This window comes from Engystomops pustulosus, chromosome 2, assembly GCF_040894005.1.
Source record: "Engystomops pustulosus chromosome 2, aEngPut4.maternal, whole genome shotgun sequence".
In the NCBI taxonomy this organism is placed as follows: Eukaryota; Metazoa; Chordata; class Amphibia; order Anura; family Leptodactylidae; genus Engystomops; species Engystomops pustulosus.
In genome coordinates, this window is record NC_092412.1 from 5,461,030 (window position 1) to 5,744,348 (window position 283,319).

The following is a 283,319-nucleotide window of genomic DNA, read 5'->3' on the forward strand; positions in this document are numbered from 1 at the left end:
CCCCTGTCACATACATCTATTACACTGTATCCTCCCTGTCACATACATCTATTACACTGTATCCCCTCCTGTCACATTCCCTGTCACATACATCTTTCACTGATATCCTCCTGTCACATACATCTATTACACTGTATCCCTCCTGTCACATACATCTATTACACTGTATCCCCTGTCACATACATCTATTACACTGTATCCCCTGTCACATACATCTATTACACTGTATCCCCCTGTCACATACATCTATTACACTGTATCCCTCCTGTCACATACATCTATTACACTGTATCCTCCTGTCACATACATCTATTACACTGTATCCTCCTGTCACATACATCTATTACACTGTATCCTCCTGTCACATACATCTATTACACTGTATCCTCCTGTCACATACATCTATTACACTGTATCCCTCCTGTCACATACATCTATTACACTGTATCCCTCCTGTCACATACATCTATTACACTGTATCCCCCTGTCACATACATCTATTACACTGTATCCTCCTGTCACATACATCTATTACACTGTATCCCCTCCTGTCACATACATCTATTACACTGTATCCTCCTGTCACATACATCTATTACACTGTATCCCTCCTGTCACATACATCTATTACACTGTATCCTCCTGTCACATACATCTATTACACTGTATCCTCCTGTCACATACATCTATTACACTGTATCCTCCTGTCACATACATCTATTACACTGTATCCTCCTGTCACATACATCTATTACACTGTATCCTCCTGTCACATACATCTATTACACTGTATCCTCCTGTCACATACATCTATTACACTGTATCCTCCTGTCACATACATCTATTACACTGTATCCTCCTGTCACATACATCTATTACACTGTATCCTCCTGTCACATACATCTATTACACTGTATCCTCCTGTCACATACATCTATTACACTGTATCCTCCTGTCACATACATCTATTACACTGTATCCCCCTGTCACATACATCTATTACACTGTATCCTCCTGTCACATACATCTATTACACTGTATCCTCCTGTCACATACATCTATTACACTGTATCCCCTGTCACATACATCTATTACACTGTATCCCTCCTGTCACATACATCTATTACACTGTATCCTCCTGTCACATACATCTATTACACTGTATCCTCCTGTCACATACATCTATTACACTGTATCCTCCTGTCACATACATCTATTACACTGTATCCTCCTGTCACATACATCTATTACACTGTATCCCCTCCTGTCACATACATCTATTACACTGTATCCTCCTGTCACATACATCTATTACACTGTATCCTCCTGTCACATACATCTATTACACTGTATCCTCCTGTCACATACATCTATTACACTGTATCCCCTGTCACATACATCTATTACACTGTATCCCCCTGTCACATACATCTATTACACTGTATCCCCTGTCACATACATTTATTACACTGTATACTCCTGGTGGCTAGCGATGTAGCGGGGCGGTCCTGGTGGCTAGCGATGTAGCGGGGCGGTCCTGGTGGCTAGCGATGTGGCGGAGCGGCCCTGCTGGCTAGCGATGTGGCGGAGCGGCCCTGGTGGCTAGCGATGTGGCGGAGCGGCCCTGGTGGCTAGCGATGTGGCGGAGCGGCCCTGGTGGCTAGTGATGGGACACTATGGAGGACTCCATGGGCTCGTATAGGACCTCCGTTGTCTTGGGTTTGTGCGGGCCTGGGCTCCCCAGTGATGTTGTCCATGGGGGTCCCTTCCAGGAGGGTCCCTGTATATATGACGTTTGCAGGAAGCGGGTGACATCAGGAGGGCTCAGGCGGCGTTTGTTTTCTGTTTTCCTTCTCGCTGTGAAGAAGAACCACAGAAGAGCAGAGACTGTAACGATGAGAAGGAGCGACACCCCGGCCCTCCCTAGACCCGCTGCCGCCATTTCCTTTTCTCTATTATCTCCAAGGGCTCCGAAGTCTGGAGGGTGGCAGAACTCGGGGGGCTGTAATATCATCATGTAAGGGGCACCGTCACCGGCCTCACTACTGTCACCACCGTCACCGGCCTCACTACCGTCACCATCACCACTACTGTCATCGTCACCGGCCTCTTCTCTCTCACCATCACCGGTCTATTCACCGTCACCGGCCTCACTACTGTCACCATCACCTACTGTCACCGTCACCGGCCTCACTACTGTCACCGGCCTCACTACTGTCACCGTCACCGGTCTATTCACCGCCACCGGCCTCTTCTCTGTCACCGTCACCGGTCTATTCACCGTCACCACTACTGTCACCGTCACCGGCCTCTTCTCTGTCACCATCACTGGTCTATTCACCGTCACCATCACCTACTGTCACCGGCCTCACTACTGTCACCGGCCTCACTACTGTCACCGGCCTCACTACTGTCACCATCACCTACTGTCACCGGCCTCACTACTGTCACCGTCACCACTACTGTCACCGGCCTCTTCTCTGTCACCGTCACCGGCCTCACTACTGTCACCATCACCTACTGTCACCGTCACCGGCCTCACTTCTGTCACCATCACCTACTGTCACCGTCACCGGCCTCACTACTCTCACCATCACCTACTGTCACCATCACCTACTGTCACCGGCCTCACTACTGTCACCATCACCTACTGTCACCATCACAGGCCTCACTGCTGTCACTGTCACCTTCACCACTACCGTCACCGGCCTCACTACTGTCACCATCACCAGCATCACTACTGTCACCATCACCTACTGTCACCACCGTCACCGGCATCACTACTGTCACCACCGTCACCGGCCTCACTACTGTCACCGTCACCTACTGTCACCGGCATCACTACTGTCACCATCACCTACTGTCGCCACCGGCCTCACTACTGTCACCGTCACCACTGTCACCGGCCTCACTACTGTCACCGTCACCTACTGTCACCGGCATCACCTACTGTCTCCACCGTCACCGGCCTCACTACTGTCACCATCACCACTACTGTCACTGTCACCACTGTCACCGTCACCGGCCTCACTACTGTCACCGTCACCTACTGTCACCATCACCGGCCTCACTACTGTCACCGTCACAGGCCTCACTACTGTCACCATCACCGGCATCACTACTGTCACCATCACCGGCATCACTACTGTCACCATCAGCTACTGTCACCACCGTCACTGGCCTCACTACTGTCACCATCACCACTACTGTCACCGGCCTCACTATTGTCACCATCACCGGTCTATTCACCGTCACTGGCCTCACTACTGTCACCGGCCTCACTACTGTCACCATCACCACTACTGTCACCAGCATCACTACTGTCACCATCACCGGTCTATTCACCGTCACTGGCCTCACTACTGTCACTGTCACCGGCCTCACTACTGTCACCATCACCGGCCTCACTACTGTCACCGTCACCTTCTCTGTCACCATCACTAGTCTATTCACCGCCACCGGCCTCACTACTGTCACCGTCACCGGCCTCACTACTGTCACCGTCACCGGCCTCACTATTGTCACCATCGTCACTGGCATCACTACTGACACCATCACCTACCTCACTACTTTCACCGGCCTCACTACTGTCACTGGCACCTACTGTCACCGTGACCGGCCTCACTACTGTCACCGGCCTCACTACTGTCACCGGCCTCACTACTGTCACCATCACCGGCCTCACTGCTGTCACCGTCACCACTACCGTCACCGGCCTCATTACTGTCACCATCACCTACTGTCACTGTCCCCGGCCTCACTACTGTCACCGTCATCGGCCTCACTACTGTCATCATCACCGGCCTCACTACTGTCAACGGCCTCATTACTGTCACCATCACCTACTGTCACTGTCACCTTCTCTGTCACCATCACCGGTCTATTCACCAGCCTCACTACTGTCACCGACACCACTACTGTCACCGTCACCGGCCTCACTACTGTCACCATCACCGGCCTCACTACTGTCACCGGCCTCATTACTGTCACCATCACCTTCTCTGTCACCATCACCGGTCTATTCACCGTCACCGGCCTCACTACTGTCACCGGCCTCACTACTGTCACCGACACCACTGCTGTCACCGACACCGGCCTCACTACTGTCACCGACACCGGCCTCACTACTGTCACCATCACCTTCTCTGTCACCATCACTGGTCTATTCACCGCCACCGGCCTCACTATTGTCACCATCACCTACTGTCACCGTCACCGGCCTCACTACTATCACCGGCCTCACTACTGTCACTGTCACCATCACCACTACTGTCACCGGCCTCACTACTGTCACCATCACCGGCCTCACTACTGTCACCGTCACCACTATTGTCACCGGCCTCACTACTGTCACCATCACCGGCCTCACTACTGTCACCATCACCTACAGTCACCGTCACTGGCCTCACTACTGTCACCATCACCTTCACCACTACTGTCACCGGCCTTATTACTGTCACCAGCCTCACTACTGTCACCATCACCTACTGTCACCGTCACCGGCCTCACTACTGTCACAGTCACCACTACTGTCACCGGCCTCACTACTGTCACCACCGTCACCGGCATCACTACTGTCACCATCACCGGCCTCACTACTGTCACCATCACCACCGGCCTCACTACTGTCACCGGCCTCACTACTGTCACCATCACCTACTGTCACCATCACCTAATGTCACCGGCCTCACTACTGTCACCATCACCTAATGTCACCGGCCTCACTACTGTCACCATCACCTACTGTCACCATCACCGTTCTATTCACCGTCACCGGCCTCACTACTGTCACCGACACCGGCCTCACTACTGTCACCGTCCTCACTGCTGTCACCGGCCTCACTGCCGACACCGGCCTCACTGCTGTCACCGACACCGGCCTCACTGCTGTCACCGACACCGGCCTCACTGCTGTCACCGACACCAGCCTCACTGCTGTCACCGTCACCGGCCTCACTGCTGTCACCGTCACCGGCCTCACTGCTGTCACCGTCACCGGCCTCACTGCTGTCACCGTCACCGGCCTCACTGCTGTCACCGTCACCGGCCTCACTGCTGTCACCGTCACCGGCCTCACTGCTGTCACCGTCCTCACTGCTGTCAACGTCACCGGCTTCACTGCTGTCACTACCATCATCATAGAATAGTGAAGATCTGATACATATACACTTCTTCATAATTTTCACTACAATCTTCATCACTTGTAATAAATAGCCACCCCCCCACCCCCCCACTGCCATCACCAGAGTCACATAGTAAAGATACAGGGGGAGCCCGCAGGGAAGGCCGGGGGCAGTACAGGGGGAGCCCGCAGGGAAGGCCGGGGGCAGTACAGGGGGAGCCCGCAGGGGAGGCCGGGGGCAGTACAGGGGGAGCCCGCAGGGGAGGCCGGGGGCAGTACAGGGGGAGCCCGCAGGGGAGGCCGGGGGCAGTACAGGGGGAGCCCGCAGGGGAGGCCGGGGGCAGTACAGGGGGATCCCGCAGGGGAGGCCGGGGGCAGTACAGGGGGATCCCGCAGGGGAGGCCGGGGGCAGTACAGGGGGAGCCCGCAGGGGAGGCCGGGGCAGTACAGGGGGAGCCCGCAGGGAAGGCCGGGGGCAGTACAGGGGGAGCCCGCAGGGGAGGCCGGGGGCAGTACAGGGGGAGCCCGCAGGGGAGGCCGGGGGCAGTACAGGGGGAGCCCGCAGGGGAGGCCGGGGGCAGTACAGGGGGAGCCCGCAGGGGAGGCCGGGGGCAGTACAGGGGGAGCGCGCAGGGAAGGCCGGGGGCAGTACAGGGGGAGCCCGCAGGGAAGGCCGGGGGCAGTACAGGGGGAGCCCGCAGGGGAGGCCGGGGGCAGTACAGGGGGAGCCCGCAGGGGAGGCCGGGGGCAGTACAGGGGGAGCCCGCAGGGGAGGCCGGGGGCAGTACAGGGGGAGCCCGCAGGGGAGGCCGGGGGCAGTACAGGGGGAGCCCGCAGGGGAGGCCGGGGGCAGTACAGGGGGAGCGCGCAGGGGAGGCCGGGGCAGTACAGGAGGAGCCCGCAGAGGAGGCCGGGGCAGTACAGGGGGAGCCCGCAGAGGAGGCCGGGGCAGTACAGGGGGAGCCCACAGGGGCTGCAGTCACAGTCAGGAGCAGGAGTGTAGAGACCAGAGGAATAGTCTTACTTATCTCAGGAGCAGAAGGTGCAGCAAAGGTGAAGTCCCAAGGAACTGGAAGAATATCTCCAGCACTGAGGTCTCCTGGGTGTACAGGAAACACTAACACAACAGGGAGTGTCTGAGACATTATATATATAGGCCGAGCAATCAGGGTGACCTCAGGGCGGTGCTAATCAGGAGACACAGCTGATGGACCTGAAGGTTCAACACAATAGTCCAGCAGAGAACTATCCAACCAGCCGAGAGGCTCAGCAACCGAGGAGACACAGAACCAGGGACCAGAGCACAGCTCCGAATCCTGACACCATCATTATGATACTATAATCACCACCATCACCAGCATCAGTGGTGGGATACAGTCTGGGACACCTCAGTGGTGGGATACAGTCTGGGACACCTCAGTGGTGGGATACAGTCTAGGACACATCAGTGGTGGATACAGTCTAGGACACCTCAGTGGTGGATACAGTCTAGGACACCTCAGTGGTGGATACAGTCTAGGACACCTCAGTGGTGGATACAGTCTAGGACACCTCAGTGGTGGGATACAGCCTAGGACACATCAGTGGTGGGATACAGTCTAGGACACCTCAGTGGTGGGATACAGTCTAGGACACCTCTGTGGTGGATACAGTCTAGGACACCTCAGTGGTGGGATACAGACTAGGACATCTCAGTGGTGGGATACAGTCTAGGACATCTCAGTGGTGGGATACAGTCTAGGACTCCTCAGTGGTGGGATACAGTCTAGGACACCTCAGTGGTGGGATACAGTCTAGGACACCTCTGTGGTGGATACAGTCTAGGACACCTCAGTGGTGGATACAGTCTAGGACACCTCAGTGGTGGATACAGTCTAGGACACCTCAGTGGCTGGATACAGTGTAGGACTCCTCAGTGGTGGGATACAGTGTAGGACACCTCAGTGGTGGGATACAGTCTAGGACATCTCAGTGGTGGGATACAGTCTAGGACATCTCAGTGGTGGATACAGTCTAGGACACCTCAGTGGTGGGATACAGACTAGGACACCTCAGTGGTGGATACAGTCTAGGACACCTCAGTGGTGGGATACAGTCTAGGACACCTCTGTGGTGGATACAGTCTAGGACACCTCAGTGGTGGATACAGTCTAGGACACCTCAGTGGTGGGATACAGTCTAGGACACCTCAGTGGTGGATACAGTCTAGGACACATCAGTGGTGGGATACAGTCTAGGACACCTCAGTGGTGGGATACAGTGTAGGACACCTCAGTGGTGGATACAGTCTAGGATACCTCAGTGGTGGATACAGTCTAGGACACATCAGTGGTGGGATACAGTCTAGGACACCTCAGTGGTGGGATACAGTGTAGGACACCTCAGTGGTGGATACAGTCTAGGACACCTCAGTGGTGGGATACAGTCTAGGACACCTCAGTGGTGGATACAGTCTAGGACACCTCAGTGGTGGATACAGTCTAGGACACCTCAGTGGTGGATACAGTCTAGGACACCTCAGTGGTGGGATACAGTCTAGGGCACCTCAGTGATGGATACAGTCTAGGACACCTCAGTGGTGGGATACAGTCTAGGACACCTCAGGGGTGGGATACAGTCTAGGACACCTCAGTGGTGGGATACAGTCTAGGACACCTCAGTGGTGGGATACAGTCTAGGACACCTCAGTGGTGGGATACAGTCTAGGACACCTCAGTGGTGGGATACAGTCTAGGACACCTCAGGGGTGGGATACAGTCTAGGACACCTCAGTGGTGGGATACAGTCTAGGACACCTCAGTGGTGGGATACAGTCTAGGACACCTCAGTGGTGGATACAGTCTAGGACACCTCAGTGGTGGGATACAGTCTAAGACACCTCAGTGGTGGGATACAGTCTAAGACACCTCAGTGGTGGGATACAGTCTAAGACACCTCAGTGGTGGGATACAGTCTAGGACACCTCAGTGGTGGATACAGTCTAGGACACCTCAGTGGTGGGATACAGTCTAGGACACCTCAGTGGTGGGATACAGTCTAGGACATCTCAGTGGTGGGATACAGTCTAGGACACCTCAGTGGTGGGATACAGTCTAGGACACCTCAGTGGTGGATACAGTCTAGGACACCTCAGTGATGGGATACAATCTAGGACACCTCAGTGGTGGGATACAGTCTAGGACACCACAGTGGTAGGATACAGTCTAGGACACCTCAGTGGTGGGATACAGTCTAGGACATCTCAGTGGTGGGATACAGTCTAAGACACCTCAGTGGTGGGATACAGTCTAGGACACCTCAGTGGTGGGATACAGTCTAGGACACCACAGTGGTAGGATACAGTCTAGGACTCCTCAGTGGTGGGATACAGTCTAGGACACCTCAGTGGTGGATACAGTCTAGGACACCTCAGTGGTGGGATACAGTCTAGGACACCTCAGTGGTGGGATACAGTCTAGGACACCTCAGTGGTGGGATACAGTCTAGGACACCTCAGTGGTGGGATACAGTCTAGGACACCTCAGTGGTGGGATGCAGTCTAGGACACCTCAGTGGTGGGATACAGTCTAGGACACCTCAGTGGTGGATACAGTCTAGGACACCTCAGTGATGGGATACAGTCTAGGACACCTCAGTGGTGGGATACAATCTAGGACACCTCAGTGGTGGGATACAGTCTAGGACACCACAGTGATGGGATACAATCTAGGACACCTCAGTGGTGGGATACAGTCTAGGACACCACAGTGGTAGGATACAGTCTAGGACACCTCAGTGGTGGGATACAGTCTAGGACACCTCAGTGGTGGATACAGTCTAGGACACCTCAGTGGTGGGATACAGTCTAGGACACCTCAGTGGTGGGATACAGTCTAGGACACCTCAGTGGTGGATACAGTCTAGGACACCTCAGTGGTGGGATACAGTCTAGGACACCTCAGTGGTGGGATGCAGTCTAGGACACCTCCGTGGTGGGATGCAGTCTAGGACACCTCAGTGGTGGATGCAGTCTAGGACACCTCAGTGGTGGGATACAGTCTAGGACACCTCAGTGGTGGATACAGTCTAGGACACCTCAGTGGTGGATACAGTCTAGGACACCTCAGTGGAGGAATCAGTCTAGGACACCTCAGTGGTGGATACAGTCTAGGACACCTCAGTGGTGGGATACAGTCTAGGACATCTCAGTGGTGGGATACAGTCTTGGACACCTCAGTGGTGGATACAGTCTAGGACACCTCAGTGGTGGGATACAGTCTAGGACATCTCAGTGGTTGGATACAGTCTAGGACACCTCAGTGGTGGGATGCAGTCTAGGACACCTCAGTGGTGGGATGCAGTCTAGGACACCTCAGTGGTGGATGCAGTCTAGGACACCTCAGTGGTGGGATACAGTCTAGGACATCTCAGTGGTGGATACAGTCTAGGACACCTCAGCGGTGGGATACAGTCTAGGACATCTCAGTGGTGGATACAGTCTAGGACACCTCAGTGGTGGGATACAGTCTAGGACACCTCAGTGGTTGGATACAGTCTAGGACACCTCAGTGGTGGGATGCAGTCTAGGACACCTCAGTGGTGGGATGCAGTCTAGGACACCTCAGTGGTGGATGCAGTCTAGGACACCTCAGTGGTGGGATGCAGTCTAGGACACCTCAGTGGTGGGATGCAGTCTAGGACACCTCAGTGGTGGATGCAGTCTAGGACATCTCAGTGGTGGATACAGTCTAGGACACCTCAGCGGTGGGATACAGTCTAGGACATCTCAGTGGTGGATACAGTCTAGGACACCTCAGTGTTGGATACAGTCTAGGACACCTCAGTGGTGGGATACAGTCTAGGATGCCTCAGTGGTGGGATAAAGTCTAGGACGCCTCAGTGGTGGGATACAGTCTAGGACACCTCAGTGTTGGATACAGTCTAGGACACCTCAGTGGTGGATACAGTCTAGGACACCTCAGTGGTGGGATACAGTTTAGGACACCTCAGTGGTGGATACAGTCTAGGATACCTCAGTGGTGGATACAGTCTAGGACACCTCAGTGGTGGATACAGTCTAGGACACCTCAGTGGTGGGATACAGTCTAGGACATCTCAGTGGTGGGATACAGTCTAGGGACATCTCTGTGGTGGATACAGTCTAGGACACCTCAGTGTTGGATACAGTCTAGGACATCTCAGTGGTGGGATACAGTCTAGGACACCTCAGTGGTGGGATACAGTCTAGGACACCTCAGTGGTGGGATACAGTCTAGGACACCTCAGTGGTGGGATACAGTCTAGGACGCCTCAGTGGTGGATACAGTCTAGGACACCTCAGTGGTGGGATACAGTCTAGGTCTATTACACCTCAGTTTCGTTGGGTGAGAATTATTCCAGTAGTCGCTGTGATGTTTGGGGTCAGGATATTGTCTATATTTGGTGGTTCCTGTAACCTGTTTAGTCTGGGGAGGAGGAAGCTTCTGGTCCTGTGCTGATGTTTGGGGACCCCTCCCCCCATAGTATATATTGTTCTTTGACTATATGGGACTGGAGGTTATCACCATAAGTCGTCTGGTTTCTATATTTGTCTGTGTGAGGTATTTCATTGAGGAAGGAATGTATATACAAATGCTGGGACAGACATAGAGCGGGAGGGGCGGTCACATTCCTGTTCTTCCTGAGACCCCCCATTGTCCCCACCAGCCTACCACCCCATCCTCCTAGTCTGAATACTCCCATCATTGTCTCCAGTATTGTAGTGAGGGCTATCCTGAAATAATGGACATGCTGCTGCTGATACACTGTAACAAACCCTATGCCGCATGAGGAGGACAAGTTCTGGACAATTGTTCATGATGATCATTTTGGTTTTGGCCTAATTCGTGTGACATCAGAACATGATTATTTCAATTTGTAAACCCCAAGTCCAGTCTGTGTGTGACATGGTCAAGTCCTCCAGTGCGAGAACACTGTCGGCCAAGTCCTTCAGAGCCGGATCATTGTAGGCCACCTCTGATGGAACAAGATCACAACTGGCCGAGTCCTCCAGAGGGACATCTCTCCGGCCCAAGTCCTCCAGAGGGACATCTCTGCGGTTCCTGGGGATTATCTCTCTGACTCTCTGTCACCCAGGGCTTCCTCCTCTTGGAGCCTGTTTCCTTAAGATTGTATCTCATCTCCTTTTTAGGTTCTTTCTCTCTAATAAGAGAAGGTTTTACCAGTAGGAGAAGCCACCATCGCTCCACCATGTGCATGAAGGTCCAGAAGATTGGGAATATTAGATAAGGTTGGGCTGGCAATGGAAGGGTATGGGGTTTGCAGGACTGGGGTTATTTCTGGGTGAATATGGCCTGGTAGGGTGGACGTTGGGATGGTGGACATTGGTGAAGACATGGTAGATGGACTGGTTGTAGTTGGTTGTAGATGATATTGGAGGTTTGGTATATTTATAGTAGGTGATGGTAGATAAGACATGGCAGGGTTATGGGGTTGGATATAGTTGTGTTGGAGATGACATAGCATGGGAAGGTCTTCGGGCAGCAGTTGGGTTCTAGGGTTTGCAAATGTCATGGATGTAGCTGGTGCTGAGGAGGACTCTCTAACGGGTTGGATTGAGTTGAGTTTGTAGACATGGTAGTGGGTTAGGTGTAGTTTGGGATGGAGATGTCATAGTAGATAGTTGTGTGGGTAAGTTATGGTCGGGGGTTGAGTGTAGTTTGGGTCGGAGATGTCATAGTAGATAGTTGTGTGGGTAAGTTATGGTAGTGGGTTAGGTGTAGTTTGGGATGGAGATGTCATAGTAGATAGTTGTGTGGGTAAGTTATGGTCGGGGGTTGAGTGTAGTTTGGGTTGGAGATGTCATAGTAGATAGTTGTGTGGGTAAGTTATGGTAGTGGGTTAGGTGTAGTTTGGGATGGAGATGTCATAGTAGATAGTTGTGTGGGTAAGTTATGGTCGGGGGTTGAGTGTAGTTTGGGTTGGAGATGTCATAGTAGATAGTTGTGTGGGTAAGTTATGGTCGGGGGTTGAGTGTAGTTTGGGTTGGAGATGGCATAGTAGATAGTTGTGTGGGTAAGTTATGGTCGGGGGTTGAGTGTAGTTTGGGTTGGAGATGTCATAGTAGATAGTTGTGTGGGTAAGTTATGGTAGTGGGTTAGGTGTAGTTTGGGTTGGAGATGTCATAGTAGATAGTTGTGTGGGTAAGTTATGGTCGGGGGTTGAGTGTAGTTTGGGTTGGAGATGTCATAGTAGATAGTTGTGTGGGTAAGTTATGGTCGGGGGTTGAGTGTAGTTTGGGTTGGAGACGGCAAAGTAGATAGTTGTGTGGGTAAGTTATGGTCAGGGGTTGAGTGTAGTTTGGGTTGGAGATGTCATAATAGATAGTTGTGTGGGTAAGTTATGGTCGGGGGTTGAGTGTAGTTTGGGTTGGAGATGTCATAGTAGATAGTTGTGTGGGTAAGTTATGGTTGGGGGTTGAGTGTAGTTTGGGTTGGAGATGTCATAGTAGATAGTTGTGTGGGTAAGTTATGGTAGTGGGTTAGGTGTAGTTTGGGTTGGAGATGTCATAGTAGATAGTTGTGTGGGTAAGTTATGGTCGGGGGTTGAGTGTAGTTTGGGTTGGAGATGTCATAGTAGATAGTTGTGTGGGTAAGTTATGGTCGGGGGTTGAGTGTAGTTTGGGATGGAGATGTCATAGTAGATAGTTGTGTGGGTAAGTTATGGTCGGGGGTTGAGTGTAGTTTGGGTTGGAGATGTCATAATAGATAGTTGTGTGGGTAAGTTATGGTCGGGGGTTGAGTGTAGATTGGGTTGGAGATGGCATAGTAGATAGTTGTGTGGGTAAGTTATGGTTGGGGGTTGAGTGTAGTTTGGGTTGGAGATGTCATAGTAGATAGTTGTGTGGGTAAGTTATGGTCGGGGGTTGAGTGTAGTTTGGGATGGAGATGTCATAGTAGATAGTTGTGTGGGTAAGTTATGGTCGGGTGTTGAGTGTAGTTTGGGTTGGAGATGTCATAATAGATAGTTGTGTGGGTAAGTTATGGTCGGGGGTTGAGTGTAGATTGGGTTGGAGATGGCATAGTAGATAGTTGTGTGGGTAAGTTATGGTTGGGGGTTGAGTGTAGTTTGGGTTGGAGATGTCATAGTAGATAGTTGTGTGGGTAAGTTATGGTAGTGGGTTAGGTGTAGTTTGGGATGGAGATGTCATAGTAGATAGTTGTGTAGGTAAGTTATGGTCGGGGGTTGAGTGTAGTTTGGGTTGGAGATGTCATAGTAGATAGGTGTGTGGGTAAGTTATGGTCGGGGGTTGAGTGTAGTTTGGGTTGGAGATGTCATAGTAGATAGTTGTGTGGGTAAGTTATGGTCGGGGGTTGAGTGTAGTTTGGGTTGGAGATGTCATAGTAGATAGTTGTGTGGGTAAGTTATGGTTGGGGGTTGAGTGTAGTTTGGGTCGGAGATTTCAGAGTAGATAGTTGTGTGGGTAAGTTATGGTCGGGGGTTAGGTGTAGTTTGGGTTGGAGATGTCATAGTAGATAGTTGTGTGGGTAAGTTATGGTTGGGGGTTGAGTGTAGTTTGGGTTGGAGATGTCATAGTAGATAGTTGTGTGGGTAAGTTATGGTAGTGGGTTGAGTGTAGTTTGGGTCGGAGATTTCAGAGTAGATAGTTGTGTGGGTAAGTTATGGTCGGGGCTGAGTGTAGTTTGGGTCGGAGATGTCATAGTAGATAGTTGTGTGGGTAAGTTATGGTCGGGGGTTGAGTGTAGTTTGGGTCGGAGATGTCATAGTAGATAGTTGTGTGGGTAAGTTATGGTCGGGGGTTGAGTGTAGTTTGGGATGGAGATGTCATAGTAGATAGTTGTGTGGGTAAGTTATGGTCGGGGGTTGAGTGTAGTTTGGGTTGGAGATGTCATAGTAGATAGTTGTGTGGGTAAGTTATGGTCGGGGGTTAGGTGTAGTTTGGGTTGGAGATGTCATAGTAGATAGTTGTGTGGGTAAGTTATGGTCGGGGGTTGAGTGTAGTTTGGGATGGAGATGTCATAGTAGATAGTTGTGTGGGTAAGTTATGGTTGGGGGTTAGGTGTAGTTTGGGTTGGAGATGTCATAGTAGATAGTTGTGTGGGTAAGTTATGGTCGGGTGTTGAGTGTAGTTTGGGTTGGAGATGTCATAGTAGATAGTTGTGTGGGTAAGTTATGGTCGGGGGTTAGGTGTAGTTTGGGATGGAGATGTCATAGTAGATAGTTGTGTGGGTAAGTTATGGTTGGGGGTTAGGTGTAGTTTGGGTTGGAGATGTCATAGTAGATAGTTGTGTGGGTAAGTTATGGTCGGGGGTTGAGTGTAGTTTGGGTTGGAGATGTCATAGTAGATGGGTGTGTGGGTAAGTTATGGTCGGGGGTTGAGTGTAGTTTGGGTTGGAGATGTCATAGTAGATAGTTGTGTGGGTAAGTTATGGTCGGGGGTTGAGTGTAGTTTGGGTTGGAAATGTCATAGTAGATAGTTGTGTGGGTAAGTTATGGTCGGGGGTTGAGTGTAGTTTGGGTTGGAGATGTCATAGTAGATAGTTGTGTGGGTAAGTTATGGTCGGGGGTTGAGTGTAGTTTGGGTTGGAGATGTCATAGTAGATAGTTGTGTGGGTAAGTTATGGTCGGGGGTTGAGTGTAGTTTGGGTTGGAGATGTCATAGTAGATAGTTGTGTGGGTAAGTTATGGTCGGGGGTTGAGTGTAGTTTGGGTTGGAGATGTCATAGTGGATAGTTGTGTGGGTAAGTTATGGTTGGGGGTTGAGTGTAGTTTGGGTTGGAGATGTCATAGTAGATAGTTGTGTGGGTAAGTTATGGTTGGGGGTTGAGTGTAGTTTGGGTTGGAGATGTCATAGTAGATAGTTGTGTGGGTAAGTTATGGTCGGGGGTTGAGTGTAGTTTGGGTTGGAGATGTCTTAGTAGATAGTTGTGTGGGTAAGTTATGGTTGGGGGTTGAGTGTAGTTTGGGTTGGAGATGTCATAGTAGATAGTTGTGTGGGTAAGTTATGGTCGGGGGTTGAGTGTAGTTTGGGTCGGAGATGTCATAGTAGATAGTTGTGTGGGTAAGTTATGGTCGGGGGTTGAGTGTAGTTTGGGTGGGAGATGTCATAGTAGATAGTTGTGTGGGTAAGTTATGGTCGAGGGTTGAGTGTAGTTTGGGTTGGAGATGTCATAGTAGATAGTTGTGTGGGTAAGTTATGGTTGGGGGTTGAGTGTAGTTTGGGTCGGAGATGTCATAGTAGATAGTTGTGTGAGTAAGTTATGGTTGGGGGTTGAGTGTAGTTTGGGTTGGAGATGTCATAGTAGATAGTTGTGTGGGTAAGTTATGGTCGGGGGTTGAGTGTAGTTTGGTTTGGAGATGGCATAGTAGATAGTTGTGTGGGTAAGTTATGGTTGGGGGTTAGGTGTAGTTTGGGTTGGAGATGTCATAGTAGATAGTTGTGTGGGTAAGTTATGGTCGGGGGTTGAGTGTAGTTTGGGTCGGAGATGTCATAGTAGATAGTTGTGTGGGTAAGTTATGGTCGGGGGTTGAGTGTAGTTTGGGTCGGAGATGTCATAGTAGATAGTTGTGTGGGTAAGTTATGGTCGGGGGTTGAGTGTAGTTTGGGATGGAGATGTCATAGTAGATAGTTGAGTGAGTAAGTTATGGTCGGGGGTTAGGTGTAGTTTGGGATGGAGATGGCATAGTAGATAGTTGTGTGGGTAAGTTATGGTCGGGGTTGAGTGTAGTTTGGGTTGGAGATGTCATAGTGGATAGTTGTGTGGGTAAGTTATGGTCGGGGGTTGAGTGTAGTTTGGGATGGAGATGTCATAGTGGATAGTTGTGTGGGTAAGTTATGGTCGGGGGTTGAGTGTAGTTTGGGTCGGAGATGTCATAGTAGATAGTTGTGTGGGTAAGTTATGGTCAGGGGTTGAGTGTAGTTTGGGTTGGAGATGTCATAGTAGATAGTTGTGTGGGTAAGTTATGGTCGGGGGTTGAGTGTAGTTTGGGTTGGAGATGTCATAGTAGATAGTTGTGTGGGTAAGTTATGGTCGGGTGTTGAGTGTAGTTTGGGTGGGAGATGTCATAGTTGATAGTTGTGTGGGTAAGTTATGGTCGGGGGATAGGTGTAGTTTGGGTGGGAGATGTCATAGTAGATAGTTGTGTGGGTAAGTTATGGTCGGGTGTTGAGTGTAGTTTGGGTGGGAGATGTCATAGTAGATAGTTGTGTGGGTAAGTTATGGTCGGGGGTTGAGTGTAGTTTGGGTCGGAGATGTCATAATAGATAGTTGTGTGGGTAAGTTATGGTCGGGGGTTGAGTGTAGTTTGGGTTGGAGATGTCATAGTAGATAGTTGTGTGGGTAAGTTATGGTTGGGGGTTGAGTGTAGTTTGGGATGGAGATGTCATAGTAGATAGTTGTGTGGGTAAGTTATGGTTGGGGGTTGAGTGTAGTTTGGGTTGGAGATGTCATAGTAGATAGTTGTGTGGGTAAGTTATGGTTGGGGGTTGAGTGTAGTTTGGGTCGGAGATGTCATAGTAGATAGTTGTGTGAGTAAGTTATGGTTGGGGGTTGAGTGTAGTTTGGGTTGGAGATGTCATAGTAGATAGTTGTGTGGGTAAGTTATGGTCGGGGGTTGAGTGTAGTTTGGTTTGGAGATGGCATAGTAGATAGTTGTGTGGGTAAGTTATGGTTGGGGGTTAGGTGTAGTTTGGGTTGGAGATGTCATAGTAGATAGTTGTGTGGGTAAGTTATGGTTGGGGGTTGAGTGTAGTTTGGGATGGAGATGTCATAGTAGATAGTTGTGTGGGTAAGTTATGGTCGGGGGTTGAGTGTAGTTTGGGTTGGAGATGTCATAGTAGATAGTTGTGTGAGTAAGTTATGGTTGGGGGTTGAGTGTAGTTTGGGTTGGAGATGTCATAGTAGATAGTTGTGTGGGTAAGTTATGGTTGGGGGTTGAGTGTAGTTTGGGATGGAGATGTCATAGTAGATAGTTGTGTGGGTAAGTTATGGTCGGGGGTTAGGTGTAGTTTGGGATGGAGATGTCATAGTAGATAGTTGTGTGGGTAAGTTATGGTTGGGGGTTGAGTGTAGTTTGGGTTGGAGATGTCATAGTAGATAGTTGTGTGGGTAAGTTATGGTTGGGGGTTAGGTGTAGTTTGGGATGGAGATGTCATAGTAGATAGTTGTGTGGGTAAGTTATGGTCAGGGGTTGAGTGTAGTTTGGGTTAGAGATGTCATAGTAGATAGTTGTGTGGGTAAGTTATGGTAGTGGGTTAGGTGTAGTTTGGGTTGGAGATGTCATAGTAGATAGTTGTGTGGGTAAGTTATGGTTGGGGTTGAGTGTAGTTTGGGTTGGAGATGTCATAGTAGATAGTTGTGTGGGTAAGTTATGGTAGTGGGTTAGGTGTAGTTTGGGTTGGAGATGTCATAGTAGATAGTTGTGTGGGTAAGTTATGGTCGGGGGTTGAGTGTAGTTTGGGTTGGAGATGTCATAGTAGATAGTTGTGTGGGTAAGTTATGGTTGGGGGTTGAGTTTAGTTTGGGTTGGAGATGTCATAGTAGATAGTTGTGTAGGTAAGTTATGGTCGGGGGTTGAGTGTAGTTTGGGTTGGAGATGTCATAGTAGATAGTTGTGTGGGTAAGTTATGGTCGGGGGTTAGGTGTAGTTTGGGTTGGAGATGTCATAGTAGATAGTTGTGTGGGTAAGTTATGGTCGGGGTTGAGTGTAGTTTGGGTCGGAGATTTCAGAGTAGATAGGTGTGTGGGTAAGTTATGGTCGGGGGTTGAGTGTAGATTGGGTTGGAGATGGCATAGTAGATAGTTGTGTGGGTAAGTTATGGTTGGGGGTTGAGTGTAGTTTGCGTTGGAGATGGCATAGTAGATAGTTGTGTGGGTAAGTTATGGTCGGGGGTAAGGTGTAGTTTGGGTTGGAGATGTCATAGTAGATAGTTGTGTGGGTAAGTTATGGTAGTGTGTTAGGTGTAGTTTGGGTTGGAGATGGCATAGTAGATAGTTGTGTGGGTAAGTTATGGTAGTGGGTTAGGTGTAGTTTGGGATGGAGATGGCATAGTAGATAGTTGTGTGGGTAAGTTATGGTCGGGGGTTAGGTGTAGTTTGGGTTGGAGATGTCATAGTAGATAGTTGTGTGGGTAAGTTATGGTCGGGGGTTGAGTGTAGTTTGGGTTGGAGATGGCATAGTAGATAGTTGTGTGGGTAAGTTATGGTCGGAGGTTAGGTGTAGTTTGGGTTGGAGATGTCATAGTAGATAGTTGTGTGGGTAAGTTATGGTTGGGGGTTGAGTGTAGTTTGGGTTGGAGATGGCATAGTAGATAGTTGTGTGGGTAAGTTATGGTCGGGGGTTAGGTGTAGTTTGGGTTGGAGATGTCATAGTAGATAGTTGTGTGGGTAAGTTATGGTCGGGGGTTGAGTGTAGTTTGGGTTGGAGATGGCATAGTAGATAGTTGTGTGGGTAAGTTATGGTCGGGGGTTAGGTGTAGTTTGGGTTGGAGATGTCATAGTAGATAGTTGTGTGGGTAAGTTATGGTTGGGGGTTGAGTGTAGTTTGGGTTGGAGATGTCATAGTAGATAGTTATGTGGGTAAGTTATGGTCGGGGGTTGAGTGTAGTTTGGTTTGGAGATGTCATAGTAGATAGTTGTGTGGGTAAGTTATGGTCGGGGGTTGAGTGTAGTTTGGGATGGAGATGTCATAGTAGATAGTTGTGTGGGTAAGTTATGGTAGTGGGTTAGGTGTAGTTTGGGTTGGAGATGGCATAGTAGATAGTTGTGTAGGTAAGTTATGGTCGGGGGTTGAGTGTAGTTTGGGTTGGAGATGTCATAGTAGATAGTTGTGTGGGTAAGTTATGGTCGGGGGTTGAGTGTAGTTTGGGTCGGAGATGTCATAGTAGATAGTTGTGTGGGTAAGTTATGGTTGGGGGTTGAGTGTAGTTTGGGTTGGAGATGTCATAGTAGATAGTTGTGTGGGTAAGTTATGGTCGGGGGTTGAGTGTAGTTTGGGTCGGAGATGTCATAGTAGATAGTTGTGTGGGTAAGTTATGGTCGGGGGTTGAGTGTAGTTTGGGTCGGAGATGGCATAGTAGATAGTTGTGTGGGTAAGTTATGGTTGGGGGTTAGGTGTAGTTTGGGTTGGAGATGTCATAGTAGATAGTTGTGTGGGTAAGTTATGGTTGGGGGTTGAGTGTAGTTTGGGTTGGAGATGTCATAGTAGATAGTTGTGTGGGTAAGTTATGGTCGGGGGTTAGGTGTAGTTTGGGTTGGAGATGTCATAGTAGATAGTTGTGTGGGTAAGTTATGGTCAGGGGTTGAGTGTAGTTTGGGTCGGAGATGTCATAATAGATAGTTGTGTGGGTAAGTTATGGTCGGGGGTTGAGTGTAGTTTGGGATGGAGATGTCATAGTAGATAGTTGTGTGGGTAAGTTATGGTTGGGGGTTGAGTGTAGTTTGGGTCGGAGATGGCATAGTAGATAGTTGTGTAGGTAAGTTATGGTAGTGGGTTAGGTGTAGTTTGGGTTGGAGATGTCATAGTAGATAGTTGTGTGGGTAAGTTATGGTCGGGGGTTGAGTGTAGTTTGGGTTGGAGATGTCATAGTAGATAGTTGTGTGGGTAAGTTATGGTTGGGGGTTAGGTGTAGTTTGGGTTGGAGATGTCATAGTAGATAGTTGTGTGGGTAAGTTATGGTCGGGGGTTGAGTGTAGTTTGGGTGGGAGATGTCATAGTAGATAGTTGTGTGGGTAAGTTATGGTCGAGGGTTGAGTGTAGTTTGGGTTGGAGATGTCATAGTAGATAGTTGTGTGGGTAAGTTATGGTTGGGGGTTGAGTGTAGTTTGGGTCGGAGATGTCATAGTAGATAGTTGTGTGAGTAAGTTATGGTTGGGGGTTGAGTGTAGTTTGGGTTGGAGATGTCATAGTAGATAGTTGTGTGGGTAAGTTATGGTCGGGGGTTGAGTGTAGTTTGGTTTGGAGATGGCATAGTAGATAGTTGTGTGGGTAAGTTATGGTTGGGGGTTAGGTGTAGTTTGGGTTGGAGATGTCATAGTAGATAGTTGTGTGGGTAAGTTATGGTCGGGGGTTGAGTGTAGTTTGGGTCGGAGATGTCATAGTAGATAGTTGTGTGGGTAAGTTATGGTCGGGGGTTGAGTGTAGTTTGGGTCGGAGATGTCATAGTAGATAGTTGTGTGGGTAAGTTATGGTCGGGGGTTGAGTGTAGTTTGGGATGGAGATGTCATAGTAGATAGTTGAGTGAGTAAGTTATGGTCGGGGGTTAGGTGTAGTTTGGGATGGAGATGGCATAGTAGATAGTTGTGTGGGTAAGTTATGGTCGGGGTTGAGTGTAGTTTGGGTTGGAGATGTCATAGTGGATAGTTGTGTGGGTAAGTTATGGTCGGGGGTTGAGTGTAGTTTGGGATGGAGATGTCATAGTGGATAGTTGTGTGGGTAAGTTATGGTCGGGGGTTGAGTGTAGTTTGGGTCGGAGATGTCATAGTAGATAGTTGTGTGGGTAAGTTATGGTCAGGGGTTGAGTGTAGTTTGGGTTGGAGATGTCATAGTAGATAGTTGTGTGGGTAAGTTATGGTCGGGGGTTGAGTGTAGTTTGGGTTGGAGATGTCATAGTAGATAGTTGTGTGGGTAAGTTATGGTCGGGTGTTGAGTGTAGTTTGGGTGGGAGATGTCATAGTTGATAGTTGTGTGGGTAAGTTATGGTCGGGGGATAGGTGTAGTTTGGGTGGGAGATGTCATAGTAGATAGTTGTGTGGGTAAGTTATGGTCGGGTGTTGAGTGTAGTTTGGGTGGGAGATGTCATAGTAGATAGTTGTGTGGGTAAGTTATGGTCGGGGGTTGAGTGTAGTTTGGGTCGGAGATGTCATAATAGATAGTTGTGTGGGTAAGTTATGGTCGGGGGTTGAGTGTAGTTTGGGTTGGAGATGTCATAGTAGATAGTTGTGTGGGTAAGTTATGGTTGGGGGTTGAGTGTAGTTTGGGATGGAGATGTCATAGTAGATAGTTGTGTGGGTAAGTTATGGTTGGGGGTTGAGTGTAGTTTGGGTTGGAGATGTCATAGTAGATAGTTGTGTGGGTAAGTTATGGTTGGGGGTTGAGTGTAGTTTGGGTCGGAGATGTCATAGTAGATAGTTGTGTGAGTAAGTTATGGTTGGGGGTTGAGTGTAGTTTGGGTTGGAGATGTCATAGTAGATAGTTGTGTGGGTAAGTTATGGTCGGGGGTTGAGTGTAGTTTGGTTTGGAGATGGCATAGTAGATAGTTGTGTGGGTAAGTTATGGTTGGGGGTTAGGTGTAGTTTGGGTTGGAGATGTCATAGTAGATAGTTGTGTGGGTAAGTTATGGTTGGGGGTTGAGTGTAGTTTGGGATGGAGATGTCATAGTAGATAGTTGTGTGGGTAAGTTATGGTCGGGGGTTGAGTGTAGTTTGGGTTGGAGATGTCATAGTAGATAGTTGTGTGAGTAAGTTATGGTTGGGGGTTGAGTGTAGTTTGGGTTGGAGATGTCATAGTAGATAGTTGTGTGGGTAAGTTATGGTTGGGGGTTGAGTGTAGTTTGGGATGGAGATGTCATAGTAGATAGTTGTGTGGGTAAGTTATGGTCGGGGGTTAGGTGTAGTTTGGGATGGAGATGTCATAGTAGATAGTTGTGTGGGTAAGTTATGGTTGGGGGTTGAGTGTAGTTTGGGTTGGAGATGTCATAGTAGATAGTTGTGTGGGTAAGTTATGGTCAGGGGTTGAGTGTAGTTTGGGTTAGAGATGTCATAGTAGATAGTTGTGTGGGTAAGTTATGGTAGTGGGTTAGGTGTAGTTTGGGTTGGAGATGTCATAGTAGATAGTTGTGTGGGTAAGTTATGGTTGGGGTTGAGTGTAGTTTGGGTTGGAGATGTCATAGTAGATAGTTGTGTGGGTAAGTTATGGTAGTGGGTTAGGTGTAGTTTGGGTTGGAGATGTCATAGTAGATAGTTGTGTGGGTAAGTTATGGTCGGGGGTTGAGTGTAGTTTGGGTTGGAGATGTCATAGTAGATAGTTGTGTGGGTAAGTTATGGTTGGGGGTTGAGTTTAGTTTGGGTTGGAGATGTCATAGTAGATAGTTGTGTAGGTAAGTTATGGTCGGGGGTTGAGTGTAGTTTGGGTTGGAGATGTCATAGTAGATAGTTGTGTGGGTAAGTTATGGTCGGGGGTTAGGTGTAGTTTGGGTTGGAGATGTCATAGTAGATAGTTGTGTGGGTAAGTTATGGTCGGGGTTGAGTGTAGTTTGGGTCGGAGATTTCAGAGTAGATAGGTGTGTGGGTAAGTTATGGTCGGGGGTTGAGTGTAGATTGGGTTGGAGATGGCATAGTAGATAGTTGTGTGGGTAAGTTATGGTTGGGGGTTGAGTGTAGTTTGGGTTGGAGATGGCATAGTAGATAGTTGTGTGGGTAAGTTATGGTCGGGGGTAAGGTGTAGTTTGGGTTGGAGATGTCATAGTAGATAGTTGTGTGGGTAAGTTATGGTAGTGTGTTAGGTGTAGTTTGGGTTGGAGATGGCATAGTAGATAGTTGTGTGGGTAAGTTATGGTAGTGGGTTAGGTGTAGTTTGGGATGGAGATGGCATAGTAGATAGTTGTGTGGGTAAGTTATGGTCGGGGGTTAGGTGTAGTTTGGGTTGGAGATGGCATAGTAGATAGTTGTGTGGGTAAGTTATGGTAGTGTGTTAGGTGTAGTTTGGGTTGGAGATGGCATAGTAGATAGTTGTGTGGGTAAGTTATGGTAGTGGGTTAGGTGTAGTTTGGGTTGGAGATGGCATAGTAGATAGTTGTGTGGGTAAGTTATGGTCGGGGGTTGAGTGTAGTTTGGGTTGGAGATGGCATAGTAGATAGTTGTGTGGGTAAGTTATGGTCGGGGGTAAGGTGTAGTTTGGGTTGGAGATGGCATAGTAGATAGTTGTGTGGGTAAGTTATGGTAGTGTGTTAGGTGTAGTTTGGGTTGGAGATGGCATAGTAGATAGTTGTGTGGGTAAGTTATGGTCGGGGGTTGAGTGTAGTTTGGGTTGGAGATGGCATAGTAGATAGTTGTGTGGGTAAGTTATGGTCGGGGGTAAGGTGTAGTTTGGGTTGGAGATGGCATAGTAGATAGTTGTGTGGGTAAGTTATGGTAGTGTGTTAGGTGTAGTTTGGGTTGGAGATGGCATAGTAGATAGTTGTGTGGGTAAGTTATGGTAGTGGGTTAGGTGTAGTTTGGGATGGAGATGGCATAGTAGATAGTTGTGTGGGTAAGTTATGGTCGGGGGTTAGGTGTAGTTTGGGTTGGAGATGTCATAGTAGATAGTTGTGTGGGTAAGTTATGGTCGGGGGTTGAGTGTAGTTTGGGTTGGAGATGGCATAGTAGATAGTTGTGTGGGTAAGTTATGGTCGGAGGTTAGCTGTAGTTTGGGTTGGAGATGTCATAGTAGATAGTTGTGTGGGTAAGTTATGGTCGGGGGTTGAGTGTAGTTTGGGTTGGAGATGTCATAGTAGATAGTTGTGTGGGTAAGTTATGGTCGGGGGTTGAGTGTAGTTTGGGTTGGAGATGTCATAGTAGATAGTTGTGTAGGTAAGTTATGGTCGGGGGTTGAGTGTAGTTTGGGTTGGAGATGGCATAGTAGATAGTTGTGTGGGTAAGTTATGGTCGGGGGTTAGGTGTAGTTTGGGATGGAGATGGCATAGTAGATAGTTGTGTGGGTAAGTTATGGTTGGGGGTTTAGTGTAGTTTGGGTCGGAGATGTCATAGTAGATAGTTGTGTGGGTAAGTTATGGTCGGGGGTTGAGTGTAGTTTGGTTTGGAGATGTCATAGTAGATAGTTGTGTGGGTAAGTTATGGTCGGGGGTTGAGTGTAGTTTGGGTCGGAGATGTCATAGTAGATAGTTGTGTGGGTAAGTTATGGTCGGGGGTTGAGTGTAGTTTGGTTTGGAGATGTCATAGTAGATAGTTGTGTGGGTAAGTTATGGTCGGGGGTTGAGTGTAGTTTGGGTCGGAGATGTCATAGTAGATAGTTGTGTGGGTAAGTTATGGTCGGGGGTTGAGTGTAGTTTGGTTTGGAGATGTCATAGTAGATAGTTGTGTGGGTAAGTTATGGTCGGGGGTTGAGTGTAGTTTGGTTTGGAGATGTCATAGTAGATAGTTGTGTGGGTAAGTTATGGTCGGGGTTGAGTGTAGTTTGGGTCGGAGATGTCATAGTAGATAGTTGTGTGGGTAAGTTATGGTCGGGGGTTAGCTGTAGTTTGGGTTGGAGATGTCATAGTAGATAGTTATGTGGGTAAGTTATGGTCGGGGGTTGAGTGTAGTTTGGTTTGGAGATGTCATAGTAGATAGTTGTGTGGGTAAGTTATGGTCGGGGGTTGAGTGTAGTTTGGGATGGAGATGTCATAGTAGATAGTTGTGTGGGTAAGTTATGGTAGTGGGTTAGGTGTAGTTTGGGTTGGAGATGGCATAGTAGATAGTTGTGTAGGTAAGTTATGGTCGGGGGTTGAGTGTAGTTTGGGTTGGAGATGTCATAGTAGATAGTTGTGTGGGTAAGTTATGGTCGGGGGTTGAGTGTAGTTTGGGTCGGAGATGTCATAGTAGATAGTTGTGTGGGTAAGTTATGGTTGGGGGTTGAGTGTAGTTTGGGTTGGAGATGTCATAGTAGATAGTTGTGTGGGTAAGTTATGGTCGGGGGTTGAGTGTAGTTTGGGTCGGAGATGTCATAGTAGATAGTTGTGTGGGTAAGTTATGGTCGGGGGTTGAGTGTAGTTTGGGTCGGAGATGGCATAGTAGATAGTTGTGTGGGTAAGTTATGGTTGGGGGTTAGGTGTAGTTTGGGTTGGAGATGTCATAGTAGATAGTTGTGTGGGTAAGTTATGGTTGGGGGTTGAGTGTAGTTTGGGTTGGAGATGTCATAGTAGATAGTTGTGTGGGTAAGTTATGGTCGGGGGTTAGGTGTAGTTTGGGTTGGAGATGTCATAGTAGATAGTTGTGTGGGTAAGTTATGGTCAGGGGTTGAGTGTAGTTTGGGTCGGAGATGTCATAATAGATAGTTGTGTGGGTAAGTTATGGTCGGGGGTTGAGTGTAGTTTGGGATGGAGATGTCATAGTAGATAGTTGTGTGGGTAAGTTATGGTTGGGGGTTGAGTGTAGTTTGGGTCGGAGATGGCATAGTAGATAGTTGTGTAGGTAAGTTATGGTAGTGGGTTAGGTGTAGTTTGGGTTGGAGATGTCATAGTAGATAGTTGTGTGGGTAAGTTATGGTTGGGGGTTAGGTGTAGTTTGGGTTGGAGATGTCATAGTAGATAGTTGTGTGGGTAAGTTATGGTCGGGGTTGAGTGTAGTTTGGGTCGGAGATGTCATAGTAGATAGTTGTGTGGGTAAGTTATGGTCGGGGGTTGAGTGTAGTTTGGTTTGGAGATGTCATAGTAGATAGTTGTGTGGGTAAGTTATGGTCGGGGGTTGAGTGTAGTTTGGGTTGGAGATGTCATAGTAGATAGTTGTGTGGGTAAGTTATGGTCGGGGGTTGAGTGTAGTTTGGGTCGGAGATGGCATAGTAGATAGTTGTGTGGGTAAGTTATGGTAGTGGGTTAGGTGTAGTTTGGGATGGAGATGTCATAGTAGATAGTTGTGTGGGTAAGTTATGGTCGGGGGTTGAGTGTAGTTTGGGTCGGAGATGTCATAGTAGATAGTTGTGTGGGTAAGTTATGGTCGGGGGTTGAGTGTAGTTTGGGTCGGAGATGGCATAGTAGATAGTTGTGTGGGTAAGTTATGGTAGTGGGTTGAGTGTAGTTTGGTTTGGAGATGTCATAGTAGATAGTTGTGTGGGTAAGTTATGGTCGGGGGTTGAGTGTAGTTTGGGTTGGAGATGGCATAGTAGATAGTTGTGTGGGTAAGTTATGGTCGGGGGTTGAGTGTAGTTTGGTTTGGAGATGTCATAGTAGATAGTTGTGTGAGTAAGTTATGGTTGGGGGTTGAGTGTAGTTTGGGTTGGAGATGTCATAGTAGATAGTTGTGTGGGTAAGTTATGGTTGGGGGTTGAGTGTAGTTTGGGTTGGAGATGTCATAGTAGATAGTTGTGTGGGTAAGTTATGGTTGGGGGTTAGGTGTAGTTTGGGATGGAGATGTCATAGTAGATAGTTGTGTGGGTAAGTTATGGTCGGGGGTTGAGTGTAGTTTGGGTTGGAGATGTCATAGTAGATAGTTGTGTGGGTAAGTTATGGTAGTGGGTTAGGTGTAGTTTGGGTTGGAGATGTCATAGTAGATAGTTGTGTGGGTAAGTTATGGTCGGGGGTTGAGTGTAGTTTGGGTTGGAGATGTCATAGTAGATAGTTGTGTGGGTAAGTTATGGTTGGGGGTTAGGTGTAGTTTGGGTTGGAGTTGGTGTGCGTTGAGGGTTGGGTTTTGTTCTCCTGTTTTCTGCTTCGTCTGCAGTGATGGAGGGGTTAAGTCTTGGTGTAAGTGATGATGAGGAAGTAGTAGCAGAGGTGTAAGGGTGGTAGTAGCACTTGTGTATGTGTGGAGGCCACATGTTATACTCAGGTCCCTCCACCCCACCACCAGCTCAGGTTGTCCTCCAATGCTCTGAGGCCTTCACAGAACTTCTGTAGTGACACTGAGGAGACATGACCTCCAGATGGACCTCTCTCCGGCTTGTGTAAAACTGTAAAGCTGCACTCACTATTCTGCACAGCAGTATTACACTACAGTCACTTCTGGAGCTGCACTCACTATTCTGCACAGCAGTATTACACTACAGTCACATCCAGAGCTGCACTCACAATTCTTCATAGCAGTATTACACTACAGTCACTTCTGGAGCTGCATTCACTATTCTGCACAGCAGTATTACACTACAGTCACATCTGGAGCTGCACTCACTATTCTGCACAGCAGTATTACACTACAGTCACATCCGGAGCTGCGCTCACTATTCTGCACAGCAGTATTACACTACAGTCACATCCAGAGCTGCACTCACTATTCTGCACAGCAGTATTACACTACAGTCACATCTGGAGCTGCACTCACTATTCTGCACAGCAGTATTACACTACAGTCACATCCGGAGCTGCGCTCACTATTCTGCACAGCAGTATTACACTACAATCACATCCAGAGTTGCATTTACTATTCTTCATAGCAGTATTACACTACAGTCACATCCAGAGCTGCGCTCACTATTCTGCACAGCAGTATTACACTACAGTCACATCTGGAGCTGCACTCACTATTCTGCACAGCAGTATTACACTACAGTCACATCCGGAGCTGCGCTCACTATTCTGCACAGCAGTATTACACTACAGTCACATCCAGAGCTGCACTCACTATTCTTCATAGCAGTATTACACTACAGTCACATCCAGAGCTGCGCTCACTATTCTGCACAGCAGTATTACACTACAGTCACATCTGGAGCTGCACTCACTATTCTGCACAGCAGTATTACACTACAGTCACATCCGGAGCTGCGCTCACTATTCTGCACAGCAGTATTACACTACAGTCACATCCAGAGCTGCACTCACTATTCTGCACAGCAGTATTACACTACAGTCACATCCAGAGCTGCACTCACTATTCTGCACAGCAGTATTACACTACAGTCACATCTGGAGCTGCACTCACTATTCTGCACAGCAGTATTACACTACAGTCACATCCGGAGCTGCGCTCACTATTCTGCACAGCAGTATTACACTACAGTCACATCCGGAGCTGCGCTCACTATTCTGCACAGCAGTATTACACTACAGTCACATCCAGAGCTGCACTCACTATTCTTCATAGCAGTATTACACTACAGTCACATCCAGAGCTGCGCTCACTATTCTGCACAGCAGTATTACACTACAGTCACATCTGGAGCTGCACTCACTATTCTGCACAGCAGTATTACACTACAGTCACATCCGGAGCTGCGCTCACTATTCTGCACAGCAGTATTACACTACAGTCACATCCAGAGCTGCACTCACTATTCTTCATAGCAGTATTACACTACAGTCACATCCAGAGCTGCACTCACTATTCTGCACAGCAGTATTACACTACGGTCACATCTGGAGCTGCACTCACTATTCTGCACAGCAGTATTACACTACAGTCACATCCGGAGCTCCGCTCACTATTCTGCACAGCAGTATTACACTACAGTCATATCCGGAGCTGCGCTCACTATTCTGCACAGCAGTATTACACTACAGTCACATCCGGAGCTGCGCTCACTATTCTGCACAGCAGTATTACACTACAGTCACATCCAGAGCTGCACTCACTATTCTTCATAGCAGTATTACACTACAGTCACATCCAGAGCTGCACTCACTATTCTGCACAGCAGTATTACACTACAGTCACATCTGGAGCTGCACTCACTATTCTGCACAGCAGTATTACACTACAGTCACATCCGGAGCTGCGCTCACTATTCTGCACAGCAGTATTACACTACAGTCACATCCGGAGCTGCGCTCACTATTCTGCACAGCAGTATTACACTACAGTCACATCCGGAGCTGCGCTCACTATTCTGCACAGCAGTGTTACACTACAGTCACATCTAGAGCTGCACTCACTATTCTTCATAGCAGTATTACACTACAGTCACATCCAGAGCTGCGCTCACTATTCTGCACAGCAGTATTACACTACAGTCACATCTGGAGCTGCACTCACTATTCTGCACAGCAGTATTACACTACAGTCACATCCGGAGCTGCGCTCACTATTCTGCACAGCAGTATTACACTACAGTCACATCCAGAGCTGCACTCACTATTCTTCATAGCAGTATTACACTACAGTCACATCCAGAGCTGCACTCACTATTCTGCACAGCAGTATTACACTACAGTCACATCTGGAGCTGCACTCACTATTCTGCACAGCAGTATTACACTACAGTCACATCTGGAGCTGCACTCACTATTCTGCACAGCAGTATTACACTACAGTCACATCCGGAGCTGCACTCACTATTCTGCACAGCAGTATTACACTACAGTCACATCCGGAGCTGCGCTCACTATTCTGCACAGCAGTATTACACTACAGTCACATCCGGAGCTGCACTCACAATTCTTTTATTTTCAGCTGCTGCCTCCTGCTGGCCAAGTGTCGGCACTGCTTGCATTGCATTGTGGGACATACAGACATTACACTGTGAATCTTATGTGCAGAATTTTATGTTACAACTTTTAATCCGGATTTTCCAATTTCATACAAAAAATCTTTTTAAGAAAATGACTGCAGAAAACTTTCCCTGCACTTCTCTGAGCTGCGGGTTTGTTACACTTGTATCCAGTTTTTCAAACCAGTGGAGAGCAAACATCTCCTTTCTGCTGAGAGTTTGTTACAATGTATCATTATAGACAATGGGAGTATCAGGTCGGGATCCATTCACTGACTGACAGCAGTGATCTTAGAAGAAGAGGCTCCTCCCACCATTCCTGGGAGTCCTGGCTCTAGAGGAGACTCGGCTTCCTGTGTGGAATATTTTTGGAGTTTGTGTCCTGTCTGGAGGTTTCGGGATCTTCTTCTCCCCCGGATCTTGTCTAGAAGCCCCCGAGTCTCGGTAGCGGGGGGTCCCGGGGTCTCACATGACGCCTCAGGAAGCGCCACATCCGCCCGTCAGATCCTCCATCAGATACTACACAAGCATCGAGACACTGATGTGCTCTAGTCACACACCAAGCTGCAAGACAAAGGGCCCGAACAAATACGTCAACTGTGGCTCCTGCTAGAAATTATAGACTCATGAATCCCTACTACTTACCTCGCCCCGCCCTCCCTGGTCACCATCAATCACTACTACTTACCCCCCATCATTCACTACTAACTACTACTTACCTTCCCTCGCCCCGGTCACCATCATTCACTACTACTTACCCCTCATCATTCACTAGTAACTACTACTTACCTCCCTACACCCCCCCCCCCTGGTCACCATCAATCACTACTACTTACCCCCCATCATTCACTACTAACTACTACTTACCTCCCCCCCCCTCCCTGGTCACCATCATTCACTACTACTTACCCCCCATCATTCACTACTAAATACTACTTACCCCCCATCATTCACTAGTAACTGCTACTTACCTCCCTGGTCACCATTATTCACTACTACTTACCTCCCCATCAATCACTACTACTTACCCCCTTGGTCACCATCAATCACTACTACTTATCTTCCAGTCACGGTCTTTCACTACTACTCACCCCCACCTGGTCACCATCAATCACTACTACTTACCTTCCTACTCACCCCCCCCCCCCGGTCACCACCATTTATTACTAGTTACCCCCTGGTCTCCATGATTGCCTCCCACTTGCCCCGGCCATCGTGATCTCCTTCCTCCCTCCACCAGTGACTGCCGTTGCTCCAGGACTTTGTGGCGCCTCCATTGTCACGGTCACGTCTGTAGGAGGAAGTCACATTTCTCATGGTGGTAGAAAAGGAGAAGGTTGGGTTTGAGGAATTTGAGTTATGGTTCCCCTTTTTGGTTCTGCAGGAGGGCGGCCAATTTCCTTCATTTCTTTACTGACCAAACATTACTGGAAAGGCGGGAGGAGGGTGGAGGGAGAGGTCCCACACTCACCAACACCACAAGGACGTTACATGGTGGTGGGTTTCCCTGTGGCCCTTGTGGCCCTTGGACCTCTTAGGTTTGTCTTCTTCTAGCTCAGTGGTGCCTCGAATATCAGAGCCTGGTGCACGTAGGTAGAAGGTACCGGCCAATATACTTACTAGGCCAGTGCTTGGGTATAGAGACAACTAGAGAAGGACCAGAAGACACCATGTAGTGCAGCTTGGCATCCATAGAGTGGACCACGGCTGGTTCTAACTATAACGTGACCCTCGAGATATCCGGTGTTACTTTATATCAATGATGGAAGGGTCCATCAGGGGCATGGGTGATGTCTACAAGAGATACGTCACTGTGGACGTGTAGGAGAAGACCTGCTGACATTGTCCTCTTCTGTTTTCCAGATTACTAACATTGACCACAGCCTTAGGATGCAGACCATAAAGTGTGTGGTGGTCGGTGACGGAGCCGTTGGGAAGACCTGCCTCCTCATCTGCTACACAACCAACGCCTTCCCCAAGGAGTACATCCCCACCGTCTTCGACAACTACAGCGCTCAGAGCACGGTCGATGGACGGACTGTTAGTTTAAATCTATGGGACACGGCAGGACAAGAAGAATATGACCGGCTAAGGACACTCTCTTACCCGCAGACCAATGTCTTCATCATTTGCTTCTCCATCGCTAGTCCTCCATCCTACGAGAATGTCAAGCATAAGTGGTACCCAGAGGTGGGACACCACTGCCCCAATGTACCCATCCTTCTGGTGGGAACCAAGAAAGATCTAAGAAACAACCAAGACGTCATCAAAAAATTGAAGGAGCAGAACCAGGCGCCAATCACCCACCAGCAAGGGGTTAATCTGTCCAAACATATCCACGCCATAAAGTACATGGAGTGCTCGGCCTTGAATCAGGAAGGTATCAAGGAAGTCTTCAGTGAGTCGGTGAGAGCCGTCTTCAACCCAAACCCAGTCAAGAAGAAGAACCCATGCTTATTATTGTGATACAAACCCCATTAGATCCTCACCATCTAAAGACTGAGTAGATGGTGGACATGGTGGACATGGTGGACATGGTGGACGTCTGCGTCATGTTGTCTGAAGATACGATACTGTGAGGATTTTGGAGCTCACCACGAGAACCTTTGCTGTCTTTGTGTTTCCTAGCCTTGAGCTTGCGATGAGTTTTTCTGCTTCTTACCAGTTGTGGCTATGAAGGTCCCTGAAGGAACCCGTCATCTGACAAATGCTCTTTGGTCTGACAGACCGTGCGTCAGAGTCCAACACTTGGTCCTATGAGATAAGCCCCCAACAACTTTATGATCAACTCTCGTTTTACCAAGGAGCTTCTACTAAAAGTCTTTTCCAAGCCTCCCAGACATGGTGGACCTCCAGAGGACCTTGTGCCTACACAATGACTGAAGATAAAGGTGATGGATCAACTGGTCATCCTGGTCAGCCTGGTGACTACTGTAGAAGTCTAGAGTGCAGACATTTAATGGCCTGTGGTCATCGAAGGTCATGACGACCATAAAAGAACAGGAGACCTGGAAGACATTGTCCTTATTTCCTTCCATTGGGTTGATGTCCTGTGGCCTGCAGTCGGTCTTGGCCTGTCCTCAGGATATTAATGGTCGGGTATTGATCTGCTCTGTCCCGTAACCGGCCAGTTATGGATGTGAGGACTTGATGACTGGAGAAAACATCATGTTCTTTGGGTTAGCGATCGCTTGATATTTGCAGCCCCAAATAATGGACCATTGTTGGTTACTGTAGACGCCAAAAATGGTTGTGCTCAGCAGCCTGGAGATGCCCAATGCACCATGGATGTCCAGCTGATCTACTAGAGCTTGGTTGTCTACATCCATGGGTCTGCTCTATGACATCATGTGATGTCCTACAGATGTGATCATCTCAGCTCTAGTCCTGCTCCTGGTGGGTTCAGCCATTACCCCCGGTCCTGCTCCTGGTGGGTTCAGCCATTACCCCCGGTCCTGCTCCTGGTGGGTTGTCCTCTGACCAGTCCTGTAGTAGTCCACATCCTGGATCTCCCCTGCAGCTGGGACAGGACCACCTCCAGGAGTAGTGAATCAGAAGGTTTTGCAGCTCTTTGGGGTCCCTGTGCCCATTGATGCTTTGGGGTCCCCTGCTCTTACCCGAGGAGGCTCCGCCCACAGCTCATTATAATATAATTTTTACTTTCCTGCTGAATTCTCTATAATTTTCTGCGCTTTTTAAGTTGAATAAAGGAATAAGAAACATCTCGGGTCACAACATTGTTCACTGCTCCCGTCCGTCCTGAAGACCCGGCTATAACCTGCACAGGGGACAAACCATTGCAGCAGCTGAGGTGTGTATGATGAGGTTCTGCAGCAGCTGAGGTGTGTATGATGAGGTTCTGCAGTAGCTGAGATGTGTATGATGAGGTTCTGCAGCAGCTGAGGTGTGTATGATGAGGTTCTGCAGCAGCTGAGGTGTGTATGATGAGGTTCTGCAGCAGCTGAGGTGTGCAGGATGAGGTTCTGCAGCAGCTGAGGTGTGTGTATGATGAGGTTCTGCAGCAGCTGAGGTGTGTGTATCATGCTGTTCTGCAGCAGCTGAGGTGTGTATGATGAGGTTCTGCAGCAGCTGAGGTGTGTATCATGCGGTTCTGCAGCAGCTGAGGTGTGAGTAATGGGGTTGTGCAGCAGCTGAGGTGTGTATGATGAGGTTCTGCAGCAGCTGAGGTGTGTATGATGAGGTTCTGCAGCAGCTGAGGTGTGTATGATGAGGTTCTGCAGCAGCTGAGGTGTGTATGATGGGGTTCTGCAGCAGCTGAGGTGTGTATGATGGGGTTCTGCAGCAGCTGAGGTGTGTATGATGAGGTTCTGCAGCAGCTGAGGTGTGTATGATGGGGTTCTGCAGCAGCTGAGGTGTGTATGATGAGGTTCTGCAGCAGCTGAGGTGTGTATGATGAGGTTCTGCAGCAGCTGAGGTGTGTATGATGAGGTTCTGCAGCAGCTGAGGCCCCCCCTGTGTCTCGGCGTCACCCCAGGCTTGGTGCCAGCAGGAGTCCTTGGGCCTCGGTGCCATCTGCAGGGGGTTATTCAGATGTAAATGTGTGCCCTGGCGGGCTGGTGTCATCACGTCCTCGCTGTGACTGTCCTGTCCCCGGGTGACACTGTCCTCATTGTGTGCGCTGCCGCCTCATCCGACCTCACAACAAATGTCCTATAGATGGAGGCGGCTGCAGAGATCGGGGTCTCATTAACCCCTGGAGCCACAAACATCTGGGGGCGTCACTCATGGATGATAAGAGACCCACATCGTACATTCAACAGAACCGATACCAGAACCGTTACATACAGTACATACATAGATCAGAGTTTCAGCAGGTAGTGAAGGGGATGATAACATCCCTGGTGGTCCGGATGGACTGAGGGGTAACATCCCTGGTGGTCTAGAGTAGTCTAATACGTCCTAGGGGAGTCTCTGTGGGCACCGGGCATCACCAGAGGGGACACAAGCGTCTTCATGGATGTCCAGGACTCGCTCAGCGCTGCCGGAGACTCCAGGAGGAATGGGAAGGTCCAGGCAGATCTGGATCATTGTTGTAGCTCCGGCTCCAGGCCCGCAAAATCTTCCTACTCAGGGGAACCCGATTGTGTCCTCACTAATATTCACCAGCGGGGATCCGGTAATTGATAAATACCAACCAACAGGGTGGACTAAGAGATTAAAAGAGCTTTGCCAAGGTCCCTGGTGGCCTGGAGTAATGAAGGGTCTCACGTGAGGTCATTTTACCATTAAGGATTAAGGACATTGAAGGGGTTAATGATAACATCCCTGATGGTCTAGAGTAATTCTGGTGTCCCAGGTTTGCAAAACCAACCGACAGGGTGGTCTGCGAGCCCAGACCACCACACTGGGACTCGGACGGTAGGTGGGCGCAATCCTTGAGCTCTCACTGGACCATCCACATAGTGGGAGACACTGGGGGTCCTGGAGGGGCTTCACAGGGAACAGAATGTGGGTGGGAGGGTGGTAGTTGTCATGATCCAGGCGATTGTGACAAATGGTCCGGAGTGGCTGGTTCTGGCCCACAGTCAGGATCCACAGGCTCCACACATGCATACACCACGGCCGCCCCTCTGCAGCTCCGCGCGCGCACACACACGCCCCTCTGCGGCTCCGCACACACGCCCCCGGACGCCCCTCTGCGGCTCCGCACACACGCCCCTGGACGCCCCTCTGCAGCTCCGCGCGCGCACACACACGCCCCTCTGCGGCTCCGCACACACGCCCCCGGACGCCCCTCTGCGGCTCCGCACACACGCCCCCGGACGCCCCTCTGCAGCTCCGCGCGCGCACACACACGCCCCTCTGCGGCTCCGCACACACACACACACACGCCACTCTGCGGCTCCGCACACACGCCCCCGGACGCCACTCTGCGGCTCCGCACACACGCCCCCGGACGCCCCTCTGCGGCTCCGCACACACGCCCCCGGACGCCCCTCTGCGGCTCCGCGCGCGCACACACACGCCCCCGGAGGCCCCTCTGCGGCTCCGCACGCACGCCCCCGGAGGCCCCTCTGCGGCTCCGCACACACGCCCCCTGAGGCCCCTCTGCGGCTCCGCACACACGCCCCCGGAGGCCCCTCTGCGGCTCCGCACACACGCCCCCGGAGGCCCCTCTGCGGCTCCGCACACACGCCCCCGGAGGCCACTCTGCGGCTCCGCACACACGCCCCCGGACGCCCCTCTGCGGCTCCGCACACACGCCCCCGGACGCCCCTCTGCAGCTCCGTGCACGCACATACACTCCCCTCTGCGGCTCCGCACACACGCCCCCGGACGCCCCTCTGCGGCTCCGCACACACACGCCATCGGAGGCCCCTCTGCGGCTCCGCACACACACGCCATCGGAGGCCCCTCTGCGGCTCCGCACACACACACCCCCGGGCGCCCCTCTGTGGCTCCGCACACACACACCCCCGGACGCCCCTCTGGGGCTCCGCACACACACACCCCCGGACGCCCCTCTGCGGCTCCGCACAGCCCAGACTTCTGTAGGACCAGTGATGTAGGATTTGGCCTGGCACTCCCCGGGTCTCTGCACAGAGGGTCCTGTGTGCTGCAGTTTGCCCTCTGTTCTGGTGCCAGGCCGCCATCCTGCACATCACACACAGCTTCCTATTCATGGGGGTCCATGCTCTGTTAGCCGGGGGGCACCAGGCCCAGGGTGTGGGGTCTCGCTGCTGCGCCTGGAATGTCGGGCAGCAAACAATCGGGTCTGTTCAACCAGGAAGCCGGCACAGTGCCAGGGGTCACCCTATGTATGGGAGGCAGCGACTGAGGGGGTTAAACCTGTCAGCTCAGCAGCAGCACCCCCCCCCCCCCCCCTTCCATCCTCAGCTACTGGGATCAGATCATGGTTTGTCTACACTCGTATAAAGCATCTGCAACATCCCCCACCGGGGCGTAGCCTTTTCTTGGGGCCTGGAGGCAGACGGGGCCCAGAATACCGGAGTGGCTGGCGGTTGTGGCCTAGGGCACTGTGTGGTCCCGGTGCTTGGTATGGGGACCGGAGGGCTGTCCTACAGCCTGACAGCTCTCCAGCAGGTGGTGTGTGCAAGAAATATGGTCCTATGAATCTCCCTGGGGGAACTCCTGAGTGTCTGTAAGATAAGGCCCTGGTAGATGAATGGGGAGCCCATGGTGGTAACAGCCGTATCCAGGGATCAGACAGAGGCAACGTTGTGCAAATCAACTCACTGTTCTTCATTCAACTTCCAATGGCATAACAGCCTAAACATCAAACTTCTTCTGGAAGGAGACAGCGGGTGGGATGTGATCCTCAGGAGGATGGGGGCTGCTACAGCAGCAGGGGAGGCAGATACCTGGTGATGGAGGTCTGCAGGCCATGTGCTGAGGAGAGACCTCAGGGGAAAGACCAGAACCTTCCACCCCCAAGGTTTATATCACCTAGGGGTGTCCAGCTCAGGTGGATGATCCAACCAGATTACTCCTTCCTTACAGCAATTACTAAGCAGATCATTGGCTAACAACATTCACATGGTTAACTATTGCCTTGCCAGGCAGTATCTACAGCTGCAATTACACAATGCCCGGGTGCTAGAACCTTCCTATAGGAGGAGATCAGTCTCGCTAACAGCTCCTGACCTGGAGGGGGCACTATTCACAACTACCAGCCTGACTATGCATTGGCAGGGGTGTTGCACATGCCATAGTTCATGTGATAATTCATCACAATGGGGTAGGAAAGCCCAACAGTATGGACCCCGCAGGGAGTGTAGTATCCTGTACACACCAGACATGGCTAATGGATCCAGGCAGCGAGTGCAGTATCCATCCTATACAGACCAGAGATGGCCAATGGATCCCACAGAGAGTGCAGTATCCTGTACAGACCAGAGATGGCTAATGGATCCCACAGAGAGTGCAATATCCTGTACAGACCAGAGATGGCTAAAGGATCCCACAGAGAGTGCAGTATCCTATACAGACCAGAGATGGCTAAAGGATCCCACAGAGAGTGCAATATCCTGTACAGACCAGACATGGCTAATGGATCCAGGCAGCGAGTGCAGTATCCATCCTATACAGACCAGAGATGGCCAATGGATCCCACAGAGAGTGCAGTATCCTGTACAGACCAGAGATGGCCAATGGATCCCTGCAGGGAGTGTAGTATCCATCCTGTACAGACCAGACATGGCTAATGGATGCCGCAAGGAGTGTAGTATCCATGTCTGGTCTGTACAGGTGGATTCTATGCTCCATGTGGGATCCATTAGCCATGTCTGGTCTGTACAGGATGGATACTACACTCCTTGTGGCATCCATTAGCCATGTCTGGTCTGTACAGGATGGATACTACACTCCTTGTAGCATCCATTAGCCATCCTGTACAGACCAGACATGGCCAATGGATCCCACAGGGTGCTTCGTATCCATCCTGTGCAGACCAGGCATGGCTAATGGATCCCTGCAGGGAGTGTAGTATCCATCCTGTGAAGACCAGGCATGGCTAGTAGATCCCACAGAGCGCATAGTATCCATCCTGTACAGACCAGACATGGCTAATGGATCCCACAGGGAGCTTCGTGTCCATCCTGTACATACCAGATATGGCCAATGGATCCCACAGAGCGTAGTAGCCATCCTGTACAGACCAGACATGGCTAATGGATCCCAGAGGGAGCCTAGTATCCATCCTGTACAGACCAGACATGGCCAATGGATCCCTGCAGGGAGTAGTATCCATGTACAGATCAGGCATGGCGAGTAGATCCTGTAGGCAGTGTGATATCCATGTCTGGTGTGTACAGGATAACTACTAGGCATTGCTTGGTCTGTGCAGGAGGGAAACTACACTCCCTGCAGGATGTATTAGTCATGTCTAGTGTGTACAGACAAGGCCAGTGCAGCCCATACTGAGCACAGTACTGCAGGGGCTCCTGGAGCAGAGGTTATGTGCATCCTCCCTGCAGGATGTATTAGTCATGTCTAGTGTGTACAGACAAGGCCAGAGCAGCCCATACTGAGCACAGTACTGCAGGGGCTCCTGGAGCAGAGGTTATGTGCATCCTCCCTGCAGGATGTATTAGTCATGTCTAGTGTGTACAGACAAGGCCAGTGCAGCCCATACTGAGCACAGAACTGCAGGGGCTCCTGGAGCAGAGGTTATGTGCATCCTCCCTGCAGGATGTATTAGTCATGTCTAGTGTGTACAGACAAGGCCAGTGCAGCCCATACTGAGCACAGAACTGCAGGGGCTCCTGGAGCAGAGGTTATGTGCATCCTCCCTGCAGGATGTATTAGTCATGTCTAGTGTGTACAGACAAGGCCAGAGCAGCCCATACTGAGCACAGAGTCTGCAGGGGCTCCTGGAGCAGAGGTTATGTGCATCCTCCCTGCAGGATGTATTAGTCATGTCTAGTGTGTACAGACAAGGCCAGTGCAGCCCATACTGAGCACAGAACTGCAGGGGCTCCTGGTTATGTGCATCCTCCCTGCAGGATGTATTAGTCATGTCTAGTGTGTACAGACAAGGCCAGTGCAGCCCATACTGAGCACAGAACTGCAGGGGCTCCTGGTTATGTGCATCCTCCCTGCAGGATGTATTAGTCATGTCTAGTGTGTACAGACAAGGCCAGTGCAGCCCATACTGAGCACAGAACTGCAGGGGCTCCTGGTTATGTGCATCCTCCCTGCAGGATGTATTAGTCATGTCTAGTGTGTACAGACAAGGCCAGTGCAGCCCATACTGAGCACAGAACTGCAGGGGCTCCTGGAGCAGAGGTTATGTGCATCCTCCCTGCAGGATGTATTAGTCATGTCTAGTGTGTACAGACAAGGCCAGAGCAGCCCATACTGAGCACAGAGTCTGCAGGGGCTCCTGGAGCAGAGGTTATGTGCATCCTCCCTGCAGGATGTATTAGTCATGTCTAGTGTGTACAGACAAGGCCAGAGCAGCCCATACTGAGCACAGAGTCTGCAGGGGCTCCTGGAGCAGAGGTTATGTGCATCCTCCCTGCAGGATGTATTAGTCATGTCTAGTGTGTACAGACAAGGCCAGTGCAGCCCATACTGAGCACAGAGTCTGCAGGGGCTCCTGGTTATGTGCATCCTCCCTGCAGGTCTCTGTATACACATCACTGATATCAGTCATCTTATGGTGCCGTTACCATAGGACCACCGCTATATGTCATCTATACAAGGACAGCACCCGCCCCACTTGAAAAATTGTATTTAAAAAATTTTTTTTTTTTCTTTTTCTTTCTCTCCAAACACTTGACTTTTATACATCGCAGCAGCGTCTGGGGGTCGGCCGTCGTCTGGTCCTCACGAATGGTAGGAGGAGTATTATAAGTGCGAGCGCTGGGTACAAGTACACGGCGGTTACCCCTCCCGAAACTGCACCTACAGAGGAGGAAGTGCTGGGTGACATCCTCACCCACCCGTAGTGTGAGCACAAGAGGTGCGATAGAGTGTCAGCTCAGAGGGCGGGTATCTAATCATGTGCAGTACCATCTGCTGAGCCATGTATCTAATCCCATCCTGCGCGGTACGGCAGCAGCACAGAGCACTTCAGGAGCAGGTCACAACTAGTCACAGATACAACTTGTAAAGGTTTTATTAAAAATATCTCAAAAAACAAAAAACATATCCAATATTTATTCCTCTTCCGCATCTGTATAAGCTCTGAATAAAAACCACATCGTCATCATGCAGACTCTGATACAAGAGCGCGGGGTACAAGCCCTGCACTCACTCTCACGGCCAGCAGGGGGCACATCACTGACACTCGGGCACAGGCCGCCGCTCAGGGAATCTCGTTACAGAATGAATTCCTTATGCTCCACCTGCAGGAAGGGGAGCGGAGGGCGGAGCCTGAGGGCAGCCACACCCCTGGTGCAGAAAAACTGATAAAAATGTGCAGGCCCTGGGGACTGAGGATGCACAATACAACGGCCAAGTAATAGAGGATAATCCCCGCCCCCGAGGAGCTGACTTTGTACATATGAAGACTCCATACAAAACCAGTGGAAGTAGAAATGTGTATTTCAGCCCCTCCCCCTTGTCAGGAGTCCACATGGCGGCTCCGGAGGAAGCGAGAGAAGTGTCGGCCATGTTACCTACATGTGTAAAAAGTCTACTGTCCGCCTACGGTGAGTTCTCGTAGATAGGACTGGGTGAGGCTGTGCAGCTCCTCCAGGGCGTAGTCCTCGGGCATTGGCAGGCGTCCGATGTGGGGGGCCAGCAGTCTGAGGGGGACGCGCTGGAGGTCAGAGTCCTCGGATTCAGGGGAGTGCTGTAAACGTAGGACAACGCGAAGGATGTTGGCGACGCGCTTCGCCATTTCTGTGAAAAAAAAATATTATGACTTTAAAGAAAAGGGCGTGGCTTTCTCCTAAACTCCACCCCAGAGGAGCGCTGACAACACACCACACCCACAACCAGCCATCAGTGACATGTATACTCGTCTCCCCCACTCACCGGACTGCGCTAGTCTATCTTTGGAGTTGTAGCAGTGGATCTGATCGACACGGTTGCAGACGGACGTCACTTTCGTGTGCAATCTTTCAAGTTCACAGCCAGAAGATTCATTCTACAAAAAAGGTCAAAAGGTTATTACATTATTTCGACTATCATGAGTAACTCCGACCCCTGGAGAGCTCCCTCCCCCCTCTCACAGCAGCGCTGATACCTTGCTTTATACACACGATTCATATGTCTGTCCTGCCCCTCGCACTGAACATCCTGCACAGGAAAAATCCCTTGCATACAAATATGATGCAAGGACTCAACTGCCAGCAATAAACAGTCATTACAGCCCGGCCGACTCCATGCATCATAATTTGCCATAATGCAAGGACTGTGCAGCGTGTGGTGGTGGGCAGACTACTCACTAACGTGTGTGGCTTAGGGTCTCCTGCCCCTGAGTGAGTGCAGGGGCTATTCCCCCTGGCAGAACTTACTGCCCTACCCATCGCCTGGCACCACATAGCCGATTCCGTTTACTGTTCACACCCTGCAATCAGTCTGTTCAGACCGAAACGTCACAAGTGTTTGGATTTTTACATCACTGGACGGAGCCCCAAGTCTATTTTCTTACAGGAGTGCAGGAGTCTCACCTGTCGGATGCGGTCCAGCATCTCAATGATGCCGATGTAGTCCAGGTACACCTGTCCTGCAGTGTCCCAGCCCTGGATGTGCACACAGTTCTCGGGCCGGGACAGCTCGTCCAGGAAGCTGCGCAGGTACGAATAGTTCTCGTTGATGATGGCGTCTGAAAGAGTCAGGGGGGAGGTCAGTGTTGTGTTATGTGGCTCTGGTCAGAGATTGGGGAGCAGTCAGAATAGACAACTCCACCTGCTGCGCCATCTATCAGGGGGATCCAGATATTATTGTGGTGGCTGCAACCCATGATTTAAAGGGATCACGGTCATCATAAAGCTGCTGCGGGATCCCTTTAAGGACACATCTGTTTTGATGAGCATTACCTGAGGCCAGGTGGCGGCACACGAGCTTGTGGCACTGGTTCCAGTGTCCGGCTCGTAACAAGTACAGCGCCTCCCTGTGGTGGTCTCCGTCCCTGCGGGCACGGATGGCTTTGGCCTGGTAGATCCATTCTGGGGGGAGGCAGAGCTTCTCTCTCAGGAACTTCTCCTTGGCCAAGGTGTCTGGGGTCTCCCGCAGAGCGCAGTGTCTGTTCAGGAGCTCCCGCACAGACGTCTCCCGAATACTAACGAGAGAATTGGGGGGTTTCACAGTCATTAGACCTCAGAGAGATTAGTGCGGCCACGTTCCACGTACATAAAGTGTCAGCAAGCAGGGGTCTTACCTGTCATCTGGGGTGTGTAGTATGACGAATACGGCCCACTCCCACAGCCCCACGTTCTCCAGCTGCTCGGCGTAGCTGGAATGGAGCAGCCCCTGGCTCTGCTCAGAAAGATGCGTGTAGTTTAGAGCCTGCAGGACCATCCAGAGATGCCAGCTCAGGCGATAGTCCAGGGGGTCCGAGGTCACACTCCGGGGGTCCAAGAGCTGCCGAAGATCATAACATCTGCAGGAAGATGGTATATAGAGTGAAGATATGATGAACCTGCTATCAGAGGACACAGGATCCCAGGGGCCCAGCCTCGGAGGGGGGGGGGGGGGGGGTAACACTTCGGTAACTATGAGCATGTACCTGTCACTGTAGAGCTTCAGTAGGTGGAAGCAGACGTCTCTCTTGATAGAGGAGGCATCTGCGTCGATGGCTTCCAGGCGGAGGCCGTGACCCTCTAAGTACGCGGGGAGCGGATAAGCTGCGTATCGTGTGCCTTCCTCCGACTCCTAATTAAGGAGGCACACGGGGTCAGTAACTACTACAATGACTGGTGCTGGGAGGACTGGGGGCACCAGGAACCTACCTGAAAGGCGGTCTCATACTGCTGCAGGGCCTGGGAGATGGAGGCTGTGGGCGGCAGCATGTACCACAGATGGACGGCCAGGGCGCGCTTCCAGTCCAGCTGAGAGCAGACGTTAATACTCTTCTTGTCGGACGACTGCCACACCTGAATAATGGTGAATATATGTGTAACAGCCCAGAGTGGCACGTCCATACATGCACTAGGCTGGGGGCACTTACCGGGGTGGCAGATAACAGGGCGTACACTTTTAGCCTCTCCTCCTGGATGAAGGTGTCCACCTGCAGGTTCCTCCAGTCCACCAGCTGCATGACATTGAGCTCCACGACCTGCTGACTGCCGACCAACTGGGACAGCAGCATGGCGAGGCGGTGATCTCCTGCCGGAAGAGGACACGTCTAGTACTCACACACACGGCAGCGCATAGTTCCACCATCTGACGCCGTGCAGATGGCCACTTACCTGACTTCTGTGCGAGCCGGCAGGCCTCGCTGATCCGACAACCAGTCAGGAAGCTGAATACTGCCTCCACTGGCCGCTCGTGGCGGTGCAGGGCCACCTCCTCCTCAATGTGCTCCGCCGCAGTCTCAGCCAGCCAATGAGAGAAGGCCCTCCGGCGCTGCAGCCGCTCCACGTATTCATTGGTCTCATCCAGTCCGGTCTCCAGCTCCTGCAATCGCCCCCACAGGGCCTTGCACAGGGTCCACGTGAGACACCACTGCTTGACCACCGCTGTAAGAGAAGCAGAGGAGGAGCGTGAGAAACAGATGAGAAGAGCGAGAGAGTAGCGGGCGGACCACCAGGCACTTACACTCCACTTGTGACGACTCCTGGCAGAAGTCGCTGGCCCACCCGGCGTAGTCATGGATGGCGGAGTTCCCAGGGTTGGGCATGAGGCGCGGGCAGTGGGCGATCTGCACCGTGCTGTTCTTTAGGGCGATTTCTAGGGGCATCAGGTAGGACTGCAGATCCTTACTCTTCTGCTCCAGACTCAGCTTCTCCAAGTGAACCTTAAAGGGGGTCTCCGTCAGACTGCGTGAGATATAACCAGGGTGACTGATCTGTAGCTGGATAACAATCACAATGGCTTCCACATGTCGCCCAGTCACTTACGATTTAGCGGACACCGGTTTTGGCAGGAATCCATAATCCATGGCCTCCATGTCGGCTTCCTGCTCCCTCTCTTTAGACCCGCTCAGGAAGTCTCCGCTATGGGCCAGGGTCCAGTTGGGGCCCCAGCCGACACAGAACGAGCGGCCCATGAACAGAGCCATGTCTATGAGCAGCTTGCCCTTACTGGCGGCTACAGACTTCTCCCGTGACACGAGCCGCTGCTGCTGGCGGGTCCCCACAGTCTTCAGTTGTGTCTCAGGGACCGGAGGTGGCATCATGAAGGCAGAGGAGAGGGGCCCCAGGGTGGGCCAGGCTACAGAGGACAGGGAGGGTTTGGGGCTCTGCGTGTGGAGCAGGGAGTCCTTCTGCTTCAGGATTGAGGGTGCAGATAAGCGGGACTGCAGCACCCCGACTGTGAAGAGAAGACGACATGATGGAGGCCACACAAGCAGAACATCTGTACATTTGAAGGGCTGCTCCAACAATGAGGACACAGACACTAGGACGTCTTACCACCGGATGTCCGGGGAGATTGAGCTGAGGTGACGAATATCTGGGGAGACCTGATCTCCTGGGGGGCTTCCAGGGCAGGGGGAAAGCGGGGAAAGTCACCGACCTCATCCTCAAACAACAGGGAGGCCTTCATCACCTGCAGGGGCCGAGAGAACAAACACAAAGTACAGGGACCCATACACGACTCACCACAGGCTGCGCCCCGGAGGTGCTGGACACTCACCTGTAACGCATGCGGATTCACCCCCATGGAAGAGGCGATGTGAGAGGATGCCGACACCGGCCCCTGCTCCTCTGTGATGTCCTGATCATCTGGGCCAGAGTCCAGGAGCGGCTCCTGCGTGATGTCCGCCATGTCACTGTCCAGCTCCAACACCCGACCCAAGTGCTCGTCTGCCGGGCTCTGACAACAGCACAGGAGAGAATTACTAGGGGCTACCAGAGGCCGAGCCAGAGAAGCAGCACAGGAGAGAATTACTAGGGGCTACCAGAGGCCGAGCCAGAGAAGCAGCACAGGAGAGAATTACTAGAGGCTACCAGAGGAAGAGCCAGAGAAGCAGCACAGGAGAGAATTACTAGAGGCTACCAGAGGCCGGGCCAGAGAAGCGGCACAGGAGAGAATTACTAGGGGCTACCAGAGGCCGGGCCAGAGAAGCAGCACAGGAGAGAATTACTAGGGGCTACCAGAGGCCGAGCCAGAGAAGCAGCACAGGAGAGAATTACTAGGGGCTACCAGAGGCCGAGCCAGAGAAGCAGCACAGGAGAGAATTACTAGGGGCTACCAGAGGCCGAGCCAGAGAAGCAGCACAGGAGAGAATTACTAGGGGCTACCAGAGGCCGAGCCAGAGAAGCAGCACAGGAGAGAATTACTAGGGGCTACCAGAGGCCGAGCCAGAGAAGCAGCACAGGAGAGAATTACTAGGGGCTACCAGAGGAGAACCAGAGAAGCAGCACAGGAGAGAATAACTAGGGGCTACCAGAGGCCGAGCCAGAGAAGCAGCACAGGAGAGAATTACTAGGGGCTACCAGAGGCCGAGCCAGAGAAGCAGCACAGGAGAGAATTACTAGGGGCTACCAGAGGCCGAGCCAGAGAAGCAGCACAGGAGAGAATTACTAGGGGCTACCAGAGGAAGAGCCAGAGAAGCAGCACAGGAGAGAATTACTAGGGGCTACCAGAGGCCGAGCCAGAGAAGCAGCACAGGAGAGAATTACTAGGGGCTACCAGAGGCCGAGCCAGAGAAGCAGCACAGGAGAGAATTACTAGGGGCTACCAGAGGCCGAGCCAGAGAAGCAGCACAGGAGAGAATTACTAGGGGCTACCAGAGGCCAGGCCAGAGAAGCAGCACAGAAGAGAATTACTAGGGGCTACCAGAGGCCGGGCCAGAGAAGCAGCACAGGAGAGAATTACTAGGGGCTACCAGAGGCCGGGCCAGAGAAGCAGCACAGGAGAGAATTACTAGGGGCTACCAGAGGCCGAGCCAGAGAAGCAGCACAGGAGAGAATTACTAGGGGCTACCAGAGGCCGGGCCAGAGAAGCAGCACAGAAGAGAATTACTAGGGGCTACCAGAGGCCGGGCCAGAGGAGCAGCACAGGAGAGAATTACTAGGGGTTACCAGAGGCCGGGCCAGAGAAGCAGCACAGGAGAGAATTACTAGGGGCTACCAGAGGCCGAGCCAGAGAAGCAGCACAGGAGAGAATTACTAGGGGCTACCAGAGGCCAGGCCAGAGAAGCAGCACAGGAGAGAATAACTAGGGGCTACCAGAGGAGAACCAGAGAAGCAGCACAGGAGAGAATTACTAGGGGCTACCAGAGGCCAGGCCAGAGAAGCAGCACAGGAGAGAATAACTAGGGGCTACCAGAGGCCGAGCCAGAGAAGCAGCACAGGAGAGAATTACTAGGGGCTACCAGAGGCCGAGCCAGAGAAGCAGCACAGGAGAGAATTACTAGGGGCTACCAGAGGCAGAGCCAGAGAAGCAGCACAGGAGAGAATTACTAGGGGCTACCAGAGGCCGGGCCAGAGAAGCAGCACAGGAGAGAATTACTAGGGGCTACCAGAGGAAGAGCCAGAGAAGCAGCACAGGAGAGAATTACTAGGGGCTACCAGAGGCCGAGCCAGAGAAGCAGCACAGGAGAGAATTACTAGGGGCTACCAGAGGCCGAGCCAGAGAAGCAGCACAGGAGAGAATTACTAGGGGCTACCAGAGGCCGGGCCAGAGAAGCAGCACAGGAGAGAATTACTAGGGGCTACCAGAGGCCGAGCCAGAGAAGCAGCACAGGAGAGAATTACTAGGGGCTACCAGAGGCCGTGCCAGAGAAGCAGCACAGGAGAGAATTACTAGGGGCTACCAGAGGAGAACCAGAGAAGCGGCACAGGAGAGAATTACTAGGGGCTACCAGAGGCCGAGCCAGAGAAGCAGCACAGGAGAGAATTACTAGGGGCTACCAGAGGCCGAGCCAGAGAAGCAGCACAGGAGAGAATTACTAGGGGCTACCAGAGGCCGAGCCAGAGAAGCAGCACAGGAGAGAATTACTAGGGGCTACCAGAGGCAGAGCCAGAGAAGCAGCACAGGAGGAGAGAATTACTAGGGGCTACCAGAGGAGAACCAGAGAAGCAGCACAGGAGAGAATTACTAGGGGCTACCAGAGGCCGGGCCAGAGAAGCAGCACAGGAGAGAATTACTAGGGGCTACCAGAGGCCGAGCCAGAGAAGCAGCACAGGAGAGAATTACTAGGGGCTACCAGAGGCCGGGCCAGAGAAGCAGCACAGGAGAGAATTACTAGGGGCTACCAGAGGCCGAGCCAGAGAAGCAGCACAGGAGAGAATTACTAGGGGCTACCAGAGGCCGGGCCAGAGAAGCAGCACAGGAGAGAATTACTAGGGGCTACCAGAGGAAGAGCCAGAGAGGTAGCACAGGAGAGAATTACTAGGGGCTACCAGAGGCCAGGCCAGAGAAGCAGCACAGAAGAGAATTACTAGGGGCTACCAGAGGAGAACCAGAGAAGCAGCACAGGAGAGAATTACTAGGGGCTACCAGAGGCCAGGCCAGAGAAGCAGCACAGGAGAGAATTACTAGGGGCTACCAGAGGAGAACCAGAGAAGCAGCACAGGAGAGAATTACTAGGGGCTTCCAGAGGCCGGGCCAGAGAAGCAGCACAGGAGAGAATTACTAGGGGCTACCAGAGGCCGAGCCAGAGAAGCAGCACAGGAGAGAATTACTAGGGGCTACCAGAGGAAGAGCCAGAGAAGCAGCACAGGAGAGAATTACTAGGGGCTACCAGAGGAAGAGCCAGAGAAGCAGCACAGGAGAGAATTACTAGGGGCTACCAGAGGCTGGGCCAGAGAAGCAGCACAGGAGAGAATTACTAGGGGCTACCAGAGGCCGAGCCAGAGAAGCAGCACAGGAGAGAATTACTAGGGGCTACCAGAGGAAGAGCCAGAGAAGCAGCACAGGAGAGAATTACTAGGGGCTACCAGAGGCCGAGCCAGAGAAGCAGCACAGGAGAGAATTACTAGGGGCTACCAGAGGCCGGGCCAGAGAAGCAGCACAGGAGAGAATTACTAGAGGCTACCAGAGGAAGAGCCAGAGAAGCAGCACAGGAGAGAATTACTAGGGGCTACCAGAGGAAGAGCCAGAGAAGCAGCACAGGAGAGAATTACTAGGGGCTACCAGAGGAAGAGCCAGAGAAGCAGCACAGGAGAGAATTACTAGGGGCTACCAGAGGAAGAGCCAGAGAAGCAGCACAGGAGAGAATTACTAGGGGCTACCAGAGGAGAACCAGAGAAGCAGCACAGGAGAGAATTACTAGGGGCTACCAGAGAAGCAGCACAGGAGAGAATTACTAGGGGCTACCAGAGGAAGAGCCAGAGAAGCAGCACAGGAGAGAATTACTAGGGGCTACCAGAGGCCAGGCCAGAGAAGCAGCACAGGAGAGAATTACTAGGGGCTACCAGAGGCCGGGCCAGAGAAGCAGCACAGGAGAGAATTACTAGGGGCTACCAGAGGCCGAGCCAGAGAAGCAGCACAGGAGAGAATTACTAGGGGCTACCAGAGGCCGGGCCAGAGAAGCAGCACAGGAGAGAATTACTAGGGGCTACCAGAGGCCGAGCCAGAGAAGCAGCACAGGAGAGAATTACTAGGGGCTACCAGAGGCCGGGCCAGAGAAGCAGCACAGGAGAGAATTACTAGGGGCTACCAGAGGAAGAGCCAGAGAAGCAGCACAGGAGAGAATTACTAGGGGCTACCAGAGGCCGGGCCAGAGAAGCAGCACAGGAGAGAATTACTAGGGGCTACCAGAGGAAGAGCCAGAGAAGCAGCACAGGAGAGAATTACTAGGGGCTACCAGAGGCCGGGCCAGAGAAGCAGCACAGGAGAGAATTACTAGGGGCTACCAGAGGAAGAGCCAGAGAAGCAGCACAGGAGAGAATTACTAGGGGCTACCAGAGGCCGGGCCAGAGAAGCGGCACAGGAGAGAATTACTAGGGGCTACCAGAGGCCGAGCCAGAGAAGCGGCACAGGAGAGAATTACTAGGGGCTACCAGAGGCCGGGCCAGAGAAGCAGCACAGGAGAGAATTACTAGGGGCTACCAGAGGCCGAGCCAGAGAAGCAGCACAGGAGGAGAGAATTACTAGGGGCTACCAGAGGCCGGGCCAGAGAAGCAGCACAGGAGAGAATTACTAGGGGCTACCAGAGGAGAACCAGAGAAGCAGCACAGGAGAGAATTACTAGGGGCTACCAGAGGAGAACCAGAGAAGCAGCACAGGAGAGAATTACTAGGGGCTACCAGAGGCAGAGCCAGAGAAGCAGCACAGGAGAGAATTACTAGGGGCTACCAGAGGAAGAGCCAGAGAAGCAGCACAGGAGAGAATTACTAGGGGCTACCAGAGGCCGAGCCAGAGAAGCAGCACAGGAGAGAATTACTAGGGGCTACCAGAGGCCGAGCCAGAGAAGCAGCACAGGAGAGAATTACTAGGGGCTACCAGAGGCCGGGCCAGAGAAGCAGCACAGGAGAGAATAACTAGGGGCTACCAGAGGCCGAGCCAGAGAAGCAGCACAGGAGAGAATTACTAGGGGCTACCAGAGGCCGAGCCAGAGAAGCAGCACAGGAGAGAATTACTAGGGGCTACCAGAGGCCGAGCCAGAGAAGCAGCACAGGAGAGAATTACTAGGGGCTACCAGAGGAAGAGCCAGAGAAGCAGCACAGGAGAGAATTACTAGGGGCTACCAGAGGCCGAGCCAGAGAAGCAGCACAGGAGAGAATTACTAGGGGCTACCAGAGGCCGGGCCAGAGAAGCAGCACAGGAGAGAATTACTAGGGGCTACCAGAGGAAGAGCCAGAGAGGTAGCACAGGAGAGAATTACTAGGGGCTACCAGAGGCCAGGCCAGAGAAGCAGCACAGAAGAGAATTACTAGGGGCTACCAGAGGAGAACCAGAGAAGCAGCACAGGAGAGAATTACTAGGGGCTACCAGAGAAGCAGCACAGGAGAGAATTACTAGGGGCTACCAGAGGCCAGGCCAGAGAAGCAGCACAGGAGAGAATTACTAGGGGCTACCAGAGGCCAGGCCAGAGAAGCAGCACAGGAGAGAATTACTAGGGGCTACCAGAGGAGAACCAGAGAAGCAGCACAGGAGAGAATTACTAGGGGCTACCAGAGGAGAACCAGAGAAGCAGCACAGGAGAGAATTACTAGGGGCTACCAGAGAAGCAGCACAGGAGAGAATTACTAGGGGTTACCAGAGGCCGAGCCAGAGAAGCAGCACAGGAGAGAATTACTAGGGGCTACCAGAGGCTGGGCCAGAGAAGCAGCACAGGAGAGAATTACTAGGGGCTACCAGAGGAAGAGCCAGAGAAGCAGCACAGGAGAGAATTACTAGGGGCTACCAGAGGCCGGGCCAGAGAAGCAGCACAGGAGAGAATTACTAGGGGCTACCAGAGGAGAACCAGAGAAGCAGCACAGGAGAGAATTACTAGGGGCTACCAGAGAAGCAGCACAGGAGAGAATTACTAGGGGCTACCAGAGGAAGAGCCAGAGAGGTAGCACAGGAGAGAATTACTAGGGGCTACCAGAGGCCAGGCCAGAGATGCAGCACAGAAGAGAATTACTAGGGGCTACCAGAGGAGAACCAGAGAAGCAGCACAGGAGAGAATTACTAGGGGCTACCAGAGAAGCAGCACAGGAGAGAATTACTAGGGGCTACCAGAGGCCAGGCCAGAGAAGCAGCACAGGAGAGAATTACTAGGGGCTACCAGAGGAAGAGCCAGAGAAGCAGCACAGGAGAGAATTACTAGGGGCTACCAGAGGCCAGGCCAGAGAAGCAGCACAGGAGAGAATTACTAGGGGCTACCAGAGGCCGGGCCAGAGAAGCAGCACAGGAGAGAATTACTAGGGGCTACCAGAGGCCGAGCCAGAGAAGCAGCACAGGAGAGAATTACTAGGGGCTACCAGAGGCCGGGCCAGAGAAGCAGCACAGGAGAGAATTACTAGGGGCTACCAGAGGCCGAGCCAGAGAAGCAGCACAGGAGAGAATTACTAGGGGCTACCAGAGGCCGGGCCAGAGAAGCAGCACAGGAGAGAATTACTAGGGGCTACCAGAGGAAGAGCCAGAGAAGCAGCACAGGAGAGAATTACTAGGGGCTACCAGAGGCCGGGCCAGAGAAGCAGCACAGGAGAGAATTACTAGGGGCTACCAGAGGAAGAGCCAGAGAAGCAGCACAGGAGAGAATTACTAGGGGCTACCAGAGGCCGGGCCAGAGAAGCAGCACAGGAGAGAATTACTAGGGGCTACCAGAGGAAGAGCCAGAGAAGCAGCACAGGAGAGAATTACTAGGGGCTACCAGAGGCCGGGCCAGAGAAGCAGCACAGGAGAGAATTACTAGGGGCTACCAGAGGCCGGGCCAGAGAAGCAGCACAGGAGAGAATTACTAGGGGCTACCAGAGGCCGGGCCAGAGAAGCAGCACAGGAGAGAATTACTAGGGGCTACCAGAGGCCGAGCCAGAGAAGCAGCACAGGAGGAGAGAATTACTAGGGGCTACCAGAGGCCGGGCCAGAGAAGCAGCACAGTAGAGAATTACTAGGGGCTACCAGAGGCCGGGCCAGAGAAGCAGCACAGGAGAGAATTACTAGGGGCTACCAGAGGCCGGGCCAGAGAAGCGGCACAGGAGAGAATTACTAGGGGCTACCAGAGGCCGAGCCAGAGAAGCGGCACAGGAGAGAATTACTAGGGGCTACCAGAGGCCGGGCCAGAGAAGCAGCACAGGAGAGAATTACTAGGGGCTACCAGAGGCCGAGCCAGAGAAGCAGCACAGGAGGAGAGAATTACTAGGGGCTACCAGAGGCCGGGCCAGAGAAGCAGCACAGGAGAGAATTACTAGGGGCTACCAGAGGAGAACCAGAGAAGCAGCACAGGAGAGAATTACTAGGGGCTACCAGAGGAGAACCAGAGAAGCAGCACAGGAGAGAATTACTAGGGGCTACCAGAGGCAGAGCCAGAGAAGCAGCACAGGAGAGAATTACTAGGGGCTACCAGAGGAAGAGCCAGAGAAGCAGCACAGGAGAGAATTACTAGGGGCTACCAGAGGCCGAGCCAGAGAAGCAGCACAGGAGAGAATTACTAGGGGCTACCAGAGGCCGAGCCAGAGAAGCAGCACAGGAGAGAATTACTAGGGGCTACCAGAGGCCGGGCCAGAGAAGCAGCACAGGAGAGAATAACTAGGGGCTACCAGAGGCCGAGCCAGAGAAGCAGCACAGGAGAGAATTACTAGGGGCTACCAGAGGCCGAGCCAGAGAAGCAGCACAGGAGAGAATTACTAGGGGCTACCAGAGGCCGAGCCAGAGAAGCAGCACAGGAGAGAATTACTAGGGGCTACCAGAGGAAGAGCCAGAGAAGCAGCACAGGAGAGAATTACTAGGGGCTACCAGAGGCCGAGCCAGAGAAGCAGCACAGGAGAGAATTACTAGGGGCTACCAGAGGCCGGGCCAGAGAAGCAGCACAGGAGAGAATTACTAGGGGCTACCAGAGGAAGAGCCAGAGAGGTAGCACAGGAGAGAATTACTAGGGGCTACCAGAGGCCAGGCCAGAGAAGCAGCACAGAAGAGAATTACTAGGGGCTACCAGAGGAGAACCAGAGAAGCAGCACAGGAGAGAATTACTAGGGGCTACCAGAGAAGCAGCACAGGAGAGAATTACTAGGGGCTACCAGAGGCCAGGCCAGAGAAGCAGCACAGGAGAGAATTACTAGGGGCTACCAGAGGCCAGGCCAGAGAAGCAGCACAGGAGAGAATTACTAGGGGCTACCAGAGGAGAACCAGAGAAGCAGCACAGGAGAGAATTACTAGGGGCTACCAGAGAAGCAGCACAGGAGAGAATTACTAGGGGCTACCAGAGAAGCAGCACAGGAGAGAATTACTAGGGGTTACCAGAGGCCGAGCCAGAGAAGCAGCACAGGAGAGAATTACTAGGGGCTACCAGAGGCTGGGCCAGAGAAGCAGCACAGGAGAGAATTACTAGGGGCTACCAGAGGAAGAGCCAGAGAAGCAGCACAGGAGAGAATTACTAGGGGCTACCAGAGGCCGGGCCAGAGAAGCAGCACAGGAGAGAATTACTAGGGGCTACCAGAGGAGAACCAGAGAAGCAGCACAGGAGAGAATTACTAGGGGCTACCAGAGAAGCAGCACAGGAGAGAATTACTAGGGGCTACCAGAGGAAGAGCCAGAGAGGTAGCACAGGAGAGAATTACTAGGGGCTACCAGAGGCCAGGCCAGAGATGCAGCACAGAAGAGAATTACTAGGGGCTACCAGAGGAGAACCAGAGAAGCAGCACAGGAGAGAATTACTAGGGGCTACCAGAGAAGCAGCACAGGAGAGAATTACTAGGGGCTACCAGAGGCCAGGCCAGAGAAGCAGCACAGGAGAGAATTACTAGGGGCTACCAGAGGAGAACCAGAGAAGCAGCACAGGAGAGAATTACTAGGGGCTACCAGAGAAGCAGCACAGGAGAGAATTACTAGGGGCTACCAGAGGAAGAGCCAGAGAAGCAGCACAGGAGAGAATTACTAGGGGCTACCAGAGGCCGGGCCAGAGAAGCAGCACAGGAGAGAATTACTAGGGGCTACCAGAGGAAGAGCCAGAGAAGCAGCACAGGAGAGAATTACTAGGGGCTACCAGAGGCCGGGCCAGAGAAGCAGCACAGGAGAGAATTACTAGGGGCTACCAGAGGAAGAGCCAGAGAAGCAGCACAGGAGAGAATTACTAGGGGCTACTAGAGGCCGAGCCAGAGAAGCAGCACAGGAGAGAATTACTAGGGGCTACCAGAGAAGCAGCACAGGAGAGAATTACTAGGGGCTACCAGAGGAAGAGCCAGAGAAGCAGCACAGGAGAGAATTACTAGGGGCTACCAGAGGAAGAGCCAGAGAAGCAGCACAGGAGAGAATTACTAGGGGCTACCAGAGGCCGAGCCAGAGAAGCAGCACAGGAGAGAATTACTAGGGGCTACCAGAGGCCGAGCCAGAGAAGCAGCACAGGAGAGAATTACTAGGGGCTACCAGAGGCCAGGCCAGAGAAGCAGCACAGGAGAGAATTACTAGGGGCTACCAGAGGCCAGGCCAGAGAAGCAGCACAGGAGAGAATTACTAGGGGCTACCAGAGGCCGGGCCAGAGAAGCAGCACAGGAGAGAATTACTAGGGGCTACCAGAGGCCAGGCCAGAGAAGCAGCACAGGAGAGAATTACTAGGGGCTACAAGAGGCCAGGCCAGAGAAGCAGCACAGGAGAGAATTACTAGGGGCTACCAGAGGCCGGGATAGAGAAGCAGCACAGGAGAGAATTACTAGGGGCTACCAGAGGCCGGGCCAGAGAAGCAGCACAGGAGAGAATTACTAGGGGCTACCAGAGGCCGAGCCAGAGAAGCAGCACAGGAGAGAATTACTAGGGGCTACCAGAGGAGCAGCACAGGAGGAGAGAATTACTAGGGGCTACCAGAGGCCGAGCCAGAGAAGCAGCACAGGAGAGAATTACTAGGGGCTACCAGAGGAAGAGCCAGAGAAGCAGCACAGGAGAGAATTACTAGGGGCTACCAGAGGCCAGGCCAGAGAAGCAGCACAGGAGAGAATTACTAGGGGCTACCAGAGGCCGTGCCAGAGAAGCAGCACAGGAGAGAATTACTAGGGGCTACCAGAGGAGAACCAGAGAAGCAGCACAGGAGAGAATTACTAGGGGCTACCAGAGGCCGTGCCAGAGAAGCAGCACAGGAGAGAATTACTAGGGGCTAGCAGAGGAGAACCAGAGAAGCAGCACAGGAGAGAATTACTAGGGGCTACCAGAGGCCGTGCCAGAGAAGCAGCACAGGAGAGAATTACTAGGGGCTACCAGAGGAGAACCAGAGAAGCGGCACAGGAGAGAATTACTAGGGGCTACCAGAGGAAGAGCCAGAGAAGCAGCACAGGAGAGAATTACTAGGGGCTACCAGAGGCTGAGCCAGAGAAGCAGCACAGGAGAGAATTACTAGGGGCTACCAGAGGCCGGGCCAGAGAAGCAGCACAGGAGAGAATTACTAGGGGCTACCAGAGGCCAGGCCAGAGAAGCAGCACAGGAGAGAATTACTAGGGGCTACCAGAGGAAGAGCCAGAGAAGCAGCACAGGAGAGAATTACTAGGGGCTACCAGAGGCCGAGCCAGAGAAGCAGCACAGGAGAGAATTACTAGGGGCTACCAGAGGCCAGGCCAGAGAAGCAGCACAGGAGAGAATTACTAGGGGCTACCAGAGGCCAGGCCAGAGAAGCAGCACAGGAGAGAATTACTAGGGGCTACCAGAGGCCGTGCCAGAGAAGCAGCACAGGAGAGAATTACTAGGGGCTACCAGAGGAGAACCAGAGAAGCAGCACAGGAGAGAATTACTAGGGGCTACCAGAGGAAGAGCCAGAGAAGCAGCACAGGAGAGAATTACTAGGGGCTACCAGAGGCCGGGCCAGAGAAGCAGCACAGGAGAGAATTACTAGGGGCTACCAGAGGCCGAGCCAGAGAAGCAGCACAGGAGAGAATTACTAGGGGCTACTAGAGGCCGAGCCAGAGAAGCAGCACAGGAGAGAATTACTAGGGGCTACCAGAGAAGCAGCACAGGAGAGAATTACTAGGGGCTACCAGAGGAAGAGCCAGAGAAGCAGCACAGGAGAGAATTACTAGGGGCTACCAGAGGAAGAGCCAGAGAAGCAGCACAGGAGAGAATTACTAGGGGCTACCAGAGGAAGAGCCAGAGAAGCAGCACAGGAGAGAATTACTAGGGGCTACCAGAGGCCAGGCCAGAGAAGCAGCACAGGAGAGAATTACTAGGGGCTACCAGAGAAGCAGCACAGGAGAGAATTACTAGGGGCTACCAGAGGAAGAGCCAGAGAAGCAGCACAGGAGAGAATAACTAGGGGCTACCAGAGGCCGAGCCAGAGAAGCAGCACAGGAGAGAATTACTAGGGGCTACCAGAGGCCGAGCCAGAGAAGCAGCACAGGAGAGAATTACTAGGGGCTACCAGAGGCCAGGCCAGAGAAGCAGCACAGGAGAGAATTACTAGGGGCTACCAGAGGCCAGGCCAGAGAAGCAGCACAGGAGAGAATTACTAGGGGCTACCAGAGGCCGGGCCAGAGAAGCAGCACAGGAGAGAATTACTAGGGGCTACCAGAGGCCAGGCCAGAGAAGCAGCACAGGAGAGAATTACTAGGGGCTACCAGAGGCCAGGCCAGAGAAGCAGCACAGGAGAGAATTACTAGGGGCTACCAGAGGCCGGGCCAGAGAAGCAGCACAGGAGAGAATTACTAGGGGCTACCAGAGGCCAGGCCAGAGAAGCAGCACAGGAGAGAATTACTAGGGGCTACCAGAGGCCAGGCCAGAGAAGCAGCACAGGAGAGAATTACTAGGGGCTACCAGAGGCCGTGCCAGAGAAGCAGCACAGGAGAGAATTACTAGGGGCTACCAGAGGAGAACCAGAGAAGCAGCACAGGAGAGAATTACTAGGGGCTACCAGAGGCCAGGCCAGAGAAGCAGCACAGGAGAGAATTACTAGGGGCTACCATAGGAAGAGCCAGAGAAGCAGCACAGGAGAGAATTACTAGGGGCTACCAGAGGAAGAGCCAGAGAAGCAGCACAGGAGAGAATTACTAGGGGCTACCAGAGGCCGGGCCAGAGAAGCAGCACAGGAGAGAATTACTAGGGGCTACCAGAGGCCGAGCCAGAGAAGCAGCACAGGAGAGAATTACTAGGGGCTACCAGAGGAGAACCAGAGAAGCAGCACAGGAGAGAATTACTAGAGGCTACCAGAGGCAGAGCCAGAGAAGCAGCACAGGAGAGAATTACTAGGGGCTACCAGAGGAGAACCAGAGAAGCAGCACAGGAGAGAATTACTAGGGGCTACCAGAGGAAGAGCCAGAGAAGCAGCACAGGAGAGAATTACTAGGGGCTACCAGAGGAAGAGCCAGAGAAGCAGCACAGGAGAGAATTACTAGGGGCTACCAGAGGCCGAGCCAGAGAAGCAGCACAGGAGAGAATTACTAGGGGCTACCAGAGGAAGAGCCAGAGAAGCAGCACAGGAGAGAATTACTAGGGGCTACCAGAGGCCGGGCCAGAGAAGCATCACAGGAGAGAATTACTAGGGGCTACTAGAGGCCGAGCCAGAGAAGCAGCACAGGAGAGAATTACTAGGGGCTACCAGAGGCCGGGCCAGAGAAGCAGCACAGGAGGAGAGAATTACTAGGGGCTACCAGAGGCCGAGCCAGAGAAGCAGCACAGGAGGAGAGAATTACTAGGGGCTACCAGAGGCCGGGCCAGAGAAGCAGCACAGGAGAGAATTACTAGGGGCTACCAGAGGAGAACCAGAGAAGCAGCACAGGAGAGAATTACTAGGGGCTACCAGAGGAGAACCAGAGAAGCAGCACAGGAGAGAATTACTAGGGGCTACCAGAGGCAGAGCCAGAGAAGCAGCACAGGAGAGAATTACTAGGGGCTACCAGAGGAAGAGCCAGAGAAGCAGCACAGGAGAGAATTACTAGGGGCTACCAGAGGCCGAGCCAGAGAAGCAGCACAGGAGAGAATTACTAGGGGCTACCAGAGGCCGAGCCAGAGAAGCAGCACAGGAGAGAATTACTAGGGGCTACCAGAGGCCGGGCCAGAGAAGCAGCACAGGAGAGAATAACTAGGGGCTACCAGAGGCCGAGCCAGAGAAGCAGCACAGGAGAGAATTACTAGGGGCTACCAGAGGCCGAGCCAGAGAAGCAGCACAGGAGAGAATTACTAGGGGCTACCAGAGGCCGAGCCAGAGAAGCAGCACAGGAGAGAATTACTAGGGGCTACCAGAGGAAGAGCCAGAGAAGCAGCACAGGAGAGAATTACTAGGGGCTACCAGAGGCCGAGCCAGAGAAGCAGCACAGGAGAGAATTACTAGGGGCTACCAGAGGCCGGGCCAGAGAAGCAGCACAGGAGAGAATTACTAGGGGCTACCAGAGGAAGAGCCAGAGAGGTAGCACAGGAGAGAATTACTAGGGGCTACCAGAGGCCAGGCCAGAGAAGCAGCACAGGAGAGAATTACTAGGGGCTACCAGAGGCCGGGCCAGAGAAGCAGCACAGGAGAGAATTACTAGGGGCTACCAGAGGAAGAGCCAGAGAAGCAGCACAGGAGAGAATTACTAGGGGCTACCAGAGGCCAAGCCAGAGAAGCAGCACAGAAGAGAATTACTAGGGGCTACCAGAGGAGAACCAGAGAAGCAGCACAGGAGAGAATTACTAGGGGCTACCAGAGAAGCAGCACAGGAGAGAATTACTAGGGGCTACCAGAGGCCAGGCCAGAGAAGCAGCACAGGAGAGAATTACTAGGGGCTACCAGAGGAGAACCAGAGAAGCAGCACAGGAGAGAATTACTAGGGGCTACCAGAGAAGCAGCACAGGAGAGAATTACTAGGGGCTACCAGAGAAGCAGCACAGGAGAGAATTACTAGGGGTTACCAGAGGCCGAGCCAGAGAAGCAGCACAGGAGAGAATTACTAGGGGCTACCAGAGGCTGGGCCAGAGAAGCAGCACAGGAGAGAATTACTAGGGGCTACCAGAGGAAGAGCCAGAGAAGCAGCACAGGAGAGAATTACTAGGGGCTACCAGAGGCCGGGCCAGAGAAGCAGCACAGGAGAGAATTACTAGGGGCTACCAGAGGAGAACCAGAGAAGCAGCACAGGAGAGAATTACTAGGGGCTACCAGAGAAGCAGCACAGGAGAGAATTACTAGGGGCTACCAGAGGAAGAGCCAGAGAGGTAGCACAGGAGAGAATTACTAGGGGCTACCAGAGGCCAGGCCAGAGATGCAGCACAGAAGAGAATTACTAGGGGCTACCAGAGGAGAACCAGAGAAGCAGCACAGGAGAGAATTACTAGGGGCTACCAGAGAAGCAGCACAGGAGAGAATTACTAGGGGCTACCAGAGGCCAGGCCAGAGAAGCAGCACAGGAGAGAATTACTAGGGGCTACCAGAGGAGAACCAGAGAAGCAGCACAGGAGAGAATTACTAGGGGCTACCAGAGAAGCAGCACAGGAGAGAATTACTAGGGGCTACCAGAGGAAGAGCCAGAGAAGCAGCACAGGAGAGAATTACTAGGGGCTACCAGAGGCCGGGCCAGAGAAGCAGCACAGGAGAGAATTACTAGGGGCTACCAGAGGAAGAGCCAGAGAAGCAGCACAGGAGAGAATTACTAGGGGCTACCAGAGGCCGGGCCAGAGAAGCAGCACAGGAGAGAATTACTAGGGGCTACCAGAGGAAGAGCCAGAGAAGCAGCACAGGAGAGAATTACTAGGGGCTACTAGAGGCCGAGCCAGAGAAGCAGCACAGGAGAGAATTACTAGGGGCTACCAGAGAAGCAGCACAGGAGAGAATTACTAGGGGCTACCAGAGGAAGAGCCAGAGAAGCAGCACAGGAGAGAATTACTAGGGGCTACCAGAGGAAGAGCCAGAGAAGCAGCACAGGAGAGAATTACTAGGGGCTACCAGAGGCCGAGCCAGAGAAGCAGCACAGGAGAGAATTACTAGGGGCTACCAGAGGCCGAGCCAGAGAAGCAGCACAGGAGAGAATTACTAGGGGCTACCAGAGGCCAGGCCAGAGAAGCAGCACAGGAGAGAATTACTAGGGGCTACCAGAGGCCAGGCCAGAGAAGCAGCACAGGAGAGAATTACTAGGGGCTACCAGAGGCCGGGCCAGAGAAGCAGCACAGGAGAGAATTACTAGGGGCTACCAGAGGCCAGGCCAGAGAAGCAGCACAGGAGAGAATTACTAGGGGCTACAAGAGGCCAGGCCAGAGAAGCAGCACAGGAGAGAATTACTAGGGGCTACCAGAGGCCGGGATAGAGAAGCAGCACAGGAGAGAATTACTAGGGGCTACCAGAGGCCGGGCCAGAGAAGCAGCACAGGAGAGAATTACTAGGGGCTACCAGAGGCCGAGCCAGAGAAGCAGCACAGGAGAGAATTACTAGGGGCTACCAGAGGAGCAGCAAAGGAGGAGAGAATTACTAGGGGCTACCAGAGGCCGAGCCAGAGAAGCAGCACAGGAGAGAATTACTAGGGGCTACCAGAGGAAGAGCCAGAGAAGCAGCACAGGAGAGAATTACTAGGGGCTACCAGAGGCCAGGCCAGAGAAGCAGCACAGGAGAGAATTACTAGGGGCTACCAGAGGCCGTGCCAGAGAAGCAGCACAGGAGAGAATTACTAGGGGCTACCAGAGGAGAACCAGAGAAGCAGCACAGGAGAGAATTACTAGGGGCTACCAGAGGCCGTGCCAGAGAAGCAGCACAGGAGAGAATTACTAGGGGCTAGCAGAGGAGAACCAGAGAAGCAGCACAGGAGAGAATTACTAGGGGCTACCAGAGGCCGTGCCAGAGAAGCAGCACAGGAGAGAATTACTAGGGGCTACCAGAGGAGAACCAGAGAAGCGGCACAGGAGAGAATTACTAGGGGCTACCAGAGGAAGAGCCAGAGAAGCAGCACAGGAGAGAATTACTAGGGGCTACCAGAGGCCGAGCCAGAGAAGCAGCACAGGAGAGAATTACTAGGGGCTACCAGAGGCCAGGCCAGAGAAGCAGCACAGGAGAGAATTACTAGGGGCTACCAGAGGCTGAGCCAGAGAAGCAGCACAGGAGAGAATTACTAGGGGCTACCAGAGGCCGGGCCAGAGAAGCAGCACAGGAGAGAATTACTAGGGGCTACCAGAGGCCAGGCCAGAGAAGCAGCACAGGAGAGAATTACTAGGGGCTACCAGAGGAAGAGCCAGAGAAGCAGCACAGGAGAGAATTACTAGGGGCTACCAGAGGCCGAGCCAGAGAAGCAGCACAGGAGAGAATTACTAGGGGCTACCAGAGGCCAGGCCAGAGAAGCAGCACAGGAGAGAATTACTAGGGGCTACCAGAGGCCAGGCCAGAGAAGCAGCACAGGAGAGAATTACTAGGGGCTACCAGAGGCCGTGCCAGAGAAGCAGCACAGGAGAGAATTACTAGGGGCTACCAGAGGAGAACCAGAGAAGCAGCACAGGAGAGAATTACTAGGGGCTACCAGAGGAAGAGCCAGAGAAGCAGCACAGGAGAGAATTACTAGGGGCTACCAGAGGCCGGGCCAGAGAAGCAGCACAGGAGAGAATTACTAGGGGCTACCAGAGGCCGAGCCAGAGAAGCAGCACAGGAGAGAATTACTAGGGGCTACTAGAGGCCGAGCCAGAGAAGCAGCACAGGAGAGAATTACTAGGGGCTACCAGAGAAGCAGCACAGGAGAGAATTACTAGGGGCTACCAGAGGAAGAGCCAGAGAAGCAGCACAGGAGAGAATTACTAGGGGCTACCAGAGGAAGAGCCAGAGAAGCAGCACAGGAGAGAATTACTAGGGGCTACCAGAGGAAGAGCCAGAGAAGCAGCACAGGAGAGAATTACTAGGGGCTACCAGAGGCCAGGCCAGAGAAGCAGCACAGGAGAGAATTACTAGGGGCTACCAGAGAAGCAGCACAGGAGAGAATTACTAGGGGCTACCAGAGGAAGAGCCAGAGAAGCAGCACAGGAGAGAATAACTAGGGGCTACCAGAGGCCGAGCCAGAGAAGCAGCACAGGAGAGAATTACTAGGGGCTACCAGAGGCCGAGCCAGAGAAGCAGCACAGGAGAGAATTACTAGGGGCTACCAGAGGCCAGGCCAGAGAAGCAGCACAGGAGAGAATTACTAGGGGCTACCAGAGGCCGGGCCAGAGAAGCAGCACAGGAGAGAATTACTAGGGGCTACCAGAGGCCGGGCCAGAGAAGCAGCACAGGAGAGAATTACTAGGGGCTACCAGAGGCCAGGCCAGAGAAGCAGCACAGGAGAGAATTACTAGGGGCTACCAGAGGCCAGGCCAGAGAAGCAGCACAGGAGAGAATTACTAGGGGCTACCAGAGGCCAGGCCAGAGAAGCAGCACAGGAGAGAATTACTAGGGGCTACCAGAGGCCGGGCCAGAGAAGCAGCACAGGAGAGAATTACTAGGGGCTACCAGAGGCCAGGCCAGAGAAGCAGCACAGGAGAGAATTACTAGGGGCTACCAGAGGCCAGGCCAGAGAAGCAGCACAGGAGAGAATTACTAGGGGCTACCAGAGGCCGGGCCAGAGAAGCAGCACAGGAGAGAATTACTAGGGGCTACCAGAGGCCAGGCCAGAGAAGCAGCACAGGAGAGAATTACTAGGGGCTACCAGAGGCCAGGCCAGAGAAGCAGCACAGGAGAGAATTACTAGGGGCTACCAGAGGCCAGGCCAGAGAAGCAGCACAGGAGAGAATTACTAGGGGCTACCAGAGGCCGGGCCAGAGAAGCAGCACAGGAGAGAATTACTAGGGGCTACCAGAGGCCAGGCCAGAGAAGCAGCACAGGAGAGAATTACTAGGGGCTACCAGAGGCCAGGCCAGAGAAGCAGCACAGGAGAGAATTACTAGGGGCTACCAGAGGCCGGGCCAGAGAAGCAGCACAGGAGAGAATTACTAGGGGCTACCAGAGGCCAGGCCAGAGAAGCAGCACAGGAGAGAATTACTAGGGGCTACCAGAGGCCAGGCCAGAGAAGCAGCACAGGAGAGAATTACTAGGGGCTACCAGAGGCCGTGCCAGAGAAGCAGCACAGGAGAGAATTACTAGGGGCTACCAGAGGAGAACCAGAGAAGCAGCACAGGAGAGAATTACTAGGGGCTACCAGAGGCCAGGCCAGAGAAGCAGCACAGGAGAGAATTACTAGGGGCTACCATAGGAAGAGCCAGAGAAGCAGCACAGGAGAGAATTACTAGGGGCTACCAGAGGAAGAGCCAGAGAAGCAGCACAGGAGAGAATTACTAGGGGCTACCAGAGGCCGGGCCAGAGAAGCAGCACAGGAGAGAATTACTAGGGGCTACCAGAGGCCGAGCCAGAGAAGCAGCACAGGAGAGAATTACTAGGGGCTACCAGAGGAGAACCAGAGAAGCAGCACAGGAGAGAATTACTAGAGGCTACCAGAGGCAGAGCCAGAGAAGCAGCACAGGAGAGAATTACTAGAGGCTACCAGAGGCAGAGCCAGAGAAGCAGCACAGGAGAGAATTACTAGGGGCTACCAGAGGCCGAGCCAGAGAAGCAGCACAGGAGAGAATTACTAGGGGCTACCAGAGGAAGAGCCAGAGAAGCAGCACAGGAGAGAATTACTAGGGGCTACCAGAGGAAGAGCCAGAGAAGCAGCACAGGAGAGAATTACTAGGGGCTACCAGAGGCCGAGCCAGAGAAGCAGCACAGGAGAGAATTACTAGGGGCTACCAGAGGAAGAGCCAGAGAAGCAGCACAGGAGAGAATTACTAGGGGCTACCAGAGGCCGGGCCAGAGAAGCATCACAGGAGAGAATTACTAGGGGCTACTAGAGGCCGAGCCAGAGAAGCAGCACAGGAGAGAATTACTAGGGGCTACCAGAGGCCGGGCCAGAGAAGCATCACAGGAGAGAATTACTAGGGGCTACCAGAGGCCGGGCCAGAGAAGCAGCACAGGAGAGAATTACTAGGGGCTACCAGAGGAAGAGCCAGAGAAGCAGCACAGAAGAGAATTACTAGGGGCTACCAGAGGAAGAGCCAGAGAAGCAGCACAGGAGAGAATTACTAGGGGCTACCAGAGGAGAACCAGAGAAGCAGCACAGGAGAGAATTACTAGGGGCTACCAGAGGAGCAGCACAGGAGAGAATTACTAGGGGCTACCAGAGGAGCAGCACAGGAGAGAATTACTAGGGGCTACCAGAGGCCGGGCCAGAGAAGCAGCACAGGAGAGAATTACTAGGGGCTACAAGAGGCCGAGCCAGAGAAGCAGCACAGGAGAGAATTACTAGGGGCTACCAGAGGAAGAGCCAGAGAAGCAGCACAGGAGAGAATTACTAGGGGCTACCAGAGGCCGGGCCAGAGAAGCAGCACAGGAGAGAATTACTAGGGGCTACCAGAGGAAGAGCCAGAGAAGCAGCACAGGAGAGAATTACTAGGGGCTACTAGAGGCGGGGCCAGAGAAGCAGCACAGGAGAGAATTACTAGGGGCTACCAGAGGCCGGGCCAGAGAAGCAGCACAGGAGAGAATTACTAGGGGCTACCAGAGGCAGAGCCAGAGAAGCAGCACAGGAGAAAATTACTAGGGGCTACCAGAGGCAGAGCCAGAGAAGCAGCACAGGAGAGAATTACTAGGGGCTACCAGAGGAGAACCAGAGAAGCAGCACAGGAGAGAATTACTAGGGGCTACCAGAGGCCAGGCCAGAGAAGCAGCACAGGAGAGAATTACTAGGGGCTACCAGAGGCCAGGCCAGAGAAGCAGCACAGGAGAGAATTACTAGGGGCTACCAGAGGCCGGGCCAGAGAAGCAGCACAGGAGAGAATTACTAGGGGCTACCAGAGGCCGAGCCAGAGAGGCAGCACAGGAGAGAATTACTAGGGGCTACCAGAGGCCGGGCCAGAGAAGCAGCACAGGAGAGAATTACTAGGGGCTACCAGAGGCCAGGCCAGAGAAGCAGCACAGGAGAGAATTACTAGGGGCTACCAGAGGCCGGGATAGAGAAGCAGCACAGGAGAGAATTACTAGGGGCTACCAGAGGCCGAGCCAGAGAAGCAGCACAGGAGAGAATTACTAGGGGCTACCAGAGGAAGAGCCAGAGAAGCAGCACAGCTGAGAATTACTAGGGGCTACCAGAGGCCGAGCCAGAGAAGCAGCACAGGAGAGAATTACTAGGGGCTACCAGAGGCCAGGCCAGAGAAGCAGCACAGGAGAGAATTACTAGGGGCTACCAGAGGCCAGGCCAGAGAAGCAGCACAGGAGAGAATTACTAGGGGCTACCAGAGGAAGAGCCAGAGAAGCAGCACAGGAGAGAATTACTAGGGGCTACCAGAGGCCGAGCCAGAGAAGCAGCACAGGAGAGAATTACTAGGGGCTACCAGAGGAAGAGCCAGAGAAGCAGCACAGGAGAGAATTACTAGGGGCTACCAGAGGAGAACCAGAGAAGCAGCACAGGAGAGAATTACTAGGGGCTACCAGAGGCCAGGCCAGAGAAGCGGCACAGGAGAGAATTACTAGGGGCTACCAGAGGAGAACCAGAGAAGCAGCACAGGAGAGAATTACTAGGGGCTACCAGAGGCAGAGCCAGAGAAGCAGCACAGGAGAGAATTACTAGGGGCTACCAGAGGCCGGGCCAGAGAAGCAGCACAGGAGAGAATTACTAGGGGCTACCAGAGGCCGAGCCAGAGAAGCAGCACAGGAGAGAATTACTAGGGGCTACCAGAGGCCAGGCCAGAGAAGCAGCACAGGAGAGAATTACTAGGGGCTACCAGAGGAAGAGCCAGAGAAGCAGCACAGGAGAGAATTACTAGGGGCTACTAGAGGCCGGGCCAGAGAAGCAGCACAGGAGAGAATTACTAGGGGCTACCAGAGGCCGAGCCAGAGAAGCAGCACAAGGAGAGAATTACTAGGGGCTACCAGAGGCCGGGCCAGAGAAGCAGCACAGGAGAGAATTACTAGGGGCTACCAGAGGCAGAGCCAGAGAACCAGCACAGGAGAGAATTACTAGGGGCTACCAGAGGCAGAGCCAGAGAAGCAGCACAGGAGAGAATTACTAGGGGCTACCAGAGGAAGAGCCAGAGAAGCAGCACAGGAGAGAATTACTAGGGGCTACCAGAGGCCGAGCCAGAGAAGCAGCACAGGAGAGAATTACTAGGGGCTACCAGAGGCCGAGCCAGAGAAGCAGCACAAGGAGAGAATTACTAGGGGCTACCAGAGGCCGAGCCAGAGAACCAGCACAAGGAGAGAATTACTAGGGGCTACCAGAGGCCGAGCCAGAGAAGCAGCACAGGAGAGAATTACTAGGGGCTACCAGAGGCCGAGCCAGAGAAGCAGCACAGGAGAGAATTACTAGGGGCTACCAGAGGCCAGGCCAGAGAAGCAGCACAGGAGAGAATTACTAGGGGCTACCAGAGGCCGAGCCACAGGGAGAGAATCACCACTGACTATGGAGGGCGATCTGAGCAGCTCTGACTACACGATGCGCTTGCAGCCATAGTGTTACCTTACAGACTCCGCACTACAATCACTAAATCAGTGTCATTTACCAGCCGCCCTGATCCTACACAAATACTGTATTTACACTAGGTCCCTGCTCTTGGGACTAGATTAGGGTGTGTTCTCAAACTCTCCTTGCATTCAGTGGATGAAACAGATTAGCGGAGTCTATCCCCCCCGCTGCTGACAATGGCCATAGAAAATAACTGGGGGCGATGCAGAGACGCAGGGAAAAAGCTGCTCTATAACCTACGACTCGGGGCTGCAGATTCCACTGCTGTGTGCATGAGACCCTAGTGTTCTACATCCAGACAGCAACTGGATGACTGAGATGCAGCCCCACGGGTGAGCCAGCCGGGGATGCACCACCGATTTTGGAAGGAATACTGTTTGTTGCGCCCTTCAGCTTGGCATGCAAGTAGTAGACGTAGTTGCTGAACCTTCAATCTGGCTTCAAGTTTTTGGTCTTCAATGCACGGGCATCACCTACCTCCTGGTGAGGAAGCCATAGTAATGGACATGACCCCACATAGGGTCAGCAGTACTGCTCCCTATAAAGACCTTACACTGCAGAGCTCGGCGAGATAAGCGAGCAGCAGGTCACACATGCACGGGCTGCCCTGTTCATCTCTATAGTGCTGACATTACTGTAACATGGTCGTACCCTGGAGTCTGACCATCCCAGGACCCCGGATTTATGCTTCCACATTCATTAGATCCAGGAGCTACAGAACATTTACACAAGTACAGATTTATTCCTTTCATTTTTGCAATAAAAACTACAATCAGAACACGATACATAACCCATAAGACGACGTTGTGTGCGCAATTCTCCCGTCTCTCCCGTGCGGCTCTACAGTCACCGCTGTTATTATAGGCATCACCTGAGGCAGGCGCCACGTATATTTATTGCTAGGACCCATTTTATTATCTGGAGTAAAATGGTCCCATTACCCAAATATCAGCGTCCACAGAATGAGGTTATGGTGCGCACCGGGTCCATGGATGCACTACCTCCAGTCACCACAGATAGAGGGGGCAGCAGAGCAGCAGCATCCAGTATTTTATCATCCTGCTGGTAGCAATGACTGCTGACTAACCCCAACATGTCAGGCCTGCAGGATTATTACCCCTGATTATACAATCCGCACATCACAGCAGGTTTGTCCCCATATTCACTTTTTGCACTGGAGGCAAAGAACTGCCCCAAATGCTATACGTGCCAGTGAATCTGGGGCAGGAATGGGTCACCATTTTGAGAAAGAATCATGTAATCGCACGTAGAAGGGACATTGCATCATAGACAGATCTGGGAGATTGCAGCCCCAGCTACAAGGTAACAAATACCCAGCTGTGAGGCAGCCACCATCGCTGTACTGTACACAACACACTGACTGCATCTGCTCTTTATAATGTATCAGCCAACGGAGCCAAGGCCCTGAGCATAGAGGACCCAGAGTATGACTGCTGCATTATGGGTAATTATAGGGACACAATGACAACGCTTCTCCAGCCGCCTGCACTAGTCCTGTCTGACTTTATACACGTAATGGCACAGCACCAGAAGGGAGACCTGCTGGAAGGTTTAGCCCCTCTCTACCTGTGGTGGAGGGGAAGGTCTCCCATTAAGCATAGCCTGCTGTGGGGGCAGCTGCTGTCCAGGAGGGGGCAGGGCGGCAGCCTTCATTTTCTTGGGTTCAGCAGTGGAGGCGGCAGAGTCCTCTTCATCGTCTGATTCTTGGAGTCCATACTTGGAGAAGTGCTTCACCTGCAGAGGATCACAAGGAGCGGAGTTACCCATATATCTATTATCACCACTGTGCCCGAGCCGGCTGCCCACCAGGTTACTGTGCTGCCCGCCATTAGAAGGGGGTAAAGCTGTTATACAGAGCCAGATTCCTCTCATATCACACAGAGCAGAACCTGACGACCTCACCTTGAACACCCAGGACCCGGTCTCCGGACGATACTCCTTAAACTGGGCTCCTTGTTTCCTGGAGGCGGCTTCCAGCTTGTTCTTATAGTTCATCTCCTCCAGCCGCTCGGGGCTCTTGATTAATGCACGGGTCGTCTTATCTATAGGCCACACCTCGTTCAGGGTCACCTCCGCCGGCCTGAGAGAGAGCGAGAGATGCCACTTATATACACAGAAGGAGGTCTCAAAACATTCACAAAACCCCAACCCCCACATACACACATCTTGTAAATGAGCCACGTGCCTAGAGAAGCTCATACAGAGGGGGCACAGCCTTCCACTAGATGCATGTACATGTCAGAGCCTAGTCACGGATGCCACATATCAAGGAGTACAGAGTCTTGTGGACATGTGCAATGGTAACTCCACAGATGCCATGTACTACAGTGTGAGTCTCACACAGTATAGGGGGGGGAGGGGGTGCAGACAGCTTGTGGACACGTGCAGTTAACCCTCTCCATGATCATACCTGTTGAGACCTTCACCCACAGGAGGCTTATTCCCATCATCCGTGTAGACGATCACCTCCTTATTTCTGATATGGACAATCTCATCCAGGTTCAGGTTTGTCAGGTCAACCAGACCTTCAAAATATATGGATCCGTATCCTGCGGGGGACAAAAGAAAAAACTGAATTCTGAGAATTATCTGGAAGATGACCTGTGTATTACACGGGTCAGGTGACCTAGTATAATGGGGGCAGCCACAGCCGCACATGGCGATACACGAAGGAACAGATACAAGTGAGGGATCCCGAGGTTCCTGACATGGGAAGTTCTGTGCACGCACGCGTATCAGCTACAGGAGAAGGAAAGGCATTACAGGGGCTCCCCAGGATTTGCTCGAAGTGTCCAGGACAGTGGTCACAAAGTACAGTAGGCGATACCTGGATCCCCCACTAGTCAGCTGACCAGCTCATGTTTCACTCAGGCATGCTGCCGTACATTGCATAGTGGCCTATTAGGGTATTGAATAGCAGCTGCACTTATGGAGCCTCATCATTGGCCTGTGCAGCACACCCTGCGTGACATTGTATAAGAGCGCGTCCTCCCATAACCTCCACTCACCTCTGCGGCCGATGGTGAAACCTTCTACCATGCACTTTCCTTCATCGTCCATCATCTTGGCCAGCTCCTCCATGGAGGGGATGGTGTAGTAACCTTCTCTGGATAGTACAATGCCTGGAAGAAGAAACAGATGTTTAAGATCCCCACACGCCCTGGGTGGTCCTCAGTCACGTTCGCTCTATGGCAGCTCACCGGCAGGGTGTGGGGGCACATCATTGAGCACCTCCTCCTCGGTGTACGAGCTCTCCTCCGCGCTGCCGTCCAGGCTGTTCCTCAGGGCGCTGCGCATGTTCAGAGCCACGATGGTGTCATCCATATTGTTCAGACGCTTCTTCTCCTGACTGTGAGGCAGAGGTTTGGATAAAGAGGGGGGCGGGTAGAATCTGGACACCTCCTCGTCAGCTTCTCCGTCTCCATCACAGTGGCTCTTGTCATTAGGTCTGTAACACGGACAAAGTCCATTATGTACAGTTATAGCAGAGAGCAGACATGAGGACCTGCAGATCCAACATGAACACGTTACCTGTCGTCATTCTCTGGGTACCGGGCTGGAGAAGGGGCCTCGTCCTGCTCGCTGTGGGATGGAGAGGCCAGATTGCTGATATTTAGGTTCTTCAGAACCAACTTCTTTATGCTCTTCCTAAGATAGAAATAGGAAAGATTTGACCTTCGTGGTAGATCTGCAGCCATCAGGGCACAGAAAGGCTGGAGTGAAACATGAGCAGAGCCTGCTAAAATCTACAAATTACTCAAAGTCTTAAATAAAAAAATAAAAAAAAATCTGCTACTACTAACAGCATACACACAGGTCTGATTACATAGGGAAAGAGCACAGAACACAGCAGTGTTAGAACACAACACTGGCGGCAGTCACAGGATCCATTAATCTCATACCTGGGCATGAAGGCTCCGCTGGACATAGAAGGTTCGTCATCATCCAGCCCATCAAACAGCTGAGTCTTTGCGGTACCGGACGTCTGCAGAGCTTTGGGTCGCACCTTGGTGGCGGGGCGAGGGGTGAGCTTATAGTGCGTTGGGGTGGTGAGGGCTTTCTGTGCAGCCGGGTTGGTGGGTTTTAGGCGCTAATAGAACAGATTTCAAAGTTTAAAAAAAAAAAAACAAACAAAAAAAAAAAAAAACTGATTTAAACCTCATCCAAAAATCACACAACTGGTCACTTACCTCTTCCTTCTTCTTTGGGTCAGAAATGGGGTTTCGGAATAGCGGGGAATCGCCATAGGGAGAATAGGCCAGAGCAGTGAGCTGCTGCTGGAGGACCAGCTGCTGGGCGGCCGCTGCACTGGGATCACTCAGAGCTGAAACAAAAAGCCGGGTCAGAACCAGCAGAATATATTTCCTATAGAGGAGAGAGTGTACTACTAGGTGGAGCGCAGACCTGTAAACTAGTGATCATCAGTATTCACAAACGTTACATTTCCTCTTTAGGCAATGTGCAAGCAGCAGACACTCACCTACAGGAGCCTGAGGTCCCCCGAACCCAAGGCCGGTGTTGGCTGCATTAAAGCCGGTGGTACCAAATGTCCCTGTCCCGAGCGTCCCACCAAGTTTTGGTGGATTGTTCCCAAACAGCGATGTCTGGCCTGTGTTCAGTCCTGGAAAGAAAAAAAATAAATTAAATCAGATTTAGCAGACGAGTCCAAGGAAGCCTGTCCATGTTAGGACACGCTGCAGAACCGGAGCTCATGGATCATGACATCCTCCTCTCCAGAATCAGCTGTTTATACTGGACAAAGATTTATCAGCATTTCCATGACTGGAAAGTCAAAGGAAACCAATAGAGGCCGGAAACATAACAAGTGTTCAGGGACTGGAGGCAGGCAGTTGCCTTCAGCACCCAGGTACCAAATGCCCCCTACTCTGGGGTGCAGGGGGAGAGGTCTAGCCCTGTCACTCAGATCTCATGGATGCCTAAAGGTATAATATTCATGCTATAACCCTACCTTGTCCAAATCCAGCAGTGAGGCCGGGTCCTAGTGTCCCTGGCGCTGCCTTGTTGCCAAAGAGACTATTGCCGGTATTATTAGCTCCAAAACCTGTAAAACAATATGCAGTTTAGAACAGAGGAGAGATGAGTCCTCCTTATGCAGCTCTTACGAGGCCCCTAGTAATACAATGCACCGCAGCAATGACCTGCACCTGTGTATAATGTACAGATCATATCTATGCTCAGCCGTGATCGGCTAGAATTTCTTAAACCTCTGAGCAGTTTCCAGGCCATAGCTGCACATACTATAACACAGATGGTTCATAGTATCAAGTGATGCACGACCCGTGTACTTAGATTACTATGATATATAAAGACTAACGTGCTGTACAGAAGTAATAAACTACAGATTGTTTACAGAGCGAGGAGCAGGCATCTGCTTCTCCTCCGCCAGAGACCGTAATAGGAATAATTGTTACCAAATAGTCCTCCGGTTCCGGTGCCAAATGCAGGGGCGCTGGTCGTGGTGGTCCCAAACCCGGCCGGCTTGTTATTGAACAAAGTCTGAAAGCAGGAAAAAAAAAAAAAAATTTCAAAAACAATTCAATCTGCGCACAATGATGTAACATATGGGCATCACTCTGCCCTATGAGATCCTGATATTCGGGGCTTCTCCACAAAGTTTAGCAACATAAAGGAAACCCCTCTAAAAGCTGCAATACCATCAATTATATGTCAGATTTTATAACCCAAGAAGAAAAATCATCAACAGGCCACCCATGGATTCCTAAGAATGAGGTCCAGTTTTCCCAGGGCCTATGGGAGCACTGCTGCTCTATCCATCAATACTGAACACATGCCCCAGCTATATGCACCATTCATGCCCCCATTCTCCTGATCAGTGGGGGGTCCCAGGGGTTCACCACCAGCAGAAGCTGATCATATAATTACACATACCGAGCTTCCTACACCCCCGAAGGGAGTTGCGTTTGTCTGTCCAAACAAGCCTGTTCCGGCTCCGAAGGCGGAGCCTGCATTCGTATTGGTGGATGTTCCAAAGAGGCCGGTGGACTGTGTGGCTTGTGTGCTTCCAAAGAGACCCTAAGGAGTTAAACATGTCCATTATCCACCCACCTGAAACCACCACTGCCCTCCCGGCCGGCCAGATCATACACTTACCATTGTACTGGTCTGCGGCTGCCCCAGGGTGTTTGTGTTCCCAAACGAGAAGCCTGTGTTCTGTGTGGTGGTCGCTTGGCCGAAGGGCTTATTAAACAGGCTGGTAGCCGGCTGAGCCGCTGGAGGGCCAAAAAGACCCCCAGTGTTTGCTCCAAACGTGCTGGTGCCTGCAAATACCATCTCAATAAGAAACTCAGAAAGTAACTAGCGCAGCGTCATGCAAGCCACTTCAGTAACTTACTCTGTCCAAAGGCATTCTTGTTCCCAAACGAGAAGCTGCTGCTGGAGGGTGTAGTGCCGAACAGCCCTGTGGAGGCACTAGATGTGGCCGTGGGTGCCCCAAACAGTCCGGTAGCGGTGGCTGCACCCACAGGGTTCTGGGGACCCTTTCTGTTAGCTTGATAATCTTCTAGACGCAGTTCCTACAGGTAGAAAAGGTGGTCAGTAACAGACACTGCTAGTCGTGGACACAACCCCCTCCGGATACTCACCTCCAGGGACTTGCTCTCGTACTCCTTCATTGCAGTGATGCACTGGTGCTTTGTGCTGATGTTCGTTGTCACACCACCCTTTGCCATGGTGTCTGTTCCGGAAGGAGCCTAAGAGCCAGAAACACAAGCGGGGAACGCAGCTTAGTAGTGTCCACCAGTCTCACCAAGGACATCACATCTCTGCCGCCTGCCAAGCACAGACTCTACTCACATTAAACTTAATGGTGGTCCCCGTTGGAGCTGCAGAAAATGTTGAGGTCCCAAACAACGTGCTAGACGTCCCTCCGAAAGGGTTGGAAGTCGTGTTCGCATTACCAAAAAGGCTGGTGCTGTTTGTACCAGTCCCAAAACCTACAGATGGGAGAGAACAGAGTGTGACATAAGAGACACCTACAGCATGGTCATTGCCCTAGAGGAAAGGACAGGGGCACTTACTGCTGAAGGTCGAAGGCTTCGTCTGACCAAAGGCATTGCTCTGTGAGGAGAAGAGGCCACCACCTGTGTTGGTTGCACCAAAGAGGGAGTTTGTTGTACCTGTAGACGTCCCAAAGCCAAAACCTGTGCTGGTGGAGGATGTTGCAGTCTGGTTAAAGGTTCCTGTGCCAAAGAGTCCACCTGAGAGAAGAACAGAATACAAGTCACCAAAACCAGAGTCAGGAGCAGAAGCTCAAGCCCCACAGGACGTCTAAGAGCCATAAGAGATGTGCCGCCTCCTACCGGGTTTATTCTGTGTGTTCCCAAACAATCCTCCGCTGTTCGTGTTTGTGCCGAAGGTCGAACTTCCAAAACCGGTGGCCGTGGAGGTTCCAAAACCGGGAGCTAAAGATCCAGACAGACATGAATTATCTCTGTACATAAGACGCGCACCAGCCCCAGCATCGTCAGGTGCCAAGAAGGGGAGCAATAGATGGGCACGTGTCTCACAGGGGAAACATACTTACTTTGACCAAAGGTTGATGTCGCTCCAAAAGCCCCGGTGCCTCCTCCGAAAGGAGTGCCAAACGATTTATTAAACATGGCACTAGCGCTTCATAGAACTAGGAACGGAGAAAAAGAAATGAATAAAGAGGGAGGTTCTGTGCGGGTCCACTTCATGCCATCACTATTATGTCAAGAATGGACTTCTGCTCCCCGATCACCTAATGCTGCACCCTATAACTAACTGCGGGGCCGAGGCTGAGCAGCAGTACGAGGCACTGCCACTATACAGTGTGCGGCGCTGTGCTGGGTAGGAGCCCTGTGCAATGGATCCCCTCGCAATACCATCACCCAGAGGAGAGATTATACAACGTGTAACCCAGGCCTAATGACATGAAGCGTAATAACAAGTCATAACCGGATCCAGGGCGACCAGTGACATCACCGCAGAGCAATGTCATTATATTATAATACATCATCTGCCAGAGACAAACCTCCTGGAGACGGCACCAGACACACAGCACAACAACACCGGCGCCGCACAGCTCAGGTCCCGGCAACACCTCCTGGAGACGCCACCAGACACACAGCACAACAACGACGCCGCACAGCTCAGGTCCCAGCAACACCTCCTGGAGACGCCACCAGACACACAGCACAACAACACCGGCGCCGCACAGCTCAGGTCCCAGCAACACAGCACAACAACACCGGCGCCGCACAGCTCAGGTCCCAGCAACACCTCCTGGAGACGACACCAGACACACAGCACAACAACACCGGCGCCGCACAGCTCAGGTCCCAGCAACACCTCCTGGAGACGACACCAGACACACAGCACAACAACACCGGCGCCGCACAGCTCAGGTCCCGGCAACACCTCCTGGAGACGCCACCAGACACACAGCACAACAACACCGGCGCCGCACAGCTCAGGTCCCAGCAACACAGCACAACACCGGCGCCGCACAGCTCAGGTCCCGGCAACACCTCCTGGAGATGGCACCAGACACACAGCACAACACCGGCACTGCACAGCTCAGGTCCCGGCAACACCTCCTGGAGACGGCACCAGACACACAGCACAACAAGCTCAGGTCCCGGCAACACCTCCTGGAGACGGCACCAGACACACAGCACAACAACACCGGCGCTGCACAGCTCAGGTCCCGGCAACACCTCCTGGAGACTGCACCAGACACACAGCACAACAACACCGGCACCGCACAGCTCAGGTCCCGGCAACACCTCCTGGAGACGGCACCAGACACACAGCACAACAACACCGGCACCGCACAGCTCAGGTCCCGGCAACACCTCCTGGAGACGACACCAGACACACAGCACAACAACACCGGCACCGCACAGCTCAGGTCCCGGCAACACCTCCTGGAGACTGCACCAGACACACAGCACAACAACACCGGCGCCGCACAGCTCAGGTCCAGGCAACACCTCCTGGAGACGGCACCAGACACACAGCACAACAACGACACCGGCGCCGCACAGCTCAGGTCCCAGCAACACCTCCTGGAGACGGCACCAGACACACAGCACAACGACACCGGCGCCGCACAGCTCAGGTCCCGGCAACACCTCCTGGAGACGGCACCAGACACACAGCACAACAAGCTCAGGTCCCGCCAACACCTCCTGGAGACGGCATCAGACACACAGCACAACAACACCGGCGCTGCACAGCTCAGGTCCCGGCAACACCTCCTGGAGACTGCACCAGACACACAGCACAACAACGACACCGGCGCCGCACAGCTCAGGTCCCGGCAACACCTCCTGGAGACGGCACCAAACACACAGCACAACAACACCGGCGCTGCACAGCTCAGGTCCCGGCAACACCTCCTGGAGACTGCACCAGACACACAGCACAACAACGACACCGGCGCCGCACAGCTCAGGTCCAGGCAACACCACCTGGAGAAGCCAAACACACAGCACAACAACAACACCGGCGCCGCACAGCTCAGGTCCCAGCAACACCTCCTGGAGACGCCACCAGACACACAGCACAACAACACCGGCGCCGCACAGCTCAGGTCCAGGCAACACCTCCTGGAGACGGCACCAGACACACAGCACAACAACGACGCTGCACAGCTCAGGTCCCGGCAACACCTCCTGGAGACGGCACCAGACACACAGCACAACAACACCGGCGCCGCACAGCTCAGGTCCCGGCAACACCTCCTGGAGACGCCACCAGACACACAGCACAACAACAACAACACCGGCGCAGCACAGCTCAGGTCCCGGCAACACCTCCTGGAGACGACACCAGACACACAGCACAACAACACCGGCACCGCACCGCTCAGGTCCCGGCAACACCTCCTGGAGACGACACCAGACACACAGCACAACAACAACACCGGCGCCGCACAGCTCAGGTCCCGGCAACACCTCCTGGAGACGGCACCAAACACACAGCACAACACCGGCGCCGCACAGCTCAGGTCCCGGCAACACCTCCTGGAGACGCCAAACACACAGCACAACAACAACACCGGCGCCGCACAGCTCAGGTCCCGGCAACACCTCCTGGAGACGGCACCAGACACACAGCACAACAACAACACCGGCGCCGCACAGCTCAGGTCCCGGCAACACCTCCTGGAGACGACACCAGACACACAGCACAACAACACCGGCACCGCACAGCTCAGGTCCCGGCAACACCTCCTGGAGACGACACCAGACACACAGCACAACAACACCGGCACCGCACAGCTCAGGTCCCGGCAACACCTCCTGGAGACTGCACCAGACACACAGCACAACAACACCGGCGCCGCACAGCTCAGGTCCCAGCAACACCTCCTGGAGACGGCACCAGACACACAGCACAACGACACCGGCGCCGCACAGCTCAGGTCCCGGCAACACCTCCTGGAGACGGCACCAGACACACAGCACAACAACGACACCGGCGCCGCACAGCTCAGGTCCCGGCAACACCTCCTGGAGACGGCACCAGACACACAGCACAACACCGGCACTGCACAGCTCAGGTCCCAGCAACACCTCCTGGAGACGGCACCAGACACACAGCACAACAACAACAACACCGGCGCTGCACAGCTCAGGTCCCGGCAACACCTCCTGTAGACGGCACCAGACACACAGCACAACACCGGCACCGCACAGCTCAGGTCCCGGCAACACCTCCTGTAGACGGCACCAGACACACAGCACAACACCGGCACTGCACAGCTCAGGTCCCGGCAACACCTCCTGTAGACGGCACCAGACACACAGCACAACAACGACACCGGCGCCGCACAGCTCAGGTCCCGGCAACACCTCCTGGAGACGGCACCAGACACACAGCACAACACCGGCACTGCACAGCTCAGGTCCCAGCAACACCTCCTGGAGACGGCACCAGACACACAGCACAACACCGGCACTGCACAGCTCAGGTCCCAGCAACACCTCCTGGAGACGGCACCAGACACACAGCACAACACAGCTCAGGTCCCAGCAACACCTCCTGGAGACGGCACCAGACACACAGCACAACACCGGCACCGCACAGCTCAGGTCCCGGCAACACCTCCTGGAGACGGCACCAAACACACAGCACAACACCGGCGCCGCACAGCTCAGGTCCCGGCAACACCTCCTGGAGACGCCAAACACACAGCACAACAACAACACCGGCGCCGCACAGCTCAGGTCCCGGCAACACCTCCTGGAGACGGCACCAGACACACAGCACAACAACACCGGCACCGCACAGCTCAGGTCCCGGCAACACCTCCTGGAGACGACACCAGACACACAGCACAACAACACCGGCACCGCACAGCTCAGGTCCCGGCAACACCTCCTGGAGACTGCACCAGACACACAGCACAACAACACCGGCGCCGCACAGCTCAGGTCCAGGCAACACCTCCTGGAGACGGCACCACCAGACACACAGCACAACAACGACACCGGCGCCGCACAGCTCAGGTCCCAGCAACACCTCCTGGAGACGGCACCAGACACACAGCACAACGACACCGGCGCCGCACAGCTCAGGTCCCAGCAACACCTCCTGGAGACGCCACCAGACACACAGCACAACAACACCGGCACCGCACAGCTCAGGTCCCGGCAACACCTCCTGGAGACGGCACCAGACACACAGCACAACAACGACACCGGCGCCGCACAGCTCAGGTCCCGGCAACACCTCCTGGAGACGGCACCAGACACACAGCACAACACCGGCACTGCACAGCTCAGGTCCCAGCAACACCTCCTGGAGACGGCACCAGACACACAGCACAACACCGGCACCGCACAGCTCAGGTCCCGGCAACACCTCCTGTAGACGGCACCAGACACACAGCACAACACCGGCACTGCACAGCTCAGGTCCCAGCAACACCTCCTGGAGACGGCACCAGACACACAGCACAACACCGGCACTGCACAGCTCAGGTCCCAGCAACACCTCCTGGAGACGGCACCAGACACACAGCACAACACAGCTCAGGTCCCAGCAACACCTCCTGGAGACGGCACCAGACACACAGCACAACACCGGCACCGCACAGCTCAGGTCCCAGCAACACCTCCTGGAGACGGCACCAGACACACAGCACAACAACGACACCGGCGCCGCACAGCTCAGGTCCCGGCAACACCTCCTGGAGACTGCACCAGACACACAGCACAACAACGACACCGGCGCCGCACAGCTCAGGTCCCAGCAACACCTCCTGGAGACTGCACCAGACACACAGCACAACAACGACATCGGCGCCGCACAGCTCAGGTCCCAGCAACACCTCCTGGAGACGGCACCAGACACACAGCACAACAACACCGGCGCCGCACAGCTCAGGTCCCGGCAACACCTCCTGGAGACTGCACCAGACACACAGCACAACAACACCGGCGCCGCACAGCTCAGGTCCAGGCAACACCTCCTGGAGACGGCACCAGACACACAGCACAACAACGACACCGGCGCCGCACAGCTCAGGTCCCAGCAACACCTCCTGGAGACGGCACCAGACACACAGCACAACGACACCGGCGCCGCACAGCTCAGGTCCCGGCAACACCTCCTGGAGACGGCACCAGACACACAGCACAACAAGCTCAGGTCCCGCCAACACCTCCTGGAGACGGCATCAGACACACAGCACAACAACACCGGCGCTGCACAGCTCAGGTCCCGGCAACACCTCCTGGAGACTGCACCAGACACACAGCACAACAACGACACCGGCGCCGCACAGCTCAGGTCCCGGCAACACCTCCTGGAGACGGCACCAAACACACAGCACAACAACACCGGCGCTGCACAGCTCAGGTCCCGGCAACACCTCCTGGAGACTGCACCAGACACACAGCACAACAACGACACCGGCGCCGCACAGCTCAGGTCCAGGCAACACCACCTGGAGAAGCCAAACACACAGCACAACAACAACACCGGCGCCGCACAGCTCAGGTCCCAGCAACACCTCCTGGAGACGCCACCAGACACACAGCACAACAACACCGGCGCCGCACAGCTCAGGTCCAGGCAACACCTCCTGGAGACGGCACCAGACACACAGCACAACAACGACGCTGCACAGCTCAGGTCCCGGCAACACCTCCTGGAGACGGCACCAGACACACAGCACAACAACACCGGCGCCGCACAGCTCAGGTCCCGGCAACACCTCCTGGAGACGCCACCAGACACACAGCACAACAACAACAACACCGGCGCAGCACAGCTCAGGTCCCGGCAACACCTCCTGGAGACGACACCAGACACACAGCACAACAACACCGGCACCGCACCGCTCAGGTCCCAGCAACACCTCCTGGAGACGCCACCAGACACACAGCACAACACCGGCACCGCACAGCTCAGGTCCAGGCAACACCTCCTGGAGACGGCACCAGACACACAGCACAACAACAACACCGGCGCAGCACAGCTCAGGTCCCAGCAACACCTCCTGGAGACGGCACCAGACACACAGCACAACAACAACACCGGCACCGCACAGCTCAGGTCCCGGCAACACCTCCTGGAGACGACACCAGACACACAGCACAACAACAACACCGGCGCCGCACAGCTCAGGTCCCGGCAACACCTCCTGGAGACGGCACCAAACACACAGCACAACACCGGCGCCGCACAGCTCAGGTCCCGGCAACACCTCCTGGAGACGCCAAACACACAGCACAACAACAACACCGGCGCCGCACAGCTCAGGTCCCGGCAACACCTCCTGGAGACGGCACCAGACACACAGCACAACAACACCGGCACCGCACAGCTCAGGTCCCGGCAACACCTCCTGGAGACGACACCAGACACACAGCACAACAACACCGGCACCGCACAGCTCAGGTCCCGGCAACACCTCCTGGAGACGACACCAGACACACAGCACAACAACACCGGCACCGCACAGCTCAGGTCCCGGCAACACCTCCTGGAGACTGCACCAGACACACAGCACAACAACACCGGCGCCGCACAGCTCAGGTCCCGGCAACACCTCCTGGAGACGGCACCAGACACACAGCACAACGACACCGGCGCCGCACAGCTCAGGTCCCGGCAACACCTCCTGGAGACGGCACCAGACACACAGCACAACAACGACACCGGCGCCGCACAGCTCAGGTCCCGGCAACACCTCCTGGAGACGGCACCAGACACACAGCACAACACCGGCACTGCACAGCTCAGGTCCCAGCAACACCTCCTGGAGACGGCACCAGACACACAGCACAACACCGGCACCGCACAGCTCAGGTCCCGGCAACACCTCCTGTAGACGGCACCAGACACAGCACAACACCGGCACTGCACAGCTCAGGTCCCGGCAACACCTCCTGTAGACGGCACCAGACACACAGCACAACAACGACACCGGCGCCGCACAGCTCAGGTCCCGGCAACACCTCCTGGAGACGGCACCAGACACACAGCACAACACCGGCACTGCACAGCTCAGGTCCCAGCAACACCTCCTGGAGACGGCACCAGACACACAGCACAACACAGCTCAGGTCCCAGCAACACCTCCTGGAGACGGCACCAGACACACAGCACAACACCGGCACCTCACAGCTCAGGTCCCGGCAACACCTCCTGGAGACGGCACCAAACACACAGCACAACACCGGCGCCGCACAGCTCAGGTCCCGGCAACACCTCCTGGAGACGCCAAACACACAGCACAACAACAACACCGGCGCCGCACAGCTCAGGTCCCGGCAACACCTCCTGGAGACGGCACCAGACACACAGCACAACAACACCGGCACCGCACAGCTCAGGTCCCGGCAACACCTCCTGGAGACGACACCAGACACACAGCACAACAACACCGGCACCGCACAGCTCAGGTCCCGGCAACACCTCCTGGAGACTGCACCAGACACACAGCACAACAACACCGGCGCCGCACAGCTCAGGTCCAGGCAACACCTCCTGGAGACGGCACCACCAGACACACAGCACAACAACGACACCGGCGCCGCACAGCTCAGGTCCCAGCAACACCTCCTGGAGACGGCACCAGACACACAGCACAACGACACCGGCGCCGCACAGCTCAGGTCCCAGCAACACCTCCTGGAGACGCCACCAGACACACAGCACAACAACACCGGCACCGCACAGCTCAGGTCCCGGCAACACCTCCTGGAGACGGCACCAGACACACAGCACAACAACGACACCGGCGCCGCACAGCTCAGGTCCCGGCAACACCTCCTGGAGACGGCACCAGACACACAGCACAACACCGGCACTGCACAGCTCAGGTCCCAGCAACACCTCCTGGAGACGGCACCAGACACACAGCACAACACCGGCACCGCACAGCTCAGGTCCCGGCAACACCTCCTGTAGACGGCACCAGACACACAGCACAACACCGGCACTGCACAGCTCAGGTCCCAGCAACACCTCCTGGAGACGGCACCAGACACACAGCACAACACCGGCACTGCACAGCTCAGGTCCCAGCAACACCTCCTGGAGACGGCACCAGACACACAGCACAACACAGCTCAGGTCCCAGCAACACCTCCTGGAGACGGCACCAGACACACAGCACAACACCGGCACTGCACAGCTCAGGTCCCAGCAACACCTCCTGGAGACGGCACCAGACACACAGCACAACAACGACACCGGCGCCGCACAGCTCAGGTCCCGGCAACACCTCCTGGAGACTGCACCAGACACACAGCACAACAACGACACCGGCGCCGCACAGCTCAGGTCCCAGCAACACCTCCTGGAGACTGCACCAGACACACAGCACAACAACGACATCGGCGCCGCACAGCTCAGGTCCCAGCAACACCTCCTGGAGACGGCACCAGACACACAGCACAACAACACCGGCGCCGCACAGCTCAGGTCCCGGCAACACCTCCTGGAGACGGCATCAGACACACAGCACAACAACACCGGCACCGCACAGCTCAGGTCCCAGCAACACCTCCTGGAGACGCCAAACACACAGCACAACAACACCGGCGCCGCACAGCTCAGGTCCCGGCAACACCTCCTGGAGACGGCACCAGACACACAGCACAACACCGGCACCGCACAGCTCAGGTCCCGGCAACACCTCCTGGAGACGGCACCAGACACACGGCACAACACCGGCGCCGCACAGCTCAGGTCCCGGCAACACCTCCTGGAGACGCCACAAGACACACAGCACAACAACACCGGCGCCGCACAGCTCAGGTCCCGGCAACACCTCCTGGAGACGGCACCAAACACACAGCACAACACCAGCGCCGCACAGCTCAGGTCCCGGCAACACCTCCTGGAGACGCCAAACACACAGCACAACAACGACACCGGCGCCGCACAGCTCAGGTCCCGGCAACACCTCCTGGAGACTGCACCAGACACACAGCACAACAACGACACCGGCGCCGCACAGCTCAGGTCCCAGCAACACCTCCTGGAGACTGCACCAGACACACAGCACAACAACGACATCGGCGCCGCACAGCTCAGGTCCCAGCAACACCTCCTGGAGACGGCACCAGACACACAGCACAACACCGGCACCGCACAGCTCAGGTCCCGGCAACACCTCCTGTAGACGGCACCAGACACACAGCACAACACCGGCACTGCACAGCTCAGGTCCCAGCAACACCTCCTGGAGACGGCACCAGACACACAGCACAACACCGGCACTGCACAGCTCAGGTCCCAGCAACACCTCCTGGAGACGGCACCAGACACACAGCACAACACAGCTCAGGTCCCAGCAACACCTCCTGGAGACGGCACCAGACACACAGCACAACACCGGCACTGCACAGCTCAGATCCCAGCAACACCTCCTGGAGACGGCACCAGACACACAGCACAACAACGACACCGGCGCCGCACAGCTCAGGTCCCGGCAACACCTCCTGGAGACTGCACCAGACACACAGCACAACAACGACACCGGCGCCGCACAGCTCAGGTCCCAGCAACACCTCCTGGAGACTGCACCAGACACACAGCACAACAACGACATCGGCGCCGCACAGCTCAGGTCCCAGCAACACCTCCTGGAGACGGCACCAGACACACAGCACAACAACACCGGCGCCGCACAGCTCAGGTCCCGGCAACACCTCCTGGAGACGGCATCAGACACACAGCACAACAACACCGGCGCCGCACAGCTCAGGTCCCGGCAACACCTCCTGGAGACGCCAGCAGACACACAGCACAACAACACCGGCACCGCACAGCTCAGGTCCAGGCAACACCTCCTGGAGACGGCACCAAACACACAGCACAACAACACCGGCGCCGCACAGCTCAGGTCCCGGCAACACCTCCTGGAGACGCCACCAGACACACAGCACAACAACGACACCGGCGCCGCACAGCTCAGGTCCCGGCAACACCTCCTGGAGACGACACCAGACACACAGCACAACAACGACACCGGCGCCACACAGCTCAGGTCCAGGCAACACCTCCTGGAGACGGCACCAGACACACAGCACAACAACGACACCGGCGCCGCACAGCTCAGGTCCCGGCAACACCTCCTGGAGACGACACCAGACACACAGCACAACAACGACACCGGCGCCGCACAGCTCAGGTCCCAGCAACACCTCCTGGAGACGGCACCAAACACACAGCACAACAACACCGGCGCCGCACAGCTCAGGTCCCAGCAACACCTCCTGGAGACGGCACCAGACACACAGCACAACAACGACACCGGCACTGCACAGCTCAGGTCCCAGCAACACCTCCTGGAGACGGCACCAGACACACAGCACAACAACACCGGCGCCGCACAGCTCATGTCCCGGCAACACCTCCTGGAGACGGCACCAGACACACAGCACAACACCGGCACCGCACAGCTCAGGTCCAGGCAACACCTCCTGGAGACGGCACCAGACACACAGCACAACAACACCGGCGCCGCACAGCTCAGGTCCCGGCAACACCTCCTGGAGACGGCACCAGACACACAGCACAACACCGGCACCGCACAGCTCAGGTCCAGGCAACACCTCCTGGAGACGGCACCAGACACACAGCACAACAACACCGGCGCCGCACAGCTCAGGTCCCGGCAACACCTCCTGGAGACGGCACCAGACACAGCACAACAAGCTCAGGTCCCGGCAACACCTCCTGGTCCACGGATTTCTACCATCCCCCAGCACATGGCACAAGCCACCCCGGTCCTGTACGGCTGCGACAGCGCGCCCTGTGTTGTGTAGCAGCTGAGCTGTGTTACTGGTAACCTCATTTACCATTCCTTGTATATGTAACATTACGAGAGGCAGTTATATTCGTATGAGTTTCAGTTTTCTTAAAACGTAAGCCCTAACCGTATGTAACAGTCCTGCTGCTACTAACATACACAAAAGTCTGACCAATACCCAACACTGGCTGCAGAGAGCACAGAGCACAGCAGTGTTATCATCCCTACAGCCATACAGACCCGGCTATATCCATGTGACATCAGGTAGAGCAGCAGCATGCGGCCAGCATCCCCTGCACCTCCTACAGTCTCCGGAAACCCACTACTGGAAGAGGTTCTGCAGCAGCTGAGTGCTTTATCAGGGCTGCTGGTACGGGATGTATAGAGGAGACCTGTAAGACATCTATAGTGCAAGAGACATAACTCAGCCCCCCCAGTCACCTATATACATGCCCTGGAGGGGTCACCCCAGTATATATACACCCCAGTCACATGACCAGAGCCCCTGTGACCTGTAAACATCCCCTGGAGGGGTCACCCCAGTATATATACACCCCAGTCACATGACCAGAGCCCCTGTGACCTGTATACATCCCCAGGAGGGGTCACCCCAGTATATATACACCCCAGTCACATGACCAGAGCCCCTGTGACCTGTATACATCCCCTGGAGGGGTCACCCCCGTATATACACACCAGTCACATGACCAGAGCCCCTGTGACCTGTATACATCCCCTGGAGGGGTCACCCCAGTATATATACACCCCAGTCACATGACCAGAGCCCCTGTGACCTGTATACATCCCCTGGAGGGGTCACCCCAGTATATATACACCCCAGTCACATGACAGAGCCCCTGTGACCTGTATACATCCCCTGGAGGGGTCACCCCAGTATATATACACCCCAGTCACATGACAGAGCCCCTGTGACCTGTATACATCCCCTGGAGGGGTCACCCCAGTATATATACACACCAGTCACATGACCAGAGCCCCTGTGACCTGTATACATCCCCTGGAGGGGTCACCCCAGTATATATACACCCCAGTCACATGACCAGTGCCCCTGTGACCTGTATACATCCCCTGGAGGGGTCACCCCAGTATATATACACCCCAGTCACATGACCAGTGCCCCTGTGACCTGTATACATCCCCTGGAGGGGTCACCCCAGTATATATACACCCCAGTCACATGACCAGAGCCCCTGTGACCTATATACATCCCCTGGAGGGGGTCACCCCAGTATATATACACCCCAGTCACATGACCAGAGCCCCTGTGACCTGTATACATCCCCTGGAGGGGTCACCCCAGTATATATACACCCCAGTCACATGACCAGAGCCCCTGTGACCTGTATACATCCCCTGGAGGGGGTCACCCCAGTGTATATACACCCCAGTCACATGACAGAGCCCCTGTGACCTGTATACATCCCCTGGAGGGGTTACCCCAGTATATATACACCCCAGTCACATGACACAGCCCCTGTGACCTGTATACATCCCCTGGAGGGGTCACCCCCGTATATATATACCCCAGTCACATGACCAGAGCCCCTGTGACCTGTATACATCCCCTGGAGGGGTCACCCCAGTATATATACACCCCAGTCACATGACCAGTGCCCCTGTGACCTGTATACATCCCCTGGAGGGGTCACCCCAGTATATATACACCCCAGTCACATGACCAGAGCCCCTGTGCCCTGTATACATCCCCTGGAGGGGTTACCCCAGTATATATACACCCCAGTCACATGACCAGAGCCCCAGTGACCGGTATACATCCCCTGGAGGGGTCACCCCAGTATATATACACCCCAGTCACATGACAGAGCCCCTGTGACCTGTATACATCCCCTGGAGGGGTCACCCCAGTATATATACACCCCAGTCACATGACCAGAGCCCCTGTGACCTGTATACATCCCCTGGAGGGGTCACCCCAGTATATATACACCCCAGTCACATGACCAGAGCCCCTGTATACATCCCCTGCAGGGGTCACCCCAGTATATATACACCCCAGTCACATGACCAGAGCCCCTGTGACCTGTATACATCCCCTGGAGGGGTCAACCCAGTATATATACACCCCAGTCACATGACCAGAGCCCCTGTGACCTGTATACATCCCCTGGAGGGGTCACCCCAGTATATATACACCCCAGTCACATGACCAGAGCCCCTGTGACCTGTATACATCCCCTGGAGGGGGTCACCCCAGTGTATATACACCCCAGTCACATGACAGAGCCCCTGTATACATCCCCTGAAGGGGTCACCCCAGTATATATACACCCCAGTCACATGACCAGAGCCCCTGTATACATCCCCTGAAGGGGTCACCCCAGTATATATACACCCCAGTCACATGACCAGAGCCCCTGTGACCTGTATACATCCCCTGGAGGGGTCAGCCCAGTATATATACACCCCAGTCACATGACCAGAGCCCCTGTGACCTGTATACATCCCCTGGAGGGGTCACCCCAGTATATATACACCCCAGTCACATGACCAGAGCCCCTGTGACCTGTATACATCCCCTGGAGGGGTCACCCCAGTATATATACACCCCAGTCACATGACAGAGCCCCTGTGACCTGTATACATCCCCTGGAGGGGTCACCCCAGTATATATACACCCCAGTCACATGACCAGAGCCCCTGTATACATCCCCTGAAGGGGTCACCCCAGTATATATACACCCCAGTCACATGACCAGAGCCCCTGTGACCTGTATACATCCCCTGGAGGGGTCACCCCAGTGTATATACACCCCAGTCACATGACCAGAGCCCCTGTGACCTGTATACATCCCCTGGAGGGGTCACCCCAGTATATATACACCCCAGTCACATGACCAGAGCCCCTGTGACCTGTATACATCCCCTGGAGGGGTCACCCCAGTGTATATACACCCCAGTCACATGACCAGAGCCCCTGTGACCTGTATACATCCCCTGGAGGGGTCACCCCAGTATATATACACCCCAGTCACATGACCAGAGCCCCTGTGACCTGTATACATCCCCTGGAGGGGTCACCCCAGTATATATACACCCCAGTCACATGACCAGAGCCCCTGTGACCTGTATACATCCCCTGGAGGGGTTACCCCAGTATATATACACCCCAGTCACATGACCAGAGCCCCTGTGACCTGTATACATCCCCTGGAGGGGTCACCCCAGTATATATACACCCCAGTCACATGACCAGAGCCCCTGTGACCTGTATACATCCCCTGGAGGGGTCACCCCAGTATATATACACCCCAGTCACATGACCAGAGCCCCTGTGACCTGTATACATCCCCAGGAGGGGTCACCCCCGTATATATACACCCCAGTCACATGACCAGAGCCCCTGTGACCTGTATACATCTCCAGGAGGGGTCACCCCAGTGTATATACACCCCAGTCACATGACGAGAGCCCCTGTGACCTGTATACATCCCCAGGAGGGGTCACCCCAGTATATTTACACCCCAGTCACATGACCAGAGCCCCTGTGACCTGTATACATCCCCAGGAGGGGTCACCCCAGTATATATACACCCCAGTCACATGACCAGAGCCCCTGTGACCTGTATACATCCCCTGGAGGGGTCACCCCAGTATATATACACCCCAGTCACATGACCAGAGCCCCTGTAACCTGTATACATCCCCTGGAGGGGGTCACCCCAGTGTATATACACCCCAGTCACATGACAGAGCCCCTGTATACATCCCCTGAAGGGGTCACCCCAGTATATATACACCCCAGTCACATGACCAGAGCCCCTGTGACCTGTATACATCTCCAGGAGGGGTCACCCCAGTATATATACACCCCAGTCACATGACCAGAGCCCCTGTGACCTGTATACATCCCCAGGAGGGGTCACCCCAGTATATATACACCCCAGTCACATGACGAGAGCCCCTGTGACCTGTATACATCCCCAGGAGGGGTCACCCCAGTATATTTACACCCCAGTCACATGACCAGAGCCCCTGTGACCTGTATACATCCCCTGGAGGGGTCACCCCAGTATATATACACCCCAGTCACATGACCAGAGCCCCTGTGACCTGTATACATCCCCTGGAGGGGGTCACCCCAGTGTATATACACCCGAGTCACATGACAGAGCCCCTGTGACCTGTATACATCCCCTGGAGGGGTCACCCCAGTATATATACACCCCAGTCACATGACCAGAGCCCCTGTAAACTGTATACATCCCCTGGAGGGGGTCACCCCAGTATATATACACCCCAGTCACATGACCAGAGCCCCTGTGACCTGTATACATCCCCTGGAGGGATCACCCCAGTATATATACACCCCAGTCACATGACCAGAGCCCCTGTGACCTGTATACACCCCCTGGTGGGGTCACCCCAGTATATATACACCCCAGTCACATGACCAGAGCCCCTGTGACCTGTATACATCCCCTGGAGGGGTCACCGCAGTGTATATACACCCCAGTCACATGACCAGAGCCCCTGTGACCTGTATACATCCCCTGGAGGGGTCACCCCAGTATATATACACCCCAGTTACATGACAGAGCCCCTGTGACCTGTATACATCCCCTGGAGGGGTCACCCCAGTATATATACACCCCAGTCACATGACCAGAGCCCCTGTGACCTGTATACATCCCCTAGAGAGGTCACCCCAGTATATATACACCCCAGTCACATGACCAGAGCCCCTGTGACCTGTATACATCCCCTGGAGGGGGTCACCCCAGTATATATATACCCCAGTCACATGACAGAGCCCCTGTGACCTGTATACATCCCCTAGAGAGGTCACCCCAGTATATATACACCCCAGTCACATGACCAGAGCCGCTGTGACCTGTATACATCCCCTGGAGAGGTCACCCCAGTGTATATACACCCCAGTCACATGACAGAGCCCCTGTGACCTGTATACATCCCCTGGAGAGGTCACCCCAGTATATATACACCCCAGTCACATGACCAGAGCCCCTGTGACCTGTATACACCCCCTGGAGGGGTCACCCCAGTGTATATACACCCCAGTCACATGACCAGAGCCCCTGTGACCTGTATACATCCCCTGGAGGGGTCACCCCAGTATATATACACCCCAGTCACATGACCAGAGCCCCTGTGACCTGTATACATGCCCTGGAGGGGTCACCCCAGTATATATACACCCCAGTCACATGACAGAGCAGGCGGTAGCTGTGAGGAGCGGCCCCGCACACACACGCCGCACGCTTCCGCCATGTTCCCGCCTCTCTCTCCCTTACACTTCCCGCGCTCTGTCTATAACACCGCGGCCGCCCCCCGCCGGAGCAGACCAGGCCCCGGACACCGCAGCCCCGCACCGCACCAGCAATCACTTACCGGTCCCCTCAGAACTAGCAGGCCGCAGGCGGGAGAGCCAAGTGCGTCATCAATCAATATGGCGCTGATGACAGCAAAATTACGTCATTACGTTCCAACCGTCACAGGGGAGTTCAGCATGCCATTGGTCCAAGGTCGATGTCAATCATCAGGAGGGCGGGGTTCCAAAACCGTGCGAAGCGGTCTTCTGTATGGGCGTGGCTTTCGAGTGTATCTCTTCTATGATTCGTTCCCGCCACCTGGTTGTTATACAAATCTCTCTGAGAGCGCCGCAGTTGATTGGTCGGAGAAGCAGCTGCCTAGCAACAGGTGTCAATTGAGCGATAATGCAGGGCCCCGAGTATATGGCGTCATGGTCGCCTGTCACGTGACCGCGAGGGGAAATTCTCCGTCAGGTTCGTGTTGTCTGCAGCGGCGGGAGGCGGCGCAAACCGGTTACCTCAGGATGAGAGAGTATCACACCGGATTAGATACACAGGGAGTATCACACAGGATGAGATACACGGGGAGTATCCACAGGAGAGGATGAGATACAGCAGGAGGCGGCGCAAACTGGTTACCTCAGGATGAGAGAGTATCACACAGGATGAGATACACGGGGAGTATCCACAGGATGAGATACACGGGGAGTATCCACAGGAGAGGATGAGATACAGCAGGAGGCGGCGCAAACCGGTTACCTCAGGATGAGAGAGTATCCACAGGATGAGATACACGGGGAGTATCACACAGGATGAGATACACGGGGAGTATCACACAGGATGAGATACAGCGGGAGGCGGCGCAAACCGGTTATCTCAGGATGAGAGAGTATCACATAGGATTAGATACAGCAGGGAGTATCACACAGGATGAGATACACGGGGAGTATCCACAGGAGAGGATGAGATACAGCAGGAGGCGGCGCAAACCGGTTACCTCAGGATGAGAGAGTATCACATAGGATTAGATACAGCAGGGAGTATCACACAGGATGAGATACACGGGGAGTATCCACAGGACAGGATGAGATACAGCAGGAGGCGGCGCAAACCGGTTACCTCAGGAGAGAGTATCACACAGGATTAGATACAGCAGGGAGTATCACACAGGATTAGATACACGGGGAGTATCCACAGGAGAAGATGAGATACAGCAGGAGGCGGCGCAAACCGGTTACCTCAGGAGAGAGTATCACACAGGATGAGATACACGGGGAGTATCACACAGGATGAGATACAGCAGCAGGCGGCGCAAACCGGTTACCTCAGGATGAGAGAGTATCACACGGGATGAGACACAGGAGGGAGTATCACACGGGATGAGACACAGGAGGGAGTATCACACGGGATGAGACACAGGAGGGAGTATCACACGGGATGAGACACAGGAGGGAGTATCACACGGGATGAGACACAGGAGGGAGTATCACACGGGATGAGACACAGGAGGGAGTATCACACGGGATGAGACACAGGAGGGAGTATCACACGGGATGAGACACAGGAGGGAGTATCACACGGGATGAGACACAGGAGGGAGTATCACACGGGATGAGATACAGGAGGGAGTATCACACGGGATGAGATACAGGAGGGAGTATCACACGGGATGAGATACAGGAGGGAGTATCACACGGGATGAGATACAGGAGGGAGTATCACACGGGATGAGATACAGGAGGGAGTATCACACGGGATGAGATACAGGAGGGAGTATCACACGGGATGAGATACAGGAGGGAGTATCACACGGGATGAGATACAGGAGGGAGTATCACACGGGATGAGATACAGGAGGGAGTATCACACGGGATGAGATACAGGAGGGAGTATCACACGGGATGAGATACAGGAGGGAGTATCACACGGGATGAGATACAGGAGGGAGTATCACACGGGATGAGATACAGGAGGGAGTATCACACGGGATGAGACACAGGAGGGAGTATCACACGGGATGAGACACAGGAGGGAGTATCACACGGGATGAGACACAGGAGGGAGTATCACACGGGATGAGACACAGGAGGGAGTATCACACGGGATGAGACACAGGAGGGAGTATCACACGGGATGAGACACAGGAGGGAGTATCACACGGGATGAGACACAGGAGGGAGTATCACACGGGATGAGACACAGGAGGGAGTATCACACGGGATGAGACACAGGAGGGAGTATCACACGGGATGAGACACAGGAGGGAGTATCACACGGGATGAGACACAGGAGGGAGTATCACACGGGATGAGACACAGGAGGGAGTATCACACGGGATGAGACACAGGAGGGAGTATCACACGGGATGAGACACAGGAGGGAGTATCACACGGGATGAGACACAGGAGGGAGTATCACACGGGATGAGACACAGGAGGGAGTATCACACGGGATGAGACACAGGAGGGAGTATCACACGGGATGAGACACAGGAGGGAGTATCACACGGGATGAGACACAGGAGGGAGTATCACACGGGATGAGACACAGGAGGGAGTATCACACGGGATGAGACACAGGAGGGAGTATCACACGGGATGAGACACAGGAGGGAGTATCACACGGGATGAGACACAGGAGGGAGTATCACACGGGATGAGACACAGGAGGGAGTATCACACGGGATGAGACACAGGAGGGAGTATCACACGGGATGAGACACAGGAGGGAGTATCACACGGGATGAGACACAGGAGGGAGTATCACACGGGATGAGACACAGGAGGGAGTATCACACGGGATGAGACACAGGAGGGAGTATCACACGGGATGAGACACAGGAGGGAGTATCACACGGGATGAGACACAGGAGGGAGTATCACACGGGATGAGACACAGGAGGGAGTATCACACGGGATGAGACACAGGAGGGAGTATCACACGGGATGAGACACAGGAGGGAGTATCACACGGGATGAGACACAGGAGGGAGTATCACACGGGATGAGACACAGGAGGGAGTATCACACGGGATGAGACACAGGAGGGAGTATCACACGGGATGAGACACAGGAGGGAGTATCACACGGGATGAGACACAGGAGGGAGTATCACACGGGATGAGACACAGGAGGGAGTATCACACGGGATGAGACACAGGAGGGAGTATCACACGGGATGAGACACAGGAGGGAGTATCACACGGGATGAGACACAGGAGGGAGTATCACACGGGATGAGACACAGGAGGGAGTATCACACGGGATGAGACACAGGAGGGAGTATCACACGGGATGAGACACAGGAGGGAGTATCACACGGGATGAGACACAGGAGGGAGTATCACACGGGATGAGACACAGGAGGGAGTATCACACGGGATGAGACACAGGAGGGAGTATCACACGGGATGAGACACAGGAGGGAGTATCACACGGGATGAGACACAGGAGGGAGTATCACACGGGATGAGACACAGGAGGGAGTATCACACGGGATGAGACACAGGAGGGAGTATCACACGGGATGAGACACAGGAGGGAGTATCACACGGGATGAGACACAGGAGGGAGTATCACACGGGATGAGACACAGGAGGGAGTATCACACGGGATGAGACACAGGAGGGAGTATCACACGGGATGAGACACAGGAGGGAGTATCACACGGGATGAGACACAGGAGGGAGTATCACACGGGATGAGACACAGGAGGGAGTATCACACGGGATGAGACACAGGAGGGAGTATCACACGGGATGAGACACAGGAGGGAGTATCACACGGGATGAGACACAGGAGGGAGTATCACACGGGATGAGACACAGGAGGGAGTATCACACGGGATGAGACACAGGAGGGAGTATCACACGGGATGAGACACAGGAGGGAGTATCACACGGGATGAGACACAGGAGGGAGTATCACACGGGATGAGACACAGGAGGGAGTATCACACGGGATGAGACACAGGAGGGAGTATCACACGGGATGAGACACAGGAGGGAGTATCACACGGGATGAGACACAGGAGGGAGTATCACACGGGATGAGACACAGGAGGGAGTATCACACGGGATGAGACACAGGAGGGAGTATCACACGGGATGAGACACAGGAGGGAGTATCACACGGGATGAGACACAGGAGGGAGTATCACACGGGATGAGACACAGGAGGGAGTATCACACGGGATGAGACACAGGAGGGAGTATCACACGGGATGAGACACAGGAGGGAGTATCACACGGGATGAGACACAGGAGGGAGTATCACACGGGATGAGACACAGGAGGGAGTATCACACGGGATGAGACACAGGAGGGAGTATCACACGGGATGAGACACAGGAGGGAGTATCACACGGGATGAGACACAGGAGGGAGTATCACACGGGATGAGACACAGGAGGGAGTATCACACGGGATGAGACACAGGAGGGAGTATCACACGGGATGAGACACAGGAGGGAGTATCACACGGGATGAGACACAGGAGGGAGTATCACACGGGATGAGACACAGGAGGGAGTATCACACGGGATGAGACACAGGAGGGAGTATCACACGGGATGAGACACAGGAGGGAGTATCACACGGGATGAGACACAGGAGGGAGTATCACACGGGATGAGACACAGGAGGGAGTATCACACGGGATGAGACACAGGAGGGAGTATCACACGGGATGAGACACAGGAGGGAGTATCACACGGGATGAGATACAGTATCACACAGGCGAGGATTAAATACAAAGCTCAGCTGTCAGTATCACACAGGATGGGATTAGATACACAGCTCAGCAGACAGTATCACAAAGGATAGGATTAGATACACAGCTCAGCAGTCAGTATCAAACAGGAGAGGATTAGATACACAGCTCAGCAGTCAGTATCAAACAGGAGAGGATTAGATACACGGCTCAGCAGACTGTATCAAACAGGAGAGGATTAGATACACGGCTCAGCAGTCAGTATGACACAGGATAGGATTAGATACAAGGCTCAGCAGACTGTATCACACAGGATGGGATTAGATACACGGCTCAGCAGACTGTATCACACAGGAGAGGATTAGATACACGGCTCAGCAGACTGTATCACACAGGAGAGGATTAGATACACGGCTCAGCAGTCAGTATGACACAGGATAGGATTAGATACAAGGCTCAGCAGACTGTATCACACAGGATGGGATTAGATACACGGCTCAGCAGACTGTATCACACAGGAGAGGATTAGATACACGGCTCAGCAGACTGTATCACACAGGATGGGATTAGATACACGGCTCAGCAAACTGTATCACACAGGAGAGGATTAGATACACGGCTCAGCAGACTGTATCACACAGGAGAGGATTAGATACACAGCTCAGCAGTCAGTATGACACAGAATAGGATTAGATACAAGGCTCAGCAGACTGTATCACACAGGAGAGGATTAGATACACAGCTCAGCAGTCAGTATGACACAGAATAGGATTAGATACAAGGCTCAGCAGACTGTATCACACAGTATGGGATTAGATACACGGCTCAGATGACTGTATCACACAGGAGAGGATTAGATACACATCTCAGCAGACTGTATCACACAGGAGAGGATTAGATACACGGCTCAGCAGACTGTATCACACAGGAGAGGATTAGATACACGGCTCAGATGACTGTATCACACAGGATGACTCTTGTCAGACTTTTTCTGTTTGCAGAATATCCACCAGTCAGCAGTGAGCTGTGCTTGGCTCCTCCCAGGAGGCGGGGCTGGGGCGGGGCTGTGCTCAGTGCCGGGTCTTGCTATTTGTTGTGCAGGTGGAGAGTTCTGTGTGGACTCGTCGTGTACCGTCTGCAGGTCCATGGCGTCGGCAGGGTGGTCTGAACGGGTTCTGGATCTGCTCCACAGACTGAACAGCTTCCATGGTGCAGGTAGGGCGTGTGACCCGTGCGTCCTGCGTTCTCCTGCTGTATTATATAACGCTGCGCCTCTTCCTCAGGTTGTCTCCCGTTCTGTGTCCAGGGGCAGCGGGTCGGATGGGTCACTCCAGCGGTGGCGCAGGTTCTGGCGCAAGATTCTGATGTCTTCACCCTCTCTAAAGACTCTGGACCTCGGCTGGAGCTGAGCGACCGTCTGTGCTCCCCCCAGGACAGGAGCCGCGCCGTGCAGGGGGTGATGGAGGGGCTGCGGGGGCGCAACATCTACCCCTGTCTCCAGGAATGGAGGGACGAGGTGAGCACGTAATAACACTGCCATGTGTCTGCTAGGTCACTGCTGGAGTGTGATAAGATGTGATATCAGCTCCTCCTCTTATATCACTGCTGGAGTGTAATAAGATGGGATGATATCAGCTCCTCCCCTTATATCACTGCTGGACTGTAATAAGATGGGATGATATCAGCTCCTCCTCTTATATCACTGCTGGAGTGTAATAAGATGGGATGATATCAGCTCCTCCCCTTATATCACTGCTGGACTGTAATAAGATGGGATGATATCAGCTCCTCCTCTTATATCACTGCTGGACTGTAATAAGATGTGATGATATCGGCTCCTCTTATATCACTGCTGGACTGTAATAAGATGTGATGATATCAGCTCCTCCTCTTATATCACTGCTGGAGTGTAATAAGATGTGATGATATCAGCTCCTCCTCTTATATCACTGCTGGACTGTAATAAGATGGGATATCAGCTCCTCCTCTTATATCACTGCTGGACTGTAATAAGATGTGATATCAGCTCCTCCTCTTATATCACTGCTGGACTGTAATAAGATGGGATGATATCAGCTCCTCCTCTTATATCACTGCTGGACTGTAATAAGATGTGATATCAGCTCCTCCTCTTATATCACTGCTGGACTGTAATAAGATGGGATGATATCAGCTCCTCCTCTTATATCACTGCTGGACTGTAATAAGATGGGATGATATCAGCTCCTCCTCTTATATCACTGCTGGAGTGTAATAAGATGTGATATCAGCTCCTCCTCTTATATCACTGCTGGAGTGTAATAAGATGTGATATCAGCTCCTCCTCTTATATCACTGCTGGAGTGTAATAAGATGGGATGATATCAGCTCCTCCTCTTATATCACTGCTGGACTGTAATAAGATGTGATATCAGCTCCTCCTCTTATATCACTGCTGGACTGTAATAAGATGGGATGATATCAGCTCCTCCTCTTATATCACTGCTGGACTGTAATAAGATGTGATATCAGCTCCTCCTCTTATATCACTGCTGGAGTGTAATAAGATGGGATGATATCAGCTCCTCCTCTTATATCACTGCTGGACTGTAATAAGATGGGATGATATCAGCTCCTCCTCTTATATCACTGCTGGAGTGTAATAAGATGGGATGATATCAGCTCCTCCTCTTATATCACTGCTGGACTGTAATAAGATGTGATATCAGCTCCTCCCCTTATATCACTGCTGGAGTGTAATAAGATGGGGTTATATCAGCTCCTCCTCTTATATCACTGCTGGACTGTAATAAGATGGGATGATATCAGCTCCTCCTCTTATATCACTGCTGGAGTGTAATAAGATGGGATGATATCAGCTCCTCCCCTTATATCACTGCTGGACTGTAATAAGATGGGATGATATCAGCTCCTCCTCTTATATCACTGCTGGACTGTAATAAGATGTGATGATATCAGCTCTTCCTCTTATATCACTGCTGGAGTGTAATAAGATGGGATGATATCAGCTCCTCCCCTTATATCACTGCTGGACTGTAATAAGATGGGATGATATCAGCTCCTCCTCTTATATCACTGCTGGAGTGTAATAAGATGGGATGATATCAGCTCCTCCTCTTATATCACTGCTGGACTGTAATAAGATGTGATGATATCAGCTCTTCCTCTTATATCACTGCTGGAGTGTAATAAGATGGGATGATATCAGCTCCTCCCCTTATATCACTGCTGGACTGTAATAAGATGGGATGATATCAGCTCCTCCTCTTATATCACTGCTGGAGTGTAATAAGATGGGATGATATCAGCTCCTCCCCTTATATCACTGCTGGACTGTAATAAGATGGGATGATATCAGCTCCTCCTCTTATATCACTGCTGGAGTGTAATAAGATGTGATATCAGCTCCTCTCCTTATATCACTGCTGGACTGTAATAAGATGTGATATCAGCTCCTCCTCTTATATCACTGCTGGACTGTAATAAGATGTGATGATATCAGCTCTTCCTCTTATATCACTGCTGGAGTGTAATAAGATGGGATGATATCAGCTCCTCCCCTTATATCACTGCTGGACTGTAATAAGATGGGATGATATCAGCTCCTCCCCTTATATCACTGCTGGAGTGTAATAAGATGGGATGATATCAGCTCCTCCCCTTATATCACTGCTGGACTGTAATAAGATGGGATGATATCAGCTCCTCCTCTTATATCACTGCTGGAGTGTAATAAGATGTGATATCAGCTCCTCTCCTTATATCACTGCTGGACTGTAATAAGATGTGATATCAGCTCCTCCTCTTATATCACTGCTGGACTGTAATAAGATGTGATATCAGCTCCTCCCCTTATATCACTGCTGGACTGTAATAAGATGTGATATCAGCTCCTCCTCTTATATCACTGCTGGACTGTAATAAGATGGGATGATATCAGCTCCTCCTCTTATATCACTGCTGGACTGTAATAAGATGTGATATCAGCTCCTCCTCTTATATCACTGCTGGAGTGTAATAAGATGGGATGATATCAGCTCCTCCTCTTATATCACTGCTGGAGTGTAATAAGATGTGATATCAGCTCCTCCTCTTATATCACTGCTGGACTGTAATAAGATGGGATGATATCAGCTCCTCCTCTTATATCACTGCTGGAGTGTAATAAGATGTGATATCAGCTCCTCCTCTTATATCACTGCTGGACTGTAATAAGATGTGATATCAGCTCCTCCCCTTATATCACTGCTGGACTGTAATAAGATGTGATATCAGCTCCTCCTCTTATATCACTGCTGGACTGTAATAAGATGGGATGATATCAGCTCCTCCTCTTATATCACTGCTGGACTGTAATAAGATGTGATATCAGCTCCTCCTCTTATATCACTGCTGGAGTGTAATAAGATGGGATGATATCAGCTCCTCCTCTTATATCACTGCTGGAGTGTAATAAGATGTGATATCAGCTCCTCCTCTTATATCACTGCTGGACTGTAATAAGATGGGATGATATCAGCTCCTCCTCTTATATCACTGCTGGACTGTAATAAGATGGGATGATATCAGCTCCTCCTCTTATATCACTGCTGGAGTGTAATAAGATGGGATGATATCAGCTCCTCCTCTTATATCACTGCTGGACTGTAATAAGATGGGATGATATCAGCTCCTCCTCTTATATCACTGCTGGACTGTAATAAGATGGGATGATATCAGCTCCTCCCCTTATATCACTGCTGGACTGTAATAAGATGGGATGATATCAGCTCCTCCTCTTATATCACTGCTGGAGTGTAATAAGATGGGATATCAGCTCCTCCCCTTATATCACTGCTGGAGTGTAATAAGATGGGATATCAGCTCCTCCCCTTATATCACTGCTGGACTGTAATAAGATGTGATATCAGCTCCTCCCCTTATATCACTGCTGGACTGTAATAAGATGGGATGATATCAGCTCCTCCTCTTATATCACTGCTGGACTGTAATAAGATGGGATGATATCAGCTCCTCCTCTTATATCACTGCTGGACTGTAATAAGATGGGATGATATCAGCTCCTCCTCTTATATCACTGCTGGAGTGTAATAAGATGGGATATCAGCTCCTCCCCTTATATCACTGCTGGACTGTAATAAGATGGGATATCAGCTCCTCCTCTTATATCACTGCTGGACTGTAATAAGATGGGATGATATCAGCTCCTCCTCTTATATCACTGCTGGACTGTAATAAGATGGGATGATATCAGCTCCTCCTCTTATATCACTGCTGGACTGTAATAAGATGGGATGATATCAGCTCCTCCCCTTATATCACTGCTGGACTGTAATAAGATGGGATGATATCAGCTCCTCCTCTTATATCACTGCTGGAGTGTAATAAGATGGGATATCAGCTCCTCCTCTTATATCACTGCTGGACTGTAATAAGATGGGATGATATCAGCTCCTCCCCTTATATCACTGCTGGACTGTAATAAGATGGGATATCAGCTCCTCCTCTTATATCACTGCTGGACTGTAATAAGATGGGATGATATCAGCTCCTCCTCTTATATCACTGCTGGAGTGTAATAAGATGTGATATCAGCTCCTCCCCTTATATCACTGCTGGAGTGTAATAAGATGGGATGATATCAGCTCCTCCTCTTATATCACTGCTGGAGTGTAATAAGATGGTATGATATCAGCTCCTCCTCTTATATCACTGCTGGACTGTAATAAGATGGGATGATATCAGCTCCTCCTCTTATATCACTGCTGGACTGTAATAAGATGGGATGATATCAGCTCCTCCTCTTATATCACTGCTGGAGTGTAATAAGATGGGATGATATCAGCTCCTCCCCTTATATCACTGCTGGACTGTAATAAGATGGGATGATATCAGCTCCTCCCCTTATATCACTGCTGGACTGTAATAAGATGGGATGATATCAGCTCCTCCTCATATCACTGCTGGACTGTAATAAGATGGGATGATATCAGCTCCTCCCCTTATATCACTGCTGGACTGTAATAAGATGAGATGATATCAGCTCCTCCCCTTATATCACTGCTGGAGTGTAATAAGATGGGATGATATCAGCTCCTCCTCTTATATCACTGCTGGACTGTAATAAGATGGGATGATATCAGCTCCTCCTCTTATATCACTGCTGGAGTGTAATAAGATGTGATATCAGCTCCTCCTCTTATATCACTGCTGGAGTGTAATAAGATGGGATGATATCAGCTCCTCCCCTTATATCACTGCTGGAGTGTAATAAGATGGGATGATATCAGCTCCTCCTCTTATATCACTGCTGGACTGTAATAAGATGTGATATCAGCTCCTCCCCTTATATCACTGCTGGACTGTAATAAGATGGGATGATATCAGCTCCTCCTCTTATATCACTGCTGGAGTGTAATAAGATGGGATATCAGCTCCTCCCCTTATATCACTGCTGGACTGTAATAAGATGGGATGATATCAGCTCCTCCTCATATCACTGCTGGACTGTAATAAGATGGGATGATATCAGCTCCTCCTCTTATATCACTGCTGGAGTGTAATAAGATGTGATATCAGCTCCTCCTCTTATATCACTGCTGGAGTGTAATAAGATGGGATGATATCAGCTCCTCCCCTTATATCACTGCTGGAGTGTAATAAGATGGGATGATATCAGCTCCTCCCCTTATATCACTGCTGGAGTGTAATAAGATGGGGTGATATCAGCTCCTCTTATATCACTGCTGGAGTGTAATAAGATGTGATATCAGCTCCTCCTCTTATATCACTGCTGGAGTGTAATAAGATGGGATGATATCAGCTCCTCCTCTTATATCACTGCTGGACTGTAATAAGATGTGATATCAGCTCCTCCCCTTATATCACTGCTGGAGTGTAATAAGATGTGATATCAGCTCCTCCCCTTATATCACTGCTGGAGTGTAATAAGATGGGATGATATCAGCTCCTCCTCTTATATCACTGCTGGACTGTAATAAGATGGGATGATATCAGCTCCTCCTCTTATATCACTGCTGGACTGTAATAAGATGTGATATCAGCTCCTTCTCTTATATCACTGCTGGACTGTAATAAGATGTGATATCAGCTCCTCCCCTTATATCACTGCTGGAGTGTAATAAGATGTGATATCAGCTCCTCCCCTTATATCACTGCTGGAGTGTAATAAGATGGGATGATATCAGCTCCTCCTCTTATATCACTGCTGTACTGTAATAAGATGGGATGATATCAGCTCCTCCTCTTATATCACTGCTGTACTGTAATAAGATGGGATGATATCAGCTCCTCCTCTTATATCACTGCTGGAGTGTAATAAGATGTGATATCAGCTCCTCCTCTTATATCACTGCTGGACTGTAATAAGATGGGATGATATCAGCTCCTCCTCTTATATCACTGCTGGACTGTAATAAGATGGGATGATATCAGCTCCTCCTCTTATATCACTGCTGGACTGTTATAAGATGGGATGATATCAGCTCCTCCTCTTATCACTGCTGGAGTGTAATAAGATGTGATATCAGCTCCTCCCCTTATATCACTGCTGGAGTGTAATAAGATGGGATGATATCAGCTCCTCCCCTTATATCACTGCTGGACTGTAATAAGATGGGATGATATCAGCTCCTCCTCTTATATCACTGCTGGAGTGTAATAAGATGGGATGATATCAGCTCCTCCCCTTATATCACTGCTGGAGTGTAATAAGATGTGATATCAGCTCCTCCTCTTATATCACTGCTGTAGTGTAATAAGATGGGATGATATCAGCTCCTCCCCTTATATCACTGCTGGACTGTAATAAGATGGGATGATATCAGCTCCTCCTCTTATATCACTGCTGGAGTGTAATAAGATGGGATGATATCAGCTCCTCCCCTTATATCACTGCTGGACTGTAATAAGATGGGATGATATCAGCTCCTCCTCTTATATCACTGCTGGACTGTAATAAGATGGGATGATATCAGCTCCTCCTCTTATATCACTGCTGGAGTGTAATAAGATGTGATATCAGCTCCTCCCCTTATATCACTGCTGGACTGTAATAAGATGGGATGATATCAGCTCCTCCTCTTATATCACTGCTGTAGTGTAATAAGATGGGATGATATCAGCTCCTCCTCTTATATCACTGCTGGAGTGTAATAAGATGGGATGATATCAGCTCCTCCCCTTATATCACTGCTGGAGTGTAATAAGATGTGATATCAGCTCCTCCTCTTATATCACTGCTGTAGTGTAATAAGATGGGATGATATCAGCTCCTCCTCTTATATCACTGCTGGACTGTAATAAGATGGGATGATATCAGCTCCTCCTCTTATATCACTGCTGGAGTGTAATAAGATGGGATGATATCAGCTCCTCCCCTTATATCACTGCTGGACTGTAATAAGATGGGATGATATCAGCTCCTCCTCTTATATCACTGCTGGAGTGTAATAAGATGTGATGATATCAGCTCCTCCTCTTATATCACTGCTGGACTGTAATAAGATGGGATGATATCAGCTCCTCCTCTTATATCACTGCTGGACTGTAATAAGATGGGATGATATCAGCTCCTCCCCTTATATCACTGCTGGAGTGTAATAAGATGTGATATCAGCTCCTCCTCTTATATCACTGCTGTAGTGTAATAAGATGGGATGATATCAGCTCCTCCCCTTATATCACTGCTGGAGTGTAATAAGATGTGATGATATCAGCTCCTCCCCTTATATCACTGCTGGAGTGTAATAAGATGTGATATCAGCTCCTCCTCTTATATCACTGCTGTAGTGTAATAAGATGGGATGATATCAGCTCCTCCCCTTATATCACTGCTGGACTGTAATAAGATGGGATGATATCAGCTCCTCCTCTTATATCACTGCTGTAGTGTAATAAGATGGGATGATATCAGCTCCTCCCCTTATATCACTGCTGGAGTGTAATAAGATGGGATGATATCAGCTCCTCCTCTTATATCACTGCTGGAGTGTAATAAGATGGGATGATATCAGCTCCTCCCCTTATATCACTGCTGGACTGTAATAAGATGTTACTTGTGATATTATGATTCCCTTTCTTATGATTCCATGTTTCCTGGGGCATGAAATTGTAGTTGTGCAGATGATGGGAGTATGACTCCTGTGTAATCTGTGATTCTTCATGCCATTGTTAATGTATTTGATCTGTGATCACATGATGTGTGTGCACAGCGCCTGAGGTCCGGTGTGACTTCTCTCCCCCCGCAGCTCTACGATGTGAAGGGATTATTCTCCGAGCCTCCTCTCCTCAGCATGGAACGGGCGGCTACACGTAAGTCATACGGGTCATGCCGTGTCCTGGGCCGTGCCCTGGCTCTGTATACAGTCTCCTATAAGGTCATGCCGTGTCCTGGCTCTGTATACAGTCTCCTATAAGGTCATGCCGTGTCCTGGCTCTGTATACAGTCTCCTATAAGGTCATGCCGTGTCCTGGCTCTGTATACAGTCTCCTATAAGGTCATGCCGTGCCCTGGCTCTGTATACAGTCTCCTATAAGGTCATGCCGTGCCCTGGCTCTGTATACAGTCTCCTATAAGGTCATGCCGTGTCCTGGGCTGGGCTCTGTATACAGTCTCCTATAAGGTCACGTCTCCCCTCAGCGCTCCTCGGGGTTCCCCGCTACGGCGTCCATGTGAACGGCTTTCTCCGCAGAGGTGACAACATCTTTATGTGGATCGCCCGGCGCTCACTGACCAAACCCAACCACCCAGGGAAGCTGGACCACCTGGTGAGGCCTCCATTACTGAGGACATTGAGTAATCTGCTGATAGGGTTCAGTGTGCGGGGTCACTGAGGTCACCGTGTCCTTACAGGCGGCCGGAGGGATCTCTGCCGGCTCCGGGGTGTGGGAGACCCTTCTTAAGGAGTGTACAGAGGAGGCGTGTATCCCAGAATCCCTAGCGTCTACAGCCAGACCTGCCGGGACCGTGAGGTAGGGAGGTGGCTGTACGGCCCTTCACCATGACCCAAACAGGTCGGACCTTTGACCTCTCTTATGGTTCCCACACACTGACTGCCGATTAATATATTCAAAATAATGCACCTATTCTCCAAAGAGTGACCCCCTCCCCTACACGCTGCCCCCCTAGTCTCCAAAAAGTGACCCCCTACACGCTGCCCCCCTAGTCTCCATAGAGTGACCCCCCTACACGCTGCCCCCCTAGTCTCCATAGAGTGACCCCCCTACACGCTGCCCCCCTAGTCTCCAAAAAGTGACCCCCTACACGCTGCCCCCCTAGTCTCCATAGAGTGACCCCCCTACACGCTGCCCCCCTAGTCTCCAAAAAGTGACCCCCTACACGCTGCCCCCCTAGTCTCCATAGAGTGACCCCCCTACACGATGCCCCCCTAGTCTCCATAGAGTGACCCCCCTACACGATGCCCCCCTAGTCTCCATAGAGTGACCCCCCTACACGATGCCCCCCTAGTCTCCAGAGTGACCCCCCTACACGCTGCCCCCCTAGTCTCCAGAGTGACCCCCCTACACGCTGCCCCCCTAGTCTCCATAGAGTGACCCCCCTACACGCTGCCCCCCTAGTCTCCATAGAGTGACCCCCCTACACGCTGCCCCCCTAGTCTCCATAGAGTGACCCCCCTACACGCTGCCCCCCTAGTCTCCATAGAGTGACCCCCCTACACGCTGCCCCCCTAGTCTCCATAGAGTGACCCCCCTACACGCTGCCCCCCTAGTCTCCATAGAGTGACCCCCCTACACGCTGCCCCCCTAGTCTCCATAGAGTGACCCCCCTACACGCTGCCCCCCTAGTCTCCATAGAGTGACCCCCCTACACGCTGCCCCCCTAGTCTCCATAGAGTGACCCCCCTACACGCTGCCCCCCAAGTCTCCAGAGTGACCCCCCTACACGCTGCCTCCCTAGTCTCCATAGAGTGACCCCCCTACACGCTGCCTCCCTAGTCTCCATAGAGTGACCCCCTACACGCTGCCCCCCTAGTCTCCATAGAGTGACCCCCCTACACGCTGCCCCCCTAGTCTCCATAGAGTGACCCCCCTACACGCTGCCCCCCTAGTCTCCATAGAGTGACCCCCCTACACGCTGCCCCCCTAGTCTCCATAGAGTGACCCCCCTACACGCTGCCCCCCTAGTCTCCATAGAGTGACCCCCCTACACGCTGCCCCCCTAGTCTCCATAGAGTGACCCCCCTACACGCTGCCCCCCTAGTCTCCATAGAGTGACCCCCCTACACGCTGCCCCCCTAGTCTCCATAGAGTGACCCCCCTACACGCTGCCCCCCTAGTCTCCATAGAGTGACCCCCCTACACGCTGCCCCCCTAGTCTCCATAGAGTGACCCCCCTACACGCTGCCCCCCTAGTCTCCATAGAGTGACCCCCCTACACGCTGCCCCCCTAGTCTCCATAGAGTGACCCCCCTACACGCTGCCCCCCTAGTCTCCATAGAGTGACCCCCCTACACGCTGCCCCCCTAGTCTCCATAGAGTGACCCCCCTACACGCTGCCCCCCTAGTCTCCATAGAGTGACCCCCCTACACGCTGCCCCCCTAGTCTCCATAGAGTGACCCCCCTACACGCTGCCCCCCTAGTCTCCATAGAGTGACCCCCCTACACGCTGCCCCCCTAGTCTCCATAGAGTGACCCCCCTACACGCTGCCCCCCTAGTCTCCATAGAGTGACCCCCCTACACGCTGCCCCCCTAGTCTCCATAGAGTGACCCCCCTACACGCTGCCCCCCTAGTCTCCATAGAGTGACCCCCCTACACGCTGCCCCCCTAGTCTCCATAGAGTGACCCCCCTACACGCTGCCCCCCTAGTCTCCATAGAGTGACCCCCCTACACGCTGCCCCCCTAGTCTCCATAGAGTGACCCCCCTACACGCTGCCCCCCTAGTCTCCATAGAGTGACCCCCCTACACGCTGCCCCCCTAGTCTCCATAGAGTGACCCCCCTACACGCTGCCCCCCTAGTCTCCATAGAGTGACCCCCCTACACGCTGCCCCCCTAGTCTCCATAGAGTGACCCCCCTACACGCTGCCCCCCTAGTCTCCATAGAGTGACCCCCCTACACGCTGCCCCCCTAGTCTCCATAGAGTGACCCCCCTACACGCTGCCCCCCTAGTCTCCATAGAGTGACCCCCCTACACGCTGCCCCCCTAGTCTCCATAGAGTGACCCCCCTACACGCTGCCCCCCTAGTCTCCATAGAGTGACCCCCCTACACGCTGCCCCCCTAGTCTCCATAGAGTGACCCCCCTACACGCTGCCCCCCTAGTCTCCATAGAGTGACCCCCCCTACACGCTGCCCCCCTAGTCTCCATAGAGTGACCCCCCTACACGCTGCCCCCCTAGTCTCCATAGAGTGACCCCCCTACACGCTGCCCCCCTAGTCTCCATAGAGTGACCCCCCTACACGCTGCCCCCCTAGTCTCCATAGAGTGACCCCCCTACACGCTGCCCCCCTAGTCTCCATAGAGTGACCCCCCCTACACGCTGCCCCCCAAGTCTCCATAGAGTGACCCCCCTACACGCTGCCCCCCTAGTCTCCATAGAGTGACCCCCCTACACGCTGCCCCCCTAGTCTCCATAGAGTGACCCCCCTACACGCTGCCTCCCTAGTCTCCATAGAGTGACCCCCCTACACGATGCCCCCCTAGTCTCCATAGAGTGACCCCCCTACACGCTGCCCCCCTAGTCTCCATAGAGTGACCCCCCTACACGCTGCCCCCCTAGTCTCCATAGAGTGACCCCCCTACACGCTGCCCCCCAAGTCTCCATAGTGACCCCCCTACACGCTGCCTCCCTAGTCTCCATAGAGTGACCCCCTACACGCTGCCCCCCTACACGCTGCCCCCCTAGTCTCCATAGAGTGACCCCCCTACACGCTGCCCCCCTAGTCTCCATAGAGTGACCCCCCTACACGATGCCCCCCTAGTCTCCATAGAGTGACCCCCCTACACGCTGCCCCCCTAGTCTCCATAGAGTGACCCCCCTACACGCTGCCCCCCTAGTCTCCATAGAGTGACCCCCCTACACGCTGCCCCCCTAGTCTCCATAGAGTGACCCCCCTACACGCTGCCCCCCTAGTCTCCATAGAGTGACCCCCCTACACGCTGCCCCCCTAGTCTCCATAGAGTGACCCCCCTACACGCTGCCCCCCTAGTCTCCATAGAGTGACCCCCCTACACGCTGCCCCCCTAGTCTCCATAGAGTGACCCCCCTACACGCTGCCCCCCTAGTCTCCATAGAGTGACCCCCCTACACGCTGCCCCCCTAGTCTCCATAGAGTGACCCCTACATGCTGCACTACGCCCCCCTCTTCTGAGGCACCCACACACTACAGCCCTACTTCTTCATTGTGTCCCCACAAATCCCCACCTGGTTTTATTACCCCCTCTTCCCTCACAGCTATGCCTATGAGCAGGACAGCGCCCTCTACCTGGAGTGCCAGTTTGTGTATGATCTGGAGGTTCCCGAGTCCTTCCAGCCTCGTGTGGGGGATGGGGAGGTGCAGGAGTTTTATCTGTGGCCCCTGGACAAGGTATGTGACATGAGGACCCCTCTGTGTTACAACATTGTGGGTACCATCTCCATGTGACCAGTGATTCTCTATTCTGCAGGTGAGGGGCGCTATCGCCACTCAGGAATTCAAACCCAACTGCGCGCTGGTCATCCTGGACTTCCTCATACGGAACGGACATATTCAGCCGGACACAGGTGACGCCATGAGATCAGGGTGCCCCACCCTGACAGCCAGGAGATTGTAGTCTGGTCAGCCTCCCGGGGGAGGGGTGGGAGGGTAGTTATCTACTAATATATTCATTTTATCTTTCAGAAAAGTTTTACAACAAATTTGTGGAGAATCTGCACGGACCCCTGTGATGTCACTGCCAGGGCACAATCTGACGCTATGATGTCACCCAGAGTTATGATGTCACCACCAACTTCTGATCTGATAATGTGATGTCAGTGACTGGAAGCCCCTCCATAATCCTGGGGCGATGATTATAGTGGGATGTTATCACCTGGTGCTGGTCCAGGACAGGAGCTGCCACCACATTCATGCACTGTATTCTGTGCCTCTCCTGGATCTGCTCCGGAGCAGAGTTACACATTGTACCTCCCCCCTCCCCTCCCCCGGTGTCTTCCATGTTATGTACACAGATCCCAACATTTGTGACTTTGCTACCCCCATGGGGGCGCTACAGTAACACTCCAGACCATACAATATACTATTTTAACCCAATAAAAACTATTGGTCCTGCTCGGTGTTGTGGACGTTGGGGGTTATACTGCTGTGTCTAGAGGTTTGGGGTGGTGACAGCCACAGTTACATGCAGTCCCCAGAGAGAGATGTTACTAGACTGCCAGATATGACTCTATATTCCAGAGTGTGTCCTCACACTGCTGTGCTCTCTGCATTGCACTGCTGCAGAGTCTTCTATGAATCTCTGCTGTAGTATCCGAACAGATAAACAGATCCGAGAGGTTTTGCAAAAAGTGAAGAGCACAGCAGTGTAAAGCTTAGTCACACGTCTCTCCTGGGACAAGACATAACACTGGCTGCAGAGAGCACAGAGCACAGCAGTGTAAAGCTTAGTCACACGTCTCTCCTGGGACAAGACATAACACTGGCTGCAGAGAGCACAGAGCACAGCAGTGTAAAGCTTAGTCACACGTCTCTCCTGGGACAAGACATAACACTGGCTGCAGAGAGCACAGCAGTGTAAAGCTTAGTCACACGTCTCTCCTGGGACAAGACATAACACTGGCTGCAGAGAGCACAGAGCACAGCAGTGTAAAGCTTAGTCACACGTCTCTCCTGGGACAAGACATAACACTGGCTGCAGAGAGCACAGAGCACAGCAGTGTAAAGCTTAGTCACACGTCTCTCCTGGGACAAGACATAACAGTGGCTGCAGAGAGCACAGAGCACAGCAGTGTAAAGCTTAGTCACACGTCTCTCCTGGGACAAGACATAACACTGGCTGCAGAGAGCACAGAGCACAGCAGTGTAAAGCTTAGTCACACGTCTCTCCTGGGACAAGACATAACACTGGCTGCAGAGAGCACAGAGCACAGCAGTGTAAAGCTTAGTCACACGTCTCTCCTGGGACAAGACATAACACTGGCTGCAGAGAGCACAGAGCACAGCAGTGTAAAGCTTAGTCACACGTCTCTCCTGGGACAAGACATAACAGTGGCTGCAGAGAGCACAGAGCACAGCAGTGTAAAGCTTAGTCACACGTCTCTCCTGGGACAAGACATAACACTGGCTGCAGAGAGCACAGAGCACAGCAGTGTAAAGCTTAGTCACACGTCTCTCCTGGGACAAGACATAACACTGGCTGCAGAGAGCACAGAGCACAGCAGTGTAAAGCTTAGTCACACGTCTCTCCTGGGACAAGACATAACACTGGCTGCAGAGAGCACAGCAGTGTAAAGCTTAGTCACACGTCTCTCCTGGGACAAGACATAACACTGGCTGCAGAGAGCACAGCAGTGTAAAGCTTAGTCACACGTCTCTCCTGGGACAAGACATAACACTGGCTGCAGAGAGCACAGAGCACAGCAGTGTAAAGCTTAGTCACACGTCTCTCCTGGGACAAGACATAACACTGGCTGCAGAGAGCACAGAGCACAGCAGTGTAAAGCTTAGTCACACGTCTCTCCTGGGACAAGACATAACACTGGCTGCAGAGAGCACAGAGCACAGCAGTGTAAAGCTTAGTCACACGTCTCTCCTGGGACAAGACATAACACTGGCTGCAGAGAGCACAGAGCACAGCAGTGTAAAGCTTAGTCACACGTCTCTCCTGGGACAAGACATAACACTGGCTGCAGAGAGCACAGCAGTGTAAAGCTTAGTCACACGTCTCTCCTGGGACAAGACATAACAGTGGCTGCAGAGAGCACAGCAGTGTAAAGCTTAGTCACACGTCTCTCCTGGGACAAGACATAACACTGGCTGCAGAGAGCACAGCAGTGTAAAGCTTAGTCACACGTCTCTCCTGGGACAAGACATAACACTGGCTGCAGAGAGCACAGCAGTGTAAAGCTTAGTCACACGTCTCTCCTGGGACAAGACATAACAGTGGCTGCAGAGAGCACAGCAGTGTAAAGCTTAGTCACACGTCTCTCCTGGGACAAGACATAACACTGGCTGCAGAGAGCACAGAGCACAGCAGTGTAAAGCTTAGTCACACGTCTCTCCTGGGACAAGACATAACAGTGGCTGCAGAGAGCACAGAGCACAGCAGTGTAAAGCTTAGTCACACGTCTCTCCTGGGACAAGACATAACACTGGCTGCAGAGAGCACAGAGCACAGCAGTATAAAGCTTAGTCACACGTCTCTCCTGGGACAAGACATAACACTGGCTGCAGAGAGCACAGCAGTGTAAAGCTTAGTCACACGTCTCTCCTGGGACAAGACATAACACTGGCTGCAGAGAGCACAGAGCACAGCAGTATAAAGCTTAGTCACACGTCTCTCCTGGGACAAGACATAACACTGGCTGCAGAGAGCACAGAGCACAGCAGTGTAAAGCTTAGTCACACGTCTCTCCTGGGACAAGACACAACACTGGCTGCAGAGAGCACAGAGCACAGCAGTGTGAGGTCTGATTACACATCTCTCCAGGGACAATACATAACACTGGCTGCAGAGAGCACAGAGCACAGCAGTGTGAGGTCTGATTACACATCTCTCCAGGGACAATACATAACACTGGCTGCAGAGAGCACAGAGCACAGCAGTGTGAGGTCTGATTACACATCTCTCCAGGGACAATACATAACACTGGCTGCAGAGAGCACAGAGCACAGCAGTGTGAGGTCTGATTACACATCTCTCCAGGGACAATACATAACACTGGCTGCAGAGAGCACAGAGCACAGCAGTGTAAAGCTTAGTCACACGTCTCTCCTGGGACAAGACATAACACTGGCTGCAGAGAGCACAGAGCACAGCAGTGTAAAGCTTAGTCACACGTCTCTCCTGGGACAAGACATAACACTGGCTGCAGAGAGCACAGAGCACAGCAGTGTAAAGCTTAGTCACACGTCTCTCCTGGGACAAGACATAACACTGGCTGCAGAGAGCACAGAGCACAGCAGTGTAAAGCTTAGTCACACGTCTCTCCTGGGACAAGACATAACACTGGCTGCAGAGAGCACAGCAGTGTGAGGACACGTCAGCAGATAAAGGGGAAGCCCATGAAATAAACTGTAGTGGTAGCAGAACCTCATGTATCCAGAGCTGTAATCTCTGAGTAGTGGGAGATCTCCGCTCTGAGGCTTCTCCTGCACAGAGACACGTACACAGCGGCGTCTATGAAAAGAACACGTATATTCATCCACTACAGACACATAAACCAGATGCTATATACAGCAGAGCGCCCCTCCCCCAGCACACAGACAGGGGGCTCTCGTACAGTCCAGGGGTCCGGATCCCAATGTCATCCGGGTAGCCAGCAAGGACACCCCCCACAGCCCAGGAGAAGCGGCAGAATGGATCCCCCCACAGTCCAGGACAGGAGAAGCGGCAGAATGGAAACCCCCCCACAGCCCAGGGCAGGAGAAGCGGCAGAATGGAAACCCCCCCACAGCCCAGGGCAGGAGAAGCGGCAAGAGTCCCAACCCCAGGAAAGGAGAAGCGGCGGCAGGAGTCCCCTCACGGCCCGGGGCAGGAGGCTCAGTAGGTGTCGCCTTCCCCATCCTTGGTGACAGGAGGTGCGAGGGTCCCCGGGGCAGGAGGATTAGGGGGCGTCTCCTTCCACATCCTCGGTGACAGAAGACGCGGGGGTCCTGGCACTAGGTGAAGTAATGCGGCTTCTTGACGTTGATGCCGTACTCTGACAGCGCGGGGGTCAGGTCCTCCATGGTCAGCGTGTACTTCTTATCCTGCAGAGGAGGACAACATACATGTTACCTGCACTGACACATTGTAACAAACAGCAGAGATAGGAGCTCATTTATCACGGGGGGGGGGGGGCACCCCATTATCTATTCCTGGAAACCCCTTTAAGCTATTTGTGGAATCCTATCCATCCAGCGCAATGCCTGTATGGCAGAGCACCCCTGGGGGGCGCCATCTCTCACCTTGCTCTTGCTGCGGGAGCTCCCGGACGCGGTGCCCTTCATCTTGCAGTGCTGGAGGGAGTCATTAGCGATGTCTGATATAAACTTCTGAGCGGCCAATGAGATCAGGCGGATACTGACGAGAGAGGGAGAGAGGTGGTCAGTACAACACTGCAGTCATGTCATAACGGCCTCTGCGAGAGCAGCAGTGCCCCCCCCCCAGGTGCTCTTCGCCCTCCCCGTGATGTCAGCAGTGCCTCTTCCCCCACCTAGGTACTTCCCACCCGCCCCATGATGTCAGCAGTGCCTCTTCCCCCACCTAGGTACTTCCCACCCGCCCCATGATGTCAGCAGTGCCTCTTCCTCTCCATGCTATCATCAATACAAGGTGCTTCCCGCGCCCTGCCCCCCCCCACCGTGATGTCATCAGTGCCCCCCCCCCCCCATGTGCTTTCCACCCTCCCCATGATGTCAGCAGTGCCTGCCCCCCCAGGTGCTCTACGCCCTCCCCGTGATGTCAGCAGTGCCTGCCCACCACCGTGATGTCATCAGTGCTCCTCCCAGATAAAGAGTTATATTCACAACTACTCACATCCTTGGGTCTGAAGCCTCGAATCCGGCCCGGTTCAGATAGTATCCGGTGACAGCATCCGGAATCTGGAAGAGAAGGATAAGTCACTCCCGGTCATCACATGCGACTCGTGCTCCCGGCTAATCATCAGGCGGATGCTCTTAGGAGAATTTTTTTTATACTGATTATTTTATGAGTTTCCATTAAGACCCGATCACCAGATGTTAAAGAGCTCGGTACCAGAATAACAATGTGGGGAGAGGAGTCCAGACGTCACATCTCATCGCATCGTGACTTTGGAACTGAGTTTTTAACAGTTGAGCACTTACTACACTTTAAGGGAGTGAAGGTAACACGACTAACTACAGTCACTTACTGTGGGGGTATAGTCCTCCAGCTGCATCAGGAAGTCCACCAGGGGGGTGTTGGATATGACCGGCTTGATGTCCCCATTGGTCACACCAGGGGGTAGGTACACGCCATTAGACAGGGAGCTCTCTGCTGGAGCCGCAGCCGACATTGGGACTGAGGAGACACAGGGCGATGGTAAAGTGAGGGCAATGCATGTGATGTCACACCAAACGCACACGACATATCCTCGTATATACACTATTCACAGGGAGTTAGAGATATGTGGCTTAGGGGTGAAACTGATAGAAAGTACATTAAAGGGATTGGCCAATAAATCTGCTCCATTAGACAGGTCCCTGTGTCCTAGCTTCAGCCTTTCCCTGTCCTCCACACGCTGCCCTCTGCATGTACTCAGCCTCCTGTTTCTCTCTCTTTCAGTCCTAAAGGCGGCTTCCAGTGTCTTTTTTCTCAGTCTGTTTCACAGACAGACACAGGGAGAGGGGAAGGAGCAGGATGAGCCCTCCCCCCTGCTGCAGGTCCCTCCTATTTACCAGTGTAGGATCTATGTTTACATGTCTATACAGAGAGTCTGCACACAGCAATAAAGGAGGTATCAGGGATGAATATAAAGGCAATTTATGTTAAAGAGTGGCCAACCCCTTTAAGTTCCCATTGTGGTTCATAGGTCATTAGCATCTCCCGAGGAGGCTCCCAGACCCATTCATGTCTGGAGTCATCTTGGTCTCGTGGCAGAATGTAAACAGCATGATGAGGAGGACTGTCTAACAATTCTAGTAGAACAGGGAAATTGTATAGGATGGCTCGTGGATAAAACACACAATGCAAATTTTGCTATAAAAGGAAATCTTCCATTTGTTTTCATGCATTGTGAACCAGACATACCATGAGAATGCTGCAGCCACACTTATATACAAACATATCTTGTTTATTCCCTCATCCGAGTGGTTTCGCTCAAATACAATTCTGTACCTTGGGAAAGCTGGGTACTGCTGGCTGCTGTACATAAACACATTACACGGAGCTTCCTTAACCTTCCAGACAGGACTAATCAGTCTGAGCTGGATGACTCAAACAACAGCTGGGGGATGGTTTAGGGTTTGATTACTTCTGCCTGTCAGGGCTAACGCAGTGATTACATCTCTGGAGCAGCGCATAACTAATGTGAGAGGAGAAGCCCCGAGGACTGGGAAAGGAGCCAGAGCCTCATTATTATTATGTCAGCAAAAACCCTCAGCTCAGAGATTAAACAAGATATGTTTCTGCATCAGTGTAGCTACAGCATTCTCAGGGTATGTTTTCTTTACAATGCATGAAGATTTCCTGTAAGCTCTAAGATAAGGTCACGTTAAAGTTCACCTGTAAAGGTCAGAGGTCATTCTAGGGTTATCATGAAATTTCACCCATAAGCCAAATATCCTGGACGTTCACAAAGTGATGAGTCGTGACGTCACAGTCCTCTGTATATACCCCGCTCCCGCCTCTCCCCGGTGACTGTACCTCTCCCCCCGTCAGTCTCACCGCTCGCCCGCCGCTCCCCCGGATCTCTCCCGGGCACTCCGGCGGCTGCGGTGGCGGCGGGTCCTGGTTTGGGGATGTTGGCCGGGCTGGGCTTGTTCTCGGTCACTGTCCCGGGCATTGCCGCTGCTGCTGAGGCGGGAGACTCCTGCACCGGCTCTGTAGCGCTCATCTTCGTCTTCTCAATGTCAACTTCCGGTCTAAAGCGGAAGTGCTTGGAGCACGTGATGTTGAGGACGTAGTGACGCAATGACGCCGGCAGCCCAAAGAATAGCCTCTATCTGCGGATAATAAAGTTTTTGAAAGCAGCCATTTTGCTACACCCGGAAGTGGTTTCCTCTCTAATTCTCTCAGCTCATTCACCAGTCACTGAAAGGACGCGGCACCAGGTACCTGCTGACCCCGGGAAGCCCCCAATTATACACCACCTCCTGCCTGTCTATAACCCCCCATTATACACCTCCTCCTCTTCCCTGTCTATAACCCCCCATTATACTCCTCCTCCTGCCTGTGTATAAACCCCCATTATACTCCTCCTGTCTGTGTATAACCGCCCCATTATACTCCTCTTCCCTGTCTATACCCCCCATTATACACCTCCTCCTGCCTGTCTATAACCCCCCTATTATACTCCTCCTGCCTGTGTATAACCCCCATTATACTCCTCCTCCTCCTGCCTGTGTATAACCCCCCTTTATACACCTCCTCCTCCTCTTCCCTGTCTATACCCCCCATTATACACCTCCTCCTCCTGCCTGTGTATAACCCCCCATTATACTCCTCCTCCTCCTCTTCCCTGTCTATACCCCCCATTATACACCTCCTCCTCCTGCCTGTCTATACCCCCCATTATACTCCTCCTCCTGCCTGTCTATAACCCCCCATTATACTCCTCCCTGTGTATAACCCCCCATTATACTCCTCCTCCTGCCTGTCTATAACCCCCCCCCATTATACTCCTCCTCCTGCCTGTGTATAACCCCCATTATACTCCTCCTGCCTGTCTATACCCCCCCATTATACACCTCCTCTTCCCTGTCTATACCCCCCATTATACACCTCCTCTTCCCTGTCTATACCCCCCATTATACACCTCCTCCTCCCTGTCTATAACCCCCCCATTATACTCCTCTTCTTCCCTGTCTATAACCCCCCATTATACTCCTCCTCCTCCTCTTCCCTGTCTATACCCCCCATTATACACCTCCTCCTCCTGCCTGTGTATAACCCCCCTTTATACACCTCCTCCTCCTGCCTGTCTATACCCCCCATTATACACCTCCTCCTGCCTGTCTATAACCCCCCATTATACTCCTCCCTGTGTATAACCCCCCATTATACTCCTCCTCCTGCCTGTCTATAACCCCCCCCATTATACTCCTCCTCCTGCCTGTGTATAACCCCCATTATACTCCTCCTGCCTGTCTATACCCCCCCATTATACACCTCCTCTTCCCTGTCTATACCCCCCCATTATACACCTCCTCTTCCCTGTCTATACCCCCCCATTATACACCTCCTCTTCCCTGTCTATACCCCCCCATTATACACCTCCTCTTCCCTGTCTATACCCCCCATTATACACCTCCTCTTCCCTGTCTATACCCCCCATTATACACCTCCTCTTCCCTGTCTATACCCCCCATTATACACCTCCTCTTCCCTGTCTATACCCCCCATTATACACCTCCTCTTCCCTGTCTATACCCCCCATTATACACCTCCTCTTCCCTGTCTATACCCCCCATTATACACCTTCCTTTTTTCTCTTCTAATCCCCTTATTTCTCCCATTTTTTTTTCTCCTGCCTAATTCTCTGCAGTTGACCCCCTTCCTTTCCCCTCACCTTCTCCTCCTCTGCTTCCATATAATATATATATATATGTGTACGTATGTGTCCACTAAAGGAATCTGTACTGTCGCTTTATAGTCTCCAAATTTTGCACAGCTTCTCTCTGTGACTCAGGGAACGTCATAGATTCGGTTTTGATCCAAAATTTTCACCCTGCGTTTTCCAAACTCCACTTATTACCCCCCATATACAGGAGCCATTGTCTGCTGCTGCTGCTGGGGCAGTTAGAAGCTGAGCTGTGATTGGCTCCGGCTCTGCCACAGGTGATTAATATGAGCTCTGAGCTGTGATTAATTACTACAGGCAATGAGTATAAGACGCTTATGTGTGAAGTAAGATGGGGAGAGGCGGTCAGGTACAGGGGGAGAGAGGCGGGGGGTCAGGTGCAGGGGGAGAGAGGCGAGGGTCAGGTGCAGGGGGAGAGAGGCGAGGGTCAGGTGCAGGGGGAGAGAGGCGGAGGGTCAGGTGCAGGGGGAGAGAGGCGAGGGTCAGGTGCAGGGGGAGAGAGGCGAGGGTCAGGTGCAGGGGGAGAGAGGCGAGGGTCAGGTGCAGGGGGAGAGAGGCGAGGGTCAGGTGCAGGGGGAGAGAGGCGAGGGTCAGGTGCAGGGGGAGAGAGGCGAGGGTCAGGTGCAGGGGGAGAGAGGCGAGGGTCAGGTGCAGGGGGAGAGAGGCGAGGGTCAGGTGCAGGGGGAGAGAGGCGAGGGTCAGGTGCAGGGGGAGAGAGGCGAGGGTCAGGTGCAGGGGGAGAGAGGCGAGGGTCAGGTGCAGGGGGAGAGGGCGCTGAGCCTGACCACAGATCTCAACCTGAGATGGGGAAATTGAATCAGGAGAGAGATAAAGAGGAGAGAATGGAGACCTCAAGGAGCAAAAAACACCGGGGAGACCTGAATAGATTCCTTAAGAAGAAGCTCCCGACCCCGACGGCTCTCGTGTGCAAGAAGCTGCTGACTGAGACGCGGGACTCTGATGCTGTGGAGGAATCGGAGCTGCAGCACTTAGTGAAGCCTCTCTATCTCGGACATTCTAAGTTGGACCGTTTTGCAAGCCATGGCGTCAGTCGTTAGGAAATTGGCAGAGCGCAAGGCCGAGATCCGGCAGATAGGGCTCAGAGTAGAGGCCCTGGAGGAGACACAAGACGCCATCGTCAGCCATAGGTCATGGTGTAATTCAGATACACCCTCGACATAGACCTGCCGGACATCCCTTCGTGGCAAGCTGTGCCGGAACAACTTCTTGATCTTCCAACCCTCCCATTGGTGGATCAATTGAACACTGCCAACTCCTCCAAGTTACCAAGAGGAAAGAAGTGACTTTGTTTATCCATGGGTCCTGTCCGGCCAGCTGGGATCCTCCAGAGATATTAGAGAAGTATTTGGACTTGTAAGCTTCTAATTCTAAATCTGTACATTTCCAAAAAGTCTTACCCAGCGCTGTCCAAATGCTTAGGGACTCATCACTGATAGATATCTGGAGACTCCTCCACCCGCGGGAAGGAGATTTCTCCATCTCCTCGTCAGTCCATGACTCTGTGCAGCGGCTGGATCATCTCTATATATCACAGCAGTCCATTGGCTCAGTCACTATATGGGACCCCGTACATCTGACATTGTGGGGATATTTATCTGTGTGTAGAGGTAAGAGCTGCGCAATCTTCATTCTTCATGTGAAGAAACTGGAACAACCGCAAAAAAAAAAACTTTACATGTTAGAATCTGCCTAGAAAAGATCCTAAATACTGAACTCTTCCTCCGAGCTCGTGGATCTCTCTCGTAGATTTCTAGGCAAGACAGAGGAGTTCAGATCAACTACTCTCGCCTTCCCTTCCAAAGAGAATGGGGGTGTAGGTCTACCTGACCCTCCACTATATTACAAAGCTACTCACCTAGAGAGGTGGATCATCCTCATTACTGCTAATGACAGGCATTTAGGATTGGAAAGCTTGTCTGCCCAGCAACGGGCCGGGCCTGGGGATTACTCCCCCTGCGAGGGGGCTCCCGGACCGTCTCAAAGGGCACTTTGAAAGTAGCGCATGACATGGGGCCCTCAGCACCAGCACCCTCGCCAGCACATGTCTACCAAGATTCTTCCCGACTGGAGAATTGCTGGAGTTATCTGTGATAGTTACTGTTATCACATCCACATAATCTAATCCCAGGTATAACAAGAGGTTGAACTTTTGGAGACAATTAAACTCCGGAATATCTCCTTCCAAATCCCTTACGTGTCTAGAGTCTATTGTTCTACAAAAGCCGCTGCCGCAGGGACCGTTCTCCACAGGTCATAAGAAACCTGGGACTGGTATCTGAGGATAAGGACATCCGTAAGATTCTCCAGGTGTCTCAGATCCCAGGTCTCCTATAAGATTATGATGAGATGCTATAGAGCACCTAGAACCCTCTTTCGCATGGTTCTATAAGCTTTGCTGGAGACGCGGACCACCTGGGGGCACCCGCACACCACCTGGGGGCACCCGTACACCACCTGGGGGCACCCGCACACCACCTGGGGGCGCCCGCACACCACCTGGGGGCGCCCGCACTCATATCTTCTCATGTCCAGGCTTGTAGACGTTACTAATATTTCTTTGTCTCCGGCTACGGTTCTACGGGAGGCGGTTAAGGGGCGGCCAGGGGGAGGCGGTTAAGGGGCGGCCGGTGAGTGGCGGCCGGGGGGAGGCGGTGAGGGGCGGCCGGGGGGAGGCGGCGAGAGAAATAGGGCTAGATACATATAAGATAATTTTCGGTAACCCGTTATATTTTGGTCTTTAGCAGTTCTTTCCTCTCCTGGGTGACCCGGGGGCTGCTGCTAGTTCTATAATATACGAGGGTCTCCCTCAGCCGGTTGTGATGTATTAACCCTTCCTGGTGCCTGTCATATGATAGACTTGTGGATAGACATATGATAGACTTGCGGCCGGACTCCTCGTGTATCTCTGGGAATAGGGATTGGTGATGGGCAGCAGTGAGCAGGACGTTACGGAGCAGCAGCAGATGAGTGTCCGCTCCTCGCCCTGTAATGTCGCTGGTCTGGATCTCCTCTCCTCCAGGCTCATAGTTTCCTCCGGGTGCGGCCTGACGTGTAGGTGGTGACGCTGGAAGATCTATAGGTGTCCCTGCAGTGGGCGGGGTCACACGTGATGGGCGGAGTTACACCTAAGATCGCTCAGGTCCTTTGATGTGGACCGTAGGATGTTGTTGTCCTTTTACCAGTCTGTAATTGGAAGTGTTTTATTCTATGCGGTGGTATGTTGGGGAAACAATGCTCGCACGACTGACTTAAACAAATTTAAGAAACTGATTAGGAAGGTGAACTCAATTGTTGGCACTAAAACAGAGGATTGGGAGTCGGTCTTGTGTGCGCGTATGCTCTCCAAATTTAAGTCCATTGTATGTAATGAGAAAAACCCATTACATAACACACTGATGGGTCAGCGTAGTACATTTAGTGATCGGTTTCTGCATATGAAATGTAGAACGAATCGTTTTAAAAATTCCTTTATACCTAGGGCAATTGTATTAGTTAACATGGGCAAGAAATTAGTAATTAATCTGTAACCATGGTATTTTTCTCCTTTTTAACTTTTTATTGACTCTTTTATAATAATTGTTATTATTTATATGTATATGTATGTTGTATCTTATTGTTTTGTATATGTATATCTGTGATCATGAATGCAGGTGTTGCTGTTGTCGTTGTGACAAAGTCAATTTCCCCTATGGGGACAATAAAGCATTCTATTCTATTCTATTCTATTCTATTCCTCTCTCCATGATATTTGCAGGTGGGAGATGCCTCCTGTGTCTGTGCAGATGCCTGCGGACCGCGGGGTCCTCTTCTCTCTGAGGTTCACTACGTTTGCGGTGGGCACGGTCTGTCTGCCGCTCTGCGCTTTTATCTTCTGCATCATTTGGTCGCTGATTTTCAACTTTCAAGAGACGACAGCCACACACTGCGGGGTGAGCACGGAGGAGGGGTCTCTGGGCTGGGGTCCGGAGGCGGGTCCCGATGTGAGCGGGGGTCTGGAGGAGGGTCCTGCCGTGCACTGGGGGGTCCGGAGGAGGGGGTCCCGCCGTGCGCTGGGGCTCCGGAGGAGGGGGTCCCGTCGTGCACTGGGGGGTCCGGAGGAGAGGGTCCCGTCGAGCGCTCGGGGGTCCGGAGAGGGGGGGGTCCCGCCGTGCGCTGGGGCTCCGGAGGAGGGGGTCCCGCCGTGCACTGGGGGGTCCGGAGGAGAGGGTCCCGTCGAGCGCTGGGGGGTCCGGAGGAGAGGCTCCCGCCGTGCGCTGGGGCTCCGGAGGAGGGGGTCCCGTCGTGCACTGGGTCGGCTCTCACTCTACTTATCTCTTCCTTTTAGGTTCCTAATTACCTCCCGTCCATCAGCGCGGCGATAGGTGGGGTGACGCCTCAGAGATACATCTGGAGGTTCTGCATCGGCCTCCACTCTGCCCCCCGACTCCTGGTAGCCATTTCCTACCTCAACTTCTACCTGGGAGGAGGCGCCTCCTACTGGCGGTGTCACATCAACTTCCTGCTCAATGTGTGCGAGATCCTGTGTCTTCTCCTACTCACCTACATCTCCTCCAACGAGAACCACGGTGAGACTCCGGACACCCCAGTGATGGCCGCACCACAGTGACACCCCATAGCCCCTCAGTGACGCCCCATAGCCCCTCAGTGACGCCCCATAGCCCCTCAGTGACGCCCCATAGCCCCTCAGTGACGCCCCATAGCCCCTCAGTGACGGCTCCCATAGCCCCTCAGTGACGGCTCCCATAGCCCCTCAGTGACGGGCCCCAATAGCCCCTCGGTGACGGCCCTCATATGCCCCTCGGTGACGGCCCTCATATGCCCCTCGGTGACGGCCCTCATATGCCCCTCGGTGACGGCCCTCATATGCCCCTCGGTGACCGGCCCTCATATGCCCCTCGGTGACCGGCCCTCATATGCCCCTCGGTGACGGCCCTCATATGCCCCTCGGTGACGGCCCTCATATGCCCCTCGGTGACGGCCCTCATATGCCCCTCGGTGACGGCCCTCATATGCCCCTCGGTGACCGGCCCTCATATGCCCCTCGGTGACCGGCCCTCATATGCCCCTCGGTGACGGCCCTCATATGCCCCTCGGTGACGGCCCTCATATGCCCCTCGGTGACCGGCCCTCATATGCCCCTCGGTGACCGGCCCTCATATGCCCCTCGGTGACCGGCCCTCATATGCCCCTCGGTGACCGGCCCTCATATGCCCCTCGGTGACGGCCCTCATATGCCCCTCGGTGACGGCCCTCATATGCCCCTCGGTGACCGGCCCTCATATGCCCCTCGGTGACCGGCCCTCATATGCTCCTCGGTGACCGGCCCTCATATGCCCCTCGGTGACCGGCCCTCATATGCCCCTCGGTGACCGGCCCTCATATGCCCCTCGGTGACCGGCCCTCATATGCCCCTCGGTGACCGGCCCTCATATGCCCCTCGGTGACCGGCCCTCATATGCCCCTCGGTGACCGGCCCTCATATGCCCCTCGGTGACCGGCCCTCATATGCCCCTCGGTGACCGGCCCTCATATGCCCCTCGGTGACCGGCCCTCATATGCCCCTCGGTGACCGGCCCTCATATGCCCCTCGGTGACCGGCCCTCATATGCCCCTCGGTGACCGGCCCTCATATGCCCCTCGGTGACCGGCCCTCATATGCCCCTCGGTGACCGGCCCTCATATGCCCCTCGGTGACCGGCCCTCATATGCCCCTCGGTGACCGGCCCTCATATGCCCCTCGGTGACGGCCCTCATATGCCCCTCGGTGACCGGCCCTCATATGCCCCTCGGTGACCGGCCCTCTTTTTGCTTCTCCCTGCAGACGTCCACCAGTTGGCCTTTGTCTTCTTCATGATCTATTCCCTGGGATACATGATTGTTACTCTCACAATATGGAGGAGTAATAGCGAGGTAAGAATGTGGACACCTTCACCCCAATCACACCGAGAGCTGCAGCATGATGACCTGTGCTCCAATCACATTCAGAGCTGCAAACACAATTCTTCTAGTAGACGCCTGATGACGGGTCACCTGGACTCCCATCATGCATTGTGACCACGTGTGTGCACACGGTAAAAAGATCAAATGAAAGATCCTGGGGGTCAAGTGTCGCCCCCAGGATACAGGGACTAGAGAGCAGCCACCCAAAACCACCCAGAAATAAGGGGAAAAGTTAGAATTCCAGGGATATCTGACTACGACTACAGTATAATGTGCTAAACCTGGAATATCTGTCTCTCCTAGAATCGACCCTCATATTTCTGGAAGAAAAGGCTCTTCATCTTCAACCTGACAACATTCCTCATCTCCCTCATGTTTTACTATCGCCATAATATGTACTGCGAGCCCGGAGGTAAGTTACCATAACTACCATAATACTGCCCCCTATGTACAGGAATATAACTACTATAATACTGCCCCCTATGTACAGGAATATAACTACTATAATACTGCTCCCTATGTACAGGAATATAACTACTATAATACTGCCTCCTATGTACAAGAATATAACTACTATAATACTGCTCCCTATGTACAGGAATATAACTACTATAATACTGCCCCCTATGTACAAGAATATAACTACTATAATACTGCCCCCTATGTACAGGGATATAACTACTATAATACTGCCCCCTATGTACAAGAATATAACTACTATAATACTGCTCCCTATGTACAGGAATATAACTACTATAATACTGCCCCCTATGTACAATAATATAACTACTATAATACTGCCCCCTATGTACAAGAATATAACTACTATAATACTGCCCCCTATGTACAAGAATATAACTACTATAATACTGCCCCCTATGTACAGGAATATAACTACTATAATACTGCCCCCTATGTACAGGAATATAACTACTATAATACTGCCCCCTATGTACAGGAATATAACTACTATAATACTGCCCCCTATGTACAGGAATATAACTACTATAATACTGCCCCCTATGTACAGGAATATAACTACTATAATACTGCCCCTATGTACAGGAATATAACTACTATAATACTGCCCCCTATGTACAGGAATATAACTACTATAATACTGCCCCCTATGTACAAGAATATAACTACTATAATACTGCCCCCTATGTACAGGAATATAACTACTATAATACTGCCCCCTATGTACAAGAATATAACTACTATAATACTGCCCCCTATGTACAAGAATATAACTACTATAATACTGCCCCCTATGTACAGGAATATAACTACTATAATACTGCCCCCTATGTACAGGAATATAACTACTATAATACTGCCCCCTATGTACAAGAATATAACTACTATAATACTGCCCCCTATGTACAAGAATATAACTACTATAATACTGCCCCCTATGTACAGGAATATAACTACTATAATACTGCCCCCTATGTACAGGAATATAACTACTATAATACTGCCCTCTATGTACAAGAATATAACTACTATAATACTGCCCCCTATGTACAGGAATATAACTACTATAATACTGCCTCCTATGTACAGGAATATAACTACTATAATACTGACCCTATGTACAGGAATATAACTACTATAATACTGCCCCCTATGTACAGGAATATAACTACTATAATACTGCCCCCTATGTACAAGAATATAACTACTATAATACTGCCCCCTATGTACAAGAATATAACTACTATAATACTGCCTCCTATGTACAGGAATATAACTACTATAATACTGCCCCCTATGTACAGGAATATAACTACTATAATACTGCCCCCTATGTACAGGAATATAACTCCTATAATACTGCCCCCTGTGTACAAGAATATAACTACTATAATACTGCCTCCTATGTACAGGAATATAACTACTATAATACTGCCCCCTATGTACAAGAATATAACTACTATAATACTGCCCCCTATGTACAGGAATATAACTACTATAATACTGCCCCCTATGTACAAGAATATAACTACTATAATACTGCCCCCTGTGTACAGGAATATAACTACTATAATACTGCCCTCTATGTACAGGAATATAACTCCTATAATACTGCCCCCTGTGTACAAGAATATAACTACTATAATACTGCCTCCTATGTACAGGAATATAACTACTATAATACTGCCCCCTATGTACAAGAATATAACTACTATAATACTGCCCCCTATGTACAGGAATATAACTACTATAATACTGCCCCCTATGTACAAGAATATAACTACTATAATACTGCCCCCTGTGTACAGGAATATAACTACTATAATACTGCCCTCTATGTACAAGAATATAACTACTATAATACTGCCCCCTATGTACAGGAATATAACTACTATAATACTGCCCCCTATGTACAGGAATATAACTACTATAATACTGCCCCCTATGTACAAGAATATAACTACTATAATACTGCCCCTATGTACAAGAATATAACTACTATAATACTGCCCCTATGTACAAGAATATAACTACCATAATACTGCCCCCTATGTACAGGAATATAACTACCATAATACTGCCCCCTATGTACAGGAATATAACTACTATAATACTGCCCCCTATGTACAGGAATATAACTACTATAATACTGCCCCCTATGTACAGGCATATAACTACTATAATACTGCCCCCTATGTACAAGAATATAACTACTATAATACTGCCCCCTATGTACAGGAATATAACTACCATAATACTGCCCCCTATGTACAGGAATATAACTACCATAATACTGCCCCCTATGTACAGGAATATAACTACCATAATACTGCCCCCTATGTACAGGAATATAACTACTATAATACTGCCCCCTATGTACAGGAATATAACTACTATAATACTGCCCCCTATGTACAGGAATATAACTACTATAATACTGTCCCCTATGTACAGGAATATAACTACTATAATACTGCCCCCTATGTACAGGAATATAACTACTATAATACTGTCCCCTATGTACAGGCATATTACTACTATAATACTGCCCCCTATGTACAAGACTATAACTACTATAATACTGCCCCCTATGTACAGGCATATTATTACTATAATACTCCTGTCTTTGTCTCTGCAGTGTACACCCTCTTCGCGCTCTTCGAGTACCTCGTTGTGTTGTCTAACATGGGCTTCCACATGACGGCTTGGTGGGACTTTGGTAACAAGGAGCTTCTGGTTTGCTCCCAGGACAAGCGGATATGAGGGGGAGGGGAGACTCTTTACCTGATGAAGTGCAGTTATTATGTGGTCAGAAGGACGGGACGACCAATCATCTCGCCCTCCGATGACCACAGCAGAACCTTCCAGCCACCGACCCAGGAGACACCGGGAGCTGGTCCACCAGAGATGGTGATGTGTGTGGATCCTGCAGTTGGTTCTGATGTTTCGTTGTATTTTCAGGACTCTCTTATAATTTTTGATTAAGGACCAATCATTTGAACGGTTCCGACCACCTCCAGGGGGCGATGTTTACCTGCTCTGGTTCTACCTCCTTCCAAGTATTGCAGTGACTGGAGGATGAGGGTGATGGTCATGGATCAGGATCATTTCCCGCAGATTTATTTATATATTTTTTATAAGTGTTTTTAAGAGAATTATTTATGTGATTTTAGTTTTATGTGAACAGATGGTTTATAATAAACTGAAGTGTAAGATGTTTTTTGTGATTCTTAATGGCCCTGGTCTGCAGCAATATAGGTACTGGAGGTCCTGAGGATCAGGAGGGGATGTCTGCGGAATAGGAGATGATGGGGACCAGAGGAGAGACTTCTGAGGAAACACGGGATGATGAGGATCGGAGGAGAAATATCTGAGGAGGGGTGGGATTATCGGAGGAAGGAGCTTTTCCTCCCAGCATTGCCTCTTCCTCCAGGAACTTTTCCTCCCAGCATCGCCTCTTCCTCCAGGAGCTTTTCCTCTCTGCATTGCCTCTTCCTCCAGGAGCTTTTCCTCCCTGCATTGCCTCTTCCTCCAGGAGCTTTTCCTCTCTGCATTGCCTCTTCCTCCAGGAGCTTTTCCTCCCTGCATTGCCTCTTCCTCCAGGAGCTTTTCCTCTCTGCATTGCCTCTTCCTCCAGGAGCTTTTCCTCTCTGCATTGCCTCTTCCTCCAGGAGCTTTTCCTCCCAGCATTGCCTCTTCCTCCAGGAGCTTTTCCTCCCAGCATTGCCTCTTCCTCCAGGAGCTTTTCCTCCCTGCATTGCCTCTTCCTCCAGGAGCTTTTCCTCTCTGCATTGCCTCTTCCTCCAGGAGCTTTTCCTCTCTGCATTGCCTCTTCCTCCAGGAGCTTTTCCTCCCAGCATTGCCTCTTCCTCCAGGAGCTTTTCCTCCCAGCATTGCCTCTTCCTCCAGGAGCTTTTCCTCCCAGCATTGCCTCTTCCTCCAGGAGCTTTTCCTCTCTGCATTGCCACTTCCTCCAGGAGCTTTTCCTCCCAGCATTGCCTCTTCCTCCAGCAGCTTTTCCTCCCAGCATCGCCTCTTCCTCCAGGAGCTTTTCCTCCCAGCATTGCCTCTTCCTCCAGGAGCTTTTCCTCCCTGCATTGCCTCTTCCTCCAGGAGCTTTTCCTCCCTGCATTGCCTCTTCCTCCAGGAGCTTTTCCTCTCTGCATTGCCTCTTCCTCCAGGAGCTTTTCCTCTCTGCATTGCCTCTTCCTCCAGGAGCTTTTCCTCCCTGCATTGCCACTTCCTCCAGGAGCTTTTCCTCCCAGCATTGCCTCTTCCTCCAGGAGCTTTTCCTCCCAGCATCGCCTCTTCCTCCAGGAGCTTTTCCTCCCAGCATTGCCTCTTCCTCCAGGAGCTTTTCCTCCCAGCATTGCCTCTTCCTCCAGGAGCTTTTCCTCTCTGCATTGCCTCTTTCTCCAGGAGCTTTTCCTCCCTGCATTGCCTCTTCCTCCAGGAGCTTTTCCTCCCTGCATTGCCTCTTCCTCCAGGAGCTTTTCTTCCCAGCATTGCCTCTTCCTCCAGGAGCTTTTCCTCCCTGCATTGCCTCTTCCTCCAGGAGCTTTTCCTCCCTGCATTGCCTCTTCCTCCAGGAGCTTTTCCTCCCAGCATTGCCTCTTCCTCCAGGAGCTTTTCCTCTCTGCATTGCCTCTTCCTCCAGGAGCTTTTCCTCCCAGCATTGCCTCTTCCTCCAGGAGCTTTTCCTCCCTGCATTGCCTCTTCCTCCAGGAGCTTTTCCTCCCTGCATTGCCTCTTCCTCCAGGAGCTTTTCTTCCCAGCATTGCCTCTTCCTCCAGGAGCTTTTCCTCCCTGCATTGCCTCTTCCTCCAGGAGCTTTTCCTCCCTGCATTGCCTCTTCCTCCAGGAGCTTTTCCTCCCAGCATTGCCTCTTCCTCCAGGAGCTTTTCCTCCCTGCATTGCCTCTTCCTCCAGGAGCTTTTCCTCCCTGCATTGCCTCTTCCTCCAGGAGCTTTTCCTCCCTGCATTGCCTCTTCCTCCAGGAGCTTTTCCTCCCTGCATTGCCTCTTCCTCCAGGAGCTTTTCCTCCCTGCATTGCCTTTTCCTCCCAGCATTGCCTCTTCCTCCAGGAGCTTTTCCTCCCTGCATTGCCTCTTCCTCCAGGAGCTTTTCCTCCCTGCATTGCCTCTTCCTCCAGGAGCTTTTTCTCTCTACGTCGCTTTTTCCTCCCGGAGCTTTTCCTCTTTTGCACAGTCCTGGACTGGATCCCACCGCTGGGGCGTCCTGGACTGGATCCCACCGCTGGGGCGTCCTGGACTGGATCCCACCGCTGGGGCGTCCTGGACTGGATCCCACCGCTGGGGCGTCCTGGACTGGATCCCACCGCTGGGGCGTCCTGGACTGGATCCCACCGCTGGGGCGTCGTAGTTTTTCTTGTTTCTCTCTGTAGGGAAGTATTACCTCGCTACCAGGACAATGACCATTGTCACCACTGCCCTGATGATCTTCATAATGAACATTCACCGCTGTGTCCCAGACACAAAACTTGTCCCTGAATGGGCAAAGAAGTTTTTCTTACAGTATTTGTCCTGAGGACGTTCTACACCAGAGGCCAAGAGACCATCTAATATCCAGATCATGAATGAGAGCAACCTCAAGAACCTAGCCATGAAGGAACGCTGGGATTACCAGCAGGAGACATCTTCTTCAGGCCATGCCCAGAGGCTTTGGAAGGAACCTGTAAAGTATGAGACAAGTTCTGATCAGTGCGGGGGTGGTGAGAGTCATGGATGTGGTCAACGTCTTCTTCAAAACACTGAATATTGGCCAACTGCTTCAGGGAGCGAAGGGCAGCACAGAAGATTGCCGCCGAATGCAATCAAGTGGCCAAGGTCATAGACCGTCTCTCCGTGTGTGTGTTCTCCGTCACTGTGTTCGGTGTTCTCCGTCACTGTGTTCGGTGTTCTCCGTCACTGTGTTCGGTGTTCTCCGTCACTGTGTTCGGTGTTCTCCGTCACTGTGTTCGGTGTTCTCCGTCACTGTGTTCGGTGTTCTCCGTCACTGTGTTCGGTGTTCTCCGTCACTGTGTTCGGTGTTCTCCGTCACTGTGTTCGGTGTTCTCCGTCACTGTGTTCGGTGTTCTCCGTCACTGTGTTCGGTGTTCTCCGTCACTGTGTTCGGTGTTCTCCGTCACTGTGTTCGGTGTTCTCCGTCTACATCAAGCTGTCTCCCATGGATTGTCCACCACTTAGGTAAGGTTTCTCGAGAGATTGAGGATACACAACCGCCCTGCCTTGGAATCATTGATGTCTACGTTACATGTATATACATTCTAGAATCCTGATCACGAAGAGCTAAACTATCTGAGATACGTTAGAGGGTCAGCTATGTTATGAATGTGTCTCCTAGATGTAATAAAACCACATTGTCCTCATGGAAAGCTTTGATTGGATCAAGGCCCTTCCCAAAGGTTCTCGAATGATCATGTTTTGTGAAAAATGAAGACATTGTTCCATATGGAAAGTTGTGCGAGTGTCGCGAGCAACGAGTTGTGGTCACATAGTGTCCCATACACGGGAATCTGGGCTTCACTCCAGGGAGAGCAGAGGGTGGCATCTCATGGAATGGTCCAGATGTAGGTAATGGTAAGCCTGCTGCTGAGAGACCCACAGCACTAAGGGGAAGACAAGAGAGCGGACAAGTACAAGCCAAGGTCAAAGACACAGCAGTAGAGATACTAAGTCAGAGATAAGCCGGGGTCTAGCTGGAGATGGGGGGGGGGGGGCTGTTTGGGTGGAGATGTTGGACGCTCACATTCAGAGATAATTTCCTATAGCTTCTCTTCTGGTCTATGTTTATTGGATCTTCTCTTCTTCACTTCTCTTTCTATTATTGTGTTTGTATTTGGTTGGTTGCTGTAAAGTGATAGAGAAGAGAGACTTGTACAGACAAGGTTACTACCGTATTTTTCGGACTATAAGACGCACTGGACCATAAGACGCACCTAGGTTTTGGAGGAGGAAAAATAAGAAAAAATGTTTTTTCCCCAAATAGTGTGCTAAAATATTTAATAAAGTAACAGAATAAAGAAACAACATTTCAACAATGTAAATATGAAGACCAGCATGAACAACTATTATTACTGTCAAATGAAGAGAAACATTAAATTAGGCAAGTCTTTTAGTCTTCAGCGAATCCAAAGAAATCTTCATCACTGCTTTCTGAATGTAGAAAGCTGAATTGCTCGCAATCACTGATCTCACTGTTTTCACTTTCTTCGTATAGAATACCATCTTCAGACCCATCCAAGGCATTGCTGATGCCACATTTTTTGAAAGATTTCACAACTATTTCATCCTTTACTGATTGCCACGCTGATTTCACCCACTCACAGACTTGTGTGATAGTGGGCCTTTTCATTCTTCCGGTAGGTGTCAGGTCATGATTGCCAGCAGCCATCCATTTGTTCCAATGTTCTCGCATGAAAACTTTAAATGGTTTGTTGATAGAAACGTCCAGCGGTTGCAGCTGGCTGGTAAGCCCCCCAGGAATAACGGCAAGATGAGTCTTGTCATCTTTAAATTTCTTTTTTGAGTTTTCAGTAATATGTGCCCTAAATTGGTCAAGCACTAATAGCGCAGGTTTTTTCAAAAGTCCTCCAGGACGTTTGGACCACACTTTTTCTATCCATATTTTCATGCCATTTTCGTCCATCCATCCTTTCTCATGAACATGGACAATGACTCCTCGTGGAATCAACTCTTTTGGCATGTTTTTTCTTTTAAATATCAGCATTGGTGGCAGTTTGGTACCATCTGCACAGCAGGACAAGACAACTGTATAATGTGTTTTCTCATGTCCTGAAGTTTTCACGGTAATAGTTTTAGCACCTTTCGTATCAACAGTTCTATTTGATGGAACATCAAAGGTCAAAGGGACTTCATCCATATTCCCAATCTGGCCTACTTCAAAGCCCATTTTCTTCCTTTGATCAAGTACAAATTTGTGAAAAGACACAATCTTTGACTCATATTCTTTAGGCATTTTTTGAGCAATTCTAGTTTTGGTGCGCATAGCAAGACCACATCTCTTCATAAATCTGTGGCACCATGATGGTGATCCACTGAAGTCCTTAATACCTTTCTCAGCAGCAAGTCGTTTGGCTTCATATATGATCATTTTGGTAGAAACAGAGAAGCCATTGTTCCTGTGATGTGTGATCCACTCTTTTATGTCCACTTCTAACTGTGGCCATTTTGCTGCATGCCCACGAAAACAGTGTTTTGATTTATCTGCTTTTTGCAGCTGATCCTCCTGTTTCCTCCACTCTCGTATCATTTTTTCAGTTGGAGGTGGCCCAAAGTGTCTCTCCGCTGCTCTGTTTCCGTGCTCTTTGGCATATCTTACTACCTCCAGCTTAAAAGGAATTTTATACGCTAGCCTTTTCTGTTTTGACATCTTTTCAAAATTGGATGCAGCAGGGGACTACTGGTACGCTGTTTTTCTGTAACAAAAGTACAGTACATCAGCACTGTGTCATAATTCAAGACTGTAGATAAGAAAATCAGTGGATAATGGCATTTTTTTTGCACATTCTTTTTAGCGCAAATGGCTTGCACAGGTACGGTATTTAACAAGTGTCTGAGACACGCAATCCTTTTGTGGAGCAGTTGCACTAGACATCGTTTGACACAAATTATAGGGCCTTCACGTTGCTCAGTCGGACCATGTGCCAGATTTAACAGGCAAAGTCAGAAGTGTGTTGCGCAAACCCCATGTTAAAGGTGCACCAAAAAAAAGCAGTTCAGGGAGTTACGGTATGGAAAATGGGCACCAGAAATCCTTAATCTGGCGCCCTCTGCACTATGCACAGAAAAACTGTATGTAGTGCAGTTTGCACGATTTTTAAAAACATCTGCCAGCAGTTTGCACTGAAAATAATGGGGTATATTTTGCAAAAAAAATCTGCACTGAAAGGTGCGTCTGGTGCATCATATTGTGTGACACATTTACCGGTATCATGCCCACTAGAATTGTGTTGTGCGCTCTTTGTTAAAGGTGTTTTCTATTGGAGCAGTGCAAGGATAGTAGATTCAAGAAGAACTAACGCCAGCACCCCTGCACCCTCCACAGGCTAACTGCACCTATGGGAATTGACAAAAAAAGGAGTGATAACATTATCTGATGGGCTATTTTTTTACGGCTTTCACTGTGTTGTCTTAATGACACATTCCATTTATTGTTTAGCTCTTACTTTTTGTGGTACAGATTTGTTGTAATGGATTTTTTTTACATGCAGCAGACACTTAACCTGTATGGAGTTGGCTCAGCCTATAAGCCATCTCTATACATTCTTAAATGGGTGTTTCTATCTCCTGTGTACGGTATCTCCTGTGGATATGTCAAAGAAACATGATAGGCACCCGGAGAACAGAGGTCCGTTTATCCCCTCATTATGGCTGTATGGAGAGTTGACCATGCTTGCACAGCCACTCTCATTTCATTTCTATAGGAGCGCCAAAAATAACAGGGTATAAAGTGTTCCTAGAAACATGAATAGAGAGTGCTAATGCTAATGTGGTTGTGCTACATGAAGGGAGTCAGCAGATCCCTGTTCTCAATATAGGTGCCGTCCTCTGTTCCCTCTGTCATGTATTTATGACATATCCTGTAGATAACGTATGTCAAAAATAAAAGGTATGGGAAAACCGCCAAGTATCAATACTTTAGGTCACACTTCAGACTGTTCCCTAATAGAGAATCCAATGTATGGGGACACCTTATAAGGCTTCACTCACATGGACGTTAGGGGACGTATATGCAGCCAACGTACGGTATATACCGTACGCCCCGCGGCAATGTGGGCATGGCGCCGTACAGAGCGGTTCAGCCATGTTTCTCTTTGGAAAGGGGCAGGGGCGAGCAGCGCTCACTCCCTCCTCCTCTCCCATGCTACGGTACGGCGGGCACAGGTTCGTGTGATTGTAGCCTAAGGGGACTGAGTAGGGGATACTTTTATTAGGGGTCATTGTGTGATATTTGGTGAAGTTTTAATAGTGTACTTTGAGTAGGGAGAATTAATGGGGAGACTTTATCAGGAGACATTTTACCTGACTGTTACCTGATGCTGAAGGATGACTCCCGTGCCGACACTACAAGTGTTCTGTCAGATTCAGCTCTATGCAGAACACTTGGTGGTCGGAGGGAGTGTTGCTCTTTTGACCCAACACTGATTGGCTAGGGCTTGGCTAGCAGCAAGCTCAGCCAACCAGTGCTGCTGCCTTCAGTTGTCAAGGGCTGCGCTTACTGCCAGTAGTTTTCACTGACAGAGCGCAGCCCAACTTCACTTTCCTCCTGTTATGGAGGGTACCATATGTAGGGCAAAGGAGTGCTTAGCTGCGCTAAGTTATAAATTGCCCGATGATGACTTCCACTCCCTCCAGCAGAATTGAGAAATGTGAGGGAGGTGAGGAGCGCAGCGGCACTGGGAACAGCCGCTGCGCTTTAGTGTTAAGGGCTGCGCTCACTGCCAGCATCAGCTGGCAGAGCGCAGCCCGATGCTGACTTCCACTCACTCCAGCAGAGGGGCGGGAGGAGGAGGACTGTGAGGGGGGTGAGGAGCGCAGCGGCACTTGGCACAGCCGCTGCGCTTTAGTGTTAAGGGCTGCGCTCACTGCCAGCATCAGCTGGCAGAGCGCAGCCCGATGCTGACTTCCACTCACTCCAGCAGAGGGGCGGGAGGAGGAGGACTGTGAGGGGGGTGAGGAGCGCAGCGGCACTTGGCACAGCCGCTGCGCTTTAGTGTTAAGGGCTGCGCTCACTGCCAGCATTAGCTGGCAGAGCGCAGCCCGATGCTGGCAACCACTCCCTCCAGCAGAGGGGGAGAGGAGGAGGACTGTGAGGGGGGTGAGGTGAGGAGCGCAGCGGCACTGGGAATAGCCGCTGCGCTTATATGTCAAGGGCTGCGCTCACTGCCAGCATTAGCTGGCAGTGCGCAGCCCGCTGCCAGCCTGACTTGGAGGGCTGTGAGGGGGGTGAGGAGCGCAGCGGCACTTGGCACAGCCGCTGCGCTTTAGTGTTAAGGGCTGCGCTCACTGCCAGCATTAGCTGGCAGAGCGCAGCCCGATGCTGACTTCCACTCCCTCCAGCAGAGGGGCGGGAGGAGGCTGCGCTTAAATGTGAATGGCTGCGTCCACCGAAGCCGGGTGCCATCCTCCAGGGTGCCGGGTGCCGTCCTCCAGGGTGCCGGGTGCCGTCCTCCAGGGTGCCGGGTGCCGTCCTCCAGGGTGCCGTGCTCCAGACAGGTGCCGTCCTCCAGGGTCCCGGGTGCCGTCCTCCAGCCGGGTCCCGTCTTCCAGCACATTCGGACTATAAGACGCACCACAGTTTTCCCCCCATTTTCTGGGGAAAAAAAGTGCGTCTTATAGTCCGAAAAATACGGTATTTCACCCCAAGTGCTTTAAGCCCATTAGTAGAGGTCAGTACTGCTCTATAAAAATGTCCTATATGACCCTCCTGATGCTTCTCAGTGATAGAAGAGACAAAGGCTGCTGGAGATAGCAGTAAGTTTCTAGCTCACCCCAAGTGCTTTATTCCCATTACTACAGAAGGTATTGCTATAGAATGTCCTATATGATCCTGCTGATAGAGGACACAGGCAGGGGCTGCTGGAGATTATAAGAAGCTTCTAATCAACTTCTCTAACATGTCCTATATGACCCGGCTGATGGTTCTGAGTGATAGAGGAAAGACACAGGTGTACAGTCAGAGGCTGCGGGAGATAATAGAAAGCTTCTATCTCACCCAAGTGCTTTATTTCCATCATCAAAGGTCAGCACTTCTTTATAATATCCTGTATGAGCCCGCTGATGCTTCTAAGTGATAGGTAAGACACGGTCAGAGGCTACTGGAGATAATAGGAAGCTTCTATCTCACCAAAGTGCTTTATTTCCATCATCAAAGGTCAGTACTTCTTTATAATATCCTGTATGAGCCTGCTGATGCTTCTGAGTGATAGGTAAGACACGGTAGAGGCTGCTGGAGATAATAGGAAGCTTCTATCTCACCCACGTGCTTTATTTCCATCATCAAAGGTCAGTACTTCTTTATAATGTCCTGTATGAGCCTGCTGATGCTTCTGAGTGATAGGTAAGACATAGTCAGAGGCTACTGGAGATAGTAGGATGCTTCTATATCACCCAAGTGCTTTATTTCCCTCAGTACAGGTAAGGCCCAGGTGCTTCATTTTCTTCAGTACAGGACAGACTATATTGTGCTGCATGACGCTATTGATGATCTGAGTGAAAGAGAAGAGACACAGATAGAGATTGGGGGAAATAATGGTAAGTTACATTCTCACCCCCAGTGCTTTATTCTCACCAGTAGAGGTCAGTACTTCCCTGTAATGTTCTGTATGATCCTACTGATGCAGAGATGTAATATTACCTGCCCGAGTGTAGTGGATAATGAGGTGTTGTGGGTAATTTATATGTAATAAGGGGGCGCTGATCAGCAGAGAGTCATCCCCAGGAGCAGGTGACTCCTTATTGAGTCTCATCAGGTAATCAGAGGACAATTCATCGTGTCACTATAATAAATCTCTGCACAATAGCAATCCCATGTATCTCCATAGTTACAGACAACAATACCAGAGTAGTCAGATCCTGCAGCCGCTACAGGTAGGTTCTTCGTGTGACAACCCTCTACTTCTCAGGTCGGTTCATCTCAAGGTCTTACCACCAGGAGGCATCTCAAGCCCATAGCAGGTCCTCAGCGAAGAACTGGAGATGATTGTTACTGATCGTACAAACCCACAAATGGGGTGTGATGGGGAATACGAGGAGCATCGAAGAAGGATCAGAAATCTGGTACAGAAGGTGCTCGTTACAGTCCCTCCAGAATGTTAAGCAAAGTTTTAAACTAATTCTCAGTAAGGTCCCTCCACCCTCTGGCAACTGCAGATATTGTCCCCAGTAAGATCCCTCCTCCCTCTGACAGCTGTACATATAGACCTTAGTATGGTCCCTCCACCCTCCATCCACAGTAACTGCACAGGAGGGGGAGACTGCACACAGTGACTGATCAGGAGGGGGAGACTGCACACAGTGACTGCACAGGAGGGGGAGACTGCGCACAGTGACTGCACAGGAGGGGGAGACTGCACACAGTGACTGCACAGGAGGGGGAGACTGCACACAGTGACTGCACAGGAAGGGGAGACTGCGCACAGTGACTGCACAGGAAGGGGAGACTGCGCACAGTGACTGCACAGGAGGGGAGACTGCACACAGTGACTGCACAGGAGGGGAGACTGCACACAGTGACTGCACAGGAGGGGGAGACTGCACACAGTGACTGCACAGGAGGGGGAGACTGCACACAGTGACTGCACAGGAGGGGGAGACTGCACACAGTGACTGCACAGGAGGGGGAGACTGCACACAGTGACTGCACAGGAGGGAGAGACTGCACACAGTGACTGCACAGGAAGGGGAGACTGCCCACAATCACTGCAAAGGAGGGGGAGACTGCCCACAGTGACTGCACAGGAGGGGGAGACTGCACACAATCACTGCACAGGAGGGGGAGACTGCACACAGTGACTGCACAGGAGGGGAGACTGCACAGAGTGACTGTACAGGAGGGGGACACTGCACACAGTGCCTGCACAGGAGGGAGAGACAGCACACAGTGACTGCACAGGAGGGGGAGACTGCACACAGTGACTGCACAGGAGGGGGAGACTGCACACAGTGACTGCACAGGAGGGGGAGACTGCACACAGTGACTGCACAGGAGGGGGACACTACACACAGTGACTGCACAGGAGGGAAAGACTGCACACAGTGACTGCACAGGAGGGGGAGACTGCACACAGTGACAGCACAGGAGGGGGAGACTGCACACAGTGACTGCACAGGAGGGAAAGACTGCACACAGTGACTGCACAGGAGGGGGAGACTGCACACAGTGACTGCACAGGAGGGGGAGACTGCACACAGTGACTGCACAGGAGGGGGAGACTGCACACAGTGACTGCACAGGAGGGGGAGACTGCACACAGTGACTGCACAGGAGGGGGAGACTGCACACAGTGACTGCACAGGAGGGGGAGACTGCACACAGTGACTGCACAGGAGGGAGAGACTGCACACAGTGACTGCACAGGAGGGGGAGACTGCACACAGTGACTGCACAGGAGGGGGAGACTGCACACAGTGACTGCACAGGAGGGGGAGACTGCACACAGTGACTGCACAGGAGGGAAAGACTGCACACAGTGACTGCACAGGAGGGGGAGACTGCACACAGTGACTGCACAGGAGGGGGAGACTGCACACAGTGACTGCACAGGAGGGAGAGACTGCACACAGTGACTGCACAGGAGGGGAAGACTGCACACAGTGACTGCACAGGAGGGGGAGACTGCACACAGTGACTGCACAGGAGGGGGAGACTGCACACAGTGACTGCACAGGAGGGGGAGACTGCACACAGTGACTGCACAGGAGGGGGAGACTGCACACAGTGACTGCACAGGAGAGGGAGACTGCACACAGTGACTGCACAGGAGGGGGAGACTGCACACAGTGACTGCACAGGAGGGGGAGACTGCACACAGTGACTGCACAGGAGGGGGAGACTGCACACAGTGACTGCACAGGAGGGAGAGACTGCACACAGTGACTGCACAGGAGGGGGACACTACACACAGTGACTGCACAGGAGGGAAAGACTGCACACAGTGACTGCACAGGAGGGGGAGACTGCACACAGTGACTGCACAGGAGGGGGAGACTACACACAGTGACTGCACAGGAGGGAAAGACTGCACACAGTGACTGCACAGGAGGGGGAGACTGCACACAGTGACTGCACAGGAGGGAGAGACTGCACACAGTGACTGCACAGGAGGGGGAGACTGCACACAGTGACTCCACCGGAGGGGGAGACTGCACACAGTGACTGCACAGGAGGGGGAGACTGCGCACAGTGACTGCACAGGAGGGAGAGACTGCACACAGTGACTGCACAGGAGGGGGAGACTGCACACAGTGACTGCACAGGAGGGAGAGACTGCACACAGTGACTGCACAGGAGGGGGAGACTGCACACAGTGACTGCACAGGAGGGGGAGACTGCACACAGTGACTGCACAGGAGGGGGAGACTGCACACAGTGACTGCACAGGAGAGGGAGACTGCAAACAGTGACTGCACAGTAGGGGGAGACTGCACACAGTGACTGCACAGGAGGGGGAGACTGCACACAGTGACTGCACAGGAGGGGGAGACTGCACACAATCACTGCACAGGAGGGGGAGACTGCACACAGTGACTGCACAGGAGGGAGAGACTGCACACAGTGACTGCACAGGAGGGGGAGACTGCACACAGTGACTGCACAGGAGGGGGAGACTGCACACAGTGACTGCACAGGAGGGGGAGACTGCACACAGTGACTGCACAGGAGGGGGAGACTGCACACAGTGACTGCACAGGAGGGGGAGACTGCACACAGTGACTGCACAGGAGAGGGAGACTGCACACAGTGATTGCACAGGAGGGGGAGACTGCACACAATCACAGCACAGGAGGGGGACACTACACACAGTGACTGCACAGGAGGGAAAGACTGCACACAGTGACTGCACAGGAGGGGGAGACTGCACACAGTGACTGCACAGGAGGGGGAGACTGCACACAGTGACTGCACAGGAGGGAGAGACTGCACACAGTGACTCCACAGGAGGGGGAGACTGCACACAGTGACTCCACAGGAGGGGGAGACTGCACACAGTGACTGCACAGGAGGGAAAGACTGCACACAGTGACTGCACAGGAGGGGGAGACTGCACACAGTGACTGCACAGGAGGGAGAGACTGCACACAGTGACTGCACAGGAAGGGGAGACTGCCCACAATCACTGCACAGGAGGGGGAGACTGCACACAGTGACTGCACAGGAGGGGGAGACTGCACACAGTGACTGCACAGGAGGGGGAGACTGCACACAGTGACTGCATAGGAAGGGGAGACTGCACACAGTGACTGCACAGGAGGGGGAGACTGCGCACAATGACTGCACAGGAGGGGGAGACTGCGCACAGTGACTGCACAGGAGGGGGAGACTGCGCACAGTGACTGCACAGGAGGGGGAGACTGCACACAGTGACTGCACAGGAGGGGGAGACTGCGCACAGTGACTGCACAGGAGGGGGAGACTGCGCAAAGTGACTGCACAGGAGGGGGAGACTGCGCACAGTGACTGCACAGGAGGGGGAGACTGCGCACAGTGACTGCACAGGAGGGGGAGACTGCGCACAGTGACTGCACAGGAGGGGGAGACTTCACACAGTGACTGCACAGGAGGGAGAGACTTCACACAGTGACTGCACAGGAGGGAGAGACTGCACAGGAAGGGGAGACTGCACAGGAGGGGGAGACTGCACACAGTGACTGCACAGGAGGGGGAGACTGCACACAGTGACTGCACAGGAGGGAGAGACTGCACAGGAAGGGGAGACTGCACAGGAGGGGGAGACTGCACACAGTGACTGCACAGGAGGGGGAGACTGCACACAGTGACTGCACAGGAGGGAGAGACTGCACACAGTGACTGCACAGGAGGGGAGACTGCACACAGTGACTGCACAGGAGGGAGAGACTGCACACAATCACTGCACAGGAGGGGGAGACTGCACACAGTGACTGCACAGGAGGGGGAGACTGCACACAGTGACTGCACAGGAGGGGGAGACTGCACACAGTGACTGCACAGGTGGGAGAGACTGCACACAGTGACTGCACAGGAAGGGGAGACTGCACACAGTGACTGCACAGGAGGGGGAGACTGCACACAGTGACTGCACAGGAGGGAGAGACTGCACACAGTGACTGCACAGGAGGGGGAGACTGCACACAGTGGGGCACATTTACTTACCCGGTCCAGTCGCGATCCAGCGGCGCGTTCTCTGCTCTGCATTCGGGTCCGGCCGGGATTTATGAATGTAGTTCTTCCGCCGTCCACCAGGTGGCGCTGCTGCGCTGAAAGTCATCTCATCGCGCCGGAATTCACCACCTCGGACCAAGTGAAGGTAAGCGCTCCCCAAGCGACACTTTTTCGGTTTTTAAATGCGGCGGTTTTTCCGAATACGTCGGGTTTTCGTTCGGCCACGCCCCCCGATTTCCGTCGCGCGCATGCCGGCGCCGATGCGCCACAATCCGATCGCGTGCGCCACAATCCCGGGGCAATTCAGGTACAATCGGCGCAAATCGGAAATATTCGCGTAACACGTCGGGAAAACGCGAATCGGGCCTTTAGTAAATGACCCCCAGTGACTGCACAGGAGGGAGAGACTGCACACAGTGACTGCACAGGAGGGAGAGACTGCACACAGTGACTGCACAGGAGGGAGAGACTGCACACAGTGACTGCACAGGAGGGAGAGACTGCACACAGTGACTGCACAGGAGGGAGAGACTGCACACAGTGACTGCACTGGAGAGAGAGACTGCACACAGTGACTGCACAGGAGGGGGAGACTGCACACAGTGGGGGTCATTTATTAAGGGCCCGATTCGCGTTTTCCCGACGTGTTACCCGAATATTTCCGTTTTGCGCTGCTTGTACTTAAATTGCCCCGGGATTTTGGCGCACGCGATCGGATTGTGGCGCATCGGCGCTGGCATGCGCGCGACGGAAATCGGGGGGCGTGGCCGAACGAAAACCCGACGTAATCGGAAAAACCGCCGCATTTAAAAACCGAAAATGTGTCGCATAAGGACCGCTTACCTTCACCTGGTCCAGCTCGGTGCATTCCGGCGCGATGAGTTTACTTTCAGCGCAGCAGCGCCACCTGGTGGACGGCGGAAGAACTACCTTATTAAATCCCGGCCGGACCTGAATCCAGAGCGGAGAAGCCGCCGCTGGAACGCGAATGGACCGGGTAAGTAAATTTGCCCCAGTGACTGCACAGGAGAAAGAGAATGCACACAGTGACTGCACAGGAGAGAGAGTCTGCACACAGTGGGGCACATTTACTTACCCGGCCCATTCGCGATCCAGCGGCGCGTTCTCTGCACAGGATTCGGGTCCGGCTGGGATTTAAGATGGTAGTTCCTCCGCCGTCCACCAGGTGGCGCTGCAGCGCCGAAAATAATCTTAACGCCCCGGAATGCACCATCCCATAGAAGGTGAAGGTGAGCGCTCCCCAAGCGACACATTTTCGGTTTTTAAATGCGGCGGTTTTTCCGAATACGTCGGGTTTTCGTTCGGCCACGCCCCCCCGATTTCTGTCGCGCGCATGCCGGCCCCGATGCGCCACAATCCGATCGCGTGCGCCAAAAACCCGGGGCAATTCATGTACAAGCGGCGCAAATCGGAAATATTCGGGTAACACGTCGGGAAAACGCGAATCGGGCCCTTAGTAAATGACCCCCAGTGACTGCACAGAAGGGGGAGACTGCACACAGTGACTGCACAGGAGGGTCCTGTGCAGATCCAAAACAGTTCACTGACAACCGTGTAGACTGCACAGAAGGTTGTCAGGGGTTTTGCGCAGAAGTGGGGAACACGAGACATCTCCTGGGGGTCTCAGCTGCGTTATATACAAAGTGATCCGAGAGGATTGGAGACAGTGAGGAGGAGCAGAGACTGACAGACAGGAGAGAGAGGGAGGACCAGAGAGAGGACTGCGACCCAGCGAGAGGAGAGGACACCGAGACATGCAGCACAGCCAGGGAGGCAGGGGGACAACCGCACAGGGTGCAGCGCTCAGCCTGGGGTCACCCAGCACCCAGGACCCCTCTATGGCCTGAACCCCACAAATCCAGCCGCACCCCCACAGCACTCACCATGAGACTGCTGCCCCTCATCACCTGCTGTCTATACCTCATACCAGGTGAGTGACACCACAACTGTACTGCTGCTGTTACATGGGACTGCAGGTGACATCTACTACATGATCTGTGCTCAGAGATATCACTGTGTTATCTGTGGTGTTACATAGGACTGCAGGACACTACTACATGATCTGTACTCAGAGATATCACTGTGTTATCTGTGGTGTTACATGGGACTGCAGGACACATCTACTACATGATCTGTACTCAGAGATATCACTGTGTTATCTGTGCTGTTACATAGGACTGCAGGACACATCTACTACATGATCTGTACTCAGAGATATCACTGTGTTATCTGTGGTGTTACATAGGACTGCAGGACACATCTACTACATGATCTGTACTCAGAGATATCACTGTGTTATCTGTGGTGTTACATAGGACTGCAGGACACATCTACTACATGATCTGTACTCAGAGATATCACTGTGTTATCTGTGGTGTTACATAGGACTGCAGGACACATCTACTACATGATCTGTACTCAGAGATATCACTGTGTTATCTGTGGTGTTACATAGGACTGCAGGACACATCTACTACATGATCTGTACTCAGAGATATCACTGTGTTATCTGTGGTGTTACATGGGACTGCAGGTCACATCTACTACATGATCTGTACTCAGAGATATCACTGTGTTATCTGTGGTGTTACATAGGACTGCAGGACACATCTACTACATGATCTGTACTCAGAGATATCACTGTGTTATCTGTGGTGTTACATAGGACTGCAGGACACATCTACTACATGATCTGTACTCAGAGATATCACTGTGTTATCTGTGGTGTTACATGGGACTGCAGGACACCTCTACTACATGATCTGTACTCAGAGATATCACTGTGTTATCTGTGGTGTTACATAGGACTGCAGGATACATCTACTACATGATCTGTACTCAGAGATATCACTGTGTTATCTGTGCTGTTACATAGGACTGCAGGTCACATCTACTACATGATCTGTACTCAGAGATATCACTGTGTTATCTGTGCTGTTACATGGGACTGCAGGACACATCTACTACATGATCTGTACTCAGATATCACTGTGTTATCTGTGGTGTTACATAGGACTGCAGGACACATCTACTACACGATCTGTACTCAGAGATATCACTGTGTTATCTGTGGTGTTACATAGGACTGCAGGACACATCTACTACATGATCTGTACTCAGAGATATCACTGTGTTATCTGTGGTGTTACATAGGACTGCAGGTCACATCTACTACATGATCTGTACTCAGAGATATCACTGTGTTATCTGTGGTGTTACATAGGACTGCAGGACACATCTACTACATGATCTGTACTCAGATATATCACTGTGTTATCTGTGGTGTTACATAGGACTGCAGGACATATCTACTACATGATCTGCACTCAGAGATATCACTGTGTTATCTGTGGTGTTACATAGGACTGCAGGACATATCTACTACATGATCTGTACTCAGAGATATCACTGTGTTATCTGTGGTGTTACATAGGACTGCAGGACACATCTACTACATGATCTGTACTCAGAGATATCACTGTGTTATCTGTGGTGTTACATGGGACTGCAGGGCACATCTACTACATGATCTGCACTCAGAGATATCACTGTGTTATCTGTGGTGTTACATAGGACTGCAGGACACATCTACTACATGATCTGTACTCAGAGATATCACTGTGTTATCTGTGGTGTTACATAGGACTGCAGGACACATCTACTACATGATCTGTACTCAGAGATATCACTGTGTTATCTGTGGTGTTACATAGGACTGCAGGACACATCTACTACATGATCTGTACTCAGAGATATCACTGTGTTATCTGTGGTGTTACATAGGACTGCAGGACACATCTACTACATGATCTGTACTCAGAGATATCACTGTGTTATCTGTGGTGTTACATAGGACTGCAGGATACATCTACTACATGATCTGTACTCAGAGATATCACTGTGTTATCTGTGGTGTTACATAGGACTGCAGGACACATCTACTACATGATCTGTACTCAGAGATATCACTGTGTTATCTGTGATGTTACATGGGACTGCAGGTCACATCTACTACATGATCTGTACTCAGAGATATCACTGTGTTATCTGTTGTGTTACATGGGACTGCAGAATATTTGGGGGGGTGGGGGGGGGGAGGGGTGTCCTGCTTTCCCTTGTGATTACATGTAATAGATCTCCCTGTAGATCCTCCCGGCTCCGGAGATCTCCTTGTACATCTGTGAATTAGTTGTAATCCTATCGAGCGTGTCGCTCTATCCCTCATTGCTGCCTGTTAACTGCGAGAACTGTGCAGTGTGTGAGTGAGTCTGGGAGAGGTGATCCTGGTGCATTAAAGGGGTTGTCCAGGAATATGCACATTTTCAAATATGGCTATGGGGACATGTCCTCACACTGCTGTGCTCTCTGCAGCCAGTGTTATGTATTGTCCCTGGAGAGATGTGTAATCAGACCTCACACTGCTGTGCTCTGTGCTCTCTGCAGCCAGTGTTATGTATTGTCCCTGGAGAGATGTGTAATCAGACCTCACACTGCTGTGCTCTGTGCTCTCTGCAGCCAGTGTTATGTATTGTCCCTGGAGAGATGTGTAATCAGACCTCACACTGCTGTGCTCTGTGCTCTCTGCAGCCAGTGTTATGTATTGTCCCTGGAGAGATGTGTAATCAGACATCACACTGCTGTGCTCTGTGCTCTCTGCAGCCAGTGTTATGTATTGTTCCTGGAGAGATGTGTAATCAGACCTCACACTGCTGTGCTCTGTGCACTCTGCAGCCAGTGTTATGTATTGTCCCTAGAGAGATGTGTAATCAGACCTCACACTGCTGTGCTCTGTGCTCTCTGCAGCCAGTGTTATGTATTGTCCCTGGAGAGATGTGTAATCATACCTCACACTGCTGTGCTCTGTGCTCTCTGCAGCCAGTGTTATGTATTGTCCCTGGAGAGATGTGTAATCAGACCTCACACTGCTGTGCTCTGTGCTCTCTGCAGTCAGTGTTATGTATTGTCCCTGGAGAGATGTGTAATCAGACCTCACACTGCTGTGCTCTGTGCTCTCTGCAGCCAGTGTTATGTATTATCCGAGGAGAGATGTGTAATCAGACCTCACACTGCTGTGCTCTGTGCTCTCTGCAGCCAGTGTTATGTATTGTCCCTGGAGAGATCAGTAATTAGACCTCACACTGCTGTGCTCTGTGCTCTCTGCAGCCAGTGTTATGTATTGTCCCTGGAGATATCAGTAATCAGACCTCACACTGCTGTGCTCTGTGCTCTCTGCAGCCAGTGTTATGTATTGTCCCTAGAGAGATGTGTAATCAGACCTCACACTGCTGTGCTCTGTGCTCTCTGCAGCCAGTGTTATGTATTGTCCCTAGAGAGATGTGTAATCAGACCTCACACTGCTGTGCTCTGTGCTCTCTGCAGCCAGTATTATGTCTATGGAGAGATGTGTAATCAGACCTCACACTGCTGTGCTCTGTGCTCTCTGCAGCCAGTGTTATGTATTGTCCCTGGAGAGATGTGTAATCAGACCTCACACTGCTGTGCTCTGTGCTCTCTGCAGCCAGTGTTATGTATTGTCCCTGGAGAGATGAAAGAAATAGCAAAAATAAGTAAAGAGAATGTGCCCCCCCCCCCCCCCGGCCGCTCCCAGAATGACGAGGATCATCGTGTAAAAGACTTTCTGTATTGGAAGTTGGAAACGTTTCCTGGGCACCGACCTCTCCATCAGGTAAGTACAAAGATCCACAATATAAATGGTTACATAGAAATCTAAGTAACAAATCAAAGTGAATCTCAATAAGAAGGTAAAGAATAACAATAAATGAGTAAATATTATAACTGTGTCACATTCTATTTATTGTTATTATTACATTCTTCCTTTGATTTGTTACTTATGTTTCTATGTGATCTTTTATACTGTGGAGCTTTGTACTTACCTGCTGGAGAGGTCGGTGCGCTGTTTCTTATATACTCGTGCTGTCGCATATTAATGTGTCAATGCACTGGGGGCGTGTCCTCACACTGCTGTGCTCTGTGCTCTCTAGGTATTGGTTTTGGCGTGTGAGTGTAATCCTTTGTGTATGTAGTTAGTAGCAGCAGGACTGTGACATCCTGATTTATATTCATTGTACGGGAGGTGACAGCTTTGACTCATAGCAGAGAGGAGGGATAATAGCACAGAGAACAGCAGTGTGAGGATCCCCACAGCCGCTCTGTATACTCAGTGTCCCCTCTTATTCCAGGAGTTCTGGGGGCTCAGGGGCGCTTCGCCTACAAACTGATGAGCGACTTATTCACCAACTACTCAAATGCCCTGCGGCCGGTGGAGGACATGGACAAGGCCATGAACGTGACGCTGCAGGTCACCCTGTCCCAGATCATCGACATGGTACGTCTGCACCCAGGGACCCCCACCCTGATATAGACCCCACACAGCCCCTACCTGAGATAGACCCCACACGGCAATGTATGGACCCCCTACCTGATATAGACCCCATACAGCAATGTAAGGACCCCCTACCTGATATAGACCCCATACAGCAATGTAAGGACCCCCTACCTGATATAGACCCCACATAGCAATGTATGGGCCCCATACCTGATATAGACCCCACACAGCAATGTATGGACCCCCTACCTGATATAGACCCCACATAGCAATGTATGGACCCCCTACCTGAGATAGACCCCACACACAGCAATGTATGGACCCCATACCTGATATAGACCCCACACAGCAATGTATGGACCCCCTACCTGATATAGACCCCCCACACAGCAATGTATGGACCCCATACCTGATATAGACCCCACACACAGCAATGTATGGACCCCCTACCTGATATAGACCCCACACAGCAATGTATGGACCCCATACCTGATATAGACCCCACACAGCAATGTATGGACCCCCTACCTGATATAGACCCCACACACAGCAATGTATGGACCCCCTACCTGAGATAGACCCCACACACAGCAATGTATGGACCCCCTACCTTATATACACCCCCACACAGCAATGTATGGACCCCCTACCTGATATAGACCCCACACAGCAATGTATGGGCCCCCTACCTGATATAGACCCCACACAGCAATGTATGGGCCCCCTACCTGATATAGACCCCCACACAGTAATATATGACCCCCCTTTCTGATATGAACCCCAGATAGCAACATATGGACCCCCTACCTGATATAGACCCCCCACACAGCAATGTATGGACCCCCTACCTGATATAGACCCCACACACAGCAATGTATGGACCCCCTACCTGATATAGACCCCCCACACAGCAATGTATGGACCCCATACCTGATATAGACCCCACACAGCAATGTATGGACCCCCTACCTGATATAGACCCCACACAGCAATGTATGGACCCCCTACCTGATATAGACCCCACACACAGCAATGTATGGACCCCCTACCTGAGATAGACCCCACACACAGCAATGTATGGACCCCCTACCTGATATAGACCCCCCACACAGCAATGTATGGACCCCATACCTGATATAGACCCCACACAGCAATGTATGGGCCCCCTACCTGATATAGACCCCCACACAGCAATGTATGGACCCCCTACCTGATATAGACCCCACACAGCAATGTATGGACCCCCTACCTGATATAGACCCCCACACAGTAATATATGACCCCCCTTTCTGATATGGACCCCAGATAGCAACATATGGACCCCCTACCTGATATAGACCCCCCACACAGCAATGTATGGACCCCCTACCTGATATAGACCCCACACACAGTAATATATGACCCCCCTTTCTGATATGGACCCCAGATAGCAACATATGGACCCCCTACCTGATATAGACCCCCACACAGCAATGTATGGACCCCCTACCTGATATAGACCCCACACACAGCAATGTATGGACCCCCTACCTGACATAGACCCCACACACAGCAATGTATGGACCCCCTACCTGATATAGACCCCCCACACAGCAATGTATGGACCCCCTACCTGATATAGACCCCACACACAGCAATGTATGGACCCCCTACCTGATATAGACCCCACACAGCAATGTATGGACCCCCTACCTGATATAGACCCCACACAGCCCCTACCTGATATACACCCCACACACAGCAATGTATGGGCCCCCTACCTGATATAGACCCCCCACAGCAATGTATGGACCCCCTACCTGATATAGACCCCACACGCAGCAATGTATGGACCCCCTACCTGATATAGACCCCACACACAGCAATGTATGGGCCCCCTACCTGATATAGACCCCCCACAGCAATGTATGGACCCCCTACCTGATATAGACCCCACACAGCCCCTACCTGATATACACCCCACACACAGCAATGTATGGACCCCCTACCTGATATAGACCCCCCACACAGTAATATATGACCCCCCTTTCTGATATGGACCCCAGATAGCAACGTATGGACCCCCTACCTGATATAGACCCCCCACACAGCAACGTATGGACCCCCTACCTGATATAGACCCCACACGCAGCAATGTATGGACCCCCTACCTGATATAGACCCCCACACAGTAATATATGGACCCCCTACCTGATATAGACCCCACACGCAGCAATGTATGGACCCCCTACCTGATATAGACCCCACACAGCAATGTATGGACCCCCCTACCTGATATAGACCCCACACACAGCAATGTATGGACCCCCTACCTGATATAGACCCCACACACAGCAATGTATGGACCCCCTACCTGATATAGACCCCACACACAGCAATGTATGGACCCCCTACCTGATATAGACCCCACACAGCAATGTATGGACCCCCTACCTGATATAGACCCCACACAGCCCCTACCTGATATAGACCCCACACAGCAATGTATGGACCCCCTACCTGATATAGACCCCCACACAGTAATATATGGACCCCCTACCTGATATAGACCCCACACGCAGCAATGTATGGACCCCCTACCTGATATAGACCCCACACACAGCAATGTATGGACCCCCTACCTGATATAGACCCCACACACAGCAATGTATGGACCCCCTACCTGATATAGACCCCACACAGCCCCTACCTGATATAGACCCCACACACAGCAATGTATGGACCCCCTACCTGATATAGACCCCACACAGCAATGTATGGACCCCCTACCTGATATAGACCCCCACACAGTAATATATGGACCCCCTACCTGATATAGACCCCACACAGCAATGTATGGACCCCCTACCTGATATAGACCCCACACAGCAATGTATGGACCCCATACCTGATATAGACCCCCACACAGCAATGTATGGACCCCCTACCTGAGATAGACCCTACACACAGCAATGTATGGACCCCCTACCTGATATAGACCCCACACACAGCAATGTATGGACCCCCTACCTGATATAGACCCCACACAGCAATGTATGGACCCCCTACCTGATATAGACCCCACACAGCAATGTATGGACCCCCTACCTGATATAGACCCCCCACACAGCAATGTATGGACCCCATACCTGATATAGACCCCACACAGCAATGTATGGACCCCCTACCTGATATAGACCCCCACACAGTAATATATGGACCCCCTACCTGATATAGACCCCACACAGCAATGTATGGACCCCATACCTGATATAGACCCCACACAGCAATGTATGTATCCCCTACCTGATATAGACCCCACACAGCAATGTATGGACCCCCTACCTGATATAGACCCCCACACAGTAATATATGGACCCCCTACCTGATATAGACCCCACACGCAGCAATGTATGGGCCCCCTACCTGATATAGACCCCCCACAGCAATGTATGGACCCCCTACCTGATATAGACCCCACACGCAGCAATGTATGGACCCCCTACCTGATATAGACCCCACACACAGCAATGTATGGGCCCCCTACCTGATATAGACCCCCCACAGCAATGTATGGACCCCCTACCTGATATAGACCCCACACAGCCCCTACCTGATATACACCCCACACACAGCAATGTATGGACCCCCTACCTGATATAGACCCCCCACACAGTAATATATGACCCCCCTTTCTGATATGGACCCCAGATAGCAACGTATGGACCCCCTACCTGATATAGACCCCCCACACAGCAACGTATGGACCCCCTACCTGATATAGACCCCACACGCAGCAATGTATGGACCCCCTACCTGATATAGACCCCCACACAGTAATATATGGACCCCCTACCTGATATAGACCCCACACGCAGCAATGTATGGACCCCCTACCTGATATAGACCCCACACAGCAATGTATGGACCCCCCTACCTGATATAGACCCCACACACAGCAATGTATGGACCCCCTACCTGATATAGACCCCACACACAGCAATGTATGGACCCCCTACCTGATATAGACCCCACACACAGCAATGTATGGACCCCCTACCTGATATAGACCCCACACAGCAATGTATGGACCCCCTACCTGATATAGACCCCACACAGCCCCTACCTGATATAGACCCCACACAGCAATGTATGGACCCCCTACCTGATATAGACCCCCACACAGTAATATATGGACCCCCTACCTGATATAGACCCCACACGCAGCAATGTATGGACCCCCTACCTGATATAGACCCCACACACAGCAATGTATGGACCCCCTACCTGATATAGACCCCACACACAGCAATGTATGGACCCCCTACCTGATATAGACCCCACACAGCCCCTACCTGATATAGACCCCACACACAGCAATGTATGGACCCCCTACCTGATATAGACCCCACACAGCAATGTATGGACCCCCTACCTGATATAGACCCCCACACAGTAATATATGGACCCCCTACCTGATATAGACCCCACACAGCAATGTATGGACCCCCTACCTGATATAGACCCCACACAGCAATGTATGGACCCCATACCTGATATAGACCCCCACACAGCAATGTATGGACCCCCTACCTGAGATAGACCCTACACACAGCAATGTATGGACCCCCTACCTGATATAGACCCCACACACAGCAATGTATGGACCCCCTACCTGATATAGACCCCACACACAGCAATGTATGGACCCCCTACCTGATATAGACCCCACACAGCAATGTATGGACCCCCTACCTGATATAGACCCCACACAGCAATGTATGGACCCCCTACCTGATATAGACCCCACACAGCAATGTATGGACCCCCTACCTGATATAGACCCCCCACACAGCAATGTATGGACCCCATACCTGATATAGACCCCACACAGCAATGTATGGACCCCCTACCTGATATAGACCCCCACACAGTAATATATGGACCCCCTACCTGATATAGACCCCACACAGCAATGTATGGACCCCATACCTGATATAGACCCCACACAGCAATGTATGGACCCCCTACCTGATATAGACCCCACACACAGCAATGTATGGACCCCCTACCTGATATAGACCCCACACAGCAATGTATGGACCCCCTACCTGATATAGACCCCCACACAGTAATATATGGACCCCCTACCTGATATAGACCCCACACGCAGCAATGTATGGACCCCCTACCTGATATAGACCCCACACACAGCAATGTATGGACCCCCTACCTGATATAGACCCCACACACAGCAATGTATGGACCCCCTACCTGATATAGACCCCACACAGCAATGTATGGACCCCCTACCTGATATAGACCCCACACAGCCCCTACCTGATATAGACCCCCCACACAGCAATGTATGGACCCCCTACCTGATATAGACCCCCCCACACAGTAATATATGACCCCCCTTTATGATATGGACCCCAGATAGAAACGTATGGACCCCCTACCTGATATAGACCCCACACAGCAATGTAAGGACCCCCTACCTGATATAGACCCCCCACACAGCAATGTATGGACCCCCTACCTGATATATACCCCACACGCAGCAATGTATGGACCCCCTACCTGATATAGACCCCCCACACAGCAATGTATGGACCCCCTACCTGATATAGACCCCACACGCAGCAATGTATGGACCCCCTACCTGATATAGACCCCACACACAGCAATGTATGGACCCCCTACCTGATATAGACCCCACACACAGCAATGTATGGACCCCCTACCTGATATAGACCCCACACAGCAATGTATGGACCCCCTACCTGATATAGACCCCACACAGCAATGTATGGACCCCATACCTGATATAGACCCCCACACAGCAATGTATGGACCCCCTACCTGAGATAGACCCCACACACAGCAATGTATGGACCCCCTACCTGATATAGACCCCCCACACAGCAATGTATGGACCCCCTACCTGATATAGACCCCCCCACACAGCAATGTATGGACCCCCTACCTGATATAGACCCCCCACACAGCAATGTATGGACCCCCTACCTGATATAGACCCCACACGCAGCAATGTATGGACCCCCTACCTGATATAGACCCCACACACAGCAATGTATGGACCCCCTACCTGATATAGACCCCACACACAGCAATGTATGGACCCCCTACCTGATATAGACCCCACACAGCAATGTATGGACCCCCTACCTGATATAGACCCCACACAGCAATGTATGGACCCCCTACCTGATATAGACCCCACACAGCAATGTATGGACCCCATACCTGATATAGACCCCCACACAGCAATGTATGGACCCCCTACCTGAGATAGACCCCACACACAGCAATGTATGGACCCCCTACCTGATATAGACCCCACACACAGCAATGTATGGACCCCCTACCTGATATAGACCCCACACACAGCAATGTATGGACCCCCTACCTGATATAGACCCCACACAGCAATGTATGGACCCCCTACCTGATATAGACCCCCCACACAGCAATGTATGGACCCCCTACCTGATATAGACCCCACACAGCAATGTATGGACCCCCTACCTGATATAGACCCCACACACAGCAATGTATGGACCCCCTACCTGAGATAGACCCCACACACAGCAATGTATGGACCCCCTACCTGATATAGACCCCACACACAATAATGTATGGACCCCCTACTCTTGGCCCCTTTCCTCATGGCCTCCTCACTCTTTGATCTGACTTTTGTCTCTCTTGCAGGATGAGCGGAACCAGATCCTGATGGCCTACCTGTGGATCCGCCAGGTTTGGTTTGACGCCTACCTGCGCTGGAACAAGGACGACTATGATGGGCTCGATACCATCCGTATACCTAGCAGTTATGTATGGAGACCTGATATAGTCCTATATAACAAGTAGGTCGGATGGAGGTTGGGGCCCATCAGTGCGTCTTGACTCCTTCCAGCCCGGGTCTGGCCCCACCAGTGTCCACATGAATCCTGGAGGAAACTGGAGGATAAACAATATGGCCGCCTTACAGATCCAGCAGTCCTGAATACCTCTTCTGCCTGGTCATGTAGTGATACATGAGGTGGACGTGTATCATTGCATCACTGGGTACAGCTGATATCCTGGACTGTAGGACGGCTGAGACCATATTCATTATCATCCAGGTTCCTCAGGTAAGACCTTGGAAACCAAGACCCTCAAGTGTCCGTTCTGCAGTCAAGAGCAACAGCTTGGCTGAGCTGTAGCATTCACCTTCATATCTTACCAAGGACAGGAATCGGCACTGGTGAGGTTGACATCTGATGACAAAGTGACCATCTACCACCACCTGAACATTATGACTATGTCACAAGGACAGAGATTGGTATCAGGTTGACTCATGTTTACTTTTGCGATGGTCCTAAAGTTCTGCTTGTTCAGTTGAACCAAAATGGATGAACCCAAAACAACTAAACCGTCCCCCTGTAGCTTGTATGAGACCCCCAGGATCACTGTTACAGAGAAGAGTCCTGAAAGATCTTCATCACATGACCCCTTCTCATGATAAGACTACGACATCTCAACTGGGCAACACTATGGTCTTTAGAGAGACCAACCACCGGGGCAAAACCCTAGTAGTTGTAGTTTCCACCAAGTGCTATGGTGGGCTTCACTTCATCATACACAATTATTCCTGGGACAACCCCCCCCCCCCCTCATTAACCCGTAGTCAGTTGCTCCTAGTAGCCTCCAAATTGAGTTGTCTTCTACTGAACATTAAGGTTTGAAGCCTGGACCCACCAGAGAATTCCCTGGTTTTGTTCATCCAACAACTCCTCCAATGGAGATGATTCTTCATGATTGATTACTTGGCTCCTTCAGATTTTCTCAGAATTTATCTCCACCCAATCTGAAAATTTAACCCAGCCATGTCACCTCGGGAAGAACCTTCGAGAAGTGATCATGGCGGACAGTCCATTCCTGACCACCAGGTTACGCTCTCCAGACCTTACTCATTGATCTTCAGATTGTAACTACTGTATGGCCTATTGGATTCTTCTAGGACACCCACTATATGACTCCCTCACAGATAAGTGGACAGTCAAGTTGACAATGGGTCATTCTTGGCCAAAATGTACAAGTAGAACTTTAGAACCATCACTGTCCTGCTCACTGCTGCCAAAGTTCAACTTAAACTTTTTAGTCAATGCAAAAAAGGGATGTGGTGCCTCAAGGAGCAGCATGGAGGTTTACGTGGTGCTCACCTCCATGGCCACCACAGAGACAATGAAGCTTAGCTCATAATGTATTCCTTGTAAAGCTTTCCAGACCTAAAGAATGATATTAGAACTTTTGGACCATTGGGTTTCCTGATTGGACCAACTTTTTGTTTTCTCTAGAGACGTTCCATCAATAACCAAGTTCACCATGTGCCTTACAATATGCAATCTGCTCCTGCCACAATGACCCACTCCTGCCCTAGTATCCTGCCCCCACTAGGTCATCTTATTTGTCTCCCTTTGCCTGTTCGCCCCTCAGTCTATGGGCCCCCCTCTGCCTGCTCAGTATAAGGGCAGCACAGCAGCAGATGATGGACACAGAGACCTTCCCCAAGCGCTACACGTGTCCTGACATAGGGTGCAGGGATTTCGGCTCCATGCTGTGCCAGGGCTCGGAGAGAAGGTGTAACACAATCGCAGGTGCAGCTGCTGCCTGAGGCGGCTCATGTTCTTCAGCAGAGGTGACTCTCGGAGCCCTGCGGCCGAATTACATCTAATAACTGGAAACAGAACCTCAGGATAAAGCACTTGTTCTACATCCCCGGGGAGGGGTCTCCGCCATGTTTTGAGGTCTCTATCTGTGAGGACATCCCCATAAAGCAAGTAATTGGGAACCCAATACATCATAACTTCTGCTGCCGTCACCTGCACAGCTGTAGCTACAATATTTTTCACCCAAAGCAGCATTTTTTATGCCTGCTGGCTGCCATATATAGGCTGGGTGACGAAAGACTTGTAGACCACCATTACTGGTGACATTCTGCACAGTGTCTATTAGTTCTGTGGCCACATAACTGTTGTTCCAGCACCATGCTTTACACTGCAGGTGTGATCTTTTCCAGATGCAATGCTGTCTGGGATGACCACACATCTTGTATGCTCCACATAACCATTGACACTGATGAAACCAGGTTCTTCTTTCCTTGCCCCATCTGACAAACATTATCACAGAAGCTCCATTGTCTCTTAGGTGCTCAGATGTTGTCCTTCATCTTCCTCTTGAGGTTCCTCCTGGTCAGTAGACTCTTCCACTTGAGAGGTCATGATGTGGTAGCTCTGTCTAATAGTCACCCCCAATGACCTCAGTAGTGTTGGAAGCGTTCTCTAGGTCTTGGTTGAAGTTGTGGATTCTCCGAGACATCTTCCAGCATCATGTATTCTCCAGCTGGTTGGGAAAAGCCAAAAAACCTGCCGGGGTATAAATAAAATCATTCTCCATCCAGCAGATTGTGATTTCTGCTCTGCAGGTACATTCTGGGAATGATTATTTGCCTTCCTTTTCCAGTGCTGATGACCAGTTTACCGGCTCGATGGAGACGAATGTGGTGATCAGATACGATGGACAGATCATGTGGGACTCTCCAGCCATCACTAAGAGCTCCTGTAAGGTGGACGTCTCCTTCTTCCCTTTCGATGGTCAGCAATGTCGTCTGACCTTTGGCTCCTGGACCTATAATGGGAATCAGATTGACATCTTGAACCATTTGGACACCGGGGATCTGACAGACTTTGTGGAGAATGTTGAGTGGGAGGTGCTGGGAATGCCAGCAAAGAAGAACGTGATCACCTATGGGTGCTGCTCGGAACCGTACCCTGATGTCACCTACACCCTAATGCTGAAGAGGAGGGCTTCATTCTACATCTTCAATCTTCTTCTTCCTTGTGTGATGATCTCCTTCCTGGCACCGCTAGGGTTCTACCTCCCAGCGGACTCTGGAGAGAAGGTGTCTCTAGGTGTCACCGTCCTGTTGGCCCTCACTGTTTTCCAGCTGCTTGTGGCTGAGAGTATGCCACCATCCGAAAATGTGCCACTCATCGGTGAGTACAAGTAAAACCAGGGAACAATAATTTACGGAACAGGAAAGATGTAGTTTCTCCAGTGTGATCACATCTTGAGCATGCCTTCCAGTTTTGGGGAACAGTTCAGGTAGGTGATCAAATAGCTAAATTGTACGAATGGTGGAAAAATTGTAAAAATAGGGAACCGCAATGGGCACCAGATTCACCCTCCGCTATGTCAAAAACTTTTATTCCCTTTAGGGAATAACTAATTATTAATCCCAGATCTAATGTTGGTAAGAATTTACCCTTCATATTCTCATATATGGTTAGGTGGGACCTTATGCCCAAAATACTAATAGACAAGGACTTCCAGCTGTTTTAGAGGTTTAGATATCTTCAACCACAACATCCATATTTTGGCTTTGCATTGTCTTTTGTTCTATCTTTCTTCCTGACTTGATTGTTGTTTCTTTCTCTGCAGGGAAGTATTACATTGCCACCATGACAATGATTACGGCCTCCACTGCCCTCACTATCTTTATAATGAACATCCACCACTGCGGCCCAGAAGCAAAACCCGTCCCAAAGTGGGCAAAGAAGTATATCTTGCAATATATGTCAAGGATATTTTTTGTCTATGAGGTGGGGGAGAGCTGCAGAAGACCTAAGTCTGAGGCCGACAAACCACCCAAAGTACAGGTCGTGAATGGACAAGCCAAACAGGAGGACCCCACAGCCATACTGAAAAACTGTCAGGAGGGCGACCTCAAGGGCTCAGCTGTGAAGGAAGACTTGGACTGGGGGAAGGACAGTGCTGCTACCAACGGCCATAGTACCTGGAGGGAGCCTGGAAAGGCCGGGATTAGTTCCGATCAGTGCGGGGGTGGTAAAGATCATGGGTGCGGTGAGTGCCCCAAGATCCAATGTCTGTGCCACAACGAGCGTCTACTCAAAAACATTGAATACATGGCCAACTGCTTTCGGGAGCAAAAGGCAGCACATAAAAGGACTGGGGAGTGGAAAAAAGTGGCCAAGGTCATGGACAGGTTCTTCATGTGGGTGTTCTTCATCATGGTGTTCTTCATGAGTGTGCTAATTATGGGGAAAGCCATCTGAGATGCCTCGTTCATAGATCAGGTTAAAGGTTCTCCAGAAGTTTTGTTCTGTCCAGCCAGCCTGGCTGTGTCTCCTTAATAACACCAGGGTGTAGCTCTACATCGGTGCCCATGCAGTTAAATCATATGTCTTCCTAATATAGTGCAAGAACCATCCATAGGAAAGCTTTCCAGTCATGAATGGGTGTCTGAACCTGTTCCAGATCATCTAGTGACCCAGTTGCAATGAAGTCCTTTCTTTCTCATGGACTGTGGATGGTCCATGTAATATGCATTGTCTAAACACTAAGGGAACCAAGGTTCTCGACCCATCATGGATGTACTAGGTGCAATATTTCCAATCTAGTTGCATGGATTTTGCTAGAAGATCAAGCAGTCAGGCCATGGTCTGCTATGTAATGAGCTATTATGTGCAAAGTCTTACAAGATGTGTAATTCTCCTCTCGTTGCTCCTCTTCTAGTCTCATTATTTACTACAAAATAACTAGTTATATATATATTGTCCATAGAAAAGAAACATCATGTTGCCAATGGTATCCGGCTGCTTGGTCTTACCTGAACTCTCTAAATTTGGCACACATACAAGAAGTGTAGTATCGGCGGACAACCATCTAATGTATATGAAGGTGTCTGTAGCATTAGGTTTAGCAATTACGTTACTCTCAAAGGAGATATGACTCTTGGTTGGTGACCCCATTCAGACTCTTCGTCCTCCTTCAGATCATTCTGTCATCTGCAAACTCCCTTGAGACTCCTCTACCAACTCCAGCTCCCTCTGTCTCCTCAATCTTCTGCCCTCTCTATTCTTTTCACAAACCTGGGACATCTACAGTCCGAGCCTTCACCTTTCAGACTCCATTTTTAATTGTTGTCACCCACTCCAGACTGCTCTTTCCCCTCATGATTTCCCATCCAGACAACTCCTTCCCTTCCCCTTCTAGACTCTCCTGTCCTCTCCATAAATGCCACCTTTCACACTCAATGATCTTCTCTCTTAAGACCAACTCCTGCCCAGAAAACAACCCAACTGTCTCCTCCAGACTTCTCAGTCCCCCTTTAGACCCCTAATGTTCCAGTCCCATTTCAGACCCTTCATTTCTTCCCTGGACCCCTCATTCTCCGTCCCAACGTCTCTTTCCCCTCAAGATGCCTCAGTCCATCTCCAGACCCATCAATCAATCTGCAGATTCCACCATCAATCTCCCCCATGATCCTTTAGTCCACCTTCAGACCCATCAGTCCTCCTCCAGACTCCTCAGTTCTTCTCCAGACTCCTCCATCCCCTCCAGACACCGCAGTTTCTCTCCAGACTCCTCCATCCCCTCCAGACACCGCAGTTTCTCTCCAGAACCCTCGAAATCCCTCAGTCCACCTCAGAACTACTCAATCCGTCTCTTGACTCTTCAGTCCCCCTCCAAACCCCTCTGTCCCCCTGCAGACTCCACAGACCTCAGTTACTCTCCAGACAGTGTCCTCCTCCATTGCCCTCAGGCCCCCTACATAGACCTCAGTTACTCTCCAGACAGTGTCCTCCTCCAATGTCCTCAGGCCCCCTTCATAGACCTCAGTTACTCTCCAGACAGTGTCCTCCTCCATTGGCCTCAGGCCCCCTTTATAGACCTCAGTTACTCTCCAGACAGTGTCCTCCTCCATTGCCCTCAGGCCCCCTTCATAGACCTCAGTTACTCTCCAGACAGTGTCCTCCTCCATTGGCCTCAGGCCCCCTTTATAGACCTCAGTTACTCTCCAGACAGTGTCCTCCTCCATTGCCCTCAGGCCCCCTTCATAGACCTCAGTTACTCTCCAGACAGTGTCCTCCTCCAATGTCCTCAGGCCCCCTTCATAGACCTCAGTTACTCTCCAGGCAGTGTCCTCCTCCATTGGCATCAGGCCCCCTTCATAGACCTCAGTTACTCTCCAGACAGTGTCCTCCTCCATTGCCCTCAGGCCCCCTTCATAGACCTCAGTTACTCTCCAGACAGTGTCCTCCTCCAATGTCCTCAGGCCCCCTTCATAGACCTCAGTTACTCTCCAGACAGTGTCCTCCTCCATTGGCCTCAGGCCCCCTTCATAGACCTCAGTTACTCTCCAGGCAGTGTCCTCCTCCATTGCCCTCAGGCCCCCTACATAGACCTCAGTTACTCTCCAGACAGTGTCCTCCTCCATTGCCCTCAGGCCCCCTTCATAGACCTCAGTTACTCTCCAGACAGTGTCCTCCTCCATTGCCCTCAGGCCCCCTTCATAGACCTCAGTTACTCTCCAGACAGTGTCCTCCTCCAATGTCCTCAGGCCCCCTTCATAGACCTCAGTTACTCTCCAGACAGTGTCCTCCTCCATTGGCCTCAGGCCCCCTTCATAGACCTCAGTTACTCTCCAGGCAGTGTCCTCCTCCATTGCCCTCAGGCCCCCTACATAGACCTCAGTTACTCTCCAGACAGTGTCCTCCTCCATTGCCCTCAGGCCCCCTTCATAGACCTCAGTTACTCTCCAGACAGTGTCCTCCTCCAATGTCCTCAGGCCCCCTTCATAGACCTCAGTTACTCTCCAGACAGTGTCCTCCTCCATTGGCCTCAGGCCCCCTTCATAGACCTCAGTTACTCTCCAGACAGTGTCCTCCTCCATTGGCCTCAGGCCCCCTTCATAGACCTCAGTTACTCTCCAGACAGTGTCCTCCTCCATTGCCCTCAGGCCCCCTTCATAGACCTCAGTTACTCTCCAGACAGTGTCCTCCTCCATTGCCCTCAGGCCCCCTTCATAGACCTCAGTTACTCTCCAGACAGTGTCCTCCTCCATTGGCCTCAGGCCCCCTTCATAGACCTCAGTTACTCTCCAGACAGTGTCCTCCTCCAATGTCCTTTACACACTCTTGGCATTTTATGGCTTGCTTGTATGAGCACAGGGTGTCAAGGAAGAAAAGCTATTCCAAGACATTTTCAATACTTTCAAGTTATTTCCTAACCATTGGGGGGTCTAAACATGAAACCCATGAAACATCTGCCCCATATAAATGGAGCATGCATCTCATAGGGACCAATCGTGAAGGAGGTGGAAATGAAGCCTGACAATCCTTCCTTTCCATAACATCTATAATTCATGATACTCAGGTGACTCCCTATTTGTTCCAAGGATCCCCTGAGGCTCATGTAATCTATGAGGATACCATAACACCAACAACATACCTTCTAGGTCAGTTAATGTTGGCCTTCAACTCAACTCTTCTGTAGATCACGACTAATACTGATGGCACGATGAAGATCCCAGGTTCTCCAGACATGTTGATGTCTACATTTTCCACGACTTGGTCCTCTGAGGGCATCTGCCATGGCTTCAGATCATCACTGACCATAGAATCCATCCGCTGTGTATCATGGCCTTCTGATGATGATGCCTGCATGTTATAAAGGACTATTATATGTAATAATAATAAAAAAAGACGTCATTCGAGACTTTGGTTTCTTAATTATTAAACATGTTGCGTCGTCTTAGACTATTCCCCTGTGGTCAGAGCCATCTACATACAATGAAACATAAGATGAGGCCTTCAGGTGCACAACATATGGTCACCCTCCCAAATGTATACATAGTGTTACATCTCCTCTAAATAAACTATAAGCACCGGGTTCCTTTCCAACATAAACATTGAATCTAGGTCCCACAACTGGTGGAGAACCTTAAAGAAGTGTCCCATACTCTACATGTGAATATGCTGAGCCAGCATTAAGGAGGCCTCATCCTTCAGACCTTACTCATGCGGCTCCTGTATCTGTGTCACATGGAGTGGATGTACCACCCGCCGCCCCCCCACCAGCGAAGGTCCATGGATATTTCATGAGCGGCCGCCTGGAAGCAGCTGCGCTTCACGTGGACTCAGAAGGTGACAAGTTTTAAGCTTGCGTGTTAATAATTAAAGACAGAGATTTCCATTATCAAAGGAGAAGGTTTCGTAATAACGAATGGGAGACGCGTTCTGCGACTGAAGAGCGGACGGGGACCGCGTGATAAGAATAAACGATGGTCACGAAGATGCAGGACCTCCACCTCTATTACATTTAGTCTCCCCCTTCCCCGTGCACGTTAGTTTTCCATCTTGTGATTGCGATGTGGTGTGGTAGTAGTATATATATATATATATAGTATAAGTTTATGACTGTTCTAGTAATATAACAAAACTTGTTACATAGAAATTATACCTTGGAGAAAGCACCACAACCAATATTACTACAACTGAGAACACTACATAGATACAGGACCAGCACCAAGCTTACTACATCCATACAGAACCAAGCTACTATACAGGACCACAAACAAGATTACTACATAGATACAGGACCAGCACCAAGCTTACTACATCCATACAGAACCAAGCTACTATACAGGACCACAAACAAGATTACTACATAGATACAGGACCAGCACCAAGCTTACTACATCCATACAGAACCAAGCTACTATACAGGACCACAAACAAGATTACTACATAGATACAGGACCAGCACCAAGCTTACTACATCCATACAGAACCAAGCTACTAAACAAATACAGGACCACATTCAAGATTACTACATAGATACAGGAGCAGCACCAAGATAACTATCTAGACACAAAACCAGATCCAAGCTTATTGCAAAGATACAGAGCCAGAACCAAGATTACTACATAGATACTGGACCATCACCAATAAATACAGTAGCAGAACAAGAATTACTACATAGATACATTAACAAAACCAAGATTATTACATAGAAATAGCACCAGAACAAAGCTTACTACCTAGACACAAGAACAGATCCACGATTACTGCAAAGATACAGAGCCAGAACCAAGATTACTACCCAGATACAGAAACAGAACCAAGACTACTACCTAGACACAATACCAGATCCAAGATTACTGCAAAGATACAGAGCCAGAACCAAGATCAGGACCATCACCAATAAATACTGTACCAGTACAAGAAGTACTACATAGATACATTAACAAAACCAAGATTATTACATAGAAATAGCACCAGAACAAAGCTTACTACCTAGACACAAGACCAGATCCACGATTACTGCAAAGATACAGAGCCAGAACCAAGATTACTACATAGATACAGGAACAGAACCAAGATTAATTTAAAACCAGAACCAGGATTAATATATAGAAACTGGATCAGAATCCATATGACTACATAGATAGAGAGCCAGAATCAAGCAGAATTAGTTAGACAGCCTTATAGTGCACCAGATTATCTACAGTGTGATGCTAGATGATAAATCTGAGATAGTATAAGACGTCTCCATGTAGCTCCCGTCATAGGAGAAGATAACGGAGGGTCACAGCACAGGGAGGATACTGCAGAATTGTGAGGTATGGGGTAAAACAAAAATTTTCTGTGAATGTAATGACTGACAGATAACATCTTTGAGGAATCTCTTTCATCTCACCCTGGCCATCATGTCAGCTTCTTCCAGCCAAAATTTAGCAACACAAAAATGTAAGGGCCTTTCACTACTTCAACCCCATCCAAAATGATAATAGAGGTCGTAGGGTCCACACAGAAGCCAATAAAGTAACGGTATCCCACAGCAGCCAACATAATCACAGGGGCCCCATAGAATCCAATATAGTCAGAGGGCTCCAAAGTAGCCAATAAGGTCACAATGCCCTGCAGTAGCCAATATAGTCACAGAGCCCCCAAAGTAGCCAATATAGTCAGAGGGGCTCCAAAGTAGCCAATAAAGTAACAATGCCCTGCAGTAGCCAATATAGTCACAGAGCCCCCAAAGTAGTCAATATAGTCACAGAGCCCCCAAAGTAGCCAATAAGGTAACAATGCACGACAGTAGCCAATCACATGGGCTCCAAAGAATCCAATATAGTCACATGACCCCCACAGTAGTCAAAAAAGTAATGCTGCCCAAAAGTAGCCAATATAGTCACCGAGCCCCCAAAGTAGCCAATATAGTCAGAGGGGCTCCAAAGTAGCCAATAAAGTAACAATGCCCTGCAGTAGCCAATATAGTCACAGAGCCCCCAAAGTAGCCAATATAGTCACAGAGCCCCCAAAGTAGCCAATATAGTCAGAGGGGCTCCAAAGTAGCCAATAAAGTAACAATGCCCTGCAGTAGCCAATATAGTCACAGAGCCCCCAAAGTAGCCAATAAGGTAACAATGCACGACAGTAGCCAATCACATGGGCTCCAAAGAATCCAATATAGCCACATGACCCCCACAGTAGTCAAAAAAGTAATGCTGCCCAAAAGTAGCCAATATAGTCAGAGGGGCTCCAAAGTAGCCAATAAAGTAACAATGCCCTGCAGTAGCCAATATAGTCACAGAGCCCCCAAAGTAGCCAATATAGTCACAGAGCCCCCAAAGTAGCCAATATAGTCAGAGGGGCTCCAACGTAGCCAATAAAGTAACAATGCCCTGCAGTAGCCAATATAGTCACAGGGACCCCAGAATAGCCAATAAGGTAACAATGCACTACAGTAGCCAATCACATGGGCTCCAAAGAATCCAATATAGTCACATGACCCCCACAGTAGTCAAAAGTAATGCTGCCCAAAAGTAGACAATACAGTTACAGGGGTCCCATAGGATCCAATAATGTCACAGGGGCTCCATCGGATCTAATATAGTCACATGGCCCCCCAAAGTAGTCAAAAAAGTAATGTTGCCCCACGGTGGATAATAAAGCATCCCCTATAGCAACATATAGTATCCCCCTGTGTACATACCGGTACATGAAATTACTCACCCGGTATTATAGAAAAGAAATGACATCTAAAATATAAAAATGTGTAAATATATGACATAATGAAATAGTACAAATATAACCACAAAGAATAAAAAGCGCCAACTAACAAACAATAGGATAAAGTGTAACAATAACGTAGCAGTTGTGTAACGTTCCGGCGCTGGATGTGTCATGTAAGGAGTTAATTCCCGCTCTGTGTCTGAGACTCTCCGTAGACTTGGACTTCGCGAAACCTTCTGAGATTAAGTCTTATCCGGTTTGTCCAAACTAATTAACAATTTAAAAGGCTCCGTCTCTCCTCGCCTTCCTATCTCTCCGCTGAATTTTCCACGCTCCGACTTATCTCACAGCTTAAAGACAGAGAAGAGCTTCTACGGCAGAGATAAGAAAGTGCTGGGTGTTACTATTATACAAGCACAAGACGTGGCAACTGGGTCAAACTAAGTGGAAGAGAAGGAAGGACGGTGGTCAGGCGTGATGGCGGTCACTGGAGATGGTCTGCACCATGTGAACACAACCATAGACAACGACCATGGACAATCATCCATGACTGTCTGGTTATCACTGGAGATGGTCTGCACCGTGTGAACACAACCATAGACAATGACCATGGACAACCATCCATGACCGTGTGGTTATCACTGGAGATTGTCTGCACCATAGACAAGAACCATAGACAAGGACCATAGACAACCATCAGCGACTGTGTGGTTATCACTGGAGATGGTCTGCACCGTGTGAACACAACCATAGACAAGGTCCATAGACAATCATCCATGACCGAGTGGTTATAACTGGAGATGGCCTGCACCATAGACAAGAACCATAGACAAGGACCATGGACAACCATCAGCGACTGTGTGGTTATCACTGGAGATGGTCTGCACCATAGACAAGAACCATAGACAAGGACCATAGACAACCATCAGCGACTGTCTGGTTGTCACTGGAGATGGTCTGCACCATGTGAACATCAACCAGAGATTAGATGGTTATATAAAATACAGGTCATTACATGGACTGAGTGTCATATGGATGTACATTAAATTGATGCACCAACCCTGTGCTAGGATCCTAAATTTCTCTCAAAATGTGACAGTCCAGGAATATACCAAGACTCAGATCCTGCCTAGAGATGAGATTTTCCAGGTAAATCTCAAGTCGCTGGATATCGGTCGGGTCTCAGATCCTTTCTTGAGACGAGAGCTGCCCGGAATATGTTCACAACTTTTCTAGGGATAAGAGTAGAGATTGAGTCCAGACCCAGATCCTGCCTAGAGCTAAGCATTGCTGGATGCAGGTCCAGACTCAGATCCTGTTTAGAGATTACAGGTGTCAGGTATTGGTCCAGAATATCCTAGAGAAGAGACTAGATCTGACATGAAACTTTGCAGCCACATGTCCAGACCAAGGTACTGTGTGGAAATACACTCACTGGCCACTTTATTAGGTACACCATGCTAGTAACGGGTTGGACCCCCTTTTGCCTTCAGAACTGCCTCAATTCTTCGTGGCATAGATACAACAAGGTGCTGGAAGCTCCTCAGAGATTCTGGTCCATATTGACATGATGGCATCACACAGTTCCCGCAGATTTGTCGGCTGCACATCCATGATGCGAATCTCCCGTTCCACCACATCCCAAAGATGCTCTATTGGATTGAGATCTGGTGACTGTGGAGGCCATTTGAGTCCAGTGACCTCATTGTCATGTTCAAGAAACCAGTCTGAGATGATTCCAGCTTTATGACATGGCGCATTATCCTGCTGAAAGTAGCCATCAGATGTTACAGGGTACATTGTGCTCATAAAGGGATGGACATGGGCAGCAACAATACTCAGGCAGGCTGTGGCGTTGCAACGATGCTCAATTGGTACCAAGGGACCCAAAGAGTGCCAAGAAAATATTCCCCACACCATGACACCACCACCACCAGCCTGAGCCGCTGATACAAGGCAGGATGGATCCATGACACCACCACCACCAGCCTGACCCGCTGATACAAGGCAGGATGGATCCATGACACCACCACCACCAGCCTGAGCCGCTGATACAAGGCAGGATGGATCCATGACACCACCACCACCAGCCTGAACCGCTGATACAAGGCAGGATGGATCCATGACACCACCAGCACCAGCCTGAGCCGCTGATACAAGGCAGGATGGATCCATGACACCACCACCACCAGCCTGACCCGCTGATACAAGGCAGGATGGATCCATGCTTTCATGTTGTTGACGCCAAATTCTGACCCTACCATCCGAATGTCGCAGCAGAAATCGAGACTCATCAGACCAGGCAACGTTTTTCCAATCTTCTACTGTCCAATTTCGATGAGCTTGTGCAAATTGTAGCCTCAGTTTCCTGTTCTTAGCTGAAAGGAGTGGCACCCGGTGTGGTCTTCTGCTGCTGTAGCCCATCTGCCTCTAAGTTGGACGTACTGTGCGTTCAGAGATGCTCTTCTGCCTACCTTGGTTGTAACGGGTGGCGATTTGAGTCACTGTTGCCTTTCTATCAGCTCGAACCAGTCTGCCCATTCTCCTCTGACCTCTGGCATCAACAAGGCATTTCCACCCACAGAACTGACGCTCACTGGATGTTTTTTCTTTTTCGGACCATTCTCTGTAAACCCTAGAGATGGTTGTGCGTGAAAATCCCAGTAGATCATCAGTTTCTGAAATACTCAGACCAGCCCTTCTGGCACCAACAACCATGCCACGTTCAAAGGCCACAAATCTCCTTTCTTCCCCATACTGATGCTCAGGAGAACTGCAGGAGATTGTCTTGACCATGTCTACATGCCTAAATGCACTGCCGCCATGTGATTGGCTGATTAGAAATTAAGTGTTAACGAGCAGTTGGACAGGTGTACCTAATAAAGTGGCCGGTGAGTGTAGATCTTGAATAGGGATCAGAATTGTTGGATACAGATTTGGATTCTGTCTAGAGAGGAGAATACTGAGCGGTATTGATATAGACTTGGATGTCGATTACAGATGAGAATTGGAAGATGAGCGTCCAGGCTCAGTTGTCTTCTAGAGATGAGAGTTGCCCGGTGCAGGTAGTAGAAGTCTGTGACTTCTTTTAGTTCTTATAGTTTCCAAGCACTGATTCTGATCATAATAAAATGATGTGGCTCCAGTCTCATGTCTTCTCTGGAGATCAAGGCTGGCAGAGTTTCCAGGTCTAGGTTCACACTTGGGTCTGGTTCTGAACTTCCCTTTGTCAGACAGGGGTTTAGACCGTCTAGTCTTATGCTCACACTTGCATCTAGTCTAGAGATGATTCTTGATGTTTGGTACCGGTCTGATATCCATATTTCCGCAGTAGCTACTGATGTTACTAGAGCTAGGTGACTTTACTTGTGACAGGGATGGGTTTCCTCATAGGATGAGGTCTCACATGGTTTCTTATGACAGTCAGATGCCTCAGCACCAGATCTTGCATGGAGCCTGCAGCCTATAGACACAATAAAGTCAAGAAGTCGAGGTGCCATCATTCTCATCGTCATATCTCAAGCCTGAATTACGGTCGTGTCCGCTCATGTGTAATCTATGGGCTGGAACGATAGAATGTGGGAAAGCTGCTCTCCATCTGACCAGCTCCATAGAAGACGAAGATCCTCCAAAAACACTAGAGCTCCCAGAGCTTATATCTGATACTTGTATGGCAGCCATGTATTACATGTGTACATGGGCAGAACCAGATCATCTGGTAGAAATCGGTTGACCATCCCATGTATGTTGGCCTCTGTGTTCCCTATGATGCTCGATGTTTGGGAGTGGAGGTAATAAATGTTAGAATTCAACATTCCCACTTCCCATTGTGTTGGCCCAGTCCATACACATGAGCCGAGCGTCGTAGCCTGCTGGAGAGGACATGGTATGGACACTATGGGTGATGAGACCATAGAGGAGAGGTGGCAGCCTGCTGGAGAGGAGACGGTATGGGCACTACGGGTGATGAGACCATAGAGGAGAGGTGGCAGCCTGCTGGAGAGGACATCATATGGACACTATGGGTGTTGGGACCATAGAGGAGAGGTGGCAGCCTGCTGGAGAGGAGACGGTATGGACACTATGGGTGTTGGGACCATAGAGGAGAGGTGGCAGCCTGCTGGAGAGGAGACGGTATGGGCACTACGGGTGATGAGACCATAGAGGAGAGGTGGCAGCCTGATGGAGAGTAGACGGTATGGACACTATGGGTGATGAGACCATAGAGGAGAGGTGGCAGCCTGCTGGAGAGGAGACGGTATGGGCACTACGGGTGTTGGGACCATAGAGGAGAGGTGGCAGCCTGCTGGAGAGGAGACGGTATGGACACTACGGGTGATGAGACCATAGAGAAGAGGTGGCAGCCTGATGGAGAGTAGACGGTATGGGCACTACGGGTGTTGGGACCATAGAGGAGAGGTGGCAGCCTGCTGGAGAGGAGACGGTATGGACACTATGGGTGTTGGGACCATAGAGGAGAGGTGGCAGCCTGCTGGAGAGTAGACGGTATGGACACTACGGGTGATGAGACCATAGAGAAGAGGTGGCAGCCTGATGGAGAGTAGACGGTATGGGCACTACGGGTGTTGGGACCATAGAGGAGAGGTGGCAGCCTGCTGGAGAGGAGACGGTATGGGCACTACGGGTGATGAGACCATAGAGGAGAGGTGGCAGCCTGCTGGAGAGGACATGGTATGGACACTACTGGTGATGAGACCATAGAGAAGAGGTGGCAGCCTGATGGAGAGTAGACGGTATGGACACTATGGGTGATGAGACCATAGAGGAGAGGTGTCAGCCTGCTGGAGAGGAGACGGTATGGACACTACGGGTGATGAGACCATAGAGAAGAGGTGGCAGCCTGATGGAGAGTAGACGGTATGGGCACTACAGGTGTTGGGACCATAGAGGAGAGGTGGCAGCCTGCTGGAGAGGAGACGGTATGGACACTATGGGTGTTGGGACCATAGAGGAGAGGTGGCAGCCTGCTGGAGAGTAGACGGTATGGACACTACGGGTGATGAGACCATAGAGAAGAGGTGGCAGCCTGATGGAGAGTAGACGGTATGGACACTACGGGTGATGAGACCATAGAGAAGAGGTGTCAGCCTGCTGGAGAGGAGACGGTATGGACACTACGGGTGATGAGACCATAGAGAAGAGGTGTCAGCCTGCTGGAGAGGAGACGGTATGGACACTACGGGTGATGAGACCATAGAGAAGAGGTGTCAGCCTGCTGGAGAGGAGACGGTATGGACACTACGGGTGTTGGGACCATAGAGGAGAGGTGGCAGCCTGCTGGAGAGGAGACGGTATGGGCACTACGGGTGATGAGACCATAGAGAAGAGGTGGCAGCCTGATGGAGAGTAGACGGTATGGACACTACGGGTGATGAGACCATAGAGAAGAGGTGGCAGCCTGATGGAGAGTAGACGGTATGGGCACTACGGGTGTTGCGACCATAGAGGAGAGGTGGCAGCCTGCTGGAGAGGAGACGGTATGGACACTATGGGTGTTGGGACCATAGAGGAGAGGTGGCAGCCTGCTGGAGAGGAGACGGTATGGACACTATGGGTGATGAGACCATAGAGAAGAGGTGGCAGCCTGATGGAGAGTAGACGGTATGGGCACTACGGGTGTTGGGACCATAGAGGAGAGGTGGCAGCCTGCTGGAGAGGACATCATATGGACACTATGGGTGATGAGACCATAGAGAAGAGGTGGCAGCCTGCTGGAGAGGACATAATATGGACAGTATAGTTGTTGGGACCATAGTGGAGCATCAGAGACTACTGGAGGGAGCTGATATGGACACTATGGGTGTTGGGACCATAGAGGACCGGAGGCAGCCTGCTGGAGGGAGCTGATATGGACAGTATGGTTGTTGGGACCATAGTGGGGCAGCGGTGATGGAGAGAGAACCTTATAATACCTTTTAGAGGCTCCTCGGCTCAGGATCTGCCCTGTGAGACCCGATCCCTGGACTCCATCATCTTCTCTTCTTTATTCCATATTTACATACAGATAAAAACAATACAGAACACGGTATAATCTGGAGAAGCAGGAGGTAACGGGAGGACAATATGTGGCGGGGTGATAATGGTCGCGGTGTAGCAGAGCTGAGTGTGCGTCTGGCCGGCCGCCACCTGTCGGATTATCTTGTCGCAGTTATCGCTGTTATTCCCGCTCCGGCAGATAGCGAGGAGATTATCGCTCAACAACAAAACAGCTATTTAATTACGGCGGCAGCTGATGATTGGACGATAATGTCGTCTTACACCGGAGGCAGAGATACAAGGACGCTGTAATCATCGGCTGCTCCATGGGTTAACCCCTCCACTGCCATGTCTGGTTCTCACCCAGTATATCATAAAGTAGTTGTCTGCAGGTAGAGATGATCTGCACCCCTGTGCCATGTCTGTACCAGGCCCCCCAGGTACCAGAGGCCGCTTATTATACTGGGGCGGAAGTTCTGTACCACAAGGAGGGTCCAAGACCACACAGACCACTGCATCATATATAGTCTTATACTTCATACTCCTCCAACATAGATCCGTACTTCTCCGGTCCAGAACGGTACTCCTCCAGCATAGAGACACACTCCTCTGGCACAGAGCCGCACTCCTCCCGAGCCACACTCCTCCGGCATAGAGCCGCACTCCTCCAGCATAGAGCCGCACTGCTCACGAGCCACACTCCTCCGGCACAGAGCCTAATTCCCCCGGCATAGAGACACACTCCTCTGGCACAGAGCCGCACTCCTCCCGAGCCACACTCCTCCGGCATAGAGCAGCACTCCTCCAGCATAGAGCCGCACTGCTCACGAGCCACACTCCTCCGGCACAGAGCCGCATTCCCCCGGCATAGAGACACACTCCTCCGGCATAGAGCCGCACTTCCCCGGCCCAGAACCGTACTCCTCTGGCACAAAGCCGCACTCCTCCCGAGCCACAATCCTCTGGCATAGAACCGCACTTCCCCCGAGCCGCACTCCTCCACCACAGAGCCGCACTCCTCTGGCATAGAACCGCACTTCCCCCGAGCCGCACTCCTCCACCACAGAGCCGCACTCCTCTGGCATAGAACCGCACTTCCCCCGAGCCGCACTCCTCTGGCATAGAGCCGCACTCCTCCTGAGCCAAACTCCTCCCGAGCCACACTCCTCCGGCATAGAGCCGCACTCCTCCAGCATAGAGCCGCACTCCGCCAGCATAGAGACGCACTGCTTACGAGCCACACTCCTCCGGCACAGAGCCGCATTCCCCTAGCATAGAGCCGCACTCCTCTTGAGCCACACTCCTCCTGAGCCACACTCATCAGGCATAGAGCCACACTCCTCCCGAGCCACACTCCTCCGGCATAAAGCCACACTGCTCACAAGCCGCACTCCTCCAGCATAGAGCTGCACTCCTCCGGCATAGAGCCGCACTCCCTGGGCATGGAGCCGCACTCCCTGGGCATAGAGCTGCACTCCTCCGGCATAGAGCCGCACTCCTCCCGAGGCACATTTCTACCAAGCCACACTCCTCCGGCATAGAGCGACACTCCTCCCGAGCCACACTCCTCCGGCATAGAGCCACACTCCTCCCGAGCCACACTCCTCCAGCATAGAGCCGCACTCCTCAGGCATAGAGCCACACTCCTCCCGCAAAGAGCCACACTCCTCCGGCAGAGAGCAGCACTCCTCCGGCAGAGAGCAGCACTCCTCCGGCAGAGAGCCACACTCCTCCGGCATAGAGCCGCACTCCACCATACTCCTTTGGCATAGAGCTGTACTCCACCATACTCCTTTGGCATAGAGCTGTACTCCTCCAGCGCGGGCCTGCACATACATGTAGCATGCGGCTTGTGTTACTGACACGTGTAACCCGGGTGTCCTATAACAACCACTATCAGCAGTGTAAGGTTCCATAGTGGGGGGTGGATGATGCTCACAGCAGCACAGAGCACTACAGCACAGTCATGTCTCTCATGTCCATCATGTGGGGGATGTCACATGACCCCCCTCTTAGTAGCTGGCATCCCAGCAGCGCCCTGTGAAGGGTTAACGTGTCCTATTGTTGTTTCTTGTCTTTAATTACAGCGGCAGCGGAGCGGCCTGAAATATTCATGAGACATCTCTGTCCCCGATCCGTGACAGCTAAGAACAGACACACAGTAACGCCTCCTCTGCTGTGCTGCAGCGCAACTAACTGTACATCTGAGACGTGATGATGTCATAACTGCCTGGTGATGTCATCACTAATAGATACATAACAGTGTAATAAAGTAACAATGTAACATTCCCTCTCAAGCCGCCAAATGACCCCCACATGATAAATGGGCAGGATTATTAAGGTGGCAGACAGCTCTTAAAGGGGAGAACCAGCCTTAAAGGGGAGCTAAGAGCTTAAAGGCATCCGCTCTCTAGCCCACCACACAAAGCGAAAAATCCATCCTGATAAACCAGGGACTTCCAGGCACCGGGACTGTGGTATCTTCTTCTATCTGTTATCCATCCACTCCTGCCTTCTGAAATCAACTTTTACAATTATGCTAATGAGCCTGAAGGGCTCCTTGGGTGTGACCAGAGCCCATCTGTGCTGCAGCTTCACTGGCTGTCTCTCACTCATCACACCGGCCATGACCATCACCCAGCTTTCCCAGAAGCAGACAGGTAACACCATGACAGACCCCCTGGAGTCCCAGGAATAATCCGATTATATTAACATCTGCAGAAAGAGAAAACATCCTGATCAGCTCCACGTTCACAATGGCCTCAGGGTGCCTTAACTATGACACTGCTCCTCCCTGCTCCATGATGCTCCTCCCTGGTTCCGCCCTCTTGTACATTGTCCTAAATTTCACCCCCTCCAGCGCTAGAACTTGTGAAACTAAAGGTTTTTGGAAAATGGATGGGGCTAAGTTTGTTCAGCCCCCGACCACTTTAAACCCCACCCATCTTCCAACTCCACCCCGACCACTTTAAACCCCACCCATCTTTCAACTCCACCCCCGACCACTTTAAACCCCACCCATCTTTCAACTCCACCCCTGACCACTTTAAACCCAACCCATCTTTCAACTCCACCCCCGACCACTTTAAACCCCACCCATCTTTCAACTCCACCCCCGACCACTTTAAGCCCCACCCATCTTTCAACTCCACCCCTGACCAATTTAAACCCCACCCATTTTAAGCTCCATTCCTAACCACATTAAACTCAACCCATTTTTAAGCTCCACCCTCTATCTTATTGAAGAACCACCCCCTTGCCACTCACTTGCTGCACTGCTGTCTATGAGATTTACAGTCTGTCTCTGTCTCAGGCTCCCGGCGAGATGAGATTTGTCACTTTCTGTCCCTTCTGTTGCATTTCCCCCTCCCCCTGCAGTGATACATGGACCATTCCTCTACAGAAGCTTCTATATAGAGGAGTAGACCATGTCATATACCGCATGGGGGGGGGTGATAGCTTCTTCTCACTTGCCCTAATAACTAAAAACTACACAGAAGTAGGGACACTGGCACCGCCTTTCATGACCCCATCAAAGCAGAAGGTTTGTTACAATGTTTTGTATTTCCCAGATAAATGGTCCACACGGATACATTGTAGCAAACCCTCTGCTGTGTACAGGGGGGGGGGGGGGGAATTTCATGCCTCATGACGTAATCATAAGGTTCCCATTCACTGACAGCAATGAGAGATAATGATAAGAGAAGGCAGGAAGATGTGTGCAGTTATGGCCTTGGTGGTGGCGCCATCTGGTGGTGAATGCCTGGCATTAGCCGTCTCCTGGGGCTCATACACACTGGAAGAACTTCACAAAGCACAGGACTTACAGCGCCCCCACTGTCCCTGGATGTGTCTAATACTGCACCTCAGCTATCCTCTCCATGCTGAGGCCTGCACTCCCTGGTGACCCTGTAGGGGGCATCCTCTCCATGCTGAGCCCTGCACTCCCTGGTGACCCTGTAGGGGGCATCCTCTCCATGCCGAGCCCTGCACTCCCTGGTGACCCTGTAGGGGGCATCCTCTCCATGCTGAGCCCTGCACTCCCTGGTGACCCTGTAGCGGGCATCCTCTCCATGCTGAGCCCTGCACTCCCTGGTGACCCTGTAGGGGGCATCCTCTCCATGCTGAGCCCTGCACTCCCTGGTGACCCTGTAGGGGGCATCCTCTCCATGCTGAGCCCTGCACTCCCTGGTGACCCTGTAGGGGGCATCCTCTCCATGCTGAGCCCTGCACTCCCTGGTGACCCTGTAGGGGGCATCGTCTCCATGCCGAGCCCTGCACTCCCTGGTGACCCTGTAGGGGGCATCCTCTCCATGCTGAGCCCTGCACTCCCTGGTGACCCTGTAGCGGGCATCCTCTCCATGCTGAGCCCTGCACTCCCTGGTGACCCTGTAGGGGGCATCCTCTCCATGCTGAGCCCTGCACTCCCTGGTGACCCTGTAGGGGGCATCCTCTCCATGCTGAGCCCTGCACTCCCTGGTGACCCTGTAGGGGGCATCCTCTCCATGCTGAGCCCTGCACTCCCTGGTGACCCTGTAGGGGGCATCCTCTCCATGCCGAGCCCTGCACTCCCTGGTGACCCTGTAGGGGGCATCCTCTCCATGCCGAGCCCTGCACTCCCTGGTGATCCTGTAGGGGGCATCCTCTCCATGCTGAGCCCTGCACTCCCTGGTGACCCTGTAGGGGGCATCCTCTCCATGCTGAGCTCTGCACTCCCTGGTGACCCTGTAGGGGGCATCCTCTCCATGCTGAGCCCTGCACTCCCTGGTCACCCTGTAGGGGTCATCCTCTCCATGCCAATCCCTGCACTCCCTGGTGACCCTGTAGGGGGCATCCTCTCCATGCTGAGCCCTGCACTCCCTGGTGACCCTGTAGGGGGCATCCTCTCCATGCTGAGCCCTGCACTCCCTGGTGATCCTTTAGGGGGCATCCTCTCCATGCCAAGCCCTGCACTCCCTGGTGACCCTGTAGGGGGCATCCTCTCCATGCTGAGCCCTGCACTGCCTGGTGACCCTGTAGTGGGCATCCTCTCCATGCTGAGCCCTGCACTCCCTGGTGACCCTGTAGGGGGCATCCTCTCCATGCTGAGCCCTGCACTCCCTGGTAACTATGTAGGGGGCATCCTCTCCATACTGAGCCCTGCACTCCCTGGTGACCCTGTAGTGGGCATCCTCTCCATGCGGAGCCCTGCACTCCCTGGTGACGCTGTAGGGGGCATCCTCTCCATGCTGAGCCCTGCACTCCCTGGTGACCCTGTAGGGGGCATCCTCTCCATGCCGAGCCCTGCACTCCCTGGTGACCCTGTAGGGGGCATCCTCTCCATGCTGAGCCCTGCACTCCCTGGTGACCCTGTAGGGGGCATCCTCTCCATGCCGAGCCCTGCACTCCCTGGTGACCCTGTAGGGGGCATCCTCTCCATGCTGAGCCCTGCACTCCCTGGTGACCCTGTAGGGGGCCTCCTCTCCATGCTGAGCCCTAAACTCCCTGGTGACCCTGTAGGGGGCATCCTCTCCATGCTGAGCTCTGCACTCCCTGGTGACCCTGTAGGGGGCATCCTCTCCATGCTGAGGCCTGCACTCCCTGGTGACCCTGTAGGGGGCATCCTCTCCATGCTGAGCCCTGCACTCCCTGGTGATCCTGTAGGGGAATCCTCTCCATGCTGAGCCCTGCACTCCCTGGTGACCCTGTAGGGGGCCTCCTCTCCATGCTGAGCCCTGCACTCCCTGGTGACCCTGTAGGGGGCATCCTCTCCATGCTGAGCTCTGCACTCCCTGGTGACCCTGTAGGGGGCATCCTCTCCATGCTGAGCCCTGCACTCCCTGGTGATCCTGTAGGGGAATCCTCTCCATGCTGAGCCCTGCACTCCCTGGTGACCCTGTAGGGGGCATCCTCTCCATGCTGAGCCCTGCACTCCCTGGTGACCCTGTAGGGGGCATCCTCTTCATGCTGAGCCCTGCACTCCCCGGTGACCCTGTAGGTGGCCTCCTCTCCATGCTGAGCCCTGCACTCCCTGGTGATCCTGTAGGGGGCATCCTCTCCATGCTGAGCCCTGCAATCCCTGGTGACCCTGTAGGGGGCATCCTCTCCATGCCAATCCCTGCACTCCCTGGTGACCTTGTAGGGGGCATCCTCTCCATGCCAAGCCCTGCTCTCCCTGGTGACCTTGTAGGGGGCATCCTCTCCATGCCAAGCCCTGCTCTCCCTGGTGACCCTGTAGGGGGAATCCACCATGCTGAGCTCTGCACTCCCTGGTGACCCTGTACGGGGCATCCTCTCCATGCTGAGCCCTGCACTCCCTGGTGATCCTGTAGGGGGCATCCTCTCCATGCTGAGCCCTGCACTCCCTGGTGACCCTGTAGGGGGCATCCTCTCCATGCTGAGCCCTGCTCTCCCTGGTGACCCTGTAGGGGGAATCCACCATGCTGAGCTCTGTACTCCCTGGTGACCCTGTACGGGGCATCCTCTCCATGCCGAGCCCTGCACTCCCTGGTGACCCTGTAGGGGGCATCCTCTCCATGCTGAGCCCTGCACTCCCTGGTGATCCTGTAGTGGGCATCCTCTCCATGCTGAGCTCTGCACTCCCTGGTGACCCTGTAGGGGGCATCCTCTCCATGCCAAGCCCTGCACTCCTTGGTGACCCTGTAGGGGACATCCTCTCCATGCTGAGACCTGCACTCCCTGGTGACCCTGTAGGGGTCATCCTATCCATGCTGAGCCCTGCCCTCCCTGGTGACCCTGTAGTGGGCATCCATTCCATGCTGAGCCCTGCACTCCCTGGTGACCCTGTAGGGGGCATCCTCTCCATGCTGAGCCCTGCATTACCAGGTGACCTGTAGGGGGCATCCTCTCCATGCTGAGCCCTGCACTCCCTGGTAACCCTGTAGGGGGCATCCTCTCCATGCTGAGGCCTGCACTCCCTGGTGACCCTGTAGGGGGCATCCTCTCCATGCTGAGCCCTGCACTCCCTGGTGACCCTGTAGTGGGCATCCTCTCCAAGCTGAGCCCTGCACTCCATAGTGACCCTGTAGGGGGCATCCTCTCCATGCTGAGCCCTGCACTCCCTGGTGACCCTGTAGGGGGCATCCTCTCCATGCTGAGCCCTGCACTCCCTGGTGACCCTGTAGGGGACATCCTCTCCATGCTGAGCCCTGCACTCCCTGGTGACCCTGTAGGGGAATCCTCTCCATGCCAATCCCTGCACTCCCTGGTGACCTTGTAGGGGGCATCCTCTCCATGCTGAGCCCTGCACTCCCTGGTGACCCTCTAGGGGGCATCCTCTCCATGCTGAGCCCTGCACTCCCTGGTGACCCTGTAGGGGACATCCTCTCCATGCTGAGCCCTGCACTCCCTGGTGACCCTGTAGGGGACATCCTCTCCATGCCAATCCCTGCACTCCCTGGTGACCTTGTAGGGGGCATCCTCTCCATGCCAAGCCCTGCTCTCCCTGGTGACCTTGTAGGGGGCATCCTCTCCATGCCAAGCCCTGCTCTCCCTGGTGACCCTGTAGGGGGAATCCACCATGCTGAGCTCTGCACTCCCTGGTGACCCTGTACGGGGCATCCTCTCCATGCTGAGCCCTGCACTCCCTGGTGATCCTGTAGGGGGCATCCTCTCCATGCTGAGCCCTGCACTCCCTGGTGACCCTGTAGGGGGCATCCTCTCCATGCTGAGCCCTGCTCTCCCTGGTGACCCTGTACGGGGCATCCTCTCCATGCTGAGCCCTGCACTCCCTGGTGATCCTGTAGGGGGCATCCTCTCCATGCTGAGCCCTGCACTCCCTGGTGACCCTGTAGGGGGCATCCTCTCCATGCTGAGCCCTGCTCTCCCTGGTGACCCTGTAGGGGGAATCCACCATGCTGAGCTCTGCACTCCCTGGTGACCCTGTACGGGGCATCCTCTCCATGCCGAGCCCTGCACTCCCTGGTGACCCTGTAGGGGGCATCCTCTCCATGCTGAGCCCTGCACTCCCTGGTGATCCTGTAGTGGGCATCCTCTCCATGCTGAGCTCTGCACTCCCTGGTGACCCTGTAGGGGGCATCCTCTCCATGCCAAGCCCTGCACTCCTTGGTGACCCTGTAGGGGACATCCTCTCCATGCTGAGGCCTGCACTCCCTGGTGACCCTGTAGGGGTCATCCTATCCATGCTGAGCCCTGCCCTCCCTGGTGACCCTGTAGTGGGCATCCATTCCATGCTGAGCCCTGCACTCCCTGGTGACCCTGTAGGGGGCATCCTCTCCATGCTGATCCCTGCACTCCCTGGTGACCCTGTAGGGGGCATCCTCTCCATGCTGAGCCCTGCACTCCCTGGTGAACTTGTAGGGGGCATCCTCTACATGCTTAGCCCTGTACTCGGTGGCCCTGTAAGGTAGCCTTCAGACTCCGATGACCCGGTAGGGTAGCCCTGAGTCTGTGATGACCCAGTAGGCTAGCTCTCAGTCTGATGTCCCAGTAGGGTAGCCTTCAGTATGTCATGACCTGGTAGGGTAGCCCTCAGTCTGTGATGACCCAATAGGGTAGCCCTCAGTTTCTGATGACCTGGTAGGCTAGCCCTCAGTCGGCGATGCTCGGTAGGCTAGCCCTAAATCTGTGATGACCCGGTAGGGTAGCCCTCAGTTTCTGATCACCCTGTAGGCTAGCCCTCAGTTTCTGATCACCCCGTAGGGTAGCCCTCAGTTTGTGATGACCCCGTAGGGTAGCCCTCAGTTTGTGATGACCCCGTAGGGTAGCCCTCAGTCTGTGATGACCCATTAGGGTAGCCCTCAGTTTGTGATGACCCAGTAGTGTAGCCCTCAGTTTGTGATGACCCCGTAGGGTAGCCCTCAGTCTGTGATGACCCAGTAGGGTAGCCCTCAGTCTGTGATGACCCAGTAGGGTAGCCCTCAGTCTGTGATGACCCGGTAGGGTAGCCCTCAGACATTGATGACCCGGTAGGGTAGCCCTCAGTCTGTGATGACCCGGTAGGGTAGCCCTCAGGCTGTGATGACCTGGTAGGGTAGCCCTCAGTCTGTGATGACCCGGTAGGGTAGCCCTCAGGCTGTGATGACCCGGTAGGGTAGCCCTCAGGCTGTGTTGACCCGGTAGGGTAGCCCTCAGACAGTGATGACCGGGTAGGGTAGCCCTCAGTCTGTGATGCCCTGGTAGGGTAGCCCTCAGACAGTGATGACCGGGTAGGGTAGCCCTCAGGCTGTGATGACCAGGTAGGGTAGCCCTCAGGCTGTGATGACCCGGTATGGTAGCCCTCAGTCTGTGATGACCCGGTAGGATAGCCCTCAGACATTGATGACCCAGTAGGGTAGCCCTCAGACATTGATGACCCGGTAGGGTAGCCCTCAGACATTGATGACCCGGTAGGGTAGCCCTCAGTCTGTGATGACCCGGTAGGGTAGCCCTCAGGCTGTGATGACCTGGTAGGGTAGCCCTCAGGCTGTGATGACCCGGTAGGGTAGCCCTCAGGCTGTGATGACCCGGTAGGGTAGCCCTCAGGCTGTGTTGACCCGGTAGGGTAGCCCTCAGACAGTGATGACCGGGTAGGGTAGCCCTCAGTCTGTGATGCCCTGGTAGGGTAGCCCTCAGACAGTGATGACCGGGTAGGGTAGCCCTCAGGCTGTGATGACCAGGTAGGGTAGCCCTCAGGCTGTGATGACCCGGTATGGTAGCCCTGAGTCTGTGATGACCCGGTAGGATAGCCCTCAGACATCGATGACCCAGTAGGGTAGCCCTCAGACATTGATGACCCGGTAGGGTAGCCCTCTGCCTGTAATGACCCGGTAGGGTAGCCCTCAGGCTGTGATGACCCGGTATGGTAGCCCTCAGTCTGTGATGACCCGGTAGGATAGCCCTCAGACATTGATGATCCAGTAGGGTAGCCCTCAGACATTGATGACCCGGTAGGGTAGCCCTCTGCCTGTAATGACCCGGTAGGGTAGCCCTCAGGCTGTGATGACCCGGTATGGTAGCCCTCAGTCTGTGATGACCCGGTAGGATAGCCCTCAGACATTGATGACCCAGTAGGGTAGCCCTCAGACATTGATGACCCAGTAGGGTAGCCCTCTGCCTGTAATGACCCGGTAGGGTAGCCCTCAGACATTGATGACCCGGTAGGGTAGCCCTCTGCCTGTGATGACCCGGTATGGTAGCCCTCAGTCTCTGATGACCCAGATGGGTAGCCCTCAGTGTGTGATGACCCGGCAGGGTAGCCCTCAGGCTGTGATGACCCAGATGGGTAGCCCTCAGTGTGTGATGACCCGGTAGGCTAGCCCTCAGTGGTCACTATTTTATGTTAATTATTGTCCCTCCTGTAGCAAACTATAGGTGAGATCATGGAAGAAGCATCTTGTTCCTCCTCCTGCAGGTAAACAGAGGGTGTAAAGGAGCAGTAACAGGATCAGGGATCCGGGACACAGAGGACAGATGCACAGGTGAGGGCAGTGGTGGTGGTGATCCTGCGCGTACATATCTGTGTGTATATACCTGTTTATATATACCTGTCTGAATGTAACTGTGTGTATATACCTGTGCATGTACCTGTCTGAATGTACCTGTGCATATACCTGTCTGAATGTACCTGTGTGTATATACCTGTGCATGTACCTGTCTGAATGTACCTGTGTGTATATACCTGTCGGAATGTAACTGTGTGTATATACCTGTGCATGTACCTGTCTGAATGTACCTGTGTATATACCTGTCTGAATGTACCTGTGTGTATATACCTGTCTGAATGTACCTGTGTGTATATACCTGTCTGAATGTAACTGTGTATATATACATGTGCATATACCTTCTCTGAATGTACCTGTGTATATACCTGTGCATGTACCTGTCTGAATGTACCTGTGTGTATATACCTGTGCATGTACCTTCTCTGAATGTACCTGTGTGTATATACCTGTGCATGTACCTGTCTGAATGTACCTGTGTGTATATACCTGTGTATATACTTGCCTGAATGTACCTGTGTGTATATACCTGTCTGAATGTACCTGAGTGTATATACCTGTATTCGTACCTGTCTGAATGTACCTGCATGTATATGTACCTGTGTGCACATACCTATCTGAATGTACCTGTGTGTATATACCTGTCCCAATGTACCTGCTTGTATATGTACCTGTCTGTATACCTGTGTATATATATTATATATGTGTATTCCGTAGCTTTACAAATCATGTGACTGTATCTGTGTATATGTATAGATATGTGTATATTTAGCTGTTTACCTGTGGGTAGGTATGTAGCTGTCTAGGTAAGTACCTACTATACACCTGTATTGTCTACTTATAAGATCTCTGTAAGGAAAGTTCTATAACCTCCGAATAAACCATCTTGCAGCGGAGAGTTTGTTACAATGTATCAGTGCAGTCAGACCTGACCATACATGGTAACAAACGCGATGATGTGCTGAGCCGGTATAGATTGTGAGCTCCTGGGGTCAGGGTCCTCCATCCTCCCCATCCCCGGCGGTGACACACTGTGACGGATGATGATTTTTGCCATGTCCTGGAGCTCCCATTCTTGTGTTTGCTCAGATTTCACACCCATTAGACAAACAGCGCAGAGCTTAGTGTGTGCAGAGCGGCGGAGCGGCTCCGCATCCGCGTCTTACTCACCTCTCGCTCGTCTATGGTAATGAGGCCTTTTAACTCCTTCCAAGACGTTGATCGATTGCACCTTCTGTATTCTTTAGGCCCTTAGGTGTCAAACATCTGTCAGTTTTATAGCTGTTCCTCAGATACATCTGATCCTGGGAAAGCTGGGTCATAACCAACATGGCTGCCAGGGATCTAGATGACCTAAGAACGGCCAGAACTATACCCCATAACGAGGGGCCCATTCATAGCACCCCTGTACCTCTACATGAGGCCCCTAGGGGTACGGGGCCCGGACGTGGCTGCCCCCTGTACCTCTACATGAGGCCCCTAGGTGTACGGGGCCCGGACGTGACTGCCCCCTGTACCTCTACATGAGGCCCCTAGGTGTACGGGGCCCGGACGTGGCTGCCCCCGTATCTCTACATGAGGCCCCTAGGTGTACGGGGCCCGGACGTGGCTGCCCCCGTATGTCTACATGAGGCCCCTAGGTGTACGGGGCCCGGACGTGGCTGCCCCCGTATCTCTACATGAGGCCCCTAGGTGTACGGGGCCCGGACGTGGCTGCCCCCGTATCTCTACATGAGGCCCCTAGGTGTACGGGGCCCGGAAGTGGCTGCCCCCGTATCTCTACATGAGGCCCCTAGGGGTACGGGGCCCGGACGTGGCTGCCCCCTGTACCTCTACATGAGGCCCCTAGGTGTACGGGGCCCGGACATGGCTGCAGCTGCCGCCCCTTCCCTCCTTACAGATATGACCCTGGTCCCAGGTGATGGAGGTGGGGACTGGCTACAAGATCTTCATGTCCATCCTCATCGTATGGTCCTGCAGGGGCTTGGAGGAGACGTCCAGGGACTGAAGGGTTAAGGTGACTTATATCTGACGTCAGATTAACCCCTGATGGTAATGAGGCTGCAGGAGGCTCCACGTATCACAATGTCTCCTCTATGTGCAGGTGACCAGAGGAGATCCCGAGGCTGATAAGTGACAGGATCCTGGAGATCACACGGAGCGTCATCCCGATACAGAGAGGGGGGGGGCACGGGCTCCTCAGGGGTCAGAGGTTTCTGCTGACCACAGGACGATGACCATCGAGAGGAGACGACAAGAACTGGTACAAACGCCCAAGTGACAGAAGAAATGGGACTAAGAGGAGCGAGGAAGGGACTGTGTCTGATCCTCTGCCAGGTAAGGGGAAGCATCACCATCATCTACCTCATCTATCACCCTCAGCACATTGTCACCTATCACCCTCAGTACATTGTCACCTATCACCCTCAGTACATTGTCATCTATCACCCTCAGTACATTGTCACCTATCACCCTCAGCACATTGTCATCTATCACCCTCAGCACATTGTCACCTATCACCCTCAGCACATTGTCACCTATCACCCTCAGTACACTGTCATCTATCACCCTCAGTACACTGTCATCTATCACCCTCAGTACATTGTCATCTATCACCCTCAGCACATTATCAGCTATCACCCTCAGCACATTGTCACCTATCACCCTCAGCACATTGTCACCTATCACCCTCAGCACAATGTCACCTATCACCCTCAGCACATTGTCACCTATCACCCTCAGTACACTGTCATCTATCACCCTCAGTACACTGTCATCTATCACCCTCAGTACATTGTCATCTATCACCCTCAGCACATTATCAGCTATCACCCTCAGCACATTGTCATCTATCACCCTCAGTACACTGTCATCTATCACCCTCAGCACATTATCAGCTGTCACCCTCAGTACATTATCAGCTATCACCCTCAGTACATTGTCATCTATCACCCTCAGCGCATTGTCATCTATCACCCTCAGCACATTGTCATCTATCACCCTCAGCACATTGTCATCTATCACCCTCAGCACATTGTCATCTATCACCCTCAGTACATTGTCATCTATCACCCTCAGTACATTGTCATCTATCACCCTCAGCACATTGTCATCTATCACCCTCAGCGCATTGTCATCTATCACCCTCAGTACATTGTCATCTATCACCCTCAGCACATTGTCATCTATCACCCTCAGCACATTGTCATCTATCACCCTCAGTACATTGTCATCTATCACCCTCAGCGCATTGTCACCTATCACCCTCAGCACATTGTCACCTATCACCCTCAGCACATTGTCACCTATCACCCTCAGCGCATTGTCCTCTATCACCCTCAGCGCAGTGTCATCTATCACCCTCAGCACATTGTCATCTATCACCCTCAGCGCAGTGTCACCTATCACCCTCAGCACATTGTCATCTATCACCCTCAGCATACTGTCATCTATCACCCTCAGCACAGTATCATCTATCACCCTCAGCGCATTGTCATCTATCACCCTCAGCGCATTGTCATCTATCACCCTCAGTGCATTGTCATCTATCACCCTCAGCACATTGTCATCTATCACCCTCAGCGCATTGTCACCTATCACCCTCAGTACATTGTCATCTATCACCCTCAGTACACTGTCATCTATCACCCTCGGTACATTGTCATCTATCACCCTCAGCATACTGTCATCTATCACCCTCAGCACATTGTCATTTATCACCCTCAGTACATTGTCATCTATCACCCTCAGCACATTGTCAGCTATCACCCTCAGCATACTGTCATCTATCACCCTCAGCACATTGTCATTTATCACCCTCAGTACACTGTCATCTATCACCCTCAGTACACTGTCATCTATCACCCTCAGTACATTGTCATCTATCACCCTCAGCACATTATCAGCTATCACCCTCAGCACATTGTCATCTATCACCCTCAGTACACTGTCATCTATCACCCTCAGCACATTATCAGCTATCACCCTCAGTACATTATCAGCTATCACCCTCAGTACATTGTCATCTATCACCCTCAGCACATTGTCATCTATCACCCTCAGCGCATTGTCATCTATCACCCTCAGTACATTGTCATCTATCACCCTCAGCACATTGTCATCTATCACCCTCAGCACATTGTCATCTATCACCCTCAGTACATTATCATCTATCACCCTCAGTACATTGTCATCTATCACCCTCAGTACATTATCATCTATCACCCTCAGCACATTGTCATCTATCACCCTCAGTACATTATCATCTATCACCCTCAGTACATTGTCATCTATCACCCTCAGTACATTATCATCTATCACCCTCAGTACATTGTCATCTATCACCCTCAGTACATTGTCATCTATCACCCTCAGCGCATTGTCATCTATCACCCTCAGTACATTGTCATCTATCACCCTCAGTACATTATCATCTATCACCCTCAGTACATTGTCATCTATCACCCTCAGCACATTGTCACCTATCACCCTCAGTACATTGTCACCTATCACCCTCAGTACATTATCATCTATCACCCTCAGCACATTGTCATCTATCACCCTCAGTACATTGTCATCTATCACCCTCAGCGCATTGTCATCTATCACCCTCAGTACATTGTCATCTATCACCCTCAGTACATTATCATCTATCACCCTCAGTACATCATTTATTTTTAGGGCGCGTTGATATTTTCCTAATTACATTTATGTTTACACAGTAATGTTAGTACGTGCCCTAACGTTGTGTTAACGCATTTTCTATGTTGACATCGTGTTTGCTGATGCATTTTGTAAACACAAGTGTTAACATAAATGTATTCAGGTAAATCTCCTCCTCAGCTTTTGTATTGAGTTTCAATGCGGATGCGTTAACCCCACGTGTGATCGCGCCCTTAGGGGGTCCTCAATCTTATTTACACTTACATTTTATGGGTCTGTAAGTTTTCAATGTTTCCACCACTAATGTGGGTTTCCCTGAATCCCTCTACCTGCAGTCCGATGTGTTCTGGTTCTGATCTTCTCTGTTTCTACCTGCAGTCCGATGTGTTCTGGTTCTGATCTTCTCTGTTATTTCCAGTGCTGTTGGATCCAGATGGTCACATCTCAGCCAGGGAGTACCAGCAGATCCTTCGTTGACTTCCTGAACCCTCCAGAGAAGGTTTCTGTGAGTCCAGTCCTGGTCGTCTTCTTCCACTGTGACCGGAGGCAGGTGGTGCACGTAGACATCTTGGCTTCTTCTCCCACTAAGCCCTTGGTCGCTATATTTAAGAAACGTTGGACTTGTGGCCCAAATGATACGGAATCAACCCAAGAAATGCGGTTGGACTTTCCAGACGGGATGGTCTACAGGGACGACTATTTCCTGAGGCGGCCGGTCCTGGTGGCCGATGTCCTGCTGAGAGCTTGGATCACGGATCGTCCCGTGGACTTGGACAGACCTGACAGGTTCTCATTCAGCGAGGCGGTGGTCAGAGTGTCCCACGTAATGAAGACCCTGCCACTATATAGTCGTCCTTACAAAGACCACCGGAGGTCCCTGCGCTGGGACCAGGACCTTCTATGGAATCTCTCCAAGGATAAGATAATACAGTGTCCGGTGGAACAAGGTGAGGAGAACCATGAGGAGTCCAGTCCATGGGGGAACCTGATGGACAACCTCCACCTGTGGAATATCCTGGACTGATACTTGTCACAGCTGAGGGTTTGTCTCCATTGCAGATCATCCTCCGTGAGCTAAACACATCTGCAGCACAAATCTCTCTGTTACAATGTATCAGCGCAGGTAACATGGTGTCATAGAACCCTCAGCTGTGACAAGTAATTTAGGGCGACGCTCCTATTATATGTGATGTTACCTGTCCTCCCCTTCTCCTCCGCAGAGGTGGTCCCGCTCCTGTCCTTTCTGTACGCCAGCACCGGGGAGAGCTATGGCGTCACCCGTGCACTAAAACCGTATGGAGACCGCGTTCTGGAGACGCAGAGGCGGCGGGATTCAGTCTCTCCTCGGTAAATCATATACAGCTCCCAAAATCTGACCACCCGGGACCCTAGGGGTGCGGATCTGAGGGATACAGGGGCTGCTGTAGGTGGGATTGACAAGCAAGTTCCTTAAAAGGTTTAGGCGCGGTCACACGTGGCGTTTACATTGCGATTTGGAACACGACACAACAGCGGAGGAGACGAGATTTGCTTAATAACAATTAAAAAAAGCGATGTTAACGCAATGTAAATAATGTAAACACAACTATTAACAGCAACGTCTCTTCAGCTCGTGTCATGCTTCAAAGCGCAAGGTAAACGCCAGGTGTGAACGCGACCCGATGGCGGCGACACGCGTTACGTTTTCCAGATGCAGTTTCCAAAGCGAAAAGCCGGAGTGGATGATAACGGGTCAGAACATATAACGAGACGCTGCACCTCCTCTTGTTTTCTCTCTACTCCTGGGTAGGACATTGGGAACTGCATCCGAAAAAATGAACATGTGAACACGGCCCAAGCCGGGCGAATCTGCACAGTGTTTACCGAATGCATAGTACGGAGCAGTCACACTCACGTAACACATGGTTTTCAAAACGCATTCTACCAGCTAGGCAGAAATTAGGTTGTACCTAATGATTACGTGCCGAGGCCCGTTCCACACTTGCGAGTGTGATGCGATGAACTCGCATCACACTCGCAATGCATGCTACCGGGAACGCACGGCATGTCAGTTCACTCCCGGTGTGCAGCGTTCGGGCCGTGCGTTCCCGGCAGCATGCGTGTGGAACGGGCCTAAAACATGTGGCTGAGCTGCTGCTGAACCTCTTGTGTGATGATTCCTTGGCCGAGACGTTTTGTCAGACCGCGTTCACACGTTGCATTTTGGTTTCATTTTCATTGCGTTTTGAGACGCATTACAACAGCATAAACAGCGCAAATGAGCAGCAGACCAAGGTCACGTCTGATAATGTCCCCCTGGTGTTGGCTCAGCTCCTGGTGAGGACATCAAACACTGCGGGTGTGGTTTGTTCTCTAGTCACAGCCAGAGCTGCGTTCCATCATCACCTGATGATTTCTCTCCCTGTAGTTGCAGCTTCATCTTCTGGGTCTTTGTTACGCAGCGATGTCCGAACGCTTTCTGCGGCGTTTTCTACCACCTGGACCTGAGACATAATTATATTACCCCAGCGCTGCTGATGACTGCCACAGGTGAGGGGGGATGGGTGTATAATACAGGTGCATCTGCCGTGTATAATACTGATCACACAGGTGCATCTGCCGTGTATAATACTGATCACACAGGTGCATCTGCCGTGTATAATAATGATCACACAGGTGCATCTGCCGTGTATAATACTGATCACACAGGTGCATCTGCCGTGTATAATAATGATCACACAGGTGCATCTGCAGTGTATAATACTGATCACACAGGTGTATCTGCCGTGTATAATAATGATCACACAGGTGCATCTGCCGTGTATAATACTGATCACACAGGTGCATCTGCCGTGTATAATAATGATCACACAGGTGCATCTGCAGTGTATAATACTGATCACACAGGTGTATCTGCCGTGTATAATAATGATCACACAGGTGCATCTGCCGTGTATAATAATGATCACACAGGTGCATCTGCCGTGTATAATAATGATCACACAGGTGCATCTGCAGTGTATAATAATGATCACACAGGTGCATCTGCGGTGTATAATACTGATCACACAGGTGCATCTGCCGTGTATAATACTGATCACACAGGTGCATCTGCCGTGTATAATACTGATCACACAGGTGCATCTGCGGTGTATAATACTGATCACACAGGTGCATCTGCCGTGTATAATACTGATCACACAGGTGCATCTGCTGTGTATAATACTGATCACACAGGTGCATCTGCCGTGTATAATACTGATCACACAGGTGCATCTGCCGTGTATAATACTGATCACACAGGTGCATCTGCCGTGTATAATACTGATCACACAGGTGCATCTGCCGTGTATAATACTGATCACACAGGTGCATCTGCCGTGTATAATACTGATCACACAGGTGCATCTGCCGTGTATAATACTGATCACACAGGTGCATCTGCCGTGTATAATACTGATCACACAGGTGCATCTGCCGTGTATAATACTGATCACACAGGTGCATCTGCCGTGTATAATACTGATCACACAGGTGCATCTGCCGTGTATAATACTGATCACACAGGTGCATCTGCCGTGTATAATACTGATCACACAGGTGCATCTGCCGTGTATAATACTGATCACACAGGTGCATCTGCAGTGTATATTACTGATCACACAGGTGCATCTGCCGTGTATATTACTGATCACACAGGTCCTTCTGCCGTGTATCAGCAGGTGTGTCGGTATTTCATGCTCCAGTTCTCTCTCTCGTGTCTTGGATTATCTGGGATTAGATAATTCCATTATAATCCGGCAGATGTCACATGACTCATTGCACTGGAATCTCTGGATTTATCTATTTGCTGAAATACTTTGTGCTGCTGGGAGGTCTCTTCCCCCTCCTGTGTATCATCCCTGCTCTCCTTACACCCTCTGTGCTGCTGGGAGGTCTCCTCCCCCTCCTGTGTATTATCCCTGCTCTCCTTACACCCTCTGTGCTGCTGGGAGGTCTCCTCCCCCTCCTGTGTATCCTGCCTGCTCTCCTTACTCCCTCTGTGCTGCTGGGAGGTCTCCTCCCCCTCCTGTGTATCCTGCCTGCTCTCCTTACACCCTCTGTGCTGCTGGGAGGTCTCCTCCCCCTCCTGTGTATTATCCCTGCTCTCCTTACACCCTCTGTGCTGCTGGGAGGTGTCCTCCCCCTCCTGTGTATCATCCCTGCTCTCCTTACTCCCTCTGTGCTGCTGGGAGGTCTCCTCCCCCTCCTGTGTATCCTGCCTGCTCTCCTTACACCCTCTGTGCTGCTGGGAGGTCTCCTCCCCCTCCTGTGTATCATCCCTGCTCTCCTTACACCCTCTGTGCTGCTGGGAGGTGTCCTCCCCCTCCTGTGTATCATCCCTGCTCTCCTTACTCCCTCTGTGCTGCTGGGAGGTCTCCTCCCCCTCCTGTGTATCATCCCTGCTCTCCTTACACCCTCTGTGCTGCTGGGAGGTCTCCTCCCCCTCCTGTGTATCATCCCTGCTCTCCTTACACCCTCTGTGCTGCTGGGAGGTGTCCTCCCCCTCCTGTGTATCATCCCTGCTCTCCTTACACCCTCTGTGCTGCTGGGAGGTCTCCTCCCCCTCCTGTGTATCATCCCTGCTCTCCTTACACCCTCTGTGCTGCTGGGAGGTCTCCTCCCCCTCCTGTGTATCATCCCTGCTCTCCTTACACCCTCTGTGCTGCTGGGAGGTCTCCTCCCCCTCCTGTGTATCATCCCTGCTCTCCTTACACCCTCTGTGCTGCTGGGAGGTCTCCTCCCACTCCTGTGTATCATCCCTGCTCTCCTTACACCCTCTGTGCTGCTGGGAGGTCTCCTCCCCCTCCTGTGTATCATCCCTGCTCTCCTTACACCCTCTGTGCTGCTGGGAGGTGTCCTCCCCCTCCTGTGTATCATCCCTGCTCTCCTTACACCCTCTGTGCTGCTGGGAGGTCTCCTCCCCCTCCTGTGTATTATACCTGCTCTCCTTACACCCTCTGTGCTGCTGGGAGGTCTCCTCCCCCTCCTGTGTATCATCCCTGCTCTCCTTACACCCTCTGTGCTGCTGGGAGGTCTTCTCCTCCTCCTGTGTATCAACCCTGCTCTCCTTACACCCTCTGTGCTGCTGGGAGGTCTCCTCCCCCTCCTGTTTATTATCCCTGCTCTCCTTACACCCTCTGTGCTGCTGGGAGGTCTCTTCCCCCTCCTGTGTATCACCCCTGCTCTCCTTACACCCTCTGTGCTGCTGGGAGGTCTCCTTCCCCTCCTGTGTATCCTGCCTGCTCTCCTTACACCCTCTGTGCTGCTGGGAGGACTCCTCCCCCTCCTGTGTATCCTCCCTGCTCTCCTTACACCCTCTGTGCTGCTGGGAGGTCTCCTCCCCCTCCTGTGTATCATCCCTGCTCTCTTTACACCCTCTGTGCTGCTGGGAGGTCTCCTCCCCCTTCTGTGTATCATCTCTGCTCTCCTTACACCCTCTGTGCTGCTGGGAGGTCTCCTCCCCCTCCTGTGTATCATCCCTGCTCTCCTTACACCCTCTGTGCTGCTGGGAGGTCTCCTCCCCCTCCTGTGTATCATCCCTGCTCTCCTTACACCCTCTGTGCTGCTGGGAGGTCTCCTCCCCCTCCTGTGTATCATCCCTGCTCTCCTTACACCCTCTGTGCTGCTGAGAGGACTCCTCCCCCTCCTGTGTATCATCCCTGCTCTCCTTACACCCTCTGTACTGCTGGGAGGTCTCCTCCCCCTCCTGTGTATTATACCTGCTCTCCTTACACCCTCTGTGCTGCTGAGAGGACTCCTCCCCCTCCTGTGTATCATCCCTGCTCTCCTTACACCCTCTGTGCTGCTGAGAGGACTCCTCCCCCTCCTGTGTATCATCCCTGCTCTCCTTACACCCTCTGTGCTGCTGGGAGGTCTCCTCCCCCTCCTGTGTATTATACCTGCTCTCCTTACACCCTCTGTGCTGCTGGGAGGTCTCCTCCCCCTCCTGTGTATCATCCCTGCTCTCCTTACACCCTCTGTGCTGCTGGGAGGTCTCCTCCCCCTCCTGTGTATCATCCCTGCTCTCCTTACACCCTCTGTGCTGCTGGGAGGTGTCCTCCCCCTCCTGTGTATCATCCCTGCTCTCCTTACACCCTCTGTGCTGCTGGGAGGTCTCCTCCCCCTCCTGTGTATCATCCCTGCTCTCCTTACACCCTCTGTGCTGCTGGGAGGTGTCCTCCCCCTCCTGTGTATCATCCCTGCTCTCCTTACTCCCTCTGTGCTGCTGGGAGGAATCCTCCCCCTCCTGTGTATCATCCCTGCTCTCCTTACACCCTCTGTGCTGCTGGGAGGTCTCCTCCCCCTCCTGTGTATCATCCCTGCTCTCCTTACACCCTCTGTGCTGCTGGGAGGTCTCCTCCCCCTCCTGTGTATCATCCCTGCTCTCCTTACACCCTCTGTGCTGCTGGGAGGTCTCCTCCCCCTCCTGTGTATCATCCCTGCTCTCCTTACACCCTCTGTGCTGCTGGGAGGTCTCCTCCCCCTCCTGTGTATCACCCCTGCTCTCCTTACACCCTCTGTGCTGCTGGGAGGTGTCCTCCCCCTCCTGTGTATCATCCCTGCTCTCCTTACACCCTCTGTGCTGCTGGGAGGACTCCTCCCCCTCCTGTGTATCATCCCTGCTCTCCTTACACCCTCTGTGCTGCTGGGAGGTCTCCTCCCCCTCCTGTGTATCATCCCTGCTCTCCTTACACCCTCTGTGCTGCTGGGAGGTCTCCTCCCCCTCCTGTGTATCACCCCTGCTCTCCTTACACCCTCTGTACTGCTGCAGTCGGGCCGGATGTGGTTGTGCCAGGAAGTGTTGTCGTGTTCCCGTCTGGTACTGACCGCAGATGTTTGTTCAGGATAAACCTCCAGACAATGGGGACGGCGATTATTACTGAAATGTTTCTTGTCCTCCAGGTCATCTGCACGTTCAGGTGGAGCTGGTCTCCCGAGAGGCGCAGGCGTTCCTCAGCAGAGGGTCCGTGCCCTTGTATCAGTGGTGCCAGATCCAGCTGACATTGGACTCCACACTGGTAGTATATATAATATATACTCTATGGTGAATGCTGTATGGAACGATCTGTGCTCCAGTCACACCCAGAGCTGCAGCTACAACACTAAATAGGATGATCTGTGCTCCAGTCACACCCAGAGCTGCAGCTACAAAGCTAAATAGGATGATCTATGCTCCAATCACACCCAGAGCTGCGGCTACAACGCTAAATAGGATGATCTATGCTCCAATCACACCCAGAGCTGCGGCTACAACGCTAAATAGGATGATCTATGCTCCAATCACACCCAGAGCTGCAGCTACAACACTAAATAGGATGATTGATGCTCCAATCACACCCAGAGCTGCAGCTACAAAGCTACATGGAACGATCTGTGCTCCAGTCACACCCAGAGCTGCAGCTAGAATATAGTCATGGAATTATCTATGTTCCAATCACACCAAAAGCTGCAGCCACAATTCTGTCATGATGTATCTACCAATCACATCTAGAGCTGCAGTTACGGCTTTGGTTCAGCTACAGTAATGATTCTGCTGTTACATCAGGTTGTGTTCTACACTTACAATTACAGTCGCATTTAATGCTGTAATTACAATTTAGTTGCAAGTCACATCCAGAGCTGCAGTAATATCTGGCTGTTCTATGATCTCCTGTACTCCAGTCACATCCAGAGCTGCATTAATATCCAGCTGTTCTATTATCTCCCATACTCCAGTCACATCCAGAGCTACAGTAATATCCAGCTTATCAATTATCTCCCATACTCCAGTCACATCCAGAGCTGCAGTAACATCCAGCTGTTCTATAATCTCCTCTACTCCAGTCACATCCAGAGCTGCAGTAACATCCAGATGTTTTATAATCTCCTCTACTCCAGTCACATCCAGAACTGCAGTAATATCTAGCTGTTCTATTATGTCCCATACTCCAGTCACATCCAGAGCTGCAGTAACACCCAGCTGTTCTATAATCTCCTGTACTTCGGTCACACCCAGAGCTGCATTCATATCCAGCTGTTCTATTATCTCCCATACTCCAGTCACACCCAGAGCTGCAGTAATATCCAGCTGTTCTATTATCGCCCATACTCCAGTCACATCCAGAGCTGCAATAATATCCAGCTGTTCTATTATCACCCATACTCCAGTCACACCCAGAGCTGCAGTAATATCCAGATGTTCTATAATCTCCTGTACTCCAGTCACATCCAGAGCTGCAGTAATATCTAGCTGTTCTATTATGTCCCATACTCCAGTCACATCCAGAGCTGCAGTAAAATCTAAGTGTTCTATGATCTCCTGTACTCCAGTCACATCCAGAGCTGCAGTAATATCTAGCTGTTCTATGATCTCCTGTACTCCAGTCACATCCAGAGCTGTGGTATGGAGATGACTCTTATCTTGTTGTATTTTCAGGGGAACCTGACGTTTACCTGTGGGGATAAGGTCCAAGAGATGACATACAGGTAACGTACACGGGGCGCTATAGGGGCTCTGCTCACATTAACCTAATACTATTTATACTCCAGTCACATCTAGAGCTGCAGTCACTATTCCGCTCGTCTCCTGTAACAAGGAAGACTACAGGATTGTGGATGCAGCTCTAGTTGTGAGTAGAGTATAATCACTGTATATATATATATATATATATATATAAGTAGGAGGGGTTTCTATATTAACCCCTCCCCTTTTCCCCGCCCTCCAGGTTCTCGGATGCGGTTCTGCTCTCGGACACGGCGGGGAGTCTCCATCTTGGCGGCTCTAGATACGTGCAGGGGCTGAGTGGCTACTACGGGCCGAGCGTCTACTACAGGAACAGGATTGTGGCCATACACCGGGTAAGGTCACCCGACCCTCCAAAACATGGCTGCCAGCGAGGGAACCAGTCACATGACTCATTTATCGCCCACAGACTCCGCCCCCGCGGCTGGTGGACAGCATCGAGCTTCCTCATTGGTTCCAGAAATGCGCAGATTTTAAGGATGAATGTTCTGCCAAGTTCCAGAATTTTATATCAAAGAAGCAGAAATCAGGTGAAGACGTGAAACTCAAGGGGTTGTATGCGGGGGCGCGGTGGTGGTCACATGGTAGTTACTTAGTTGTCATGTGGTAGTTACATAGTTGCATAGCTCCCAACCGTCCCGATTTTGCCGAGACTTTCCCGTTTTTCTTACCTCTGCCCCGCGTCACGGGCAGCTATGAGATTGTCACGGATTCTCCCCCCAGGTCCCGCTGTGTCCCGGCGCTGTGTCCGCATAGTAAATACTTTGAAAGTCTGAACTCACAGTACAGAATGGCTTCTACAGACATCGGGAGGGAATCCTTTTCAGAGATGTGTCGGCTTAGCAGAGAGCAGGGACCACGTCATCAGCTTCAGATCACCATCTGTCCATATATGGTCACTGCATCTCCTAGGGTTCCCCAGAGCAGACATCGGGAGGGAATCCTTTTCAGAGAAGTGTCGGCTTAGCGGAGAGCAGGGACCACGTCATCAGGTCAGATCAGTATCTGTCCATATATGGTCACTGCATCTCCTAGGGTTCCCCAGAGCAGACATCGAGAGGGAATCCTTTTCAGAGAAGTGTCGGCTTAGCGGAGAGCAGGGACCACGTCATCAGGTCAGATCAGCATTTGTCCATATATGGTCTCCAGGGCTTCCCCAGACACAAGCTATTTATATAATTAAATTACATAAAGTTTTGGCCAGGCTGAGATTCGAACCTGGGACCCTCTGCACCATAGACAGGAGCCTAACTAACTGAGCTATAAGCCCAGTGATACAGAGCTGAGGATTTCTGGTAACTAAGAAGTGTTATCTGCCATTTACACTGTGACACAGACTAATGCACTGATATATAGAGAGGGATTTTCTCAGAGATCATTATTGTAATTATTGAGACTATTATTATTATTATTAATATAAATTTTATTATTTTTATTATTATGGAGATGATTATTAATAATAGTAAAAATAATAATAATCATCTCCATAATAATAATAATAGTCTCAATAATTACAATAATCTCTGAGAAGATCCCTCCCTATATACCAAGGCATTAAATCTGTGTCACAGTGTAACAGTAGTCATAGTTCTTAGTTACTGAAATTCTCCCCCTAGATAATCACAGAAGTTATAGCTCCGTTGGTTGAGACGCTGTGTCATTATTGTACATGGACACTGCAGGTTCTGGATTCAAATCCCAATGAGGATAATTATTTATTAATTTTTTTATTGAGATGATTTTTAGTATTATAATATGGCTAAAATTTGGGGCATGGCCAGGGAGTGATTGGGGGTGTGGCTTAGGGGGATCACCACGGCACGCTAGGCGTGCCGCCATTTTGTCCCTCTTTCCCTTTGACAAATGTTGGGAGGTATGCTCACATGGTAGTTACATAGTTGTCACGTGGTAGTCACATGGTAGTTACATAGTTGTCATGTGGTAGTCACATGGTAGTTACATAGTTGTCATGTGGTAGTCACATGGTAGTTACATAGTTCTCATGTGGTAGTCACATGGTAGTTACATAGTTGTCATGTGGTAGTCACATGGTAGTTACATAGTTGTCATGCGGAAGTCACATGGTAGTTACATAGTTGTCATGTGGTAGTCACATGGTAGTTACATAGTTGTCATGCGGCAGTCACATAGTAGTTACATAGTTGTCATGTGGTAGTCACATGGTAGTTACATAGTTGTCATGTGGTAGTCACATGGTAGTTACATAGTTGTCATGTGGTAGTCACATGGTAGTTACATAGTTGTCATGTGGTAGTCACATGGTAGTTACATAGTTGTCATGCGGTAGTCACATGGTAGTTACATAGTTGTCATGCGGTAGTCACATGGTAGTTACATAGTTGTCATGTGGTAGTCACATGGTAGTTACATAGTTGTCATGTGGTAGTCACATGGTAGTTACATAGTTGTCATGTGGTAGTCACATGGTAGTTACATAGTTGTCAAGCGGTAGTCACATGGTAGTTACACAGTTGTCTTGTGGTATTCACATGGTAGTTACATAGTTGTCATGTGGTAGTCACATGGTAGTTACATAGTTGTCATGTGGTGGTCGCATGGTAGTTACATAGTTGTCATGTGGTAGTCACATGGTAGTTACATAGTTGTCATGTGGTAGTCACATGGTAGTTACACAGTTGTCTTGTGGTATTCACATGGTAGTTACATAGTTGTCATGCGGTAGTCACATGGTAGTTACATAGTTGTCATGCGGCAGTCACATAGTAGTTACATAGTTGTCATGTGGTAGTCACATGGTAGTTACATAGTTGTCATGTGGTAGTCACATGGTAGTTACATAGTTGTCATGTGGCGGTCACATGGTAGTTACATAGTTGTCATGTGGTATTCACATGGTAGATACATAGTTGTCATGTGGCGGTCACATGGTAGTTACATAGTTGTCATGTGGTAGTCACATGGTAGTTACATAGTTGTCATGCGGCAGTCACATAGTAGTTACATAGTTGTCATGTGGTAGTCACATGGTAGTTACATAGTTGTCATGTGGTAGTCACATGGTAGTTACATAGTTGTCATGTGGTAGTCACATGGTAGTTACATAGTTGTCATGCGGTAGTCACATGGTAGTTACATAGTTGTCATGCGGTAGTCACATGGTAGTTACATAGTTGTCATGTGGTAGTCACATGGTAGTTACATAGTTGTCAAGCGGTAGTCACATGGTAGTTACACAGTTGTCTTGTGGTAGTCACATGGTAGTTACATAGTTGTCATGTGGTAGTCACATGGTAGTTACATAGTTGTCATGTGGTAGTCACATGGTAGTTACATAGTTGTCATGCGGAAGTCACATGGTAGTTACATAATTGTCATGTGGTAGTCACATGGTAGTTACATAGTTGTCATGTGGTGGTCACATGGTAGTTACATAGTTGTCATGTGGTATTCACATGGTAGATACATAGTTGTCATGTGGCGGTCACATGGTAGTTACATAGTTGTCATGCGGCAGTCACATAGTAGTTACATAGTTGTCATGTGGTAGTCACATGGTAGTTACATAGTTGTTATGTGGTAGTCACATGGTAGTTACATAGTTGTCATGTGGTAGTCACATGGTAGTTACATAGTTGTCATGCGGTAGTCACATGGTAGTTACATAGTTGTCATGCGGTAGTCACATGGTAGTTACATAGTTGTCATGCGGTAGTCACATGGTAGTTACATAGTTGTCATGTGGTAGTCACATGGTAGTTACACAGTTGTCTTGTGGTATTCACATGGTAGTTACATAGTTGTCATGTGGTAGTCACATGGTAGTTACATAGTTGTCATGTGGTAGTCACATGGTAGTTACATAGTTGTCATGCGGAAGTCACATGGTAGTTACATAATTGTCATGTGGTAGTCACATGGTAGTTACATAGTTGTCATGTGGTGGTCACATGGTAGTTACATAGTTGTCATGTGGTATTCACATGGTAGATACATAGTTGTCATGTGGTAGTCACATGGTAGTTACATAGTTGTCATGTGGTAGTCACATGGTAGTTACATAGTTGTCATGCGGAAGTCACATGGTAGTTACATAGTTGTCATGTGGCGGTCACATGGTAGTTACATAGTTGTCATGCGGCAGTCACAGTAGTTACATAGTTGTCATGTGGTAGTCACATGGTAGTTACATAGTTGTCATGTGGTAGTCACATGGTAGTTACATAGTTGTCATGCGGTAATCACATGGTAGTTACATAGTTGTCATGCGGTAGTCACATGGTAGTTAGTTGTCATGTGGTAGTCACATGGTAGTTACATAGTTGTCATGTGGTAGTCACATGGTAGTTACATAGTTGTCATGTGGTAGTCACATGGTAGTTACATAGTTGTCAAGCGGTAGTCACATGGTAGTTACACAGTTGTCTTGTGGTATTCACATGGTAGTTACATAGTTGTCATGTGGTAGTCACATGGTAGTTGCATAGTTGTCATGTGGTAGTCACATGGTAGTTACATAGTTGTCATGTGGTAGTCACATGGTAGTTACATAGTTGTCAAGCGGTAGTCACATGGTAGTTACACAGTTGTCTTGTGGTATTCACATGGTAGTTACATAGTTGTCATGTGGTAGTCACATGGTAGTTGCATAGTTGTCATGTGGTAGTCACATGGTAGTTACATAGTTGTCATGTGGTAGTCACATGGTAGTTACATAGTTGTCAAGCGGTAGTCACATGGTAGTTACACAGTTGTCTTGTGGTATTCACATGGTAGTTACATAGTTGTCATGTGGTAGTCACATGGTAGTTGCATAGTTGTCATGTGGTAGTCACATGGTAGTTACATAGTTGTCATGCGGAAGTCACATGGTAGTTACATAGTTGTCATGTGGTGGTCACATGGTAGTTACATAGTTGTCATGTGGTAGTCACATGGTAGTTACATAGTTGTCAAGCGGTAGTCACATGGTAGTTACATAGTTGTCATGTGGTAGTCACATGGTAGTTACATAGTTGTCAAGCGGTAGTCACATGGTAGTTACATAGTTGTCAAGCGGTAGTCACATGGTAGTTACATAGTTGTCATGTGGTATTCACATGGTAGTTACATAGTTGTCATGTGGTAGTCACATGGTAGTTACATAGTTGTCATGCGGTAATCACATGGTAGTTACATAGTTGTCATGTGGTAGTCACATGGTAGTTACATAGTTTTCATGCGGTAGTCACATGGTAGTTACATAGTTGTCATGCAGAAGTCACATGGTAGTTACATAGTTCTCATGTGGTAGTCACATGGTAGTTACATAGTTGTCAAGCGGTAGTCACATGGTAGTTACATAGTTGTCAAGCGGTAGTCACATGGTAGTTACATAGTTGTCATGTGGTAGTCACATGGTAGTTACATAGTTGTCAAGCGGTAGTCACATGGTAGTTACATAGTTGTCAAGCGGTAGTCACATGGTAGTTACATAGTTGTCATGTGGTAGTCACATGGTAGTTACATAGTTGTCAAGCGGTAGTCACATGGTAGTTACATAGTTGTCATGCGGTAGTCACATGGTAGTTACATAGTTGTCATGTGGTAGTCACATGGTAGTTACATAGTTGTCAAGCGGTAGTCAAATGGTAGTTACATAGTTGTCATGTGGTAGTCACATGGTAGTTACATAGTTGTCAAGCGGTAGTCACATGGTAGTTACATAGTTGTCATGTGGTATTCACATGGTAGTTACATAGTTGTCATGTGGTAGTCACATGGTAGTTACATAGTTGTCATGCGGTAATCACATGGTAGTTACATAGTTGTCATGTGGTAGTCACATGGTAGTTACAATATAGTTGTCATGTGGTAGTCACATGGTAGTTACATAGTTGTCATGCAGAAGTCACATGGTAGTTACATAGTTCTCATGTGGTAGTCACATGGCAGTTACATAGTTCTCATGTGGTAGTCACATGGTAGTTACATAGTTGTCATGTGGTAGTCACATGGTAGTTACATAGTTGTCATGCGGAAGTCACATGGTAGTTACATAGTTGTCATGTGGTAGTCACATGGTAGTTACATAGTTGTCATGCGGAAGTCACATGGTAGTTACATAGTTGTCATGTGGTAGTCACATGGTAGTTACATAGTTGTCATGTGGTAGTCACATGGTAGTTACATAGTTGTCATGTGGTAGTCACATGGTAGTTACATAGTTGTCATGCGGAAGTCCCCTGGTAGTTACATAGTTGTCATGCGGAAGTCACATGGTAGTTACATAGTTGTCATGTGGTAGTCACATGGTAGTTACATAGTTGTCATGTGGGGGTCACATGGTAGTTACATAGTTGTCATGTGGTAGTCACATGGTAGTTACATAGTTGTCATGTGGTAGTCACATTGTAGTTACATAGTAGTCCCATGGTAGTTACATAGTAGTCCCATGGTAGTTACATATTACTTACATAGTAGTCATGTGGTGGTCTCCCAGGCAGGGGGTCTGATGATTTCTGGGCAGCCATATGTAATATATGTAATGTTCTGCACCACAGGGATGAGTGCCGCCCTTTACCATGATTACCAGACACGTTACGGCGCCGGCTCCTCCGTGCTGCGCTGCTCCATGTTGGATTCTCCTCCACCTCTGCGCAGACGCCTCATCTCCCGGCTGCTGAGGAGGAGGGCGAGCCGGCCAGGTAATAGCACTGACTATGGACCCTGCGCAGCTCCTGTGATTGCTCCAGTCACTTACTGCCCGGTACTTGTCTCTCAGGTCACGTCACCTTTAATGGTGAGCTCTTGGGTCAAGCCCTGTACAATGTGTATAAGAAGAGGCTCCTGGCTGCTGATGGTTTCCCCAGGATGAGGCGCTCTATGGGGCTTCTGCTGCAGGCGGGGTGTCTGGGGTATCACCCTGCGCTATACACTGCGGCCGTGCTGCACCAGACAGGTCTGGGGGTGACGAGGGACCCCGCTAAGGTGAGAGACAGCGGGTAGGGGTGGGGGGGGTGCAGGGGTCATGGCGACTATTGTGTCATTGCTTTCTCTTTCCATCTCCAGGCCCTGAAGTTCAGCCTCATCGCGGCGCAGAATGACGAGCGCCTCTCTCTGCTGTCCCTCGGGCACAAGCATCACCTGGGGGTGGACGGCTTCCCCCTGGACTACGACCTCTCCTATGGATATTACTCCAACATCGCCCGCCAGACGATGGCCGACCGACTGCAGCCGGACAGGCACCAGGTGCGTCATCCTCTATGTCTCTGCCCCTCTACATGAGTTACATGAGCTTTGATACTCCAGTCACATCCAGAGCTGCACACACAGTTCTGTCAATAAATAGGTCTTATACTCCAGTCACACTCAAAGCTGTAGTAACCATTCTACCCAAGCTGCTTCCATAATTGTGGTGTAAAATCTTGTGTCTTACTCTAGTCACAGTCAAATCTGCCTTCACATTTCTTCCGGATTTTGGTAGATTTTTTTCAATCTTAAATACAACAGAACGCAAGGATTTTTTCGGGGGGATTTACTAATTTTGGCGCAAGCACGACTGTCGGCATCGGAGATCAGTCTCTGGAAAGCACAGCCGATGTATTTAAGTGGGGCACGGCTGTTAGTAACTAATGGGTAGACGGTAATAATCAGTCGTGCGCCATAAAAATGCTGACATGAGATGTGCGCCAGAATCTTACATGGACTGCGCCTTAATTTTGCTCTCTGACCATTTTTTTCCTGGTCTATTGTGCGGCAATAATTGGGCCTAAAAATGCAGACAAAATACACATAATGTAATCTGGAGAGATGTGTAATCAGACCTCACACTGCTGTGCTCTGTGCTCTCTGCAGCCAGTGTTATGTATTGTGCCTGGAGAGATGTGTAATCAGACCTCACACTGCTGTGCTCTGTGCTCTCTGCAGCCAGTGTTATGTATTGTCCCTGGAGAGATGTGTAATCAGACCTCACACTGCTGTGCTCTGTGCTCTCTGCAGCCAGTGTTATGTATTGTCCCTGGAGAGATGTGTAATCATCCCTCACACTGCTGTGCTCTGTGCTCTCTGCAGCCAGTGTTATGTATTGTCCCTGGAGAGATATGTAATCAGACCTCACACTGCTGTGCTCTGTGCTCTCTGCAGCCAGTGTTATGTATAGTCCCTGGAGAGATGTGTAATCAGACCTCACACTGCTATGCTCTGTGCTCTGTGCTCTCTGCAGCCAGTGTTATGTATTATCCCTGGAGAGATGTGTAATCAGACCTCACACTGCTGTGCTCTGTGCTCCCTGCAGCCAGTGTTATGTATTGTCCCTGGAGAGATGTGTAATCAGACCTCACACTGCTGTGCTCTGTGCTCTCTGCAGCCAGTGTTATGTACTGTCCCTGGAGAGATGTGTAATCAGTCCTCACACTGCTGTGCTCTGTGCTCTCTGCAGCCAGTGTTATGTACTGTCCCTGGAGAGATGTGTAATCAGTCCTCACACTGCTGTGCTCCTACCTCTATACACAGCTCTAATGATGACTCTTTCTTAGGCTTATGTGGAACATATCCGCCTGACCGATGAGGAGGTTTTAAAGCAACAGACAAAGGAAAATGATGATCTCTTCATGTGGCTGAGGTTCCAGGCGAGACAAGGGGTGTCCTCAGCTCAGGTACTGCTGGTGGTGGGGGATATGGAGGAGGCCGGGGGTGTCCTCAGCTCAGGTACTGCTGGTGGTGGGGGATATGGAGGAGGCCGGGGGTGTCCTCAGCTCAGGTACTGCTGGTGGTGGGGGATATGGAGGAGGCCGGGGGTGTCCTCAGCTCAGGTACTGCTGGTGGTGGGGGATATGGAGGAGAAACGGGGTGTCCTCAGCTCAGGTACTGCTGGTGGTGGGGGATATGGAGGAGGCCGGGGGTGTCCTCAGCTCAGGTACTGCTGGTGGTGGGGGATATGGAGGAGGCCGGGGGTGTCCTCAGCTCAGGTACTGCTGGTGGTGGGGGATATGGAGGAGAAACGGGGTGTCCTCAGCTCAGGTACTGCTGGTGGTGGGGGATATGGAGGAGGCCGGGGGTGTCCTCAGCTCAGGTACTGCTGGTGGTGGGGGATATGGAGGAGAAACGGGGTGTCCTCAGCTCAGGTACTGCTGGTGGTGGGGGATATGGAGGAGAAAGGGGGTGTCCTCAGGTACTGCTGGTGGTGGGGGATATGGAGGAGAAACGGGGTGTCCTCAGCTCAGGTACTGCTGGTGGTGGGGGATATGGAGGAGAAAGGGGGTGTCCTCAGGTACTGCTGGTGGTTGGGGATATGGAGGAAAAAGGGGGTGTCCTCAGCCCAGGTACTGCTGGTGGTGGGGGATATGGAGGAGGCCGGGGGTGTCCTCAGCTCAGGTACTGCCGTTGGTTGGGGATATGGAGGAGGCCGGGGGTGTCTTTAGCTCAGGTACTGCCGGTGGTTGGGGATATGGAGGAGGCCGGGGGTGTCTTTAGCTCAGGTACTGTCGGTAGTTGGGGATATGGAGGAGGCTGGGGTGTCCTCAGCTCAGGTACTGCTGGTGTGTGGGGGATATGGAGGAGGCCGGGCGTGTCCTCAGCTCAGGTACTGCCGGTAGTTGGGGATATGGAGGAGACCGGGGGTGTCTTTAGCTCAGGTACTGTCGGTAGTTGGGGATATGGAGGAGGCTGGGGGTGTCTTTAGCTCAGGTACTGTCGGTAGTTGGGGATATGGAGGAGGCTGGGGTGTCCTCAGCTCAGGTACTGCTAGTGTGTGGGGGATATGGAGGAGGCCGGGCGTGATCTCAGCTCAGGTACTGCCGGTAGTTGGGGATATGGAGGAGACCGGGGGTGTCTTTAGCTCAGGTACTGTCGGTAGTTGGGGATATGGAGGAGGCTGGGGGTGTCCTCAGCTCAGGTACTGCCGTTGGTTGGGGATATGGAGGAGGCCGGGAATGTCCTCAGTTACTGCCGGTAGTTGGGGATATGGAGGAGGCCGGGGGTGTCCTATGCTCAGGTACTGCTGGTGGTTGGGGATATGGAGGAGGCCGGGGGTGTCCTCAGCTCAGGTACTGCCGTTGGTTGGGGATATGGAGGAGGCCCGGGGTGTCTTTAGCTCAGGTACTGTCGGTAGTTGGGGATATGGAGGAGGCTGGGGTGTCCTCAGCTCAGGTACTGCTACTGAGTGGGGGATATGGAGGAGGCCGGGGTGTCCTCAGCTCAGGTACTGCCGGTAGTTGGGGATATGGAGGAGGCCGGGGGTGTCCTCAGTTACTGCCGGTAGTTGGGGATATGGAGGAGGCTGGGCGTGTCCTCAGCTCAGGTACTGCCGGTAGTTGGGGATATGGAGGAGGCCGGGCATGTCCTCAGCTCAGGTACTGCCGGTAGTTGGGGATATGGAGGAGGCCGGGCATGTCCTCAGCTCAGGTACTGCCGGTAGTTGGGGATATGAAGGAGACCGGGGGTGTCTTTAGCTCAGGTACTGTCGGTAGTTGGGGATATGGAGGAGGCTGGGGGTGTCCTCAGCTCAGGTACTGCCGTTGGTTGGGGATATGGAGGAGGCCGGGAATGTCCTCAGGTACTGCCGTTGGTTGGGGATATGGAGGAGGCCGGGGGTGTCTTTAGCTCAGGTACTGCCGTTGGTTGGGGATATGGAGGAGGCCGGGGGTGTCCTCAGCTCAGGTACTGCCGGTAGTTGGGGATATGGAGGAGGCCGGGGGTGTCCTCAGCTCAGGTAATGCCGTTGGTTGGGGATATGGAGGCGGCTGGGGGTGTCCTCAGTTACTGCCGGTAGTTGGGGATATGGAGGAGGCTGGGGGTGTCCTCAGTTACTGCCGGTAGTTGGGGATATGGAGGAGGCCGGGGTGTCCTGATGGTGGTTGAGCTCTATGGTCTATACAGTGGATTCTCGTGCTGATGCTGAGGGATGATTTATGGGCCGGCTGGTGACTTGGCAGTTCACACTTTGAGGATGTCTGGTGACTCGGCTTCCGGAGTAATAAGTAGGATAATGCGTCGGCTGGCGAGGAGCCTACAGGGTAACAGGTGTATGGCAGGTGTCGCAGTGTACACTGACACTCGCTTGTTTGTCATCAGCAAGCAGTGAGCCGGATGCTCTTCTGGGGTCAGCAGGGAATCTCCTCCAACCCGGAGGCTGCGGTGAAATTCTACGAGAAGGGGGCCATGCAGATGAAAGACCCTGTGATGATGTACGACTACGGGGTGGTGCTGCTGAGGGTGAGTGCTTCTGCCACGTCTCTTAGGTCACGTCTCTGAGTTGCCTCTGGTTTCTCTTCTATGATCCTCCATGGAGGACATTGAGAGCTGTTGGGCTGTTGGTTGGGGGTCGTTTTATCATCTTTATTTCTTCCGCTCTTCTGCTGCAGGGTCAGGGAGTGAAGCAGAACATCCCGAAGGCGCTGGAGTTCCTGAGGAAGGCGGCAGATATGGTAGGACCCTTACTCCTGGTACAGCTAAGGGTCAGCAGGTATTTGGGTCATGCGATGTGCAGGAAGGTGGGGCCGGTCTTTGTAGGATGAATCTTCCCTTCTTGATGGTTTCCCCTAATGGTCACACTAGATACATCCCCCGCGGCTTCCAGACCTCGGGGCCCCACAGGTTTTACCATCCAGTGACTTCCTTCTCCCCTGCAGGACTTTGTTCCTGCACTGAACAGTCTCGGCTGGTACTACGAGCAGTACGAGAAGGACTACCAGAAGGCGGTTGAGTACTGGGAGCGGGCCGATGAGCTGGGGAACCCAGAGGCTCCATTTAATCTTGGAATTTTGAACTTCTATGGTCTGATCCTTGGGAAACCCCAAAACCATGTAAGTGTGTAGACCAGGTACCACCTCGGGACCACCTTGAGACACACACGTCACCTGAAGCATTCTGTGATAATATTGTATAGCTTGTAGAGCAGCTGCCTGACTTTGGGCACCACCATTTCGCTTCATATCTAGATGCCCAATGGTCCTTAGTCAAGTCCCTTCATACATTGTGCTGCCTAATAAAAGGCCCATGATGTGCACAGGCAGGGTGCCACCTCCAGATCTAACATAAACCAATGGGATTCACTCTATATGATAATATTGTAGTAGCTTTCGAAGCAGCTGCCAGACATTGAGTGCAGCCGTTCAGCTTGATGTCTAGTTTTCCTGTGGTCCTAAGCCCAGAACCTCCAAGATTATGATGATCCTACAATGTGCTGCCCAGTAAAACCAGGGCATGACTGTAGTTTGGGTACCACCTCCAGGCCTGGCATGGACCCCAGGGGTACACATAGCAGGGACTCATGTTTTCACTCTTATCTGGACCCCTCGCTTTTACTTGTGGACATCCTGGATCCTCCTCCTCTCTCACTGATGTGAAACCTTTGTTCAGTCCGCAGCCTACTACTACTACCTGCGCTCGGCTGTCCGGGGCCACATTGATGCAGCGGTGCACGTCTCCAACTTCTGGATAGAGGGTCTCCCACAGGTGGTGGACCGGCTGCCCTATGATGCTGTGGTGTAAGTCACAAGCTTTTACTTTATGTCCTTCTAGACTCACTGTGACCTTCCAATAGAGCGTCCACCAAGGTGGAAGGGTGGTCACCAAATATTCTCACACCTCAACCCCCAACGATCAACTTGATGACACTTTTTGTTTCTGCTTATTACATCAGGTGGACTAAATGGGCAGCGGAGCAGAACGGGTTCCTGGGGGCCAAACTGCGGAAAGCCCTGGATAGTTACCAGCAGAACTCATGGTCAGTATCATTGACTAAGGAACCAAACCACCAGACAGCAGGGACATAGAAACCAAACCACAGGGCACCAGGGACAAAGGAGCCAAACCACAAGGCACCAGGGACAGAGAAACCAACCCACAAGGCACCAGGGACATAGAAACCAAACCACAAGGCACCAGGGACAAAGGAGCCAAACCACAAGGCACCAGGGACAGAGAAACCAAACCACAAGGCACCAGGGACAGAGAAACCAACCCACAAGGCACCAGGGACAAAGGAGCCAAACCACAAGGCACCAGGGACAGAGAAACCAAACCACAAGGCACCAGGGACAGAGGAGCCAAACCACATGGCACCAGGGACAGAGGAGCCAAACCACAAGGCACCAGGGACATAGAAACCAAACCACAAGGCACCAGGGACATAGAAACCAAACCACAGGGCACCAGAGACAAAGGAGCCGAACCACAAGGCACCAGGGACAGAGGAGCCGAACCACAAGGCACCAGGGACAGAGGAGCCAAACCAGAAGGCACCAGGGACAGAGGAACCAAACCACAAGGCACCAGGGACAGAGAAACCAAACCCCAAGGCACCAGGGACATAGAAACCAAACCACAAGGCACCAGGGACAGAGGAGCCAAACCACAAGGCACCAGGGACAGAGGAGCCAAACCACAAGGCACCAGGGACAGAGAAACCAAACCACAAGGCACCAGGGACAGAGGAGCCAAACCACAAGGCACCAGGGACAGAGGAGCCAAACCACAAGGCACCAGGGACAGAGGAGCCAAACCACAAGGCACCAGGGACAGAGGAGCCAAACCACCAGACACCAGGGACAGAGAAACCAAACCACAAGGCACCAGGGACAGAGAAACCAAACCACAAAGCACCAGGGACAGAGGAACCAAACCACAAGGCACCAGGGACAGAGGAACCAAACCACCAGACACCATGGACAGAGGAACCAAACCACCAGACACCAGGGACAGAGGAGCCCAACCACAAGGCACCAGGGACAGAGGAGCCCAACCACAAGGCACCAGGGACAGAGGAGCCCAACCACAAGGCACCAGGGACAAAAGAGCCAAACCACAAGGCACCAGGGACAGAGAAACCAAACCACAAGGCACCAGGGACAGAGGAGCCAAACCACAAGGCACCAGGGACAGAGAAACCAAACCACAAGGCACCAGGGATAGAGAAACCAAACCACAAGGCACCAGGGACAGAGAAACCAAACCACAGGGCACCAGAGACAAAGGAGCCGAACCACAAGGCACCAGGGACAGAGGAGCCAAACCACAAGGCACCAGGGACAGAGGAGCCAAACCACAAGGCACCAGGGACAGAGGAGCCAAACCACAAGGCACCAGGGATAGAGAAACCAAACCACAAGGCACCAGGGACAGAGGAGCCAAACCACAAGGCACCAGGGACAGAGAAACCAAACCACAAGGCACCAGGGATAGAGAAACCAAACCACAAGGCACCAGGGACAGAGGAGCCAAACCACAAGGCACCAGGGACAGAGAAACCAAACCACAAGGCACCAGGGATAGAGAAACCAAACCACAAGGCACCAGGGACAGAGAAACCAAACCACAGGGCACCAGAGACAAAGGAGCCGAACCACAAGGCACCAGGGACAGAGGAGCCAAACCACAAGGCACCAGGGACAGAGGAGCCAAACCACAAGGCACCAGGGACAGAGGAGCCAAACCACAAGGCACCAGGGATAGAGAAACCAAACCACAAGGCACCAGGGACAGAGAAACCAAACCACAAGGCACCAGGGACAGAGGAGCCAAACCATAAGGCACCAGGGACAGAGAAACCAAACCACAAGGCACCAGGGACAGATAACTTACCACTGAATAGCATGTGTCACGCATCTCCTGTTGCTCGTATCTCCCAGGTCCGGGGCTCTCCTCCATTACATTGAGGCAGCGGAGGCAGGATTTGAGGTCGCTCAGTTCAATGCAGCCATAATCTGTGAGGACGACCCTGTGAGTCCATGACATTATGTGTTGTGTATTATGATGGTGTAATGTCCACCTGAGTGAAGTTGGCCCCCCCCCACCTTGTTGAAATCAAACAAAATTGCTGTCAAACGTTTGTGCTACGTTTGTGCTGGTTTCGTTTTTAAGATTTTAATGAAAGTTTCCAGAGGTCATCAGAGGTCAACCAGCCCAAATCAAACAAAACTGGGACCGAACAATTCTGCTACGTATGTGCTAGTTTGTGCTGCTCAAATTTTTGTTTGTGCTGCTTTTGTTTTGAATATATGAACAAAAAATTAAAGTTCAAAAGTTCAGCCAGCCCCCCCACATTAACCGAATCAAACAAAACTGGTGTCAAACATTAGTGCTACGTTTGTGCTGGTTTGTGCAGCAAAAATTTCCGTTTGTGCCGCTATCATTTTTAATATATTCATACTTTTTTGCAGAGGTCATCAGAGTTCATTTCTTCCAAAGTACAATGTGTTTGCTAGCTCCCCCTGGTGATCAAACCAGCGAAGTGTCACTAGGTTTGTTTTTTACCAGTTCATCCTAAACACCTCAAACAACTGAACATACCTTAAAAATTATAGCGGCACAAACAAAAATTTTTGCTGCACAAACGTAGCACTAACGTTTGACACCAGTTTTGTTTGATTCGGTTAATGTGGGGGGGCTGCTTGAACTTTTGAACTTTAATTTTTTGTTCATATATTCAAAACAAAAGCAGCACAAACAAAATATTGCGCAGCACAAACCAGCACAAACGTAGCAGAATTGTTCGGCACCAGTTTTGTTTTATTTGGGCAATGTGGGGGGGCTTGTTGACCTCTGATGACCTCTGGAAACTTTCATTAAAATCTCGAAAACGATGGAGGCACAAACAAAAATTTCTGCTGCACAAACCAGCACAAACGTAGCACAAACGTTTGACACCAATTTTGTTTCATTTGAACAAGGTGGGGGGGCCAACTTCACTCAGGTGTAATTGTCCCCCTGCATTGGATGCCCAAGCAGCCTGTATAATACCCCCATGTACACCAGATGGTAGTTCTCCAACAGCAGCAGAAGCTTTTCTTATCTGCTCTGCAATCCTCTCCTCTGCTCTCATCTGCTTTGGTCTCCTCTCCTCTGCTCCTTTCTTCTTTTCTATGCTCTTCCAGTAATAAGCCCTATCCCTCTGAGCCCTGATGTTTGGGGGGTCCAGGCCCCAGTAATAAGCCCTATCCCTCTGAGCCCGGATGTTTGGGGGGTCCAGGCCCCAGTAATAAGCCCTATCCCTCTGAGCCCGGATGTTTGGGGGGTCCAGGCCCCAGTAATAATCCCTATCCCTCTGAGCCCGGATGTTTGGGGGGTCCAGGCCCCAGTAATAATCCCTATCCCTCTGAGCCCGGATGTTTGGGGGGTCCAGGCCCCAGTAATAAGCCCTATCCCTCTGAGCCCAGATGTTTGGGGGGTCCAGGCCCCAGTAATAAGCCCTATCCCTCTGAGCCCAGATGTTTGGGGGGTCCAGGCCCCAGTAATAAGCCCTATCCCTCTGAGCCCAGATGTTTGGGGGGTCCAGGCCCCAGTAATAAGGGCTATCCCTCTGAGCCCAGATGTTTGGGGGGTCCAGGCCCCAGTAATAATCCCTATCCCTCTGAGCCCGGATGTTTGGGGGGTCCAGGCCCCAGTAATAAGCCCCATCCCTCTGAGCCCAGATGTTTGGGGGGTCCAGGCCCCAGTAATAAGCCCCATCCCTCTGAGCCCAGATGTTTGGGGGGTCCAGGCCCCAGTAATAATCCCTATGCCTCTGAGCCCTGATGGTTGGGTGGTCCAGGCCCCAGTAATAAGGGCTATCCCTCTGAGCCCTGATGGTTGGGGGGTCCAGGCCCCAGTAATAAGGGCTATCCCTCTGAGCCCGGATGTTTGGGGGGTCAAGGCCCCAGTAATAAGCCCTATCCCTCTGAGCCCGGATGTTTGGGGGTCCAGGCCCCAGTAATAATCCCTATCCCTCTGAGCCCGGATGGTTGGGGGGTCCAGGCCCCAGTAATAAGCCCTATCCCTCTGAGCCCGGATGTTTGGGGGGTCCAGGCCCCAGTAATAAGCCCTATCCCTCTGAGCCCGGATGTTTGGGGGGTCCAGGCCCCAGTAATAATCCCTATCCCTCTGAGCCCAGATGTTTGGGGGGTCCAGGCCCCAGTAATAAGCCCCATCCCTCTGAGCCCAGATGTTTGGGGGGTCCAGGCCCCAGTAATAAGCCCTATCCCTCTGAGCCCGGATGTTTGGGGGGTCCAGGCCCCGGTAATAAGCCCCATCCCTCTGAGCCCGGATGGTTGGGGGGTCCAGGCCCCGGTAATAAGCCCTATCCCTCTGAGCCCAGATGTTTGGGGGGTCCAGGCCCCAGTAATAATCCCTATCCCTCTGAGCCCTGATGGTTGGGGGGTCCAGGCCCCGGTAATAAGCCCTATCCCTCTGAGCCCGGATGTTTGGGGGGTCCAGGCCCCAGTAATAAGCCCTATCCCTCTGAGCCCAGATGTTTGGGGGGTCCAGGCCCCAGTAATAATCCCTATCCCTCTGAGCCCTGATGGTTGGGGGGTCCAGGCCCCGGTAATAAGCCCTATCCCTCTGAGCCCGGATGTTTGGGGGGTCCAGGCCCCAGTAATAAGCCCTATCCCTCTGAGCCCAGATGTTTGGGGGGTCCAGGCCCCAGTAATAATCCCTATCCCTCTGAGCCCTGATGGTTGGGGGGGTCCAGGCCCCGGTAATAAGGGCTATCCCTCTGAGCCCGGGTATTTGGGGGGTCCAGGCCCCGGTAATAAGGGCTATCCCTCTTAGCCCGGATGGTTGGGTGGTCCAGGCCCCGGTAATAAGCCCTATCCCTCTGAGCCCGGATGTTTGGGGGGTCCAGGCCCCAGTAATAATCCCTATCCCTCTGAGCCCGGATGTTTGGTGGGTCCAGGCCCCGGTAATAAGCCCTATCCCTCTGAGCCCGGATGTCTGGGGGGTCCAGGCCCCAGTAATAAGCCCTATCCCTCTGAGCCCGGATGTTTGGTGGGTCCAGGCCCCGGTAATAAGCCCTATCCCTCTGAGCCCGGATGTCTGGGGGGTCCAGGCCCCAGTAATAAGCCCTATCCCTCTGAGCCCGGATGTTTGGTGGGTCCAGGCCCCGGTAATAAGCCCTATCCCTGTGAGCCCGGATGTTTGGGGGGTCCAGGCCCCAGTAATAATCCCTATCCCTCTGAGCCCGGATGTTTGGGGGGTCCAGGCCCCAGTAATAATCCCTATCCCTCCGAGCCCGGATGTTTGGGGGGTCCAGGCCCCAGTAATAATCCCTATCCCTCTGAGCCCGGGTATTTGGGGGGTCCAGGCCCCGGAAATAAGGGCTATCCCTCTGAGCCCGGATGTTTGGGGGGTCCAGGCCCCAGTAATAAGCCCTATCCCTCTGAGCCCGGATGTTTGGGGGGTCCAGGCCCCAGTAATAATCCCTATCCCTCTGAGCCCTGATGGTTGGGGGGTCCAGGCCCCGGTAATAAGCCCCATCTCTCTGAGCCCGGATGTTTGGGGGGCCAGGCCCCAGTAATAAGCCCTATCCCTCTGAGCCTGGATGTTTGGGGGGTCCAGGCCCCGGTAATAAGCCCTATCCCTCTGAGCCCGGATGGTTGGGGGGTCCAGGCCCCAGTAATAATCCCTATCCCTCTGAGCCCGGATGTTTGGGGGGTCCAGGCCCCAGTAATAATCCCTATCCCTCTGAGCCTGGATGTTTGGGGGGCCAGGCCCCAGTAATAATCCCTATCCCTCTGAGCCTGGATGTTTGGGGGGTCCAGGCCCCAGTAATAATCCCTATCCCTCTGAGCCCGGATGTTTGGGGGGTCCAGGCCCCAGTAATAATCCCTATCCCTCTGAGCCCGGATGTTTGGGGGGTCCAGGCCCCAGTAATAAGCCCCATCCCTCTGAGCCCGGACGTTTGGGGGGTCCAGGCCCCGGTAATAAGCCCTATCCCTCTGAGCCCGGATGTTTGGGGGGTCCAGGCCCCAGTAATAAGGGCTATCCCTCTGAGCCCGGATGTTTGGGGGGTCCAGGCCCCAGTAATAAGCCCCATCCCTCTGAGCCCGGATGTTTGGGGGGTCCAGGCCCCGGTAATAAGCCCTATCCCTCTGAGCCCGGATGTTTGGGGGGTCCAGGCCCCGGTAATAAGCCCTATCCCTCTGAGCCCGGATGTTTGGGGGGTCCAGGCCCAAGTAATAAGCCCCATCTCTCTGAGTCCGGATATTTGGGGGGCCAGGCCCCAGTAATAATCCCTATCCCTCTGAGCCCGGATGGTTGGGGGGTCCAGGCCCCAGTAATAAGCCCTATCCCTCTGAGCCTGGATGGTTGGGGGGTCCAGGCCCCGGTAATAAGGGCTATCCCTCTGAGCCCGGGTATTTGGGGGGTCCAGGCCCCAGTAATAAGCCCTATCCCTCTGAGCCCGGATGTTTGGGGGGTCCAGGCCCCAGTAATAAGCCCTATCCCTCTGAGCCCGGATGTTTGGGGGGTCCAGGCCCCAGTAATAAGCCCCATCCCTCTGAGCCCGGATGTTTGGGGGGTCCAGGCCCCAGTAATAAGCCCCATCCCTCTGAGCCCGGATGTTTGGGGGGTCCAGGCCCCAGTAATAAGCCCTATCCCTCTGAGCCCGGATGTTTGGGGGGTCCAGGCCCAAGTAATAATCCCTATCCCTCTGAGCCCTGATGGTTGGGGGGTCCAGGCCTCGGTAATAAGCCCCATCTCTCTGAGTCCGGATGTTTGGGGGGCCAGGCCCCAGTAATAATCCCTATCCCTCTGAGCCCGGATGGTTGGGGGGTCCAGGCCTTGGTAATAAGCCCCATCTCTCTGAGTCCGGATGTTTGGGGGGTCCAGGCCCCAGTAATAATCCCTATCCCTCTGAGCCCGGATGGTTGGGGGGTCCAGGCCCCAGTAATAAGCCCTATCCCTCTGAGCCTGGATGTTTGGGGGGTCCAGGCCCCGGTAATAAGGGCTATCCCTCTGAGCCTGGATGGTTGGGGGGTCCAGGCCCCGGTAATAAGGGCTATCCCTCTGAGCCCGGGTATTTGGGGGGTCCAGGCTCCGGTAATAAGGGCTATCTCTCTGAGCCCGGATGGTTGGGGGGTCCAGGCCCCGGTAATAAGCCCTATCCCTCTGAGCCCGGATGTTTGGGGGGTCCAGGCCCCAGTAATAAGCCCTATCCCTCTGAGCCCGGATGTTTGGGGGTCCAGGCCCCAGTAATAATCCCTATCCCTCTGAGCCCGGATGTTTGGGGGGTCCAGGCCCTAGTAATAAGCCCTATCCCTCTGAGCCCGGATGTTTGGGGGGTCCAGGCCCTAGTAATAATCCCTATCTCTCTGAGCCCGGATGGTTGGGGGGTCCAGGCCCCAGTAATAAGCCCTATCCCTCTGAGCCTGGATGTTTGGGGGTCCAGGCCCCGGTAATAAGCCCTATCCCTCTGAGCCCGGATGTTTGGGGGGTCCAGGCCCCAGTAATAAGCCCTATCCCTCTGAGCCCAAATATTTGGGGGGTCCAGGCCCCGGTAATAATCCCTATCCCTCTGAGCCCGGATGTTTGGGGGGTCCAGGCCCTAGTAATAAGCCCTATCCCTCTGAGCCCGGATGTTTGGGGGGCCAGGCCCCAGTAATAATCCCTATCCCTCTGAGCCTGGATGTTTGGGGGGCCAGGCCCCAGTAATAATCCCTATCCCTCTGAGCCTGGATGTTTGGGGGGCCAGGCCCCAGTAATAAGCCCTATCCCTCTGAGCCCGGATGTTTGGGGGGTCCAGGCCCCAGTAATAAGCCCTATCCCTCTGAGCCCGGATGTTTGGGGGGTCCAGGCCCCAGTAATAAGCCCTATCCCTCTGAGCCTGGATGTTTGGGGGTCCAGGCCCCGGTAATAAGCCCTATCCCTCTGAGCCCAGATGGTTGGGGGGTCCAGGCCCCAGTAATAATCCCTATCCCTCTGAGCCCGGATGTTTGGGGGGTCCAGGCCCTAGTAATAAGCCCTATCCCTCTGAGCCTGGATGTTTGGGGGGCCAGGCCCCAGTAATAATCCCTATCCCTCTGAGCCCGGATGTTTGGGGGGTCCAGGCCCCAGTAATAAGCCCTATCCCTCTGAGCCCGGATGTTTGGGTGGTCCAGGCCCCAGTAATAAGCCCTATCCCTCTGAGCCCTGATGTTTGGGGGTCCAGGCCCCAGTAATAAGCCCTATCCCTCTGAGCCCTGATGGTTGGGGGGTCCAGGCCCCGGTAATAAGGGCTATCCCTCTGAGCCCGGATGGTTGGGGGGTCCAGGCCCCAGTAATAAGGGCTATCCCTCTGAGCCCGGATGTTTGGGGGGTCCAGGCCCCAGTAATAAGCCCTATCCCGCTGAGCCCGGATGTTTGGGGGGTCCAGGCCCCAGTAACAATCCCTATGCCTCTGAGCCCTGATGGTTGGGTGGTCCAAGCCCCAGTAATAAGCCCTATCCCTCTGAGCCCGGATGTTTGGGGGGCCAGGCCCCAGTAATAATCCCTATCCCTCTGCGCCTGGATGTTTGGGGGGCCAGGCCCCAGTAATAATCCCTATCCCTCTGAGCCTGGATGTTTGGGGGGCCAGGCCCCAGTAATAAGCCCTATCCCTCTGAGCCCGGATGTTTGGGGGGTCCAGGCCCCAGTAATAAGCCCTATCCCTCTGAGCCCGGATGTTTGGGGGGTCCAGGCCCCAGTAATAAGCCCTATCCCTCTGAGCCTGGATGTTTGGGGGTCCAGGCCCCGGTAATAAGCCCTATCCCTCTGAGCCCAGATGGTTGGGGGGTCCAGGCCCCAGTAATAATCCCTATCCCTCTGAGCCCGGATGTTTGGGGGGTCCAGGCCCTAGTAATAAGCCCTATCCCTCTGAGCCTGGATGTTTGGGGGGCCAGGCCCCAGTAATAATCCCTATCCCTCTGAGCCCGGATGTTTGGGGGGTCCAGGCCCCAGTAATAAGCCCTATCCCTCTGAGCCCGGATGTTTGGGTGGTCCAGGCCCCAGTAATAAGCCCTATCCCTCTGAGCCCTGATGTTTGGGGGTCCAGGCCCCAGTAATAAGCCCTATCCCTCTGAGCCCTGATGGTTGGGGGGTCCAGGCCCCGGTAATAAGGGCTATCCCTCTGAGCCCGGATGGTTGGGGGGTCCAGGCCCCAGTAATAAGGGCTATCCCGCTGAGCCCGGATGTTTGGGGGGTCCAGGCCCCAGTAACAATCCCTATGCCTCTGAGCCCTGATGGTTGGGTGGTCCAAGCCCCAGTAATAAGGGCTATCCCTCTGAGCCCGGATGTTTGGGGGGTCCAGGCCCCAGTAACAATCCCTATGCCTCTGAGCCCTGATGGTTGAGGGGTCCAGGCCCCAGTAATAAGCCCTATCCCTCTGAGCCCGGATGTTTGGGGGTCCAGGCCCCAGTAATAATCCCTATCCCTCTGAGCCCTGATGGTTGGGTGGTCCAGGCCCCAGTAATAAGCCCTATCCCTCTGAGCCCGGATGTTTGGGGGGTCCAGGCCCCAGTAATAAGCCCTATCCCTCTGAGCCCAGATGTTTGGGGGGTCCAGGCCCCAGTAATAAGCCCCATCCCTCTGAGCCCTGATGGTTGGGTGGTCCAGGCCCCAGTAATAAGCCCTATCCCTCTGAGCCCGGATGTTTGGGGGGTCCAGGCCCCAGTAATAATCCCTATCCCTCTGAGCCCTGATGGTTGGGGGGTCCAGGCCCCAGTAATAATCCCTATCCCTCTGAGCCCAAATATTTGGGGGGTCCAGGCCCCGGTAATAAGCCCTATCCCTGTGAGCCCAAATATTTGGGGGGTCCAGGCCCCAGTAATAAGCCCTATCCCTCTGAGCCTGGATGTTTTGGGGGTCCAGGCCCCAGTAATAATCCCTATCCCTCTGAGCCCGGATGTTTGGGGGGTCCAGGCCCCAGTAATAAGCCCTATCCCTCTGAGCCCGGATGTTTGGGGGGTCCAGGCCCCAGTAATAAGCCCTATCCCTCTGAGCCCGGATGTTTGGGGGGTCCAGGCCCCAGTAATAAGCCCTATCCCTCTGAGCCCGGATGTTTGGGGGGTCCAGGCCCCAGTAATAAGCCCTATCCCTCTGAGCCCTGATGTTTGGGGGGTCCAGGCCCCAGTAATAAGCCCTATCCCTCTGAGCCCTGATGTTTGGGGGGTCCAGGCCCCAGTAATAAGCCCTATCCCTCTGAGCCCGGATGTTTGGGGGGTCCAGGCCCCAGTAATAAGCCCTATCCCTCTGAGCCCGGATGTTTGGGGGGTCCAGGCCCCAGTAATAAGCCCCATCCCTCTGAGCCCAGATGTTTGGGGGGTCCAGGCCCCAGTAATAAGCCCTATCCCTCTGAGCCTGGATGTTTGGGGGGTCCAGGCCCCAGTAATAATCCCTATCCCTCTGAGCCCGGATGTTTGGGGGGTCCAGGCCCCAGTAATAAGCCCTATCCCTCTGAGCCCGGATGTTTGGGGGGTCCAGGCCCCAGTAATAAGCCCTATCCCTCTGAGCCCAGATGTTTGGGGGGCCAGGCCCCAGTAATAAGCCCCATCCCTCTGAGCCCGGATGTTTGGGGGGTCCAGGCCCCAGTAATAAGCCCTATCCCTCTGAGCCCGGATGTTTGGGGGGTCCAGGCCCCAGTAATAAGCCCTATCCCTCTGAGCCCTGATGTTTGGGGGGTCCAGGCCCCAGTAATAAGCCCTATCCCTCTGAGCCCTGATGTTTGGGGGGTCCAGGCCCCAGTAATAAGCCCTATCCCTCTGAGCCCGGATGTTTGGGGGGTCCAGGCCCCAGTAATAAGCCCTATCCCTCTGAGCCCGGATGTTTGGGGGGTCCAGGCCCCAGTAATAAGCCCCATCCCTCTGAGCCCAGATGTTTGGGGGGTCCAGGCCCCAGTAATAATCCCTATCCCTCTGAGCCCTGATGGTTGGGTGGTCCAGGCCCCGGTAATAAGGGCTATCCCTCTGAGCCCGGATGGTTGGGGGGTCCAGGCCCCAGTAATAAGGGCTATCCCTCTGAGCCCGGATGTTTGGGGGGTCCAGGCCCCAGTAATAAGCCCTATCCCTCTGAGCCCGGATGTTTGGGGGGTCCAGGCCCCAGTAATAATCCCTATCCCTCTGAGCCCGGATGTTTGGGGGGTCCAGGCCCCAGTAATAAGCCCTATCCCTCTGAGCCCAAATATTTGGGGGGTCCAGGCCCCGGTAATAAGCCCCATCTCTCTGAGACCAGATGGTTGGGGGGTCCAGGCCTTTGTAATAAGGACTTTGTGTATATACAGGAAGGTCTTGTGAGCCGTTTTATGCAGATCGACTGCGTGTGGAAATATTACAACCTCTCAACCCACAGCGAGCGACCTCCGTCTTACGGTAAGTATCATGGTGGGTACATGGGGTCAAAGGTCAAGTTGTGCCCCCTGTACGCTCATCCCTATCCCCCCTACAGCCCTGATAAAGATGGGGGACCTGTTCTACTCCTCACATGTCCGGAGGAAGAGGAATGTGCATGCGGCAGTGGAGATGTACACAGCAGCAGCTCTGCAGCGAGATCCACAGGTACCACGTGGGGGGCCACTACTCTACTCTTTGATAGTCTATCCCTTTAGTTGTGAGTAAATTCACTGCAATTTTTGGGGTGAATGGCCATAGACATACAATGTAATGAGTCCAGATATAGCAGAGCTGAGGTTGTGGGGGTGAATCTGTGATACTGATGGGTGTCATGTGCTGCTTTTAGGGTCTCTATAATTTGGGGATCCTAGTAGAAGAAGGCGTCTCGCTCCCCAGATCTACTCTCCGACAACTAGGATTCAACAGCTCAATGTCCGTCAGTAACTTCACCATCGTCATGGAGCTGTACAGGAGGTAAGTTGTGATGAGAAGGTCCAGTCCATGCTTTACCCTGCAGCTCTGCTCCACTCCTACCCTGCAGCTCTGCTCCGCTCCTACACTGCAGCTCTGCTCCACTCCTACACTGCAACTCTGCTCCACTCATACCCTGCAGCTCTGGTCCACTCATACTCTGCAGCTCTGCCCCACTCATGCACTGCAGCTCTGCTCCACTCCTACCCTGCAGCACTGCTCCACTCATACCCTGCAGCTCTGCTCCACTCCTACCCTGCAGCTCTGCTCCACTCCTACCCTGCAACTCTGCTCCACTCATACCCTGCAGCTCTGCTCCACTCATGCACTGCAGCTCTGCTCCACTCATACCCTGCAGCACTGCTCCACTCATACCCTGCAGCTCTGCTCCGCTCATACCCTGCAGCTCTGCTCCGCTCATACCCTGCAGCTCTGCTCCACTCATACCCTGCAGCTCTGCTCCACTCATACCCTGCAGCTCTGTTCCACTATTTTAGAATCATTGAGTTGTCCATGCGAGTTATGAATCCAGTTCATGGCTCCGGTGGCGACACAATGGGGCAGATTTACTTACCCGGTCCTGTCGCGATCCAGCGGCGCGTTCGAGGATTCGGGTCTTCCATCGATTCACTAAGGTAGTGTGCCCGATGTCCACCAGCTGTCGCTGCTGCGCTGAAATCCGCCGGAGTTCACCTTCCTATCCTGGGTAAGCGCGTGTCAAGCGTCACTTTTTTTTAAATACAGCGTTTTTTCCAAATCCGTCAGGTTTTCCGATGGCCACGCCCCCCGATTTCTGTCGCATGCATATCGGCGCCGATGCGCTACAATTCGATCGCATGTGCCAAAAACCCAGGGCAATTCAGGGAAAAAGGGCACAAATCGGTAATATTCAGGAGACCCGGCGGAAAATAGCATTTGGGGCCTTAGTAAATGACCCCCTATGTCTCCCTCATGCTTTACACTGCCGCTCGGCTTGTTCAGGTTGGCTCCTGTGTATCAGCACAAGCTCAACACAAAGTCATTGCCTGGAGAGATGATTAACCATTCCATAGAGGGGAGGAGCTTGTATATTAGGGAGGGGTCCGTATAGGATCCATTAGGTTGAGTATCTGGCAGGGTCAGTTCTGCAGAGCATTGCACCATGTGTATTATTCATTATTCAGGGATTTTTCTTCTGCAGATGTCGCGATCATGAGCAGGAGGAGTCGTATGTTCCCTGCAGCCTGGCGCTGCTCAATGCTCATCTCCAGTACATATGGACCTTCCATGGCTCCATCCTCAAGGTAATGCGTCCTCAATTACCGGGGTAGGATGAATATAGTGTCCAGCGGTGGATGGATATAGTCTCTGGTGTCCAGTGGTGGATGGATATAGTGTCTGGTGTCCAGTGGTGGATGGATATAGTGTCTGGTGTCCAGTGGTGGATGGATATAGTTTCTGGTGCCCAGTGGTGGATAGATATAGTGCCTGGTGTCCAGTGGTGGATGGATCTAGTGTCTGGTGTCCAGTGGTGGATGGATATAGTGTCTGGTGTCCAGTGGTGGATGGATATAGTGTCTGCTGCCCAGTGGTGGATGGATACAGTTTCCGGTGCCCAGTGGTGGATGTATATAGTGCCTGGTGTCCAGTGGTGGATGGATATAGTGTCTGGTGCCCAGTGGTGGATGGATACAGTCTCCTGTGTCCAGTGATGGATGGATATAGTGTCTGGTGTCCAGTGATGGATGGATATAGTGTCTGGTGTCCAGTGGTGGATGGATATAGTCTCTGGTGTCCAGTGGTAGATGGATATAGTGTCTGGAGTCCAATGGTGGATGGATATAGTTTCTGGTGCCCAGTGGTGGATGTATATAGTGCCTGGTGTCCAGTGGTGGATGGATATAGTGTCTGGTGCCCAGTGGTGGATGGAAAATAGTGTCTGGTGCCCAGTGGTGGAGGGATATAGTTTCTGGTGCCCAGTGGTGGATGTATATAGTGTCTGGTGTCCCATGGTGGATGGATATAGTGTCTGGTGTCCAGTGGTGGATGGATATAGTGTCTGGTGTCCAGTGGTGGATGGATATAGTGTCTGGTGTCCAGTGGTGGATGGATATAGTGTCTGGTGTCCAGTGGTGGATGGATATAGTGTCTGGTGCCCATTGGTGGATGTATATAGTGTCTGGTGTCCAGTGATGGATGGATATAGTGTCTGGTGCCCAGTGGTGGATGGATATAGTTTCTGGTGCCCGGTGGTGGATGTATATAGTGTCTGGTGTCCAGTGGTGGATGGATATAGTGTCTGGTGTCCAGTGGTGGATGGATATAGTGTCTGGTGCCCAGTGGTGGATGGATACAGTCTCCGGTGTCCAGTGATGGATGGATATAGTGTCTCATGTCCAGTGGTGGATGGATTTAGTGTCTGGTGTCCAGCGGTAGATGGATATAGTCTCTGGTATTCAGTAGTGGATGGATATAGTGTCTGGTGTCCAGCGGTGGATGGATATAGTCTCTGGTATCCAGTGGTGGATGGATATAGTGTCTGGTATCCAGTGGTGGATGGATCTAGTTTCTGGTGTCCAGTGGTGGATGGATATAGTCTTTGATGTCCAGTGGTGGATGGATATAGTCTCTGGTGTCCAGTGGTGGATGGATATAGTCTCTGGTATTCAGTAGTGGATGGATATAGTCTCTGATGTCCAGTGGTGGATGAATATAGTGTCTGGTGTCCAGTGGTGGATGGATCTATTGTCTGGTGTCAAGTGGTGGATGGATATAGTGTCTGGTGTACAGTGGTGGATGAATATAGTCTCTGATGTCCAGTGGTGGATGGATATAGTCTCTGGTGTCCAGTGGGTAGATGGATATAGTGTCTGGTGTCCAGTGGTGGATGGATATAGTGTCTGATGTCCAGTGGTAGATGAATATAGTGTCCAGTGGTGGATGGATATAGTGTCTGGTGTCCAGTGGTGGATGAATATCGTGTCTGGTGTCCAGTGGTGGATGGATATAGTGTCTGGTGTCCAGTGGTGGATGGATATAGTGTCTGGTGTCCAGTGGTGGATGGATTTAGTGTCTGGTGTCCAGTGGTGGATGGATATAGTCTCTGGTGTCCAGTGGTGGATGGATATAGTGTCTGATGTCCAGTGGTGGATGGATATAGTCTCTGATGTCCAGTGGTGGATTGATATAGTGTTTGGTGTCCAGTGGTGGATGGATATAGTGTCTGGTGTCCAGTGGTGGATGAATATAGTCTCTGATGTCCAGTGGTGGATGGATCTAGTGTCTGGTGTCCAGTGGTGAATGGATATAGTCTCTGGTATTCAGTAGTGGATGGATATAATGTCTGGTGTCCAGTGGTGGATGGATATAGTGTCTGGTATTCAGTAGTGGATGGATATAATGTCTGGTGTCCAGTGGTGGATGGATATAGTCTCTGATGTCCAGTGGTGGATGGATATAGTCTTTGATGTCCAGTGGTGGATGGATATAGTCTCTGATGTCCAGTGGTGGATGGATATAGTCTTTGATGTCCAGTGGTGGATGGATATAGTCTCTGGTGTCCAGTGGTGGATGGATATAGTCTCTGGTGTCCAGTGGTGGATGGATATAGTCTCTGATGTCCAGTGGTGGATGGATATCGTCTCTGGTGTCCAGTGGTGGATGGATATAGTGTCTGGTGTCCAGTGGTGGATCGATATAGTGTCTGATGTCCAGTGGTAGATGAATATAGTGTCCAGTGGTGGATGGATATAGTGTCTGGTGTCCAGTGGTGGATGTATATCGTGTCTGGTGTCCAGTGGTGGATGGATATAGTGTCTGGTGTCCAGTGGTGGATGGATATAGGGTCTGGTGTCCAGTGGTGGATGGATATAGTCTCTGGTGTCCAGTGTTGGATGGATATAGTCTCTGGGGTCCAGTGGTGGATGGATATAGTGTCTGGTGTCCAGTGGTGGATGGATACAGTCTCCTGTGTCCAGTGATGGATGGATATAGTGTCTGGTGTCCAGTGGTTGATGGATATAGTGTCTGGTGTCCAGTGGTGGATGGATTTAGTGTCTGGTGTCCAGTGGTGGATGAATATAGTCTCTGATGTCCAGTGGTGGATGGATATAGTGTCTGATGTCCAGTGGTGGATAAATATAGTGTCTGATGTCCAGTGGTGGATGGATATAGTGTCTGGTGTCCAGTGGTGGATGGATATAGTGTCTGGTGTCCAGTGGTGGATGGATATAGTGTCTGGTGTCCAGTGGTGGATGGATATAGTGTCCGGTGTTCAGTAATGGATGGATATAGTGTCTGGTGTCCAGTGGTGGATGGATATAGTGTCTGGTGTCCAGTGGTGGATGAATATAGTCTCTGATGTCCAGTGGTGGATGGATATAGTGTCTGATGTCCAGTGGTGGATGGATATAGTGTCTGGTGTCCAGTGGTGGATGAATATAGTCTCTGATGTCCAGTGGTGGATGGATCTAGTGTCTGGTGTCCAGTGGTGGATGGATATAGTCTTTGATGTCCAGTGGTGGATGGATATAGTCTTAGATGTCCAGTGGTGGATGGATATAGTCTCTGGTGTCCAATGGTGGATGGATATAGTGTCTGGTGTCCAGTGGTGGATTGATATAGTGTCTGGTGTCCAGTGGTGGATGGATATAGTCTCTGATGTCCAGTGGTGGATGGCTATAGTGTCTGGTGTACAGTGGTGGATGGATATAGTCCCTGATGTCCAGTGGTGGATGGATATAGTGTCTGGTGTCCAGTGGTGGATGGATATAGTCTCTGATGTCCAGTGGTGGATGGATATAGTGTCTGGCGTCCAGTGGTGGATGGCTATAGTGTCTGGCGTCCAGTGGTGGATGGCTATAGTGTCTGGTGTCCAGTGGTGGATGGCTATAGTGTCTGGTGTCCAGTGGTAGATGGATATAGTGTCTGGCGTCCAGGGGTGGATGGATATAGTGTCTGGCATCCAGGGGTGGATGGATATAGTGTCTGGCATCCACTGGTGGATGGCTATAGTGTCTGGCGTCCAGTGGTGGATGGCTATAGTGTCTGGTGTCCAGTGGTGGATGGCTATAGTGTCTGGTGTCCAGTGGTAGATGGATATAGTGTCTGGCATCCAGGGGTGGATGGATATAGTGTCTGGCATCCAGGGGTGGATGGATATAGTGTCTGGCGTCCACTGGTGGATGGATATAGTGTCTGGTGTCCAGCAATGGATGGATATAGTGTCTGGCGTCCAGCGGTGGATGGATATAGTGTCTGGTGTCCAGTGGTGGATGGATATAGTGTCCGGTGTCCAGTGGTGGATGAATATAGTCTCTGATGTCCTGTGGTGGATGGATATAGTGTCTGATGTCCAGTGGTGGATGGATATAGTGTCTGATGTCCAGTGGTGGATGGATATAGTGTCTGGTGTCCAGTGGTGGATGAATATAGTCTCTGATGTCCAGTGGTGGATGGATCTAGTGTCTGGTGTCCAGTGGTGGATGGATATAGTCTTTGATGTCCAGTGGTGGATGGATATAGTCTTTGATGTCCAGTGGTGGATGGATATAGTCTCTGGTGTCCAGCAATGGATGGATATAGTGTCTGTTGTCCAATGGTGGATGGATATAGTGTCTGGTGTCCAGTGGTGGATTGATATAGTGTCTGGTGTCCAGTGGTGGATGGATATAGTCTCTGATGTCCAGTGGTGGATGGCTATAGTGTCTGGTGTACAGTGGTGGATGGATATAGTCTCTGATGTCCAGTGGTGGATGGATATAGTGTCTGGTGTCCAATGGTGGATGGATATAGTCTCTGATGTCCAGTGGTGGATGGATATAGTGTCTAGCGTCCAGTGATGGATGGCTATAGTGTCTGGCGTCCAGTGGTGGATGGCTATAGTGTCTGGTGTCCAGTGGTGGATGGCTATAGTGTCTGGCGTCCAGGGGTGGATGGATATAGTGTCTGGCGTCCAGTGGTGGATGGATATAGTGTCTGGTGTCCAGCAATGGATGGATATAGTGTCTGGTGTCCAGCGGTGGATGGATATAGTGTCTGGTGTCCAGTGGTGGATGGATATAGTGTCTGGTGTCCATTGGTGGATGGATATAGTGTCTGGTGTCCAGTGGTGGATGGATATAGTGTCTGGTGTCCAGTGGTGGATGGATATAGTCTCTGGTGTCCAGTGGGTAGATGGTTCCAGTCTCTGGTGTCCAGTGGGTGGATAGATATAGTGACCAGTATGTGGATGGATATAGTTTCTAGTGTCCAGTAGATGGATAGATATAGCCTTTGATGTTCAGTGGGTGCATGGATATAGTGCCTGGTGTCCAGTAGGTGGATGGTTCTAGTCTCTGGTGAATAGTGGGTGGATGTAAATACTCTCTGGAATCCGGTGGGTGGAGCATGATGATCCTATGTGCCAGGCAGCGGAGCGTGATTCCTTGTTGGTTGTCAATTAGAGGAGATGAACATTCTGTCATCATTATAGGGACTTGACCTTCCATAGAGTCACATGATGTGGTCATTCTCTTCTGATCTGTTACAGTGTTCCAGTGCAGCCGCCATCGCCATCGTCACTACTCTAAGTTTGATGACAATATCCGGGAGACTACAGAATGCGGCTCAGAACCTCCAGCTGTCTGTGTGAGGAGACTCCATCTTCTTGAGAACCTTCGTGGTCTTCAAGGATGAGACGTCATAGCAAGGCTCAGGACGACGTGACACATAGGACCCAACTTTCCAGCTGAGGCCTTGGTGAATGGCGTCTATTAAACTGCCATTCAGATTTTGGAGAAGCCAGACTATTTAGTCATATGGGCGGGGCTCTGTTTTTAATGAAGACATTAATGAAGGCGTCCATCACTGTGAGGACATTGCACAGATCAGAGACTCTTTGGGAATTCTACTGCATAGAATAAAAACTGTATAAACACTTTATAATATTATATGAGGCTCTTCCAGGAATGCTGGGACTGCACTTTCTATTAGAAGTACAAGTAAAGCTCATCCCAAAACAGGGCCAGCAGATGCGTCTTCATTATAAGCGACCCATTAAGGGTGTTCCTCCCCATGGTGCGAGTAGCGTGTTCTTCCCTCCTACGGTGCCAGTAGAGTGCTCCCCCTCCTATGGTGCCAGTAGAGTGCTCCCCCACTCTTACGGTGCCAGTAGAGTGTTTTCCCCTCCTATGGTGCCAGAAGAGTGCTCCCCCCCCACTCTTACGGTGCCAGTAGAGTGCTCCCCCCTCCTATGGTACAGTAGAGTGCTCCCCCCCACTCTTACGGTGCCAGTAGAGTGTTTTCCCCTTCTATGGTGCCAGTAGAGTGCTCCCCGCCACTCTTACGGTGCCAGTAGAGTGCTCCCACCCTCCTATGGTGCCAGTAGAGTGCTCCCCCCCCCACTCTTATGGTGCCAGTAGAGTGCTCCCCCCTCCTATGGTGCCAGTAGAGTGGTTCCCCCCTCCTCCAATGCTGGAAGAATGCTCCTTCCTCGGGTTGGGCAGACTGCCCCCTTCCTTCCTCTGCGCCAGTAGAGCAATCCCTTCCTGCTATCATGGCAGTAGAGTGCTTGCTTCTCCCACAGTTCCAGTAGAGTTAAATTGTCATGGTAGAGTACTCCCACGTACAGAGAGTCCAGAGAGTGCTTCATTTAATCACTACTAATAATACTGCTCATCCAAAAACTGCCACCAGGTGGAAAAACATGGCTGCAGTCTTCCAAAAACAGCGCCTCACCTGACCATGGGTAGTGTGTGGTATTGCAACTAAGCTCCATTCATTTCTATACAGCTGAGCTGCAGTGCTGGCAGTAACCATGGTCAGGTGTGGTGCTGTTTTTGGAAGACTGCAGCCATGTTTTTCCACCTCCTGAGAACCCCTTTAAGTGTGCTCCCCTATAGGGTTAGTAATGAGCTCTCTCCTCATCATAGTACAGTGTCTCCCCATAATGTGCTATTGTCATAGTAGAGTGCTCCCCTCATAGCGCTAGTAAAGTGCTCTCCCATCGTTTAGTAGAGTGCTCCCTTCATAGTGCTAGTAAAGTACTCTCCCATCGTTTAGTAGAGTGCTCCCCTCATAGTGCTAGTAAAGTACTCTCCCATTGTTTAGTAGAGTGCTTCCCTCATAGTGCTAGTAAAGTGCTCTCCCATCGGTTTAGTAGAGTGCTCCTCTCATAGTGCTAGTACAGTGCTCTCCCATCAGTTTAGTAGAGTGCTCCCCTCATAGTGCTAGTAAAGTGCTCTCCCATCGTTTAGTAGCGTGCTCCCCTCATAGTGCTTGTAAAGTACTCTCCCATCGTTTAGTGCTCCCCTCATAGTGCTAGTAAAGTACTCTCCCATCGTTTAGTGCTCCCCTCATAGTGCTAGCAATGTGCTCTCCCATCGTTTAGTAGAGTGCTCCCCTCATAGTGCTAGTAAAGTCCTCTCCCATCGTTTAGTGCTCCTCTCATAGTGCTAGTAAAGTGCTCTCCCATCGTTTAGTAGTGTGCTCCCCTCATAGTGCTAGTAAAGTCCCCTCCCATTGTTTAGTGCTTCCCTCATAGTGCTAGAAATGTGCTCTCCCATCGTTTAGTAGAGTGCTCCCCTCATAGCGCTAGTAAAGTCCTCTCCCATCGTTTAGTAGAGTGCTCCCCTCATATTGCTAGTAAAGTGCTCTCCCATTGGTTTAGTAGAGTGCTCCCCTCATAGTGCTAGTAAAGTGCTCTCCCATCGGTTTAGTAGAGTGCTCCCCTCATAGTGCTAGTAAAGTGCTCTCCCATCGGTTTAGTAGAGTGCTCCCCTCATATTGCTAGTAAAGTCCTCTCCCATCGGTTAAGTAGAGTGCTCCCCTCATAGTGCTAGTAAAGTCCTCTCCCATCGGTTAAGTAGAGTGCCCCCCTCATAGTGCTAGTACAGTGCTCTCCCATCGTTTAGTAGAGTGCTCCCCTCATAGTGCTAGTAAAGTGCTCTCCCATCGTTTGGTAGAGTGCTCCCCTCATAGTGCTAGTAAAGTCCTCTCCCATCGGTTAAGTAGAGTGCCCCCCTCATAGTGCTAGTACAGTGCTCTCCCATCGTTTAGTAGAGTGCTCCCCTCATAGTGCTAGTAAAGTGCTCTCCCATCGTTTGGTAGAGTGCTCCCCTCATAGTGCTAGTAAAGTCCTCTCCCATCGGTTTAGGAGAGTGCTCCTCTCATAGTGCTAGTAAAGTGCTCTCCCATCTTTAGTAGAGTGCTCCCCTCATAGTGCTAGTACAGTGCTCTCCCATCGTTTAGTAGAGTGCTCCCCTCACAGCGCTAGTAAAGTCCTCTCCCATCGTTTAGTAGAGTGCTCCCCTCATAGTGCTAGTAAAGTGCTCTCCCATCGTTTAGTGCTCCTCTCATAGTGCTAGTAAAGTACTCTCCCATCGTTTAGTGCTCCTCTCATAGTGCTAGAGTGAATAGTTTTGGTAAGTCTACATAGTAGGATACTATACGATCTCTATAGAGAAACCAGATGGACCACTAGCAGAGAGGTAAAGAAACACAACCATAGAAGTCACAAAAATTCATAAATGCTTTTTTTATGGCACAACATGGCATCTACATGGAGAGCAACACCAGTGATTATAGACCATGAGATTGTAGAACAAGCCGCAGTCCTTATCACATCATATGATCTGTCTATTACCAATATGTGTCCTGTGTCACGACAGACTGAACCCAGGAGTCCCTGGTCATGAGTAGAAGACCTGACTCCTTCTGTGAAGTCTTATTCCACCCTCTGCTCCAACATGGTTGGGTCTCCAGGGTTAGCCCTTAATCGCGGCCCCTTATTAGATGATGATCCTGGGTCACTGTGTCACAGGTAGAAGACATGTCCCACCATTTGGGTTAGCAGAAGAAGTGCACTGGTCAGGATCACCTCCCGGGAGACCATTGTGATCGGAAAACTGGAGGCTGGTGGAAAAATGAAGAACAATACAATATAAAGGAGAGGTCTGTGGCTGGAACCTGGATGTCACGGGACTACCTACTACAACCAGTATCAACTACTACTAACCTGGAAGATTCACACATGGATGGGGGATTAATTACTTTATATATTCACAGTAACTTTAAAAGGGTCTCTCCTACTACTAGTAATATGATGAAAAACAAGTCTGTTATGGCCGGACTTCATATCATGGAGACCCCCAATGATAACAAGAACAAGGATCCTTGGGTGGCCAGTATTAATGGAGAGTAGTCCACAGGTGTAACCACCACTCAAAGTGTTCCTTAATGATGATCACCATGAGACGTGACTGGTCATGTATGTGCACCCCATGGAACACCAACGAATCAATGGGACTACGCCGAAACCATCAGGCATCCAACCTGAAGAAACTGGATCTAGCCACAGGGGTCAGTTGGGTGCTAGTGGTATTTAGGGCATCATGGTCTTACTACTAGTGTGAACATATTCTGAGGGAAGGTACTAGATATCAGGTTTAGAACAAAGCAAAACCAGACATTAGTGGACACAGCTCAGGTTCTGAAGGGTCCGGTCCATCAATGACCATGAACTCTTTCAGGTCACTTGTACTCTCCCACCCTGTAAGACGGTTGGGGTTAGTGATGAGGCCTCTGGGTTTGACAATTACCTGAATTGAATGAACATTTGGTAGATTTACACCTTTTACCTGTAAACAACAAAGAACACCATTGTTATTATTCTGACCATGACATAAGAGATCTCAGAAGATGGATGGTCACTCACTTTTGGCCAGTTCACAGTTGTAGACACTGGACTTCTCCACCGACTGCAGAGCGATCACATTCCTGTCTCTGTCTCGGGTAAAATTGGTCACCTTGAACTTCTCGAAAGGTGGGATCAGCACCTCCTCCTCTCCCGGGAAGAAGGAGAAGTTCTTGATGTTGACACCATAACAGGTCTGTATGCTAAAGAACGTGTCTTCTCCAAACTGCAAAGCATTCTGGTCATTCTTGGATGAAGAAGTAAACTGGCCAAAGCGGACAGGTTTCCTGGACTCAGACTTGAACTTTATACCTCGGATTCCTCTGAAGACTGTGTGACAAGCTGGGGTGTCAACTTCATCCAAGATCTGCAGAGCTTTGGTCAGATAGTAGTGGAGAACCTTAAAGTTGAAGTTCCTCAGGTAATACTGCTTGGACTGGCCGGCCTCTCTCACCGCTTCATTGAAGACCTTGTGCAAAGGTCCATTGATGGTGTAAGCGAACAGAGCAATGGCGTACTCATCCTTAAAGCCCTTAGGCAGGGTTACATATCTCTTCTTCTCCTGCTGCCACTTAAAGGTGGCCGTGTCCCAGGCGTCTGCAAACTCCTTATTGGTGGAATATTCTATTTGGAATAGTTGAGGGATCTCCTCCTCCATGACATCACTACATCCTCTGTACTGGTCATCAAATGACGAAGGAGCCATATCAAGAATGGATTCCTTAGCAGAGAAGACGTCTCGTTTGGACTCCCTCCGACTGTCAACCTGAGACATAGGGGTAAAGTATGAGTTATTGTCAGTATATCCTGGCTCGGGGGTGCCCTACATATAGAAATAGAATAGCACCGCCCCTACTTGTACCTTACCTGTATGGCTGTGGTCACTACTATTAGGGTGGTGATGAGGGACGTTGTTGTGTAGTAATACAAGGCAGATTTAGCCATTTTCTACACCTGAAATAAGACAAACATTACACCTCTAGAACCTTTAAAGACTCTACCCTCAGGCAGCTGATCCCACGTTTGCAGTAAACAGCTTCCACTCTACAAGACTGTAAATTGTAGCACAATGATCCAGGAGATCCCATCCATCATAAGACATTGTTGTTGGATGTCTTGGCCCGTAATCTCCATCCCAGTTCTCATCCATCTTCCATCATCTACAAGTATCTCTCATCCATCTTCCATCATCTACAAGTATCTCTCATCCATCTTCCATCATCTACAAGTATCTCTCATCCATCTTCCATCATCTACAAGTATCTGTCATCCATCATCTACAAGTATCTCTCATTCATCTTCCATATTCTACAAGTATCTCTCATCCATCATCTAAAAGTATCTCTCATCCATCTTTCATCATCTACAAGTATCTCTCATCCATCATCTACAAGTATCTCTCATCCATCTTCCATCATCTACAAGTATCTCTCATCCATCTTCCATCATCTACAAGTATCTCTCATCCATCATCTACAAGTATCTCTCATCCATCTTCCATCATCTACAAGTATCTCTCATCCATCATCTACAAGTATCTCTCATCCATCTTCCATTATCTACAAGTATCTCTCATCCATCTTCCATCATCTACAAGTATCTCTCATCCATCTTCCATCATCTACAAGTATCTCTCATCCATCTTCCATCATCTACAAGTATCTCTCATCCATCTTCCATCATCTACAAGTATCTCTCATCCATCTTCCATCATCTACAAGTATCTCTCATTCATCTTCCATAATCTACAACTATCTCTCATCCATCATCTACAAGTATCTCTCATCTTCCATCATCTAAAAGTATCTCTCATCTTCCATCATCTACAAGTATCTCTCATCCGTCTTTCATCATCTACAAGTATCTCTCATCCAACTTCCATCATCTACAAGTATCTCTCATCCATCATCTACAAGTATCTCTCATTCATCTTCCATATTCTACAAGTATCTCTCATCCATCATCTACAAGTATCTCTCATCCATCTTCCATCATCTACAAGTATCTCTCATCCATCATCTACAAGTATCTCTCATCCATCTTCCATCATCTACAAGTATCTCTCATCCATCTTCCATCATCTACAAGTATCTCTCATCCATCTTCCATCATCTACAAGTATCTCTCATCCATCTTCCATCATCTACAAGTATCTCTCATTCATCTTCCATAATCTACAACTATCTCTCATCCTTCATCTACAAGTATCTTTCATCTTCCATCATCTACAAGTATCTCTCATCTTCCATCATCTACAAGTATCTCTCATCCGTCTTTCATCATCTACAAGTATCTCTCACCCATCTTCAATCATCTACAAGTATCTCTCATCCATCTTCCATCATCTACAAGTATCTCTCATCCATCTTCCATCATCTAAAAGTATCTCTCATCCATCATCTACAAGTATCTCTCACCCATCTTCCATCATCTACAAGTATCTGTTTCCCATCATCTACAAGTATCTCTCACCCATCTTCCATAATCTACAAGTATCTCTCATCCTTCCTCCATCATCTACAAGTATCTCTCATCCATCTTCCATCATCTACAAGTATCTCTCATCCATCTTCCATCATCTACAAGTATCTCTCATTCATCTTCCATAATCTACAACTATCTCTCATCCTTCATCTACAAGTATCTTTCATCTTCCATCATCTACAAGTATCTCTCATCTTCCATCATCTACAAGTATCTCTCATCCGTCTTTCATCATCTACAAGTATCTCTCACCCATCTTCAATCATCTACAAGTATCTCTCATCCATCTTCCATCATCTACAAGTATCTCTCATCCATCTTCCATCATCTAAAAGTATCTCTCATCCATCATCTACAAGTATCTCTCACCCATCTTCCATCATCTACAAGTATCTGTTTCCCATCATCTACAAGTATCTCTCACCCATCTTCCATAATCTACAAGTATCTCTCATCCTTCCTCCATCATCTACAAGTATCTCTCATCCATCTTCCATCATCTAAAAGTATCTCTCATCCATCATCTACAAGTATCTCTCACCCATCTTCCATCATCTACAAGTATCTGTTTCCCATCATCTACAAGTATCTCTCACCCATCTTCCATAATCTACAAGTATCTCTCATCCTTCCTCCATCATCTACAAGTATCTCTCATCCGTCTTCCATCATCTACAAGTATCTCTCATCCATCTTCCATCATCTACAAGTATCTGTCATCCATCTTCCATCATCTACAAGTGTCTCTCATCCATCATCTACAAGTATCTCTCATTCATCTTCCATCATCTACAAGTATCTGTCATCCATCTTCCATCATCTACAAGTATCTCTCATCCATCATCTACAAGTATCTCTCATTCATCTTCCATCATCTACAAGTATCTCTCATCCATCTTCCATCATCTACAAGTATCTCTCATCCATCTTCCATCATCTACAAGTGTCTCTCTTCCATCATCTACAAGTGTCTCTCATCCATCTTCCATCATCTACAAGTATCTCTCATCCATCATCTACAAGTATCTCTCATCCATCTTCCATCATCTACAAGTGTCTCTCATCATCTACAAGTATCTCTCATCCATCTTCCATCATCTACAAGTATCTCTCATCCATCATCTACAAGTATCTCTCATCCATCTTCCATCATCTACAAGTATCTTTCATCCATCTTCCATCATCTACAAGTATCTCTCATCCATCTTCCATCATCTACAAGTATCTCTCATCCATCTTCCATCATCTACAAGTATCTCTCATCCATCTTCCATCATCTACACGTATCTCTCATTCATCTTCCATAATCTACAACTATCTCTCATCCTTCATCTACAAGTATCTTTCATCTTCCATCATCTACAAGTATCTCTCATCTTCCATCATCTACAAGTATCTCTCATCCGTCTTTCATCATCTACAAGTATCTCTCACCCATCTTCAATCATCTACAAGTATCTCTCATCCATCATCTACAAGTATCTCTCACCCATCTCCCATCATCTACAAGTATCTGTCTCCCATCATCTACAAGTATCTCTCACCCGTCTTCCATCATCTACAAGTATCTCTCATCCATCTTCCATCATCTACAAGTATCTCTCATCCATAATCTACAAGTATCTCTCATCCGTCTTCCATCATCTACAAGTATCTCTCATCCATCTTCCATCATCTACAAGTATCTCTCATCCATCATCTACAAGTATCTCTCATCCATCTTCCATCATCTACAAGTATCTGTCATCCATCTTCCATCATCTACAAGTGTCTCTCATCCATCATCTACAAGTATCTCTCATTCATCTTCCATATTCTACAAGTATCTCTCATCCATCATCTACAAGTATCTCTCATTCATCTTCCATCATCTACAAGTATCTCTCATCCATCTTCCATCATCTACAAGTATCTCTCTTCCATCATCTACAAGTGTCTCTCATCCATCATCTACAAGAATCTCTCATTCATCTTCCATCATCTACAACTATCTCTCATCCATCATCTACAAGTATCTGTCATCCATCTTCCATTATCTACAAGTATCTCTCATCCATCATCTACAAGTATCTCTCATTCATCTTCCATCATCTACAAGTATCTCTCATCCATCTTCCATCATCTACAAGTATCTCTCTTCCATCATCTACAAGTGTCTCTCATCCATCATCTACAAGAATCTCTCATTCATCTTCCATCATCTACAACTATCTCTCATCCATCATCTACAAGTATCTCTCATCTTCCATCATCTACAAGTATCTCTCATCTTCCATCATCTACAAGTATCTCTCATCTTCCATCATCTACAAGTATCTCTCATCCGTCTTTCATCATCTACAAGTATCTCTCATCCATCTTCTATCATCTACAAGTATCTCTCATCCATCATCTACAAGTATCTCTCATCCATCATCTACAAGTATCTCTCACCCATCTTCCATCATCTACAAGTATCTCTCATCCATCTTCCATCATCTACAAGTATCTCTCATCCATCATCTACAAGTATCTCTCACCCATCTTCCATCATCTACAAGTATCTGTCTCCCATCATCTACAAGTATCTCTCACCCATCTTCCATAATCTACAAGTATCTCTCATCCATCTTCCATCATCTACAAGTATCTCTCATCCATCTTCCATTATCTACAAGTATTTCTCATCCATCATCTACAAGTATCTCTCATCTTCCATCATCTACAAGTATCTCTCATCCGTCTTTCATCATCTACAAGTATCTCTCATCCATCTTCCATCATCTACAAGTATCTCTCATCCATCATATACAAGTATCTCTCACCCATCTTCCATCATCTACAAGTATCTGTCTCCCATCATCTACAAGTATCTCTCAACCATCTTCCATAATCTACAAGTATCTCTCATCCATCTTCCATCGTCTACAAGTATCTCTCATCCATCATCTACAAGTATCTCTCATCCATCTTCCATCATCTACAAGTATCTCTCATCCATAATCTACAAGTATCTCTCATCCGTCTTCCATCATCTACAAGTATCTCTCATCCATCTTCCATCATCTACAAGTATCTCTCATCCATAATCTACAAGTATCTCTCATCCGTCTTCCATCATCTACAAGTATCTCTCATCCATCTTCCATCATCTACAAGTGTCTCTCATCTATCATCTACAAGTATCTCTCATTCATCTTCCATCATCTACAAGTATCTCTCATCCATCTTCCATCATCTACAAGTGTCTCTCATCCATCTTCCATCATCTACAAGTATCTCTCTTCCATCATCTACAAGTATCTCTCATCCATCTTCCATCATCTACAAGTATCTCTCATCCATCTTCCATCATCTACAAGTATCTCTCATCCATCTTCCATCATCTACAAGTATCTCTCATCCATCTTCCATCATCTACAAGTATCTCTCATCCATCATCTACAAGTATCTCTCATCCATCTTCCATCATCTACAAGTATCTCTCTTGCATCATCTACAAGTATCTCTCATCCATCTTCCATCATCTACAAGTATCTCTCATCCATCATCCATCATCTACAAGTATCTCTCATCCATCTTCCATCATCTACAAGTATCTATCATCCATCTTCCATCATCTACAAGTGTCTCTCATCCATCATCTACAAGTATCTCTCATTCATCTTCCATCATCTACAAGTATCTCTCATCCATCTTCCATCATCTACAAGTATCTCTCTTCCATCATCTACAAGTGTCTCTCATCCATCATCTACAAGAATCTCTCATTCATCTTCCATCATCTACAACTATCTCTCATCCATCATCTACAAGTATCTCTCATCTTCCATCATCAACAAGTATCTCTCATCTTCCATCATCTACAAGTATCTCTCACCCATCTTCCATCATCTACAAGTATCTGTCTCCCATCATCTACAAGTATCTCTCACCCATCTTCCATAATCTACAAGTATCTCTCATCCGTCTTCCATCATCTACAAGTATCTCTCATCCGTCTTTCATCATCTACAAGTATCTCTCATCCATAATCTACAAATATCTCTCATCCGTCTTCCATCATCTACATGTGTCTCTCATCCGTCTTCCATCATCTACAAGTCTCTCTCACCCATCTCCATCATCTACAAGTATCTTTCATCCATCTTCCATCATCTACAAGTGTCTCTCATCCACCTTCCATCATCTACAAGTATCTCTCATCCATCATCTACAAGTATCTCTCATCCATCTTCCATCATCTACAAGTGTCTCTCATCATCTACAAGTATCTCTCACCCATCTCCATCATCTACAAGTATCTGTCATCCATCTTCCATCATCTACAAGTATCTCTCTTCCATCATCTACAAGTATCTCTCATCCCTCTTCCATCATCTACAAGTATCTCTCATCCATCATCTACAACTAACTCTCATCCATCTTCCATCATCTACAAGTGTCTCTCATCCATTTTCCATCAACAACAAGTATCTCTTATCCATCATCTACAAGTATCTCTCATCCATCTTCCATCATCTACAAGTATCTCTCATCCATCTTCCATCATCTACAAGTATCTCTCATCCGTCTTCCATCATCTACAAGTATCTCTCATCCATCATCTACAACTATCTCTCATCCATCATCTACAACTATCTCTCATCCATCTTCCATCATCTACAAGTGTCTCTCATCCATCTTCCATCATCTACAAGTATCTCTCATCCATCTTCCATCATCTACAAGTATCTCTCATCCATCTTCCATCATCTACAAGTATCTCTCATCCATCTTCCATCATCTACAAGTATCTCTCATCCATCTTCCATCATCTGCAAGTGTCTCTCATCCATTTTCCATCATCTACAATTATCTCTCATCCATCATCTACCAGTATCTCTCATCCATCTTCCATCATCTACAAGTATCTCTCATCCATCTTCCATCATCTACAAGTATCTCTCATCCATCTTCCATCATCTACAAGTGTCTCTCATCCATCTTTCATCATCTAAAAGTATCTCATCCATCTTCCATCATCTACAAGTGTCTCTCATCCATCTTCCATCATCTACAAGTATCTGTCATCAATCTTCCATCATCTACAAGTATCTCTCATCCATCTTCCATCATCTACAAGTGTCTCTCATCCATGATCTATCATCTACAAGTATCTCTCATCCATCTTCCATCATCTACAAGTATCTCTCATCCATCATATACAAGTATCTCTCACCCATCTTCCATCATCTACAAGTATCTGTCTCCCATCATCTACAAGTATCTCTCAACCATCTTCCATAATCTACAAGTATCTCTCATCCATCTTCCATCATCTACAAGTATCTCTCATCCATCTTCCATCATCTACAAGTATCTCTCATCCATAATCTACAAGTATCTCTCATCCGTCTTCCATCATCTACAAGTATCTCTCATCCATCTTCCATCATCTACAAGTATCTGTCATCCATCTTCCATCATCTACAAGTGTCTCTCATCTATCATCTACAAGTATCTCTCATTCATCTTCCATCATCTACAAGTATCTCTCATCCATCTTCCATCATCTACAAGTGTCTCTTATCCATCTTCCATCATCTACAAGTATCTCTCTTCCATCATCTACAAGTATCTCTCATCCATCTTCCATCATCTACAAGTATCTCTCATTCATCTTCCATCATCTACAAGTATCTCTCATCCATCTTCCATCATCTACAAGTATCTCTCATCCATCTTCCATCATCTACAAGTATCTCTCATACATCTTCCATCATCTACAAGTATCTCTCATCCATCATCTACAAGTATCTCTCATCCATCTTCCATCATCTACAAGTATCTCTCATCCATCTTCCATCATCTACAAGTATCTCTCATCCATCTTCCATCATCTACAAGTATCTATCATCCATCTTCCATCATCTACAAGTATCTCTCATCCATCATCTACAAGTATCTCTCATTCATCTTCCATCATCTACAAGTATCTCTCATCCATCTTCCATCATCTACAAGTATCTCTCTTCCATCATCTACAAGTGTCTCTCATCCATCATCTACAAGTATCTCTCATTCATCTTCCATCATCTACAAGTATCTCTCATTCATCTTCCATCATCTACAACTATCTCTCATCCATCATCTACAAGTATCTCTCATCTTCCATCATCTACAAGTATCTCTCATCTTCCATCATCTACAAGTATCTCTCATCCGTCTTTCATCATCTACAAGTATCTCTCATCCATCTTCTATCATCTACAAGTATCTCTCATCCATCATCTACAAGTATCTCTCACCCATCTTCCATCATCTACAAGTATCCATCTTCCATAATCTACAAGTATCTCTCATCCGTCTTTCATCATCTAAAAGTATCTCTCATCCATCTTCTATCATCTACAAGTATCTCTCATCCATCATCTACAAGTATCTCTCACCCATCTTCCATCATCTACAAGTATCCATCTTCCATAATCTACAAGTATCTCTCATCCGTCTTTCATCATCTACAAGTATCTCTCATCCATTATCTACAAGTATCTCTCATCCGTCTTTCATCATCTACATGTGTCTCTCATCCGTCTTCCATCATCTACAAGTCTCTCTCACCCATCTCCATCATCTACAAGTATCTCTCATCCATAATCTACAAGTATCTCTCATTCATCTTCCATCATCTACAAGTATCTCTCATCCATCTTCCATCATCTACAAGTATCTCTCTTCCATCATCTACAAGTGTCTCTCATCCATCATCTACAAGAATCTCTCATTCATCTTCCATCATCTACAAGTATCTCTCATCCATCTTCCATCATCTACAAGTATCTCTCTTCCATCATCTACAAGTGTCTCTCATCCATCATCTACAAGTATCTCTCATCTTCCATCATCTACAAGTATCTCTCATCTTCCATCATCTACAAGTATCTCTCATCTTCCATCATCTACAAGTATCTCTCATCCGTCTTTCATCATCTACAAGTATCTCTCATCCATCTTCTATCATCTACAAGTATCTCTCATCCATCTTCCATCATCTACAGGTATCTCTCACCCATCTTCCATCATCTACAAGTATCTCTCATCCATCTTCCATCATCTACAAGTATCTGTCTCCCATCATCTACAAGTATCTCTCACCCATCTTCCATAATCTACAAGTATCTCTCATCCATCTTCCATCATCTACAAGTATCTCTCATCCATCTTCCATTATCTACAAGTATTTCTCATCCATCATCTACAAGTATCTCTCATCTTCCATCATCTACAAGTATCTCTCATCTTCCATCATCTACAAGTATCTCTCATCCATCTTCCATCATCTACAAGTATCTCTCATCCATCATATACAAGTATCTCTCACCCATCTTCCATCATCTACAAGTATCTGTCTCCCATCATCTACAAGTATCTCTCAACCATCTTCCATAATCTACAAGTATCTCTCATCCATCTTCCATCATCTACAAGTATCTCTCATCCATCATCTACAAGTATCTCTCATCCATCTTCCATCATCTACAAGTATCTCTCATCCATAATCTACAAGTATCTCTCATCCGTCTTCCATCATCTACAAGTATCTCTCATCCATCTTCCATCATCTACAAGTATCTGTCATCCATCTTCCATCATCTACAAGTGTCTCTCATCTATCATCTACAAGTATCTCTCATTCATCTTCCATCATCTACAAGTATCTCTCATCCACCTTCCATCATCTACAAGTGTCTCTCATCCATCTTCCATCATCTACAAGTATCTCTCTTCCATCATCTACAAGTATCTCTCATCCATCTTCCATCATCTACAAGTATCTCTCATCCATCTTCCATCATCTACAAGTATCTCTCATCCATCTTCCATCATCTACAAGTATCTCTCATCCATCTTCCATCATCTACAAGTATCTCTCATCCATCATCTACAAGTATCTCTCATCCATCTTCCATCATCTACAAGTATCTCTCCTCCATCTTCCATCATCTACAAGTATCTCTCTTCCATCATCTACAAGTATCTCTCATCCATCTTCCATCATCTACAAGTATCTCTCATCCATCTTCCATCATCTACAAGTATCTCTCATCCATCTTCCATCATCTACAAGTATCTATCATCCATCTTCCATCATCTACAAGTGTCTCTCATCCATCATCTACAAGTATCTCTCATTCATCTTCCATCATCTACAAGTATCTCTCATCCATCTTCCATCATCTACAAGTATCTCTCTTCCATCATCTACAAGTGTCTCTCATCCATCATCTACAAGAATCTCTCATTCATCTTCCATCATCTACAACTATCTCTCATCCATCATCTACAAGTATCTCTCATCTTCCATCATCCACAAGTATCTCTCATCTTCCATCATCTACAAGTATCTCTCATCCGTCTTTCATCATCTACAAGTATCTCTCATCCATCTTCTATCATCTACAAGTATCTATCATCCATCATCTACAAGTATCTCTCACCCATCTTCCATCATCTACAAGTATCTGTCTCCCATCATCTACAAGTATCTCTCACCCATCTTCCACAATCTACAAGTATCTCTCATCCGTCTTCCATCATCTACAAGTATCTCTCATCCGTCTTTCATCATCTACAAGTATCTCTCATCCATAATCTACAAATATCTCTCATCCGTCTTCCATCATCTACATGTGTCTCTCATCCGTCTTCCATCATCTACAAGTCTCTCTCACCCATCTCCATCATCTACAAGTATCTTTCATCCATCTTCCATCATCTACAAGTGTCTCTCATCCATCTTCCATCATCTACAAGTATCTCTAATCCATCATCTACAAGTATCTCTCATCCATCTTCCATCATCTACAAGTATCTGTCATCCATCTTCCATCATCTACAAGTGTCTCTCATCATCTACAAGTATCTCTCATCCATCTTCCATCATCTACAAGTATCTCTCATCCATCATCTACAAGTATCTCTCACCCATCTCCATCATCTACAAGTATCTGTCATCCATCTTCCATCATCTACAAGTATCTCTCTTCCATCATCTACAAGTATCTCTCATCCCTCTTCCATCATCTACAAGTATCTCTCATCCATCATCTACAACTAACTCTCATCCATCTTCCATCATCTACAAGTGTCTCTCATCCATTTTCCATCAACAACAAGTATCTCTTATCCATCATCTACAAGTATCTCTCATCCATCTTCCATCATCTACAAGTATCTCTCATCCATCTTCCATCATCTACAAGTATCTCTCATCCGTCTTCCATCATCTACAAGTATCTCTCATCCATCATCTACAACTATCTCTCATCCATCATCTACAACTATCTCTCATCCATCTTCCATCATCTACAAGTGTCTCTCATCCATCTTCCATCATCTACAAGTATCTCTCATCCATCTTCCATCATCTACAAGTGTCTCTCACCCATCTTTCATCATCTAAAAGTATCTCATCCATCTTCCATCATCTACAAGTGTCTCTCATCCATCTTCCATCATCTGCAAGTATCTGTCATCCATCTTCCATCATCTACAAGTATCTCTCATCCATCTTCCATCATCTACAAGTATCTCTCATCCATCATCTACAAGTATCTCTCATCCATCTTCCATCATCTACAAGTATCTCTCATCCATCTTCCATCATCTGCAAGTGTCTCTCATCCATTTTCCATCATCTACAATAATCTCTCATCCATCATCTACCAGTATCTCTCATCCATCTTCCATCATCTACAAGTATCTCTCATCCATCTTCCATCATCTACAAGTATCTCTCATCCATCTTCCATCATCTACAAGTGTCTCTCACCCATCTTTCATCATCTAAAAGTATCTCATCCATCTTCCATCATCTACAAGTGTCTCTCATCCATCTTCCATCATCTGCAAGTATCTGTCATCCATCTTCCATCATCTACAAGTATCTCTCATCCATCTTCCATCATCTACAAGTGTCTCTCATCCATGATCTATCATCTACAAGTATCTCTCATCCATGTTCCATCATCTACAAGTATCTCTCATCCATCTTCCATCATCTACAAGTATCTCTCATCCATCTTCCATCATCTACAAGTATCTCTTATCCATCTTCCAATATCTACAAGTATCTCTCATCCGTCTTCCATCATCTACAAGTATCTCTCATCCATCATCTACAAGTATCTCTCATCCATCTTCCTTCATCTACATGTATCTCTCATCCATCATCCATCATCTACAAGTATCTCTCATCCATCATCTACAAGTATCTCTCATCCATCTTCCATCATCTACAAGTGTCTCTCATCCATCTTCCATCATCTACAAGTGTCTCTCATCCATCTTCCATCATCTACAAGTATCTCCCACCCATCTTCCATCATCTACAAGTATCTCTCACCCATCTTCCATCATCTACAAGTGTCTCTCATCCATCTTCCATCATCTACAAGTATCTCTCATCCATCATCTACCAGTATCTCTCATCAATCTTCCATCATCTACAAGTATCTCTCATCCATCTTCCATCATCTACAAGTGTCTCTCATCCATCTTCCATCATCTACAAGTATCTCTCATCCATCTTCCATCATCTACAAGTGTCTCTCATCCATCTTCCATCATCTACAAGTATCTCTCATCCATCATCTACAAGTATATCTCATCCATCTTCCATCATCTACAAGTATCTGTCATCCATCTGACATCATCTACAAGTATCTGTCATCCATCTTCCATCATCTACAAGTATCTGTCATCCATCTTCCATCATCTACAACTATCTCTCATCCATCATCTACAAGTATCTGTCATCCATCTTCCATCATCTACAAGTATCTCTCACCCATCATCTACAGGTATCTCTCACCCATCTTCCATCATCTACAAGTATCTCTGATCCATCTTCCATCATCTACAAGTATCTCTTATCCATCTTCCATCATCTAAAAGTGTCTCTTATCCGTCTTCCATCATCTACAAGTATCTCTCATCCATCATCTACAAGTATCTCTCATCCATCATCTACAAGTATCTGTCATCCATCATCCATCATCTACAAGTATCTCTCATCAATCCTCTACAAGTATCTCTCATCCATCTTCCATCATCTACAAGTATCTCTCATCCATCTTCCATCATCTACAAGTATCTCTCATCCATAATCTACAAGTATCTCTCATCCATCTTCCATCATCTACAAGTGTCTCTCATCCATCTTCCATCATCTACAAGTATCTCTCACCCATCTTCCATCATCTACAAGTATCTCTTACCCATCTTCCATCATCTACAAGTGTCTCTCATCCATCTTCCATCATCTACAAGTATCTCTCATCCATCATCTATAAGTATATCTCATCCATGTTCCATCATCTACAAGTATCTCTCTTCTATCATCTACAAGTATCTCTCATCCATCTTCCATCATCTACAAGTATCTCTCTTCCATCATCTACAAGTATCTCTCATCCATCATCTACAAGTATCTCTCATCCATCTTCCATCATCTACAAGTATCTCTCATCCATCTTCCATCATCTACAAGTATCTCTCATCCATCATCTACAAGTATCTCTCATCCATCTTCCATCATCTACAAGTATCTCTCATCCATCATCTACAAGTATCTCTCATCCATCTTCCATCATCTACAAGTATCTCTCATCCATCATCTTCAAGTATCTCTCATCCATCTTCCATCATCTGCAAGTATCTCTTATCCATCATCTACAAGTATCTCTCATCCATCTTCCATCATCTACAAGTATCTCTCATCCATCATCTTCAAGTATCTCTCATCCATCTTCCATCATCTGCAAGTATCTCTCATCCATCATCTACAAGTATCTCTCATCCATCTTCCATCATCTGCAAGTGTCTCTCATCCATCTTCCATCATCTACAAGTATCTCTCATCCATCATCTACAAGTATATCTCATCCATCTTCCATCATCTACAAGTGTCTCTCATCCATCTTCCATCATCTACAAGTATCTCTCATCCATCATCTACAAGTATATCTCATCCATCTTCCATCATCTACAAGTGTCTCTCATCCATCTTCCATCATCTACAAGTATCTCTCATCCATCTTCCATCATCTGCAAGTATCTCTCATCCATCATCTACAAGTATCTCTCATCCATCTTCCATCATCTACAAGTGTCTCTCATCCATCTTCCATCATCTACAAGTATCTCTCATCCATCATCTACAAGTATATCTCATCCATCTTCCATCATCTACAAGTGTCTCTCATCCATCTTCCATCATCTACAAGTATCTCTCATCCATCTTCCATCATCTGCAAGTATCTTTCATCCATCATCTACAAGTATCTCTCATCCATCTTCCATCATCTACAAGTATCTCTCATCCATCTTCCATCATCTACAAGTATCTCTCATCCATCTTCCATCATCTACAAGTATCTCTCATCCATCATCTACAAGTATATCTCATCCATCTTCCATCATCTACAAGTATCTCTCATCCATCTTCCATTATCTACAACTATCTCTCATCCATCTTCCATCATCTACAAGTGTCTCTCATCCATCTTCCATCATCTACAAGTATCTCTCATCCATCTTCCATCATCTACAAGTATCTCTCATCCATCTTCCATCATGTACAAGTATCTCTCATCCATCTTCCATCATCTACAAGTATCTCTCATCCATCTTCCATCATCTACAAGTATCTCTTATCCATCTTCCATCATCTACAAGTATCTCTCATCCATCTTCCATCATGTACAAGTATCTCTCATCCATCTTCCATCATCTACAAGTATCTCTCATCCATCTTCCATCATCTACAAGTATCTCTCATCCATCTTCCATCATCTACAAGTATCTCTCATCCATCTTCCATCATCTACAAGTATCTCTCATCCATCTTCCATCATCTACAAGTATCTCTCATCCATCTTCCATCATCTACAGGTATCTCTCATCCATCATCTACAAGTGTCTCTCATCCATCTTCCATCATCTACAAGTATCTCTCATCCATCATCTACAAGTATCTCTCATCCATCATCTACAAGTATCTCTCATCCATCATCTACAAGTATCTCTCATCCATCATCTACAAGTATCTCTCATCCATCTTCCATCATGTACAAGTGTCTCTCATCCATCTTCCATCATCTACAAGTATCTCTCATCCATCTTCCATCATCTACAAGTATCTCTCATCCATCTTCCATCATCTACAAGTATCTCTCATCCATCTTCCATCATCTACAAGTATCTCTCATCCATCTTCCATCATCTACAAGTATCTCTCATCCATCTTCCATCATCTACAAGTATCTCTCATCCATCTTCCATCATCTACAGGTATCTCTCATCCATCATCTACAAGTATCTCTCATCCATCTTCCATCATCTACAAGTATCTCTCATCCATCTTCCATCATCTACAAGTATCTGTCATCCATCTTCCATCATCTACAAGTATCTCTCATCCATCTTCCATCATCTACAGGTATCTCTCATCCATCATCTACAAGTATCTCTCATCCATCTTCCATCATCTACAAGTATCTCTCATCCATCTTCCATCATCTACAAGTATCTCTCATCCATCTTCCATCATCTACAAGTATCTCTCATCCATCTTCCATCATCTACAAGTATCTCTCACCCATCTTCCATCATCTACAAGTATCTCTCATCCGTCTTCCATCATCTACAAGTATCTCTCATCCATCTTCCATCATCTACAAGTATCTCTCATCCGTCTTCCATCATCTACAACTATCTCTCATCCATCTTCCATCATCTACAAGTGTCTCTCATCCATCTTCCATCATCTACAAGTATCTCTCATCCATCTTCCATCATCTACAAGTATCTCTCATCCATCTTCCATCATCTACAAGTATCTCTCATCCGTCTTCCATCATCTACAAGTATCTCTCATCCTCCATCATCTACAAGTATCTCTCATCCATCTTCCATCATCTACAAGTATCTCTCATCCATCTTCCATCATCTACAAGTATCTCTCATCCATCTTCCATCATCTACAAGTGTCTGTCATCCATCTTCCATCATCTACAAGTATCTCTCATCCATCTTCCATCATCTACAAGTATCTCTCACCCATCTTCCATCATCTACAAGTATCTGTCATCCATCTTCCATCATCTACAAGTATCTCTCATCCATCATCTACAAGTATCTCTCATCCATCTTCCATCATCTACAAGTATCTCTCATCCATCTTCCATCATCTACAAGTATGTCTCATCCATCATCTACAAGTATCTCTCATCCATCATCTACAAGTATCTCTCATCCATCTTCCATCATCTACAAGTATCTCTCATCCATCTTCTATCATCTACAAGTATCTGTCATCCATCTTCCATCATCTACAAGTATCTCTCATCCATCATCTACAAGTATCTCTCATCCATCTTCCATCATCTACAAGTATCTCTCATCCATCTTCCATCATCTACAAGTATCTCTCATCCATCATCTACAAGTATCTCTCATCCATCATCTACAAGTGTCTCTCATCCATCTTCCATCATCTACAAGTATCTCTCATCCATCTTCCATCATCTACAAGTATCTCTCATCCATCTTCCATCATCTACAAGTATCTCTCATCCTTCTTCCATCATCTACAAGTATCTCTCATCCTCCATCATCTACAAGTATCTCTCATCCATCTTCCATCATCTACAAGTATCTCTCATCCATCATCTACAAGTATCTCTCATCCATCTTCCATCATCTACAAGTATCTCTCATCCATCTTCCATCATCTACAAGTGTCTGTCATCCATCTTCCATCATCTACAAGTATCTCTCATCCATCTTCCATCATCTACAAGTATCTCTCACCCATCTTCCATCATCTACAAGTATCTGTCATCCATCTTCCATCATCTACAAGTATCTCTCATCCATCATCTACAAGTATCTCTCATCCATCTTCCATCATCTACAAGTATCTCTCATCCATCTTCCATCATCTACAAGTATCTCTCATCCATCATCTACAAGTATCTCTCATCCATCATCTACAAGTATCTCTCATCCATCTTCCATCATCTACAAGTATCTCTCATCCATCTTCCATCATCTACAAGTATCTGTCATCCATCTTCCATCATCTACAAGTATCTCTCATCCATCATCTACAAGTAGCTCTCATCCATCTTCCATCATCTACAAGTATCTCTCATCCATCTTCCATCATCTACAAGTATCTCTCATCCATCATCTACAAGTATCTCTCATCCATCATCTACAAGTGTCTCTCATCCATCTTCCATCATCTACAAGTATCTCTCATCCATCTTCCATCATCTACAAGTATCTCTCATCCATCTTCCATCATCTACAAGTATCTCTCATCCATCTTCCATCATCTACAAGTATCTCTCATCCATCTTCCATCATCTACAAGTATCTCTCACCCATCTTCCATCATCTACAAGTATCTCTCATCCGTCTTCCATCATCTTCAAGTATCTCTCATCCATCTTCCATCATCTACAAGTATCTCTCATCCGTCTTCCATCTTCTACAAGTATCTCTCATCCATCTTCCATCATCTACAAGTGTCTCTCATCCATCTTCCATCATCTACAAGTATCTCTCATCCATCTTCCATCATCTACAAGTATCTCTCATCCATCTTCCATCATCTACAAGTATCTCTCATCCGTCTTCCATCATCTACATGTATCTCTCATCTTCCATCATCTACAAGTATCTCTCATCTTCCATCATCTACAAGTATCTCTCATCCATCTTCCATCATCTACAAGTATCTCTCATCCATCATCTACAAGTATCTCTCATCCATCTTCCATCATCTACAAGTATCTCTCATCCATCTTCCATCATCTACAAGTGTCTCTCATCCATCTTCCATCATCTACAAGTATCTCTCATCCATCTTCCATCATCTACAAGTATCTCTCACCCATCTTCCATCATCTACAAGTATCTGTCATCCATCTTCCATCATCTACAAGTATCTCTCATCCATCATCTACAAGTATCTCTCATCCATCTTCCATCATCTACAAGTATCTCTCATCCATCTTCCATCATCTACAAGTATCTCTCATCCATCATCTACAAGTATCTCTCATCCATCATCTACAAGTATCTCTCATCCATCTTCCATCATCTACAAGTATCTCTCATCCATCTTCCATCATCTACAAGTATCTCTCATCCATCTTCCATCATCTACAAGTATCTCTCATCCATCATCTACAAGTATCTCTCATCCATCTTCCATCATCTACAAGTATCTCTCATCCATCTTCCATCATCTACAAGTATCTCTCATCCATCTTCCATCATCTACAAGTATCTCTCATCCATCATCTACAAGTATCTCTCATCCATCTTCCATCATCTACAAGTATCTCTCATCCATCTTCCATCATCTACAAGTATCTCTCATCCATCATCTACAAGTATCTCTCATCCATCTTCCATCATCTACAAGTATCTCTCATCCATCTTCCATCATCTAAAAGCATCTCTCATCCATCTTCCATCATCTACAAGTATCTCTCATCCATCTTCCATCATTTACAAGTATCTCTCATCCATCTTCCATCATCTACAAGTGTCTCTCACCCATCTTCCATCATCTACAAGTATCTCTCATCCATCTTCCATCATCTAAAAGTATCTCTCATCCATCTTCCATCATCTACAAGTATCTCTCATCCATCATCTACAAGTATCTCTCATCCATCCTCCATCATCTAAAAGTATCTCTCATCCATCTTCCATCATCTACAAGTGTCTCTCATCCGTCTTCCATCATCTACAAGTATCTCTCATCCATCTTCCATCATCTACAAGTGTCTCTCACCCATCTTCCATCATCTACAAGTATCTCTCATCCATCTTCCATCATCTACAAGTATCTCTCATCCGTCTTCCATCATCTACAAGTATCTCTCATCCATCTTCCATCATCTACAAGTATCTCTCATCCGTCTTCCATCATCTACAAGTATCTCTCATCCATCTTCCATCATCTACAAGTATCTCTCTTCCATCATCTACAAGTATCTCTCATCCATCTTCCATCATCTACAAGTATCTCTCATCCATCTTCCATCATCTACAAGTATCTCTCATCCGTCTTCCATCATCTACAAGTATCTCTCATCTTCCATCATCTACAAGTATCTCTCATCCATCTTCCATCATCTACAAGTATCTCTCATCCATCATCTACAAGTATCTCTCATCCATCTTCCATCATCTACAAGTATCTCTCATCCATCTTCCATCATCTACAAGTGTCTCTCATCCATCTTCCATCATCTACAAGTATCTCTCATCCATCTTCCATCATCTACAAGTATCTCTCACCCATCTTCCATCATCTACAAGTATCTGTCATCCATCTTCCATCATCTACAAGTATCTCTCATCCATCATCTACAAGTATCTCTCATCCATCTTCCATCATCTACAAGTATCTCTCATCCATCTTCCATCATCTACAAGTATCTCTCATCCATCATCTACAAGTATCTCTCATCCATCATCTACAAGTATCTCTCATCCATCTTCCATCATCTACAAGTATCTGTCATCCATCTTCCATCATCTACAAGTATCTGTCATCCATCTTCCATCATCTACAAGTATCTCTCATCCATCATCTACAAGTATCTCTCATCCATCTTCCATCATCTACAAGTATCTCTCATCCATCTTCCATCATCTACAAGTATCTCTCATCCATCTTCCATCATCTACAAGTATCTCTCATCCATCATCTACAAGTATCTCTCACCCATCTTCCATCATCTACAAGTATCTCTCATCCATCTTCCATCATCTACAAGTATCTCTCATCCGTCTTCCATCATCTACAAGTATCTCTCATCCATCTTCCATCATCTACAAGTATCTCTCATCCATCTTCCATCATCTAAAAGTATCTCTCATCCATCTTCCATCATCTACAAGTATCTCTCATCCATCTTCCATCATTTACAAGTATCTCTCATCCATCTTCCATCATCTAAAAGTATCTCTCATCCATCTTCCATCATCTACAAGTGTCTCTCATCCGTCTTCCATCATCTACAAGTATCTCTCATCCATCTTCCATCATCTACAAGTATCTCTCACCCATCTTCCATCATCTACAAGTATCTCTCATCCATCTTCCATCATCTACAAGTATCTCTCATCCGTCTTCCATCATCTACAAGTATCTCTCATCCATAATCTACAAGTATCTCTCACCCATCTTCCATCATCTACAAGTATCTCTCATCCATCTTCCATCATCTACAAGTATCTCTCATCCGTCTTCCATCATCTACAAGTATCTCTCATCCATAATCTACAAGTATCTGTCATCCATCTTCCATCATCTACAAGTATCTCTCATCCATCTTCCATCATCTACAAGTGTCTCTCATCCATCTTCCATCATCTACAAGTATCTCTCATCCATCTTCTATCATCTACAAGTATCTCTCATCCATCTTCCATCATCTACAAGTATCTCTCATCCATCTTCCATCATCTACAAGTATCTCTCATCCATCTTCCATCATCTACAAGTATCTCTCATCCATCTTCCATCATCTACAAGTATCTCTCATCCATAATCTACAAGTATCTGTCATCCATCTTCCATCATCTACAAGTATCTCTCATCCATCTTCCATCATCTACAAGTGTCTCTCACCCATCTTCCATCATCTACAAGTATCTCTCATCCATCTTCCTTCATCTACAAGTATCTCTCATCCATCTTCCATCATCTACAAGTATCTCTCATCCATCTTCCATCATCTACAAGTATCTCTCATCCATAATCTACAAGTATCTGTCATCCATCTTCCATCATCTACAAGTATCTCTCATCCATCTTCCATCATCTACAAGTGTCTCTCACCCATCTTCCATCATCTACAAGTATCTCTCATCCATCTTCCATCATCTACAAGTATCTCTCATCCATCTTCTATCATCTACAAGTGTCTCTCATCCATCTTCCATCATCTACAAGTATCTCTCATCCATCTTCCATCATCTACAAGTATCTCTCATCCATAATCTACAAGTATCTGTCATCCATCTTCCATCATCTACAAGTATCTCTCATCCATCTTCAATCATCTACAAGTATCTCTCATCCATCATCTACAAGTATCTCTCATCCATCTTCCATCATCTACAAGTATCTCTCATCCATCTTCCATCATCTACAAGTATCTGTCATCCATCTTCCATCATCTACAAGTATCTCTCATCCATCATCTACAAGTATCTCTCATCCATCTTCCATCATCTACAAGTATCTCTCATCCATCTTCCATCATCTACAAGTATCTCTCATCCATCTTCCATCATCTACAAGTATCTCTCATCCATCATCTACAAGTATCTCTCATCCATCTTCCATCATCTACAAGTATCTCTCATCCATCTTCCATCATCTACAAGTATCTCTCATCCATCATCTACAAGTATCTCTCATCCATCTTCCATCATCTACAAGTATCTCTCATCCATCTTCCATCATTTACAAGTATCTCTCATCCATCTTCCATCATCTAAAAGTATCTCTCATCCATCTTCCATCATCTACAAGTGTCTCTCATCCGTCTTCCATCATCTACAAGTATCTCTCATCCATCTTCCATCATCTACAAGTGTCTCTCACCCATCTTCCATCATCTACAAGTATCTCTCATCCATCTTCCATCATCTACAAGTATCTCTCATCCGTCTTCCATCATCTACAAGTATCTCTCATCCATCTTCCATCATCTACAAGTATCTCTCATCCGTCTTCCATCATCTACAAGTATCTCTCATCCATCTTCCATCATCTACAAGTATCTCTCTTCCATCATCTACAAGTATCTCTCATCCATCTTCCATCATCTACAAGTATCTCTCATCCATCTTCCATCATCTACAAGTATCTCTCATCCGTCTTCCATCATCTACAAGTATCTCTCATCTTCCATCATCTACAAGTATCTCTCATCCATCTTCCATCATCTACAAGTATCTCTCATCCATCATCTACAAGTATCTCTCATCCATCTTCCATCATCTACAAGTATCTCTCATCCATCTTCCATCATCTACAAGTGTCTCTCATCCATCTTCCATCATCTACAAGTATCTCTCATCCATCTTCCATCATCTACAAGTATCTCTCACCCATCTTCCATCATCTACAAGTATCTGTCATCCATCTTCCATCATCTACAAGTATCTCTCATCCATCATCTACAAGTATCTCTCATCCATCTTCCATCATCTACAAGTATCTCTCATCCATCTTCCATCATCTACAAGTATCTCTCATCCATCATCTACAAGTATCTCTCATCCATCATCTACAAGTATCTCTCATCCATCTTCCATCATCTACAAGTATCTGTCATCCATCTTCCATCATCTACAAGTATCTGTCATCCATCTTCCATCATCTACAAGTATCTCTCATCCATCATCTACAAGTATCTCTCATCCATCTTCCATCATCTACAAGTATCTCTCATCCATCTTCCATCATCTACAAGTATCTCTCATCCATCTTCCATCATCTACAAGTATCTCTCATCCATCATCTACAAGTATCTCTCACCCATCTTCCATCATCTACAAGTATCTCTCATCCATCTTCCATCATCTACAAGTATCTCTCATCCGTCTTCCATCATCTACAAGTATCTCTCATCCATCTTCCATCATCTACAAGTATCTCTCATCCATCTTCCATCATCTACAAGTATCTCTCATCCATCTTCCATCATCTACAAGTATCTCTCATCCATCTTCCATCATCTAAAAGCATCTCTCATCCATCTTCCATCATCTACAAGTATCTCTCATCCATCTTCCATCATCTACAAGTATCTCTCATCCATCTTCCATCATCTAAAAGTATCTCTCATCCATCTTCCATCATCTACAAGTGTCTCTCATCCGTCTTCCATCATCTACAAGTATCTCTCATCCATCTTCCATCATCTACAAGTATCTCTCACCCATCTTCCATCATCTACAAGTATCTCTCATCCATCTTCCATCATCTACAAGTATCTCTCATCCATAATCTACAAGTATCTCTCATCCGTCTTCCATCATCTACAAGTATCTCTCATCCATAATCTACAAGTATCTGTCATCCATCTTCCATCATCTACAAGTATCTCTCATCCATCTTCCATCATCTACAAGTATCTCTCATCCATCTTCCATCATCTACAAGTATCTCTCATCCATCTTCTATCATCTACAAGTATCTCTCATCCATCTTCCATTATCTACAAGTATCTCTCATCCATCTTCCATCATCTACAAGTATCTCTCATCCATCTTCCATCATCTACAAGTATCTCTCATCCATCTTCCATCATCTACAAGTATCTCTCATCCATAATCTACAAGTATCTGTCATCCATCTTCCATCATCTACAAGTATCTCTCATCCATCTTCCATCATCTACAAGTGTCTCTCACCCATCTTCCATCATCTACAAGTATCTCTCATCCATCTTCCTTCATCTACAAGTATCTCTCATCCATCTTCCATCATCTACAAGTATCTCTCATCCATCTTCCATCATCTACAAGTATCTCTCATCCATAATCTACAAGTATCTGTCATCCATCTTCCATCATCTACAAGTATCTCTCATCCATCTTCCATCATCTACAAGTGTCTCTCACCCATCTTCCATCATCTACAAGTATCTCTCATCCATCATCTACAAGTATCTGTCATCCATCTTCCATCATCTACAAGTATCTCTCATCCATCTTCCATCATCTACAAGTATCTCTCATCCATCTTCTATCATCTACAAGTATCTCTCATCCATAATCTACAAGTATCTGTCATCCATCTTCCATCATCTACAAGTATCTCTCATCCATCTTCCATCATCTACAAGTGTCTCTCACCCATCTTCCATCATCTACAAGTGTCTCTCACCCATCTTCCATCATCTACAAGTATCTCTCATCCATCATCTACAAGTATCTCTCATCCATCTTCCATCATCTACAAGTATCTCTCATCCATCTTCTATCATCTACAAGTGTCTCTCACCCATCTTCCATCATCTACAAGTATCTGTCATCCATCTTCCATCATCTACAAGTATCTCTCATCCATCTTCCATCATCTACAAGTGTCTCTCACCCATCTTCCATCATCTACAAGTATCTCTCATCCATCATCTACAAGTATCTGTCATCCATCTTCCATCATCTACAAGTATCTCTCATCCATCTTCCATCATCTACAAGTATCTCTCATCCATCTTCCATCATCTACAAGTATCTCTCATCCATAATCTACAAGTATCTGTCATCCATCTTCCATCATCTACAAGTATCTCTCATCCATCTTCCATCATCTACAAGTGTCTCTCACCCATCTTCCATCATCTACAAGTGTCTCTCATCCATCTTCCTTCATCTACAAGTATCTCTCATCCATCTTCCATCATCTACAAGTGTCTCTCACCCATCTTCCATCATCTACAAGTGTCTCTCATCCATCTTCCTTCATCTACAAGTATCTCTCATCCATCTTCCATCATCTACAAGTATCTCTCATCCATCTTCCATCATCTACAAGTATCTCTCATCCATAATCTACAAGTATCTGTCATCCATCTTCCATCATCTACAAGTATCTCTCATCCATCTTCTATCATCTACAAGTGTCTCTCATCCATCATCTACAAGTATCTCTCATCCATCTTCCATCATCTACAAGTATCTCTCATCCATCTTCCATCATCTACAAGTATCTCTCATCCATCTTCTATCATCTACAAGTGTCTCTCATCCATCTTCCATCATCTACAAGTGTCTCTCATCCATCTTCCTTCATCTACAAGTATCTCTCATCCATCTTCCATCATCTACAAGTATCTCTCATCCATCTTCCATCATCTACAAGTATCTCTCATCCATAATCTACAAGTATCTGTCATCCATCTTCCATCATCTACAAGTATCTCTCATCCATCTTCTATCATCTACAAGTGTCTCTCATCCATCATCTACAAGTATCTCTCATCCATCTTCCATCATCTACAAGTATCTCTCATCCATCTTCCATCATCTACAAGTATCTCTCATCCATCTTCTATCATCTACAAGTGTCTCTCACCCATCTTCCATCATCTACAAGTATCTGTCATCCATCTTCCATCATCTACAAGTATCTCTCATCCATCTTCCATCATCTACAAGTGTCTCTCACCCATCTTCCATCATCTACAAGTATCTCTCATCCATCATCTACAAGTATCTGTCATCCATCTTCCATCATCTACAAGTATCTCTCATCCATCTTCCATCATCTACAAGTATCTCTCATCCATCTTCCATCATCTACAAGTATCTCTCATCCATAATCTACAAGTATCTGTCATCCATCTTCCATCATCTACAAGTATCTCTCATCCATCTTCCATCATCTACAAGTGTCTCTCACCCATCTTCCATCATCTACAAGTGTCTCTCATCCATCTTCCTTCATCTACAAGTATCTCTCATCCATCTTCCATCATCTACAAGTGTCTCTCATCCATCTTCCTTCATCTACAAGTATCTCTCATCCATCTTCCATCATCTACACGTATCTCTCATCCATCTTCCATCATCTACAAGTATCTCTCATCCATAATCTACAAGTATCTGTCATCCATCTTCCATCATCTACAAGTATCTCTCATCCATCTTCTATCATCTACAAGTGTCTCTCATCCATCATCTACAAGTATCTCTCATCCATCTTCCATCATCTACAAGTATCTCTCATCCATCTTCCATCATCTACAAGTATCTCTCATCCATAATCTACAAGTATCTGTCATCCATCATCTACAAGTATCTCTCATCCATCTTCAATCATCTACAAGTGTCTCTCATCTATCCTAGCGATTATGGAATTATATCCATCATTTAGGGGAATCATTTATCCAGGTTCTAAAGTCCACAGGCATCACTCATCTATCCTATCCATCATCATCTTGTATAATCTATCAGTATCATTCATCCATCTCTCAGAATTTACAACCACATAAACCCAACATAACCACATTTAGTCCACACGTATCACTCATCCACTGCGGACAATGTACACACAACAATCATAAACCTGTGAGTATCTCTAGTAATCTATCTCTATCCATCCATCATTGATGTGTGAGTATCTCATCTCCTCCAGGTCCAGACTCTTCTCCCCCCTCTATAGTCACTGCCCAGGATTCGCTGCCCCCTCCCCTCTATTAGTTGTTTGCAGACTCTGGAGGTAACCACTAAGTAGATTGGTTCCTGGGGGGCTCTGGGTGCCCCCGATGGTTATAATCCCCCTCCCCTCCCTGCAGTACACACGGGGGTCTCACAGGTCCATGTGTTTACCTGCTCCCTGGCTGGGCGGCCCCTCTGCTGCCTGTGACAGCGCTCTGATATTTAGGAAGCCTGACAGCTTGTTCTTAATATAGACCCTGGACAACGACTCAAATGTCACCATAATATCCAGACAGCGCAGAGGAGACACCAGGGCTCACACATGAAGCTTATAGGAGGAGCACATCTCATGTCTGTCTCACAGCCACGAGAAGGGAAGTGCAGCCACGAGAAGGGAAGAAAGCCACGAGACATGACAAGAAATAATCCGCTCCTTAGAAGGTCATAAAGTGAGGTGAATCCATCTTCTAAGATCATTGCTGATGTATTTCCTCTTTGCACTGTAGTAACACAAACATGAAAGCTCCAGACCAGAACTTCTGCTGTTATAGGAGGTCACACTGGCAGATGGTCTATGAATGGAGGAGATCTCACTACATGCAACTGGCAGCCAGAACTTCTGCTGTTATAGGAGGTCACACTGGCAGATGGTGAATGAATGGAGATTTCACTTCATGCACCTGGCAGCCATAACTTCGGCTGTTACAGGAGGTCACACTGGCTGATGGTCTATGAATCAGAAAGATTTGACTACAAGCACCTAGTGGCCAGAACTTCTGCTGTTATAGGCAGTCACACTGGCTGATGATCAATGAATAGAGGAGATTTGACTACATGCTCCTGGCAGCCACAACTTCTGCTGTTATAGGCAGTCACACTGGCTGATGATCAATGAATAGAGGAGATTTGACTAGATGCACCTGGCAGCCACAACTTCTGCTGTTATAGGTAGTCACACTGGCTGATGATCAATGAATACAGGAGATTTGACTACACGCACCTGGCTGCCAGCATGTCTGCTGTTATAGGTAGTCACACTGGCTGATGATCAATGAATACAGGAGATTTGACTACATGCTCCTGGCAGCCATAATGTCTGCTGTTTTAGGTGGTCACACTGGCTGATGAACAATGAATAGAGGAGATTTCACGACACACACCTGGCAGCCATAACTTCTGCTGTTATAGGCAGTCACACTGGCTGATGGTCAATGAATCAGAAAGATTTGACTACAAGCACCTAGTGTCCAGAACTTCTGCTGTTATAGGCAGTCACACTGGCTGATGATCTAATGATCAATGAGTAGGGGGTATTTGACTACACACACCTGGCTGCCATAATGTCTGCTGTTATAGGCAGTCACACTGGCTGATGATCAATGAATACAGGAGATTTGACTTCATGTACCTGGCAGCCAGAACTTCTGCTGTTTTAGGTGGTCACACTGGCCAAAGATTAAAAAATAGGGAAGATTTGACTTCCCAGTCCTTATGGCTGTTTTCCTTTAAATTGTTAGTCTGGTATACATATAACTGGAGGGGGCACTTACTTTTTGCAATGACTATTTATCTATATGCAGCTTTAGGAGATGAGAGGACATGTAGCAGTCAGGTATGAGTATACAGAAGTATATGTGCTATATACAATATGGGGGGCAGCATATACAGGGACCCCGCCCCCCCCCTCTCTCTATGGTGTAGGTGCCCTCTATATACAGTAATGACCACAGGGCTCAGTCTGGGGGTGGAGGTTCTTTATTAGTGACTGGGTCGTGTAGCACCGTATCTGTGTTGGTCTTGGGTTCTGGTTCTGGCTGTTTTTGGGCCCTGGATGATGTAGATTTCTTTCTTTGCCTCTTACCGGGCATCTACAAGAGAAATGATAATGTCAGACGACCTGCAGGACCCCAGAGCATGCGCTGCCCCGATCCCAGCCGCTGGGTCACTCACCTTCACCAGGTTCTTGGTCCTCGTCTCTCGCACCTTCAGGTAAGTCATTTGTGGGCTCGGCCTGGGCGGTGACGTGGTCAGGTGACTGCTCCTGCGCCGGGGCTTCGCTGGGCTCTGCAGCCTGTTCTCCGGGATGAGCGTCTGGGGGAGCCGGGTCAGAACCTGTGACCTCGGGAGGATCTCCGACCACTGGAGGTGGGGAGAGGGTATCAGTGTCATGGAGACTGGGGTGTGATGTCATCGGCTTGTCATGTGATGTCACACCCACACAGATTCCTAATCTCTGTATATTAAGAGCTTAACAATCATTTGCCATTAAATGAGGGGCTTGGTTTTTGCGGGACAGGTCGCACCCATCCCTGTCCAGCTCCCATATGACAGCACTGGCAGCCCGCAATCAGTGTGGCCCTTCTCTCCTGAGCCTCTTAGATGCCCCAGTTCCTATTGCTGGAGGTATCTAGGGGGTACCAGGCTGATAGGTGCAGCGATCGGGTGGCTCCCTGGACATTAGGTACCTGGGGCGGGCGGCTGCACCTCGGCGGTGGGTGACCACAGGGTCAGGCTGCAGATCTTCTCTGGGCTCCAGCGTGTTGTGGGCACCGCCAGCGGCTCCTCCTCCTCCTCTTCCTCCTTCTCCTGTGTGATGAGAGAGGGGGGAGATTCAGCACATAAGTTACCCACCCTGAGGATCATCTCCTGCAGCCCCTGCCCTGTATATTATCTGCCCCCCCCCCCCCCGGGGACTCCACAAGAGCACCGCACTACATGCACCACATGCACATACATGGCACACAAGCCCACCAGGACCTGGAGCACAGCAGAGCCCTCGATTACAGGGGCTTCCTTGTAGGCTGGGGTGGAGGACGCCCCAACTTTCCTCCGGACAGAAGGAGGCGACTGCTGAGGCTTCTACGTAATGAACAGAGGGTATAACATTCATCATTAATAATACATGAGAAGGGGAGAGGAGGAACGAGGAGGAGGACAGAGCAGTCTGGAGGAGGAGGAGGACAGAGGAGCCTAGAGGAGGAGGACAGAGGAGCCTGGAGGACGGAGGAGGACAGAGGAGCCTGGAGGAGGACAGAGGAGTCTGGAGGAGGAGAGGGGAGTCTGGAGGAGGAGGACAGAGGAGCCTGGAGGACGGAGGAGGACAGAGGAGCCTGGAGGACGGAGGAGGACAGAGGAGCCTGGAGGAGGAGGAGGACAGAGGAGCCTGGAGGAGGAGGAGGACAGAGGAGCCTGGAGGAGGACAGAGGAGTCTGGAGGAGGAGAGGGGAGTCTGGAGGAGGAGGACAGAGGAGCCTGGAGGAGGAGGAGGACAGAGGAGTCTGGAGGAGGAGGAGGACAGAGGAATCTGGAGGAGGAGGAGGACAGAGGAGTCTGGAGGAGGAGGACAGAGGAGTCTGGAGGAGGAGGAGGACAGAGGAGCCTGGAGGAGGACAGAGGAGTCTGGAAGAGGAGGACAGAGGAGTCTGGAGGAGGAGGACAGAGGAGTCTGGAGGAGGAGGACAGAGGAGTCTGGAGGAGGAGGACAGAGGAGCCTGGAAGACGGAGGAGGACAGAGGAGCCTGGAAGACGGAGGAGGACAGAGGAGCCTGGAAGACGGAGGAGGACAGAGGAGCCTGGAAGACGGAGGAGGACAGAGGAGCCTGGAAGACGGAGGAGGACAGAGGAGCCTGGAAGACGGAGGAGGACAGAGGAGCCTGGAAGACGGAGGAGGACAGAGGAGCCTGGAGGACGGAGGAGGACAGAGGAGCCTGGAGGAGGAGGAGGACAGAGGAGTCTGGAGGAGGAGGAGGACAGAGGAGCCTGGAGGAGGACAGAGGAGTCTGGAGGAGGAGGACAGAGGAGTCTGGAGGAGGAGGAGGACAGAGGAGTCTGGAGGAGGAGGAGGACAGAGGAGCCTGGAGGAGGAGGACAGAGGAGCCTGGAGGAGGAGGACAGAGGAGCCTGGAGGAGGAGGACAGAGGAGTCTGGAGGAGGAGGAGGACAGAGGAGTCTGGAGGAGGAGGAGGACAGAGGAGCCTGGAGGAGGAGGACAGAGGAGCCTGGAGGAGGAGGACAGAGGAGTCTGGAGGAGGAGGAGGACAGAGGAGCCTGGAGGAGGAGGACAGAGGAGCCTGGAGGAGGAGGACAGAGGAGCCTGGAGGAGGAGGACAGAGGAGCCTGGAGGAGGAGGAGGACAGAGGAGTCTGGAGGAGGAGGAGGACAGAGGAGTCTGGAGGAGGAGGAGGACAGAGGAGTCTGGAAGTGACAAACATGGGGCTCATTTACTAAGGGTCCGAACTATCGTCGGAATACTCCCCGCACAGCGCATTATACACGGACAATGCACTTACATGCAGCGGGAAGAAGAAGGTGAACTCCGGGGACCTGAGCGGGGAAGCGACACATGCAGCAACTCGGGCGCATGAGCTACGTGAATCGCGCCAGGCTTCATCCTCGTTGGACCGTCCGGATCGGGGATCACGACAGGACCGGGTAAGTAAATTTGTCCCAATGTGTAGGATGCAGAACATACAGGGGCACATTTACTTACCCGGTCCTGTCGTGATCCCCGATCCGGACTGTCCGACGAGGATGAAGCCTGGCGCGATTCACGTAGCTCATGCGCCCGATATCCTGCATGTGTCACTTCCCCGCTCAGGTCCCCGGAGTTCACCTTCTTCTTCCTGGTGCATGTAAGTGCATTGTCCGTGTATAATGCGCTGTGCGGGGAGTCACTAAGATCCTGCGCCCGATATCCTGCATGTGTCACTTCCCCGCTCAGGTCCCCGGAGTTCACCTTCTTCTTCCTGGTGCATGTAAGTGCATTGTCCATGTATAATGTGCTGTGCGGGGAGTCACTAAGATCGTGCGCCCGATATCCTGCATGTGTCGCTTCCCCGCTCAGGTCCCCGGAGTTCACCTTCTTCTTCCTGGTAAGTGCATTGTCCGTGTATAATGCGCTGTGCGGGGAGTCACTAAGATCGTGCTCCTGATATCCTGCATGTGTCACTTCCCCGCTCAGGTCCCTGGAGTTCACCTTCTTCTTCCTGGTGCATGTAAGTGCATTGTCCGTGTATAATGCGCTGTGCGGGGAGTCACTAAGATCCTGCGCTCGATATCCTGCATGTGTCACTTCCCCGCTCAGGTCCCCGGAGTTCACCTTCTTCTTCCTATTGCATGTAAGTGCATTGTCCGTGTATAATGTGCTGTGCGGGGAGTAACTAAGATCCTGCGCCCGATATCCGGCATGTGTCACTTCCCCGCTCAGGTCCCTGGAGTTCACCTTCTTCTTCCTGGTGCATGTAAGTGCATTGTCCGTGTATAATGCGCTGTGCGGGGAGTCACTAAGATCCTGCGCTCGATATCCTGCATGTGTCACTTCCCCGCTCAGGTCCCCGGAGTTCACCTTCTTCTTCCTATTGCATGTAAGTGCATTGTCCGTGTATAATGTGCTGTGCGGGGAGTAACTAAGATCGTGCGCCCGATATCCGGCATGTGTCACTTCCCCGCTCAGGTCCCTGGAGTTCACCTTCTTCTTCCTGGTGCATGTAAGTGCATTGTCCGTGTATAATGCTCTGTGCGGGGAGTCACTAAGATCCTGCGCTCGATATCCTGCATGTGTCACTTCCCCGCTCAGGTCCCCGGAGTTCACCTTCTTCTTCCTATTGCATGTAAGTGCATTGTCCGTGTATAATGTGCTGTGCGGGGAGTCACTAAGATCGTGCGCCCGATATCCGGCATGTGTCACTTCCCCGCTCAGGTCCCTGGAGTTCACCTTCTTCTTCCTGGTGCATGTAAGTGCATTGTCCGTGTATAATGTGCTGTGCGGGGAGTCACTAAGATCGTGCCCCCGATATCCTGCATGTGTCGCTTCCCCGCTCAGGTCCCCGGATTTCACCTTCTTCTTCCTGGTGCATGTAAGTGCATTGTCCGTGTATAATGCGCTGTGCGGGAGTCACTAAGATCCTGCGCCCGATATCCTGCATGTGTAGCTTCCCCGCTCAGGTCCCCGGAGTTCACCTTCTTCTTCCTGGTACATGTAAGTGCATTGTCCGTGTATAATGCGCTGTGCGGGGAGTCACTAAGATCGTGCACCCGATATCCTGCATGTGTCGCTTCCCCGCTCAGGTCCCCGGAGTTCACCTTCTTCTTCCTGGTGCATGTAAGTGCATTGTCCGTGTATAATGCGCTGTGCGGGGAGTCACTAAGATCGTGCGCCCGATATCCTGCATGTGTCGCTTCCCCACTCAGGTCCCCGGAGTTCACCTTCTTCTTCCTGCTGCATGTAAGTGCATTGTCCGTGTATAATGCTCTGTGCGGGGAGTCACTAAGATCGTGCGCCCGATATCCTGCATGTGTCGCTTCCCCGCTCAGGTCCCAGGAGTTCACCTTCTTCATCCTGGTGCATGTAAGTGCATTGTCCGTGTATAATGCGCTGTGCGGGGAGTCACTAAGATCCTGCACCCGATATCCTGCATGTGTCACTTCCCCGCTCAGGTCCCCGGAGTTCACCTTCTTCTTCCTGGTGCATGTAAGTGCATTGTCCGTGTATAATGCGCTGTGCAGGGAGTCACTAAGATCCTGCACCCGATATCCTGCATGTGTCACTTCCCCGCTCAGGTCCCTGGAGTTCACCTTCTTCCTGGTGCATGTAAGTGCATTGTCTTGCGACACAATTTGCTTTGTTAAATCCCGCACGTTGTCTGAATCCACCGGATCGTCCAACGACCCACCCCTCCATTTGTGTCGCGTGAAAGCTGGCGCCGATGCACCAAAATCTGATTGCGTGCACCAATCACCCTTTCTAAATGCGGCGCAACTCGGAAATCGTTGGGTATAGTGCGGACCGTGGACCCTTAGTAAATGAGCCCCACAGAGGTTTGGGGGCTTGTGCTCGCCCCCTATCAGCCAGGCTGAGGCTTTGTATCCAGGAGTAGAGAACATGCTGTTGTGGTGTCTGTGGGACAGGTTTGGGTGTGACTGGAGTATAAGGGGGGGATGGGGGTGCTCGGGGCTCACCTGCTCGGCCTGCACGTACGCTCCGTGCTGCTCACACCCGATGTCAAAGATGTATTTCCCCGGCCCGAGGATCTGCGGAGACCACAAGGAGATCAGAACCAGATACAACAATTCTCTGCCTGCTGCCGCTGACACACTGTAACAAAGCCCCAGCTGTGAGCAGGGTCCACAATGCTGCTGTCACTCACCGTGTTGTTGGAGAACTTGCCCTGGTAGCGGTGGTTGTGGTGGAGGAGCTCGCCGGCGCCCTCCTGCTTCCCGTTCCCCCAGGTGCCCCTGTACCGGGAGCCGGTGTCAGAGTAGGTGTAGACCCCCTGACCGTGCCTGAGGGGGGACATACAACATATCACAGGTCTATAGGAGGTGTCAGCAGGTAAGTGTACAACGACTAGAGACCCCAAAACCAGACCATAGCCCCTCCTGATACCCCCCCATCACCAGACCATAGCCCCTCCTGATACCCCCCATCACCAGACCATAGCCCCTCCTGATACCCCCCCATCACCAGCCCATAGCCCCTTCTGATACCCCCCCATCACCAGACCATAGCCCCTCCTGATACCCCCCCATCACCAGACCATAGCCCCTCCTGATACCCCCCCATCACCAGACCATAGCCCCTCCTGATACCCCCCATCACCAGACCATAGCCCCTCCTGATACCCCCCCATCACCAGACCATAGCCCCTCCTGATACCCCCCCATCACCAGACCATAGCCCCTCCTGATACCCCCCATCACCAGACCATAGCCCCTCCTGATACCCCCCATCACCAGACCATAGCCCCTCCTGATACCCCCCATCACCAGACCATAGCCCCTCCTGATACCCCCCCATCACCAGACCATAGCCCCTCCTGATACCCCCCCATCACCAGACCATAGCCCCTCCTGATACCCCCCCATCACCAGACCATAGCCCCTCTTGATACCCAGAGATCACCAGACCATAGCCCCTCCTGATACCCCCCATCACCAGACCATAGCCCCTCCTGATACCCCCCCATCACCAGACCATAGCCCCTCCTGATACCCCCCCCATCACCAGGCCATAGCCCCTCCTGATACCCCCCCATCACCAGACCATATCCCCTCCTGATACCCCCCCATCACCAGACCATAGCCCCTCCTGATACCCCCCATCACCAGACCATAGCCCCTCCTGATACCCCCCCATCACCAGACCATAGCCCCTCCTGATACCCCCCGTCACCAGACCATAGCCCCTCCTGATACCCCCCCATCACCAGACCATAGCCCCTCCTGATACCCCCCATCACCAGACCATATCACAGAGCCCCTTGTCACCAGACCTTACCCTCTCTCCCCTGTGCCACATACCTCTGGTGGGCAAACCAGTCTCCACTGTAGGTGTCTCCATTTGCATAAGTGTACACACCCTGCCCCTGTCGCTGGTCGTCCACCCAGTCACCTGGACATAAGAGGAGAAGTAACATGGGTCAGGCTTGCAGGGTCATGCTCGTAGTGTCAGGCTCGCAGGGTCATGCTTACAAGGTCAGGCTCGTAGTGTCAGGCTCGCAGGGTCATACTTACAGGGTCAGACTCGTAGTGTCAGGCTCGCAGGGTCATGCTTACAGGGTCATGCTCGTAGGGTCATGCTTACAGGGTCAGGCTTGTAGGGTCAGGCTCATAGTGTCAGGCTCGCAGGGTCATGCTTACAGGGTCATGCTTGCAGGGTCAGGCTCGCAGGGTCATGCTTACAGGGTCAGGCTTGCAGGGTCACACTCTCAGGGTCAGGCTTGCAGTGTCAGGCTCGCAGAGTCATGCTTACAGGGTCAGGCTCGTAGTGTCAGGCTTGCATGGTCAGGCTCATAGTGTCAGGCTCGCAGGGTCATGCTTACAGGGTCATGCTCATAGTGTCAGGCTCCCAGGGTCATGCTTACAGGGTCAGGCTCGTAGTGTGAGGCTTGCAGGGTCAGGCTCGTAGGGTCATGCTTAGAGGGTCATGCTCATAGTGTCAGGCTCGCAGGGTCAGGCTTGCAGGGTCACAATCACAGGGTCAGGCTTGTAGTAGGAAAAGAGAAGGTATCCCAGCTCACCTCTAAGATCACATTGGAGTCGGCACGGCGCCCGCCTTGTTTGCACAGGCATCATACAAATTAGAAAAAATTTGATGGTCCATGCTTACAGGGTCAGACTCGTAGTGTCAGGCTAGCGGGTTCATGCTTACAGGGTCAGACTCGTAGTGTCAGGCTCGCGGGGTCATGCTTACAGGGTCAGACTCGTAGTGTCAGGCTCGCAGGGTCATGCTTACAGGGTCAGACTCGTAGTGTCAGGATCGCAGGGTCATGCTTACAGGGTCAGACTCGTAGTGTCAGGCTAGCGGGGTCATGCTTACAGGGTCAGACTCGTAGTGTCAAGCTCGCAAGTTCATGCTTACAGGGTCAGACTCGTAGTGTCAGGCTCGCGGGGTCATGCTTACAGGGTCAGACTCGTAGTGTCAAGCTCGCAAGTTCATGCTTACAGGGTCAGACTCGTAGTGTCAGGCTCGCAGGGTCATGCTTACAGGGTCAGACTCGTAGTGTCAGGCTCGCAGGGTCATGCTTACAGGGTCATGCTTACAGGGTCAGACTCGTAGTGTCAGGCTCGCGGGGTCATGCTTAAAGGGTCAGACTCGTAGTGTCAGGATCGCAGGGTCATGCTTACAGGGTCAGACTCGTAGTGTCAGGCTAGCGGGGTCATGCTTACAGGGTCAGACTCGTAGTGTCAGGCTCGCGGGGTCATGCTTACAGGGTCAGACTCGTAGTGTCAGGCTCGCAGGGTCATGCTTACAGGGTCAGACTCGTAGTGTCAGGATCGCAGGGTCATGCTTACAGGGTCAGACTCGTAGTGTCAGGCTAGCGGGGTCATGCTTACAGGGTCAGACTCGTAGTGTCAGGATCGCAGGGTCATGCTTACAGGGTCAGACTCATAGTGTCAGGCTCGCGGGGTCATGCTTACAGGGTCAGACTCGTAGTGTCAGGCTCGCAGGGTCATGCTTACAGGGTCAGACTCGTAGTGTCAGGATCGCAGGGTCATGCTTACAGGGTCAGACTCGTAGTGTCAGGCTAGCGGGGTCATGCTTACAGGGTCAGACTCGTAGTGTCAGGCTAGCGGGGTCATGCTTACAGGGTCAGATTCGTAGTGTCAGGATCGCAGGGTCATGCTTACAGGGTCAGACTCGTAGTGTCAGGCTAGCGGGGTCATGCTTACAGGGTCAGACTCGTAGTGTCAGGCTAGCGGGGTCATGCTTACAGGGTCAGACTCGTAGTGTCATAGTGTCAGGCTCGCAGGGTCATGCTTACAGGGTCAGACTCGCGGGGTCATGCTTACAGGGTCAGACTCGTAGTGTCAGGCTTGCGGGGTCATGCTTACAGGGTCAGACTCGTAGTGTCAGGCTAGCGGGGTCATGCTTACAGGGTCAGACTCGTAGTGTCAGGCTTGCGGGGTCATGCTTACAGGGTCAGACTCGTAGTGTCAGGCTAGCGGGGTCATGCTTACAGGGTCAGACTCATAGTGTCAGGCTCGCGGGGTCATGCTTACAGGGTCAGACTCGTAGTGTCAGGCTCGCAGGGTCATGCTTACAGGGTCAGACTCGTAGTGTCAGGCTCGCAGGGTCATGCTTACAGGGTCAGACTCGTAGTGTCAGGCTCGCGGGGTCATGCCTTACAGGGTCAGACTCATAGTGTCAGGCTCGCGGGGTCACACTTCCCCAGACCCTTTTTCACCCAGTTACCTTCATATTTGGATCCGTCGGGGTACATGAAGGTCCCGGTCCCGTGCTTGCGGTTCTGGTAATACTCCCCTATGTATCGTGCGCCATTCTTGAAGCGATACGTCCCCTGTGAAGAGCAAGGATTCACCATGAGTGGCGGCCATCGCTATGACTGTTATGTAGGGGACATTGGGGTCCCGGGGGTCACCTGGCCGTGCCGCCGCCCGTTCTCGTACGTCCCGTCGTACGTGTCTCCATTCGCTAGTCGCACCTTCCCTTGTCCGTGTCTTTCTCCGGCCTCATTCCTCTCACCAACATATTCCTGGGAAGAACCGAGGAGACAATCAGGACCTGGAAAAGTTACTCAGCAGAAGACGAGTGAATATTTCTACCCAAACAGACAGAACCCGGAGACAGAACCCGGGGGACCGGACCTGAACTTATAATCAGCGATTATAATGCAATGTGGTAAATATTTGTGTATATATATATATACTGTCTGAGGGTTTATGTATATTCTATATGAGTGTTGTGAGGCACTGAAGGGGTTAACTGTGGACGGGAGAGAGGAAAACCCAGGGGAAACCTACTGTGCAAGGCCTTAACCCCTTCAGGACGCGGCCATTTTGCAGCTCAAGGCTCCGCCCCATGTTTTGGATTCTGACCTGCGTCTCTCTATACGGTTATGACCTCTGACCTCTGTTACTTATCACAGCCATTCTCAGACTGTTTTCTCCCCGCACGTTCTGCTTCATTTCACTGGTAAATTGTGGCCGATAATTTTTTTTTGTTTATTTACAAAAAAATAGAAAAAAAATTAAATTTTTTTGAAAAACTTGCCATTTTTGAAATTGAAATCTTTGAGTTTTCAGGCAGAAGATTTACCACGTAAATACATTTCCCATGTTATTACTTTACATTTTCATCATTTGCGAAATGTCCGGATAATTTATTTTCGATGTCTCGCGGCTACCCCTCCGAAAACGTTTCGGGAGGGCGATCATCGGGGGAAAGACCCCCCAAAGGCAGGTTAGAAGCCGCGGTCGCACTGACCGTAGCATTTAACAGGTTAAACACCTGTGATCGGAGCCCACCCTGACCGTGGGTGTCACACTGGGGAGTCGGCTATCAGTTACAGCCGGCACCCTGTGTCTCCCGATGCCGGTTTGGATCAGATCTTGAGCTGACCCGACATCAGCGCTGTGTAAGATATATCGGCCGCTGAGGGCGCGGTCACACGTCGTGTTTAATGCATGCGTTTGGAGTGATTTGCCTAATTAAACATCTGTTAACACTTGCATTTACAAAACACAAATGTTAACGCTTGTTAACAGTTGTTTAATTAGGCAAATCACCCCAGCTATTCCAAACGCATGCATTAAACGCGACGTGTGACCGCGCCCTCAGTGCTAACAGGTTAAGGCTACATTCCCACCATAGCACGGCGGGCACACGGCAGCGCGGGGAGAGGAGGAGAAGGTGAGCGCAGCTCACGCCCCGCCCCTCTCCATAGGAAATAATGGTGCACGGCCCCGTAATACGGGGAAAGATAGGACATGTTCTGTCTTTCCCCGGGCTACGGAGCGGTACGGTGCCGCACAGGGCCGTGAGCCCATAGAAGTGTATGAGGGACGTATGTCGGCCGTATATACGTCCCCCATACTGTAGTGTGAATGTAGCCTAATGGGGAGGTTGTGTTGTCCAGCACTTGGGACACAGGTGGTGGCAGCAGCCTAATCAGGGAGGATAAAGCTGCTGAGCAGAGCTGAGAGAGGAGGCTGGAGAGCGCACAGTCCTGACCCCTGAACCCTGACCTCTGTACCGGGAGCAGTGACGTCCTTTATGTGTTAGTGGTGAGTTATAGGGACTCTGTATAGGGAGCGCCCAGCGGGGGGTTGTGTTTTATCCCTGTATATAAGGCTGTTATTATATACCCGCTGCTGGACGAGACCTGTTTTGGACTGTACTGCATCACGAATCTCTGCTACCACGGACTCTACTGGGCCCAGTCTCCCACAGTGTATATGGTGTGTATGTATATATATGTGTATACGCAGTATGGGGGGGGGGGTGAGTTATCAGGGCCCCTGCACCCTCCTCCACCAATTCACCACTTTCACGCCAGTGGGGTGTGGAGGGGCATGACGGAGGGGTGCGTGCCGGCCGGCGGGGGGTCCCTGTCCTGTGAACATTTGCTGACTGCGTGTATTTCTATGGATGAAGTCCAGCTGAACTACCAGGAATTAGTCCGACCTGATGTCACTATATAAGTGCGGACGCTGTGAGGGATATACCCTGAGGAGAGGGCTCTGCTGCCCCCTAGTGCTGCTCTATGGAATAACTTACCTGCACTGTTACCATGGGGCACGATCTTTTAGGTGCACAGGGTATGTGAGGAGTGTCCGCGCCACATTTGTGCAACAGCGACACACATTAGGGGGCGCTATGGAGCTCGGGCAGACCGCGCCACATTTATCATGTAAAGTTGTGTCGCACGCCCCATGGTAAAGGTGCAGGGAGCAGCGGATTCATGAAGAACGGGCGCAACACATCCTGAATCTGGCGCCCCCTGCACTATACACAGGTAACTGCGCACGGTGCACACTGCACTATACACAGGTAACTGCGCACGGTGCACACTGCACTATACACAGGTAACTGCGCACGGTGCACACTGCACTATACACAGGTAACTGCGCACGGTGCACACTGCACTATACACAGGTAACTGCGCACGGTGCACACTGCACTATACACAGGTAACTGCACACAGTACACACTGCACTATACACAGGAAACTGCACACGGTGCACACTGCACTATACACAGGTAACTGCACACGGTGCACACTGCACTATACACAGGTAACTGCACACGGTGCACACTGCACTATACACAGGTAACTGCACACGGTGCACACTGCACTATACACAGGTAACTGCGCACGGTGCACACTGCACTATACACAGGTAACTGCACACAGTACACACTGCACTATACACAGGTAACTGCACACAGTACACACTGCACTATACACAGGAAACTGCACACGGTGCACACTGCACTATACACAGGTAACTGCACACGGTGCACACTGCACTATACACAGGTAACTGCACACGGTGCACACTGCACTATACACAGGTAACTGCACACGGTGCACACTGCACTATACACAGGTAACTGCGCACGGTGCACACTGCACTATACACAGGTAACTGCACACAGTACACACTGCACTATACACAGGAAACTGCACACGGTGCACACTGCACTATACACAGGTAACTGCACACGGTGCACACTGCACTATACACAGGTAACTGCACACAGTACACACTGCACTATACACAGGTAACTGCGCACGGTGCACACTGCACTATACACAGGTAACTGCGCACGGTGCACACTGCACTATACACAGGTAACTGCACACGGTGCACACTGCACTATACACAGGTAACTGCGCACGGTGCACACTGCACTATACACAGGTAACTGCGCACGGTGCACACTGCACTATACACAGGTAACTGCGCACTGCACTATACACAGGTAACTGCACACTGCACTATACACAGGTAACTGCGCACGGTGCACACTGCACAGGTAACTGCACACTGCACTATACACAGGTAACTGCACACTGCACTATACACAGGTAACTGCGCACGGTGCACACTGCACTATACACAGGTAACTGCGCACGGTGCACACTGCACTATACACAGGTAACTGCGCACGGTGCACACTGCACTATACACAGGTAACTGCGCACGGTGCACACTGCACTATACACAGGTAACTGCGCACGGTGCACACTGCACTATACACAGGTAACTGCGCACGGTGCACACTGCACTATACACAGGTAACTGCGCACGGTGCACACTGCACTATACACAGGTAACTGCGCACGGTGCACACTGCACTATACACAGGTAACTGCGCACGGTGCACACTGCACTATACACAGGTAACTGCGCACGGTGCACACTGCACTATACACAGGTAACTGCGCACGGTGCACACTGCACTATACACAGGTAACTGCGCACGGTGCACACTGCACTATACACAGGTAACTGCGCATAGTAAATAAGCCCCATACTGAGCAGTGCAGCGTGTACTAAGGGCCGCGCTGCACTATACACTGCGCATAGTAAATAAGCCCCATACTGAGCAGTGCAGCGTGTACTAAGGGCCGCGCTGCACTATACACTGCGCATAGTAAATAAGCCCCATACTGAGCAGTGCAGCGTGTACTAAGGGCCGCGCTGCACTATACACTGCGCATAGTAAATAAGCCCCATACTGAGCAGTGCAGCGTGTACTAAGGGCCGCGCTGCACTATACACTGCGCATAGTAAATAAGCCCCATACTGAGCAGTGCAGCGTGTACTAAGGGCCGCGCTGCACTATTATTGGACCGTGCGCGGTCTTCACGGCTGCACAGGTATAAGAAGTGTCTGTGATTGTGGCGCACAATTTAGGGGACGGGGACGCGCTGTCACACAATCCGGATGATTCGCACTGAGCGCAAGATTTACCTTTTAAATTGTGTTGCACGACCAAGCACAAAGATGCACCAGGAAAAAGATGGAGACTCTGTCGGACCTGAGCGGGCAGCGACACATGCAGGATATCGGGCGAGCGGGTCACAGCTTTATACACGGACAATGCACTTTATGTGAACTCCTATATGTGACCAGTGTGTGTACTGCCCCCTACTGACAGTGTCAGGTAACAGTATTGCTGCAGTATAACAATTATATCCTGATGAGAATCTGAATTGGATCGAATTGTCAGAACTTTCTATCTTTTTCTATTGAATAATAATAAAATCTGCCCCCCCAGCGAGGGCAGCAATAAGACCCGCACTTATGAGGCCGGTGGGAATAATAGCCGTCCCCTGGAGATGACAGTCATAGATGTATCGGCCTCATTACTATAAGGAGCTCCGGACACATGATATCAGCAGGACCCCGCTCCCAGAGATAAGTTACACTGCTCACAACTGGACCCCGTGTACTCAGGACAGTTGTATCAATGGACACTGAGAAAGTGACCCCTGTGTGTACCCCAAAGACTGAGGACCCCTACATCACACTGACTGCAATGTGTACCCCAACAATTACTGACTACAATGTGTACCCCAAAACAGCTGAAGATCATGTCTACATCAGTGTAGTACTCCCCCCCCCCCCTCCTCCCCCCGGTGTAATACTCCCCCCCCCCTCCTCCCCCCGGTGTAATACTCCCCCCCCCCCCTCCTCCCCCCGGTGTAGTACACTCTCCTCCTCCCCCCGGTGTAGTACACTCTCCTCCTGTCCTCCTCCCCCCGGTGTAGTACACTCTCCTCCTCCCCCCCCCGGTGTAGTACACTCTCCTCCTGTCCTCCTCCTCCCCCCGGTGTAGTACACTCTCCTCCTGTCCTCCTCCTCCCCCCGGTGTAGTACACTCTCCTCCTGTCCTCCTCCTGTCCCCCGGTGTAGTACACTCTCCTCCTGTCCTCCTCCCCCCGGTGTAGTACACTCTCCTCCTGTCCTCCTCCTCCCCCCGGTGTAGTACACTCTCCTCCTGTCCTCCTCCTCCTCCCCCCCCGGTGTAGTACACGCTCCTCCTGTCCCTCCTCCTCCTCCCCCCGGTGTAGTACACGCTCCTCCTGTCCTCCTCCTCCTCCCCCCGGTGTAGTACACTCTCCTCCTGTCCTCCTCCCCCCGGTGTAGTACACTCTCCTCCTGTCCTCCTCCTCCTCCCCCCGGTGTAGTACACTCTCCTCCTGTCCTCCTCCTCCCCCGGTGTAGTACACTCTCCTCCTCCCCCCCTCGGTGTAGTACACTCTCCTCCTGTCCTCCTCCTCCTCCCCCCGGTGTAGTACACTCTCCTCCTCCTCCCCCCGGTGTAGTACACTCTCCTCCTCCCCCCCTCGGTGTAGTACACTCTCCTCCTGTCCTCCTCCTCCTCCCCCCGGTGTAGTACACTCTCCTCCTGTCCTCCTCCTCCCCCCGGTGTAGTACACTCTCCTCCTGTCCTCCTCCTCCCCCCGGTGTAGTACACTCTCCTCCTGTCCTCCTCCTCCCCCCGGTGTAGTACACTCTCCTCCTGTCCTCCTCCTCCTCCCCCCGGTGTAGTGCACTCTCCTCCTGTCCTCCTCCTCCTCCCCCCGGTGTAGTACACTCTCCTCCTGTCCTCCTCCTCCTCCCCCCGGTGTAGTACACGCTCCTCCTGTCCTCCTCCTCCTCCCCCCGGTGTAGTACACGCTCCTCCTGTCCTCCTCCTCCTCCCCCCGGTGTAGTACACTCTCCTCCTGTCCTCCTCCTCCCCCCGGTGTAGTACACTCTCCTCCTGTCCTCCTCCTCCTCCCCCCGGTGTAGTACACTCTCCTCCTGTCCTCCTCCTCCTCCCCCCGGTGTAGTACACTCTCCTCCTGTCCTCCTCCTCCCCCCGGTGTAGTACACTCTCCTCCTGTCCTCCTCCCCCCGGTGTAGTACACTCTCCTCCTGTCCTCCTCCTCCCCCCGGTGTAGTACACTCTCCTCCTGTCCTCCTCCTCCCCCCGGTGTAGTACACTCTCCTCCTGTCCTCCTCCCCCCGGTGTAGTACACTCTCCTCCTCCCCCCGGTGTAGTACACTCTCCTCCTCCTCCTCCCCCCGGTGTAGTACACTCTCCTCCTGTCCTCCTCCCCCCGGTGTAGTACACTCTCCTCCTGTCCTCCTCCTCCCCCCGGTGTAGTACACTCTCCTCCTGTCCTCCTCCTCCTCCCCCCGGTGTAGTACACTCTCCTCCCTCCTCCTCCCCCCGGTGTAGTACACTCTCCTCCTCCTCCCCCCGGTGTAGTACACTCTCCTCCTGTCCTCCTCCCCCCGGTGTAGTACACTCTCCTCCTCCCCCGGTGTAGTACACTCTCCTCCTCCCCCCGGTGTAGTACACTCTCCTCCTGTCCTCCTCCTCCTCCTCCCCCCCGGTGTAGTACACTCTCCTCCTGTCCTCCTCCTCCTCCTCCCCCCCGGTGTAGTACACTCTCCTCCTGTCCTCCTCCTCCTCCCCCCGGTGTAGTACACTCTCCTCCTGTCCTCCTCCCCCCGGTGTAGTACACTCTCCTCCTCCTCCTCCCCCCGGTGTAGTACACTCTCCTCCTGTCCTCCTCCCCCCGGTGTAGTACAATCTTCTCCTCCCCCCGGTGTAGTACACTCTCCTCCTCCCCCCGGTGTAGTACACTCTCCTCCTGTCCTCCTCCTCCCCCCGGTGTAGTACACTCTCCTCCTGTCCTCCTCCTCCTCCTCCCCCCCGGTGTAGTACACTCTCCTCCTGTCCTCCTTCTCCCCCCGGTGTAGTACACTCTCCTCCTGTCCTCCTCCTCCCCCCCCCGGTGTAGTACACTCTCCTCCTGTCCTCCTCCTCCTCCCCCCGGTGTAGTACACTCTTCTCCTGTCCTCCTCCTCCTCCCCCCGGTGTAGTACACTCTCCTCCTGTCCTCCTCCTCCCCCGGTGTAGTACACTCTCCTCCTGTCCTCCTCCTCCTCCCCCCGGTGTAGTACACTCTCCTCCTGTCCTCCTCCTCCTCCCCCCGGTGTAGTACACTCTCCTCCTCCTCCTCCCCCCGGTGTAGTACACTCTCCTCCTGTCCTCCTCCTCCCCCCCCCCCGGTGTAGTACACTCTCCTCCTGTCCTCCTCCTCCTCCCCCCGGTGTAGTACACTCTCCTCCTGTCCTCCTCCCCCTCCCCCCGGTGTAGTACACTCTCCTCCTGTCCTCCTCCTCCCCCCGGTGTAGTACACTCTCCTCCTGTCCTCCTCCCCCCGGTGTAGTACACTCTCCTCCTCCTCCTCCCCCCGGTGTAGTACACTCTCCTCCTGTCCTCCTCCTCCCCCCCCCGATGTAGTACACTCTCCTCCTGTCCTCCTCCCCCCGGTGTAGTACACTCTCCTCCTGTCCTCCTCCCCCGGTGTAGTACACTCTCCTCCTCCCCCCGGTGTAGTACACTCTCCTCCTCCCCCCGGTGTAGTACACTCTCCTCCTGTCCTCCTCCTCCTCCCCCGGTGTAGTACACTCTCCTCCTGTCCTCCTCCTCCCCCCGGTGTAGTACACTCTCCTCCTGTCCTCCTCCTCCTCCTCCCCCCCGGTGTAGTACACTCTCCTCCTGTCCTCCTCCTCCCCCCGGTGTAGTACACTCTCCTCCTGTCCTCCTCCTCCCCCCCCCGGTGTAGTACACTCTCCTCCTGTCCTCCTCCTCCCCCCCGGTGTAGTACACTCTCCTCCTGTCCTCCTCCTCCTCCCCCCGGTGTAGTACACTCTCCTCCTCCTCCTCCTCCCCCCGGTGTAGTACACTCTCCTCCTGTCCTCCTCCTCCTCCCCCCGGTGTAGTACACTCTCCTCCTGTCCTCCTCCCCCCGGTGTAGTACACTCTTCTCCTGTCCTCCTCCTCCCCCCCGGTGTAGTACACTCTCCTCCTGTCCTCCTCCTCCCCCCGGTGTAGTACACTCTCCTCCTGTCCTCCTCCCCCCCCCCCCCGGTGTAGTACACTCTCCTCCTGTCCTCCTCCTCCTCCCCCCGGTGTAGTACACTCTCCTCCTGTCCTCCTCCTCCTCCCCCCGGTGTAGTACACTCTCCTCCTGTCCTCCTCCTCCCCCCGGTGTAGTACACTCTCCTCCTGTCCTCCTCCCCCCGGTGTAGTACACTCTCCTCCTCCTCCTCCCCCCGGTGTAGTACACTCTCCTCCTGTCCTCCTCCTCCCCCCCCCCGATGTAGTACACTCTCCTCCTGTCCTCCTCCCCCCGGTGTAGTACACTCTCCTCCTGTCCTCCTCCCCCCGGTGTAGTACACTCTCCTCCTCCCCCCCGGTGTAGTACACTCTCCTCCTCCCCCCGGTGTAGTACACTCTCCTCCTGTCCTCCTCCTCCTCCCCCGGTGTAGTACACTCTCCTCCTGTCCTCCTCCTCCCCCCGGTGTAGTACACTCTCCTCCTGTCCTCCTCCTCCTCCTCCCCCCCGGTGTAGTACACTCTCCTCCTGTCCTCCTCCTCCCCCCGGTGTAGTACACTCTCCTCCTGTCCTCCTCCTCCCCCCCCCGGTGTAGTACACTCTCCTCCTGTCCTCCTCCTCCCCCCCGGTGTAGTACACTCTCCTCCTGTCCTCCTCCTCCTCCCCCCGGTGTAGTACACTCTCCTCCTCCTCCTCCTCCCCCCGGTGTAGTACACTCTCCTCCTGTCCTCCTCCTCCTCCCCCCGGTGTAGTACACTCTCCTCCTGTCCTCCTCCCCCCGGTGTAGTACACTCTTCGCCTGTCCTCCTCCTCCTCCCCCCGGTGTAGTACACTCTCCTCCTGTCCTCCTCCTCCCCCCGGTGTAGTACACTCTCCTCCTGTCCTCCTCCTCCCCCCCCCGGTGTAGTACACTCTCCTCCTGTCCTCCTCCCCCCGGTGTAGTACACTCTCCTCCTCCTCCTCCCCCCGGTGTAGTACACTCTCCTCCTGTCCTCCTCCTCCCCCCCCCGATGTAGTACACTCTCCTCCTGTCCTCCTCCCCCCGGTGTAGTACACTCTCCTCCTCCCCCGGTGTAGTACACTCTCCTCCTCCTCCTCCCCCCGGTGTAGTACACTCTCCTCCTGTCCTCCTCCTCCCCCTTCCCCCCGGTGTAGTACACTCTCCTCCTGTCCTCCTCCCCCCCCCCCCGGTGTAGTACACGCTCCTCCTGTCCTCCTCCTCCTCCCCCCGGTGTAGTGCACGCTCCTCCTGTCCTCCTCCTCCCCCCCCCCCGGTGTAGTACACTCTCCTCCTGTCCTCCTCCCCCCGGTGTAGTACACTCTCCTCCTCCCCCCGGTGTAGTACACTCTCCTCCTCCTCCTCCCCCCGGTGTAGTACACTCTCCTCCTGTCCTCCTCCTCCCCCCGGTGTAGTACACTCTCCTCCTGTCCTCCTCCTCCCCCCGGTGTAGTACACTCTCCTCCTGTCCTCCTCCTCCCCCCGGTGTAGTACACTCTCCTCCTGTCCTCCTCCTCCCCCCGGTGTAGTACACTCTCCTCCTGTCCTCCTCCTCCTCCCCCCGGTGTAGTACACTCTCCTCCTGTCCTCCTCCCCCCGGTGTAGTACACTCTCCTCCTGTCCTCCCCCGGTGTAGTACACTCTCCTCCTGTCCTCCTCCTCCTCCCCCCGGTGTAGTACACTCTCCTCCTGTCCTCCCCCCCGGTGTAGTACACTCTCCTCCTCCCCCCGGTGTAGTACACTCTCCTCCTGTCCTCCTCCTCCTCCCGGTGTAGTACACTCTCCTCCTGTCCTCCTCCTCCTCCTCCTCCCCCCGGTGTAGTAAACTCTCCTCCTGTCTTCCTCCCCCCGGTGTAGTACACTCTCCTCCTGTCCTCCTCCTCCCCCGGTGTAGTACACTCTCCTCCTGTCCTCCTCCTCCCCCCGGTGTAGTACACTCTCCTCCTCCCCCCAGTGTAGTACACTCTCCTCCTGTCCTCCTCCTCCCCCCGGTGTAGTACACTCTCCTCCTGTCCTCCTCCTCCCCCCGGTGTAGTACACTCTCCTCCTGTCCTCCTCCTCCTCCCCCCGGTGTAGTACACTCTCCTCCTGTCCTCCTCCTCCCCCCGGTGTAGTACACTCTCCTCCTGTCCCTCCTCCCCCCGGTGTAGTACACTCTCCTCCTCCCCCCCGGTGTAGTACACTCTCCTCCTGTCCTCCTCCCCCCGGTGTAGTACACTCTCCTCCTGTCCTCCTCCCTCCGGTGTAGTACACTCTCCTCCTGTCCTCCTCCTCCCCCCGGTGTAGTACACTCTCCTCCTGTCCTCCTCCCCCCGGTGTAGTACACTCTCCTCCTCCCCCCGGTGTAGTACACTCTCCTCCTGTCCTCCTCCTCCTCCCCCCGGTGTAGTACACTCTCCTCCTGTCCTCCTCCTCCTCCCCCCCGGTGTAGTACACTCTCCTCCTGTCCTCCTCCTCCCCCCGGTGTAGTACACTCTCCTCCTGTCCTCCTCCTCCCCCCGGTGTAGTACACTCTCCTCCTGTCCTCCTCCTCCCCCCAGTGTAGTACACTCTCCTCCTGTCCTCCTCCTCCTCCCCCCGGTGTAGTACACTCTCCTCCTGTCCTCCTCCTCCTCCCCCCGGTGTAGTACACTCTCCTCCTGTCCTCCTCCTCCTCCCCCCGGTGTAGTACACTCTCCTCCTCCCCCGGTGTAGTACACTCTCCTCCTGTCCTCCTCCTCCTCCCCCCGGTGTAGTACACTCTCCTCCTGTCCTCCTCCTCCCCCCGGTGTAGTACACTCTCCTCCTGTCCTCCTCCTCCCCCCCCCCCCCGGTGTAGTACACTCTCCTCCTGTCCTCCTCCTCCCCCCCCCCCGGTGTAGTACACTCTCCTCCTGTCCTCCTCCTCCTCCCCCCGGTGTAGTACACTCTCCTCCTCCCCCCGGTGTAGTACACTCTCCTCCTGTCCTCCTCCTCCCCCCGGTGTAGTACACTCTCCTCCTGTCCTCCTCCCCCCCCCCCCCGGTGTAGTACACGCTCCTCCTGTCCTCCTTTTTCCCCCCCCGGTGTAGTGCACTCTCCTCCTGTCCTCCTCCTCCTCCCCCCGGTGTAGTACACTCTCCTCCTGTCCTCCTCCTCCCCCCCGGTGTAGTACACTCTCCTCCTGTCCTCCTCCTCCCCCCCGGTGTAGTACACTCTCCTCCTGTCCTCCTCCCCCCGGTGTAGTACACTCTCCTCCTGTCCTCCTCCTCCCCCCGGTGTAGTACACTCTCCTCCTGTCCTCCTCCTCCCCCCGGTGTAGTACACTCTCCTCCTGTCCTCCTCCTCCCCCCGGTGTAGTACACTCTCCTCCTGTCCTCCTCCTCCTCCCCCCGGTGTAGTACACTCTCCTCCTGTCCTCCTCCTCCCCCCGGTGTAGTACACTCTCCTCCTGTCCTCCTCCTCCCCCCGGTGTAGTACACTCTCCTCCTGTCCTCCTCCTCCTCCCCCCGGTGTAGTACACTCTCCTCCTGTCCTCCTCCTCCCCCCGGTGTAGTACACTCTCCTCCTCCCCTCCTCCTCCTCCTCCCCCCGGTGTAGTACACTCTCCTCCTGTCCTCCTCCTCCTCCCCCCGGTGTAGTACACTCTCCTCCTGTCCTCCTCCCCCCGGTGTAGTACACTCTCCTCCTGTCCTCCTCCCCCGGTGTAGTACACTCTCCTCCTGTCCTCCTCCTCCCCCCGGTGTAGTACACTCTCCTCCTGTCCTCCTCCTCCCCCCGGTGTAGTACACTCTCCTCCTGTCCTCCTCCTCCCCCCGGTGTAGTACACTCTCCTCCTGTCCTCCTCCTCCCCCTGGTGTAGTACACTCTCCTCCTGTCCTCCTCCTCCCCCCCGGTGTAGTACACTCTCCTCCTGTCCTCCTCCTCCCCCCGGTGTAGTACACTCTCCTCCTGTCCTCCTCCTCCCCCCGGTGTAGTACACTCTCCTCCTGTCCTCCTCCTCCCCCCGGTGTAGTACACTCTCCTCCTGTCCTCCTCCTCCTCCCCCCGGTGTAGTACACTCTCCTCCTGTCCTCCTCCTCCCCCGGTGTAGTACACTCTCCTCCTGTCCTCCTCCTCCCCCCCGGTGTAGTACACTCTCCTCCTGTCCTCCTCCCCCCCCCGGTGTAGTACACTCTCCTCCTGCTCCTCCCCCCGGTGTAGTACACTCTCCTCCTGTCCTCCTCCTCCTCCCCCCGGTGTAGTACACTCTCCTCCTGTCCTCCTCCTCCTCCCCCGGTGTAGTACACTCTCCTCCTGTCCTCCTCCTCCCCCGGTGTAGTACACTCTCCTCCTGTCCTCCTCCTCCCCCCGGTGTAGTACACTCTCCTCCTGTCCTCCTCCTCCCCCCGGTGTAGTACACTCTCCTCCTGTCCTCCTCCTCCCCCCGGTGTAGTACACTCTCCTCCGTCTCTCCCCCCGGTGTAGTATACTCTCCTCCTGTCCTCCTCCTCCCCCCGGTGTAGTTTACTCTCCTCCTGTCCTCCTCCTGCCCCCGGTGTAGTACACTCTCCTCCTCCCCCCGGTGTAGTAACTCCTCCTGTCCTCCTCCTACCCCCGGTGTAGTACACTCTCCTCCTCCCCCCGGTGTAGTACACTCTCCTCCTGTCCTCCTCCTCCCCCCCGGTGTAGTACACTCTCCTCCTGTCCTCCTCCTCCCCCCGGTGTAGTACACTCTCCTCCTGTCCTCCTCCTCCCCCCGGTGTAGTACACTCTCCTCCTGTCCTCCTCCTCCCCCCGGTGTAGTACACTCTCCTCCGTCCTCCTCCTCCTCCCCCGGTGTAGTACACTCTCCTCCTGTCCTCCTCCTCCCCCGGTGTAGTACACTCTTCCTCCTGTCCTCCTCCTCCTCCCCCCGGTGTAGTACACTCTCCTCCTGTCCTCCTCCTCCTCCCCCCGGTGTAGTACACTCTCCTCCTGTCCTCCTCCTCCTCCCCCCGGTGTAGTACACTCTCCTCCTGTCCTCCTCCTCCTCCCCCCGGTGTAGTACACTCTCCTCCTGTCCTCCTCCTCCTCCCCCCGGTGTAGTACACTCTCCTCCTGTCCTCCTCCTCCTCCCCCCGGTGTAGTACACTCTCCTCCTGTCCTCCTCCTCCTCCCCCCGGTGTAGTACACTCTCCTCCTGTCCTCCTCCTCCTCCCCCCGGTGTAGTACACTCTCCTCCTGTCCTCCTCCTCCTCCCCCGGTGTAGTACACTCTCCTCCTGTCCTCCTCCTCCTCCCCCCGGTGTAGTACACTCTCCTCCTGTCCTCCTCCTCCTCCCCCGGTGTAGTACACTCTCCTCCTGTCCTCCTCCTCCTCCCCCCGGTGTAGTACACTCTCCTCCTGTCCTCCTCCTCCTCCCCCCGGTGTAGTACACTCTCCTCCTGTCCTCCTCCTCCTCCCCCCGGTGTAGTACACTCTCCTCCTGTCCTCCTCCTCCCCCCCGGTGTAGTACACTCTCCTCCTGTCCTCCTCCTCCCCCCGGTGTAGTACACTCTCCTCCTGTCCTCCTCCTCCTCCCCCCGGTGTAGTACACTCTCCTCCTGTCCTCCTCCTCCCCCCGGTGTAGTGCACTCTCCTCCTGTCCTCCTCCTCCCCCCGGTGTAGTACACTCTCCTCCTGTCCTCCTCCTCCCCCCTGGTGTAGTACACTCTCCTCCTGTCCTCCTCCTCCCCCGGTGTAGTACATCTCTCCTCTCCTCCTGTCCTCCTCCTCCTCCCCCCGGTGTAGTACACTCTCCTCCTGTCCTCCTCCTCCCCCCTGGTGTAGTACACTCTCCTCCTGTCCTCCCCCCGGTGTAGTACACTCTCCTCCTCCTCCTCCCCCCGGTGTAGTACACTCTCCTCCTGTCCTCCTCCTCCCCCCGGTGTAGTACACTCTCCTCCTTCCTCCTCCTCCCCCCGGTGTAGTACACTCTCCTCCTCCTCCTCCCCCCGGTGTAGTACACTCTCCTCCTGTCTCCTCTCCCCTGGTGTAGTACACTCTCCTCTTCCTCCCCCGGTGTGTACACTCTCCTCCTGTCCTCCTCTCCCCCCGGTGTAGTGCCTCTCCTCCTGTCCTCCTCCTCCCCCGGTGTAGTACACTCTCCTCCTCCTCCCTCCCCCCGGTGTAAGTACACTCTCCTCCTCCTCCTCCCCCCGGTGGTACGTACACTCTCCTCCTGTCCTCCTCCTCCTCCTCCCCCCGGTGTAGTACACTCTCCTCCTGTCCTCCTCCCCCCGGTGTAGTACACTCTCCTCCTGTCCTCCTCCTCCTCCCCCGGTGTAGTACACTCTCCTCCTGTCCTCCTCCTCCCCCCGGTGTAGTACACTCTCCTCCTGCTCTTCCCCCCCGGTGTAGTACACTCTCCTCCTGTCCTCCTCCTCCCCCCGGTGTAGTACACTCTCCTCCTGTCCTCCTCCCCCGGTGTAGTACACTCTCCTCCTGTCCTCCTCCTCCTCCCCCGGTGTAGTACACTCTCCTCCTGTCCTCCTCCTCCTTCCCCCGGTGTAGTACACTCTCCTCCTGTCCTCCTCCTCCTCCCCCCGGTGTAGTACACGCTCCTCCTGTCCTCCTCCTCCTCCCCCCGGTGTAGTACACTCTCCTCCTGTCCTCCTCCTCCCCCGGTGTAGTACACTCTCCTCCTCCCCCCGGTGTAGTACACTCTCCTCCTGTCCTCCTCCTCCCCCCGGTGTAGTACACTCTCCTCCTGTCCTCCTCCTCCCCCCGGTGTAGTACACTCTCCTCCTGTCCTCCTCCCTCCCCCCGGTGTAGTACACTCTCCTCCTGTCCTTCTCCTCCTCCCCCCGGTGTAGTACACTCTCCTCCTGTCCTCCTCCTCCTCCCCCCGGTGTAGTACACTCTCCTCCTGTCCTCCTCCCCCCGGTGTAGTACACTCTCCTCCTGTCCTCCTCCCCCCGGTGTAGTACACTCTCCTCCTGTCCTCCTCCTCCTCCCCCCGGTGTAGTACACTCTCCTCCTGTCCTCCTCCTCCTCCCCCCTGGTGTAGTACACTCTCCTCCTGTCCTCCTCCTCCCCCCCCCCGGTGTAGTACACTCTCCTCCTGTCCTCCTCCTCCCCCCCCCCGGTGTAGTACACTCTCCTCCTGTCCTCCTCCTCCTCCCCCGGTGTAGTACACTCTCCTCCTGTCCTCCTCCTCCCCCCCGGTGTAGTACACTCTCCTCCTGTCCTCCTCCTTCCCCCCCGGTGTAGTACACTCTCCTCCTGTCCTCCTCCTCCTCCCCCCGGTGTAGTACACTCTCCTCCTGTCCTCCTCCTCCCCCCGGTGTAGTACACTCTCCTCCTGTCCTCCTCCCCCCCGGTGTAGTACACTCTCCTCCTGTCCTCCTCTCCCCCCGGTGTAGTACACTCTCCTCCTGTCCTCCTCCTCCCCCCGGTGTAGTACACTCTCCTCCTGTCCCTCCTCTCCCCCCGGTGTAGTACACTCTCCTCCTGTCCTCCTCCTCCCCCCGGTGTAGTACACTCTCCTCCTGTCCTCCTCCTCCCCCCGGTGTAGTACACTCTCCTCCTGTCCTCCTCCTCCCCCCGGTGTAGTACACTCTCCTCCTGTCCTCTCCTCCTCCCCCCGGTGTAGTACACTCTCCTCCTGTCCTCCTCCTCCTCCCCCCGGTGTAGTACACTCTCCTCCTGTCCTCCTCCTCCCCCCGGTGTAGTACACTCTCCTCCTGTCCTCCTCCCCTCCCCCGGTGTAGTACACTCTCCTCCTGTCCTCCTCCTCCTCCCCCCGGTGTAGTACACTCTCCTCCTGTCCTCCTCCTCCTCCCCCCGGTGTAGTACACTCTCCTCCTGCCTCCTCCTCCTCCTCCCCCCCGGTGTAGTACACTCTCCTCCTGTCCTCCTCCTCCCCCCCCGGTGTAGTACACTCTCCTCCTGTCCTCCTCCTCTCCCCCGGTGTAGTACACTCTCCTCCTGTCCTCCTCTCCCCCCGGTGTAGTACACTCTCCTCCTGTCCTCCTCTCCCCCGGTGTAGTACACTCTCCTCCTGTCCTCCTCCTCCCCCCGGTGTAGTACACTCTCCTCCTGTCCTCCTCCTCCCCCCCCGGTGTAGTACACTCTCCTCCTGTCCTCCTCCCCTCCTCCCCCGGTGTAGTACACTCTCCTCCTGTCCTCCTCCTCCCCCGGTGTAGTACACTCTCCTCCTGTCCTCCTCCTCCCCCCGGTGTAGTACACTCTCCTCCTGTCCTCCTCCTCCTCCCCCCGGTGTAGTACACTCTCCTCCTGTCCTCCTCCTCCCCCCGGTGTAGTACACTCTCCTCCTGTCCTCCTCCTCCTCCCCCCGGTGTAGTACACTCTCCTCCTGTCCTCCTCCTCCTCCCCCCGGTGTAGTACACTCTCCTCCTGTCCTCCCTCCTCCCCCCGGTGTAGTACACTCTCCTCCTGTCCTCCTCCTCCCCCCCGGTGTAGTACACTCTCCTCCTGTCCTCCTCCTCCCCCCGGTGTAGTACACTCTCCTCCTGTCCTCCTCCTCCCCCCGGTGTAGTACACTCTCCTCCTGTCCTCCTCCTCCTCCCCCCGGTGTAGTACACTCTACCTCCTGTCC

At 51.3% G+C, this 283,319-nt stretch overlaps 10 protein-coding genes across 15 annotated transcripts in view; 6 read left to right on the forward strand and 4 right to left on the reverse strand.

Annotated features, from left to right (window-relative positions):
* Positions 1-32,948, forward strand: part of RHOG (ras homolog family member G) — a 48,220-nt gene extending 15,272 nt beyond the window's left edge. Inside the window, exon 2 of the mRNA XM_072133615.1 lies at positions 31,097-32,948. Coding sequence (XP_071989716.1) covers positions 31,124-31,699 — 576 coding nt within the window. The 5' untranslated portion in view covers positions 31,097-31,123 and the 3' untranslated portion in view covers positions 31,700-32,948. The remainder of the gene's footprint in view (positions 1-31,096) is intronic.
* Positions 32,949-39,818: 6,870 nt separating this feature from the next.
* Positions 39,819-89,795, reverse strand: NUP98 (nucleoporin 98 and 96 precursor). The gene is made up of 33 exons (XM_072133616.1): positions 89,498-89,795; positions 73,388-73,483; positions 73,164-73,265; positions 72,882-73,061; positions 72,658-72,797; positions 72,447-72,554; positions 72,197-72,377; positions 71,956-72,122; positions 71,734-71,877; positions 71,256-71,340; positions 70,793-70,885; positions 70,304-70,444; positions 70,014-70,147; positions 69,726-69,913; positions 69,355-69,471; positions 69,024-69,271; positions 68,832-68,945; positions 68,234-68,372; positions 67,726-67,903; positions 67,390-67,557; positions 44,465-44,644; positions 44,242-44,377; positions 43,729-44,140; positions 43,427-43,647; positions 43,078-43,347; positions 42,837-42,994; positions 42,619-42,762; positions 42,396-42,541; positions 42,048-42,269; positions 41,707-41,948; positions 41,338-41,492; positions 40,700-40,811; positions 39,819-40,564 (listed from the first exon to the last, which is right to left on the reverse strand). The coding sequence occupies exons 2-33, from the start codon at positions 73,461-73,463 to the stop codon at positions 40,356-40,358; spliced, it is 5,310 nt and encodes a 1,769-aa protein (XP_071989717.1). The 5' UTR covers positions 73,464-73,483; positions 89,498-89,795; the 3' UTR covers positions 39,819-40,355.
* Positions 89,541-108,463, forward strand: LOC140117151 (uncharacterized). 2 transcript variants are annotated; one of them, XM_072133617.1, is made up of 9 exons: positions 89,541-89,892; positions 95,229-95,342; positions 95,411-95,643; positions 103,397-103,460; positions 103,789-103,916; positions 104,002-104,120; positions 107,567-107,699; positions 107,779-107,875; positions 107,994-108,463. In XM_072133617.1, exons 1-9 carry the CDS (start codon positions 89,556-89,558, stop codon positions 108,038-108,040), a joined length of 1,272 nt encoding a protein of 423 aa, XP_071989718.1. In that variant the 5' UTR covers positions 89,541-89,555; the 3' UTR covers positions 108,041-108,463. The 2 variants fall into 2 exon arrangements, with proteins under 2 accessions (XP_071989718.1, XP_071989719.1); XM_072133618.1 differs by having other exon boundaries at positions 89,759-89,892; positions 95,129-95,342; positions 107,994-108,434.
* A 3,025-nt stretch (positions 108,464-111,488) lies between these two features.
* On the reverse strand, positions 111,489-114,958 carry TAF10 (TATA-box binding protein associated factor 10). Of its 2 annotated transcripts, none has more exons than XM_072133622.1 (5): positions 114,700-114,958; positions 113,186-113,334; positions 112,831-112,895; positions 112,260-112,374; positions 111,489-112,061 (listed from the first exon to the last, which is right to left on the reverse strand). In XM_072133622.1, exons 1-5 carry the CDS (start codon positions 114,866-114,868, stop codon positions 111,972-111,974), a joined length of 588 nt encoding a protein of 195 aa, XP_071989723.1. In that variant the 5' UTR covers positions 114,869-114,958; the 3' UTR covers positions 111,489-111,971. The 2 variants fall into 2 exon arrangements, with proteins under 2 accessions (XP_071989723.1, XP_071989721.1); XM_072133620.1 differs by having other exon boundaries at positions 114,679-114,958.
* A 2-nt stretch (positions 114,959-114,960) lies between these two features.
* Positions 114,961-126,215, forward strand: PGAP2 (post-GPI attachment to proteins 2). The gene is made up of 6 exons (XM_072133619.1): positions 114,961-115,085; positions 120,330-120,504; positions 120,900-121,140; positions 122,397-122,485; positions 122,819-122,927; positions 125,634-126,215. Exons 2-6 carry the CDS (start codon positions 120,337-120,339, stop codon positions 125,756-125,758), a joined length of 732 nt encoding a protein of 243 aa, XP_071989720.1. The 5' UTR covers positions 114,961-115,085; positions 120,330-120,336; the 3' UTR covers positions 125,759-126,215.
* Positions 126,216-141,406: 15,191 nt separating this feature from the next.
* Positions 141,407-157,389, forward strand: CHRNA10 (cholinergic receptor nicotinic alpha 10 subunit). Its single transcript, XM_072133623.1, has 5 exons — positions 141,407-141,851; positions 146,122-146,267; positions 152,982-153,136; positions 155,775-156,307; positions 156,753-157,389. The coding sequence occupies exons 1-5, from the start codon at positions 141,806-141,808 to the stop codon at positions 157,385-157,387; spliced, it is 1,515 nt and encodes a 504-aa protein (XP_071989724.1). The 5' UTR covers positions 141,407-141,805; the 3' UTR covers positions 157,388-157,389.
* A 25,349-nt stretch (positions 157,390-182,738) lies between these two features.
* Positions 182,739-225,234, forward strand: LOC140117155 (protein sel-1 homolog 3-like). Its single transcript, XM_072133624.1, has 23 exons — positions 182,739-182,904; positions 185,648-186,176; positions 186,450-186,576; positions 187,637-187,758; positions 192,154-192,269; positions 193,667-193,716; positions 193,956-194,088; positions 194,163-194,283; positions 200,275-200,418; positions 200,496-200,701; positions 200,783-200,962; positions 202,249-202,368; positions 204,785-204,925; positions 205,075-205,137; positions 205,342-205,515; positions 206,072-206,199; positions 206,355-206,438; positions 208,342-208,432; positions 217,701-217,788; positions 217,865-217,974; positions 218,156-218,283; positions 219,461-219,563; positions 224,789-225,234. Exons 1-23 carry the CDS (start codon positions 182,857-182,859, stop codon positions 224,888-224,890), a joined length of 3,108 nt encoding a protein of 1,035 aa, XP_071989725.1. The 5' UTR covers positions 182,739-182,856; the 3' UTR covers positions 224,891-225,234.
* A 2,520-nt stretch (positions 225,235-227,754) lies between these two features.
* ART1 (ADP-ribosyltransferase 1) lies at positions 227,755-255,968 on the reverse strand. Of its 2 annotated transcripts, none has more exons than XM_072132922.1 (5): positions 255,821-255,968; positions 229,799-229,885; positions 228,953-229,697; positions 228,837-228,875; positions 227,755-228,150 (listed from the first exon to the last, which is right to left on the reverse strand). In XM_072132922.1, exons 2-5 carry the CDS (start codon positions 229,874-229,876, stop codon positions 228,053-228,055), a joined length of 960 nt encoding a protein of 319 aa, XP_071989023.1. In that variant the 5' UTR covers positions 229,877-229,885; positions 255,821-255,968; the 3' UTR covers positions 227,755-228,052. The 2 variants fall into 2 exon arrangements, with proteins under 2 accessions (XP_071989023.1, XP_071989024.1); XM_072132923.1 differs by lacking the exon at positions 255,821-255,968 and adding an exon at positions 255,558-255,617.
* A 1,414-nt stretch (positions 255,969-257,382) lies between these two features.
* Positions 257,383-283,319, reverse strand: part of LOC140117156 (radial spoke head 1 homolog) — a 42,123-nt gene continuing 16,186 nt past the window's right edge. The window contains exons 2-10 of one of the 2 annotated variants that reach the window (XM_072133625.1): positions 266,530-266,643; positions 266,343-266,448; positions 263,948-264,038; positions 262,795-262,930; positions 262,607-262,678; positions 258,407-258,508; positions 258,115-258,235; positions 257,600-257,788; positions 257,383-257,517 (exon numbers count right to left, since the gene is read on the reverse strand). In XM_072133625.1, the coding sequence (XP_071989726.1) occupies positions 257,507-257,517; positions 257,600-257,788; positions 258,115-258,235; positions 258,407-258,508; positions 262,607-262,678; positions 262,795-262,930; positions 263,948-264,038; positions 266,343-266,448; positions 266,530-266,643 (942 nt within the window). In that variant the 3' untranslated portion in view covers positions 257,383-257,506. The remainder of the gene's footprint in view (positions 257,518-257,599; positions 257,789-258,114; positions 258,236-258,406; positions 258,509-262,606; positions 262,679-262,794; positions 262,931-263,947; positions 264,039-266,342; positions 266,449-266,529; positions 266,644-283,319) is intronic. The other variant, XM_072133626.1, reaches the window with a different exon arrangement.
* LOC140117157 (ecto-ADP-ribosyltransferase 3-like) overlaps positions 268,103-283,319 on the forward strand; it is a 49,304-nt gene continuing 34,087 nt past the window's right edge. Inside the window, exon 1 of one of the 2 annotated variants that reach the window (XM_072133631.1) lies at positions 268,103-268,174. The gene's annotated coding sequence lies outside the window, so the exon portion shown is untranslated. The remainder of the gene's footprint in view (positions 268,175-283,319) is intronic. The other variant, XM_072133632.1, reaches the window with a different exon arrangement.

What these genes read in the sequence shown, in the direction of transcription:
- NUP98 (XM_072133616.1), bottom strand. Translation starts at nt 73,463, where the DNA reads ATGTTTAATAAATCGTTTGGCACTCCTTTCGGAGGAGGCACCGGGGCT. An exon ending in TTTCACCATCGGCCGCAGAG is followed by an intron (nt 68,373 to 68,831) that starts GTGAGTGGAGGT and finishes TGTCCCCCGCAG; the next exon opens with GATACGGATCCATATATTTT. An exon ending in GACCTTCCCCTCCACCACAG is followed by an intron (nt 44,645 to 67,389) that starts GTAGAGAGGGGC and finishes TGCTGTTGTCAG; the next exon opens with AGCCCGGCAGACGAGCACTT.
- LOC140117151 (XM_072133617.1), top strand. Translation starts at nt 89,556, where the DNA reads ATGGCGCTGATGACAGCAAAATTACGTCATTACGTTCCAACCGTCACA. An exon ending in GAGGGGAAATTCTCCGTCAG is followed by an intron (nt 89,893 to 95,228) that starts GTTCGTGTTGTC and finishes TTTGTTGTGCAG; the next exon opens with GTGGAGAGTTCTGTGTGGAC. An exon ending in ATCTGTGGCCCCTGGACAAG is followed by an intron (nt 107,700 to 107,778) that starts GTATGTGACATG and finishes TCTATTCTGCAG; the next exon opens with GTGAGGGGCGCTATCGCCAC.
- TAF10 (XM_072133620.1), bottom strand. Translation starts at nt 114,868, where the DNA reads ATGAGCGCTACAGAGCCGGTGCAGGAGTCTCCCGCCTCAGCAGCAGCG. An exon ending in TGAGACTGACGGGGGGAGAG is followed by an intron (nt 113,335 to 114,678) that starts GTACAGTCACCG and finishes GTGTCTCCTCAG; the next exon opens with TCCCAATGTCGGCTGCGGCT. An exon ending in GCTCCCGCAGCAAGAGCAAG is followed by an intron (nt 112,062 to 112,259) that starts GTGAGAGATGGC and finishes CCTCCTCTGCAG; the next exon opens with GATAAGAAGTACACGCTGAC.
- PGAP2 (XM_072133619.1), top strand. Translation starts at nt 120,337, where the DNA reads ATGCCTCCTGTGTCTGTGCAGATGCCTGCGGACCGCGGGGTCCTCTTC. An exon ending in CTCCTCCAACGAGAACCACG is followed by an intron (nt 121,141 to 122,396) that starts GTGAGACTCCGG and finishes TTCTCCCTGCAG; the next exon opens with ACGTCCACCAGTTGGCCTTT. An exon ending in TATGTACTGCGAGCCCGGAG is followed by an intron (nt 122,928 to 125,633) that starts GTAAGTTACCAT and finishes TTGTCTCTGCAG; the next exon opens with TGTACACCCTCTTCGCGCTC.
- CHRNA10 (XM_072133623.1), top strand. Translation starts at nt 141,806, where the DNA reads ATGAGACTGCTGCCCCTCATCACCTGCTGTCTATACCTCATACCAG. An exon ending in TGTCCCAGATCATCGACATG is followed by an intron (nt 146,268 to 152,981) that starts GTACGTCTGCAC and finishes TCTCTCTTGCAG; the next exon opens with GATGAGCGGAACCAGATCCT. An exon ending in GATATAGTCCTATATAACAA is followed by an intron (nt 153,137 to 155,774) that starts GTAGGTCGGATG and finishes TTCCTTTTCCAG; the next exon opens with TGCTGATGACCAGTTTACCG.
- LOC140117155 (XM_072133624.1), top strand. Translation starts at nt 182,857, where the DNA reads ATGGGACTAAGAGGAGCGAGGAAGGGACTGTGTCTGATCCTCTGCCAG. An exon ending in TGTGTCTGATCCTCTGCCAG is followed by an intron (nt 182,905 to 185,647) that starts GTAAGGGGAAGC and finishes TGTTATTTCCAG; the next exon opens with TGCTGTTGGATCCAGATGGT. An exon ending in CTCTGCAGCGAGATCCACAG is followed by an intron (nt 217,975 to 218,155) that starts GTACCACGTGGG and finishes TGCTGCTTTTAG; the next exon opens with GGTCTCTATAATTTGGGGAT.
- ART1 (XM_072132922.1), bottom strand. Translation starts at nt 229,876, where the DNA reads ATGGCTAAATCTGCCTTGTATTACTACACAACAACGTCCCTCATCACC. An exon ending in TAGTGACCACAGCCATACAG is followed by an intron (nt 229,698 to 229,798) that starts GTAAGGTACAAG and finishes CCTATGTCTCAG; the next exon opens with GTTGACAGTCGGAGGGAGTC. An exon ending in CAAATGTTCATTCAATTCAG is followed by an intron (nt 228,151 to 228,836) that starts GTAATTGTCAAA and finishes TTTTTCCACCAG; the next exon opens with CCTCCAGTTTTCCGATCACA.